Genomic DNA, 288,358 nt, shown 5'->3' with positions numbered 1-288,358 from the left:
CTACACCCTGTCAAAGGGATAAACTTTTCGAGATACAGGAAAACAAGGCAGTCCAGTCACGTTCCAGCTCTCACAGGTTTTATATACATATAAAAACTTTATATAATACATATAGAAAACTTTTATATCATCTTTTATCCTAAGAAAATAATTATGAATGTGCACAAAATTTACATAAAAGAATACAAATCTCAGAGTTATTTATGATAAGAAAAAAATGGAAAGAATCTAAATGTCCAACAATTGTGGTTGACTAAATACATCATGCTTGATAAAGTAGAGGGTCAGTGAGAAAGAAGAAGACCCTCAACGAGACGAATCGATGCAGTGGCTGCAAGGATGAGCTCAAGCATAGTAACGATTGGGAGGATGGTCCAGGACCGGGCAGTGTTTCGTACAGTTGTACATAGGGTCAATATTGTGTCAAAATTGTGTTTCTGCAAAAATGTGTGTCAACTTGGCTAGTCCATGATTTCCAGTATTGTGTGATTGTCCACCATTTTGTCATCTGATGTGATTTTCCTATGTGTTGTAAATCCTATCTTTATGATGTTAATGAGGTGGGATTATCGACAATTATGTTAATAAAGCAGGACTCAATCTACAAGATTAGGTCCTGTATTAAATCGATCTCTTTTGAGATGTAGAAGAGAGAAGTGAGCAGAGAGACAGGGGGACCTCATACAACCAAGAAACAAGAGCCAGGAGAATAGTGCATCCTTTGGACCCAGGGTCCATATGCTGAGAAGCTCCTCAACTGGGGCAGATTGATGACAAGGATCTTCTCCCAGAACGAACAGAGAGAAAAAGACTCCACTAGAGCTGGCACCCTGAATTTGGACTTCCAGCCTCCTAGACTGTGAGAGAATAAATTCTTCTTTGTTAAAGCCTCTGACTTGTAGTATTTCTGTTATAGCAACATTAGATGACTAAGACAGTCGCTATGAGGCTGAACTGACTTGGCGGCACCTAACAACAACAACAAATGCAGTACTGCAAATCCATACAGTGGATACTTGCAGTCAGTAAAATCTCTCTTTCCACTGCTACTCCTGCCTTTCTACCACCATCGCCTGTCTCTCAGCCTTTTAGAACTCTTGGGATGAATCTGATAAGAATCAGCGGTTTGCCTAGAGTTGGGAGAAACCACCAAACCCGACACCGAGAGTAGGCACATGCTTTTCCTCCCAATACCTGCTCCCCAGCCCACCTCTACCTCCATGAGCATGGAGGTGGGCTGACTGAGTCTGGTCAAAGATCTTTCTCTGCTGTCCTTTGGTTGTACCTTCCACAGTGAGCTTGGAGATGGGCTGAGTCTGGTCAGGGCTCTTTCTCTGCCGTCCCTTGGTTGTACCTTCCATGGTGAACATGAAGGTGGGCTGACTGAGTCTGGTCAAAGCTGTCTTTCTGTGCTGTCCCTTGGTTGTACCTTCCACCAGAAATTGGCTTAGGCATCTAGGCCAGGGGTTGGCAAACGATAGTCCATTTCCTGTTTTTGTAAATAATGTTTTATTGGAACACAGCCACGTGCATTTATTTATATGGCTGCTTTCTCCCTCCAATGGCAGAGTTGAGCAGTTGCACCAATGGCCAATTTTTCTGGAAAAGCCAAAAATACTTGCTATCTGGCACTTCACAGAAAAAAAAAATGTGCTCTAGACTAATGCAGTTCTAGGCTTCAGGTTTGCACGTCACAATTTCCAGAGGGTGAAAGAGCTTCTCCTTGGTGGCTCACTCCCATGAGAATGGAAGGGAAGCTTCTTTCCTCCAGATTTCAGCAAACCTCCCGTTGTATCTCCTCAGCTTAATTGGGTCATCAGCCTCTGTGGCCAGGAGAATGCCATGCTCTGGTTGGCTTAGGCCGATGTCTTTTAGTACATTAATATGCAGCTACCCATTACCATTACCACTGAGTCAATTTCGACTCATAGCGACCCTATAGGACAGAGTAGAACTGCCCCATAGGGTTTTCAAGGAGCAGCTGGTAGATTTGAACTGCCAACCTTTTGGTTAGCAGCCTTAGCTCTCAACCACTGTGTGCCACCAGGACTCCAATAGGGTCGCAATGTGTCGGAATCAACTCTACGGCAATGGGTTTAATACCAAGTTAGAAAACTGCATTTCCTAGCCCCACTTGCAGCTGGGTTTGATAAGTCACTGAGCTTAAGCCAATGAAGCAGAAGATGGTCTGGACTTCTTGGAAGGCTGCTGTGATGGATACTTGAATTGGCTTTCTTGACATCCATCCTATCCTCCTTATATATGGAGGGGTTAGAAACTAAAAAACAAAACAGATAAACCCCTTACATTTCTTCAACTCCTTTGCAGTTAGGGTTCTGGCTGTGAATTGAGTCATCTCAGTTAGACACACTTCCATGAGACTTGAAGGCGGAAGTGAAGTGGAGGCTATCTCCCTGCAGCAGCATCATTTGGTAAGTGGGCTCTAAAGAATGACTGTCTGCAGTGAGAAGTCAGCATCTGGTCCCTTGTTTAATGAGTTTGAGGCAATTGTGGGGGTTCCTATTGTCTGGATATTAACTGGGGTGCTGTGAGTTTGAAACTAAGAGCCCTACCATTGAGTTGATAAGTACCTAATTCTTGTGTTAAATCTTTCTCTACTTAAAATCCATAGAGTGATTTCAGTTGCCTGTACTGATAAACTGCTGAAAGGGGACTGACATAACTGGGATGTGTGCCCTCCTTCTGCTATCTTAGAGCTCAGATGTGATGGTAGGAACTCCAGCAGCCATCTTGGACTATGAAATGACTTTGAGGATGGAAACTAGTCCTAAATAGTTCTTGGCTAAATAAATTCTTGATTGATCTACCTTTGAAATTCTTTATACATAAGTGAGAAAAAAGTTATCTTGTTTAAGTCACTGTTATTTTTGGATAATATATACACCATAGCTGCTCACCCTGCTCATCCTTCAAGACTAAATTCAGATATTATGTCCTCAACTCCTCTACCCTGATCTGTGATAGCGTTGAGAATATTTTTTTCTCTGGAGGGACCGAAGAATACAAGGGCAGCACCATTTCTTTTTTTTTTTTTAAATAATATTTTATTGAGTTTTAGGTGAAGGTTTACACAGCAAATTGGGTTCCCATCTAACAATTTTTATACAAATTGTTCCACGACATTGGTTACCTTTTCCACGATGTGTCAGCATTCTCATTATTTCCGCTCTGTCTGTTCTGTTTCCATTCATCTAGTTTTCTTGCCCCTCCTTACCTTCTCATCTTTGCTTTTGGGTAAATGTTGACTGGTTTCATATAGTTGATTTTTTAAGGGAGCGCAGTATTCATGGGAGATAGTGTTTATTTTATAAGCCAATCTATTATTTGGCTGAAAGGTGACCTCTGGGAGTAGCTTCAGTTCCAAGTTCAAAGGGTATCTTAGGGCAGTAGTCTCAGGGGATTCTCTAGTCTCTATTGGTCCAGTAAATGTGGCCTTTTTTTAGGAATTTGAATTTTTTTCTACATTTTTCTCCCGTTCTGTCTGGGACCTTCTGTTGTGTCACTGGTAAGAATGGTCAGTAGTAGTAGCTGGGCACCATCTGGTTCTTCTGGTCTTTGAGGCCGTGGTTCATGTGGGCTAATAGTCCTGTGGACTAGTTTCTTCTCTGAGTCTTTGGTTTCCATCATTCTCTTTTGCTCCAGATGAGTGGAAACCAATAGCTGTATCTTGTGGCTGCTCACAAGCTTTTAAGACTCCAGATGCCACTCACCGAAGAAGGATGTAGGACATTATCTTTATGAACTATGTTATGCCAGTTGACTGAGTTGTCCCACAAGACTGTGGCCCTAAGCCTTTTAACCCAGTAAACTAGTCCTGTGAGGTGTTTAGATATGTCTAGAAAGTCTTCGTAGACGTGCTCCCTTTGTGCTTTATTATATACGTGAATATATATGCAGCACACACAAACACGTATGTACGTGTGCCTACGGATACACCTCTGCATGTACTCACAGATGCCTTCCTATACACACATGTGCACACATATCTACGACATAACCACACAGCAACACCAGTTCTTTATGATTCAAAGTCCCGTGTGGAGAAAGGAAATCATTAATGCTCACCTCCAAACAGGTAGGCCAGGAGAGCTAGTGTGGTCACCATTTGATCTTCAAAGTATGAGACTTTTGGAGCACTAGACTTTGGTGGGCAGAATTTTAACAAGTTTTCTTTGTATTTCATGAATACCCAGAGGTACCCAGAGGGCAGGTCTTGCTGCAACAGGAAATGAGATGTAGGAAAGGGGTTATGATATTGACACAGGAGAAACGAAATGTAACCAAGGGCCAGGGAATTAAAAGTTGAGGACGGGCAATGTTTGAGGAATAAACGCATGGTGGGGAAATGTTTTTTCTATTACTTTCTCTTGGAAGATCGCAAGATATCAGCAAGGCAAAAAAAAAAACATCTGACATATGCCACAGCTAGCCTCTTGATGGGAGGCTTTGTCAACTTGAATGACTAGTATCTCTGAGTTTAAACTTAGAAAGATTCCTCTTTTCTCTCATGCTTTCTGTTTACCCTCCTGCCTCCAAATCTCTGCTGTGGTCTTTGCCTGGCAGCAGAACTTGGGGTCTGAATTGGACCAGGTACTGAATTCTAGAAACAAAACTGTACTTGAGATGACTATTGAAAGGGAATGGAAAGTGGATTAAGTTTCTGAAATTTGTGGGTTTGGGCTGCCGCTGCGATTAGTGTGTTATTCAACCTGTGGAGTCATTGGAAGGTGGGATACCTGAGAGACTCGAGGTGGGATAAATTCAACCTTGGACTGTCTAAGGACTCAACCTCTGCACAGGTTACTGCTGCTGAAGAAGGAGCCCTGACTCCACGTGGACATGACAGATAGACCGTGAGGAGTAAGAAACTGGAGAAGGCGGCACAGGGGCTTTTGTGTCTGTGTCTGTGTCTGTGTCTGTGTCTGTGTCTATGTGTCTGTGTCTGTGTCTATGTGTCTGTGTCTGTGTGTCTGTGTGTCTGTGTGTCTGTGTCTGTGTGTCTGTGTCAGTGTGTCTGTGTCAATGTGTCTGTGTCTGTGTCTATGTGTCTGTGTCTGTGTCTATGTGTCTGTGTCTGTGTCTGTGTGTCTGTGTCTGTGTGTCTGTGTCTGTGTGTCTGTGTCTGTGTGTCTATGTGTCTGTGTGTCTGTGTCTGTGTCTATGTGTCTGTGTCTATGTGTCTGTGTCTGTGTCTATGTGTCTGTGTCTATGTGTCTGTGTCTGTGTCTGTGTGTCTGTGTCTGTGTCTATGTGTCTGTGTCTATGTGTCTGTGTCTATGTGTCTGTGTCTATGTGTCTGTGTCTATGTGTCTGTGTCTATGTGTCTGTGTCTGTGTCTGTGTCTATGTGTCTGTGTCTATGTGCCTGTGTCTATGTGCCTGTGTCTATGTGCCTGTGTCTATGTGCCTGTGTCTGTGTCTGTGTCTATGTGTCTGTGTCTATGTGTCTGTGTCTATGTGTCTGTGTCTATGTGTCTATGTGTCTGTGTCTATGTGTCTGTGTCTATGTGCCTGTGTCTGTGTCTGTGTCTGTGTCTGTGTCTATGTGTCTGTGTCTGTGTCTGTGTGTCTGTGTCTGTGTGTCTGTGTCTGTGTGTCTGTGTCTGTGTGCCTGTGTCTGTGTGCCTGTGTCTGTGTGCCTGTGTCTGTGTGTCTGTGTCTGTGTCTATGTGTCTGTGTCTATGTGTCTATGTGTCTGTGTCTATGTGTCTGTGTCTATGTGCCTGTGCCTGTGTCTGTGTCTGTGTCTGTGTCTATGTGTCTGTGTCTATGTGTCTGTGTCTGTGTGTCTGTGTCTGTGTGTCTGTGTCTGTGTGTCTGTGTCTGTGTGCCTGTGTCTGTGTGCCTGTGTCTGTGTGCCTGTGTCTGTGTGTCTGTGTCTGTGTCTATGTGTCTGTGTCTATGTGTCTGTGTCTATGTGTCTGTGTCTATGTGTCTATGTGTCTGTGTCTATGTGTCTGTGTCTATGTGCCTGTGTCTGTGTCTGTGTCTGTGTCTATGTGTCTGTGTCTGTGTCTATGTGTCTGTGTCTATGTGTCTGTGTCTATGTGTCTGTGTCTATGTGTCTGTGTCTATGTGTCTGTGTCTGTGTCTGTGTCTGTGTCTGTGTCTGTGTGTCTGTGTCTGTGTGTCTGTGTCTGTGTCTGTGTCTGTGTCTGTGTCTGTGTGTCTGTGTCTGTGTCTGTGTGTCTGTGTCTGTGTGTCTGTGTCTGTGTGTCTGTGTCTGTGTGTCTGTGTCTATGTGTCTGTGTCTGTGTCTGTGTCTGTGTCTGTGTCTGTGTCTGTGTCTGTGTGCTTCAGATGAAGGCTTACAGAGCAAATTAGTTTCTCATTGAACAATTAATACACATACTGCTTTGTGACATTGGTTGCCGACCCCATGATGTGTCAACATTCTCCTCCTTGACCTTGGGTTCCCCATTACCAGCTTTCCTGTCCCGCCTGCCTTCTCGTCCTTGCCCCAGGGCTGGTGTGCCCCTTTAGTCTCATTTTGTTTTATGGGCCTGTCTGATCTTTGGCTGAAGGGTGAACCTCGGGAGCGACTTCAGTACTGAGTTAAAAGGGTGTCCAGGGGCCATACTCTCAGGGCTTCTCCAGCTTCTCTCAGACAAATAAGTCTGGTCTTTTTTTTTGAGTTAGAATTTTGTTCTATGTTTTTCTCCAGCCCTTTTTTTTTTTTTTTAATGAATTTCTTTTTTTTTAATTTCATGATTTTTTGTGATGAAAGTATACACAACAAAACATTCGCCAATTCAGCCCTTTCTAGATGTATAATTCAGGACTGGCTAGCATTTCATTCTGTTTTACATGGGGTTGCCATGAGTGGGGGGGGTGTGTCTTAGGCTGGGCTCTCTAGAGAAGCAAAACTAGTAAAGCATATAAGTGTATGTATATAGAGATACATTTATATCAAGGAAATGGCTCACGTGGTTGTAGAGCCTGGAACGTCCCAAGTCCATGGATCAGGATAGAGGCTTCTCCTGATTTACGTAGCCATAGGGTCTGGTGAACCCAAGATCGGCAGGTCCGAGATCAGGGCTCTTGCTCACAGGCTGTGAAGATCGACGAATCCCAAGATCAGCAGGGAAGACTGCAAAGCTTCTGAGTCACATAGCTGTAGGTGTTGGCGAACCCAAGATCAGCAGGTCAGAGAACAGGGCTCTTGCTCATAGGCTATGAAGATGGACAAATCCCAGGATCGTCAGGCAAGACCACAGGTATGTTGCTACCTCAAGTCCCAAGAACTGGAGGTCAGATGAACAGGAGCCAGCTGCAGGATCAGCACAGGCAAAAGCCAGAACCTCCACTTATATTCTGATGCAGGCCACGTGCCCCAGGAAACTCCCTTTCAACTGATCGGCTACTCACAGCAGATCCCATCCTGGCGGTGATCACATATCACATCTCAACGGGTAAGTGATCACAACATTATACGACTGCCAAAACACTGAGAATCATGGACCAGCCAAGTTGACACACAATCTTAACCATCACAGGGTCCAACTTGATGACAGCTAACAACAACAACAATCACAAAGAGAATTGGTAAAATATAACCTCCATGCTAACAGGAAAAAAAAAATAGCATAATTAAAATGTTCAAGCAATCTAAAAGAAAGCAAGAAACATTTCAAAATAATTAGAATTAATAAGCGAGTTTTCAAAGTTTCTGGCTGCAAGGTCAGTCTTAAATAACAGTAATTGTATTTCTATATATCAGTAGCAAACAGAAAACAGTTGAACAAGGAATAACATTTTAGAAGATATGTAAAGACTAAAATATATTTAACAGAAAGTACAAAAGCACTATGCAGAAACATTAAGAAATAAAGGAATCCTAAATAAATGGAAGGATTTATGGAATTCAGGGATTAGAAAACTCCGTATTGTAAAGACCTGTAGATTCAATGTCATTGCTATAAAAAATCCCAGCAGGATTTTTATACAACATTTGCAAAATTACCTTGCTGCAAAAGTAGCCTCAAGTACACCACCAGGCAAGCTATCTCAAAGGCCACAGAACAGAAAGCCTTCCGGAATGAATTAAAACGATTGAGTCACCCAGTTTATTATATCAATTTAAAACAGTGAGAAAAGGGGGAAAGAATGAGACTAATGTAAAAAAAAAAAAAAAAAAAACAGGATAAGGGGCAAGCGGCAGAAGGACCACACTATCTGTTCTGATATCCCATGTCCCTACTGCATCAGACCTCCCCACTGATGGTGTGGTTAGAAGTTCCAGACTTGAGAGTAGAACAGAGTGCCTGGACCAACGACACATGCTTGCACTTGGACAGCACAGGTCCAACCTGTGGGAAACTGTGGAACAAATGACCTGGTTTCTTCAACAAATAAATTGCTAAGGAAAACAAAACTGATAGAGGGGAACTTTTAGATTAAAAGAGATTTGGGACACGTATCAGCCAATTGAAATGTGTGGACCCTTTTAAGACTCAGATTCAAACAAACAACATGTTTGTTGTTTGAAGCCACTATGTTTTGGGTGTAATTTGTGATGCAGTGATGGAAAACGAATATGCATTTGGTCTGACCAAGAGGAACAGAGTGGAATCTGTATCCTTTGTGTTCTACATACTGAAACTTTTAATGGTGGTTGGGTCTGTTTTATCCTTCTGTTGTCTCATTTCATGTTCCCTGTCAACCCAAACTCTTTGTAAACCTAGAGGGCTTCCTATCCTGTATTGGAGCCCTGGTGGTACAGTGGTTAAGAACTCAACTGCTAACAAAAAGGTTGGCAGTTTGAATCCACTAGCTGCTCCTTGAAAACCCTGTGGGGGCACTTCTGCTCTGTCCTATAGAGTCTCTCTGCGTGGGAATCAACTTGACAGCAGCGGATTTGGTTTTTTGGTTTAGTATCCTGTATTACTTCTGAAAGTTAGCCAATGAAAACCTTTTGGATCACAACAGAACATTGTCCAGCTTGCTTGCTTTAGACATGTCATCAGAGGGACCAGTCATTAGAGTGGGACATCGTGTTTGGTGAAGTGGAGGGCCAACGAGGATTTGGAATATCCTTGGTGAGACGGCTTGGCACAACAGCCGCGGTGATGGACTCAAACATGCGACTGTGAGGGTGGAGCAGAACGGGGCAGCGTTCCGTGCTGTTGCACGAAAGGCCGTCATGAGAGTGACTACACGGCAGCTAAAAACTACAGCAACAACATCGTGTACCAGGGAGATGGGTGTGTTGGACCCACCTGCAGGACTTTAGAATTACCCCCCATTAAGATAGGTGTGTTGGACCCACCTGCAGGACTTTAGAATTACCCCCCATTAAGTCGCATGTGACCAGCTTTAATCCATTATTTTTCTATCAGAATAATTTTTGACCCTGAATCAGGATTCAACAGCTCTTAATAGGAAGTTGATGCAACAAAGAATAGAATAGCACGGTCTTGCTCCCTGCAGTGGGTGGTTTGATTATTCTGTTCATCACATTTCCTGGAGCACTGCCAGAGTAGATTAATGGGCTCAAAAGTCAGTTCCATTATTGTTGTCAAGCCTCCCGAAATTCAAAATTCATCATTAATTCTACAGCTAACAGGAACAGCTGTGAGAACAAAGAGAGAGAAGAAAGGCCAGACGAAGCAGCTTTGCCAACTTTCAGCTGAGCTCCCTACAACATGCTGGTTATAGACAGTAGTTAAGAATCGGTGGGTAATGAATACCAGAATGAAAACTCAAGCTTTCCACATAAAAGGAAGCTGAGATGTACCCTAGTATGTAGTATCAACATTTATTAGAGAGAAAAGAAGATTGGACATGATGTTAGTGCTTGAAAGAAATATGATGCTGTCAGGGATAGGGTAATAACCATATGCCTACAAGGAATCCCAGTTAATACAGCTATTACTGAAATTCACACACCGAACACTAATGCCAAAGATGAAAAAAATGAAGATTTTTACCAACTTCTGCAGTCTGAAACTGATCAATCAAGATGCATTGATAATTACTGGTGATCGGAATGCAAAAGTTGGAAACAAGAAGAATCGGTAATTGGAAAATAATAACTTTGGTGATAGAAACGATGCCAGAGATTGCAGGACAGGATTTTGCAAGACCAATGACTTATTCATCAGAAATACCGTTTTCTTAAAACATAAACGGTGACTATACACACGGACCTCGCCCGATGGAATACACAGGAATCAAATCGACCACGTCTGTGGAAAGACACTGTGGAAAGACACAGGGGAGAAGCTCAATATCATCATTCAAAACAAGGCCAGCAGCAGACTGCAGAACAGACCATCAAGTGCTCACATGCAAGTTCAAGCTGAAGCTGAAGAAAATCAAAACAAGCCCACGAGAGCCGGAGTACAATCCTGAGTATATCCCACCTGAATTTAGAGACCATCTCAAGAATAGATTTGATGCATTAAACATTAACGACCAAAGACAGGCGAGTTGTGTGATGACATCAAGGACATCATGCTTGAAAAAAACAAAAGGTCCTTAAAATGGAGAGAAAGAAAATACCAAAATGGATATCAGAAGAGACTCTGAAACTTGTTCTTGAACACAGAGTAGCTAAAGTGAATGGAATACCTCAATATACCTTACTTTAAGAAGATACTATTGCTAAAAAAAAATATGGCTTCTTGCCTCTTTGATCCAACTGCCTCCTTTGCCATGAGATCAGAAGAGCTGGATGGTGCCAAGATACCACTACTGAACGTTTTGATCAAAGATTCGATAGAATAATCCCGATCAAAAGGGGAAAAACACAGAACAGAATTTTAAATTCTCACGGATTCCAGATTTTCTGAAACCGTGGAGGCTGAATGTATACCTCAAACTATTGCCCTGAGATAATCTTTAAACCTTCGACCACAGATGTCCCCTGAAGTCTTCTTAAAACAGAACAAGTTTAGCTTAACTAGCAAAAAAGGTCTGCCTGGAGCATTATGGTCTTTTAAGAACTATCTTATGGGATCAAATTGACAGCAGCAACTGAAAAGATTAGATTTTAGGGGGCAGTGAGCTTATATTAATGGGGGAGGAGCAGCTCAGAACAGGAGGGCGAGAAGGGCTGCACAACTCGAAGAATGTGACCAGTGTCACTGAGTCGTAGAAACGGTTGAATTGGTGTATTTTTGCTGTGTATATTCTCAACAACAACAACAAAATAAAAAAATTTTAAAAAAGGACTTGCAGGAGGAAAAAAATGTTACTGCATAAAAGTATTTTATGGAAAAGTTTATTTATCATGCTGATGGTTTAGAAACCTTCAGGTCTTATTCAAACTGTAATTTTTTTTTTTTTTTTTAAGTATGAACAGTTTTTAATTCATGCAGTGATTACCTGGACGGGTGGCTGAGGAGAGACTTTTTTGTTTTTATTAAATGTCTTTCTATACTTGATTTTTGCAAACAACTGGGCTTATTTTTAAATTATTAAAATGAATACAGATATGTATCTAAGAAGCATGTTAAAAAAACAAAGCCTTCCACTTAACTGTCGTCCACTTCATAATTCATTGAGACTAGCTTCTACTTGTCTTCTTGCTCTTTTTTTGAGCTTTCCTAGTTCTTCCTTGGGGTAGGCAGAATAATGTCCCCCCCCCGCCTGCCGCCACGAAGGTGTCCCTGTCCTAATCCCTGAATCCTGTGACTATGTTACCTTCAACATGATAAGAGCTGATTTTGGGGTGTTAAATCAATCTTGCGTTTCTGGGATAAGCCACGTTGTTAATTCTTTGTATGTTTCTGGATTCAGTTTGCTAACACTTTGTTAAGGACTTTTGTGTCTATATTCATGAGGGATATTGGTCTGTAGTCTTCTAATGTCTTTGTCTGATCTTAGTATCAGGGAAATACTGGCCTCACCTCGTGAGTTGGTAAGTGTTCCCTTCTCTATTTTCTAGAAGAGTTTATGAAAGATTGGTATGATTTCTTCTTTACATGTTTGACAGAACTAACCAATGATGCCGTCTGAGCCCGAGCTTTTCTTTGTAAAGATTTTTAATGGAAACTTCAGTTTCTGTGCTTGTTATAAGTCTATTAGGGTTTTTCTATTGCTTCCTGAGTAAACTGTGCTAATTTTTGTCTTTCTAATAACATTTCCATTTCATCTGAGTTGTTTAATTCATTGTCGTAAAGTTGTAAATAATGTTCCCTTATGATCCTTTTAATTTCTGTAAGGGTAATAGAGATGACCTTTCTTTCATTCCTGATTTTGGTCATTTTTTCTTATAATTTGTTTCTTTTGTAATTTCTTCATTGAATGGCTTTAGATTTTTGTAAAATAATAATAATTTGAGCATATTTGTGTGGACCCATTTATGGGTTATCTATTCTGTTCCATTGAGCTCTGTGTCTACCTCTCTGCCAGTATCATATGGCCTTGGTCCCTGTAGCTGTATGATCAGTTTTGAAATTGGGTAGGATTCATCCCACTTTGTTCTTTTTCTAAATTGTTTTAGCTATATGAGTTCCTTTGTCTTTGCATATATATTTTAGAATAATCTTGACTATATTAAAATAATGCTGGGATTTTGACAGGAATTACGGTACACCTTTATGTCACTTGAGAGAGAATATCTCCATTTATTTTCTTTCATCATTGCGTAGTTTTCAGAATACAAGCCCTGTACATATTTTGTTAGATTTACACCTATGTATTTCATTTTCTTTCTAAACAATTGTGAATGGTATTATGTTTTTAAATTTGGTGTCCATATGCTCATTATCACTACTGTTTATAGAAATACAGTAGATTTTTGCATGTTTTTCTCATATCCTGTGACCTTGCTAAGCTAACCTATTAGTTGAAAAAGTTTTTTTTTTTTTTGGTAGACTCCTTGGAATTTTCTATGAAGGCAATCATGTTGTATGCAAATAGAGATAGTTTTATTTCCTTCTTCCTGATCTGCATAGTTTTCTTCTTTTTTTTACCTTATTGCCCTAACAAGAACCTTCAGCCCCAGATTGAATAAGAGTGGTGAGAATGGACAGCCTAGCCTTGTTCTAGTTCTTAGGGGGAAAGCATTCAGTCTTTCATTAGTACGTTTAATGTTAGCTGTAGTTTTACAGATGCCGAAATTCCCCTCTATTCCTATTTCTCTGAGATTTTTTTTTTTTAATCAAGAATGGGTATTTTGTCACATGCTCTTTCTGCATCAATTGATACGATCATGTGATTTTTATTCTTTAGCCTATTAGTATGGTTAATTCCATTGATGGATTTTCAAACGTTTGCTTCCCTGGAATAAACTCCATTTGGTCCTGGCGTACAATTTGTTTTATATATTGATGAATTCTATTTGCTAACATTTGGTTAAGGATTTTTGCATCGATATTTGTGAGCCGTATTGGCCTCTAGTGTTTTGTTGTTGTTTTGGTACTGTCTTTGCTTGGTTTTTAGTATAAGGGTAATACTAGCTTCCTAAAGGGAATCAGGAAGCGTTCCCTTCTCTTCTGTTTTCTGGAAGAGATTGTATAGAATTGGTGCTGATTCTTTAAATATTTGGTAGACTTCTCCAGAGAAACCATCAGGGTCTGAAGAATTCTCTTGAAGTGAGGGAGAGTTTCAGTTTGAATCCAATTTCCTTAATAGTTACAAGCCTATTCAAAAGCCAAATCAAACCAAACCCACTGCCGTCGAGTCAATTCTGACTCATAGTGACCCTATAGGACAGAGTAGAACTGCCCCACAGAGTTTCCAAGGAGCACCTGGTGGATTTGAACTGCTGACATGTTGGTTAACAGCCATAGCACTTAACCACTACACCACCAGGGTTTCCGTAGCCTATTCAAACTGACCCATTTTTCCTAAGTTGTCAAATTTATATACATAGAGTTGTTGGTAGTGTTAGATTTTTAAACAAGTATATGGAGTTGAAAGGATTGTGAAAGACGGTTCTTTACCTTTCTCCTTGAGTCACCAGCTCAGAGGAGAATCTAGTCTGCCTCTCTCTTCCCTTCTGCCCTCAGTCCCCTGGGACTTTTTCCTTTAGTGCCCTCTTTTGTGATCTTTTGCCTTGTTTTTCTCTTACTCAGTTCCTGACTCGGACTCTCAGCCAAGATTTTTCTTTCTTCTTAGAAGGACTTGAAGTCCTTCAAGATCTTGCATAGGAAGACCAAAACCAAAAACCAAACCCTTCGCCGTTGAGTTGGTTCCAACTCATAGCAACCTGATAGGGCAGAGTAGAACTGCCCCATAGTGTTTCCAAGGAGCAGCTGGTGGATTCAAACTGTAAATCTTTTGGTTAGCAGCCCAATGCCTAACACTGCACCACCAGAGCACCTACATAGGAAAGGAAGAAAAAACAAAATACACTGCCCGTCGGGTGAAAAAAAATTGCCTTCAAGTCAGTTCTGATTCATAGTGACCCTATAAGACAGAGTAGAACTGTCCCATAAGGTTTCCAAGGAGCACCTGGTAGATTCAAACTGCCAACCTTTTGGTTAGCAGTCGTAGCTCTTAACCACTATACCACCAGGGTTTCCCTCCCATTAGGGTGAAGTACCAGCAAAACCAATAAACCTTATTGTCATCTCAGGTGTACTGTTTTGCTAGCAGAGTTTCTGTTTTACAAAAGACCCCATTTTGTTATACTTTCTTGGTAAGACCTGGGCAGATAATCCAATCTTATTGCATAAATAATAAAGTAATATATATCTTTAAATATATGGCTTTTTCCATATTTGGTATCATCTCCTTAAGATAGAATCCCAGAAGTAAAATACTTGGATCAGACTGTATGAATATTTCCAAGGCTCTTGATACACATGACCAACGTAATCTCCGAGAGGAAGATGGTATTCAAATTCTTGCGTGTTCGGTTTTAAAAATGTGTATGCTTCAGGTGTGGGGGAGGAAATTTTGGTAGAAATTGTAGAAGATTGTGATAAGCAAAGGCTCATTTTGTGCTTGTAGGTTCTGTAAGAGGGCCGTAACTAATTCTCCCCTTCCCAGATCCTCGTAGCACACAGTAGCCTACCATGCACCCAGTTGGTGTTCATTGTTGAAAATTAAGTGACACAGTTAATGTGTGTGCTGCAAGTATTTAAGCCTTAAGATGAGGCTGAGCCTTCTTTATTCCTCCCCGAACCCAGTAAGGGCTCATCTGTCTGATGAAAAAAAATATAGCCAAGCCATAAAAGGGATCTCGAAAAAAGATGCCGAAAACTGGCACAGGGAGAGGGAGAATAAGATGACAGAAAATTAGCATGACATAGGCAGTCTGGGACCAGATGGGAGCCCAGAGTAATTTTGCTTCCAGGAGTACAGAGTCAAGGACAAGACCCGTTAGCAGGGGTTTCGCTCTCAGGATTAATGATGAGGCCCCAAAAGCCGTGGGGAGAACGTGCTTTCTCTGATTTTCCTAAGATGCCACCACGGTTAGGTCTGTCTTTAATTTCATCACTTTATTCAAATTACCCCAGATATCAACCCTGGAAACCAGCGTTAATTAAGTTGGCTCATTGAATGTGTGTGGATTTTAAAGTTGGAGTGGTGATATTTAAAGTAATAGCGGCTGTTTTTGAAACCGTAAAGGGAGCAATTCATTTCACCTTGAGAGAGTCAGCTCATTGAAGAGAAGCTATCAGTCCACTAAAAGACAATTTAAAATGCAGTTTACACTAAGCTGTGAGGTTTACTGTGCTGCACCTGCCTGTGCCATCAGATGTAAGGGATCCGCTGTGCTTCTCTTCCCCTTTTTTTAATCTCTCCCCTTAAAAAATAGAAATTTTTTTCTAGAAGGTATTTTATTTATAAAATGCGACAGAATGTGTTTCTGCCAAAATCAGGAGAGTCCCCTTAAAGTGGTAAGATAACCCAGTTTTCAATCTGCATAATAAATAAAGATATGCAAATGAAAGAAAACAGTGAAATGTCGTCTCTGCCTGTCAGACTTGATCAAAAATAAAAGATTAAACAACGTGGACCGGGCAAGTAGGCCATTAGGCCATTGCACGCGCTTCCAAGCATAAACTGCTTCAGAAATAGTTTTCAGAACCAATTTCTTTAAGATTTATTTTTGTGGAACAAAACATTGTCAACAGAATTGAAACAAGGGTTCCAACATAAATTTAAGCCGGTTTCAGTACGGTGAAATTTCAGTTACAATCTTTTTATGTTTATTGGTCATCTAAACGTTTTTTCTGTGACTTGTTTGTAGGCTTTTCCCATTTTCTACTAGATTTTTTTTTTTTTTAAGGATTTATACAAGCTTTGTGTATAATACAAATCCTTCTTTGTGTGACACATTTGCACCTCTCTGTCACTGGTTTTCTAACTTGTTCTTGTGTCTTTAACCTGTTGAAATTTTTTTCTTCAGGTGGTCAGATCTGTCCATCTATTTTTTGATGGTTTCTGGATTTAATCTCTGGTATAAAATTGCTTTCTCTACCATAGGATTTAAAAAATATTCTGCTATATGTTCTTTTAACTCTCTTATGATCTTGTATTTGTAATTAGTCCTTAATCCATGTAACCCATATACGTATTTTCATATATGCTGTGAGGTAAGGTGCTACCTTCCCCCACCCCCCCGTTAAAATATAGATGTAAACATACAGGCACCGTCCCCCAAACATTTATTGAATGGCTTCTGTTCCACGCTGATTTGAAATGCCACCTTTATTGTGCATTAAAACCCTATATGTACTTAGAAAAATTCTCTAGATTTTGTTCTGTTTCTCTGATCATTTGAGTATGCTTATGTCACTTCTTCTATTCTATGACGTTTTTGTTATTCTTTTCTTTTTTGATTCCTATCTGTGTTTTATTTAATCTCATATCCCTTGTGTGTATGTAACACAGTGCCTGGCACATAATAGTTGCAAAATAAATACTTGTCTTACTGAATCATTGTTACAGAGAAAGACAGGAAACAAAGTTAACCCACTTAGGAGGAACTTCTAAAGTTTATTGCCAATTTTTTAAAAATAGTGTTTTACTGTGTTTAAGGTGAAAGTTTACACACCAGGTTAGAGTCCCGTTTAACAATTTCTACACAGATTATTCCGTGGTATGGGTTACTGTTTTCACAGTGTGCCATCATTTTCATTCATTCTGTTCTGTTTGTACTATTTCCAGTACTCTAGTCTCCCTGCCCCCTACCTTCTCATCTTTGCTTTAGAGTAGTTTTTGACCTTTTGGTCTCCTACAGATGATTTTTTAAAGGAGCTCATTATTCACGGGTGATATTCTTTATTTTATGTGCCAGTCTGTCATTTACCTAAAATGTGACCTCAAGGATAATTTTGGTTTAAGGTTTAAAGTGTATCTCAGTGCAATAGCCTCAGGGAGTCCTCTAGTCTAAACCGGTCCAGTTAAGTCTGGGCTTGTAAAGAATTTGAGTTCTGTTCCATAGTTTTCTCCCGTTCTATCAGGATCCATCTATTGTGGCCCTGATTCTTGTCATTCTTGTATTTTTTTCTGTTGAACGTTAGAATTAAGTGATCATTGGAAATTCTGATTCAAATGTCGTTACATCCATATGTTAACTGAAGGAGAATTGCTATCCTCAGTGTTACTGTCTTCCCGTTGGGCTGTGTCTCTATTTGCTCGAGTCTTCTTTCTACCTTTCAGGAATGCTACTTTTTATTCATAGACAAAATACTTCTACTATTTTTACTATACTTATTCTTGGAGGTTGTCTTAATCATCTAGTGCTGCTATCACAGACATACCACAAGTGGGTGGCTTTAACAAAGAGAAATTTTTTCTCTCACAGTCCAGTAGGCTACAAGTCCAAATTCAGGGTGTCAGTTCCGGGGGAAGGCTTTCTCTTCTCTGTCGGCTCTGGAGGAAGGTCCTTGTCATAAGTCTTCCCCTGGACTAGGTGCTTCTCTGCACTGAAACCCCAGGTCCAAAAAGGACGTGCTCTGCTCCAGGTGCTGCTTTCTTGGTGGTATGAGGTCCCCAAGTCTCTGCTTGCTTCCCTTCCCTTTTATCTCTTGTAAGATAACAGTGGTGAAGGCCACACCCCATTGAAACTCCCTTTACTTTGGACCAGGGATGTGACCTGAGCAAGGGTGTTACATCCCACCCTAATTCTCTTTAACCACAGGCAGCGATTATGATTTATAACACATAGGAACATCACAAAATGGAGGACAACCACACAATTCTGGGAATCATGGCCTAACCAAGTTGACACATATTTCTGGGGGACACAGTTCAATCCATGACAGAGGTTTCTCAGATTTTGTTGCTGTTGTGAATGAGTTTTTTTTTTTTTTCTATTTCATTTCCTAACAGTAATGTCAATATTAAATACTTTTCCCTTAAATTTGTCTCATCTGGCTGAATTTTCTTTTTTCCTCAGTTTTTGGTTAAGTCTTTTGACTTTTTTAGTCATAAACAATTGTAAATTCTACAACCAGTGATAGTCTTGCCTTTTTTTTTTTTTTTTTTTTTGACAATACTTATATACCTATTTTACTTTCTTGGCTCCTTTCCTTGATTGAAATATTTAAAACAATATTAAGTAATGAAGAATTTCAGAATTGTTTCTGCCATTAACAGCATTGCCTGTACTATTTCATCACTTAATATTTGCTGTTGGTTTCCAGAAAACACTTTTCAGTATATTTTTTAAATTCCTTCCTATCTCTTTCATCGAGTTTGTCGTTAGGAAACCTGTTGAATGCTATCAGGTACTTTTTGGTCATGTTGTTGTTGTTGTTGGGTGCTGTAGGTTGGTTCCGACTCATAGTGACCCTATGTACGGCAGAACGAAAACACTGCCCAGTCCTGCATCATGCTCACGATCATTATGCTTGAGCCCATTGTTGGAGTCACGGTGTCCATCCATCTCATTGAGGGTCTTCTTCTTTTCTGATAACCATCTACTTTACCAAGCATGATGTCCTTCTCCAGGGACTGGTCCCTTCTGATAACATGTCCAAAGCACGTGGGACAAAGTCTTGCCATCCTTACTTCTAAGGAACATCCTGGCTGTACTTCCTCCAAGACAGATTTGTTTGTTCTTCTGGCAGTCCATGGTATACTCAGTATCCTTCAGCAACACCATAGTTCAAAGCCATCAATTCTTCTTGGCCTTCTTTATTCAATGTCCAGCTTTCGTATGCGTATGAGGCCATTGAAAACACCACGACTTAGGTCAGGCACACCTTAGTCCTTAAAGTGACATCTTCACTTTTTAACACTTTAAAGAGGTCTCTGCTTTCAGCCAAGATCCATCTGACATCAGCAGTGATATCCCTTATTCCATGTCCTCTTCTGAATTCAGCTCGAATTTCTGGAAGTTCCCCATCAATGTACTGCTGCAACTGCTTTTGAATGGACTTCATCAAAATTTTACTTGTGTGTGATATTAATGATATTGTTGCTAATTTCCACATTCTATTGGATTGCCTTGGAAACCCTGGTGGCATAGTGGCTAAGTGCTACGGCTGCTAACCAAAGGGTCGGCAGTTCAAATCTGCCAGGCGCTCCTTGGAAACTCTACGGGGCAGTTCTACTCTGTCCTGTAGGGTCGCTATGAGTCGGAATCGACTCGATGGCATTGGGTTTGGCTTTTTGGTTTTTTATTGGATTGCCTTTCTTTGGCGTGGGCACAAATTTGGATCTCTTCCAGTCAGTTGGCCAGGTAGCTGTCTCCCAAATTTCTTGGCATAGACAAGTGAGCACCTCCAGGGTTGCATTTGTTTGCTGAAACATCTCAGTTGGTATTCTGTCAATACCTGGAGCCTTGTTTTTCACCAATGCCTTCAGTGTCACTTGGACTTCATCTTTCAGTACCATTGGTTCCTGATCATATGCTACCTCCTAAAATGATTGAACGTCAACCAAGTCTTTTCAGTACAGTGAAGATGGAAGAATATACAGAGTCAATCTGTTTCATGGAGGATTTCCTGAAATGCGAGCTGAATTCAGAAGAGGACATGGAATAAGGGATATCATTGCTAATGTCAGATGGATCTTGGCTGAAAGCAGAGACCTCTTTAAGGTGTTAAAAAGTGAAGATGTCACTTCAAGGACTAAGGTGCGCCTGACCTAAGTTATGGTGTTTTCAGTGGCCTCATACGCATACGAAAAAGCTGGACAATGAATAAAGTGGGAGCTTTAAAAAAAAAAAAAGAACCTGGCTCAAGAGCAAAGAGGAGAGGGCAGGAAGGGGTAGCAATTTAGGATGAAGGGAAATGGGAGCAGTGCTGGCCCGTTGTGGGGAATGAAACCAGTGGTGTGGAACGCTTTATGTACAGACTATCAAATGGGAAACTAATTCACTTTACCAACCACGATGTCCTTTTCCGGAGACTGGTCTTCCCTGATGCTGTGTCCAAAGGAAGGGAGCAGAAATCTCACCACCCTCACTTCTAACAAGGATTCTGGTTGTATTTCTTCTAAGACTGTTCGTTCTTTTGGCAGTCCACAGGGTATTCGATATTCTCCAGCACCACAATTCAAATGCATCAATTCTTCTTTTTTTTTTTTCCTTGTTTCTACTAGTGTAACTACCTAAATAAGAACCACCTGTTCTGATTGTTCACCTTGGTTTCTTCAAGCAATTGAGCTTAAATCAGTTGTTCTCAGCCCCAGTGGAACACTAAAGTCACCTATGGGAGCTTTTTAAAAAAAAAAGAACCTTGCTCAAGAGCAAAGAGGAGAAGGCAGGAAGGGGCAGCAATTTAGGATGAAGGGAAATGGGAGGAGTGCTGGCCCATTGTGGGGAATGAAACCAGTGGTGTGGAACGCTTTATGTACAGATTATCAAATGGGAAACTAATTCACTCTGAAAACTTTCACCTAATGGGCATAAGAAATTTTAAGAATAAAATGAAAATAAACCCAAAACCCGGGCTTCACTCCACAGTGGTCGCTTTAATTGTTCTTTGGAGGGTTGAGGATTATGTCTTATGCAATCTATATTCTTTATTTGTGAAAAGAAACTCTGAATCAAAAGGGGTTTAATGAGAACTGACATCATTTTCCAAAAAGCAGAGCAGCTCCTCAAAGCAGCTGTGAGCCTTCTTTCTGCCCTCTGAGCGTGTGCGTGCATTCCCACTGGTAGGACCCTCTGAGTGGCCATGGTGTATCACGGAGTATCCGCCAGTGCACTCTAGAAGCTACCGCCACAAGGTTTACCAGACCGCCGATTTAGTGTCATCCGCAGGGTGTGGGAATCTGTGTTGCCCTGCATCCTTGCTGGTCTTTTTAGTTTTAGTCATTCTGGTGACTTTGAGAATTTATTTATTACTGATTTCCCCGATTACTAACGAGGTTGAGCACCTTCTCATATATTTTTTGGCCATTTGGAAGTCCACATTCGTGAATGCCTACTCAGCTCTCATGCCCATTTTTCTGTTGAGTTTTCTGTCCTTTTTGGATTGATTCTATTACCGATTTACTGTTTTATAGGACCCCTTTATATAATCTGGATATGAGTTCTTTGCCAGTCATGTGTTCGTTATCAGCATTACTATAAGATTGAAATCCTGAAAACAATACACATGTCCATCGATAAGGGAATGGTGAATAATTTGGTTTATTCATACTGGAAGTCCAGACACCAACAAAAATGCGTGAAATACCACCACGTGTCTGAATCACACCAAAAACCAAAGTGAAAAAAAGCCCAATACAAAAAGAATCCATTTATATGAAATTCAACACCAGACAAAACTAAACTCTAGTGTTAGAAGTCAAAGAGAGCTGTTGTCTTCTGGGAGAAGAGAGAGGAAGTTGGGGATTGGGAGGGGGGAGTAAGGGCTGCTTCTAGGGTATCCATTTCTTGACCAGGGTGATGGTTTCATAAGTACGTTCACTTTGTGATCATTCTTTAGGCCATACAATAACCATTTACGCACTTTTCCGTACATGTGTTATAATTCAATGAAAATGCAAAAACAAATCAAAGCTGGTGTGGCTCCTTCGTGATGTCGACAGGCCCCAGGCAGAGCAGCAAAGAGCACAGTGAGTATTAAATAGGCTCTGCTGTTTCCTCAGGGTGGAGACAGAATGCTGCCTCAAGAGAAATATTCTTTGTTCAATAAAGGTATGAACCATGTTTGAGAAACATACCTACTTCCTTGCTTAGAAAAGGAGGGAGCAGGCCCTCAGACTTCTCTAGAGTGGAGGCTGGTGTAGAACTAGAAAACCCGTGTTCACCTTGCTCGTGGCACCAAGCCCCTCCCCTTCGTCCCATGCCCTAGAGGACCTGGGAGCCTGGGCAAAACTGAACATCAGGACCCATCCAACGGAAGCCTGGGGGGCTCCTTGAAATGGCAAGACTAACGGAGGGTCCAAGAAGGCTTCAGTACCTTCTGTGGAAGGGGCAATATTTCTTGAAGAAAGGGATGGCATTGCTGGTCTGAGAGACTTGAAGTAAAAGCCCATGTGGGGCATGAACCTAAGGGCAGAGGGGCTAGCTTAGACATGAAGGGAGTATCCCAGGATCTATAGTGTCATGGATTGAATTATGTCCCCCTGAAAAAGTGTGTGGGTTCCATTGGTTAGGCCATGATTCTCAGTATTCTGTGGTTGTCCCCATTTTGTGATTGTAATTTTATGTTAAAGAGGATTAGGGTGAGATTGTAACACCCTTACCAGGTCACATCCCTGATCCAATGTAAAGCAAGTTTCTCTGGGGTGTGGGCTACACCACCTTTTATCTTACAAGAGATAAAAGGAAAGAGAAGCAAGCAGAGACTTGGGGACCTCATACCACCAAGAAAGCAGCACCAGGAGAAGAGCTCGTCCTTTGGACACGGGATCCCTGCACCCAAGAAGCTCCTTGACCAGGGGAAGATGGAAGACAAGGACCTTCCTCCAGAGCCGACAGAGAGAGAAAGCCTTCCCCTGGAACTGACACCCTGAATTTGGACTTCTAGCCTACTTTACTGTGGGTGAGGAAATAAATTTCTCCTTGTTAAAACCATCCACTTGTGGTATTTCTGTTATAGCAGCACTAGTTGACCAAGACATATACCTTGAGGTGGGTCACCCAGCTGGCAGGTAGAAATAGTTTTTTTGTTTTTTTAATTCTTTCTTCTTAAGCAGCTGAGAATCAATGTATTTCACCCTAGGTGCCCCCACTCAAGCCACAGAGCCTATAAGCCACCTCCCATTCTGTAGATGGGAAGCGTGGGGTCCTAAGCCACCGTGTATCAGGCGCACCCCACTGGCTCCCAGACCCACACCTCAGATGTGAGCAGGACCCCCTCCCAGCTCCAGCAGCACAGAGCTTCTCTCACACGACAGTGGCTGCTCACCCATCCACAAGCTAGGTGAGAGAACCTGTTGCCATACAGCCGATTTCCATTCACAGCGACCTTGTTTGACGACCAGACTAAAGATTGGCCGTCCAAACCCACCCAGAGGAGCCATGAAACAAAGCCCTGGTGATTTGCTTCCGTAAAGATCACAGTCAAGAAAACCCTGTGGAGCAGCCCTACTATGTAACGCACAGGGTGGACATGGGTACGAGAAGAAGTAATAAATTCAAGCTCAGGCCGACAATTTCCTAGAATTCCCCTTTGCCCATGGCTGGAAACACTACTTATCTCCTTGGGATTCTGAAATCCGCTAACCATCCCAAACCCCTTTCTTGAGCTTCAACTTCAAATAGTCACCAGCCTTCTAGAATACTGTACCTGGTGTCTCGTTTTAATCCCCAAACCAGTCATTCTCCTAGTTCCCTATCCTGGTTAACGGGAGCACCAGCCACCCAGCTCCTAAAGCTGAAGAACATAAGTGATGCTCAACTCTCCCTCTTTCTCACCTCCGAGGACCAGTCACCATATCACATTGAGTCTAATTCTGGAACATTTCTGGAATCCTTCCCCCCTGCCCCATATCCCCACTAATCCTGCCTTAATTTAGGCTTTTATTATCTCGTCTTAGACTGTCACTATCTCATTTTAACACTCCTATCTAACTTCCAGAGCCCTGGTGGTGCAGTGGTTAAGAGCTCGGCTGCTAACCAGAAAAGGTCAGCAGTTTGAATTCACCAGCTGCTCCTTGCAAACCCTATGGGGCAGTTCTGCCGTGTCCTATAGTGTCACTATGAGTCAGAGTCGACTGGAAAGCAACCTGGTTATCTAACTTCCGCACAACTGACAGGGTTCTTTCTAAAACACAAGTCTGGCTGTAATAGAAAGTGGATTAAGATCTTTAATGAACTGTGTCCAGATTCCCTGACTATGAAACCTGAGGGAATATGTTTGCCTGGCTCCTTTCCCCTTCTCCGTAGGGTTCTCAATGGCTATGACCTTTCAGAAGTAGATTGCCAGGCCTTTCTTCCAAGGTGCCTGCTGAGTGGATTTGAACATCCAACCTCTCGGTTAGTAGCCTGGTGGTTAACCTTTTGTGCCACCCAGAGAATCCTGTGTTAATGCATAGACTATCCGTAAAAGATGCTTGGCTCATGTTGTTGTTAGGGGCCGCTGAGTCAGTTCTGACTCACAGCGACCCCATGTGCAGCAGAACAAAACACCGCCTGGTCCCATGCCATCCCCACAATCATTGCTACGCTTGAGCCCATTGTTGCAGCCATTGTGTCAATACGTCTCCTTGAGGGTCTTCCTCTTTTTCGCTGACCCTCTACTGTACCAAGCATGATGTCTGTCTGTAGGGTAACGCTATTCAGCTATATGCATCCCCTCCCTAATGGAGTCAGCTGTGCTCTTCCCTGAAGCATGCAGGGATGAATTCGGGGCGGACTCAGGCTAAGGTACAAAGCCGGGAGTGGTCCAACTAGGCCAGTGGCCAAGGCCGAGGAATGCTTTAGCAACAAGAGGGAAAACATCTGGGCCTGGCCTTGAAGTCCCTGGGAACACTGACTGCCTAAGGACGTGGGAGAAAACAATGAGCCTTGGTCCCGGCTGGAATGGTATCTAAGTTTGGGTCTCTTGCTAGGTGGTTGCGGAAAATAATCCAGCCAGCCGCCACTGGAGAGCAGCTGCTTGCCCATGTAAGTAAGTTTCCCTGAATAAACTCATGAATCTGGAAAGGGCTACTTGTCAGTTCTTTGGATATCTGCCAGGACGCATAGTAAGGGTCTTTCCTTGCCGGGGCGGTCCCCCAACAATGTCCTTCTCCAGGGACTGGTCCCTCCTGATAACATGTCCAAAGTATGTGAGACCAAGTCTTGCCATCTTTGCTTCTAAGAAGCATTCTGGTTGTACTTCTTCCAAGACAGATTTGTCCATTCTTCTGGCAGTCCATGGTATATTCAATACTCTGAACTAGCACTATATAAGAGCTTAGCAGATCCCTGCTCTCAAGGATTTTACGCCATAGTCTAAAGGAAGAAACTGATACACACAGATTATCTCAAGATCTAGTACAGTAAGCCTTTCATTGTCTTGGGGTTAATATGCAGAATAATACCTATTTACAATTGATTCCAAAGTTTTGTTTTATACCTTTGCTGAGACATGAATTTAAGTTGAATCCACTGAGAAATGGTAGTATGAACGTGAATCTTGATGAATGTGTCAGTTAAGATGATTTTTCTGTATCTGAGACCCAATAGGTCAGCTTAAGCCATTAGGATTTATTCCCTCACGAAGCCTAGAGGAAGGGTCCAGGAGGGATTCACTCATCAGCACACGGTGCTCGAAGGCTGCACAGTCCCAGGGTCACATAGGCCTGATGACATCCAGCAGACCTAGAGATGTATAACCTCCCGCGCATTTCTTTTTAAAAGACGGAAAAGCTTTTCTAGAAGCCCCCAACAGACTTCTCAGGTCTCACTAGTAGGCAAAGAGGTAGGGAACACAGTCTATGAGCTGAAATAACCCTAACTGCCGAAACAGATACAAGTCCTGAGATTCCAGGGACTCGACACTGTTTCTTTATTTCTTGCCCATGTCACACTCTGGTACTGATGTTTCTGGCCAAGAGGCTGTCCTGGGCATCCCTCCTGGAAGTAACGATTCGATAACTCAGGCTTGCACTGTCTTGTGTCTCTGTCACCTTTGAGACGTGGCCCTCAGTGTCACCTAGGAGGTCACCTGCATCTCAGCCAGTGGGAAGGAAAAGAGATTGTGTGGGAAGATTTTAGTGGGCTGTGTCTGGAAGCATCTTACCTCACTTCTGCAGCCATTTCATGGGCTAGAACCCAGACACATGGCTGGGAAAGGAAGCTCGTTTGGCTGTACCCAAAAAAGAAAAGGGCTAAGGATCTCTGACACGTTTTTCCCCTTATTGTAAAGAGCTGCAAAAATTAAAAGAGTAGAGCTCCAAGGAAGAATGGGCACCGAAATCAAATGCAGCCGGGAAACCCTGTAAGATAAGGACCAGTGGGTCTATTGGATTGTGTAGTATGGGAGTCACTGGTTATCATGGCAAGAGAAATTTTTGTAAAGATGGTGGGGGCTAAAGATTGCAGTAGAGTTAGAAGATAGTGAGAAAATAGGAACTGACTTTCTAGAAGCTTGACCACACAAGAAAATAATTGTGTCCAAAGATGAGTACAAAAGGATGCTCAAACATAGTCCTAATTGTAACAGCAAAATTTGAAAATAGCTTAAATGCTCCTCAGGAAGTAGAGATTAGTAAGTAAATTATATCCATGAGACAGGCCCCTATTCTAAGAATGACATTTCGGATAAGTTTGAAGGATATGCAACCATGTAGGCACAATTTAGGACTTTCATTCCTTAAGCTGAAAATCCGCTCTCCCCCTTCTCTGAGAGACCCAGAGTAACTGGTAATTATTTTGAAATACCTGCTGTCGAGTCAGTTATAATAAATCACCATGAAGAAGAGAAAATACTTCAGCGGGTATTTCAAAATACTTTCCAGTTACTCTGGGTCTCTCTGAGAAGGGGAAGAACAGATTTTCAACAGCCTGTTTAAGGACTCAACAAGGTGACCTGTGTCTCCATGGACCCTTTATGGAGAGAGCTGTGTGTCCGCTCTCCCGGCACAGTCTTTCAGAACATTTCCGAAACTGACCACTGGGGGGTGCACACGAGCTAGAGACGATTCGTTAGTTACACTGTCAGGATGAGGTCGGTGTTAACACAGCCAGAGTGTGGGCGTGTGTGTGTGCGTGTGTGCGTGTGTGTGTGTGTTATATTGCAAAACCGTTGGTCATGGTTGAAAAACTAGGAATGTTTCTCTAATCCCTTCCCTCCTTTTTCACCCCTTTCTTTGAAATGAATTTTTCAAATTTGATCAAAGGAAAAAATACGTAGACACACACACCTGTAAATAAATTTTTAATATTGAAGAATAAAAATACTTTGATTGCTAGACAGTTTTTTTTTTTTAAAAAAACAGACTTTGCTTTTTACAGCAGTTTCAGGTTTACAGAGAAAGTGTGCAGAAAGCACAGAGTTACCCTATACCCCGGCCTCCCCTGCGTGCTCTTCTTCCTGCCACGAACAGCTTGTATTCTTGTGGCGCCCTGGTGGCTCTGTGGTTAAGAGCTTGGCTGCTAACCATAAGGTCGGCAGTTCGAATCCACAGCAGCACCTTGGAAACCCTGTGGGGCAGTTCCACTCTGTCCTGTAGGGCTGCTGTGGGTGGGAATGGACTGGACAGCAACAGGTTGGTTGGGTTTTGTATTCCCGTGGCACCCTTGTAACAACTGATGAGCCGACTGTGATGGAGTATAATAAAGCTAGTGGCCTACATTAGGGTTCACCTGTGTGCTGTGCAGTCCTGTGGGGTTCCACAAACGCATGATGTCAGGTGTCCACCATGGCCGCATCAGGCAGAACAGACTTACTGTACCGAAAATACCCCCGTTCCGCCTGTTCATTCTCCCCACTCCCCAAGCCCCTGGGAACAAGTGATCTTTTTACTGCCTCTCTAGTTTTGCCTTTTCCAGAACACCGTACACTTGGAATCATACAGTATGTAGCTTTTTTAGATGGGCTTTTTTTCACTTAGCAATATGCATGTAAGGTTCCTCCATGGCTTTTCCTTTCTTGACGTCTCATTTCTTTTTATCACTGATTGTACTAATACTCAGTTATATAGATATACCAGTGTGTTTATCCACTTACCTATCGAAAGACATCTTGATTGCTTTCAATTTTTGCCAATTATGAATAAAGCTTTTATAAAGATTTGTGTGAGTTAGTGTATTTTGAATAAAAATAGTCTTATGTTAAAAATTTTCACATTTTCAGCAACTCCTTTTGGACAAAATACCTGAGCTTTGTTTCTTGTTTTTTGTGACATCACCTTTGAAAAATCTGTGATTGCCATATTTGTGTTATAGAAATGTAGAAGAAATTATAAAATATTTTTGATAAACCAAATGCTAAAATGACTTCCATCAGCAATGAAGCTTTGAATAGCCTGGAAACGATATTTACTTGCAAGTTTTAGAAGATTCGTCTGTCATGTAATTTGTACCAGCTCATCATATGACATTTCTACCACTGATATCTCCCGAACACATGCATTGAATGTTTAACAGCAGAGGCAGGTCAGTAAGTGCTAATTTGAAAAAGAAGAAAAAGGAATGTTTACTGTTTCTCACTATTACAATCACAAAATTGTAATTCAAGACTTCAACTTCCAGTAGCAGAGGCATAGCGGATTTGGACCGGATTTCTTTCTGAGGACGTCTAGAAAATCTAGAACAATATTTTTAATGTCTGCTTTAAGATATAGGAAGCTGGAAAGGGTATAGAAAGTTGCTTGAGCACTAAGATGCACCTGACTCAAGCCATGGTATCTTCAGTGGCCTCCTGTGCTTGCGAAAGCTGGACAATGAATAAGACTAAAGAAGAGTTGATGCCTTTGAATTATGGTGTCGGCAAAGGATCCTGAATATACCATGGACTGCCAGAAGAATGAGCAAACCTGTCTTGGAAGAAGTATGGCCAGATTGCTCCTTAGAAGCAAAGATGGGGAGAATTCGTCTTACCTACTTTGGACACGTTATCAGCAGGGACCAGTCTCTGGAGAAAGACATCATGCTTGGTAAAGTAGAGGGTCAGTGAAAAAGAGATAGACCCTAAAAGCCTGTGAGCAGCCATCTAGGATACGCCACTGGTCTCACCCCTTCAGGAGCAAGGAAGAATGAAGAAAACCAAGATACAAGGGAAAGATTAGTCCAAAGGACTAATGGACCACAACAACCACAGCCTCCACCAGACTGAGTCCAGTACAACTAGATGGTGCCCGGCTACCACCACTGACTGCTCTGACAGGGATCACAATAGAGGGTCTTGGACAAAGCTGGAGAAAAATGTAGAACAAAATTCTAACTCAAAACGAAAGACCAGACTTGCTGGCCTGACAGAGACCGGAGAAACGCTGACAGTATGGCCACCTGACACCCTTTCAGCTCAGTAATGAAGTCTTTTCTGAGGTTCACCCTTCATGACAGGCCCATAAAACAAAACGAGACTAAAGGGCCTCACCAGCACAGGGGCAAGGACGAGAAGGCAGGAGGGGGACAGGAAAGCTGGTAATAGGGAATCCAAAGTTGAGAAGGGAGAGGGTTGACATGTCATGGGGTTGTTAACCAATGTCATAGAACAATATGTCTACTAATTGTTTAACAAGAAACCAGTTTGTTCTGTAAACCTTCATTTAAAGTAGAATTAAAAAAAAAAATTTTTTTTTTAAGAAAAAGAGGAAGACCCTCAATGAGATGGATTGACACAGTAGCTGCAACAATGGGCTGAAGCATAACCACAATTGTGAGGATGGTGTAGGACCAGGCAATGTTTTGTTCTCCCATACATAGGATCACTATGAGTGGGAACCGACTCGATGACACCTAACAACAAGGACAAGGATGGATGTAATAAAAAAAGATGAACAATGAGAAGTGTTGAAAATTTATTGTGCACACATGCCCATATATATGAGAAAGAAAGCCAGTGTGGTGAAATATTGGGATTTGGGGTGTGGAGTATACAGGCATTCTTTGTACTATTCTTGCAACTTTAAGTTTGAAATTATATCAAAATTAAAAAGTAAAAGATATTCTTTCCTTTATCCTTCCTCAAACTGTGGACTAGCACAGTGAACTTTAGAATTTTGCTCATTTATCCCGTAAAGAATTTTTTTTTTAAATAGTTACCTCTACATAATTCTAAGTTAAGTTTTTACGTCATTTCAATGAATGTATTTTTAGGAGTGTTATATGTTCTACAGGGTCGCTATGAGTTTAGGAGTGTTATATGTTCTACAGGGTCGCTATGAGTTTAGGAGTGTTATATGTTCTACAGGGTCGCTATGAGTTTAGGAGTGTTATATGTTCTACAGGGTCGCTATGAGTTTAGGAGTGTTATATGTTCTACAGGGTCGCTATGAGTTTAGGAGTGTTATATGTTCTACAGGGTCGCTATGAGTTTAGGAGTGTTATATGTTCTACAGGGTCGCTATGAGTTTAGGAGTGTTATATGTTCTACAGGGTCGCTATGAGTTTAGGAGTGTTATATATTCTATAGGGTCGCTATGAGTTTAGGAGTGTTATATGTTCTACAGGGTCGCTATGAGTTTAGGAGTGTTATATGTTCTACAGGGTCGCTATGAGTTTAGGAGTGTTATATGTTCTACAGGGTCGCTATGAGTTTAGGAGTGTTATATATTCTACAGGGTCGCTATGAGTTGGAATCAACTCGACGGCAGCAGGTTTGGTTTTTTTTTTTTAATATATATATTCTATTCATGCTTTAGATATATTTTTGTCAAAATATTGGAGCTTCACATTTGGCTCACTTATTGCATGAAAAATGTCAGCCGTATAACCGAATTGGCAAGGGCAGCCTTCACTGTCAGTATGCCAAAAATGGAGCACTAGTTAGAAAAAGTCTAATCCTGTTTTGTTTTTTATTCGAATAAGCATATTAATATACATTCGTGTGACAACTTTCCCACTTTTGAATTCTAGTTCTCAGATAGACAGACGGAGCGAGTGAGAGTGAGCACAAGGTTTGTCACGGTTTGTGGGTTGTATTAAATATGGCGTCTGTACCCTCAGTTTTTCTTAAGGGAGCTCAAGATGTTCTTCGTGAAAAGTGGTGGACTCTCTAACTGTCCCTGTTTGATGTCTCAGAGTTTTTCTATATTTAATATTTATACTTTTTCTGGATCGCTGGGGTGTGATTTGCATACATCATGCTCTTTTGTATCTACATTTGGACCATCTTTTACACAAGCTCAGTACGTTATCAAAGTCAGGAGGTCTAACGATTAAAAAAAACATTGTCTAATACACAGTCCATATTCAAATTTCACCAATTGTCCCAATAACATTCTTTATAGCAATTTTAACAAAGACCCAAGCCAGGATTACACATTGCAGTTTGTTGCTGTTTTCTTTAGCTCTGTTAATCTGGAATGCTGGTGATTAAGGTTTTCATCCACACTATGAAACTGACTTGTTCATTTGTTTTCCAAAAGTTTGATCTTCTTGGTACCGTGTTGCTGTTGTGTGCTATTAAGTTGATTCTGACTCATGGCTATGCGTGTGGAAGTTTGAGACATTGTATCTCAGAGTCTTTGCTTTGCAGCTCCGTACATGGTACCACTGGTGGTGCGGTGGTCAAGAGCTCAGCTACCAACCAAAAGGTTGGCAGTTCGAACCCACCGGGTGCTCCTTGGAAGCCCTGTGGGGCAGCTGTACTCTGTCCTGTAGGGTCGCTATGAGTCGGAATCAACTCGATGGCAACAGGTGTGTGGTACCACCATGTTACAGGTAGTATAAGCCAGGTAGCTGCAGAATAAAGGCTCTAAGTCACAGCTTCTCCGACTTTCACACGCACAGCCATTACCTGGGAACCTTGTCAAGATGCAGATTCTGATTCGCTTAAGGAGGACGAGGGGCTGCCATTAGCAAGCTCCCAGGTGATCCAAGAGCCACAGTTTAAATGGCCGGGTAGAACAGGTTCTCAGACCTGGCTGCGTGCTGGAAACATCTGGGAGTTTTGAAACACTTATGTTTTAAACACAGCTCATAAAGATATTGTTCTACATCCGACTTTGGTGAGTAGTGTCTGGGGTCTTAAAAGCTTGTGAGCGGCCACCAAAGACACATCTATTGGTCCCATCACGTTCACAACAAAGGGGAATGAAGAAAACCAAAGACACAAGGAAAATATTAGACCAAAGGACTCATGGATCACATGAACTACAGCCTCCATCAGCCTGAGACCAGAAAAACTAGATGGTGCCTGGCTACCACCACCAACCGACCTGACAGGGATCACAATAGAGTGTCCCAGACAGGGTGGAGGAAAAATGCAGAACAAAATTCAAATTCACAAAAACGGACCAGACTTACTGGTCTGACAGAGACTGGAGGAACCCCAGAGACTGTGGCCCCCGACACCCTGCTAACTCAGAACTGAAGCCACTCCCAAAGCTCACCTTTCAGCTAATGATGAGACAGGCCTTTAAAACAAATAATAACATATGTGAAGAATGTGCTTCTTAGATCAATCAAGTCCAGGAGACCAGATGGGCAATATCTGTCCAAAAGCAAAGAGAAGAAGGCAGAAAGGGGCAAAAAAACTGCACAAACGGACACAGGGATCCCGGGTGGAAAGGGAAAAGGACAGAGTGCTGACACATTGTGGGGACTGCAACCAATGTCACAAAACAGTTTGTGTGTAAATTTTTGAATAAGAAACTAATTTGCTCTGTAAGCTTTTACCTAGAACACAGTAACATAAAAAAATTAAAAACTTAGGCCTGGCTGCCATACCCAGAGATTCTGATTTAATTGGTATGAGGTGCAGTCTGACCATCAGGATTTTTAAAGGCTCCTGTGCAGCCAAGTTAAAAACCCCTGCTCTGCAAACTGGAGTCCCTGGTGGTGCAAAGGGCTAACACGCTCAGCTGCTACCCGAAAGGTTGGAGGTCCGTGTCCACCCAGACGTGCCGTGGGAGAAAGGCGTGGCCGTCGATTTCTGAACGATCAGCCGCTGAAAGCCCCGTGGAGAATAGTTCTACCCTGACACACACGGGGCCACCGTGAGTCAGAGTTGTCTCACGGCAACTGGCGCCTGCAGAAGCCAAAGCTGTCATTTGAGAAGGAGCGGTGGGACTCCAGCTCTACTTGGTCTGGGAATTATTTTATCATGAGTAACTTTCCATCAAACACTGACTCGGTGAAAAGAGAGAAGGTGTCTACAATTTTTGCTCAGTCGCATTGGCTCCTTGAAACTGCCTCTGTCCCCCAGAATGAGGCTGTTGTTGGGGGGCTGAGATGGAGAACCTCAGTGCTAACAAAGGAGCTCGTCTGGGCTCATAGGGACACATTTTGCAGCATATCGCTATTCACCAAAAAAAGAAAGAAAACCTGTTGCCGTCGAGTCCATTCCAACTCATAGCGACCCTACAGGACAGAGTAGTACTGCCCCATAGGGTTTTCAAGGAGCACGTGGAGGATTCGAACTGCCAGCCTTTTGGTTAGCAGCTGAGCTCTTAACCACTTCACCACCAGGGCTACACATTGCTCTCGGGACACATTTACTGCCTCGTTTTTTTTTTCACCGTAGCTAATGCTCCTTTTGTGATGATTAAAAATCTAAGTGTCTGCCTTTTAGCCGAACCGTGAGGAAGTCAAGCAACATGTCCATAAGGGGAAATGGCAGGTACTCAGGGAAAACTTTGACGCTGCTTGTGGAGGCGATTCCAGGCTGAACTGACCTTTCTAAAGGCACTTTCTGCCACGCAGCCTCTGTGCATGGAAAACCTAGCCTAGCTTGAGATCTCACACACACACAGACACGCACGCACACACACACACACACACACATACACCCCACAAAAGCACTCGTTGCCTGCCTGGTGCCACAACCTGTCTGCTCCAGACTGGAGGCTTCAGCGAGCCCACATGACGAGTCTGAAGAGTTGACATAGCACTACCATTATCTTGAATCACTTCATCTTAAAAAAAAAAAAAAAAACCTAACAAGCTTCTGATCCACCAAGGGTGATCTGTAATTTGGAATAAGTAAATTTATGTGTCTTTTTTCTCTGAATGATTATTTCATGTTCTTTCATTGTGAGGCTAACAACACAATCAGGCTGCCAGAGCTCTATCTTAGGTTATAGACGTTTCTGGCAAAATGTTTAAAAGCCACCGGAAGATAGAGCGCAGCCTTGAGGCATACTTACCACGTAGTGCTTGGACCTAAAAAGTGTTGTTGAGGAGCTATTTTGTCTGTCCTTAGATCTGAGATGAAAATTCATGTTTAAATAAATATCCTTACTTTTTTTTAAATATCATCTATGTTCTTTGGTCCTTCATCAAAAACAATGCAAGAACCTCACCCAAAAGTAAAGTGTGTAGTTGTTAAGTTAACAATACCGTTGCGTCAGTTATACTTTCATTTTGACCAAATGACACATTTCATGCTAGAATTATTTTAAGTATATGTAATGTCACTATGTGGAATGTTTGGGGGATGCTTTTGTGGCCTGTGCCAATAGAATGTCCTGTGGGGGGCTATGTGGCCAGACACACTTCTTTCAGAAAGTTACTCCATGTTAAACTCGGCATTCAAAAAGATGGTGAGTGGTTTTTTCTCGTATGGGAATATTCAGAGAAGACCCATTGTAAATGTTCTTTCTTAGACTAGCCCAGAAGATTAACAATAACTAAACAAAAGAGCATATATCTGACTCCACTTTAGTGGAAATACATTCTCTGTAGTTTCTTCCAAATAGTCCCTGGGTGTTGCAAATCGTTAATGCCCTTGGTTGGTAACCAAAGGATTGGCAGTTCAAGTCCACTCAGACGCACCTCAGAAGAAAAGCCTGGCTGTCTCCTTCTGAAAGATCACAGCTCTGTTCTGACACACGTGGGGTCACCATGAGTTGGAAACAACTTGATGGCAACTTTTTTTTTTCTTTTTCATCCCTGCACACCCTCCTGCTCACAAGCTCTGACATCAAACCCGCGTTCCTGCTAAAGTCCAGAGTGGCTGTTGGCCCTGGCACCTCAGCTCTGCTGAGATGGTCATTGTCCCAAGTCCTTCATGGAGGACTGTCATCATCACCAGCCCCGCCTCTGCCATTGCCAATGTGCTGCCTCCAAAGACACTACAAACATGCTCAAGCCAGCTGAGCACCACCGATTCCTGTACCCCTGAGGTCCACAGGGACTCAATAGAAAGAAAAAGCACGTCTTCCTTTCTCCAACCTTTGCTGATTGTCCCCTTGCCCTAGGCCTCCGGCGTGAGTCCACAGAAACACTGCCAAATGATCATCTGAGGAAAGGGCGCCATGTTGAGCACACTCACCCTTTCCTTCCAGCCCTGGCTTCCTGACTTGGAACCACAGCTGGCAGCTCCAGGCTCTCTCTGCTGATCTGCATGCCTTGCCAAGAAGGCCCTCTATCCCTCCTATCAACAGATCTGCCACACGGTTTAGGGGCAAGCTGAACCTCAGTCATACCTTCAAGTAGTCCGGGATGGTGCTTCTCACTACGTAACATCTCTAGTTTGACTTTCAGCAGGACTGGTAGTCAGCTGCTCACAGGGGTTGTGTCTTGTGCCTGAAGAGCAGGAAGCTGGCACAGAGGAGCTACAGCTTCTGCAAGAGTATCTTCAGGCCTGGGACACAGGTGTCACGTGAAATATGGAGGAACCTGACTGAGAAGTGGTTCCCAAACTCCACCCAACATATCAAAGCAACTAGCATAGAGGATCATAAGACCAGGGTTCAAATCCCAACCCCGCCACTGCCCGAAAACCAAACGTGTTGCTGTCTAGTTGATTCTGACTCATAGTAACCCTATAGGACAGAGTAGAACTACCCCATAGGGTTTCCAAGGAGTGGCTGGTGGATTTGAACTGTCGACCTTTTGGTTAGCAGCTGAGCCCTCAACCACTGTGACACCGGGCTCCACGCTGCCACTAGAGAGTATTGAATTGCTCTGAGTCTTGCTGTCTTGACAGGTAAAACGAAGATGACAATTCATATTTCACTTCACATGGTTGTGAAGCCCAAGTGGGATCTGGTTGGGTAGTAGTATGAAGTATTAATTTATGTATTTACCCTTCCCCCATGCCTTTATTCCATGACTTTCCTCTCACACATTTAAGTGCCCCCCGCCCTGAAACCTCCATGGCTGTGGTGGGGGGAAGGTTAACAGCAAATTCAGAGTCAAAAGTAGAAAAATTCTTGCTTTTAAGTTTCAAAAAAGACAAAAAAACCCACATATTTCAGGTATAAAATGGGATGAGCAGAAGAGTATATGTTTAGGCAGAACTAGGGCTTCCTCCCTAGCTCCTTACTCCATAATCACAACCAATAGCTAGGCCGAGAGTCTCTGAGCTGGAGGGAGAAAGAGCAGAAGGGACAGAAGGCACTTTTGAGAGCCTTCGCCTGAGCTCCATCAGGGACAGAAAGACTCTCCAGGTGGCTTTGGGAGCAGGGGTAAAGAGAACTTGCGCCTAACTTTCTGTCTGCAGCCTGGGAGACGGATGGCCAGCCTCATAGTTTGTTATGCCATCTTGGTACCAGAAAGTAAAGATGGCTGTCCGGCCACAGCAAGTCAGTCTTCTCTCCTCCTGTTCTGGGATGGTGAGAGGATTCTCACTGCCCTCAGTGTGGCTGAAGTACCATGTTCTTCACATTTCTTTTGAAGGACTCCTTTTTTTTTTTTTTTAATGCTCTAGGTGCAAGTTTACAAATCAAGCCAGTCTCTCATACAAAAACTTTTACACACTTTGCTATATACTCCCAGCTGCTGTCCTCCTAATGAGACAGCACACCCCTTCTCTCCACCCTGTATTCCCTGTGACCATTCAGCCAACTCCTGTCCCCCTCTGCCTTCTCATCTCGCCACCAGACGGGTGTAGCCCACATGGTCTCGTGTGCCTACTTGAGCCAAGAAGCTCACTCCTCATTAGTATCATTGTCTATCTTATGGTCCAGCCCAATCCCTGTCTGGAGAGTTGGCTTTGGGAGTGGTTCCAGTCTTGGGCTAACAAAGGGTCCCTCCAGGCTCAGTCTGAAGGGCTCTTCTTGCAATCCAATCTCACGCACCGACTCTAGGCCTTTTCAAGTTGCCAGTGTAACCCACATAAAACCCAGGCAACTGATGCTCCATTTCCACTTGGAGTCACAGTCGTAGTAACGAGAGTCCAGCAACCCTAAAGTAATTAGTGTCTTTATGGCAGTCTCTCAAGAGAAGGCAGGATAGAGTTGATTTTCCTGTTGCCCCTGCATTACAAAATATTCCCTCTGATTGGAAATCTCTCTTTTGCTTCCACATAACTCGTCTCTAAACCCAGCATCTTCCCCAGCACCGCCCTCACTTTTCTCCTCCTGAACCTGTTTTATCTTCTTCCCTCGGAGACTCTCTCTCCTGCCCATTTTGATGTGAATCTCACTAGTCTTTCAACTTCTCCAGCCTCAGCCATCCCCTCTGCCTTCCCACCCTCAATATCTTGGTCCAGGATAGCTGGTGAGGAGGCAAGAAAGCAAAGAGTTCTACAACTAAAGCCATATTTCCTGAGTTGGCAGGGAGTAGAGAGGAGGCTGTGATGACTTGGACATTATTTTTTGTCCCTGTCACTTAAGCAACAGAGACGTATTCTGATTCGTTTAACAAAGAAGGTGAAGACATCCTCAGTGAGAGCACAGCTCAGTCTCAGGGAGGCTGAAATCCTATTCCTCCCTCAGCAGCAGTCAAGGCTGACCCCTCTTCTCAGTTCTTTCCATAGGACAACTCAGCTATGCTGTCTCCCTTCCTGCTTCCTCATCTGAAGCTCAAATTGCTCACAAGAGGGTCTGATGGGTCAGCTGATCTCCATCCATTCTCCCCTGGTGAGCAGGGCCCTGACACCAGGTTCTGTCCCCAATTCCTGGCTAGCCTGAAGGAAAGCTTATTTTGGCTTAGGCAACCACTCTGGGCCAATCACTATGGCCAAGAGAGAACAGAGTTATGGGTAGGTAGTTGTGGAATCTGGCTTGGACCTGAGGTCATGGGGAAAATGAGGACAACCCAGAGGGAATTCTACCACCAGGCAGAGGAGAATGAGAGCTGGAGAGCCGGCTTATGCCTGGAGGCAAGCAAGAGTGGAAGAGAGTTAGGATGTATGATGGATTAGGTACTGCTGGGCTAGGGGATGAGTAGGCCTTATAATGAGGACTATAGTAATGGTATAAAAAAAAAAAATAGAGTAGATAAAACCAAACCAAACCAAATCCGTTGCCATTAACTCAGTTCCTACTCATAGCAACTCTATAAGACAGAGCAGAACTGCCCCATAGAGTTTCCAAGGAGTGGCTAGTGCATTCAAACTTTGGTCCTTTTGGTTAGCAGCCAAGCTCTTAACCACTGGGCCACCAGAACTCCATAAAATGGACAGGGGCAGGCAAAAGAGCCCCTGCTAAGAATGAGGAAAGCAGAGATGCTATTCATAATGTATATGTGCCATATACAATAAAGAAACCCTGGTGGCACAGTGGTTAAGTGCTATGACTGCCAACCAAAAGGTCAGCAGTTTGAATCCACCAGGTGCTCCTTGGAAACTCTATGGGGCAGTTCTACTTTGTCCTATAGGGTCACTATGAGTCAGAATTGACTCGACAGCAAAAGGTTTGGTTCACTGTTTTTTTATACATATACAATTCAGGAGTTGCCCGAACTTTAATTCAACTGAACAAATAACTTGTTGTTAGCTGCTGTCAAGTCAGCCCCCAACTCATGGCGACTGCACGCACAATGGAACCAAGCGCTGCCCAGTCCTTTGCCATCCCTATGATTGGCTGCAGGTGGGACTATTTCCATCCACAGGGTTTTCACTGGCTGATTTTCAGAAGTAGATCCCCAGGCCTTTCTTCCTAGTCCATCTTAGTCTGAAAGCTCTCCTGAAACCTCTTCAGCATCATAGCAACACGCAAGCCTCCCCTGACGGATGGGTGGTGGCTGCACTTGAAGCGCATCGGTCAGGAACAGAACCTGGGTCTCCCACATGGAAGCTAAGAAATCTACCACTGAACCACCACTGCCCCACTAACAAATAATACTAGATGCTTTGTGGAGCCCTGGTGGTGTAGTGGTTAAGAGCTACAGCTGCTAACCAAAAGGCTGGCAGTTCAAATCCAGCAGCTGCTCCTCGGAAACCCTAAGGGGCAGTTCTACTCTGTCCTATGAGGTTGCTATGAGTAGGAATCAACTCAGTGGCAGCAAGTTTGGTTTGAGTCAATGCAAGACACTATGCTTTGTACCTGGAGTGAGAGAATGGGGTACAAAGATGAGCAAGATGTTGTGGGTTAGGTTGATCAGGGTTTTAAGGGTTTGTGTTTATCTGTACCCTTTATGATTCCTCAGTCCCTTCCTCCCAACGAGAGATGCTGAATAACTGTCCCCAGACTGACTGATTTTCCCCACAGAGAGATGTACCACAAGCAATTTGTGCCTGTCAGTAGATCGACTGTGGCCTGTGAAAACTTGATTTGCTTAACCTTTCTTTGAAAGAAATAAAACTGTCTAGCGTCGTAGGATTTGACAAATTACTAAGCTGCCATGGTGTACCACTACGTGATCACACGGGAGAAAGAAACATTTTTAAGTGTAGCTCCCTCCATTCTCCTCCAGCCTCAGCCAAAATGAGAGCCTGAGGAGCGGGATGGAAATAAAATGACATAGTGTGGGCTGCAGAGCCCAACAGCAAATCCTGAAGGCTCAGAATTCCATGTTATTGAAGGGAGAGGACAGCGTCATCCCCCATAAAGAGCAGAAATGAGAAGGTGTGAGCGAAGCCACTTCAAGCGGATTGAAGAACAAAATCAAGTGAAATGCTGTAAAAGGAAGCAGCCCACAGCAGCCATGCTGCTTGGAATGGGTGAAGAAGAGCCCCAGCAGGGTCGTTGGGCTTCTGTCTACTCAGCCTCTTCATTTGCTTTCATTTTCCCTCTTGGGTATTTAACTCTTGCCTCATCCCAACCTGGACAGAAACTGCCTTCAGACCCTCTGCCGTTTCAGTACTTAAATTTATTTGTGTGTGATATTATAAAATTTGGAAAACATAAAAATATAAAGAGAAAATGTCTCTCTCTGTTTTGTGTCTCTGTCACCCATTCAGAATATTCCAGAATAATGCACTCATACTGAAACAAGCTAATTTTGGGTTCAGCTTAGGGCTTAACTGTATTCCCCAATAACTGATGACTGTGGGTGTCATGGATTGAATTGTGTGCCCCCAAAATATCTGTCAATTTGGCTAGGTCATGATTCCCACTATTGTATGATTGCCTACCGTTTTGTCACTTGATGAGATTTTGCTGGGTGTTGTAAATCCTATCACTATGATGTAAAGAGATGGATTAGTGGCAGTTATATTGACGAGATCTACAAGATTACATAGTGTCTTAAGGCAATCTCTTTTGAGATATAAAAGAGAGACCAAAGGAAGGCTAATGACAAGGAGCTCCCTCCAGAGCCAACAAAGAGAGAAAGCCTTCCCCTGGAGCTGACACCCCGAGTTCAGTCTTTTAGCCGACTGGACTGTGCGAGAACAAACTTCTCTTTGTCGAAGCCATCCACTTGTGGTTTTTCTGTTGTAGCGGCACTAGATGACTAAGACAGTGGGTGATGACAGCAGTAAAAAAATGACAATGTGGTGGTCCGTTGCTGTCTCAAGACTTCGTCCTCAGATGGAGCTGTGATTTCTACTGGTTTTAATATTCAATAAGGTGTTGAGTGAGACTTGTGCTTGCTCAGTGAATTGGCTTGAAATATAAATGGATTTGTGCAATCAGTAATGAACCATCAAGCTTGATCCCTCTCCCTCTCAATGTGAAAAATTCCCTTAAGGAAATTACCAGAAAGAAATCTAAAGTCCTCTGTGGCATCTTCCTATGGAGCCTTAGTAATGCTGACCAGCAGGTGAGTTTTGCAAGAACCTTTGATGTGGCAGATGAGGTGGGAGCCCGAGGTGTGCACCTGCCTTCATCTTTACCTAAACTTGCCCGAATTGCTTTGGCACTGATCTTCAAATATTTACTCAGCACGTATTATGTGCCAAGCACAGCTCTGAGTGCCGGAGAACTACAAAATGCATGAGATGGATATGATTCCTATCCTTATGGGGTCCATAGTCTAGGAGGACTTTGCAAAAATGTCCCATCAGTGTACAAGGGAATATCTTCCAAACCAGGGGTCCCCAGTCATTTTTGTGGAAATGAGTTTTATTGTTGTTGTTTTATTTTCCCCAAGGCTGGAAATCATTTGAAGGAATGGGGAGAGGAGAAACCCATGAAACCCTTAAGCAGAGGAGTGGTTGTGTTGAAGAGAGGCCAGGAGCAGGAGATAAGACTGTTGGCCCAAGTCTCCTCCCTAGAGTTCTCGCTAGGGGAAAGGGGGGCCGCAGCTTGCTTTATGTAGCCGTTAGATGCTGTCAAGTCAATTCCAACTTACAGCGACCCTATCACAACAGAATGAACTGCCTGGTCCTGCATCATCCTCACAATTGTTATGCTTGAGTCCATTGTTGCAGCCACTGTGCCAATCCAACTCATTGAGGGTCTTCCTCTTTTTCACTGACCCTCTTCTTTACCAGGAGCCCTGGTGGTGCAGCGGTTAAGAGCTACAGCTACAAATCAAAAGGTAGGCTATTCAAACCCACCAGCTCCTCCTTGGAAACTCTATGGAGCAGTTCTACTCTGTCCTGAAGTGTTGCTATGAGTCAGAATTGATTCAACGGCAATGGCAATGGGTTTTTGGTTTTTCTACTTTGCCAAGCATGATGGCCTTCTCCAGGGATTGGTCCCTCCTGATCTGTCCAAAGTATGTGAAATCAAGTCTCACCATTCTTGCTTCTAAGGAGCAGTCTGGTTGTACTTCTTCCAAAACAGATTTGTTCATTCTTCTGGTAGTCCATGGTATAAATTCAATATTCTTCCCTGACACCATAATTCAAAGGAATGAAGTCTTCTTTGGTGTTCCTTATTCATTGTTCAGCTTTCACATGCACACGAGGTGACGGAAAATGCCACGGCTTTGGTCAGGTGCACCTTAGTTCTTACAGTGACCAAATAGCTGCCGTAGCCATTGTTAAACATCCTCCTACTGGCTGGGACAGTTGTAAAGGGAGAGGAACAGAAGTCTGGAGAAGACACCTGGGGCCTGTCTCCCTCAAGTGCTCACTGGCTGAGAAGGTTTCATGTTGGTGAGGAACTCCACACTCTCAAACTTCCCTAGGTCCATCTCTCTGGAAGAGAAGAGCTGATAAACTCACAGCCGTTGCATCATCAGCAACTCACCAAGTAACCCTTCCTGGGGGTGTTTGCATTTCCTAAGAGGACAGGGCAATGTCCAACCCAGAGCAATCTCAGATGGCACCTAGACATATGAGATACCATCAGGTGAGAAGTCTTCCCAGAACCCTTTCATCATTTTGTGTGGGCAGCTGCCAACTCTGTCCTTAAAGCTGGTCCTGTTTCTACTTGTGCACATGGTTCTGTAGATGCTTCTTGGGGTTGCTAATGCACCGGGCAGAAAGTGTGGGAACCAACTGGAAAGATATCACGGAATCGCAACTTTTTCTCTATCCCATCCCCACTCCACATTCCGACATGCCCTAATCATCAGGAAAAATAAACCATTTTTCCTCAGATATCCATTTGTTAATTCACTACACATAATATTATTTGGAAAAGGAGCCCTGGTGGCACAGTGGTTAAAGCCCTCAGCTGCTAACCCACCAGCTGCTCTGTAGGAGAAAGATGTGACAGTCTGCTTCCGTAAAGATTACAGCCTTGGAAACCCTATGGGGCAGTTCTGTTCTGTAGGGCCACTACGAGTTGGTATTGACTTGACCACACACAACAACAACAACAAATATTATTTAGATAAAAGAAAGAGGAAGGAAGGAGGGAGGGAGGAGGAAGGGAAGGAAAGAAGAAAGGAAGGAAGGAAAAGAAAGAAAAGAAAGGGTTTATATAAATAAAATCCTTCTTTTTTTTTTTTTATATTTTGGGGCATAGATTTCATGTGGGGTCCCGGTGGGTTAAGTCGCTAATCAAAAAGGTCAGCAGTTCGAATCCACCAGGCACTCCTTGGAAACCCTGTAGGGCAGTTCTACCCCGTCCTATAGGGTTGTTATGAGTCGGAATTGACTCGACGGCAAAGGGTTGGGTTTGGATTTTGTGTATTTTAATTGGACTTTCCTTGAAGATAGGGCAAAGTTTGAGACATAAGTGAGTGAAAGAAATACTGGCTTTTAGCCTTTTTCAGGTTCATTCTCCGCCCCCCCCATGTGCTCAACTTGCCTCAGGATTTGGGGGTCACCTCCCTTTGAATGGATTAATCAATACACCCCACATTGTCGGATTCACCATCAGCAAATTGAACCCCCATTATCTACTGGAGGATATAATATGACGAGGAAAATCAGTTAATTTATGGAAATGCCTGAAGGCTTTCACAAATAACCAATTATAAAAGGCATTATTCCTCCAGACAAAAGTTGAGCCTGCCTGCCAATATTTGACCCAAAAGACTGAACTTGCCCTTGGCTTGAGTTTGACAAGTAATAGGAATGAGTAATAGGAGACACTTCCAGCTGGCACAAAACTCATTTAGGAAAACCAGTTGCTTGGACAACAGGAGTGTTGGTTCAGTTCTGGGGGGTGGTTGTAATTCTCAGTGTGACTAATACCACACTGAGCACATGCAAAAGAGAACAAGCCAAAGGTAAGGAGCAGGAGCTACTGCACTAGGTGGACCTGGCTGCAGGCAAGGGACTGAGAGATGAGGGTCCCTGAATGTCCTCTCTCGCCGTGCACTATTGCAAGAGTATAGGCTTTGTAGTTGGGTGGGACTCCATCGCTCCCCTGCTGTGAGCATGGGTTACGTGCCTCAGTGTTCCAGGTCTCAGCTTCCTAGTCTGCTGATTATTATCATTATTAAAAGATAATAAAACTTACCAGCCATGTGGATTAAATTTTTGGGCAAACATTAGCCTCCATCCACACTAACCTATTGTCAGAAGTTGTCTGAAACCATCTAAAACACAGGCTGACACAGCAGTGGTGACAAAGGAAGGGTTGGGAATAGGATGTTTAGCACCTCCGTCTCCACTCACCAAAAAAAGCCTGCGGCCATTGAGTTGATTCCGACTCATAACGACCCTATAGGATGGAGTAGAACTACCCCATAGGGTTTCCAAGGCTGTAATCTTTATGGAAGCAGACGGCAACATCCTTCTCCCATGGAACGGCTGGTGGGTTTGAACTGCCAACCTTTTGGTTAGAAGTCGAGTGCTTTAACCACTGTGCCGCCAGAGCTCCTTGACCAACATTACTTATATTATATTCTCAAGTAAATTCATTCCTACGGAAGAAAAATAATTTAATAACCTTACTGGCCCTCTTCCCTTTCTCCATTATCTCCTTACCCTCCAGCAATTTGTTGGCAGCAGAATGTTGAAGAGGTCTTCATTATCACAGAAGGGGCTAGTTAGACCTGGCACAGGACCCATTTGTGGCTGGAGGTCAAGGGGGCTGCAGAAGGACAGTAGGAGGCCGGAGGGAAGGTCCCAAGGAGGTTGGGGGCTGGCGTAATCAGGCATAAAGGGAGCCTGGAAGGGGACAGAGACTCTGGTTTCCCTTCCGGTTTTCCCTGGGGTGGCTCTGGTGAGGAGTGTGGGGGAGGTGTTGGCCCAACCAATGTTCTCCTTCTGGGCGGGCAGCTAATACATCTCCCAGCAACCTCTGCAGTTATGTGGGCCCGTGTGATTGGGTTCTGGTCAGTGGGATCTGGGCACGGGTGAGGAAGCCACTTCCAGGATTGGCCCTACAAACTGGCAAGGCCCTTTTCACTCTCTTCACCCATAAGCCAGCTGGGAAATGGTAGGGTGAAGGGACCTGGGACCTGCCAAAAATCTGACTGGACTGTGATGTAAGCCAGAGCCCTGGTGGCTCAGTGATTAGCAGGTTGGCTGTAACCAAAAGGTCGGCAGTTTGAATCCACCAGCCGCTCCTTGGAAACTCTATGGGGCAGTTCTGCTCTGTCTTCTAGGGTGCTATCAGTCGGAATCGACTTGATGGCAATGGTGTTTTGGTTAGGCTAACCTGAGATTCAAGGGTTTATCTGTTATCATAGCTAATATTTGCTCAAATACAAAGTGCGTGTGTGTCTAAGTTGCTGCTGTCTGAACAGAAGTTGTAGACATATTACCTGGAGAACAGAAGGCACCAGAGTTAGTAGTCAGATTCCACTAAAACCTTAAACTAAGTTTGTTTTGCTGGCCTGTCACCACTGCTGGAGTTGTGGTTAGGAGCGGGTAACGTTTTGTGTTCTGAAGCTCGAACCTATACGAGTGGTATCATGTGAATACGTGTAGTATCTGGAAGGCAATGCTTAGAGAGGCTCTTGGCACTTCACTAACCAACGTGGTAGACTGCATTAATGGCCCCAGTGAATGGTGTCCCATACCCCATTCTTTGTCCTATAATTTTGCAATTCCCTTTCCTGGGATTAGTCATGTGACTTGCTTTGACCAATGAGATAGATATTAGAAGACATGATACAAGCAGAGACTTGGAAAACGCATGCCCAATTCTGCCTGCCCATCTGCACAATGAGGCCTGCTCACTCTTGAACCCCTACCTCTTGACCATAAGAACAAGCCCAGAACACCCGGCTGGGGAACATGGGAACGCGGAGCAGAGCCAAGCCATCCCAGCCACGGCTTTCCAACACAAGCCAGGCTTCAGCTGACCTGCTTGCTGATCACAGACTCATGAGCAAGCCCACTTAAGCCTGGCCAAGATCAGCAAAATTGCTCATCTCACTCTGAACTTATCAAAAATAACAAGTGGTTACTATGTTAAGCACTAAATACAGATGTGTTTTGTTTTATAGCAATAGCCAACTGATACACCAAAAAGAGGCTCTAATGGTGGCTTCCTCCTGGGGCACCCTGATCTCCAGATATTTTGGAATCAAGAGAAGTAATACATTGTTCTGAGGTAAGACTTATTGAAGTAGCAATTTTCTTAATTCTTGTTGGAATTATATCAACTCGGTTTGGTGACACGGGCTGTTGTATGCTGATCATATATTTATCTTGGCATTATTATGTCCTTGATTAATAAAAAATGTAACAGCAGATTTATTATTTAATAAATGTAGGGAGACCTTGACGGCGCAGTAGTTAAGAGTTTGGCTGCTAACCAAAAGGACGGCAGTTCAAACCCACCAGCCTCTCCTTTGAAACCCTACGGGGCAGTTCTACTCTGTCCTATGTGGTCACTATGAGCCGTGAGCAACTCGATAGCAACAGGTATATAACAAATCTGGTTTGTTAAATACAATTTCACAAAACACAGGGCCCTTGGGAACATGGTAGGATACAGGTAGGAAATCTGTCATGAGGTCCCTGGGAAATGATCTTCAGTGCCTGCCAAAGCCTTCTGAACTCTGTTACTGACCTGCTCTGTGACATTCAAGAAGACATTCGTGTTGTTTTGATTTTTCTTCTCTCAGACACACTGGGGAGGGGGTAGCAGAGCCTTCCTGTCCACCTGGTAAAGCCCATTGAATTTTTTTTTTTTTTATAATAACTTTTATTAAGCTTCAAGTGAACGTTTACAAATCCAATCAGTCTGTCACATATAAGTTTACATACATCTCACTCCCTACTCCCACTTACTCTTCCCGTCTTGAGTCAGCCCTTTCAGTCTCTCCTTTCTTGACAATTTTGCCGGCTTCCCTCTCTCTCTATCCTCCCATCCCCCCTCCAGACAAGAGTTGCCAACACAATCTCAAGTGTACACCTGATATAATTAGCTCACTCTTCATCAGCGTCTCTCTCCCACCCGCTGACCAGTCCCTTTCATGTCTGATGAGTTGTCTTCAGGGATGGTTCCTGTCCTGTGTCAACAGAAGGTCTGGAGAGCATGACCGCCGGGATTCCTCCAGTCTCAGTCAGACCATTAAGTTTGGTCTTCTTATGAGAATTTGGGGTCTGCATCCCACTGCTCTCCTGCTCCCTCAGGGGTCCTCTGCTGAGCTCCCTGTCAGGGCAGTCATCGATTGTGGCCGGGCACCAACTAGTTCTTCTGGTCTCAGGATGATGTAGGTCTCTGGTTCATGTGGCCCTTTCTGTCTCTTGGGCTCTTAGTTATCATGTGGGCTTGGTGTTCTTCATTTTCCTTTGCTCCAGGTGGGTTGAGACCAATTGCTGCATCTTAGATGGCTGCTTGTAAGCCCATTGAATTTTAAGGTATCTTTTTGAGAAAATAATGTTGTCTTATATGCCTTCAAATATGGTACTTAAAACACAGTATCAAAGCCCAGTTAATCTGGGGATGATGTTTAGGGGAAGTCACTGATAACCTCAAATCCAAATTAAAATAAAACCATGGCCAATTGTCAATTACTTAAGGACAAGACCAAATGCTGGCAGATGTGGGTGGAGCGAGAGGGACTGTCACCCAGTTCTGGTGAGAGTGGAAACTGATACAACAACTTTGGAAAGGAACTGGGTACTGTCCAGTACAAGTGAATACGTGCATTCTATGGTTCAGGACGTCCACCCTACGCTGTACACCTAGAGAGGTTCTGACTCCTGTGTCTCAAGAACTTTTATAAGAATGTTCGTATCAGTGTTGATTTTATGAGTGAAAATCGGAAGCGACACAAACATCCATCAGCAGTAGAATGGATAAAAATTGCGGTATATTATATAACAGAATACTAAATAGTTGTGAAAAAGAATGAGGCAAAGCTGTAAAATTCAACGTGATGTATCTCAAGCAAAAGACAAGTTGTAGAAGAATATGTAATACATGATTCCATTTATATGAGGTTTCAAAACAAAAAGCCAAACTGTATATTGTTTGGTGACACATTTAACCAGCTGCTATGGAGTTGATTCTGACTCATGGCCACCCCGCGTGTGTCATAGTAGAAAGGTGCCCGTAGGGTTTTCAATGGCTGGTTTTTCAGAAGTAGATTGCCAGGCCTTTCTTCCCAGACACCTTCGGGTGGCCATGAACCTCCAACCTTTTGGTCAGCGCATCAATCATTTGCTCCACCCAGGGACCTGTAGTGATCCATGTTGTTGTTGTTGGCTACTGTCAAGTCGGCTCCGACTCGTGGCAGCCTTATGTATAACAGAAGGAAGCGTGGTCTCACCCTGTGCCGTCTTCATAACCATTGGTATGTTTGAGGCATACGCGAGTGGTAAAGCTACAAACAGAAGTAAAGGGATCCCACAATGTTGGACGATGGTTTCCCCCGGGAAGTGGTGGGGGTGGTGTTACCGGGCAGGGGCTCACCATCAGGGTAGTGGATAAGCGGGCGCTTGTTTCTATTACTGTTCTTTAATTGACTGCATATGTGCATTTAACAAACTACTTTGTATGTGTAGTATTTCACAACATAAAAGACAGGGTTCAGTAAAAAATACTATTTTTTTTTAATGTTGATCCTTGAGGAAAAACGTGATTTCCATGAAGAGGATGAAGAGGTAGATAAAGGTTGATGTAGATATTTTTAAGGAGATTAATTGGTATCATCAAGGGCTTTTGAGTTGGATGTTACCTGTTGCCGGCGAGTCAACTCCGACCCCTAGGGACCCTACAGGACAGAGAAGAACTGACCCATATGGCTTCCAAGGAGTGCCTAGTGCATTTGAACTGCCAATCCTTTGGTTAGCAGCCAAACTCTTAACCACTGTGCCACCAGAGCTCCAAGAGTTTGGTGTTGCTGGTTATTCTTTACGTCTTTCTCCGAACTTATGGCCTTGTTTTGCCTTCATAAACCTTTGTGATGCTTGCAGTCTTTGGGGGCATACAAGCATGTGCAAGTTAGCAGGAATCCTCTAGAGACATTGCTCGGGAGAACCTGCAGGCCACCAGGCAGGGACTCACAGGAAGCCATAAGGGGTGTGTAGCGACAGTTCCTTATGATGGCCATGAAGCATCCCTTCTCAGAACTGGACTACAGCTATTAAAATCGCCAGCCTCATCCCCACCTCCACCCAGCTCAGATTCTGCGTGCTCCGGACAACCCTCTGACTGTCATTTGGCTCTATGCGGTGATTTGTCTGTAAGGAGGAAATCCACAGTCCTGAAACGCAAATCTTGTCTACTTGGTTATAGTTCTTGCTGTAAATTAATATGTTTAAAAAAAAATTTATATGTTTACCTCCCATTTTTGTGAGCTCGTTTAATAATCAGCTCGGTGCCTGGTCAACTGTTTTGTACTTAACTATTGAATTTCTGAACCTGCAGGACTGAGGCCAAATCCTGAAAAGTGATGTCCCCATCAAGGTAATGTCACATGGTGGGGACCGTGTGGTTTGTGCTAGGTGACAACCGGCTTTGCTGTCTGTCTTTCCACCTGGTTATTACTCCCATTTTCCAGATGAGATAACTGAGAGCGGAGAGGAGTTAGGTAAACCGCTTAGGTCATAGAGCTGTAAGTGGCAAGCCAGACTGTTTTCAAAGACTGTTTCAGAGCAAATGGAGACACGAGGGGTCCCTGCTATCTGTATATCTGGGCTGTCCAGAAGTCAAACGCTTGTAAGTTGGAGCGCAAGCCTGCTACCTATTTTTGGTGTAACTTGATTATGGAAACGCTCCAAGCGTAGATGAATTTTCTTGTTTCTGTATCATTTCCTTCTCCCGCCATGAGAACCGAATTTCCAGCGCGGCTTAAATGAATTGAAAGATGTCCAGTCTGCCCAAAGGATCCACAAATACCCGTTCTCTGGAATGTGATTTTGTTGTTTCCCAGAGCGATACCGTTTCTTAAGTAAATCAACACTGACAGAGTTACACTTCCGTGGGCAGGAGGAAAAGGGCACGATGCTCAGAAACAAAGCTCTCTCCTCTCTTTGTACCGACAGGGACACATAAGGTCACCAAGCAATGGCATTTACTAGTCCTTCCCTTTACAAATACTCCTGGAAAACCACTTGTTATAATGTGCCCTAACAGACTTCCCAACGAGAATCGACTGAAGTCCCTTGCAGGAAGTGGGATGTTGAGTCATGTTGTAAAAACACATCTACCTGAGAAAGAATCGCCTTCCTTACCCTCCAGAGGCTTCCCGTCCGAGATTTACCACGGCTCCCGCTGCCCTGGAGCAGGGGTAGATTGCGATAGGCTAAGGAGCCAAACAGTGTCATAATAGCAACCGCCCACGGTGATTACAGAAGAAAAGATCCAGGTGATGAGAGGTTTGAGGCTGGGAAAAGGAAGAGAGAAATTAAGAAAACAGAGGTCAGAATGGTCAGGAAAATAGGATGGGAAAGAAAACTGGAGGTGTGACCAGCCACAGGATCAATTTCATAGACACCTCTCCTCGGACACAAAGTCCACATCAAAATTATGTTCTCTGTGGATTTGCTTCCACAAACGCCACCGCGTCCTCCATCAGGAGGATTCGGAGAAAAGTGGATTAAGGCTTTTGAGCACAGCAACACATTGAGTGTTTGGAAAGTTAACTAGACCTGGGGAAATGAAGACTTGTCTTGTGATGCATGTATCTGTCATTGAACCTAATGAAGAGACACCACTGATACACCAGGCAGGGACGCGTAAACATGATTGCTATGGTTTTATTTCGTGTGCTCCCAATGGCATTTAAGCTTCATGAGGACAGGGAGTTTTCTCTCTTTGTTTGCTGTTCTATTTCCAGTGAAGTCCCTGGTTGGTGCAATAATTAAGTCTCTCAGCTGCTAACCAAAAGGGTAGTGGTCCACCCAGGGGTGCCTTGAAAGAAAGGCCTGGTGATCTACTGCCCAAAACAGCACAGCTCTCCTCTGATGCTCATTGGAGGCACCACGAGTCAGAGATGGCTTGCTTGACTAGTCTGAATGTAGCACATAATACACGTTAAAAATAAAACCTAACCCATTGCCATCAAGTCAATTCTGACTCATAGCGACCCTGTAGGACAGAGTAGAACTGCCCCATAGGGTTTCCAAGAAGCGCCTGGTAGATTCGAACTGCCAACCTTTTGGTTAGTAGCCGTAGCACTTAACCACTACGCCACCAGGGTTTCCAATACATGTTACATAAAATAAAATAAAAATATTTTTGATCAAACGATTGCATTGTGTCTGTTTCGCTTTGGTGGTTATAGCAGTGCACGCGTTCGTTTGAGAACTTGGTCCCTATGGCAGACAGACTGTAGGTGGCCCCCACGATCCCCATTCCTTCTTGTAATCCCCTTCCCCTGACTGTGAGTAGGACCTGTGATTTGCTTCTAACAGATAAAATGTGGCAGAGGTAATGGGGTGTGCCTCCCATGGCTTTGTTACATTGTGTAAGACTCCACGCAAAGCACACTTGCCACAACAATGGAGTCAAACATACCAATGGTCGTGAAGATGGCACCGGGCTGGGCAAAGTTTCATTCTGTTGTACATAAGGTTGCCATGAGCTGGAGCTGACTTGGCAGCAGCTAACAGCAGCTACAAAGAGCACGCTTGCTCCAGAGGCTCTCTTAGCTGGCGTGGGAAGTAAAAGGCCACTTCGGGAAAGCCCCTGTGGCACGGAAGCAGCAGGTGGCCTTCAGGAGCTGCTGGTACCCTCGAGGAGTTGAGGGTGACCTCCAGCCAGCAGCAAGAAGCCAGTGCTCCAACCTATACAAGGCAAGGTCATGGAAGCTCCATAGACACTTCCAAACTCGCTGAGGGACCAAATTGCTGGGCTGAGGGCTGTGGGGACCATGGTCTCAGGTAACATCTAGCTTAATTCGCATAACATTTTATGATGAAAATGTTGTACATTCTACTTTGGTGAGTAGCCGCTGGGGTCTTAAAAGCCTGTGAGCTGCCATCTAACATACTCCACTGGTCTCACCTCTTTGGGAGCAAGGGAGAATGAAGAAAACTAAAGGTAAGAGGAAAAGACTAGTCCAAAGGACTGATGGACCACATCTACCATGGCCTCCACCAGACTGAGTCCAGTACAACTAGATGGTGCCTGGCGACCACCACTGACTGCTCTGACAGGAGTCAAAATAGAGGGCCCTGGACAGAGCTGGAGAAAAACGTAGAACAAAATTCTAACTCACAAAAAAAAAAAACAGACTTACAGGCCTGACAGAGACTGCAGAAACCCCAAGAGTTTGGCCCCCGGACACCCTTTTAGCTCAGTAATGAAGTCACTCCCAAGGTTCACCCTTCAGCTAAAAATTAGATAGGCCCATAAAACAAAACGAGACTAAAGGGTCTCACCAGCCCAGGGGCAAGGACTAGAAGAAGGCAGAAGGGGACAGGAAAGCTGGCAATAGGGAACCCAAGTTCGAGAAGGGAGAGTGTCGACGTGTTGTGGGGCTGTTAACCAATGTTCTAAAACAATACGTGTACTAGCTATTTAATGCAAAGCTAGTTTGTCCTGTAAATCTTCATCTAAAGTACAATAAAAATAAAAGAAAAAAAAATCAAGAAGAGACTCCACAGGTTGTAGTGTAATACAACCCCAGAGAGTCATTTTGTGAAATGAGTTTCTGCACCTCTCTCCCCCCAAATCTCCCTGTGCTTCTCAGCTCCCTTTGTATTGTTGCTTTTTTATCTTTGGGCTGTGCCATAGTCATCTAGCACTGCTATAACTGAAATGCCACAAGCAGATGTCTTCAACAAGAAGAAATTTATTCTCTCACAGTCTAGTAGGCTAGCAGTCTGAATTCAGGGTGCCTGCTCCAGAGGAAGGCTTTCTCTCTCTACTGGCTCTGGGGGAAGGTCCTTGTCATCAATCTTCCCTGGTCCAGGAGCTTCTCAGCACAGGAACCCCAGGTCCAAAGGGTGCACTCTGTTCCAGGTGCTGCTTTCTTGGTGGTATGAGGACCCCCGTCTCTCTGCTCTCTTCTCTCTTTTATACTTCAAAAGAGATTGGCTTAAAAAACAACCTAATCTTGTAGATTGAGTCCTACCCATTAACATAACTGCCTCTAATCCCACCTCATTAATGTCATAGAGGCAGTGTTTACAACACAGAGGAAAATCACATCAGATGACAAAATGGTGGACAATCACACAATACTGGGAATCACTGCCTAGCCAAGTTGACGCACATATTTTTGGGGGACACAATTCAGTCCACGACAGGCTGGTTCCTGGATGCCTCCCAGGTTTCTTCTCTCAGTTTACGTCTGCCCGCTCAAGTTGAGCAGGCTCCCATCCTCCTGAGGGCCACACTTCTGCCTCTCTCCCAAACATCACCTGTGATAGCTACCTCTCCGTCTCTGTCTGCCCTGGCTTCATTTTCCTTCCGATTGTGGAGAGACTTCCCCTTGATCTTCTCCCTTCTTACCTGCTCTGACTCTGCTTCCCTCACACAGGACGGAGCAGCAACAAATGTGCACTGCTGAGAGGAGCGTTGTTCACAGAATGTAACATACGCCAGAGGAAGGACCAAGCACACGTCAGGAAGAAGGTGCTGAGAGAACATGATCATAAAAACAAGAACCCAAGAGTTCCACTGTATGGAAAGGAAGTCACGGTAACTGGTTGACTAGTCGGAGGTCTTTTAATGAGTCATCTGCCTCAGTCTTGATCACAATATAGATGAGAATAGAATAGAGATTAGATTAGCACAGAGCGGAATGCAATGCAGGACAATGGGATAAGGAAGAAGTGGGGGTGGTGGTGGAAACTCCGTGGAAATGAGGAGTGGTGACCTAAAGTGGCCACTGAGTTTAAACCCATGGGCACGTTGTGATCCAGGTACTTGCATGAAGGTGTGTTAACCAAAGTCTTGTGGCCAGCTGTGCTCAGTTTCCATGCTGGGCAACAGGAGGGGTCTAAACTGACTCTTGGCTGAGGCAGAAATGACCGCTCTGCAGCCCTTGCCAGGCAGGAGGCCCCAAAATGAAGGGGCCCTCTTCTTCTCCGTGGTGGTGGTGGTTGTTGTTAGGTGCAGTCGAGTCAGTTCCAACTCATAGCAATCCTATGTACAACAGAACGAAACACTGCCTGGTCTTGCGCCATCCTCGCATTCATTGTTATTATGCTTGAGCTCATTGATGCAGGCACTGTCTCAATCCGTCTTGTTAAGGGTCTTCTTCTTTTTTGCTGGCCCTCTGCTTTACCAGGCATGGTGTCTGTGGTGGATTGAATTATGTGCCCCCAAAAATGTGTGTATCAATTTGGCTGAGCCATGATTCCCAGTATTGTGTGGTTGTCCTCCATTTTGTGATTGTAATTTTACGTTAAAGAGGATTAGGGTGGGATTATAACACCCTTCCTAAGGTCATATCCCTGATCCAATGTAAAGGGAGTTTCCCTGGGGTGTGGCCTGCACCACTTTTTATGTCACAAGAGATAAAAGGAAAGGGAACCAAGCAGATAGAGAGTTGGGGACTTCATACCACCAAGAAAGCAGTGCTGGGAACAGAGCGCGTCCTTTGGACCCAGGGTCCCTGTGTGGAGAAGTTCCTAGTCCAGGGAAGATTGATGAGAAGGCTGCCAGAGAAAGGCTTTCCCTGGAGGTGACGCCCTGAATTTGGACTTTTAGCCTACTTTACTGTGAGGAAATAAATTTTTCTTTGTTAAAGCCATCAACTTGTGGTATTTTTGTTATAGCACCACTATATGACTAATACAATGTCCTTCTCCAGGGACTGGTCCCTCCTAATAACGTGTCCAAAGGACGTGAGACAAAGCCTGGCCACCCTCACTTCTAAGGAGCGCTCTGGCTATATTTCTTCCAAGACAGATTTGTTCATTCTCCTCAGTGGAGATCACTGTATTTGTCAAATAGCAAGGGCAAGGGCAAGGAGCTGGGCTTTTTTATGCTTTGCTTAAGGCCCTAGCATGTACACCGATGTCATGGGCTATACAGTCCATCTCATAGTACTGGGTGACAGTGCATTTTCTGAGCGTCTTTAAGTGTGCTATGACCCCAGTCATCCTTAAGTGGTTAGGAGAGGCAGTGGGCTCGAGTTGAGTGGGCTTTGGCCTCAAACTGACCTGGGTTCAAATCCAGCATCAACTGTTCTTTAGTTGTGTGGCCTTAGACGAATTGCTTGTTGTTGCTAGCTGCCATTGAGTACACCCCCAACTCATGGCGGCCCCACGCACAAAGGAACAAAATGCTACCTGGTCCCGTGCCATTCCCATGATTGGTGCAGATCAAACCTTTGTTTCTGCTTTGTTTTTTAATCTTAGCCATCCTCACCCATTTCCCATTGCCGTCGACGGGAGGGAAATAGTACTCCATTGTGGTTTTGATTTGCGTCTTTCTGATGGCTACCAAGGAGCCCTGGTGGCGCTGTGGTTAAGTACTTGGCTGCTAGCCAAAAGGTCAGCGGTTTGAGCCCATCAGCCTCTCCGTGGGAGAAAGATGTGACAGTGTGCTTCCACAAAGATTTACAGCCTTGGAAGCCCTATGGGGCAGTCCTACTCTGTCCTATGGGGCACTATGAGTTGGAATCAACTGGAGAGTAACGGATGGATAATCGACCGGAAAGCACCTTTTCATGTGTTTGGGGCCATTTGAGTGTCCTTTTTGGTGAAATGTTGCCTATTTTATGACTGGGTTATTTGTCTTTTTGTTGCTGTTGAAGTTTTATATATATATTTTGGTTATTAGATTCTTATAGGATATACAGTTGCCAAAGATATTCTCCCAGTAGGTAGCTTGTCTTTTCACTTTTTTGGTACAGTCTTTTGATAAATAAAAGTTTCTCATTTTTATGAAGCCCCATTTATCTGTTTTGTCTTTTGCTGTTTGTGGTTTTGTTCCATAGGGTTTTCCATGCCTGATTTTTTGGGAGTAAATCGCCAGCCCCGTCTTCTGAGAGAATCGCTGTCTTTATGATGAGATGAATTCCTACTCATGGACATTCTGTACCTTTCATGTGTCTTCTTCTGCATCCTTCAGCACTTCAAAGTTGTTGTAATTATTATCATCATCGCCATCGTCATTATTATTGTCCCATCATATCTTCTGTTTGTACTTGGTATAAATGAAGCTTATTAATTTTTACATATTAATTTGGTACCAGCCACCTCATTAAATTCATTCAGTTGCATGAAATTCTAATTAAAATAAGTTGCCCTTCTGAGGATCTAATGCCTCTTACATAGCAAAAAAAAAAAAAAAACACATTGCCATCCAGTCGATTCCAACTCATAGCAACCCTATAGGACAGAGTAGAACTGCCCCGTAGGGTTTCCAGAGAGCAGATGGTGGATTCAAACTGCTGACCTCCTGGTTAGCAGCCAAACACTTACCCACCGTGCCACTGGGGCTCTACAGCAGGAACAAATAAACAAGGAATGATCACGTCTCGGACATTTACTTTACCAATTGCTGTCAGTTCTGACTTATGGCAACCCCCTGTGTGTCAGAGTAGAGCTGTGCTCCATAGGGTTTTCGACGGCTGGTTTTTTGGAAGTAGATGGCCAGGCCTTTCTTCTGAGGTGCCTCTGTGAGGCCATGAACCTCCAAACTTTCAGTTAGCAGCCAAGTGTGTTAACCATTTACACCACCCAGGGACTCCCAGACATTGCTTTACTATTGATCTCATTTCAAAAATAGTGCACCATGTCATTGCCCAGCCATTCCCCCAGGCATGGTTGTCATCTGAGAGGTCAACACGGGTCTCTAGCCAGTGGAGGGGGCAAGAAAGCGTGGAGGAGTAGGCCCTAGTATCTGAAACCCCATACCCAGAGATGGTATATCTCACTTCTCTTCACATTTTAGTAGTCACATGGGCACACCTGGGTGAAAGGGGTCCTGAGTCCTGGGACCAGCTACGTCTCTATAACTACAGAAGAAGAGAACAGATTTTGCTTGACCATCCTCAGCTCCCCACCGCCATGACTCAAAGTCGGGAGTCTTCATGCTAGCCTTGCTAGTAGTTCCCGTTATCCTTGATATTCTCTCTTAGCCTCTCCAGGACTTATTTTGTGAGAGGGAGCTTGATCTGATTGACCAGAGCACGTTCCTTTCAAGGAGCCCCTCCTGCTCTTTAACTGGTCACTTGCTTTAAGAGTTTCCTGGCTGGCTACGCAGACTCACTGTGTGCGCGAGTACAATCAGGGAATGAGAGCACAGCCCATAGATGGTCCCTGCCTCCAAAGTCCTTCCACTCAGCACTCCACGAGGTGTCAAGCAATCTGTTGTTGCGAACCACTTGCAAAGACCTGCCATGCTTATGGCAAAGGTTAAGATGAAAGAGAAACAAGAACTGTGGGTCATTTTGAAAGAGGCTTACCACGATCATCAAGTCCTTTCCCTGGAAAGGTCTTGAAAAATCAATATAGATTCTAGACCACAGTTTTGGGGTTACTTCCAATGGGGAAATTAGGTACTTTTTCTCCATCATGCCCATGCTTCATTTATTTTTATTTCACTTTTTCTTCTCATTCTGTATCTGAGCCAATCCCAATCCACCAGATATCACTGCCAACCTTGACATAAAAAATTCCCTGCAGTTTGGACAACCACACAACTATTTCCTGGAAGGAGAATCATGATTTCTGCATGAAAGTAAAGTTTTACGAGGTGAAAACTCAAAAGTGTGGCTTGTCATTGGCAGGAATTTCTCTGATCACGGTCGAATGCAGACAAAACTGGAAATTCCCCAAATTAACAATTCTGTTGGATCACCCTGAAATGCTTGAGTTAATGGGGACTTTTAGCAGAAAAACTGCCTATGGAGGTAATGGCTACTCCCTCGTCCTTGACCACAGAAGACTCCTCTTTCCCCTGGCACCACCATCCTCTATGAACGGGTATGCGCTTTCAGAAAGGCTTTAGAGCAGAGGAGGGGGAATAGAACCAGCCAGGTCAGCAGGATCGACCCCTGGCTATCGACAGGACAGTACATGGTTTGCAGATGGAGTTGAAAAGATTTTGGCTGTCAGCGTGAGCACCGGGCTACAGCCACACTCTGTAAGGCATGTGTTCATGGTCAGTGGCCCCAACCCCACTTCTGCCCCCACAGTCCACTCCAGGTCCTCCATGCAGCCACACTTTAGCACCACACGTGGCAGCCTTCCCTGGGGCTGGATCTGGCTTCAAGCTCCCTCAAAGCCACACCCATCGTGTCCCCCTGGATGAGCTAGGATAATGTGTAAAAGTACTTGGGTAGGTATGTCTGTGCACCAGGGTGAAGGTTTTTTATTAGAATCTCAAAGTAGCCTACACCACTGAGGTATTTAGAGCTGTATGTATGTATGTTTGATGAATAAGGAAGACTGAAGAAGAACTGATGCCTTTGAATGGTGGTGTTGGCGAAGAATATTGAATATACCGTTGGCTGCCAGAAGAACAAACAAATCTGTCTTGGAAGAAGTACATCCAAAATGCCCCTTGGAAGCCGGGATGGCGAGACCTTGTTTCACATACTTTGCATGTGTTATCAGGAGGGACCAGTCCCTGGAGAAGGCCATCATGCTTGGTAAGGTAGAGGGTCAGCGAAAGAGAGGAAGATCCTCAACGAGATGGATTGACACAGTGGCGGCAACAATGGGCTCAAACATAGCCGTGATTGTAAGGATGGCGTAGGACCAGGCAGTGCTTCGTGTTCTCTTGTTGTAGTGGGGTTGCTACGAGTCAGAACTAACTCAAAGGCACCTACCACAACATCAGGTATTTGTCTATTTTTGTTTTAAACAAGGACAGCTGCAGAAAGAAAGTTATTTTCAAGGCTAAATACTCTGTTCGATTTGAATAAGGGTTAACTTAAAGGAAGCAAACTTGAAGCCTTCGTTAGCTAAAAAAAGGGGAGAAGAAGAGAAGGAAATAGAAACAAACAGAACAGGATGGAAATGAGTCCACTTGCTTTACACATATGCACTACGTCCTTTGAGTTTCATAATGACCAAATAAAGCAGGTGTTTCACTCCTTTTTACAAATAAAGAAGCCAAAGCCAGAGAGGGTTAGTAACTTGCCCAAGAAAGTGGAAGAACCAGGATTTGAACCATGGTGGCACAATGGTTAAGAGCTTGGCTAATAACCAAAAGGTCAGCAGTTCAAATCCATCAGCCAGTCCCTGGAAATCCTATGGGGCAGTTCCACTCTGTCCTAGAGGGTCACTGTGAGTCCGATTCGACTCGACGGCAACGGGCTTTGGTTTTGTTTTGTTTTTATCCCTGGATAGTGGAAACGGTCAAGTGTTCAACCAAAAGGTTGGTGGTTTAAGCCCACCCAAAAGGCACCTCAGAAGAAAGGCCTGGCAATCTGTTCCTGAAAGGTCACAACCTTGAAAACCCTGTGGAGCGCAGTTCTGACTCTACACACATGGGGTCATCGGAACTGAGTCAATGGCAGCTGGTTTGGTTACGTCTGAATTCAAAACCTCCCAAGATACCATGACGGCTCTTTAATAAGTGGTTTCGTGTATGGGCATAAAGGTAAAGAACAAAGCAATCCAAGGGAATCACCTAAGAATTTGGAAAGGAAACCGTACACAACGGTCTGCATTCATTTTCCCTGGACAGTTTTCACAGGGGAGTCCTGGAATCCGACCACGAACCATGGAAGCAGGATCAGCTCTGAGCAGCCCTTGTGGTTGCGTATCTCTGGATCTTTAACGTGGCTGTACGTTCTAGGCTCAGATGACAGTAAACTCACCCCACAAACATTCTACATGAAGGGCCAGCTGGTCACGTAAAAGTTGAGCAAGCATAGGACAGCTCTTCACCGTGTGAACCTTTACAGGATACTCAGCCTCCCAGCCCCTGGCCACCAGCACTGCCACCCATCATTGGAAAATGTCCCCACAGATTTCCAGAACAGCCCCAGAGAGGCAGAATCACTCTTGGTTAAAATCCCTGAAATGAAATATTAGACACAGAGACCAAAAGGAAACATAAATCCATAACGTGTTTTGGAGGAACGGCTTACGAGTTGTGTGATCTTGGGCAAGTTGCATCATTGGCCCTTCTGAGCCCCAGTTGGTCTGTAAAGTGGGGGCTGAGAACCACCTCTTTTCCTCTGATTTGGGCAGAGTTAATACCAAATGTGACCATGTCCCTGGAAGAGATACTTGAACTTTAAGCTCCTATGTGCCAAACCAATGTCCTGCAGCGCCCCCTGCAGGCCGGCCGTCTCCTCTGTGCCCTTGGCTCTTTTTTCCCCACATGGAAACTTGCATGTCTTCTGTCTCGTTTTCTCTGGCACAGAAATCTCAATCAACTGACCACCTGTAAAACAAGTTATTAGATTAAATAATCCTCAGGCATAAGTGAATCACAATTGTCTCCTGGCTGCACAGTACAAACGGCTACGCTCGGCTGCTAACCAAAAGCTTGGAGGCCGAAGACCACCCAGAGGCACCTTGGAAGAAAGGTCTGGGGACCCACCTCCAAAGACAATCAGCCATTGAAAACCCTGTGGAGCACAGTTCTACTCTGACACACAAGGGGTCGCTGTGAGTCAGAGTTGGCTGGACAGCAACGGGTTACTGTGGTCCCTGGTCTCTTCTAAAGTCTTAAAGCCTTTTAAGAGAGCTCTTCCAAATATAAAATTCACTACAACCAAAAGGAGATTCCCTAATGGTGAGCTGCAGACTAGTTGGAGAAGTAACTGGGTTTCTGCTGCTCCACAGACCAGGAGATACACAGGATGGAGGGGAACAAGCTTGGACTCAGAGGCAGATAGATCTGGGGGAGCCCTGGCTTGGTAGGTTTCACCCCACAGCTTTTACCAAATCATTTAGCCTCACTTTGCCAGCATGTCCTGGTCTTTAAAATGGGGGGTAAATAACACCCAATATAAAGAGTTCTTGTGTTAACAGGGTGAGCCAATCTATGTGAAAGTGCTCTACAGATATGTGCTATAGTTGGAATAACAATGTTATCCTATACGGGAAGATTACCACTTCATTTATAAACAAGTATGGTTTTGCTTCTCTGGGGAAAGTAGACAGTAAGATTGTTTGCAAGCTGCTCACTTGTTGCTGTTTGTTTACAAGATCCACTTACACAAGTTCCAGGTTCAGTTTTTATCTGTTGGACACCCAGTGCATAAAGACAGTAACAAATACTGTATCCCTTTAAGGATGAAAGACGACTTTACTATTTCGTCCTCCGTATTGGGGGAATAAGTCAATTTTAGAACAGACAGCGAGGCCCTGAGGACAATTTCCATTCTGAGTCAGAATCATGCCGTGGAAAGAACCACACTCTGGCTTTCAGTCCTGGCAAAGCTCACTGCTTTGAAAACCTGGGTGTGTGTCTTCTCTCTGTCTCAGGTGTCCTCACCTAAAAACTAGGAGGAATATTACTGACTGACAAATAATAGCTGCCTCAAGTGGTTGGAGCCCTGGTGGTGCAGTGGTTAAGAGCTTAGCTGCTAAACAAAAGGTTGGCGGTTCAGATCCACCAATGGCTTCTTGGAAACCCTAGGGGGCAGCTCTACTCTGTCCTATAGGGTTACTAGGAGTCGGAACTGACTCAACAGCACCTAACAACAACAACGCATGTGGTTAAGAGGTATGACAAGCTACGGCTGTTAACCAAAAGGTCGGTAGTTTGAATCCACTAGCTGCTCCTGGAAACCCTATGGGGCAGTTCTACTCTATTCTGTAGGGTTGCTATGAGTCAGAATTGACTTGATGGCAACGGGTTTGGTTTGGTTTTGGTTTTCTCATGTTTGCAAGGGGCCCTGGTAGCCCAGTGGTTAAAGTGCTCGGCTGCTAACAGAAAGGTTGGTGGTTCGAACTCACCAGCCGTTCTGTGGAAGAAAGATATGACAGTCTGCTTTTGTCAAGATTTACAGCCTCGGAAACCCTCTGGGGCATCGGAATCGACTTGACGGCAGTGGGTTTGGTTTTTTCACATTGTTGTGCGGGTTAAATGAGATAAAGACCAAACCAAACCCTGTTGCTGTTCAGTCAATTCCAACTCATAGCAACCCTATAGGACAGAGTAGAACTGCCCTATAGAGTTTCCAAGGAAAGGCTGGTGGATTCGAACTGTGGCCTTTCGGCTAGCAGCAGTAACTTTTAACTGCTATACCACCGGTGTTTCCTAAGGCAAACAGTCAGACCTTGAGATACTAGTATTTGCTATATCACCTTCAGGGCAGTGGTCTACAAACTTTCAGGATCTCACACCCCTATCAGTGAAGATAGGTGAGCAAACACTCCCCGGGCACAAATATGCATATATGCACACACACTACCACACTCACTTTTTATATATGTTATAAAACATACACACACACACACACAAATTTTTAAGGGAATAAATTAAAAATTAAGCAATACTTTAAAAACAATGTTTTAATTTTATTTATTTATGGTATGACAACACTTTGTGTTCACTAAAGCAGTACTATCATTCATAACAATATCTTTAGTGGAGACTAATGTAACTATTTTTGAGAATCTTGGCTTAACACCGTGATAGGACATTGGAAAGACTGGTTCTAAGATCGGTTCATTTTGGTACGTATTTTAAAGGCTATCAGACTTGTAAAAAGCACTTCTCACAGATGCATAGATCCAAGTAGTAATGAATAATCAACCTATTGAATCATTTTACTCGTTTTCAATCTCGTTGACCAGTCACGCGAATGCTTTTATTGAAACTCTGCTAGTAAATTTCCATCTTCCGTGACGTCAAGGAGTTGTTCTTGCAAATTCATCAGAAGGCCTTACATCTTAGCATTTTTCAAACAAGTGGACTCACAACCCACCATTGGTTGAAAGATTGTTAAATAAGATAGGAAATGGCATCTCTCTTTTTTAAAGTATGCAAACATGACCATTTTTCTAGGTGACACTCATTATTTTTGGCAACAATAAAAATTTTAGCACATCTCTTTTCAAAAGGTTCTCTCAAGTTTCCTTCAAAAAGCTGTTACTTTCTTGCTCTTTTTTTCTAAATTACCTTTTCTTGAGGGTACAAATTAACAGTGTTTATTCTTTTTTTTCTTAACGTTTGCTAAGAAACCTCCTGACAACCGTTTTTTCCCCAATAAAATGCTACTAATTTTAAACTTTTTGGGGGGTGGTAAAAGAAAACTGTATGATTCATCATTAAGTTCAACATTCTTTTAATTACCTTTGCTGCCATGTGACCAGATGGAGCTTTGGTGGCACAGTAGTTAAGTGCTCGGCTGCTAACTAAAAAGTTTGAACCCACCGCTGCTCCGCGAGAGGAAAACGTGGCAGTCTGCTTAAGGATGACAGCCTTGGAACCCTACAGGGCAGTTCTACTCTATCCTATAGGTTGCTGAGTCAGATTAGACTCAGACAATGGGTTCGCTTTTTTTTTTTTTTAATGTAATCTGAATAATTCTCTGTGGTACAAAATATTTTCATGATCATTCCCCACCTCATTGCAAAATATTATATTCTTTTTATACCCTAATATCTTCTTTTTCAAAAATGAAAATAACTGTATTGGTGATATCCCGTAGCAGTTGGAGGGCTTCTGGCTTCAATGGCTTGGCTGATAATACTTGCTTAAAAGGCAGAAGCTAAGAAGTTTCCTGAACACATCCAAACACTTTGAGGGACAGAGTAGTTGGGGCTGGGGCCTGGGACCATAGTTTTGTGGGACACCTAGGTCAACTGGCATAACAAAGTTTATTAATAAAATGTTCTGCATCCCACTTTGGTGAGTGGCATCTGGGGTCTTAAAAGCTTTTGAGCAGCCATTTAAGATGCATCAATTGGTCCCAACCCACTTGGAGCAACAGAGAATGAAGAACACCAAAGATGCAAGAAAATATTAGCTCAAGAGACTACAGGTCCACATAATCCAGAGACTCCACCAGTCTGAGACCAGAAAAACTAGATGGCACCTGGCTACCACCAATGGCCACCCTGACAGTGAACACAACAGAGAGTACCTTACAGACCAGGAGAAAAGCGTAGAGCAGAACTCAAATTCACGTAAAAAGACCAGACTTAATGGTCTCATGGAGACTGGAGGAACACCCAAAACTATGGCCCCTAGACGTTCTGTTAATCCAGAACTGAAACCATTCCCAAAACCCATGCTTCCGACAGAGATTAGACAGGACTATAAAAAAAAGAATAATACATATGAGGACTGTGCTTCTTAGTTCAATCAGATACATGAAACCAAATGGGTGGCTCCTGTCCAGAGGCAGGATGAGAAGGCAGGAAGGGACAGGAACTGGTTAAATGGACACAGGGAACTCGGGCTGGAAAGGGGGAGCGTGCTGTCACATTGTGGGGATAGCAACTAATGTCAAAAAACAATGTGTATAAATTTTCGTACGAGAAATTACCTTGAGCTGTAAATTTTCACCTAAAGCACAATAAAAAAACAACTTGCTTAGGAGGGACACAATGAAGGTTTCACGTGTCTTGTAATGGTACCCTAACCTCAGAATCCTCTTCTTTTTTACTTCCGTCAATAAAGTTGGATGCAGTTTTTCCATAAAAAAAAAAATTTTAATAAATAAACTATTAATTATTAAGAATATATATTCTATGGCACATCTTTCTGCAGAGACACAAGGAAAAAGTAGATTTTTTTAAATTAAACTTTAGAATACTGCAAATACCACGGGTTAAGACACACGGTGCGAACGGTTAAGGCACTTGGACGCTAACCCAAAGGTTGGTGGTTCTATTCCACTCAGAGGTGCCTCAAAAGAAAATTCTGGAGATCTATTTCCGAAAAATCAGCCGTCGAAAACCCTGTGGAGCACAGCTCTACTCTGACACACGTGGGGTTTCCATGCGTCAGAATCAACTTGAATACAACTGGCTTGAGTTTTTCTGGGTAAACCTTGAAGAGAAAGAGGATATTTACATAGTAACAAAGCATCTCCCCACAAATACTTCTTGATTACAAAAGGAAAAATAGTCACTTCACAATGGAGAAATCTTGCAGACATGACCTTAACCAAGTAATCAGTATTGACATCCTCAGTAATGAGACCTGTCAGCGTTGTGCACTCAGTGATAGGATGCAGTGAGGAGGTCACGGCACCGTGTACTCAGTGATAGGATGCAGTGAGGAGGTCACGGCACTGTGTACTCAGTGATAGGATGCAATGAGGAGGTCACAGCACTGTGCAGTCCGTGATAGGATGCAGTGAGGAGATTACAGCATTGTGTGCTCAGTAATACGGTGCAGTGAGGAGGTCACAACATGAGTTCTGTGGTAGTTTTGCCAAAATCGTAAAACCTCAAATCTATTCCTGAGAAAATATCTGAAAAACCCAAAGTGAGAAACATTCTAAAAAATAACCAACGACAGCCATCTAAAATACAACTGTTTGTCCCATCACGTTCAGGACAAAGGAGAATGAAGAAAACCAGAGACACAAGGAAAATATTTGTCCAAAGGACTAATGGACCTCATGAATGACAGCCTCCACCAGCCTGAGCCCAGAAGAAATAAAGCCCAGCTACCACCACCAACTGCTCTGACAGAGATCACATAGGGGGTCCCAGGCAGAGCTGGAGAAAAACAGAGAACAAAATTCAGATTCCCAGAAAAAGACCAGACATACTGGCCTGATAGAAACTGGAGGAACCCTGAGACTATGGCCCCGGACATCCTGCTAACTCAGAACCGAAGCTACTCCCAAAGTCCACCTTCCAGTCAAAGATTAGGCAAGCCCATAAAACAAACAATAACACACGTGAGGAACGTGCTTCTTAGTTCAGTCAAGTATAGGAGACCAAATGGGCAACACCTGACCAAAACCAAAGACAAGAAGGCAGGAAGGGGCAGGAAAACTGGACAGTGGACACAGGGAGCCCAGGGTGGAAAGGGGGAGAGTGCTGACTCATTGCAAGGGTGGCTATCAATGTCAAAAAACAATTTGTGTACAAATTTTTGAATGAGAATCTAATTTGTGCCGTAAACTTGCAGCTAAAACACAATAAAACAAAAACAAAAAACTGGGCAGTAACTTTCCAAAGTGTCAAAGTCATGAAAGACAAAGAGAGCAAGGGACTACCCCAGACTGGCAGACGCTAAGGGGACACAGCAACGAATTGCAATGCGGGATACTGGATTGGATCCGATAGAAAAAGGACGTCAGTGGGAAAACTGGAGATTAGTTGATAATGCTGAATCGAGGTAATTTCCCAGTTTCGTTCACTGTACTGCAGTTTCATAAGGGGTTAACATTAGGGGAAGCTGAGTGAAGGGTATATGGGAACGCTTATTATTTTTGCAATTTTTTCCGTTAAGTCTGAAGTTATTTTAAAATAGTTCAAAAAGGAACATCTATACTTTCGTCCAACTGTGTAGCAAACTTCTCACACTGTGTAATGTGCTCTGACCTGTTTCAGTCTTCAGCATGTTCTCTACATACGTCCCAACAGTACTTGATGACAAAGGAACGTATTCTAGTGTTCCACCATATTATTTTCTTTATATTTCAGCTATTCTAACCACAGCTGGAAGCATTTTCTAAAAGGTAGTTGACTAAAATTGTTAAGTAAGAAAACTCGAGAGGCTTCTGGAAATTTATCAAACATTTAGTGAATTTTTATAATATTCTGTGTCTAAAGATCTGTTGCCATCAAGTTGATTCTGACTCAGAGCAACCCTATACGATAGGGTAGAACTACCCCATAGGGTTTCCAAGGACATAAGTCTTTATGGGAGCAGACTGCTACATCTTTCTTCCATAGAGTGGCTGGTGGGTTCAAACCACTGACCTTTTGGTTAGCAGTCAAAGACTTATCCACTGTGCTACCAGGTGTCCTTATTCTGTTTTTAACAACAACAACAAAAAAAAAACCCAAACCCATTGCCATCAAGTCCAACTCATAGTGACCCTATAGGATGAAGTAGAACTGCCCTGTAGGGTTTCCAAGGAGCAGCTGGGTGGTGGATTCCAACTGCCGACCTTTTGGTTAGCAGCCGAGATCTTAACCACTATCCCACCAGGGCTCCATTCTGTGTGTTTCCTAAACCAAAACCAAACCCTTTACCATCGAGTGGATTCCGACTCAGAGCAACAGCACAGGACAGAGCAGAACTGCCCCACAGAGTTTCCACGGAGCACCTGGTGGGTACGAACCGCCAACCGTTTGGTTAGCAGCCGTAACACTTAACCACTACGCCTCCAGGGTTTCCTCGGTGCGTTTCGGATCCTATAATTTTAAATATCCTTAAAAGCATAAAATTTGTCTTCATTTTCAATTGTGCCTCGCTAATCTAGATGATTTCCTACTGTGGTAAGTGAGTATATCCGGACAACACATACTTCGGGTTTTCATTCATGGTTGGGAAGGTAAACCCACAATTCAGTCTTGGTGTTTTGACTTTTGTGGCCTTCTTGTCATGCTTTTTTAGATTGTCCTTGTTTTACCCTGGATAATGGCCAAGGAAAAGTTTGTACTAGGAATAGAATTGTCACCTTTGCCATCTTCTTGGTGTTTGCTTGGGATCACTTCATTGTAATTATCACCCATCAGGATTCTTTTTAACTCAGTGTTCCACTTTGCAAAGATTGGTTTCCTTAAATCAGATAATGTTTTGTTGTTAGGTGCCATCGAGTTGGTTCCAACTCATAGCGACCTTTTGTACAACAGAACGAAACACTGCCCAGTCCTGCACCATCCTCACAATCGTTGCTATGCTTGAGCCCATCGTTGCAGCCACTGTGTCAACCCATCTCCTTGAGGGTCTTCCTCTCTTTTGCTGACCCTCTATGTTACCAAGCTAATACAATTAGCAAAACCCACAAAACCAACACAGCTAAGCCACTTACAACATCCTGAATGGAAACTATTAAGATACCACTGTCAACCATTCTGCCTGTGAACTTCCCATTTTCCCCCCCAGACACCCGTCCATGCATGGTGACAAGTGACCATCTGACACGTGAACACAGTGAGGGGCCCCGTGGTGCTCTGAACAGTAAATGTTGGTAAAATTAATTTTACTTTTATATTAAGATAACTCTAAATAGAAGATCAAATTATTTTCTCCCCACTCCCCAAAGCTCTGCAGTCTAAAAAAGTAGCCACTGGCCACGTGTGGCTACTTAAATTTAACTGTAAATTAATTAAATGAAATAAAAGTAAAATTCAGTTCTTCGTTTGCACTAGCTACATTTCAAGGGCTCCGTGGCCATGCACGGCTGGCGGCTACCATATTGCACACCGTATACGCAGAACTTCTCCATCATTGTAGAAAATTCTTCTGGACAGTGGTGCTCTAATGGATAGTTCTGTGCACCGTGCTTTGTAGCCTGTTGCTCTAGAGTATTGGTAAAGGTCTACTTGGCATGAGACCCATGCTGTTACAGTCACCACACAGAGAGGTCCAGAAGACCAGGGTTGGGGAAGCCTTCCTTTCTAAAGGTGCCTCCCTTTCATCCACCCCTTCATTTGCCAGATAGACCATATAAGGCTCTTGGAGACTCTGCTGGTGTACGTGGGAAGCAGGCACAGTGCGTGAGGTTCCTCTACCTCTTCTGGGGACCAGCATCCACCTCAGCAACACCTGAAAAGACCAACAGTTACCTTGGGTCCAATTCCCAGTAAATCAAGGAAAAATAATAGCTCATGCTGCCAAAGCAGAGAGAGTATTATTTGTCCTGTGGTTTATTATGGGGCAGCTTATTAAAATGTCAAAGAGGTACAATTCCGGGTGGAAAACCTTTAGAAGATGTAACTGAGTCAACTAAATAGAAGGAAAGAAGTGTGTGCCAGGTACATACTGAAATTTGGGGAGTGAGGATGGAGAAAATGAGGGGGCTATTCTGGAAGATGTGAGAGAGGGCTCCAAGCACAGAGAACCCAGAGGCAAAGGACAAATTAAAGCGCTGTTGGATAAACTCTGCCTAATCTACAATTTAGCCAAAGGCTGGACCCATAGCAAGTTTTTCAGGTGGTTGAAAGTACCAAATTGGCATATTCTTGTCTATTTTTCCATCATAAATTATTGTTTCCCTGGGCAAGGATGCAAATAACACTTTCCAAAGATGGAAAATTAGATCTGCAGGAGCCCAAGAACCAATCAAACAACCAGCCAGAAGCCCAAACCCCTACACCTAAAGAAAAGGCAGAGCCTTTCTCTGAATAAATGACTCACTCTCTGGAGTCCCGCTCTGAACATTCAGGAAAGAGAAGTCTTAGTACACACGGTCATTACATTTCCATCTGTAATGGTGAAGGGAAGGGGAAAAAAAAAACCTTTCCTGCCCAGTTCTCACAAGACAAACAACGGAGAATATGATGAACTTGGAATTCTTTTCATTTGCTTTTGCCTTATAAATGGGATCCTGGAGGGAGAAAGAATAAGTGAGGCTGGCATGTCTTGCTGCTGTTGTATGTCATAAGATCTATAGTTCATTTCTGTAACAGGAAACAACACGTGTTTTTACTCAGGGACCAAATAATACCTTTCACAGTCTGGCTGAGCAAATGGGTTTTCTTTTACTGGCAAACCCGGCATGATGCCTTATACATCTGGAGCCGACCCATTTTTTCTTAAGTTGTCCCTTACGCTGACATATTGGAAAATAGAAACATTTATATTTTTCCATCCACGCGTGGTGCTGTGACTTCCCTAAGCACTAAAAGGGATTTTCTCCGTTCAGCAGAGAATCGGAACATGAGGCCAGGAACCTGATGCTGTATCCAGCCTGTCTCCTGGTGCCCTGACATCTCCCACTCACATCCGTTTCCTCTCCCACCCAGGGGCTCTGCGGGAGAAAGACCTGATGACCTGTTTCCGTAAAGATTACAGCCTAGAAAACCCTGTGGGGCAGTTCTACTCTGTCACATGGGGTCTCTATGAGTTGGAATCAACTCAATGGTACCTAACGACATATGTATATGTTGACATACAACTATATATACATATAGATATGAAAAAAAGACCCATTGCCATCGAGTCAACTCATAGATACCCTGTAAAACAGAGTAGAAGAGTAGAGCTGCCTCATAGGTTTTCCAAGGAGTGGCTGTTGGATTCGAACTCTCAACCTTTTGGTGAGCAGCCAAATGCTTAACTGCTGCACCACCCGGACTCCATATATATATATATATGTACATATATAATATATAAATATATACAGACAGACACCAGATCAAATTCAGAACATCTCCAGCACCCTGAAGTTTCTCTCATGCACCTTTCTAGCCTATTATCCATCCCTCCCCTAGAAGAAGCCGTTCTTCTGATTTGCATAACCATTGATTACTATGGCCCAGGTCCAGTTCCAGGTGTCTTACATATAGCATTTCATTTGACTCTCACAACGAATCTGTGTATTGGATGGATTGTGAGGCTGAGTAACTTACCTAAAGTGTCTCAACAAGATCATGGCAGAGCCAGGACCAGAATAATTCTAGTGGCTGTCACTTAACGAGTGTCTCTAATGTACCAAGTACTATGCTGGCAGCTCACATAATCGTTACAATAACTCTACCAGGTAGATAAAAACCAAACCCGTTGCCATTCAGTCAATTCCAACTCATAGTGACCCTATGGGACAGAGTAGAACTGCCCCCATAGTGTTTCCAAGGAGCAGCTGGTGGATTCAAACTGCCGACCTTTTGGTTAGCAGCTGTACCTCTTAACCACTATGCCACCTGGGTTTCCACCAGGTAGATAGAGCTTCCTTATTTTTTAGAGTAGCACAATAGTATATATATGTTCTGTAATTCATTTAGACAATCCTCTATTGTTAGGCGTTCAGCTTTCACCAAATCTGTTACTATTTAAAATGGTTTTGTATCTACTAATACTAGAACACAACACTGCTCTTACATATTGTTGCCAGAAAAACCAGAACCTACATCTGCTCTCATACTCGGTCAGTGTAAATACCAAATGTGATCATGCTCATGGAAGTGACGTTTGCACTCTAAACTTCCACGAGCATGACCACATTGGGTATATACCTAGGAGTGGAAATACTAGGTCATACAGTAAGGAGCCCTGGCGGAGCAACGGTGAAGCACTTGGCTGCTAACCAAAAGGTCAGTGCTTTGAACCCACACCCAATCTGTGGGAGGAAGAGGTGGCAGTCTGCTTCTGTAAAGATTTCAGCGTTGGAAACCCTATGTGCCAGTACTCTGCCCTATAGGGCCACTGGAGCCCTGGTGGTGCAGCGGTTGCTAACCAAAAGTCAGCGCTTCGAATCCACCAGCCACTCCTTGGAAACGCTATGGGGCAGTTCTACTTTGTCCCGCAGGGTCACTGCGAGTCGGAATCCACTCCACGGCAAGGGGTTTGGTTTCAGTTTTTGGTATAGGGTTCCTGTGAGTTGGAATCTACTCCACAGCACACAACAACATACTAACATCGTGTTTAACTGTTTGAGGAACTGCCAGACTGTTTCCACAGTGGCTGAATACATATTAATCCTTAGTTTGTTTGTTTTCCTCACAACTTTTCATGCCAGGGCTTCTGTATCCTCCTCATTCATTTTGTTAGCTGAGTAATATCGTGTAGTGTGAACGTCCGGTAAATTCTATCACCACGTCCTTGCTAGTAGATATTTAAATTGGTCTGTCTACTATTATAAACGTGCTTCAATGATTTGGACACATATCCTTGGACAATTGTATAGCCGTTTCATTAGGACAGAAATTTAAAGTGACTGAGTTGAAAGATGCATTTACAATTTTGGTAGTTGCTGACAAATTGACTTTAGGCTCTTATTTAAGATTTCAGGAAGCTTGAAAAATCTCTGTCTAAAAGAAGCCCGTGCTTTAATTCTGAGAGTGAATTCAGATTTGGTGGTCCTCGTGATTTGACCACGGTTATTCAGAAACCTTGAATAAATCAGCAAGATCGTTCTGACCTGAAACAGGTTGGAAGAACTTCAGCAGGAGCGACAATGGAAGGCAATTCTAATCGTTTGCTTTTCAGCTGTATGTTGGGTGACAAAAAGTTCCAGTGTTTTGCATCTGGTTTAAAAGCTGGAAAAGCAGTTCACTTGTGACGATCTGTTTTCTGGAACACGGAACTTTATACTAACTTAATATTTATTGACTCAAATAATGTTAAAAATGCCCTTGGGGCATCCTAAAGAATTACAAAGATTAATTCTTTGAAATTGCTTTTTTTTGGAAGAGTTAAAAGTAATTAAGAATGAAGTCTAATAAAGAATGTGATTTACTGTACAGAATAAGGCATTTCATTTGGGAGAAGGGGACCACGGAGAGGAGGAAGAGTATAAGAATAAGGTAAAAAGAGTGGTATTTTGAAGACTGACCTTGAAGAAATTTTCTGAAGAGCTCGAAAATACCTGAGCAAATGGTTGCATCTTTGGAATAAATATTTACTTTTGCAAGCTGATCACCTGGTAAAAAACACATTTACTCTGATGGGTTAGTTCCAGGACATTTGTTCAAATCCATGTTTACTTCCTTGTTCCTTTTTTCCATATTGAACATCAGGGTTAAACCCATAAATAAAGGGAGAATAAAAATGTGTGAGTGACTGAGTACGTAATTTGGACCTGACTTCCTGAGGAGCTCAGCTAAGAAAACTGTTAAGATATAAAACCTATAGTTCATGACGTTGGAGAGGCAACAAGGTATTGTAGAAGGAACAAGCCCATGACTAGGTCTAGGGAGGTGAGCCAAGTAATTCAGAAGTTAGAAAAAGAAGGATAAAACAGAAAGGAGGTAGACAGAAAAAAACAATAATGATAATAACAGAAATTAATGAAATGGTTTACACAAATAAGAGAATCAATAAATTTGATCCTTGGAAAATCTAGCAAAACAAGTAACCCTCTGGCAAAAGAGACCAATAAAAAGGGAGAGGGAGGGAGAGAGAGGGAACAACATCGGGAATGAAAAGGGGACACCATTATAAATCCTGAAGAACTACGAAAGGCAATAAAAGGATAAAATGAGCAACTTCGTAACAGTTATTTGAAATTCAAATAAAATGGAAAAATTCCTATTAAAAAAAAAACACAATTTACTGCTTTAGAATTGGACTTGTGATTTCAACCAAGTATTTAAGGAAGAAAATAAAGCCAATCTTTTACAGAAAAGAAGAACCATATCCCAGCTCATTTTATAAGACCACAGTACCTTTGCCACTTAGTCCTAAACAAAGTATTAGCAAACTGAATCCAGAAGTATATAAAGTGTAACACGTAGTGATCCATTTGTGCATATACCAGGAAGAGAAGGTTGTTTAACATCAGACAATTGATCAACGTAATTATCTATATTAATAGAAAAAATTTATGCACCAACCCTTAGGGCCAGGGATGAAGAAATAGAAGATTTTTATCAGCTGCTGCAGTCTGAAATTGATCAAACATGCAATCGAGATGCATTGATAATTACTGGAGACTGGAATGCGAAAGCTGGAAACAAAGAAGAAGGATCAGTAGTTGGAAAACATGGCCTTGGTGATAGAAACAATGCCAGAGATCGAATGACAGAATTTTGCAAGACCAACAACTTCTTCATTGCAAATACCTTCTTTCACCAACATAAACGGCGACTATACACATGGACCTCACCAGATGGAACACACAGAAATCAAATAGACTACATCTATGGAAAGAGACAATGGAAAAGCGCAATATCATCAGTCAGAACAAGGCCGGGGCCGACTGTGGAACAGACCATCAATTGCTCATATGCAATTTCAAGCTGAAACTGAAGAAAATCAGAGCAAGTCCACAAGAGCCAAAATATGACCTTGAGTATATCCCACCTGAATTTAGAGACCATCTCAAGAATAGATTTTACGCATTGAACACTAGTGACCGCAGACCAGATGAGTTGTAGAATGACATCAAGGACATCATCCACGAAGAAAGCAAGAGGTCACTGAAAAGACAGGAAAGAAAGAAAAGGCCAAGATGGACATCAGAGGAGACTCTGAAACTTGCTCTTGAGCATCGAGCAGCTAAAGCAAAAGGAAGAATTGATGAATTAAAAGAACTGAACAGAAGATTTCAAAGGGCCTCTCAAGAAGACAAAGTAAAGTATTATAATGACATGTGCAAAGAGCTGGAGATGGAAAACCAAAAGGGAAGAACACGCTCGGAGTTTCTCAAGCTGAAAGAACTGAAGAAAAAATTCAAGCCTTGAGTTGCAATAGTGAAGGATTCCATGGGGGAAATATTAAAGGATGCAGGAAGCATCAAAAGAAGATGGAAGGAATACACAGAGTCATTATACCAAAAGGAATTAGTCGATATTCAACCATTTCAAGAGGTGGCATATGATCAGGAACCAATGGTACTGAAGGAAGAAGTCCAAGCTGCTCTGAAGGCATTGGTGAAAAACAAGGCTCCAGGAATTGATGGAATATCAATTGAGATGTTTCAACAAACAGATGCAGCGCTGGAGGTGCTCACTTGTCTATGCCAAGAAATATGGAAGACAGCTTCCTGGCCAACTGACTAGAAGAGATCCACATTTATGCCTATTCCCAAGAAAGGCGATCCAACCGAATGTGGATCTCACACGCAAGCAAAATTTTGCTGAAGATCATTCAAAAACGGCTGCAGCAGTATGTCGGCTGGGAACTGTGAGAAATTCAGGCCGGTTTCAGAAGAGGACGTAGAACCAGTGATATCATAGCTGATGTCAGATGGATCCTGGCTGAAAGCAGAGAATACCAGAAAGATGTTTACCTGTGTTTTATTGACTATTCAAAGGCATTTGACTGTGTGGATCATAACAAATTATGGATAACATTGCTAAGAATGGGAATTCCAGAACACTTAATTGTGCTCATGAGGAACCTTTACATAGATCAAGAGGCAGTTGGTCGGACAGAACAAGGGGATACTGAGTGGTTTAAAGTCAGAAGAGGTGTGCATCAGGGTTGTATCCTTTCACCATACCTATTCAGTCTGTACGCTGAGCAAATAATCCGAGAGGCTGGACTATGTGAAGAAGAACGGACCATCAGGACTGGAGGAAGACTCGTTAACAACCTGCGTTATGCAGATGACATAACCTTGCTTGCTGAAAGTGAGAGGACTTGAAGCACTTACTAATGAAGATCAAAGACCACAGCCTTCAGTATGGATTACACCTCAACATAAAGAAAACAAAAATCCTCACAACTGGACCAATGAACAACATCATGATAAACAGAGAAAAAATTGAAGTTGTCAAAGATTTCATTTTACTTGGATCCACAATCAACAGCCATGGAAGCAGCAGTCAAGAAATCAAAAGACACTTTGCATTGGGTAAATCTGCTGCAAAGGACCTCTTTAAAGTGTAGAGGAGCAAAGATGTCACCCTGAAGACTAAGGTGCGCCTGACCCAAGCCATGATATTTTCAATTGCATCATATGCATGTGAAAACTGGACAATGAATAAGGAAGACTGAAGAACAGTTGACTCATTTGAATTGTGGTGTTGGCAAAGAATATTGAATATACCATGGACTGCCAAAAGAACAAACAAATCTGTCTTGGAAGAAGTACAACCAAAATGCTCCTTAGAAGGATGGCGAGACTGCGCCTTACATACTTTGGACAGGTTGTCAGGAGGGATCAGTCCCTGGAGAAGGACATCATGCTTGGCAGAGTACAAGGTCAGCAGAAAAGAGGAAGACCCTCAACGAGGTGGATTGACACAGTGGCTGCAACAATGAGCTCAAGCATAACAACGATTGTGAGGATGGCCAGGACCAGGCAGTGTTTTGTTCTGTTGTGCATAGGGTCGCTATGAGTCGGAACCAACTCGACGGCACCTAATAAAAACAACAGAATAAAGGAGAAATATCATATGATTATGTTATTAGATACAGAATAAGCTTTTGGTAAAATTCAACATTTATTAATGAGGCAAAAAAAAAAAAAAAAACTCTTAGCAAACTCACAATCGAAAGAAACTTACCGGAAAAAAAAAACCTACAGCAAACATATTTAATTGTGAAATTGGAAACTTTCACTCTGAGATCGGGAGGCGAGAATGCCTGTGTCACCGCTTGGTTCAACGTTGCGCTGAATCTATACATAACGGAAAGGAGAAATAAAATTATTATTTTTCACAATATGATTGTGTGTACACACAATCCAAAATGACCTATAAATAAATTATTAAAATTAATAATCTATTTTTTGGGGACATAAGGCTAACCAGCAACAATCAACTGTATTTCAATATACCAGTAAAGAATAGTCTGAAAGTCAAAGTTTTAGAAGATGCCATTTAAAATAATATCAAAAGAATGTCAAAAAGCTAGAAATAAGTCTAACAATTGATGTGTAATATTTCCAGAAACACTATAAAATATTACTGTGACAAATTAAAGGAACCTAAACAAAATGGAGTGTTCACCAGCTGGAAGGCTGATTTTTGTAAAGGTTATCAATTCTCCCTAAAGGGTTCTATAGATTCACTGAAATCCTACCAAAATTCAAACAGATTTTTTTTTGTGTGGAACTTGACAAGCTGACCCAAAAAGCTATGTGAAAGAAAGATCTTGGTTTTTAAATATCATTCTCATTCACAGACATGAAGATAATCCCAAACTGAAGAAAATCTGAAGGTCTTGAAAGACAAAGACAGACTGAGGAGCTATTTCAGATTAAAGGAGGCTAAAGATATTAAAAAAAAAAAAAATTTTTTTTTTTTTTTTTTAAAGATATATGACAACTAAGTGCAACATGTGACCCTGGACTTGTTCTTGGACCACAGTTTTTTGTTGTTGTTTTTTTTTTTTGCATAAAAGGACATTATTGGGACAACTGACAAGTATAAATAAGGTCTGTAGAATAGATAACATTATTGCATAAGTGTTATTTTTCTGAGTTTGATAATTGTACATTCAGTTATTGAGAGAATATCCTTATTCTTAAGAAATACTCACTGAAATATTTAGAGATAAAGCAGCATTGTGTCTGTGACTTTCAAATTGTCATAAAAAATATTGTGTGTGTTTATACAGAGAGAGAGAAGATAAAGCAAATATTACCAATTGTGGAATCTCGATGAAGTATCTATGGAAATTCTACATAATATTCTTGCAAATTTTCTGTAAGATTTAAATTATTTCAAAGTAAAAAGTTACCAAAATTTTTGGAAAAAAAGGTATATGGAAATGCAAAGACCTAGAATAACCAAGGAAACCCTGGTAGCATAGTGGTTAAGAGCTACGGCTACCAACCAAAAGGTTGGCAGTTTGAATCCGCCAGGTGGTCTTCGGAGACTCTGCGGGGGAGTTCTACCCTGTCCTATGGAGTCAGTGAGTTGGAATCGACTCGACGGCAACAGGTTTGGTTTTGGTTTTTCAGAATAGCCAAAGTACTCCTGAAAAGCACGATGGAAGGACTTGCTGTGCTGAATGCCTGCGCTGTGTTTAAAGTTAAGGGATTAAATGGCGTGGTATTAGCGTAAAAGCAGACAAATAGACCAACGTAACAGAATAGTGTCCAGAAACACACCCACGCACGTATGGCCTCTAAGTCAGGACGAAGGTAGCACTGCAGAACACTGTCACAAGACAGGCTTTGGAATACGTAGTGTTGCAGGTAAAACAACAACCACAACCACGTGAAATTTGACCCTTACTTAACACCGCACACAAATGTGAAAAGCAAAACTGTAACACTTTGATAAGAAAATATAGGCAAATGTCTTCATGACCTGAGAGCAGGGGAAAAGAGACAAGGGCCTTTCCCCAGAGCCGAGAGAGAGCAAGCCTTCCCCTAGAGCTGGCACCCTGAATGCCAGCCTCCTAAACTGTGAGAAGATAAATTTCTGTTTATTAAAGCCATCCACTTGTGGTATTTCTGTTACAGCAGCACTAGATGACTAAGACAATATGCATACCCTATGTTGCGGCAAATTTCCTGCTAGGAAAATTGAGGTACACAGACCTGAGCGTCAGGATGAGCAAGGCACTGCACTTCTGTGGTTTTACTTCCAAAAACCCATAACCTCAGCCTAGTCACAAGAAAAACATCAGACAAACCCAAACTGATGGACAGTCTACAAAATACTGACCAGAACACCTCAAAAACTGTGGAGCCTGTGAAAAGACACGGAACGTCTAAGAAACGGTCACAGACCAGAGGAGGCTAGGGACACATGATGATGAAAGATAATGAGGTATCCTGGGCGGGATCCTAAAAAAGAAAGAAGGACGTAAGTGGAAAAATTTATGAAACCCTAATAAAGTGTGTTACTTAGCTAACAGCCATGACCAATATTGGTTTTTCAGTTGTGACAACTGTATGACAGCAAAGTAAGATATCAACAGTAGGGTAACTTGGTGTGGAGCATTTGAGAACTCTCTGTACCATCTTTGCAGCGGTGGTTAAGCGCTCATCTGCTAACCGAAAGGTTGGCATTTCAAGCCCGCCAGCTGCTCCTCCGGAGCTTCCATAAAGATTTAGAGCCTTGGAAACCCTATAGGGCAGTTCTACCCTGACCTATAGGGTTGCTATGTGTTAGAATCGACTGGACAGCAGTGGGTGTGGTTTTAAAGCTATTTAAAAGTTAAAATTCTGTTTTTTAAAAATGGGTTAGTGAGCATCCGCCTGTACGTATTTGGCTGTTCTCTTTGAGTTTAACTTATTGAGGTATTTTCTTGGTTCTCTCCACCTTTGTCAATGCTGTGAATCATCTCTTAAATGCAATTTCATGGAAATGTATTCATCAGCTCACATTCAGGAACCATTACAAATGTATGAATTCGTAGACTGGATTTTCTACATGTTTACATAACAATGTCGTTTTTCCTTTTTCTCTCCCACTGGCAAACCTTTACTTCTGTAACTTGGAGAAAGAGGCAGAAATGTTTACACTGAGCCCATTTGGGGATTGGAAGAAGAGCTTCCAAAGCTGGAAAGGTTTCAAAAACCTGATCAATAAGAAAAAAATTCAAAGAAAAGACATGGATTAAGACAAACGCATAGCAAACTGAAGGCCTATGTCATTTAAATAATATTAATTCATTCCCAGAGTGAGAATATAAGACAGAGCCCCATCTGTCGGAGTCTCTTCTTATAAAACCCAGCAAAGGATTCCAGGTATTTTTACTTTTCCTCTTACAACACCTGGAGTTGCTCAGATGGTTGCAGCTCCTGATACTTTAACCCTTCAGCGGCCCATTGGGGCTCTCAGTCAGAAGAAATATGAATAAGTCTTTACTATGGAACCCCGTTTTCTCTACAGCATGATAATTTCACGGTGGTATCTCTTTTTAATCAGTCAGGCACAGATACAGGCACGGGTGTGTCAGGGTCACGGTGAAGACGGACACGTTATCTGTGTAAGACAGATCTTGTGCTCAACAGCTGACCTTTCTTGGGTCCCCCTTAGTCTTCCTGTCTTGTCCAGTAATCACTGTTGGGGTTTAGTTGTCAAATCCAATTACTAAACCTGAGCAGCATGTGAAAGAGAGTGCCTTTCCTAGCTCTCTTCAGAATGAGAAGAATGGAACACAGTTTTCAGTACAGGGCTGGACACGTAAAAACAGCTGAGAGGGTCAGAATATGTTATTCATTGTTACTTTGCATTTTTCCCCCCAAGAAGAAAGACCTAGCAAATTAAGTTATATTGTAAGCATTCATACTGTATGTAGATATGAATCAAACCGAACTTTGCTGGACCCCTGTCACCGTTGTTGTTGTTAGGTGCCGTCGAGGCGGTTCTGACTCATAGCAACCCTATGCACAACAGAACAAAACACTGCCCAGTCCTGCACCATGCTCACAATCATTGTTATGCTTGAGCCCATTGTTGCAGCCACTGTGTCAACCCGTCTTGTTGAGGGTCTTCCTCTTTTCCAATGACCGTCTACTTTACCAAGCATGGTGTCCTTCTCCAGGGGCTGATCTCTCCTGATAACACGTCCAAGTTGTACGAGATGAAGCCTCGCCAGCCATCCACTGAGGCACCTGGTATTAAGTGTATTTTACAATTTGACAAATCTGTTAGTCACAGAACAGCTGATGAGAAGCCCTCCTGCGGCGAATTGTTACCTGTGTATTCCCAGGGAGGGTAGCTTCAAATGTGAAACTAAGCTTGCTCCAGAGATCCCCAAACTGTGTGCCGAGGAGCCCTGGCAGCACAGCAGACTTCCAGGGTGCCAAGGGATATTTTATATTTTTGAAGAAACCCAATAATATTTGCAGGAACTAGTAGCTTGAGGTAGTTTACAATTTCAACATTAGATTGTAGCTACAAGCCTTTAGATGATGTCACGTCTTTGCGAAGCTGCTGCGAAAAAAAGCAAGAACAAGGCAAAAATCAATGAGGAGCAGGAACTGAGGGGGACTGTGTCCGGTGAGGAAACCCTGGTGGCATAGTGGTTAAGTGCTACAGCTGCTAACCAAAGGGTCGGCAGTTCAAATCCACCAGGCGCTCCTTGGAAAGTCTATGGGGCAGTTCTACTCTTGTCCTATAGGGTCGCTATGAGTTGGAATTGACTTGACGGCAGTGGGTTTCTCTTTTTTGGGGGAGGTGTCCGGTGATGCCTAGGATGGAGATATTGTGCAATGCCCCGTTGGTGTGCTCATCCCATTAGGCTGTAATTGTAAATATTTAAGAATGAAATTAAAATAATATTTTTTTATTTTGATTTATATGTATTATTACTTTTTCAAACAACTACAAAATTGTAAGGGCATTTACACTTATTAAGTTGTTTCGACCTTACTACTTAATAAACAGAAAACTAAAACACCAACCCAAACTTGTTGCCATGGAGTCAATTCTGACTCATAGCAACCCATAGGACAGAGCAGAACTGCCCTATCGTTTCCAAGGAACAGCTGGTAGATTCGAACTGCCAACCTTGTGGTTAGCAGCTGAGCTCTTGACCACCGTGCCACCAAACCTGCTGGACTTGATTCCAACTCCTAGCGACCCTACAGGAGAGAGAGGGACTGCCCCATAGAGTTTCCAAGGAGCACCTGGTGGGTTTATTTAAACTGCTGACCTTTGGGTTAGCAGCCATAGCAGTTAACCACTGCGCCGTCAGGGTTTAACTACTAGGTTGTTTCTTTTTTTTTTTCCCTTTGTTTGTTTTGGCCTAAGGGCACCATGAAAAAATTATCAAGACTTTAAGGGTGCCCTGAGCTGAGAAAGTCGGGGAAACTCTGGAGCAGGCTAATATTGTCCACCAACTAATATTGTCCACCAACTAATAAGGAATGTGCAAATAAACCCAGGGAGTGAAAAATGACTTGCTTATTCCGTTTTGAAATCCTTCCTATTATTTTACCCAAGTTGAATGGCTCATTAACTTTTAGCTCTTTGTTATTCCAAATCTAAAAATGCATGTTAAAACGTTATTAAGGAAAAACATCTTTTTAAAATAGGGAACATTCTCCAGTGAACAAAGACATAATAACCAAGTCAGATTTGAGATTTCTTTTCTGTGGGCCTCTGTTAACTAACTGGGTGGCCTGAGGCCAGTTACTAAACTAAAAATCCCTTTTGATGCAGACCCAGTATATCCTTTGCTCTTTTAGAATTCGGAGGCAGCAGAAAACTAACGTTTGTGAGCAAGGTTGTCAATGAAAAGCAAACAAAAACAAAACATCTATAACCATTTAATGACATCTTAATTAATGAATACTCTGGGGGAAAAAATCTTGTATGTGACAGTGTTTTCTCTGATTAAACAACAAAACTAGCAAGGGTAAGAGAAAACCCTTCATCAATCATGTATGACAATGTTGTTTTGTATTTCATTATAGTTCAAGGACTCCCTGTGGATGGATCAACAAAATCTCCTTCTCACAAGCTCTCCATACCCTAAAACCAAAAAAACCTGTGCCATCCAGTCGATCCCAACTCACAGTGACCCTATAGGACAGAGTAGAACTGCCCCATACAGTTTCCAAGGAGCTGCTGGTGGATTCAAACTGCCAAACTTTTAGTTAGCAACCACGCTCTGCTAAAATGCATGTTAAAATGTTATTAAGGAAAAACATCTTTTTAAAATAGGGAACACTCTCCAGTGAACAAAGGCATAATAACCAAGTCAGATTTGAGATTTCTTTTCTGTGGGCCTCTGTTAACTAACTGGGTGGCCTGAGGCCAGTTACTAAACTAAAAATCCCTTTTGATGCAGACCCAGTATATCCACCATGCACCACCACGCCCTGCTAAATATAAATGTGGGGGGGTGACATTTGACTCCACTTCCCCAGCCTGTCCTTTTCATACACACCCCAACCCCAACCCATTTGGGAACTTAACTTTTGAGCCTCAGTATCTTCTTGCTTTCTAGACTCCAACTTGTGCTAGGACTCAAGAGGGTCTGCCATCAAGCATTTAGACACACTGACTGATTAATTCTTTCCTTAGGAAACAGCTACTTGCAAGCTGTGTGGTTATGAACAAATTTCTTTGGCAGCTCTGTGCTTCAATTTCCTCACCTATAAATGGGAGTAATAATAACTTCTGTCTCAGAGTGTCGCTATGGAGATTAATAAATACACATAAAGCCTCCACAACAGTGCTTACAGAGCTCAATAAGTATTGGCTACTAATAAGTAAAAAAAAAAAAAAAAAATTAGGATAAATATCTGATATGGAGTCATTGAACTAAATGATAAGAATATTTTTAAGGTTTTGAAATATAGATCCAAATTTTCCTAACCCGTTGCCAGCGAGTCGATTCTGACTCATAGCGACCCTATAGGACAGAGGAGAACTGCCCCGTAGGGTTTCCAAGGAACGCCCGGTGGATTCAAACTACTGACCTCTTGGTTAGCAGCTGAGCTCTTAACCACTACACTACCAAGGCTTCTAAGGCATTTTTAAACTAATTTACTTTTTTTTTTTTTGAAAAGGAGTTGTTTACCTAAGCCTTCGTCAATGTTGTATATTAATATTATATATATATTTTTAATTTTGGAGATATGATCTTTAAACCATTTTCTTCTACTGCCCTACCCTTGATTCCTGATATAATTTTGGTTTCTACCATATTTTGGTGTTATTTTAAGTACTCTTCTAAAGCATTTTCTACTCTAACTCCGACCCTCATTTTTGATGGTCTAGAACATCAGCTGTGTTCCATCTGAATCGTGCTGGGTCTGATGGTTTTGTCTGCTACGTGGCTGTTTTAGGCTCAGTGTGGCGGACACTGGGAAGGCATCAACAGTGTCCTTTTTCTCTGCTCTTGGGCAAAACTCCCATTTCCATTCAGGTGTCCACATCTCACCACACCCACCACCCTAAGCCCTCCACCCCCAGCCACTGTAGCCCATGAGTTTTAGGAGAACTCCACACTCGCGTGACCACTAGGCAATACCCCCCCAACTGTGGACGAGGGGGACAGAAACAAGCACCCTAACTTGGACTCTTCCTAGAGGGGGAGAGAATTTTAGGAAAACACATGCAAAAGATAAAAAAAAATTACTACAAAGGGATGATTTTGAAGAAAAAATGTTAATCCGAAAAATATTGACTAGGCAGTTTAAAACTGAGAAAAAAAGGTGTCTTATTAGGAGAGGGAAGGACATCAAATTCAGTTCAAGAAGAAGAAAGTAAGAGTAAAAGTAAAGAGAAAAAAATACATTATGACATGCATTCGAATAGAAAATGGGGGTCTTCTGATGAGTTAAAAATGAAAGAATGAGATGATAGAAAATGAAAAAAGCTTGCAGTCTAAAAAAAAAAGTAAAGAGGAATAAAATCATCTATAAAATAGTTTAGTATTTCAATTCAAAGAGTACTGTAGAAATAAATAGCCTTGACAATCTGAGGGAAAACAGGTTTCACCAAAGAACAGAACCAAAAACAGGGCGAAAACAATTGGTATCTGAGACATATAAAAAAAATGCCTGTTGCCATTTAGTTGATTCTGACTTCCAGTGACCTTACAGGACAAAGAACAACTGCCCCATAGTGTTTCCAAGGCTGTAATCTTTATGGAAGCAGAGTGCCACATTTTTTCCCATAGAGAGGCTAACGAACGGGTTTGAACCACTGACCTTTCAGTTGGCAGCTGAACATTAACCACTGAGCCAATAGGGCACCTTTTCTAAGAGATGTAATAGGAGTTAAACATTGGGTTCTTCACATAATGTTGGTCAGGGAAGCGCAGTAGGACTTGTACACACTTGGTAGGTACCAAATGAGAGAGCCTGGGACAATGGTTCTCAAGCCTTAACCCCAACTCTAGTGATACTTACCATATCAGAATTTAAAGCTGACAATTAAAAAAATATATATTTACGTATTAATTCATCTTAAAAATAACAGTAATAAACCCATGATATTCTAACACAAATAACGTATTTTTATGGCAATACATTTTCCAAAGCAAAAAATATATATATTAATAATAGTGGCATTGTTTTACATTATTGCCAATCTCTCAAATGTCTAGCTGAATAGAAGACAAATGGATTCTTCTATCTCCTTTTTGATTCAGTGTGTTGCAATATGTTGTCCTACTTGATACATCTGAAGGAAACTCAGCCTCCCACAGTTATAGAGTCAGGAAAGAGAGGCTTTTTAAAATAACCTTTTAAGGTAATTGTAGGTATTTTGATACTGTACCAAAGCCCAGCACCCTTAAAGGTTAGGTGCGGTGTGAAATCTAAAACCGTATCAATTAACTCTGTACAGTCTGATGTTTAAATCCATTAGTCTACTTTGCATTTTGAATGACTTTGCAATACGATGCATTGGTAGTTTCTGAAATATGGGTTCACTGAGTTATGCAGGTTTTGCAAATATTGGCATACTTTATTGTACACTACCAAAAGATCACACTGGTTAGCAGCATCACCAATCTTATCAGAAAAGTCTTTACCTACTGGGAAGCTACTGAGCTCCTGGCAGACACAAGTTTTACAAAATCTCAGTTTTGAAAGATGAAATTTAATCATTAGCAATACCTATTGTCAGTTATTTTCCTTGAAGTGACCGGCTAACTTCTTTCATTTTTGAGAAAACGCCTACCAAACATCCAGGTTTGTCAGTTGGTCCAGTTCAGCTCGAGATTCAGTCAATTGCACACGCGCTTTTCCTCGGGACAGCAGGATTGCACATTTCATCACAGAGCACACTACAAAGGCGTGGGTTCAAGGGCTAAGATTTAATAAAACTAATAATTTTTACTGCTTTATCAGGATATTCTTAAGTGAAGTCAGTGTGATTTTTTTTTAACTGAGATTGTGTGGCAGTGGAGACCACAGTGGCCACTAGTGCAGTTGGGTGCGACTGCCTTGATTGGAGCTGTTTATCCACTCTTGCTTTTGCATATCAGGGTACATATCATACCGTGAAAAATGCAAGTAACGTTGTCTTAGTTATCCGTTGCTGCTATAACAGAAATACCACAAGTGGGTGGCCTTAACAAACAAATTGATTTTCTCATAGTTTAGGAAGCTGGAAGTCTAAATTCAGGGCACCAGCTCTAGGGAAAGGCTTTCTCTCGGGGTCGACTCTGAGGGAAAGTCCCTGACTCTTCTCAGCTTCTGTTTCTTGGTTCCTTGGAGGTCTCATGTGGCGTGGCATCTGTCTTCCCCCATCTCTGCTGTTTTATATCTCAGAGCCAATCTGTGAAAAGGTGAAAGTTTTAATGATTTTCCCCATTTGTAATGTCTATATATTGACGAATTTGTAACCTTCCTTGGACTCCAACAGACACAGCTCTGGCACCATGCTTGTCTACTTCCCACTTTTGCCCCCTGGAACATATGCTGAATAAAACCTTTCTTCTTGCTTCAGAAAAAAGATTGATTTAAGACACACCCTATGCTAATACTGCCTCATTAACGTAACAACGGAAAAACATTCCGAAGTGGAATTATAACCATTGTTACAGTGGTTAGGACATTCAGCACATTTGGGGTGGGGGGGGACACAATTCAATCCATAACAAACATTGTAGTATTGTTATGAAGAATTTTGACCCTGCAAATCCCTGAAATAGTTTCAGAAATTGCCAGGGGTCCACAGGATACACTTTGAGAACTACTGACCTGTTGTTGTTGTTGTTAGGTGCCGTCGAGTTGCTTCCAACTCATAGTGACCCTATGTACAACAGAATGAAACACTGCCCGGTCCTGTGCCATCATTGTTATCATTGTTATGCTTGACCCATCGTTGCAGCCACTGTGTCAGCACATCTCATTGAGGGTCTTCCTCTTTTTTGTTGACTGTCTACTTTACCAAGGATGATGTCCTTCTCCAGGAACTGATCCCTCCTGACAACATGTCCAAAGTATGTAAGGTGCAGTCTCACCATCCTTGCTTCTAAGGACCATTCTGGTTCTACTTCTTCCAAGACAGATTCGTTTATTCTTTTGGCAGTCCAGGGTATATTCAATATTCTTCGCCAGCATCACAATTCAAAGGCATCAATTCTTCGGTCTTCCTTATTCATCATCCAACTTTCACATGCATATGAAGCGATTGAAAACACCATGGCTCGGGTCAGGCGCAACTTAGTCTTCAAGGTGACATCTTTGCTTTTCAACACTTTAAAGAGTTCTTTTGCAGCAGATTTGCCCAGTGCAATGCATCTTTTGATTTCTTGACTGCTGCTTCCATGGCTGTTGATTGTGGATCCAAGTAAAATGAAATCCTTGACAATTTCAATCTTTTCTCCCTTTATCATGATGTTGCTCATTGGCCCAGTTATGAGGATTTTTGGTTTGTTTTTTTTTTATGTTGAGACATAATTCATACTGAAGACTGTGGTCTTTGATCGTCATCTATAAGTGCTTCAAGTCCGCTTCACTTTCAGCAAGCAAGGTTGTGTTATCTGCATAACGCAGGTTGTTAATGAGCCTTCCTCTAACCTTGATGTCCAGTTCTTCTTCATATAGTCCAGTTTCTCGGGTTATTTGCTCAGCATACAGATTGAATAGATATGGTGAAAGGCTATAACTCTGACGCGCACCTTTCCTGACTTTAAACCACGCAGTATCCCCCTGTTCTATCTGAACCACAGCCTCTTGATGTATACGCAGATTCCTTATGAGCACAATTAAGTGTTCTGGAATTCCTATTCTTTGCAATGTTATCCATAATTTGTTATGATCCACACAGCCTTAGCATAGTCAATAAAACACAGGTAAACATCTTTCTGGTATTCTCTGCTTTCAGCCAGGATCCAGCCGACATCAGTAATTATATCCCTTGTTCCACATCCTCTTCGGAATCCGGTTTGAATTTCTGGCAGTTTCCTGTTGATATACTGCTGCAGCCACTTTTGAGTGATCTTCAGCAAAAATTTACCTGCGTGTGATATTAATGATATTGTTCAATAATTTATGCATTTGGTTGAATCACTTTTTGGGGGGAATAGGCACAAACATGGATCTCTTCCGGTTAGCTGGCCAGGTAGCTGTCTTCCAAATTTCTTGGCATAGATGAGTGAGCACTTCCAGCACTGCATCCATTTGTTGAAACATCTCAATTGATATTCTGTCAATTCCTGGAACCTTGTTTTTCACCAATGCCTTCAGAGCAGCTTGGACTTCTTCCTTCAGTACCATAGGTTCTTGATCATACGTTACCTCCTGGAATGGTTGAACGTTGACCAATTCTTTTTGGTATAGTGACTCTGTGTATCCCTTCCATCTTCTTTTGATGCTTCCTGTGTCATTTAATATTTTTCCCGTAGAATCCTTCAGTATTGCAACTTGAGACTTGAATTTTTTCTTCAGTTCTTTCAGCTTGAGAAATGTGGAGTGCATTCTTCCCTTTTGATTTTCTATCTCTAGCTCTTTGCACATGTCACTATAATACTTTACTTTGTCTTTTCATGCTGCCCCTTGAAATCCTCTGTTCAGCTCTTTTACTTCATAATTTCTTCTGCTCGCTTTAGCTACTGGATGTTCAAGAGCAACTTTCAGGGTCTCTTCTGACAAGCATTTGAGTCTTTTTTATCTTTCTTGCCTTTTTAATGACCTCTTGCTTTCTTCATGTTTGATGCCCTTAACGTCATTCCACAACTTGTCTGGTCTTCAGTCATTAGTGTTCAACTCGTCAAATCTATTCTTGAGATGGTCTCTAAATTCAGGTGGGATATACTCCAGGCCATACTTTGGCTCTTATGGACTTGTTCTAATTTTCTTCAGTTTCAACTTGAAAACTTGAATATGAGCAATTCATGGTCTGTTCTGCAGTTGGCCCCTGGCCTTGTTCTGACTGATGATATGGAGATTTTCCAACGTCTCTTTCCACAGATGTAGTCGATTTGACTCCTGTGTATTCCATCTAGTGAAGTCCACGTCTATAGGCACCATTTATGTTGTTAAAAAAAAGGTATTTGCAATGGAGGAGTCACTGGTATTGAAAAATTTGATCATGTAATCTCCGACATTGTTTCTATCACCAAGGCCATATTTTCCAACTACTGATCCTTCTTCTAGGACACTGAAAAAGTTGCCACAAATGTAAACTGAGGCAGATTACGAAGTTTAGTCTAATGTGATTATCTGCTCCTTCTGGGAAGTAATTAGCATTCCTGTTAGAAGGCTTAATAGACTGCTCGTCCCTTTCTGGACTAACAGGAAAGAGGTCAGTGACTTTTCACTAGACTACTGATCTTTAACCAGACATTTTTATTTTCTGTCTAAAATTTGACCATCTAATTACTCTGTTTTCTTATCAACGTATCTACCAAAAGAGAAATGTTTGATTTGACTTGCTGGGAAGTTCTTTTCCTTGTAGCAAACTTTAAATAAAACTTGGATATGGGCTAGTGATAAGATCAAACACGGACATTTCCTCTTTTGCCTAAACCTACTGACAATGCCAGACACAGGCCCTTCCTTTTTCTACCTAGCCAATTTCCCATTCTTTGTCTCGTGAATGATTAGCTAAGATTATAATTGCTTGTCCCCTCTGAAACTAGCTAGACACAGAGGTAAGACTTTCCTGTTCCACTAACTGGCTGAGATTTCCCCTAAATGTGAAATAATCCCAGCTATAATTCACTCCAGGGTCCCTGGGTGGTGCAAACAATTTGCACTCTACTAAAAAAAAAATTTTTTTTTTTTTTTTTTCCAACTTAAAGTTGCTGTGAGTCGGAATTGACTCGAGAGCACTGGGTTTGGGTGTTTACTAACTTAAAGGTTGGTGGTTGGAACCCACCCAGTGCCACCACAGAAGGAAAGTCTGACAATATGCTTCCATAAAAAGTACTGCCAAGAATATCCTATGGAGCTATTCTACTCAGTAACACATGGGGTCACCATGAATCGAAATCAACTTGATGGCAATGGATTTGATAGTTCTTTCTTTCTTTCTTTTTTTAATAATTTGCTTAACCTGTGGCTTGTTTATTCTCTCCATAAAAGTCTAAGGCAGAACCACCCTGATCTTAGGATCTGGGGTGCTTTCCCTATTGCAATAGCCTGAATAAAACCAATCTCCTTACTTGTTCTGTTTTTTGGTCTTTGACAGTTTGATGCCATGACTCGGATTGGACTCACAGTCCACCTCCAGACCCCTGTCTTCTCCACCCAGGCAGTGAGGCCTCTTAAGCCTGTTGTGCTCCATCCCTGATGGTTACTCAAGAATCGCATGGTGAGTTCAGCTCCTGATTCCTGTGCTCCAGACATCTGTCTATGGTAGAATGGTAAAGATTTGATTTGACTTTGATTCTTTGTTGGAGTGGTCTTTTGGGTTTGTTTTGTGGTTGGCTTTTGTTTAACCTTAGTACAATGGGATAAACCTCAGTCCTCTTCTCAGTCTCCTTGAAGAAGACTCCCACTAATTACATGCTTCACCACTACAACAATAACTCAGTTCATTGTCTTCTTCTAAAATGTCAGAATTTTACTAATGGCAACTTAGATGTCTAATGGTCTCTTTAGGGCATTTAGAATTTCCCTAAGCTTTTCTCTTTATGAGGCACACTTGATGATCTCTTCTCACTAATGGTCAGCTTATTTTGCTTGGTACAAAGAGGCCGAAAAACAAGAAAATGTCCCCCATCTATCTCAAAGTGTAAATCTCCTTAAGGAGTGTTCCTCTCATCACAACCCTCTCCTCCCATTCCTCCTTCACCCCTAACAAAGTCTCACAAAACTTTCCTCATCCAGAACCTCCCAGAAGACCACCTCAGCCGTTTTTACCACCTGTTATTCCTCCTTATTCTGTATATTCCCCTTCTCCCCTGGTTATCCTACTAATCCTCTTTACCCTTCCCTGCCTTCATTAAACTTTGCTGCTCTCCAACTTCCTGTCCTAACCTGTATCACTGACCTTTCCCCACCTGTGACGGAAGATCAGTGACCTGAGTGCCCACCTGAGCAAGTACTCTTTAAACCTTGATCTCACTCAGGTTAATATGTTATTCTTTCTGGGCCCTCCTCCCCCCCATAAGAATTCAGCAGTCAATTCAGACTGATATTTTGAACGTATTCCACTGGTGTTCCTGGTTTATATCAACGTATGAAACTGCTGGTGAGCCCCAGTGATGCCACTTTATGGGTTGAAAAAGCCAAATAGGTCATTTTTTAAGAGGACCTTCAAAGAAATAATACTGGAGGCTTACATACTGAAGATAACAACAGGAGAGAGATTTTCAGGGTCCATTCCCCACTGTCTTTCTGTGAAAAGATACAAGATTGCAAATAACAAAGAGGTAAATCCATCTCTAACTACAGACAATGGTTAGAAAATGTTTGGAAAGACTAAGCCAGTCTCCCTCTGGATAACCATATGCTTCTACTTTGTCACTGGCTTAGAACTAGTAAGTAGAGATGTTATCCAAAAACACAATGTAAATTGGCAAAATGCTCCGATCTCTGAAATACATACACCAGCTCAACACTGTGAAAACGCCATTGCAAACAAAGCCAAATAAAAAAACACAGTGAAAACTTATGGCTTTACAACTTTAGCAATTAGAAGGAAACAAGTCAGAGCAATCTGCCTTCTCCAAAAACCCCATAGATAAGAACACTCACAGGTATTGTAAAGGAAAGGGCCATTAGACTTGGGATTGCCAAGCCTTAAAATGTAAAAGGGATCAAGGCTCCACAAATATGTCTCCCAGTGACTTTTCTCCACAACTAACTCAATGCACAGGGAAAATTTTCATTCCCATCAATGAACACCTCATCACCTTCCTAGTGGACTCATGGGCAACACTTTTCCCATAACACCTCTTATTCTTGTATGTTGCTATAGTGCTGAAGGTTTCAGTGGAGCTTCCAGGCTAAGAATAGGATGAAACCCGTAGGACACTGCCAAGAGCCCTAAATGCAAACCTGAGAGATTTAGTCTTCCCTTGCAACTCTGTCATTACCCGGTATGTGGCTCTTCTCTGCTCATCTGACTTTGACAGCTCACTTGTTGATACCTAGTATTTGCTCCAAGCTCTCGATTGCAGGGGACACAGGGTCTCAAAGGTGAAAACGCAATTATGCAGCCTTCAGGTGCATTATCTAGAACATGATATCTCCCCTGAAGACTTTATTCCCCAACCAAATTAGCACCATCATCAGTTTTTCTCTCCCTGAGGTTAAAAGAACACTCCAAGGGTTTCTAGGATTAACTACTGCTAGAACTAGATCCATAACTTTTCCGCTATTTCCTGTCTTCTATATGCCGTGACTAAGGAGACTGCTCTGAACTCCTTAATTGGGACTCTCCTGCCATGTTTGCATTTCAAAACCTCAAATCCTGTCTATCTTCTGCCCCCGCTCTCAGACTCCCCAACTACTCGTTACCCTTTTCCCTTTTTACACATGATGCAGAAGGACTGCTTTAGCAGTCCTCATCCAAAAACACAATGGAAGTCAAAGGTCTATTGGGTACTTTAGACTTGGTGGCTTAGGCATTTCCCCCTTGCTTGCACACAGTTGCTGCTGCCACCAAATAGCTCCAGGCCATGGCTGACTTAGTTCTGAGTCATTCACTTAAACTTAGGGCACTCCACACAATGCAGAGCTTATTACTAACTGAGAATACCCCCAACATTTGTCTGCTTCCAGACTTGTCTCTTATGAAATCCTATGCCTTTCTCCTTTTCACATCACTATCCACCACTGTCAAAACCTAAATGTGGCTACTCTTTCCCCCTTTTATCTGAGGGATGGCCTCTTAGCTATCCCACAATCACACAATCTTTGACCCTTCCTCACCCCAGCCTCTCCAAAACTCCTCTCAAACACCTTGATATCACCTTTTTGTAGAAGGTTCTTACTTCAGGCATACAACGGGGAATTTCAAGCAGGATACATTATCACAGATTTTCAACAATCCATTGTGTTCAGAGCCTTACCTAAACCCCTAAATTGCCCAAGTGGCTGAATTCATAGCCTTCACCACGACTTGCGTACCAGTATAAGGTAAGAGAGTTATCATTTACACAGAAAGTAGATACCCTTTTGAAGTTGTACATGATTTTGGTGTACTCTGGGGGAAAAAAAAATGGCGCATGACAGTTGCAGGACAGCCATAAAAAAATGGAGGTCTTACTGCTACTCAAGGAATTAGCTATTTTCAGAATCAAAGTTCACACTAGTAGCCAGAACCCCAAAGATAAAGGAAACTTTATGGCTAACAATTACACTAAGATAGCCACTTCCTAAGAAAACTTCCTCAACCACTGACTTATTTCTCATTGTTCAACCTCCTTTAGAGACAGAAACTCTACTTAAGGAACTTTGGGCACAACTGTTAGTACCTAAGGCAAAATAATGTGACTGGGACCAGGTGGCTTCACTGGTGAACTCTACAGATCATTTAAAGAAGATGCAGCATCAATCCTTCTTAAACTCTCCCCCCGAAAAAGAAAAGGAACACTTCCTAACTTACTCTATGAGGCCAATACTGTCCTACTACCAAAGCCAGACAAAGACACATAAGAAAACTACAAACCAACATACCTTATGCATATAGATGCAAAGCTCTTCAATAAAATACCATAAATCCAAGAGCACCTTAAAAGGATTATTCACCATGACCAAGTGGAATTTCTACCAAGAACACACACGTGGTTTAACATAAGAAAAACAATCAGTGTAATATGCCACATGAATAAAACAAAAGGGAACACACACACGATCATCTCAATTGATGCAGAAAAGGCACATGACAAAATTTAACATCCTTTTATGTTCAAAACACTCAACAAACTAGGAATAGAAGGGAATTATCTCCTATTTCTAGTAGAAGGGCATATATGAAAAACCCACGGCTAATATCATACTCAATGGTAAAAGGCTGGATGCTTTTCTCCAAGATCAGGAACAAGACAAGGATGCCTGCTCTCATCACCGCTATTCAACATTTCAATTATGCAAGAAGCTACAAAAGGCACCCAAATTGGAGAGGAAGAAGTAAATCTATCTCTATTTACAAATCATATGATCTTATATATAGAAAATCCCAAAGAATTCACACAAAAGAAACTGTAGAGTTAATAAATGAATACAGCAAAGTTGCAAGGTACAAGACCAACATACAAAAATCAGTTGTATTTCCTACATTGGGGAAGTGAGCATGACTTGACCAAGGCGAGGCCATGGAAGCTTCATAGACACATCAAAACTCCCTGAGGAACTGAATTACTGGGTGGAGGGCTGGGGACCATGGTCTTGGGCGACATCTGGCTCAATGGGCATAACGTAGTTTATAAAGAAAATTCTACATGCTACTTTGGTGAGTAGCGTCTGGGGTCTTAAAAGCCTGTGAGTGCCCTTTTAAGATACTCCACTGGTCCCATCCCATCTAGAACAAGAGAAAATGAAGAAAGCCAAAGACATAAGGGAAAGATTAGTCCAAAGGACTAAGGGACCAAAACACTACAGCCTCAATCAGACTGAGTTCAGCACAACTAGGTGGCCCCTGGCTACCACCAACTGCTCTGACAGGGATCACAATAGTGGGTACTGGACAGAGCTAGAGAAAAATGTAGAACAAAATTCTAACTCACAAAAAAAAAAACCGGACTTACAGATCCGACAGAGACTGGAGAAACCCCAAGAATATGGCCCCCAGACACACTTTTAACTCAATATTAAAGTCACTCCTGAGGTTCACCCTTCGGACAAAGGTTAGACAGGCCCATAAAACAAAATGAGGCTAAGTGGGCACACTAGCCCAGGGGCATGGACAAGAAGGCAAGACGGGACAGGAAAGCTGGTAATAGGGAACTCAAGGTCGAGAAGGGGAGAGTGTTGACATGCTGAGGAGTTGGCAACCAATATCACAAAACAATATGTGTATTAATTGTTTAACAAGAAACTAGTTTGCTCTGTAAACTTTCATCTAAAGCACAATAAAAAAAAAAAAATCAGTTGAGTTTCTATGGTCCAGCAATGAATAATCCCAAAAGGAAATTAATAAAACATTTAAATTTACGACAGCATCCAAGGAATAAAATAACTAGGAATAAATTTAACCAAGGAAATTAAAGACTTGTACACTGAAATCTACAAAACATTGCTAAAAGAAATTATAGAAGGCCTAAATAAGTGGAAAGACATCATATTCTTGAATTGGGAGACTTAATATTGTTGAGAACCCAAAGTGGTCTACAGATTCAATGCAATTCCCATCAAAATTCCAACAGCATTTTTTGCAGAAATGGAAAAACGGACCCTCAAATTCATATGGAATTGCAAGGTGCCCTGAATAGGCAGAGCAATCTTGAAAAAGAATAAAGCAGAACTCAGGGATACTGCCAGCACTCTAGCTAAGCTGCTAATAGAAAGAATTTCCTCACTTGGAAAATCTTTTTGTTCCTGTCTAGCAATAGAGGAATTAACTTCACTAATAAGGCTAGTCAGGGTATTCAATGACTACTTCCACTCTCACAAAAAACCCACTGTCTTATCCACCCCCAATCCTCTGAAAAATAAAAATAAATAAAACAAGCCAATAGTGTCCTTAAATTCAAACTATCAAAACTATTTGAAGAACTCAATCTGTCTTGACCCGAAGTCTTGCCTTTAGTCCTGATGATCCTCTCCTTTCAGTCCACATTGATTATCTCCTCAAGAAGTAATTACCACAGGCTGCTGAGGGCCCCTTACTCCTCCTGGGCATCAGGAAACTCTAATACAATCCAATCTAATATCCTTAAATGCCACTATGGTCTTATTAAATATGCTCTTATTTATCACAGATAGATGAAGTTTGCCTTGCCCCCAGGCATATTACCACAGCCCTTAGACACCTAATCTTCTAGAAAAAAATACCCCTGAAGACCAGTATTTAACCCAGATAGAAGGGACTTAACACCGTCCTAGTTTTCTGCTGCTGCTATAAAAATTATCACACTTAGCGGTTTAAAACAATACAAATTAATTTTCTTAGAGTTCTGGAGGCCAGAGTCTAAAACTTTCACTGGGCTAAAGTCAAGATGTTGGTAGGGCTGGTTCCTTCTGGAAGCTCTAGGGAAGATTTTGTTTCCTTGTCTTTTCTAGCTTCTGGAGGCTGCCTGCCTTCCTTGGCTGGTGACTCCTTCTTAGCCTCACTGCAACATCATGCTTCTGTCATCACATATCCTACTTATTGTCACATATCCTATTTACTACTTTCTCCTTTGACCTTCTTGCCTGCATCTTATAACAATCCTTGTGATTACATTTAGGGCTCACTAGAGCCCTGGTGGTGCAGTGTTTAAGAGCTTGCCTGCTAAGCAAATAGTTGTTGTTGTTAGGTGCCATCGAGTCAGTTTTGACTCATGGTGGTGCAGTGTTTAAGAGCTTGCCTGCTAAGCAAATAGTTGTTGTTGTTGTTGTTAGGTGCCATCGAGTCAGTTTCGATTCATAGCTACCCCATGCACAACAGAACGAAACACTGCCCGGTCCTGCACCATCCTTACAATCGTTGTTATGCTTGAGCTCATTGTTGCAGCCACTGTGTCAATCCACCTTGTTGAGGGTCTTCCTCTTTTCCGCTGACCCTGTACTCTGCCAAGCATGATGTCCTTCTCCAGGGACTCATCCTTCCTAACAACATGTCCAAAGTATGTAAGACGCAGTCTCACCATCCTTGCCTCTAAGGAGCCTTCTGGCTGCACTTCTTCCAAGACAGATTTCTTCATTCTTTTGGCAGTCCATGGTATAGTCAATATTCTTCGCCAACACCACAATTCAAAGACATCAACTATTCTTCGCCCTTCCTTATTCATTGTCCAGCTTTCACACGCATATGATGTGATTGAAAATACCGTGGCTTGGGTCAGGCGCACCTTAGTCTTCAAGGTGACATCTTTGCTCTTCAGCACTTTGAAGAGGTCCTTTGCAGCAGATTTGCCTGATGCAATGCGTCTTTTGATTTCTTGACTGCTGCTTCCATAGCTGTTGATTGTGGATCCAAGTAAAATGAAATCTTTGACAATTCCAATCTTTTCTCCGTTTATCATGATGTTGCTCATTGGTCCAGTTGTGAGGATTTTTGTTTCTTTATGTTGAGGTGTAATCCATACTGTAAGGCTGTGGTCTTTGATCTTCATTAGTAAGTGCTTCAGGTCCTCTCACTTTCAGCAAGCAAGGTTGTGTCATCTGCATAACGCAGGTTGTTAACGAGTCTTCCTCCAGTCCTGATGCCCCGTTCTTCTTCATATAGTCCAGCTTCTCGTATTATTTGCTCAGCATACAGACTGAATAGGTATGGTGAAAGGATACAACCCTGATGCACACCTTTCCTGACTTTAAACCAATCAGTATCCCCTTGTTCTGTCCGAACAAATGCCTCTTGATCTATGTAAAGGTACCTCATGAGCACAATTAAGTGTTCTGGAATTCCCATTCTTTGCAGTGTTATCTATAGTTTGTTATGATCCACACAGTCAAATGCCTTTGCATAATCAATAAAACACAGGTAAACATCCTTCTGGTATTCTCTGCTTTCAGCCAGGATCCATCTGACATCAGCAATGATATCCCTGGTTCCACGTCCTGTTCTGAAACCGGCCTGAATTTCTAGCAGTTCCCTGTCAACCTACTGCTGCAGCCGTTTTTGAATGATCTTCAGCAGAACTTTGCTTGCGTGTGATATTAATGATATTGTTCTATACTTTCCACATTCGGTTGGGTCAAATAAAATTCACCAGTGGCTCGTTGGGAACCCTATGGGGCAGTTCTACTCTGTTCTATAGGGTCACTGTAAGTTGAAATCAACTCCATGGGGTTGGTTTAGTTTTGGACTACCCAGAATAATATCCCTATCTCAAGATATTTCAAAGTCTCTTTTAACATAGAAGGTAACATTCCTAGGTAAAAGGGATTAGGATGTGGATATCTTTGGGGGAGCCATATTAAGCCTACCAAACTTCCTAACCACCAATACCACTGCAAAGAAGTACAACTTGGGCTCATGTTTCACAATTTAAAAAATACAAGCCTTACTCCGAATGGAAATTCACCTGCTATGAGACATTAAACTGAAGCTCTCTCAAGAAGCCCCAAAAGCAGATGACAACATGAAGTAGACTGTTTTCCAAGACCCACGGAACAAGAAGATGGTATCATAAAATGGTCAGCTTTCACTCAAGACACAGGAACAAGATCCTTCAGGATTTCCCTATTTAATTCCCACCATCATCTTCCTTCTTTGTCTACTCTTTGTCATGCTTCTTCCTTTCTGTTGACCTCTGACTCAACCTTCTCCTTATTATCTAACATTCTAAAATGGCTTTGCTTCTCCCTGTTGTCACTGTCCTCTCCCTCCTTTGTATCCCCACCATAAAAAGTGTGTATGGGGGGAGCAAATCTTCCTTTCAATTTTCTCAGACTATTACCATCACTCTGAATCTCATTAACTGTTGGACATTTCATCTCTCATCTGGTGCTCAGGACCAACATCTAATTACCATTCCCCTCACTATACCCCAGGGAGACTTCCCCCTTATTGGCCTGTATTAGTATTTAAACGATCTCTATATCATCAAGCCTCATTTTTCAGCATGTACTAACTGAACCTTAAGGAGCCCTGGTGGTGCAGTGGTTGAGCACTTGATTGCTAACCAAAAGGTCAGCGGTTCAAGCCACATTTACCCACACATCTGCCTACAACTGCCTCTGGAAAGTAATAAACTCTCATTCTCTCTGTCTTCCAAATCTTGCTTGAATGCCTTTCATTGGCAGATTGTAACCTAGAACCATCTAGGGAAAGGGATTCTGGGAAATGTAGTTTTCAGTATCTCCTGTGAGGGTGTGGTAATGCCAGAGTAACTACGGATGGTCCAGCACAGCAGCTGTATTAGTTATCTATTTCGGCTTACAAATCATCCCAAAATTTAGTGGTTTAAAATGACAATGAAAATTTATTATCTTCATATTTTCTGTGGGTCAAAAATTCAAGAGCAACTTAATTGAACAGCTCTGGCTTGGGATCTCTCATTAAGTTGCAGTTAACACACAGGCTGGTATTACAGGTATCTGAAGGCTTAACTGGGGCTGGAAAATCCACTTTGAAAATGGTTAATTCACATGATGGCAAGCTAGTACAGGCTGTTGTTAGCAGGAGGCCTCAGTTCCTCACCAAGTGGACTTCTCCATAGTTGCTTGAGTGCCCTCACAACATGGCGGCTGGCTTCCAGAGAAACGATCCAAAAGAGAGTAAGGCAGAAACTTCAGTGTCTTTTATGACCTAGCCTTGGAAGTCACACACCTTCATTTCCACCATGTCCTATTGGTTATACAAGTTCTTTTCATTTCTTAAATAAGCCATGCCCATTCCCTTTTGGGGCCTTTGCCTTAGCAGTTCCCTCCGCCAAAGATGTTCTTATTTCTAGATCTTTGAAAATTGAAGGCGTCTTATCATTTATCTCAGATGTTCCGGACAAGTCTTCTCAGAACACCTAAACTGAAAGAACACCCTACCTCTTCACCTGTTTCCATCATTCCATTGTCTTATTTATAGCAATTGGCACTACACGAAATTATTTTTGCTTATTTGTGTTTTGTTGATGTTGTGGTTGTTTTTTTTAGTTTCTTGCTCATCTCTCCCCTCTAGAATGCACAGGCATGTCTTTCGCTCGCTGCTGAATCAACCCAGCCTAGGTCAGTGCCCAACACAGATGCAGCACTTAATTATTTATTACATTGTTAAATGGATTCTTTCTGCTTCAGGTATTTTGATTGACCCATTCCTTACCCTTCCCCACCCTAGTCTCTGCCTTGTATGCCTTGTTGTCTTGTTTGGACCATGTCAACAGGCCCTGTGCCCTCTGACTTCCAGTTGGGTTTGGCGAACATGGAACCCTGGCAGGAGATTGCACAAAGGACAGTGAAGTCAGAGTGCTCATTTCTTCTTCGCTGTGTGTTGCTCTGGGCTGGCTGTGTCCTTTGACCTCAGGTTACCAATCCTCTCAAGACAGCTGCGTCTGCACTGCTCTGTCCTTCTAGGCCTGGTAAGCACTTCCTTCCTCCATCCTCCATGCCTGATGGCTATAGTCTGCTATTAGTTCTAGGTTTCTGCACTGCCTCTTGTGGTTCTTCTACACCCTCACCTTATAAAGAGCCCCTTTGGAATTAACTTCCCCTTGAATCACCCCATTTTGAGGGTATTGTCTGTTTTCTGTTGGACCCCGATCGATCAACTGTCCATAAAGTCTAGCAGGCCCCTCTTACATGGAGGCTTTATAAGGAACCAAGATTTCTGGGGAAAAAAGGGTCTGTGATCTCCCTCCCCATACTTGCCCTCTTCCGAGGTCTGGGCAATGACAGCAGCAATGAGTAAAGGGTCTGTGATCTCCCTCCCCACATTCGCCCTCCTGTAAGATCTGGGCAATGACAGCAGCAATGAGTCAGTAGGACAGGGGCCCAGGAGTGCCAGGCACTAATCAATCCTGAGGAACTGTGAAGAGAGGCAGCATGGAAAGCCAGTTCAAGAGTGGATGAGAGAGATCCTCTTTTCTCCAAATACACCACAGAGGGACCTGGGGTTTTTTTTTTATTATTGTCATTGTAAAGATATATATAACACAACATTTGTCGTGCCAAGATGTTTCACGTGAACAATTTAGTGACACTAATTCCATTCATCACGTCGTACAACCATCACCCATATCCATTGCCAAATTTCCCATCACTTTTGAGGAAGCTGATTTTTGAGGGTCGGGGTAATGCTGACATTCAGGTTACCAAAAACAAGGACTAACACATAGTAGGGTTTTGTTTTGTTTTGTTTTTTTAATCCAGCCTATGAGAGGCCAAGTAGCCGGTGGTCAAGTAAATCTCACTTCTGCTGCTACCTGGCGTAGGTTACTGCTTGGTTGGAGTGTGAGGATGCTGATACGACCACAGTAAGAGAATAACAGGAATAAGCTCTGGCCTCTAAGCCAGTGCTTTCTCCTTTGCTGTTCTGCCCTACAAGCAGGACTATGTGAGAAGGAGATAAGACCAACTAAGTAATTCCCCATTTCCTGAATAAATTAGGTAATTAATAGATAAGAATAGAACACGACTGGGCTATTATGCTAAGTCCAAGTAGTCATGAAATTTTCCTGCAGAGCTGACCTTTGGAAAGTCTCAGAATATAGCTATATATGCAGTGTCTGGCTCTGGTTTCACGGGGTATATAACCATTCATTTTTCCTCCATCGTGCTGTGTTTTGATGCCATCCAGGGAACCATGCAGAGTGTCTCCTGTGGCCGCTTTTCCATCTGTAAGTTTGACAGCTGCTAACCTAAGACTCTGTGGTCCTGTGGGACAAGGCTTTGCTTCAAAACTTCATGCCTTTGCTTTCCAATCCTGTCAAAGTCAAATTTTTCATTAACATTTCGATTAACCTTTTCCCATAAGAGTAACTCTGCATTGATTCCTAACCCATTTCGAAAGGTTGAAAAGAGTATTCCGTCTAAGGTGTTTCACATATTAGAAGCCCTCCCCTCCTGCCCTTTAGCCCCCATCCTCAAGAACAGTCTGGCTCTGCAGAGAAGTAAGCAAACATATTTTAAGAAATAACAAATAACCATGAATGTGGAGTATGGCAAGAGTTCTGGTCTCCATGAGCCAAAAAAGATTGCTCCTTGCTCTACGACTTGCCAGAAAAATGTTCCCACTTACAGAACGTATCAGATAAGTTTGTTCTTTTCACCTTTCTCTGTCTTGAGTTCCTTGCAGATCCACCTTGCCACGGATGGACTTACGAGAGGTTCATAAAACAAACACATAACATGTATTATTTTTCCCTGATTATAAAAAGTACACACACTTATTCTGTAGGCAACTTAAAAATAGAAAATGACAAGTGAATTTTTCCTTTTTTATAGAAAAGGTATAAATATTGTATTTAAAATGTTTATGGGAAAAGAACCAGCAAATATACTTTTTTTTTAAACATCATAGAAACGCCCACACACAAACGAAAATGAAAAAATAATGACAATTGGACTTGCCAGCAAAATGACACAGTATCTAATGTGGTATTTTCTCAGAGAACAATCTGATACCTGGCACCAAGAAAAATCTGAAGAATGGCTTGAAATAAAATTACTTCTGGCTAAACACATGGCCACCCATCTTCCCATTATTCAGAGACAAAATAGATGAAAGGCAAGACATATTTGTGGCCCAGAAACTGAAGTAGTTCAAACCAGTTAGTAGAGCTAATCACTTTTTTGTTTGTTTGTTTTTATTGTGCTTCAGGTGAAAGTTCACAGCTTAAGTTAATTTCTCATACAAAAATATATACACATATTGTTGTGTGACACTAGTTGCAATCCGTATAAACGTGACAGCACACTCCTCCTTTCCACCTTAGAGTTCTTGTGTCCATCCAACCAGCTCCTGTCCCTTCCTGCCTTCTCGTCCTGCCTCTGGACAGGAGCCACTCATTTAGTCTTGTGTATCTGCTTGAACTAAGAAGCACGCTCTTCGCAAGTATTATTTTATGTTTTATAGTCCAGTCTAATCTTTGTCTGAAGAGTTGGCTTTGGGCATGGTTTTAGTTTCGGGTTAACAGAGAGTGCAGGGGCCATGTCTTCGAGGGTCCCGCTAGTCTCAGTCAGACCATTAAGTCTGTTCTTTTTACGTGCGTTTGAGTCTGCACCACACTTTTCTCCTGTTCCATCAGGGACTCTCTGTTGTGTTCCCTGTCAGGTCGGTCATTGGTGGTAGCCGGGCACCATCTAGTTTTTCTGATCTCAGGCTGATGGAGTCTCTGGTTTATTAGTCTCTTGGCTAATATTTCCCTTATGTCTCTCATGTTCTTCATTTTCCTTTGCTCCAGGTGGGTTGGGACCAATTGTTGCATCTTAGATAGCTGCTTACTAGGTTTTAAAACCCCAGATGCCACTCACCAAAGTGGGATGTAGAACATTTTCTTAATAAGCTTTGTTATACCAATTGACCCCGAAGTCCCCTGAAGCCACGGTCCCCAGGCTCCAGCCCCTGCTACTCTGTCCCTCGAAGTGTTTGGCTGTGTTCAGGAAACTTCCTAGCTTTTGGTTTAGTCCAGTTGTGTGTTGTCCTTCCCTTCACCAAAGATAATTCTTGGGAAGAGCTAACGGTTAAGGCTGTATATTTAAAACAGGATCTGCTCACAGAAATAAACAAATACCAGTTAGATTTATTTTGTTGAGGTTTTCTTTGTGACTCAGGGACATAATCAGTTTTTGTAACTCTTCAATGGACATGAGAAAGGAGCGTATACTTTGGTTCAGGATACAAAGTTTGTTATGTAACAATTAGACCTACGTCATTAAGTATGCCGTATAGAATTACCGCATCTTTATTCACTTATTATCCATTTGAACTCACGTGGATAAAAGGTAAATTTAAGTCTCCTGATATAAATATGGAGCTCTGGTGACATAGTAGTTAAGAGCTTGGCTGCTAACCAAAAGTCGGCTGTTTGAATCCACCAGCCACTCTTTGGAAACCCTTTGGGGCAGTTTTACTCTGTCCTATAAGGTTGCTATGAGTCAGAATCAACTCAAGGGCAATGGGTTTAGTTTTTTTTAACTCTTTTGCTGTTAGTATGTTTCAATTTCTCCTTGTATCTCAAAGTTTTTACACTATAAATGTGGATACTATTTTTTAAGTTTGTCTTTTAAATAATTTCAAACTAATAGAAAATTTGCAAGACTAAAACAAAGAATCCCCCATACACCCTGATTCCCTAATTGTTAATATTTTACTGTTTTTTTCTTTGTCATTCTCTTTCTATTTATCTGTCTGTATTTATTATTTTCAGAACCACTTGAGGGTAAGTTGCGCACACAATGTTCCACTGCCCCTAAATAAATATGTATTTCCTAAAAATAAACTCATTCTCCTGTAATATATGAAAATTAACATTGACACAATAAAACCCAAATAATACTACCATCCAATCCACATACGTCATTCAAAATGCACAGATAACCCTAATAATGTCCCTTATATAGGTCCAGGATCCAGTCTGGGTCACGCACTCCACTTAATCGTCATATCTCTTTAATCTGAAACAGTTCTTCAGTAACAGCTGTTGTATTTTCAGGGAGTACTTACCAGTTACCTTGTAGAACGTCCCTAAATTCGGGTTTGCCTGGTATCTCCCCATGATTATATTCAGAGTATGCATTTTTGGTAGGAATACCAAGAAAGTGACGCTGTCTTCTTTTCAGGGCGTATCAGGAGCCACACAATGCCAGTTTTTCTCATTGCTACTGATGTTAACTTTTATCAGTTGCTCAAGATGGTGTCTTCTAGGTTTTTCCCCTGTAAAGTTATTAGTTTGTGGTTAGATGCTTTGAGACTCTCTATCCTTTCCCTCATTATTGATTGTTCTTGCCTTCATTGTTACCATGATGAATGTCGAATGGCAATTCTTTAAGTTCCATCATCCATTCATTCTATTTTGACTAGTTGGCACTCTACCATATTTACTGATTTATTGACCTATTTATTTCAAATGGATTCATGAATTCTTATTTTATTCAGCGTGTCACAATCTGTTACCAGCCTTATTCATTTTGATGTTCAGATTTAACCATTGGAAGCCCCTTCAAGATGACTCGTATGTCATTTTGAAATGTTCTTATCCTTCTTCTGGTACTTCCCTGATCAACTGGCATAAGAAGATATGCCAGGCTCAACTTGTATTTTCACTTCTCAGCCTGGAATCAGCCATTTTCAAGAAGCCATGACTCCTTTTAGAGTGGGGAATGGTACTTAGAAATCGAGATTGGGGTGCTGAGTATACTCATTGCTACTGGACTGTCAGTAACTCCAACCCCTTTAAGTGGACGGAACTAGGAAATGTATGCACACATACATATCTATTTATGCGTATTAAAACCATTTAGTGATAGCACTAAATCTAATTTAACACAACAGAGTCCATTCAAGCTTTTCCATTCCTCATATTTGTAATTCTCTGAGAGTTTAAAATATGGCTCTGATTATCCTCAGTATGTTTACTTATTTGCTCAGTTCCCCTGTGTGACCAATATGTAGGCCACGTAGGCCATCTCTTTGGGCCCAACTCTGCCAGTCCTGACAACTCAGACCATAACCCTGAGATACTTCCTGGTCATGCAAGCCAAAACCTCAGCCCTCAGTCCCAATGAACACACTGGTCACACCAGCTGACTCCTCAGCCTTGCCCCCAGAAACTGCCAGCCAAGTCATTCAAGTCCTCAACACTGATGAAAGGAAAAGGGTAATGCTATGTTTTTGATTCATAAATATTAATAGCTGTTACATAGTCGGAAACCCTGGTGGCGTAGTGGTTAAGTGCTACAGCTGCTAACCAAAGGGTCGGCAGTTCAAATCCACCAGGCGCTCCTTGGAAACTCCATGGGGCAGTTCTACTCTGTCCTATAGGGTCGCTATGAGTCGGAATCGACTTGACGGCACTGGGTTTGGTTTTGTTCTGTGATGAATTCTTAGTCTTTCCTTGTCTTTCGGGACCTTGCCAGTTTTGAGGCATACTAGTCAGGTATTTTGTAGTATGTCCCTCAATTTCGGTTTCTCTGATGTTTCTTTGGTGTGTACACTAGGGTTATAGGTTTCTTGGAAGAATCACCAGAGAGGTGGAGTGTCCTTCTCATCACCTCACATCAGGGGTGCATGATAACATCACTGATGATGTTAACCATGACCATAGGTCTTGCCACTGTAGAGTTACTATTTTCCCTTTCCAAACTTTATTCTTTGAGAGCAAGCACTAAGTCCAACCAACACTCAAGGGGCGAGCGTGGAAATGGATATTAAGCTCCATCTCCTGGAGCGGGGAGTCTCTACATATATTATTTGGAAATTTTTTGCAAGAGAGAGTTCTCTCCTCTCCACCCTTTATTTATTTACTCAATCATTTCTTTATATCAGTATGGACTTAAGTTCAGATTAATATACATATAGATACATAGACACAGAAACTATTATAGATCTATGTGCATACATGGGCTAATAACCAGATTAAGACAGACTAGGAAGAAGGGCCTGGTGATCTGCTTCCAAAAATTAGCTAGTGAAAACCCTAGGGATCACAACAGAGTATTGTGCAATACAGCACTGGAAGATGAGCCCCCTAGGCTAGAAGGCACTCAGAATACAGTGTGGCCACAACAATGGACTCGAGCACACCAATGACTGTGAGGATGAGGCAGGACTGGGCAACATTTGGTTCTGTTTTACATAGGGTTGCCATGAGTTGGAGCTGGTTTGATGGCAACTAACAACAACAACGACAGTATACATTCATATGTTCCCTAACATTGCCTGCTAAGAGAGGCTGGAAACAGTGCTAACCAATAGCAACCTGCACACCTAGCGCCCAGATCTTAGTTTCTAAGTATCATTCTCCAATAAAAGGAACCAGGGCTCCTGGGAACCATGGTGGATTCTAGGGCTGGGGCAGGGGAAATACATGATGAGCTTGGAGCAACTATATCAGAGGGATACAAGAGCCAACCTAAAGAGCCCCAATGGCCATGGAACAATAAAATAAATGATATAGTATTGGAGCACAACCCAAAGTATAAAATAAATATTTGCTAGTTGATATATAGTCTTCCTGTCTTTGTACGTACACATTTGCACCACACACACAAACATACCACCACCGCCAATTTATTTTTACACATTTGAAACAATGCACAGTATTCCACACTTGTTTTTTCGTTTAGCGATGTATCATAGAGACCTTTCGATATCAGTAAATAAAGGTTTCCAGCATTCTTTTTTGTTATTATGACTGCATATTATTTCAATATATGGACATTTATGTTTTATTCATTCTTTTGCTTTTGCAAATAATGCATTGCGTATCTGTAGGAGGGGGCAGTGGTGGTTCGGTGGTAGAATTCTCGCCTTCCACGCAAAAGACCTCGGTTTGATTCCTGGCCAATGCACCTCACGCACAGACACCGTCCGTCTGTCAGTGGAGGCTTGTGTGTTGATATGAAGCTGAACAGGCTTCAGTGGAGCTTCCAGACTAAGACAGACTATCAAGAAAGGCTTGGAGATCTACCAAAAACCAGCCAGTGAAAACCGTATGGATCACAAGAGTCTAATCCCATTGTGAATGGAGTCATCATGAGTTGGGAGCCTACTCGATGGCCACTAACAGTAACAATGTACCTACAGAGTAAATTCCTGGAAGTAGAATTGCTGGGTCACATTTCATATGAAAATCTGTGACTACTGTTTCTTCATAGCTACCTGCTCTTGTTTTAGCATGAAAAACATTCTCTCCAGTGTCTCAAAGACACTGAGCTTCTGTTAAGCGTGATGGAAAAATTGCGGAATGGTTAAAGGCCATGGTTGAACAACACGAGGAACACAGTAAACACGTGAAGACTGTTGAAATGGCAAATGCTTTGTTACCCATATCTTTACCACCCATACGAAAAAATGTCCCCAAGAACACTGGTCAGAGCGTGTACAAATTCTCTGCTGTGTTATCTTTCACTAGGACCATGAACTTGGCTCGCCCAGCTTCTTTCTCCAATTTCAAACTGACGATTGATTCCACACACCCAGTGGTTTTTCATTGTCAGATCACATTTACATATGAATGCTAAATTTTTATTCTTATATTTCTTTGGTCATTTAAATTGGTCTTCAGGAGAAAAGAGATAGACACACACTGGAAATACCATCTTGAAACTAAAATGTTTATATACTGTTTCTACGGCACTGGGTTTTTGTAGTCCTTTTTTAAATATTCTAAATTATGTATAATTCTCTATTTCTCTAAATGTTCTCCAAACACAAAATTCTCAATGGTCCCACAATATTCCTGTTATCCAGCTAAGAATGAATTATTACATCATTTTCCTAATAATAAATATTTAGTCTGCTTCTGACTTCTAAAAACAATTATGAATAATAATGAAAATTATAAATAAAACTGTAATGTGTGTAGTTAAGTATGAATTTTTCAGAACATCTCTGATTACTCCCTTAAAAAATTTTCTGGAAGTGATATTGTTGGGATAAACAGTAAGCATATCTTAAATATTTGAAATAAAAGATGTCAAATCACCTCTCCCTTAATTGTATTAATTTACAAGGCCCACTATCATGGGAGGAGGTGTCTTCAGGAAATAACTTGAATTTGGGTAACTCTTGATGATCCAGCTGACCCTGAGTTGCTTGATATCCTTGGGCTAAAGAAGCGTATCTAGGGTCAATTGAAGGCCAATGAAAAGTTATACTCTTTTCCCCATACTCAGAGATATTTCTTTCTTGATCTAGAAATCCACTGCACTTAAGTTAGTTTGGGCCAAAATTTTTAAAACATAAGGGTGTTATGGATTGAATTGTGTCCCCCCAAAATGTGTGTCAACTTGGCTAGGCCACGATTCCCAGTATTGTGTGGTTGTCCACCATTTTGGGATCTGATGTGATCACCCTTGTGTTGTAAATCTTACCACTATGATGTTAATGAAGCAGGATTAGAGGAAGTTATATTAATGATGCAGGACTCAATCTACACGATTAGGTTAGATCTTAAAAACCGAAACCAAACTCATTGCTGTCAAGTCAATTCTGACTCATAGCGACGCTATCTTAAGTCCATATCTTTTGAGATATAAAAGAGAGAAGCAGAGAAGAAAGAGGCCTCGATACCATCAAGCAAGAATAGCCAGGAGGGGCCAGGAAAAGATTGATGACAAGGACCTTACTCTAGAAATGACAGAGAGAGAAAGCCTTCCCCTGGAGCTGGCACCCTGAATTCAGACTTCTAGTCTCTTAGACTGTGAGAGGATAAATTTCTGTTGGTAAAACCAACAACTTGTGGTATTTCTATTACAGCAGCACTAGATAACTAAGACAAAGACCTTAAGGAAAAGATTTGAAAATAAGTCTTTCAGGAGTGGAGATGAGAAAGGAGGAAGAGGGATCCTTGAGTGGCTTGGTGCTGCCCTGAAAGGACAAGTTTGACTGGATGCCACCATGGTCACCTACCAACCTGGAATTTCCTCTGCTGGGCACTTGGAATCGACTTGACGGCAGTGGGTTGGGTTTGGTTTTGGGGCACTTGGAAGAGCTAGTAGACAATAAGGAAGTGGGAGCTTCTTTTTTTTTTTTTTTTTTAATTTTTATTAAGCTTCAAGTGAACATTTACCATTCCAATCAGTCTGTCACATGTAGGTTTACATACATCTTACTCCCTTCTCCCACTTGCTCTCCCCCTATTGAGTCAGCCCTTACAGTCTCTCGTTTCATGCCAATTTTGCCATCTTCCCTCTCTCTCTATCTTCCCATCCCCCCTCCAGTCAAGAGTTGCCAACACACTCTCCAGTGTCCACCTGATTTAATTAGCTCACTCTTCATCAGCATCTCTCTCCCCCCCACTGACCAGTCCTTTTCATGCCTGATGAGTTGTCTTCGGGGATGGTTCCTGTCCTGTGCCATCAGAAGTTCTGGGGAGCATTGTCTCTGGGATTCCTCTAGTCGCAATCATACCATTAGGTATGGTCTTTTCATGAGAATTTGGGGTTTGTATCCCATTGGTCTCCTGCTCCCTCAGGAGTTGTCTGTTGTGCTCCGTGACAGGGCAGACATCGATTGTGGCGGGGTGCCAACTAGTTCTTCTGGTCCCAGGATAATGTAGGTCTCTGGTTCATGTGGCCCTTTCTGTCTCTTGGGTTCTTAGTTGTCGTGTGACCTTGGTGTTCTTCCTTTGCCTTTGCTCCAGGTGGGTTGAGACCAATTGATGTATCTTAGATGGCCGCTTGTTGGCATTTAGGACCCCAGGCGCCACAATTCAAAGCGGGATGCAGAGTGTTTTCATAATAGAATTATTTTGCCCATTGACTTAGAAGTTCCCTCAAACCAAGTTCCCCAGACCTCAGCCCCTGCTCCGCTGACCTTTGAAGCTTTCGTTTTATCCCGGAAACCTCTTTGCTTTTAATCCAGTCCAATTAGGCTGACCTTCCTTGTATTGAGTGTTGTCTTTCCCTTCACCCAAAGCAGTTCTTATCTACAGATTGATCAATAAAAAGCCCTCTCCCTCCCTCCGTCCCTCCCTCCCCCCTTTGTAACCACATAAGTATGTGTTCTTCTCCGTTTTTTCTATTTCTCAAGATCTTATAATAGTGGTCTTATACAATATTTGTCCTTGTTGAGTCGTTACGTTTTTCTTGGCTTTTTTCTTGAGTTATGGAATTGATATTCCTTTTTGTGGTTACCTTATTATTTACCCCTATTTTTCTAAGTAAAAACCTAACTTGTATCCTTCTATATCGCCTTGTATCACTCTCCATCTGGCAGTTCAATGCCTCCTATATTTAGTCCCTCTTTTTGATTATTGTGATCGTTTATCTATTGATTTCCATGATTTCCTATTATGTGTATTATTTTGTTTATTTATTTATTTTTTAGAATTAGTTTTAATTTGTTTGTTTTTGTGCTTTCCCTATTTGAGTTGCGTTGATATCAGGACGTTCTGTTTTGTGACCTTGTATTGTGCTGGTACCTGATATTACTGGTCATCAGGCCAAACAATCTCCTTTAGCATTTCTTGCAGTCTTGGTTTAGTTTTTGCAAATTCTCTGAACTTGTGTTTATCTGTAAATATCTTAATTTCTCCTTCATATTTCAGAGAGAGTTTTGCTGGATATATGATCCTTGGTTGGCAGTTTTTCTCATTCAGTGCTCTGTATACGTCGTCCCATTCCCTTCTTGCCTGCATGGTTTCTGCTGAGTAGTCTGAACTTATTCTTATTGATTCTCCCTTGAAGGAAACCTTTCTTTTCTCCCTGGCTGCTTGTAAAATTTTCTGTTTGTCTTCGGTTTTGGCAAGTTTGATGATAATATGTCTTGGTGTTTTTCTTTTTGGATCAATCTTAAATGGGGTTCGATGAGCATCTTGGATAGATATTCTTTCATCTTTCATGATGTCAGGGAAGTTTTGTGTCAGGAGTTCTTCAACTATTTTCTCTGTGTTTTCTGTCCCCCCTCCCTGTTCTGGGACTCCAATCACTCGCAAGTTATCCTTCTTGATAGAGTCCCACATGATTCTTAGGGTTTCTTCATTTTTTTAAATTCTTTTATCTGATTTTTTTTCAGCTATGTTGGTGTTGTTTCCCTGGTCCTCCAGAAGTCCCAGTCTACATTCTAATTGCTCGAGTCTGCTCCTCTGACTTTCTATTGCATTGTCAAATTCTGTAATTTTATTGTTAATCTTTTGGATTTCTACATGCTGTCTCTCAATGGATTCTTGCAACTTATTAAGTTTTCCACTATGTTCTTGAATAATCTTTTTGAGTTCTTCAACAGTTTTATCTGTGTGTTCCTTGGCTTTTTCTGCATTTATCCTAATTTCATTTGTGATATCTTTAAGCATTCTGTAAATTAGTTTTTTATATTCTGTATCTGATAATTCCAGGATTGTATCTTCATTTGGGAAAGATTTTGATTCTTTTGTTTGGGGGGTTGGAGAAGCTGTCATGGTCTGTTTCTTTAAGTGGTTTGATATGGACTGCTGTCTCCGAGCCATCACTGGGAAACTAGATTTTCCAGGTAATCAGCTAAAAAAAATGCAGTCAGATCCCTATCTGAATTCTCCCTCTGGCTCCGGGTATTCAGATGTTAATGGAGCCGCCTGGGGAGGGTGGGGGAGGGATCAGAGAGCTAGGAGTGTAGCACCACAGAATATAGAGCTGAACACCGCGTTCACGCTCCGCCCCCATCCGCCAAAATCCAGGCAGGACGGGTCCCTGGCTGGGACACTGCTTTCCCCGCTCCGAGACCAGTCACTTCCTCCCAGGGACTTCTCCCTCCGGTGCGCAGCACTGCTCGCGCAAACTGGGTGGGCGTTTCCCACACGAACGGGTGGGCCCGCCCCCAGGGTCTATTCAGGCGAATATAATTGGGCCCCGCGGTCACGCCCCACCTGCGCGCGCGCCCAAATCCCAGCGGGACGGCACCCCGGCTGGGACGCTGCTTTCCCCGCTCCGAGACCAGTCACTTCCTCCCGGGGACTTCTCCCTCCGGTGCGCCGTGCCACACGCGCGGACTGGGTGTGCTTCCCCCCTCACGAACGTGTGGGCCCCGCCCCGGGGTCGCTTTAGGGAAATATAGCTGACCCCCCCTCGCGCCCCGCCCACTTCCCGCCAAACTCCCGGCGGGACGGCTCCCCAGCTGGGACGCTGTTCTCCCCACTCCCAGATCAGTCACTGCCTCCCGGGTGCTTCTCCCTCCGGCTGCGCCGCTATGCCGACCACGCCAACCAGCTAGACTTCCTCCTGGGATGGGTTCCGGGGGGAAGGGCTGGGCCCCCCTTCTGTGCCGTCTGCCCCCCTGGGCTCTGCCCCAGATCGGGCTCCGAAGGTCACCTGCCTGGTACGCTGGCTCCTAGTTCTGAAAACGGTCGCTGTCTGCCCATATTTGTTCGTTTTCCGTCTCTAAGTCTGTGCTTGTTGTTCAGAGTTCGTAGATTGTTATGTGTGTGATTGATTCCCTTGTTTTTCCGAGTCTTTGTTGCAAGAGGGATCTGCGGTAGCGTCCACCTAGTCCGCCATCTTGGCCCCCTGATCTGATATGAGGCCGTTCTTTGAGAATGAATTTTGATAAGAAAAGAGAAGGCTCTTGAAACAGTGACAACTCCCTCTCCCCTGCTGCCCACACCACCCTGGTACGCTGGCTCCTGGCTCTGAAAACAATTGCTGTCTCCCCATATTTGTTCGTTCTCTGTCTCTAAATCTGTGTTTCTTGTTCAGAGTTCGTAGATTGTTATGTATGTGATCGATTCACTTGTTTTTCCGAGTCTTTGTTGCAAGAGGGATCTGCGGTAGCGTCCACCTAGTCCGCCATCTTGGCCCCGCCCATCAAGTGGGAGCTTCTTGAGGTTTGCTAGATTCATAACATTGCCTAAGACCAGGCTCTAGTCAAGCAACCAATCATTGTTGTTGTTGCTGGGTGTTGTCAAGTCAATTTCAATCCATAGCAACCCCATGTGACAGAGTAGAACTGCCCCATAGCTCTTCTAGGCTGTAATCTTTATGGGAGCAGATGGCCAGATCTTTCTCCCACGGAGCCACCTTTTGGTTAGCAGCTAAGCTCTTCACTATTGCACCACGAGGGCTCCTTAACCAAGCAGTAGAATTTAACAAAAATTTAATTAGCTGAGGAAAGGAGTCAGACTTAAAGTATAATAACAATTTGAGATGTTAAACTTTAAAACTGAGGCAGGACATATGTTCACCTTTTTGCATTTAGTTTTCACAGTAACACCATTAGATTAAACATAGCAGGTGTTATTATTCCTTCTCCCCATTTTCAGATTAAAAAATCAAATCTTTAAATAAGGAACCCTGCTAGGAAGTGGCAGAAATCCAAGTTAGGTAGTTTTAGGTACCAGTTCTTTGCAGAAGGATGATTGCCTCTAAAAACCATTCTCGTAAATGGTCTGATAGAAGACTTAGAGTCTGACTAATCATCATGATTTCCGAGCCAGATTTTCCTGGTGTCTAGGCCTTTTTTAGGCCCCACTTTTAGAACGGCTTGCTCTTACCCAAGGGTTGGGCCTATATAAAGTTGGGTCATAAATAAACACCTATTGGTTGAATGAAAAACTGCATTAACTTCACTGAAGAAGAACTTAACAAAATGACAGGAAGAGAGTACAGAGATCCACAGACAGTGGAAAGTCAAATAACTGTTTCCCAAAGGCTTGCTGGTCCTCTGGGTAGATGTTTGCTAGAGGTAAGGGGTGGAGACAAAAAGAGGAAGGCACGGTGGGGTGGGAGAGGAGGACGGGAGAAATCTAATAATCATATGTACCTTTAGAGTTTGCCAAATCTACGTGTAGGTATCTTGACTGGCCATGCTTTCTTATTTGTAAAACAAAAAACTTGGCAACTATTCAAGCTATGTTTGAGAGAGTAAAACACTTATTTAAGAATGACTTGTGTTATAAAGGCACCTGGACTAACGTGATGGGTAATTTTATGGGTCAACTTGGCTTTGGTTCCCAGCTAGCCTACCTGCTGTTATGGATTAGTTACATGTGATTAGACCAGTTGACTTGGGTAGAGCAAATTACCTTCCATAATGTAATGTAGTGTGTCTTAGTCATCCAGTGCTGCTATAACAAAAACACCACAAGTGGATGGCTTTAACAAAGAGAATTTTATTTTCTCACAGTCTAGGAAGCTAGAAGTCCAAATTCAGGATGCCAGTTCCAGGGGAAGGCTTTCTCTTCCTGTCAGCTCTGGAGGAAGGTCCTTGTCATCAATCCTCCCCTGGTCAAGGAGCTTCTCAGCACAGGGACCCGAGGTCCGAAGGACGCATTATTCTCCTGGCTCTTGTTTCTTGGTGGTATGAGGTACCCATGTCTCTCTGCTTGCTTCTCTCTTTTATATTTCAAAAGAGATTGATTGAAGACATAACCTAATCTTGTAGATTGAGTTCTGTGTCATTAACATAACTGCCACTAATCCCACCTCTTTAGCATCATAGAGGTAGGATTTATAACACATAGCAAAATCACATCAGATGACAAAATGATGGACAATCACACACTTCTGGGACTCATGGTCTAGCCAAGTTGACAGATATTTTGGGGCAACACAGTTCAATCCATGAACGGGGTAAGGTAATCAGTCAATCAGTTGAGGTCATACCAGTGTAGGCGGATCCTAAACCCAATCACTTCTGAGTTATAAAAACACTAAAATAGAGAAGCACACACACACATACACACACACACACAGGGGAAGATCGTCTGAAAACAAAGAAAAGAAATCCCAAGGATTGTTAGCAGAACTAGGAGTGAGGCCCATGGAAGGAAATGACACAACCATGTCCCTGATTTGGACTTTGAGCCTCCAGAACTGTGAAAAAAAGAAAGTTCTCTTCTTTAAAGCTATCCACTGTGGTATTTGTGTTATGGCGGCACTAAGTAAGAGAACGAAGCAGCTAAATTTTCTTAGTTTTATGCAAATTTCAGACCATAAATTATTAAAGGGTCAGGATTCTAAGATGTCTTTTCTGTGGAACCGCAGGGCCATGTCCTTAAGGAGACTTCTCAGTTTGAAGGACATTTTTAAAAAATATGATGACGACACATTCATTATCCCTTCTCAGAATGTCAGTAGAATGCGTAGGCATTTATTGAGCTTTCAGACGAGCACTTGACTGGGAAGAACCAATTAACAGAGCAGAGAAAGTCTTTGCCCCAAAGGTCTGGGAGGCAGGAAGGACCCTCAGATCCTGAGGCCACATGGGGTCCACGTCAGTAGACACTTCTACAAAGTGGTTTGAGGGAGAAGCTGCCAAGCCATGCTGTTCTCAGAATGTCTCCCCATCCTCTCCCGGGAACCTCCATCTTTACTAAGCAGCTCAGAGATTCTTGCCACTAGGAAAAAAAAGCAAAAAAAAAAAAAAAATTCAGAAAGACAGCAAAACACTTATCACTGAACAAAACAAGACCATGTTTCTGATTCGGATTTTCTACCCCTTTAAATTGTATGTTAGTCAGAGCTGATGGATTTCAGTTCAGATACAAGAAAAGGTAAGCTGAAGAAAGACAATGGATAAGTAAAAACAGAGGAAGCACGCTCAGGAGGGCAAGGGAATATGTCGCTGGAGACACTTGTAAACTAGGCATTTTGGTTGGATTTTCTCTTGGTTTGTATTAAATGTTATCACTTACATTTCATGGCAAGTTAAATTTGCATTAAAAAAATTTTTTAAAAACATTTCAATTTCGCTCTCATGATTAAAATTCTATACAATATGAAGAAAGAAAGGGAAGAGGGGGGAAGAAAACAGAGCTTTAAGGCCAGAAGTCATTTAAGAATGTACACATTATCCAGGAAGAGAGGACAGGAGGCACGTTCGTCTGATTATGTAACTGTCATCTTAGGAGGGCCAATGAACAGTGTCCTAGGAAATGGTTGAGAAAAACTGAGAGCCCTTGGGGCCTAAGAAAATCTGAACATGCATGAGCTTTGAGAAGCCTTGGCAGTAAGAGAAGGGTAACCTGAGACACAGAATGGAGAGACTAGGCCAGACACTATTTCATGCCTCCCTGGTCCCATACCCGGTGTGTGATAAAAACTACCCTTTATTCCAGTCTTAACACAGTTATCAGTGAAATTGTCCTGGCTGCTCCTGAACAGTGATCACGCTCTCATTTGTGTTCTCACTGAGTCCAGTACATACCTCTGTTGCTGCTTATTTTATACCCATTACCGTCGAGTCGATTCTCACTCATAGTGACCCTATAGGACAGAGTAGAACTGCCTCGTAGGACTGCCAAGGTGGATTCGAACTGCCAACCTTTTAGTTACCAGCCGTAGCTCTTAACCACTGCACCACCAGAGCTCCAAGCTTATTTTATAGCACATTACAATTATTGATTAACATTAGTCTCTCTGACAGTGGGTCACTGAGGGCAGGGAATACGCCTTATCTTCGCAACCCCAGCGTTTAACACCATGCACATAATACACACTTAGGAAAAGCCAATTGAAGAGATGAATGCTGAATTAAGAAGAAATGGCTCAATGAGATAATCCTATGATCATAGCAAATGTCAGTACCAAGGTTGAAATGTGAAATATCATTAGAAAGTAACAGAAGTGGCAATATTGTTATTACATTTTTTCCCTAAACCTATACAGTCTAATTTATATAATGGTGCAATTCACTTACAACATAAACTTACCTACTATCCTACTGGATTGAACCCATGTGATTCAAATTAAAGTACAATTCGGCAGTTTTCCAGTTGTTTTGATTAAAACAGATAGCCCAGGTGGATAACCAATTTCCTAAGGAATTCTCTAATCCACATTCTGGTGTCAAGTTGCAGTCTTAGAATTTTCAGAAAGTAAATTTTCCTGACTGTGCTTAGAATTTCCAGCCAATTGCTTGAACTTGACATGATTGTTTTTGGCACTCATTCATTGGTTCATTTAAATAATATTTCCTGTACATACAATAATGTGTGCCAGGTCCTGGGATAAAAAGATGAATCAATCATGGTTCTATGTCTCTAAGAATTCACCATTTAATGGGCAAGAGTGGTTAATAGAAGACTTCTGTTGCCAGCAATATGGCAGGCTAGATACCCTGGACAATCCTAGAGATTAAAATCATTCATATGTTTAAAAAAAAAAAAAATTTTTTTTTAATGCATTGCTGAGATGGTATGAAATTTTTTAAAAACCCAAACAGATGAAAAATGGTGAAAGGAGAAATCCTTGTTAGTGCCAAAAATGGCTTTCAACTTAGGTCAAGGCATGGACTCCTTGGGCTTTTTCCCAGTTGGCTTTGTGTGACCCAAGGTGAAGAGTGGGAGTGGAGGGAATTCAGCCTGAGGCAGAGCTTCCCAGCTTCCTCAATCCTGGCTCACAGATACTGAAGAACATTGCTTGGGGTTCTGGCCTGAAGCCTGCCCCAGCTGGGAAGCTTAACAGTCATTCATTCTCATAAAGCTTGCACTTTACGTCAATGTAAGGATAATTGAGAAATAAATTTGCCATGAGTAAAAGGGTGGCAAGGAAACTTTCTTAACTTGGATACTGTGTGGAATGGAAGAGTTTATGATCTGAATTCATACTAGCTATTGTAAGGAAACCCCAGTGGCGTAGTGGTTAAGTGCTACAGCAGCTAACCAAGAGGTTGGCAGTTCAAATCTGCCAGGCGTTCCTTGGAGACTCTATCGGACAGTTCTACCCTGTCCTATAGGGCTGCTATGAGTCGGAATCGACTCAATGGCAGTGGGTTTGGTTTTTTTTGGGCGGGGGGGAGGGTTTATTGTAAGGATCGGAAACCCTGGTGGCATAGTGGTAAAGTGCTATGGCTGCTAACCAAGAGGTCAGCAGTTCAAATCTGCCAGGCATTCCTTGGAAGCTCTATGGGGCAGTTCTATTCTGTCCTATACGGTTGCTATGAGTCAGAATCGACTCGATTGCAGTGAGTTTGGTTTGGGTTTATTGTAAGGATCATAACAAATTATGGATAACATTACGAAGAATGGGAAATCCAGAATGCTCATGAGGAACCTGTACATAGACCAAGAGGCAGTCATTCAAACAGAACAAGGGAATACTGCTCAGTTTAAAATCAGGAAAGGTGTGCATCAGGGTTGTATCCTCTCTCCATACTTACCCAGACTGTATGCTAAGCAATTAATCCGAGAAGCTAGGCTATATGAATAACAACGGGGCATCAGGATTGGAGGAAGGCTAACAACATGAGATATGCAAATGACACAACCTTGCTTGCTGAAAGTGGACTTGAAGCACTTATTGATGAAGATCAAAGTCCACAGCCTCCAGTATGGATTACACCTGAACATAAAGAAAACAAAAATCCTCACAACTAGACCAATACACAACATTATGATAGATGGAGAAAAGATTGAAGTTGTCAATCTTAGATTGCTTGGATCCACAATCAATGCCCATAGAAGCAGCAGTCAAGAAATCAAAAGATGCATTGCATTGGGCAAATCTGCTGCAAAAGTCCTCTTTTCTTTCCTGTCTTGCTTTCTTCATGTATGATGTCCTTGATGTCTTCCCACAACTCGTATGGTATTCAGACATTGGTGTTCAGCACATCAAATCTGTTCTTGAGATGGTCTCTAAATTCAGGTGGGATATACTCAAGGTGGTACTTTGGCTCTCGTGGACTTGTACTAACTTTCTTCAGCTTCAACTTGAACTTGCTTAGGAACAATTGATGATCTGTTCCATAGTCGGCCCCTGGCCTTGTTCTGACTGATGATATTGAGTTTTTCCATTGTCTCTTTCCACAGATGTAGTCAATTTGATTCCTATGTATTCCATCTAGCGAGGTCCATGTGTGTAGTCGCTGTTTATGTTGTTGAAAAAAGGTATTTGCAATGAAGAAGTTGTTGGCCTTGCAAAACTCTATCATGCGATCTCCTGCGTCATTTCTATCAGTAAGGCCATATTTTCCAACTACTGATCCTTCATTGTTTCCAGCTTTCACAATCCAGTTACTAATAATCATCAATGCATCCTGACTGCATGTTCGATCAATTTCAGACTGCAGATGTTGGTGACAATCTCCTATTTCTTTATCTTTGGCCTTAGTGGTTGGTGCGTAAATCTGAACAGTGGTCGTATTAACTGGTCTTCTTTATAGGTATATGGATATTATCCTATCACTGACAGCGTTGTACTTCAGGATAGATCTTGAAATATTCTTTTTGATGATGCCATTCCTCTTCAATTGGTCATTCCTGGCATAGTAGACCATACAATTGTCCAATTCAAAATGACCAATACCAGTCCATCTCAGGTCACTAACGTCTAGGATATGGATCTTTAAGCACTCCATTTAATTTTTAGTGACTTCTAATTTTCCTAGATTCATACTTCACGCATCCCACCTTTGGATTATTAATGGATATTTGTAGTTGTTTCTTCTTATTTTGAGTTGTGTCACCTCAGCGAATGAAGGTCTCAAACACTTCATCGACATCATTAAGGTCGACTCTACTTTGTGGAAGCAGCTTTTCCCCAGTCATATTTTGAGTGCCTTCCAACCTGATGGGCTCATCTTCTGGCACTATATCAGACAATGTTCCACTGCTATTCATAAGATTTTCACTGGTTAATTATTTTTGGAAGCAGACCATGAGGACTTTCTTCCTAGTCTGTCTTGGTCTGGAAACTTAGTTGAAACCTGTTTGCCATGGGTGACCCTGCTGGTATTTGAATATCGGTGGCTTAGCTTCTAGCATCACAGCAACACGCAACCCCTCCCGCCCCCCCGCCCCAGAATAACAAACTGACAGATGCATGAGGAATGGCCCTTGGATTAATTGCGGTGCCTTGCTCTGGGACTTTCAGGCTATCCCCCAGGTTTGCGCTAATGAGTGGGGGCAGGTCAGACCAGAAAAGACCCACCTGGAGACCGATATCAACTGGCCTCAGGAGGCAATGATTTAGCCTATCATGCAGGACTGGCCAATAAAGCCCAGAACACAAAGGTTCAAAGAGCTTGCTGCTCAGCCAAGGGAGGGTGACGCGTCGTCTTTGAGACACAGAAGCTCTGCACGGGGGATCTTCCCAGACCTCACCTGTGAGTTTCCTCCTTATGACAATCCTCATTTGTATCCTTTCACTTATAATACTTAGGATTATAAAAAAAGATTTTTTTTTTTGGATTATAGATCATAATAAATCTGTAATCCTAAATATAGTATATTCCATGAGTTCTGTGAGTCATTCCAGTGAAATATCGAACCCAAAGAACAAGGGGGAGCCAGCAGGTAGAAGTAAAGGTGTCGTGTGGACTCCCAAACTTGCGTCTGGCATCTATTTGTCAGTCTAACGGACAGGGTCTACCCTATTTCCCGGTGGCTAGGGTCAGAGAGAGACAGTGGTAGAAATGATTAGGAAATGGGAAAGTAGGGACTGGATCAGTGTCCACATTTTGGGGGGTTGGATTCATGCTGATTCCTTTGTGTAAAAATATTTTCAGTTTTTTGTGGAGAGGTTGACTGAATACAGTATTTGGTGATTGGAAAAGACATTCTTTTTAAGTGAAGTTAAAATGATTTTTAGAATTGTACACATGCTAGGTAAATGCTAGTCTTAAAAAACTTTCCAAAGATTAGCATCACACAGACATTCTCTAACCATAACACAAATAAGGTAAAAAATCAATACTAAAAGATAGCAACAACAAATCCCACCGCCCATATATTTAGACATTAAAAATACACTTTGAAACAACTTACACATCAAAGGATAAATGAGAAAATATTGAGAAGTGAACAATACTGAAAATATTAGATATCAAAATATGTGAATGCAGATAAACTGTTACAGAGGAGACCAACAGGGAGCAGAACCACCAAGGAACAGACGTAAGACATGTTGTTGTTGTGTGCCGTCAAGTCGATTCTGACTCATAGCGACCCTATAGGACGGAGTAGAACTGCCCAGAGGGTTTCCAAGTCTGTAATCTTCATGGAAGCAGACTGGCGTATCTTTCTCCTTTGGAGTGGCTGATGGGTTTAAACCAGGCAAGCACTGAACCACCACACCACCAGGGCTCCTTGGAATAAGATTGATGTCCATTATCATAGCTATATTAACTTTGTTTAAAAGTTCCTCATCAGAGCAGTAAGATGACAGTAAGAAATAAAAGCTAGTAGAATTATAAAGGAAGAAACAAAATTGGTATTTGTTTTCTGCTAATATAATCCCTGGGTCTGGTAATTTTGTTTCTTGACTTGAGTGATGGTCATGGGGAATTGCTTTGAAAGAATTCAAGAGCTCTACATTGGTGTTTCATGAAGTTTTCTATATGTATTTTATAATTAAAAAATTTTAGATACCATTTATAGTAGCAACTCAAAACGCAAGATACGTTACATACACAGGTTAGTATATACACAAATATTTCTCTGTCAGCTCAGAGGGCCTAAAAAAAAACTGACATCCAGTAGCAGCAAGCATACCTAGTTCTCATATCTTGATTTCTAATACCATCAATAAAAATAAAACAAGACAAAAAATCTCTAGGAACAAAGCTAGCAAATGATGTGCTAATTCCTTGTAGAGGAAACGAGAAAATTAAAGGAAAATGAAAGCAAAAAAAATTTAAATAAATTAGGTCATGTAAATTAAAAAACATAATGTGCTAAAGAATATTCTCCCAATCTGTCTGTATGTCAAATGCAACGATAGTGACACATCTCGAAAGTGCTTTTCACAGATTCTGATAAGTGATTCTAAAATTCATATGAAACAGCAAAGAGCCAAGAATAATCAAGATAACCTTGAAGAAAAACAAAGGGAGGAGACTGGCCCTTCCAGATCACAGTTAACATAAAGCTATAATTGTTTAGGCATTTGTGGTATTACAGCAAGAGAAGACAAGTAGAATAGAACATGTATAGATCCCAGACCCAGGCACTCACTGAATGTTGAAATAAGCACTGATGGTATCAGGAGAAAAAGACAGGACTGTTCAGTAAAGGGTGTTTGGAGATAATCAGTTATCCATATGGAAAAAAAAATTGAATGCCTACCTAATACTATATACAAAAATGGCTCCAGGTGATTAAAAAATTTAAATGTGCAAACCAATACAAATTTTAGGAGAAGGATAAGGGAGAATACTTTTTCAGCATTGGTAAAAAAGGATTTCTTATGTAAGACGAAATAGCACAAATTGTAAAGAAATGTAATTATATTAAATCTGTAAAGTTGAATTTCCAAGTTCAGTGGAGGACATATTGGTGTTTAATATATTATTCCCCATAAATTTTGGTATTACTAAAGGAATTTGTGGAAAAGTGAACTACCTGTGTGCTGAGACTCCTAGTGTGGGTACAGAATCTTAACAGAGAATGAAATAAATCTTAAGGTAACTTTGAACATCTATAAAGGACAAGGAAGAAGGAAAGACAGCTCTGGCAATGTTAAAAAGACACCTGAGTTTCTTCACTCCCAGAATAAATCCCTTCTTCATTAAAAATAAAAAGTTAAATATTACTTATTATTATTCTGTATTCTTCTTATTATTATTCTGTAAGGCTACAGAATAAGAAGATATAAAAGATAAAGTTGGGGGAATCTTCTGGAATACAGGGCAAAAATAAGAGAAAATATGAAAGAAAAGTTAAAAGACAAATAACTCATTAAGGAATTCCAAACTTTCCCCAATAGGAATTCCAAAGGATTTTTTTTTTTTTAAAACAGGAAGGGCGTAAATAGTTTCAGACATGCAAGGACACAGAACTTGAAGCATCCATCCAACACGCTGCATTTCAGAATTAATAGAAGATTGGTTTCAACCATTTACAATGAAGTCTAAAGTTATTTTTTTATACATATTGCCTATGGAGAAAAACTTACGTTCTACCAAAAACATAAAACAATCATGAACTTTTTAGTACCCGATCATACAGCATAAATACACACAGAAGCAACGTGAAAATTCACAGAAATACAAGGAGAAACTGACAAATTCACAACAATAGTAAATAATGCAAATACGTTTTTCTCAAAAATTGACAGATTAAATAGATAAGTGAGGACATAGAAAGTCTAAGCAGCAGCTAAGTAGATTGCCTGAGTATGAGACCACCAGGAGAATCTAGACAATTTCTGAAAAGTAGAACTCATATAGACCACTTTCTCCGACCACAGCATCATAAAATGGGTGATAAACATTGAAAGGATAGCTGGCGGGAGGGGAGGAGTGTTAATTTATCCATACGAAAAATTTGAAACATGCTTCTAAGTATTCACTCAAATAAGAAATAAAATTGAAAATATAAGCTATCAGAAAAGAATGATGTAAACAGTACATATGGAAATATGTGGGGTGTAAACAAATGATTATTTGGATGGAATTTTACAGCACTGAAGTCATTTATTGGAAAACCAGATAGATTTAAAATATATAAAGTATGCTTTAAACTCAAGAAGCTGTGACTTCATTCAGTGTTTGTAAGTTAGATGGTCATCTATTCACCACCTTTGTGTTTTGAGGAAGTCACAACAGAGGAAATTAGAGCAAAGAGAGCTAAAAGTCAAGAGGTTGACCTCGATGATGAAAAACAAGATGAGAAAAAGGAAGCCTGTGACAATCATGGCAGTCATGTATTTTCCAATCCCATGACCTTCAAATCCATAATAGTTCTCTTCATATTTACTGTCAGGGAAAGATCAAAAGAGACATGTTCATTTTAACACATGGAGAGTATTCACTTCATTCACTTGCTGGGTTTGGAAATTTTTTTTTTAATTCATTTTTCTTTTTTATGTTTTTCAAAGCTGTGAGTACATAAAGACAATGTCAGTTGAGGCAATAGAGGTGAGGCTTGAGCCTATGTGAACAGAAATTAATGTTGTGCTCAAATAAACTTAAGATGAAATAGTTTTTTTTAAAAAGCTGTGAAAAACAACAAAATAAATTCAGAGAGAGAAGAAATTTAAATTGATATGAGAAGAAATCAAAATAAAACTAATAGCAGATTTGATCGATAAAACCAGAGACAGTTTTTCCAAATTTTACTTCTTTTGCTGTTGTTGTTGAGAATATACACAGCAAAAGATACAGCAATTCAAGTTTCTACATGTACAATTTAGTGACATTGACTGCATTCTTCAAGTCGTACGACCACTCTCACACTCCTTTTCTGAGTTGTTCTTCCCTCATTAACATAAGCTCACTGCCCCCTAAGGTTTCTATGTAATCTTTTGCATTGTGGTTGTCAGTTTCATCCCATATAGACAGTTCCTAAAAGGCAGATCTTTTTTACTAGTGAAGCTAAACTATTGTTCAGTTGTAAGAAGATTTCAGGGAACGCTTTTGGTTTAGGGTTTACAGACCATCTCAGGGCAATAGTTTCAGTAGTTCGTCCACCCTCTATGGCTCCAGAAAGTCTAGAGTCCGTGAGAATTTGAAATTCTGTTCTCCATTTCCCCGCTTTTGATCAGGATTCTCCTATGGAATCTTTGATCAAAATGGTCAGTAATGGTAGCTGGGCACCACCCAGTTCTTCTGGTCTCATGACAAAGAAGGCAGATGTTCATGGAGGCAATTAGCCGTACATTCCATATCCTTCTCCTATTCCTGACCTTCCTTCTTCCTCTGTTGCTCCAGGCAAATAAAGATCAACTGTTGTGCCTTGGATGGCTGCTTGCAAGCTTTTAAGACCCCAGGCACGATGCAGTGAACTAGGAGGTAGAACAGAAGCACTAAACATGCTATTAAGCCAATTAACTGGGATGTGCCATGAAACTATGACCCTAAATCTCCAAACCAAGGAACCAAATCTCATGAGGTGTTTGGTTGTACATAAGCAGCCTCAGCAGTTACTCTTTTTTTGTCATTGTTGTAAATATGTCTATTAATCAGCTTTTGCCAATTCAATTTTTTGTAGGTGTACAACTTATTAACAGCAAACGACTGACAGTAATTGGCTGTGCAGCCCTACCCTTAATGAATGTGATTTTTCCATTGTTAACCCCCCTTTTCCTGCCTCTGGTAACCACTAATAAACTCTGGTCTCTATACATTTGCCTTTTCTTTCTTTTTATATAAGTGAGGTTATACAATATTTGTCCTTTTGTGATTTGCTTCTTTAGCTCAACATAATATCTTCAAGTTCTATCCATACTGTGGCACGTATCAAGACTTCATTTTTCCTACTGGCTGAGTAGTATTCCTTTGTATATATGTGCCACATTTTGTTTATCCATTCATCTGTTGTTGGGCATTTAGGTTGTTTCCACCTTTTGGCTATTCTGAATAGTGCGAACATTGTGTACAAGTCTGATTTTGAGTCTCTGCTTTCAAGTCTTTTGGGTACGTAGGAGTGGAATTGATGGGTCATATGATGGGCAGAAGGGAAGGGAGAAAGGGGGGTTAATGGTGATGGAAAAATCGCATTGATTAAGGGTAAGGTTGCACAGCCGATTACTGTAATTTGTGTCAATCAGTTGTATACCTGTAAAAAGTTGAATTGGCAAAAGTTGTGTGATAGAAATATTTTGGAGCCCTGGCAGCGCAGTGGTTAAGAGCTATGGCTGCTAACCAAAAGGTTCAGCAATTCAAATCCACCAGCCACTCCTTGGAAACGCTATGGGGCAGTTTTACTCTTAAGAGTCAGGGTCAACTCCGTAGCAATGAGTTTGGAGTTTTATTTTTAGATTTTGGAGGAACCACCACACTGTTTTCCACAATGGCTGTACTATTTTGCATTCTCACCAACAATGGGTAAGGGTTCCAATTTCCCCACATTCTCACCAACATTTGTTATTTTCTGTTCTGTTTTGTTTTTTAAAATATCTTAGCCATCCCCATGAGAGTGAAGTGGTATCTCATTGTGATTTTGAATTGCATCTCTCTGATGGCTAATGACGCCGAGCATCTTTTCATCGTGTTTGGTGGCCATGTGACTGTCCTCTTTGGTGAAGTGTCTGTTCAAGCTCTTGCCTATTTTATGACTGGGTTGTCTTTTTGTTGTTGTCAAAGTTTTATACATATTTTGGTTACTAGAGTCTTATCAGATATACAGTTTCCAAAGATATTCTCCCAGTTTGTAGCTTGTCTTTTCAATATTTTGGTAAAGTCTTTTGATGAAAAAAGTTTTTAATTTTTTATGAGGTCCCATTTTTTATTTTGTCTTTTGCTGTTTGTTCTTTTGTTTATTAGGTAATCCATTGTTGAAAGCCAGGCCTGACAGTGTTGCCCCTGCTTGTTCATCTAAGAATTTTAAGCTTTTAGTTTGCACATTTCGGTTCTTAGTCCATTTTGAATTAGTTTTTTTGTATGATGTGAGGCACAGATCCTGTTTCATTTTTCTGCATGTGGAAATGCAATTCTCCCAGCACCATTCGGTGAAGAGACTCTTCTTTCCCCATCAAATGGACTTAGCACCCGTGTCAAAAATCACTTGACATGTGTGGGTTTATTTTTGGACACTCAATTCTATTTCATTGGTCTATATATCTATTCTTATACCAGTACCAGGCTGTTTTGATGACTGTAGCTGTATAGTGTATTTTAAAATCAGAAAGTGTGAGTCCTCTGACTTTGTTCTTCTCTTTCAACACTGTTTTAGCTATTTGAGGCCTCTTCCCATTCCATATAAAGTTGAGGATTGCTTTTGCTATTTCTGTAAAGAAGGCTGTTAGAATTTTGATTGGGATTATGTTGAATCTATAGATTGCTTTGAGTAGTATTGACATCTTACCAATGTTACATTTTCCAATCCATGAACATGGAACATCTTTCCATTTATTTAAGTCAATCTCTTTCACCAGTATTTTATAGTTTTCATTGTACAAGTCCTTTACATCCCTGGTTAGATTTATTCTTAGGTCTTTTATTCTCTTAGATGCTGCTGTGTATGGTAATTGTTTCCCTGATTTCCCCTTCAGATTTCTCATTGCTGGTAGGATAGAAACCCAAATGATTTTTGTTTGTTGACCTTATACCCTGCAACTTTGCTAAATTCCTCTATTAGCTCTAGAAATTTTCTTGTGGACTCTTTGGGATTTCCTATATATAGGATCATACCATCCACAAATAGAGATAATTTTATTTCTTCTTTTCCAATCTGGATACCTTTTATTTCTTTTTCTTGTCTTACTGGTCTGGCTAGGACTTCTAGTATCATATTGAACAGAAGTGGTGAGAGCAGACACCCTTTCCTTGTTTCCAGTTTCATGGGGAAAGTGCTCAGTCTTTCTCCATTAAGTATAATGTTGGCTGTTGGCTTTTCATACGTCGTGAATCATATTGAGGAATTTACCTTCTATTCCAATCTTTAGGGTTTTCATCAAGAAAGGGTGCTGGGTTTTATCAAATGCTTTTTCTACATCCATAGAGATAATTATGTGGCTCTTTTCCTTTGTTCTATTGATGTAGTGTATTACATTGATTGATTTACTAATGTTGAACCATCCCTGCATTACTGGAATAAATCCCACATGGTCGTGGCATATGCCTCTTTTAATATGCTGTTGGATTCTGTTTGCTAGTATTTTGTTGTGGATTTATGCATCTATATTCATAAGAAATATTAGCCTGTGGTTTTCTTTTCTTATGGTGTCTCTGTCTGGTTTGGGTAACAGGGTTATGCTTCGTTCATAAGATGAATTAGGGAAAATTCCTTCCTCTTCTTTTTCGGAAGAGTTTAAACAGTATTAGTGTCAATTCTTCTCTAAACGTTGGGTAGAATTCGCCGGTGAAGCCATCTTGTCCAGGACATTTTGTTTGTTTGTTTGTTGGGAGGTTTTTGATCACTGATTCGATCTCTTCACTTGTTATAGGTCTGTTGAGGCTATTTCCTCTTGAGCCAGTTCGGTTAGGTTATGTGCTTCTAAGAATTTGTCCATTTCATCTAGGCTAGCCAGTTTGTTGCCATACAGTTGTTCATAGTATTCTGTCATAATTCTCTTTATTTCAATTGGGTCACTTGTAATGTCCCCTCTTTCATTTTTTAATCTTGGTTATTTGTATTTTTTCCTCTGTGAGTCTAGCTAAAGGTTTGTCAATTTTATTGATTTTTTTTTCAAAGAACCAACTTCTGGTTTTCTTGATTCTCTTTATTGTTTTCAATTTTATTTATTTTTGCTCTGATCTTCATTATTTCCTTTCTTCTAGTAGGTGTAAGCTTAGTTTGCTCTTCTCTTTCTAGTTCTTGGAGTTGCTGAGTTAGGGCTGTTACAGATACTGTTTGCTTTTTTGTTTGTTTTAAAGACCAGTTGAATAGACCAATTAAATATTTGATAAGTCAGTTTAAGAAACAGGAGATAAGATACAATAAATAACGTGAGAAATGTGAAAGATGACCTAACCATAGTCATCAAGGACACAAAAAATAAACAAGTAATATCTTCGACAGTATGCCAATGTATTTGAAAACCTAGATGAAATAGATGATTTTCTAGGGAAATAGAATACAGAAAATATAAAATAGTAAATCGAGTTAAGAAGAAGTAGAGATCCCGAAAAGAAGGAATTGGAAAGGTAGCCCAAGATTTACTGCTAAATTATTGTTTGCCTAGTTACTTCTATCAAATATTTAAGGAACAAATAAATCCTGTGTTACGTAAATACTTCCAGATCATAAAAAAGAATAAACTTTCTAAGTTCATTCTATAAAGTCAATATAATCCTGACAGCAAAAATGAAACTAGCTAAATACGTAAATATTTTTAAAAGCTCAATCTCACAGACATAAGGATACTATTATCACATCAAATACGTTCACTAAAAGAATAACCAATCATGACCAAGAAGGGTCAAAATTAAAACTTTTATTAAATTCATTTAAAGAAGAACCAGATGTAACGTTCCCACTCCCAGCCTATATTAAAAAAAAAAAAGTATGTGACAACATTCAACATTAATTTCTGGATATGCTCTGAAAATACCAGAAATCATAAGAGGAACCTACCTCTATCTGACAAACATTATTTAGTAGAAGTGTCTGGCAACATGAGGAAAATGGTGAAACACTCAAAGCATTTCTATTAGAATCAGAACAAGATTCTGACGCTAGGTGTTGAGTAAGAGAGAAGGAAATAAGGAAAGGAAAGGTTATAAGGCATGAAAAGCAGCAGGAGTGCCTGCTAGCAGCCATGGAATTGTTCTAGGCACTGGCCAGACCACAGAGACGATCCTCTACCTAGAAAAACTAAGAGAATCAACTGACGAACTTCTGGAACTAGTGAGAAATTTCAATAAGGTGAGCAGATCTAAGGTATAAAAATTGACTGCTTTTGTAAATGCGAATAATAACCAATAGAACAAAAGTCACGGAAAAACCCTGGTGGCGTAGTGGTTAAGCGCTACGGCTACTAACCAAAAGGTCAGGAGTTGGAATCCGCCAGGTGCTCCTTGGAAACTCTATTAGGCAGTTCTACTCTGCCCTATAGGGTCGCTACGAGCCGGAATCGACCTGACGGGAGCAGGTTATGGCAGCAACTAAAGTACAAAATACCAATAAGAAATGTGAAGTAAATGGTAAAACTTCATGGCAGGCTGTGAAGAAGAGGCGGAGATGGGAGTGTACCCTGTGCCTGCACAAAAAGACGAATACTGCAAATACATACATTTCTCCAGGTTATCCTATTAATAGTCGATGAAAAAGAAAACAGTTTGTTCTATTAAATATATAGGAAATAACATAAAGCTATTGTAAAAAAAAAAAACAGTGAAGGTCTTTGGCAAGAATAAATGAATATAGAAACTGAGACACCCATCTGTATATGAAAATTTAGTATATAATAGAGTTGATATTTCATATGAGTGAAAAAATAATGGACTATTCAATATTGGGTTGGGACTATTGACTATTTAGTTGGGAAAATATTTAGGGAAGTTAATATATTATTGTAAATTCAAGGCACTTCCACATGCATTATCTCATTTGAACTTCCTGTTGACACACTGAGGGGCAGGTGATGTCACCCATGTTACTAATGGAAAAACAGAGACTTGGAGAGATGAAGAAACTCCACAAAGACCACACAGCTTATAAGAGCCAGAACTTGAAGTACAGAGCCCGTGTTCTTTCCTCTGCACCACGTGGTATCCCTCATATTCTCCCATCATAGTGAAAGAATTTCAGTAACTCCTGACACTAAAATAATTCCAGATGGGTGAAAGAGGCATATAAGACAAAAATGTAAAGTATTACAAAAAATATAGGGGAATATTTTTACAATCTTAAGGTGGAAAACACTTTCTTAAGCAAAATATAATACAAAGACCTGAAAAGGAAAAAAGTTCAGTAGACAATCTCAGAATTTAAAGCTTCCTCACAACAAAAGATGCCACAAACAAACAAAATAGCAGTAACAGACTGGGAGAAAATAGGTGTGATTTAACAAAGCAACAGCAAAATGAACAATTTTTAGAATAAATATAAATGACCAGAATCATGTGAGAAGTTGCACAAAATTACTGGAAACAAGGAATACACAAATTAAACAATGAGATTACACACACAAATACACAGATTTATATAATATATAATATGTATATAAAATATTTTATGTATTTTATATATATTAGGAGCCCTGATGGTGCAGTGGTTAAGCACTCAGCTGCTAACCGAGAGTTCAGCGGTTCAAATCCACCGGGTCCTCCGAGGGAGAAAAGATCTGGTGATCTCCACCCACAAATACTACAGCCTAGGAAACCCTGTGGGGCAGTTCTGCTCTGTCCTATAGTGTCACTAGGAGTCAGAATTGACTATGACACACAACGCCAACGTATTATATATACTTTTATACTTTTTTCTCAAGATCGGATAAAGTTTTATTTGATTAACAGCCAGTGATGGTGAAGGTAAGGGGAAACATTCTCATATACGGCTTGTGGAAGTGTAAAGGAGCAGAGCTGTTGGGCGATTTGGCAGAAAGACAAAGTGCGAAAATCTTTTTCACTAAAATTTCGTTTCTAAGTATCAGAGCAATACACATGTGGACGACGAGAGCAATAAAAGACATTCATTACAGAATGGTTTGCAATAAACAAAAAATTTAAATGATCTAAATGTTGAGCATTTAAATAAATCATGGTATATCCATAGGACATAATTCTTCACAGTAGTTAATAAAAATACGTTAATTAATCTACATGAATCGACATGGAAAGTGTTACACAGGAAAAAAATGAGTTAGTCGAAGATCAATACATAGAGCACGATCCCGTTTATGTAAGAATCAAAGAAAACAAAACTGAATCTTTGCACACACATCTGTTGTTATGTAACAATTCACACCAAAATTTAATAGCTTAAAACAATGCCATTTATTTTGCTTACAAATCTGCAGCTTGGGCAGGGATTGTTGAGGACAGATGACCTCTGCTCCACTTGGTATCAGCTGGATGGCTCCAAGGCTGAGGCTTGAATCACCTGTAGGCTTGCTCACTCACGCATCTGGTGACTGATGCTGGTTATTAGTTGCACAGACGGTTAAGCGATCAACTACTAGCCGAATGGTTGTAGGTTCGAACCATCCAGAGGCGTCTCAGAGAACAGGCCAGGTGAAGTGCTTCTGAAAGGCCACAGCCTTAAAAACCCTATGGAGCAGTTCTACTGTGCACACACGGGGTCACTACGAGTCAGAATCAACTCCGTAGCAACTAACAAGTGAGGACCTCACTTTCCATGTGACTATTTGGTTTCCTCAGAGCACGGCGGCTGAGTTCTGAGGGTGAGCATTCCTACAGAGAAAGAGATCTAGTCCGAAGCTCTATTTCTGACTAGCCTTGGAAGTCTCATGGTGTCATTTCCAGTGCATCTATTTCTTAAGGCGGTCATGAAGACTTACCCACATTCAAAAAGCAAAAACCAAAACCGTTGCCGTTGAGTCGACTCTGACCCTATAAGACAGAGTAACACTGCCCCATAAGGTTTCCAAGGAGCAGCTGGTGGATTCAAACTGCTGACCTTCTGGGTAGCAGTCAAGCTCTTAACCGTTGCGGCCATATTCAACAGGAGGGAATGGGACTCCACCTTTTGATGGGAAGAGTGTCATATTTGTGCATGTTTTAAAATTATGGGGTATGTGAGTATAATTTTCTAGAAAAAGATCTGTAAAGATAGATAACCACCAACTGCTGACGGCTGTTAACTTTGGGAGGGTACATAGGAGGACCGGGAAGTGGAAGCAGTAGCTGCTTTGGTAAATGCGCATACCCAACTTGAACTCACTTAGGAAAAAAGGATTTATTGATTCACATAACTGGTAATTCCAGGGGCTCATGTGATTTCAGAGGCTCAAATGATGTCATCAGGGCTTTATATTTCTCCCAACCTTCTAGGCAGACTTTCTCCACGTGGTGGGCAAGACAGCCACCAGAAGCCCCAGGCACAAATCCTGACAGCTTAGACCTCCAATGGAAAGAGAAAAAATAATTTTGCTCGTCCAGCAAAAAGTTCCAGAAAAGATTTGTAGTGACTTCTTGGCTACTTACCTGTCCTTATAATCATGACTGTGGTCAGCAGGATGGAGCATGGATTGACCAGGGCTGGGTCACATGTCCTCCTCTTCAACTGCTTTCTTGCTTTGATTTCCTTTGTTCTGGCACATGGGGAACTCACTTTTTTGTTTGCTCGCTCTTGGGTATGTACTTAACCCCAAACCCCATTTCATCCAGTATTTTTATGTGTTTGGGGGCTTGCTCAGTCTATCATATTGACCAGAAGTCCTTCATGTCTTCTATAGACCGATTATGTTGTTACTGTTGTTGTGCCATTGTCAATTCCGACTCACAGCGACCCTATAGGACAGAGCAGAACTGCCCCACAGGGTTTCCAAGGCTGTAATCTCTTTGGAAGCAGACTGCCACATCTTTCTCCCACAGAGTGGCTGGTGGGTTCCAACCACTGACCTTTTGGTTAGCAGCTGAGTGCTTAACCACTACGCCAGCAGTGCTCCTTAGACTGGCCTCTTACTATCTGATTTTATTTCCCAGATCCCTATTTCTAGGACTGACACTCTGCTTTCTCTGCACTTAAGAGATGTTAAGCTCCCAACACTCTGCTAACCCAGAACTGAAACCATTCCCGTAGCCCACTTTTCAGACAAAGATTAGATGAGCCTATAAAACAAACAATAACACATGTGAGGAACATGCTTCTTAGCTCAATCAAGTATACGAGACCAAATGGGCAGCTCCTGTCCAAAAGCAAGATGAGAAAGCGGGAAGGGACAGAAACTGGACAAATGGGCACCAGGAACCCGGGGTAGAAAGGAGGACCGTGCTGTCACCTTGTGGGGATTGTAACCAATGTCACGAAACAATATGTATATAAATTCTGAACGAAAAATTAACTTCAGCTGTAAACTTTCACCTAAAGCACAGAAAAAAAAAAAAATCAAAAAAGAAATGTTAACCTGATACCCTCAACTGTAAAAAGAGTCTAAGTCCCCCATCACCGACTAGTAGAAAGTATTTTCCTTGTTGATGGAACAAGCCTTTATTCTTTTATACTCCAGTGTCATGATTTTACTGGTGAAGCCAAAAAACAGCATCCATTAGCTTCTTTTCTGTCTTGGAAGAAGTACAGCCAGAATGTTCCTTAGAAGCAAGGATGGTGAGACTTCGTCTCACATACTTTGGGGATGTTAACAGAAGGGACCAGTCCCTGGAGAATGACATCATGCTTGGTAAGGTGGAGGATCAGTGAAAAAGAGGAAGACCCTCAACGAGACGGATAGACACAGTGGCTGCAACAACGGGCTCAAGCATAACGATTGTGAGGATGGCGCAGGACTGGGCAGTGGTTCGTTCTGTTGTACAGAGGGTCACCGTGAGTCAGAGCCAACTCAATGGCACCTGACAACAAGCTTCTTTTCTATGCCAGATATTATATAATAGTTGGGCATAATAAATAAAACTGTCCTAAGATTCATACTGTAAAGGACCACAGGGAAATATAAAAGGAAATAAAATTAGTAAACCTTTCTATGTATTTCGCTTCCTCAGGACATTAATTATGGTAATTACAATAATCTTGGCACTCAGTTCTTACTGGTATTAACACATTGGCTTTTCTAAGGTCTGTTTCCTTTACCTCTCTTATATTTTTAGGTTTTAGGCTGCAAACTCGGTGGCAGGAATTGTAACCTCAGCTGGCGCTACACCAGTGTGCTGTCAGAGCTTAGTAAACGATAACAATGTGCTCACCTCCACTCAACTTTCTAGGTCATTTTTGAGAGAAATAGGCAATAAACCCCACAGACAGTTTCATAATTGTCCCCAGGTGTTCTACTCGTCTCTTCCTCCTACAGTTCAATCTCATTTTCACTTTAGTAAATAAGGCTCTCAACGGTTTTTTTTTTTTTTTTAATTCTAAACATTTGCTCTGTCCCTTACTAAAGAAATAAACTTTTTTGGTTAAGTCTAGAAATAAAGTTTCAAAATTTGTAAACTGAAATTCTCCTTAGCAACATTTTATATTGAATGATAAGCTATGGAAAATGCAGAGCAATTCATTCTTCTGTATTATTACCTTCAACTAACTGCTATCCTATTGAAGATCTTTGTGCCATAAAAGTCTTTCACTATCAGTCAACTTCTAATGTTTCACGTTGACAGAGCAGATCAATGACACAGAGATTCAAAACTATTTTGAAAATCAGGCATATCGATCATGACATGATTATAATTTCTTCACCTCTCCTGATTTTTTACTTATCTTAAAAAACAAAAATTAGTTTCTATTCTTTGAGTACAGCCCAATTAACGAGGAAAGAACAAAGCCAGATATAATCTAGTTGCCATGGCGGCAAGGTAACTATCCATTTTAAACACAGCATCTTTTTAAAATGCCAGAAGGGCAAGAAGGATTTTTAAAATGGAAAGGTTTACTCTAAATATAGTACCTCAATGCCCAAGACAGACTCCCAGTAGCTCAGTGTCTAGCATGCCATCTGCCCCGTTGGCCATAGTTTGAATGTGCCAGGTGGGTCTATCTCCACCTGGGCCAAATTCTTTCTTCCAGGAATTTGAATTTTGAAGTGGGAGGCAGAGGCTGGGAGTTCGCTGCTGTAATCAAGTCACAACATCAGTTCTGCAGACAGAATGCTTTGCTGCCGTGCTCCTTGTTGTAGGTCTGCTTCTTGGATTCTAGGAGATGTCTCATGTCTTTCCCATCTTTGCTTAAGGCATAGTCAGAGTCAATTCCTGTTACTCGCAACCAAAAGGAAACTTACATTAACAATATAGTCTCCTTAAATAAGCGTTTATCAAGCAATTCCTCATGTGAAATAGATGTTTGGGAGACAGCAAACCATTTCTGAACATCTTCGTAAACAGATAAATTAACAAACCCTGCGAACAATTATTTACTTTTTCTAATCTTTGAGAAAAATTCATTGGGTGATCAATATCTCAAACATTATCTATATAATATCTAGGAATATTAAGTAGACCAAACCAAACCAACCCCATTGCCGTTGAGTCGATTCCAATTCACAGTGACCCAACAGGGCCAATGAAAAGGAGGAAACCCTCAATGAGGTGGCTTGACCCAATAGCCACAACGATGAAGTCAGGTATACCAAGGACCATGAAGATGGCACAGGACCAGGAAACCCTTTGTTCTATTACACACAACATCGCCATGGAGCGGAGACAACTCTGTGGCAACAACAAATGGCCTATACATTTACCCTACAAATCTTTTCTTCACACAAATCAATTTCAAATTCCTTTTGAGGTATGTTTTTAGAGCCAATGTAGAACTTAAAAAGGAAAATGTGTCTTATTTTAAAATGTTGATTCTTATTTACTCAACAAATATTTATTGGAGGCCTTCGGTTTACCATGAAAATAACTGCACTAATGCCTGCCTGAAAGAGTCCCAGTCCCCGAGTGAAGCAGTATGACATGAAGGAAAGTGCACGGCCTGGAGAAACAATACTTGAATCCAGTCTAACAGTTCCACTGCTAACTGGCTGCTGAGTATCCTTGAGTAAATTCATCATTCTGGGCCTCAGTTTCCTCACCTACATGTTGGAGGGATTGAACTAATTTTCCTGCTACTCTCAAGTCCAACTAAAAGGTGAGCCAAGCAGCTTAGTAGGCTTTCATTGCTGCTGGAAAATCAAAACCCTATTTTTCTACTACAACATTGTTTACGGAAAGGCAGCTGCAGACAACGTTCTCCTAGGCAAGGTGAAGTAGGAAGTGAACACTCTAAGGTTGGACTTGTTTCCCACCAAGCTGTAAGGAATCTCGGTTCCGCTCTTTAGAATACATCCATTAAACTAGAATAATCAACAATTGACCAAAAATATTACTCAAATTATATCTGTAGGGTACTTTAGATTATATAAGCAGCCCTGGTGGCAACGTGGTGAAGCACTGGGCTGCCAGCTGACAGGCTGGTGGTTGGACCACAGATGTGGTGGTCTGCTTCCATAGATATTACAGCCTTGGGGACCCTATGGGCCAGTTCTACTCGGTCCTCTAGGGCTGCTATGAGTAGAAATCCACTTCACGAGCAATGGTTTTTTTTAAGATATACGATAAACTAGCCCTTTCATTCAAACCTTCTGACTTAAAATCTCATGCTAATTCTAGTCTAACATGCTGCCTCTGGTAAATTGCTTAAAATCCTGAGGGGCAACTCCAACACTGAAGCGTGTTGTAGGGCAGAATAGGAATCATCCTGTAACAGGGTACGGTACTTTTTTACCTATAGGAAAATTGGATGCATATGATATACTTGGTGCAATAGTCTTTGTGGCTATTGTAGATCCCATGAAGGAGCCTCAGTGGTGCAGTGGTTAAGCACTCAGCTGCTAAATGAAAGGTCAGAGGCTTGAACCCACCATCGGCCCAGCTGAGAAGGATGTGGCAATCTGCTTCCGTACAGATTACAGCCTTGGAAACACTATGGGGCAGTTCTTCTCTGTCCTACAGGGTGCTGTGAGTTGGAAGCGACTCTACCGCAACGGGTTTTTAACAGGAGATCTCTTTGTCCCATTTTATTCAGGCAAAAAAGCCCAGCAGGTGCTGACCGCCCTGGGTTCCTACTCCGGCTGTACTGCTGTGGGACCCTACTAGTTTCTAAAACCTTCTTCAGCTTTCTCAGTCATAAAATGGGACTAAATCCCTACCACATAGGGTCGTTAAAGGGCAGAGCTCGATGGCCCAGCTCTACTATTACCACACAATGCTCATTAGGTGGGTATCCTGGTACAGGACGGTGCTGAGACAATGTGGGTTTTGCAGCCAAGTGTACAGTGTGAGCAAACCAGGTTCCCTCACTTCTCCTGAGTTCCAGCATCCTCATCAGGAATGAAGACATCATGCAGGGTTGTTGTAATAACAAAGTATAAAAAGTACCTAGCACAGCTTCTGGCTCACACTAAACAGTAATGGTGGCTGTTATTTTTTATGCCAGTTGTGCTGAATAACTTAAAAATAATTTTCAATCAATTTTTGATTCAAATCTCCTACCATGAGTTTCATCACCCATCTTCTTAGTAGAAAAATACTGGCTTAATAAAGCACTGGATTGTACAAACCCAAGATTTAACTTGTTACTCCGTTTGTAGCGACTTCTTCCAAGTTTGGATTTTAAGCAGGAGAAATACCACCCTCAACTTCATGAACGAAGTCAAGCAATACCAAGTATTTTGAGGGAAAACCAAACCCATTGCCATCGAGTCGATACCAACTCATAGTGACCCTACAGGACAGAGCAGAACTGCCCCATACAGTTCCCAAAGGGCAGCTGGTGGATTTGAACCGCTGACCTTTTGGTTAGCAGCCGTAACTATCACCACTGCACTACCAGAGCTCCATTCTGAGGCAAGGAGATAGAAATAATGCTTTTCTTCAACCTGCTACAACTATGTATATATTTGCTTTTTTTTTTTTTTGGTGGGGGGAGGTAGGGATTATACAGCACAATAGTGTGTTTTGTGAGAAAATACATCGAATAATATTCTGAAACAAAACCCAGCCACCCAGTGCCGTCGAGTCGCCCCTCCAAAAAAAAAAACCTCAGGAGGCCCTTCTGAATTAGCTACATGTATTTGCTCTCCTACCTCTTTCTTGTTAACTGTTATCTTCCAGTGCTCCATGTAAATTTGTTGTTATGTGCCGTCCGGAAAGCCTGGTGGACTAGTGGTTAAGTGTTATGGCTGCTAACCAAGAGGTTGGCAGTTCAAATCCGCCAGGCGCTCCTTGGAAACTCTACCAGGCAGTTCCACTCTGTCCTATAGGGTCGCCGTGAGTCAGAATCGACTCAATGGCAGTGGGTTTGGTTTTTTGGTTTTATGTGCTGTCCAGTGGGTTCCAACTCATAGCGACCCTACAGGACAGAGTAGAACTGTCACAGGGTTTTCAAGGAGCAGCTGGTGGATTTGAACTGCTGACTTTTTGGTTAGCAGCCAAGCTCTTAACCACTGTGCCACCAGTGCTCCTTGTAAATTTAGAACCTGGAGGATAAAAGCGAACATGGTTGACTCAAGAAAAGTAGTGACTACCAAAATTTTCAGATACAACAAATCCAGAAGTCTATACTTCCTAAACTGCCTAAAACTACCTGAATCTCAAGATTAAAGAGGGATGCATTACAAGCTAAAACACAGAGGGAGGGGGACAGACAGTATTCACAAAGTTTTGTTCTATGGTATGCCAGTAATTCCAAAGGTTTATAAATGATTTTAGGGAGAACAGTGGAGAAAAGCTGGACCTCCTGCAAGAGCACGTCTTTAAAACTGCACAAAGTTTGAAAATAATTTTGCCTAATGGCTTAATGTTTTAATAAATTTTAACTGAAACACTACAAGAACTTGACATACAAAAGGATATTTCAAGTAAAATATCTACTTTTTCTAAAATAAATATTTAAACCCATTGCCGCCGAGTGGATTCCAACTCACAGTGACCCTATGGGACACAGTAGGACTGCCCCATAGGGTTTTCAAGGAGCTCCTCGTGGATTGGAACTGCTAACCTTTTGGTTAGCAGCCAAGCTTTTAACCAGTCCCACCAGGGCTCCGAAATAAATATTTACTAATCACAAAATGGCTTTTATTTTGATGTTTTATTACTTCAGTATATGCAATCACTGATAGATGACTGAAACAGATCTAAAAAACCAAAAACGAAACAAAAAAAACCAAAGCCCACTGCTGTTGAGTCTAATTCTCGCTCATAGTGACCCTACAGGTCAGAGTATAATTGCCCCATAGGGTTTCCAAGGCTGTAACTTTACAGAAGCTAACTGCCACATCTCCCTCCCACGGAGTGGTTGGTGGGTTCGAAGAGACGACCTTTTGGTCAGTAGCTGAGCGCTTAACCACTGCACCACTGGAGCTCCTACATAGATCTAGTCACGCAAAAACATCACCACTGGACAATTTCTAAATCATTGAAATCTAAGTCTCTGTGGGCAGGGCCCTGTCTCCCCTGGTACTTCTCTATTCTTCCCAGTACCTGGAATACACCCCCTCCCTGCCTGCCCCAGCAGCACAATGCTCAATAAATACTTGTTAATGGAATGAGTCAAGTTTTCTTATGTCCAATTTAAAATACAAAGTTGTACATTCTAATGGAAACATTTTAAATCCTTTATCTGAACCTTAATAACTTGGTTATTATTAACAAATACAGACTGAATATCAAGATTGCTTTTCACTCTTTTTTTTTTTATCTTGATGGTTACAAGTACTTTTTTTTTGCTGTCCACTATAATTAACAAAGTTTAATAAATGACCAATTTAAGAAAATTTGCCTGTCATGTTTCACATTTTTAAAGAAAAAATGGTCAGTTATATGTCCTTACTGGAATTTTCACTAAAGTTAGGGGAAAATATCCAACATTTGAGTAACTACATACCAGTCCCTTATTTACTTAATCTCATTTATTCCTTAGAACCACTCTATAGGAAATAAGACATTTGAAAAGTGAAGAACTGTGGGTCAAGAGTTAAGCAATTTATTTGAGATTAAATCCCTCAGGGTCAAAGAATTTAAACACAGCCAAGTCTGGACTCTGTGTCTCTCTCCACTACACAACTGTCTACACCAAAACTGAATAAATACGAAGAAATCCAATATTAGCAACTGAGTTCACTGGCTCCTCGCTCCTGTAACTCAGTTTTCATTATTAGTTCCAATTAAAACAGAAGTAAGAAACCAGTAAAATACCAGAATTCTATATAAGGATTCTTTGTTTTTATTGCTCCTGGATATTTATCAAGTATTATTTTCTCTTATTAACACATAGTGAACTTTTTCCCCCAGTTCTTTGTTTATCTAGGCAAAATCTCATCAAACTTAAACACGCAAGATTCTTAAATGTTCTAGAGCTTTACTGGAAAGTAAACGCCTATTGGTACATACTGAAATGCAAAAAGTTCAAATTTCAATATATGATTTACAACTCTGATTTTGTACCAACAGCCCTCTATCGTGGAAACTCATTGTAAACCAAGTATCAGAGAATTTATATCTGACACAAAGTTCTTGATAGTTGTTTATCAAATAAAGCGAATAATCAGAAGACAATTTATTGTTTTAGTTATAATAAAAACATGCCATATTGGTCCTTAGATTCTACAATAAGGTTACTCGATTTTCCTTCGTGGTAGCTTCATAGATAATGTAAAACAGATTACAGACAGAAATTAATTTTACCATGTTCAGAGTTAATCACATATTTCTTAGAAATGAAAAGCTGAGTGACCCTTTCAACATGGGCTTTTTTTTTTTTTTTTTCCAAGGACATGCTATCATGCTAAATGTGTTAGTCTACATCGGGGTCAACAAACATTTTCTGTAAAAGGCCAGAAAATAATTTAGGCTTTGTGGGTCATACGATCTGTCACAAATATGCAACCCTGCTAGACATACAAAGGCAGCCATAGACAACACATAAGCAAACAACCACGGCTGTGTTCCAATAAAACTTTATGGAGACTGAAATCTGAATTTCATATTACTTTCATGTGTTACAACGTATTCTTCTTCTTGGCCATTTAAAAATGTAAAGACCACTCCTAGCTCTCAGGCCGAACAGAAACAGGTAGCGGGTCAGACTGGGTCATCCATGGGCTGTAATCTTCCAACCCTGGTCTAAGTATATATTCTTTTTTGACACTTACTCGCTGGCAATTAGGTAACTTCTACTTCTTTACTAATATTAAGTGAGGACACTAATACAGAATTTGCTTAAGGCTTTGTCTAAACTGCTGGTGTATAAGACAGAATTTTAAAAGTTACTTATGTCAAAATTAAGTATACTGCTAGAGGAACAAACTGGCCAAGTTTCATTTATTTCTCAACGTCACATCTACACAGCTCTCATACGTACAGAGGAAACACACCTTGGCTTCACAATAGCGTTTGGCTGCACCTCCCGTTATAATAATACAAGTGCAAGTTTACTTGGAAATGTACATTTATACAACTCATATAAATTAAAGACTGCAACACCATGACCTGTGGTCATGGTTTTTTTTTTACACCATGACCTGTGGTAGCAAGAGCGTGATTTCAAGTCCTTTGACTAGACCACTTCCATTTGGCTTAATATAAAATGTACTCAATCATTTAAAAATGGCTGATTGGGGAACAGGCCAGTATATAAAATATTTGTCATGTAAAATTTAATCATTTACCTTTTTAAAAAATAATCTTCTAACTTTAAACGTTTGTTACTGAATTGTTAGGTGGATATACACTACGGTAGCAAGAAACAAATTTGCTATGGACTGTATTTTTAACAGCCTAGCTAATTAAAAAAAAAAACCTGTTCCTAATTTTTTTTATTAAAATAAAATATTAGCTAAATGAAATATTTTCTTTCCACATTTTAATGTGTTAGGCTGTTTCCAAGTTTTTTTTTTTTTTTTTAAAAAAATCAGTCTGAGACTCATTTGAGCGTTTAATTCAAACCTGTATTTGTAGTTTCTAAAACGTTGATCCACAGACCACTTTCTTATTACACGTGTACCAATGAAATGAAAAGAAAAAAAATCACTGCCATCCCTACAAAAGGAACGGTTCCTTTTCTAACATTCTTTAAAAATATACACTTTACAACCCTCACACCTCAACAAAGGTGGCAAGGGAATAAATACACTGGTTTGTTTCTGTCTTCCTCACTATTAAATCAATGTCCACAAACTACCTGTTATAAGCTCTCTCTTTTTTGGATTTCTCCAGTGCCTTGTCCATTGTCTTCTCATTTTCCCCTCTGCATTTGGGACAGTACCACTTGCCCTTTGGTTTATGGTTCAGTCCCACGCACGAGAAATGAAACCACTCGATGGGGCACTCGTCATTGTCACAGCCGATCATTTCTCCATAGGAGACCTGATTGCACAGACAGTACGTCGGTTCGTTCGGGTCGATGGGAAGGTCCGCAGGTGATGCTTCCCTCTCTGCCTTGGCCTTGGAGCGTTTCTTTTTCTTCGACGTTTTTGCTTTCTTCTCCTTTGGTGTTCCCGAAGTGATGTCATCATGGTCATGATTATTGGACGCATTCTCTCGGTTCTCATTGTTGCGCTGCCGTCGGGACCGCTTATTGTTGGGCTTTTCTGCTTGCGTGATTGTCTCGTTCTTTGATTTATCTTGGCTGGCTTTGCCACTGTTGCCGGTAGTGTCGCTGATCTCTTGATGTGCCTCAAAGAGTTCCACGTGACTGTCCACTTGCCTTGTCCGGTTCTCAACCAGCTCTACCATCTGACTGACAATCTGAATCTTTTCATCGCCCAGCTCCTGGCTCCGAATCAGGGCTCTCTGTATGCAGTGTAAAACTCTCCTCTTCTGCGTACCGTCGGTCTCGCGCTTGAATCTCTCATAATAGTCATCCAATTCCTTTAGGATTTCTGCAAAGGAAAAAAAATGTGAAGTATTACATCCATACTATAAACCCCTGAGGAAATCCACGCTGACTAAATAGGCCTTTTATTTAATCCTCTATTCTAGGAAAAGAACTGCAAAGGACAGAAATGGTCGATGCAAGGTTTCCCAGTACAAAAATCCTACAAGCTGTAGGTCTTTTTAGCAGACTTATCTTTTTCCCATTGAAAAAAAAAATCTATGGAACTAAATACAGATGCCAATAGTTTCCACTGAGCAAAGTGCCCCAAGAACGCACGGATGACAAATACTCCTGTGATAGGTAATTAAGAGAAGCTTTTTTTTTTTTTTCAAATTAGGTAAAATGCTTCAGCCCAAACTTTATTTACTTTTTAAATGAAATTCATGATTGTGGCATGTCTGTATTTCCATCATTGTTATTCAAGTACTTTTCTAATAATTTTAAGACCTATTAGAGAACTGGTATAAATTTACATAATGCTTCTACGGTTTAAGGACAGGGTTAGCAGGCTAGGGTCTGGCCTACTTAGTGACGCAGTGCCTCAGTTTACCAGTAACTTCATTTTCATTCCAGAATTTTATTCTTCTGTATTAGTGAAAACAAGACAACAAACCAAAGAACCCAGCCTTGCTTTAAGGCAAAGGCAGCAAATTTACTTTATTTTTCCACTTACTGCTTTAAACAATAACATCTTTACATGGATAATGTCAACAGTTTGAAAGCATTTCCAGATAGCAGATGAGACTCGTGTGTGCTCCTTTCCTCTCTGCTTGGTTGTGGGCTCTCTGAGAAGTTTACAAACTACTCTCACAGAAAGTCTGCTCTACCATTCTATACAGCTGAGAGACGAGCAAAAAGAAAAAGAAAAAAAAGGGCACGCTGAAGAGGGTATGACTGAATAATCTCTCCCAAGCTCAGAAATTCAAATGGACAACCTGTGGTCCATAACCACTCCCTCCAACCTCAAGCCGTATCTCCTTACAGAAACAAACATTTAAACCTTGGACAGGTTAGAAAACACAGTATATGATTTTAAAATGTAAATAGGCAATTTCTCAAGAAATAAATGTTATTAAATGATCTAGCTGAAATAAGTATTACTGCCGAAAGCCTATTTAGATGCACACATAAAGGTTTCCAGAATTCTTTTTTCCAAATAGTAACCATTAAATGAAACAGTACCATATTTTTCTCCAGAAACCCTTTTTCAGAACCTTAAAATAAGGCCACCATATTCTCCAACTAGGAAAGCATGGAGGGGAGGGGTGGGGAGGTGAGGGGGACAAATAATAAAATGTAACCATCACCCTTTGGAAACCTTGTCTTCAAGTAGCTTTAAATACAGAAGAGTAAACTTATAAATTTAGGCGGACATTCAAGTTTAAATAGAACTACTTTCCAGGCTATATTCCCATATTCTCAAACAGAAGATAGCTCTGAAGGTACTTCCAGAGAAAAAAATGTAGGCTGTCAAGACACCAGAAATGAGGAATGCCATGGTCTCTTAGGGTAATTAATTCTGCAAATAAATAGCTGTGCTCAACTTATCCAAGTTTCATTTCACAGATGTTAAAATACAGCTTTGTACTGTTTATTTTTAAATGAATTACAAATCACAAATGGTACAGTTTGGTTTCATCAGTAATCAAACTTCTAAACACAACGTCAGCATTTCATAAAAGAGACTGATTCTATCATATTGCTAATTTAAATTTTAAAATAAAGTTTCTTTACATTGTAAGCAAACTTACATCTGTATGAAGCCTCACTTTTGGGGAGGAAGCAAATATCTCACCCAAAATTACCAAAACAGTGGTTCTGTACCTATACAATGGCATGTATTTCTTAGGTGCTCCAAGCAAATTATTCTATCAACAAACAAAACCACTTAAGTACAGACATCTGTAAACAGAAACACCAACGTGAAGTAGGACAGACATCTCCAGTAAGTCGTCCTTCCAGGACCCTCTGCTTCCTCACGTCCATCAACTCAGCTCAATTTCACACCAATCGCTGTCAACCCCTTTCTAAAAATGACCCACACCAACATCACCAAAGAATGCAATGGTACCATGGAAGGGACCTACAGAGAGCTCTAATGGAACTGCAGCAAAATATAATTCAATCTGTCCAATTAGTACAAATACATTTCAATTTTACATAGGGCTGCACTGAAGTTCTTCGTAAAATCCCGGGGTGGGGGGGCGGATGTGGGTGTGAGTGGCTATTTCCATTATAACACTTGGAAAATAATCCGCACAGCCTCAAACATAATTCATCATCAGCAAACTAACTATAATCCATTCTGACAGATTAATTTGCCAACTTGATACATACTAAGCAAGAATTCCTAGTGGTGCAGTGGTTAAGAGCTCAGCTGCTAGCCAAGAGGCCGGTGATTTGAACTCACCCAGCAGTTCACAAACCAGTGAAGACTACAGTCTAGAACACCCCGTGGGGCAGTTCTACTCGGTCACCTGGGGTCACTGTGAGCCCGTGGGGCAGTTCTACTCGGTCACCTGGGGTCACTGTGAGCCCGTGGGGCAGTTCTACTCGGTCACCTGGGGTCACTGTGAGCCCGTGGGGCAGTTCTACTCGGTCACCTGGGGTCACTGTGAGCCCGTGGGGCAGTTCTACTCGGTCACACGGGGTCACTGTGAGCCCGTGGGGCAGTTCTACTTGGTCACAAGGGGTCACTGTGAGCCGGAATTGACTTGAGGGCACATAACAACAGATACTAAACAAGACTGTTAACTCAGTTTGACTAGCAAAACAGCAATTCTTTAAAATCGAAAGCTTCATTTTTTAGAACTATAGTGCATATAAAAATCCTGGTAGCACAGAGATTAAGGCGCTCTGCTGCATCCCAAAGGTCTAGGGTTTGAACCCACCAATCTGCTCTGAAGGAGAAAGATGTGACTGTGGATTTACAGCCCAGAAAACCCTATGGGGCAGTTCTACCGTCCTGCGGGGTTGCAATGATTCAGAATCCACTCGAGGACAATAGATTTGGGTTTTCCTTTTTTGGTTATAGCGCATATCTCAACATTTACAGTAAGTACCAACTAGATGAGTTATCATCATTCACTCCATGAACACGCATCTCCGCGCTCTGAATGTTTCAGCTTCCCAGCGTACTCTCAATTGCACTGTCTGTTTATCAGAGCGGAAGCCCTGGTGGCCTACTGGTTAAGTGCTACGGCTGCTAACCAAGAGGTCGGCAGTTCGAATCCGCCGGGCGCTCCTTGGAAACTCTATGGTGCAATTCTACTCTGTCTTACAGGGTCGCTATGAGTCAGAACCGACTCGACGGCAGTGGGTTTGGTTTTGGTTTGTATTTATCAGATAAGAGGATGGTGCGGGATTGGGATTTTCTCCACCTAAATCTTAGAAATACATTATCATTTATTTCCTTAATAGAAGATATTTTTGGTTCTGAGCCAGCAACACTCACTTTTTCACAGTAGTGAAAGGAATGATAAAGTGGCTTTCTGGGGTAGAGGAGCCTGATGGTTATGCGCTCGGCTGCTACAAAGGTCGGCGGTTTGCACCCACCACGGCTCTGCGGGGACAGATGACAGCCCTGGGAACCCTATGGGGCAGCTCTTCTCGGTCCTACAGGGTCTCTGTGAGCTGGAATAGACTCCACGGCAGTGGTTATGGGGAATAAGGACCTGGATGTTGGAAAGAAAAATGGAACTCTGTCATTTCACAGATCCCCTGAGTACTAACGAACCGTGCTAGAGTAATCGCAGACGTACATCCGTGAAGACCGTAAGAAAACCCCCACCCCTGGCCCCGCGTGACGAGTCGTAAGGCTACCAGAACCTTCCCCACCCTCGAACCCCGAAGCCGGCGCCGGGGGCCAGTCCGCCTGGCGGGGGCGCCGTCACCCCCGTTCACTAACCAGTCCACGAAGCCGCGTGAGGGGCCTGCCCGGCGTCCTCCCTCCCGTCAGGTGGGCCAGGTGCGGCCCAGCAGGAGGAGCGAAGCCCTGAGGCTGGGACCGGGGGCCGGGTGGGAGACGGAGGCCGGGGTCCGCACACCGCCTCCCGGGCCGCGTGGTCACTCACAGTTCCCCGAGGCCGAGGCGCCGGAGCCCGACGACCCGGCGGCCCAGGAGGATCCCGGCCAGGGCGGGCAGCACCCGACGCTGGGGAGCGGCCGCCGAAGCCCACGGCGCGGTCAGCCATCCCCCGCTGCCCACCCTTCCGGCCGGCCGCCATTGCTCCCCGGCCGGAAGTGGCCCCGGTCCGGGGCTCTCCGAGGAGGAGCCACTGGCCAATGAGGAGCGGGCCAGGCGCCGGGTGCCCCGCCCCGGGGGCGGCCACCTATGGGAGCGGCTAGACGGGAGGGCGGGGCCTTGGTGCCGGCCTAGGTCGAGGAGAGGCTCCAATCACAGCCCAGGGTCCAGCGCACGGCCCTCCCCAGGGGCGTCGAGTGCCAATCCGAGGCTGGAGGCCGGCCGACCACAAAACATTCAAATCAGCGCGACCTGGCTTCTCCCCGCTTCCTCCTCTCGGCTCGCCGCCCCTCTCCCCGAGCGGAAAAATCAAGCAGCGGAAACTGAGACCGGTGCCCGTCACTGCGCACGGCCCGCCCCCTCTGGCGCGGAGGCCAATCGCGCCGCAGTGAAGTGAAAGAACATTCCGTGAGGGGGGCACGTCTGGACCAATCACAACGAGGCCGAGGCGGGGACGGTCCGCAATATGCAAATGAAGGCCTTATAAAAACCGCTGCGAAACCGCCTCTCTGGCAGAGCGCGCAGGGGCGCCTTCGGAGCGCGGGGGTTCTCCGTGTTTCGGGGCGAGCCATCGCTTTCCACCTCTCCCCCGCCCCTCTTTCCGATTCCCTGCTGCGCAGCCCTCGGAACACTAGTAAACTCAGAGCGACGATCCACGTTCAAAACAGAACCCCTTGCGTTTTGCCTGGCCCGGGAGAAAAGTTTCCCCAACAGCTAACAATTCCCAGCGGACATTAACCCTCCACCTCCTCCGTGGCAGAGCACCGCGGGCAGGTCTGCAGAGGAGGACCCACAGGCTCTCCCACCTGCCACAGCCCTCCATTCCAGCCACCTTTCCGCCGCTTCTCCCGGAGCAGCACACACGGGCGACCTGCTCGGCTTCACTCCACCCTGCCCTCCCCCACCGCGCACACACACCGAATAAAGCCCTCGTCCTCGGCCAGCGACACCCAGCCAGCAGCGTCTCCCCTCGCCCGGCGGTCTAGCGAGCGGCCAGCACCGGGGACGGGCCGGAGGGGCTGGGGGCCGGGGGGGCCGAGGCCAGGCCGAGCGGAGAGCCCACCCGGTACTTTATGTAACACTCGGATTCACAGACCGAGGGGGGTCGGCGGCCGCGGAGGACGGAGAGGGGGCTGGGGCAGAGGCGTTCGTGCCTCCGGACCGACGCGGTCCCGACAACCTGGCCGGCACCCCCGTCCCCTCCCGCAGCTCCCACGACCAGCCTGCACGCCGGACCCCCAGTGCCGGGCTCTGCCTGCGACCACCCGCCCTTCCCCGTCGGCCACCCCTTCCCCAAAGCCGCTGCTCAAGCCCCCGCCTTCCCCTCCCCCGCGCCCTCTGCAACACGGCACCAGCTCGTCACTTCACTACAAAGAGCGGCTTCGGCAGCCCGGCTGTACGCGGGGACCCCTCCGTCCTCCTCCTGCTCTCCCGCCCCGGGCCTTACAAAGGGGACCTCCGCGGGCACAAGGCGCCCGAGACCTTTTGTTCGGCCCCACGGCCAGGGCCGCCGCCGCAGCTCCCCGCGCCCCTCTCTCCAGCTCAATAACACACTCGCTCCCGCTGCCTCCGCCGGCTCCCGGGGAAGGGAACCCGCCCCTGCCGACGAGCCAGAGGGGGCCGGAGCGCTGCACACTGAGCCGCACACAGCACGGGCGAGCCGGGGATAAAGGCAGGGGGCCCGGCCGGCCGCCCCATCCCTCCTCCGGGCCCTTACCTTGGTATTTCGCGTCTATCTCCCTCATCAGCGAGACGTTTCTCTGCAGGTCGAAAGGCAAAGACTCGATGGAGTCCAGATAATCCTCCACATAGTTCACCAGGTGGATCTGCTCCCCGTTTGCAGGACTCAACATGGTTCACCCGAAAGGTCCCCGGCGACTCTGCACGCTTTCCGCTTCCTCCACCCCCCGCCCCCTCCAAAAAAAAAAAAAATAGCACCGCAAAATGCAAAGCTCCTTCCCTCGCGCCGCCCGGGCTCCCTCTGCCCGCCGCGCCGGCCTCAAGCCCCGGGAGAGCTACATCTGCCGCCGCGGCGCCGCTCCCTGCCCTCGGCCAAGCGGGGCGCGGAGGAGCCGCTCCCCGGCCGCGCGCTCGGCGGCGCCGAGGGCCGGTCGCTCCGGTAACTCGCGCCGAGCGGCCGTGCGCGGCGGCGGGGCAGGGCGAGCAGCCGGGAGGCGGGGAGGGATGGAGGCGACCGCCGGCGGCGGGAGGCGGGCGCGGGGGGAGCCGAGCGTACGGAGCGCGCACACACCCAGGAGGGAGGAGAAAGCAGCCCGAGTCGCGGCCGCAGCCCCGTTGCCTTGTTTGGGGCCGCGCGCGCGCCTGCCTCCCCGCTGCGGCCCCGGCCCCGGCCCCGGCCCCGGGGCGGCGAGGAGAAAGCGGAAGGAGCCGAGAGGGGCGGCGAGCTCCCCGGCGCGGGGCGCGCGCGACTTATCCAACGTGGAAAACCCAAATACCAGTTTCAAACACTTGGGAAAGACTCAGCCCCGCCGCGCACTGCGCATGCGCCCCGCGCCCGCACCGCCCCCCGCCCGCCGCCGCCCCTCCCCCCGGGCTCCGCCTCGCCCCCCGCACTCCCGCGCCCACCGGCCCCGGGGCGCGGGCGGCGGGGGTCGCCGGGGGCTCGGCCCCAGCGGACGGGCGCGTCGGGGGCCCGGCCGCGCCTGTCATTTTCGCTGGGGGGGCGGGAGGGCCGCAGGGAGGGCCGCCTGGGGCCAGGGGGCGGGAGGGCTGAGGCGCAAACTTTACTAGGAGTTTCGCACTTCACGGCGCAGCCTGCTCCCCGGCGCTGAGCGCCCGCCGGGAGACACCAGAGTGGCGGCCCTTGCACGGCAGGCCCGACTGAACCCCGACGGGGGACAGAGCCGCCGCCGCCGAGACGGCTGGACGCACAAACCGCTACCTCACCCTCCACAGCCCCTCATCCTCCCCTTCCGCCGCCCTGCAGCGGGCTATAAGTACGGCAGGGCACGGAGCTGACAGCTGCAAGGGCCAACCCACGTGCCGCCTTGCCTCGGCTGCCCAATCAGAGCGAGGGGGAGGCGGGACCGGCAGGGAAGACTCCTCCCGGGCTCTCCCTACTAGAAAACCACGTCCTCCCGAGGGCGGGGGCTCGGGGATTGCGAGAACGGGAGGGGGCGGGCCCGGAGGAGAGCGGAAGTGGTGGCGCATGCGCACGTGCACCGCAGGCATTCTGCAGGGGGGGGCCGCGGGCCCGCGCGGGAGTCTACCTACCCTTCCAGGGCTGGACCACCACTCCCGGCAGCCTCGACAGCTCCCGCGCCTGCGCCGTTAGTCACCGCCCTCCCTTTGTGTCTCCTCCTGGAGTGCAGTTTGGACGGCTGCAGACAAAGGGGCCCGAGAGGGAAGCTGCTTCCCAGTGCGCGGAGCCCCCGCGGAGCGCGGGCCAGCCGAGAGAGTCCTTCCCCATTCTCCTGGGGTTATCCACTTCCTTCCCAGCTCGTCTCTAGACACCTAGCTTCCTTCCCCTCCTATGCCATGAAATCCGCTTCACCCAGCTCGAAAGACCCCCAAGACCAGGGCGGGTGAGCACCCAGCCCGCCAGAGTCCTGGGTCCCTTTGGCTCCTGGTTCTCGCCTTGGCTTTTCTCCCCTCCCCCACATCCTCTCTCCCCACCCTAAACTCCCGGATTTAGGGCTTTCTGTTGGGCTCCAGCGCAGAGCGAGCCCGTTGCCTAGACAACAGGCCTGGAGCGCGCCGGCCCCGCCCCTTCCGGTCGCGGCGGCCCCGCCCACGGCCCGGCCCCGCCCCTCCCGCTGCGGCCCGGAGCCGCTGCCTTTGTTTCTCTCTCCGCAGCCGGTGCTGTCTGGGTGGAGCGGGGCCTCGCCCCCCAGCCGCCGTGCGGAGGGCCCCGGGGCTGCAGCTCTGCGCCCCGCGGGCTCCCTGTGCGCGGCCCCCGGGAGCTGCACCGCCTGGCGCGGCCGTCTCTGTCCCGGGCTGGACTCTGGCTGCACCCCTCCGTTTCGATATTTGCGTCCCGTTTTATACGCAGAGGTGGAAGGGAACGGCTTGTCAGCTCCTTAAACCTTCTCACCAGGTTGTGTTTTTAATGTTTGGAGATCCCCGTCAATGGTGCTGTGTGTTACGTTCTAGTAATCAGCTTCGACCGCCGGCCCTCGGGGTGTCTGCGTCGACGCAGTGCCAGGGCGGCTCTCCATTTTTCTTACCGTCTCTCTGATTTCGGACAGTGTCCGTCTCAGCTTGTGTCTCGCTCGCGGTTTATCTTGTTGCAATACCGGATACACCGCTTTAGTCATCAAATGAGTTTAAGATTCGGAATTTTTGACGAAACAATGCTGAGACATCCAAGACCGTTGGATTTTTTTTGTTTTTGTTTTTTAAGTACTGTGTGTAATTCGGAAACCCTGGTGGCGCAGTGGTTAAGAGCCACGGCTGCTAACCAAGAGGTCGGCACTTCCAATCCAGCAGGCGCTCCTTGGGAACTACAGGGCAGTTCTCTGTCGTGTAGGGTCGCTATGAGTCGGAATCGACTCGAGGGCAATGGGTTCATGTGTAACTCAGTGCTGGTGGCACAGTGGTTAACAGCTTGGCTGCTAACCAAAAGGTGAGCAGTTTGAATCCACCAGCCGCTCCTTGCAAACCTTAAATGGGGCAGTTCTACTCTGTCCTGTAGAGTCGCTGTGAGTCGGAATCGACTTGTTGGCAACGGGTTTCTACGTAATCCAGTACAATGCTGGACTAATGCTAAATTTATGAAATAGATTACTTACCGCAGTGGTGCTCATTCCAACGATCTCTAGAGTGTTTGTGATATGGATGTCAGTACAGCAAAGGAGACTAAGCCGAGCAGTGTTTGTGTTTCGAAATGAATTGTTCACGTTGGAATGTTGCCGCAGTGATAAATGATAAGGACTATTTACACTTCCAAACAGTGGGTTTAACCTTTACTCTTAAACCCACTCATCCTATCTCCACATCAAGAGAAAGTTCACTTTGATTGATCCTTGGGAAAATGGTTGTTATTTTCCTTACAGATTCATGCTTCTTCCAGTCTTGGCCCATTGAAAGCAAAAGAGGAAAGTTAGAAATTTCATAAGCAAACATTTACTGACCACTGCTCTGCACAAAAGACTATATAATACCATAATATGTGGAAACAGGAAGAGAGTGTAGAGGGATGTAAAATCTGTTGCCGTGCAGTCAATTCCAACTCATAGCGACCCTATAGGGCAGAGTGGAACTGACCCATAGGGTTTCCAAGGAGCAGCTGGTGGATTCGAACTGGGAACCTTCTGGTTAGCAGCCGAGGTCTTAATCACAGTGCCACCAGGGTTCCAGAGGGTTATAAGGTTGAATTAAAAAATACACCCTTTATTCAAGAGCATTCAAGTAATTAAAAGTACAATGACAAGAAAGAGACATTCTTTTACTCCTCACATTCATTGGCTGTAGATTGATAGTGTTTATTTGAACACAAGAATAGAGGTTAGAAAGAATAATTTATCACTTCCAAATATAATCAAGCTGGAGTTTGACCTAAGGTGTCTTTAAAAAAAAAATCATTATACTATTTGAATAGGTATTTCATTCCTTATATGTTGTTCATGGACTTCACAGACACAAATTAAAAGGCATCTTACTCATATAACAAGAAACATTTACTGAGTGCCTACCCTGTGCCAGCTACTCTTCTATAAGCTTGGGAAACAGTGGTGAATTAGGAGCTTACATTCTAGAAAACATTTAACCCACTCCTTGGGATAAAAAATCAGAACAAATTCTGATGGCTTTACCAAGCTCTAACAATATATGTATACCAGTGACTCCACAGTTTTCTGAATAAGGTTAAAAGACCAATAGATAAAACACAGTTAACTGTGATCATGAGTTTTAAATGTGCCTCTTAGGAAAAGTGCTTAATTTGAAGATACGTTAGAGAATCTTGGTGGTTTTAGTTTTGCTCTTTGGAATGTGTTACAAAACTAGATGTTAAAACTTCTAAATTTATATTGCTGGTTTAACTGGAGATGCTTTCAAACCTATGGAAGTAAAATATAAGAGATGAATATATAATAGAAAAATTAGTACCAACACATTTGTCTCAAACTTTAAATGCCCTTAACAATATGCTAGGAAACCCTGGTGGTGTAGTGGTTAAGTGCTACAGCTGCTAACCAAAAGGGCAGTAGTTTGAATCCACCAGGTGCTCCTTGGAAACTCTACAGGGCAGTTCTACTCTGTCCTATAAAGTCGCTATGAGTCAGAATTGACTCGATGGCCGTGGGTTTTTAACAATATGTTGCTATATCTACTCTACGTTGGACTTAACAAATTTTTGCCTTGAAAATGTAACACTTAGAACTATATTTTTGTTGTAGTTAAGGACTAATAAATGGCATTCTTGATATTTTGGAAACATTAATTTTCATAGAGTTTGGGGGTGACGTAAACAGTTAAGTGCTCAACTACTAACTAAAAAGTTCTTGGTTCAAGCCCACCTAGAGGCACCTCAGGAGACAAGTCTGGAGACGTTGGAAGCCCTATAGAGCAGTTCTACTCTGCACCCATGGGGTCACCATGAGTGGGAATCAACTTCACAGCAACTAACAACAAATTGTCATACACTTCCTTAGTTTATCTTAGATTGGGGAGTGGATCACTTGAGATTGACAAGATTCTCTTTTTTGATCATATATGCTAATGAATCTTTCCAGTAGATTTTACTTTAATATTCCACCTGTAACCATCATTAAACAATGTGTTACATCTATGGTTGTTTTGAATATTCCCAAAAGCTCTTAAGGAGGGGCAGAATTGCTGCCTGTCAAGGGCTGAACACTGATTACACGAGTAGTTTACTGAAGACAAAAGATACCATTGTTAATTTAAAAGTCATGGTTTTCTATGGCCAATTCAAATATGCCAACTCCCCAGTTTTATGTGCAGGATTCGTCCTCAGTGTTGCTAAATCTGTTCTCAAAACGTCTATTCTAGTTATTTCTTTGCACTCCTCGCGTTATCACAGATTGCAGTCAAGCTTTTGTTCACTCTCATTTTATTGGCACATCTAACTTGGATAATCAGAGCTTTCCCTATCAAGATGGTTGACTGACCACATTTCCTCCTACCTGTACAACAGGTGGATTCCGTGAGAGATCAATTCAACAATGTCCAATAAACCTTTTTCTGAACTTTGTGCTGGGTACAATGGGGGAGTTCAAAAGAAGAATTTATAATCTAAGGTACTCTGTCAGGGAGAAAAACAAACATTATACTAGAACCAAAAAAACCTAACCCGTTGCCATCCAGGGTTCAGACTCAGCAACCCTATTGGACGGAGTACAACTGCTGCACAGGGTTTCCAACAAGTGGCTGGTGGATTCTAACTAGAAGCGAGAGACAATTTCAGAATAATATCAAGGCATGTAAATACAGTATTGTCCTGGCAGTGAGGAAGTGACAAGATTGTAAAAGAATTTAGAGAGATCAGAGAGCACGTGCCATTGGCATTACTGTAGGTTCCAAAACAAGTTTCTAACATCTTAGCATTTAATGTTAGGCTATAGTTTAGACTATAGCTTGAAACAATTGCGGGGTTGGGCTCCAGGGGCCTTGGAAAAAGAAAAAAAATTGGGGGGAGGGGAAGTAAGTACTCCAGAAAGGAAGATCCCTGTTGGTTCAATGGTTAAGCCCTCAGTTAGTGAACGGCACTTGGAATCCACCAGGCGATCCACAGGAGAAAGATGCGGCAGTCTCCTTCCATCAAGATTAGAGCTTTGGAAATCCTATGGGGCAGCTCTGCTCTGTTCTATAGGGTCGCTACCAGTTGCAATGATCCCAGGAAAATGGGTTTGGGTTTTGGACTCTAGGAATAACTTGTCTTTAGCATTTGTCTCTCAATGGAATGCCCCAAACAAACTACAAAACTGAGGAATCTGTTGTTTCGAAGACTGCAAAAGCAAGGTTTTTGGTTTTTTTTTTTATTAAGAGACTTTTGCAAGACACCCACGGAGATAAACGTAGGGGCACGTTTGTTGAGGTAACTTTCCAGTAACCAAAAGTGATAATCTGCCTAAGGCCCGTTTAAACCGCAATTTCGCGGTAGTTCTGATGGGATGGCAGGGCTTCTGACCCCGCGGTATATAAGGCGTGCATTTCCCCCTACACGCGTATTACGGCGGAAACTTCCCGTCTGTCATCCCGACCACCGGAAGGGGCGGGGTGTGCGTGCCTCGGGGCCACACGCGCTCCGCTGGGCTGGACGGGCTGCTGCGACGGGGCGGCCATGCCCGGCACTACGGGGTCGCTCCCAGGCCGGGGCCACGCGGGCGACGCCAGCCTCGCAGAGCCGCCTGGCTCCGGGCAGCCACAGGGGAACCGGATTCCCGTTGGCACCCATCCCACAGACGCCCAGCACCGACACGCGCTTATTAGGAGAAGCGCGTCGCTTTGGCGAGGGAAGCGCGCTCCTGCCGCCTCTGCCTTCAGCCCCGGCGTCCCTCCCGGCTCGGCCCGCGCCGCCCTCAGGCGCCCGAGGGCCGGGTAGCGCGGCCCAACGCCTCAAGCGTCGCTTCCGGCGGCCTCTTCCGGAAGTGGGCGGGGCGGGCGGGGCTTCCGGGCGGCGTCCTCGCGCCTGCGCCGGGCGGTGCGCGTGGCCGTGGAGCGCGCCCGGGGCTGCGGGTCATGCTGCGGACGTGCGGGACCGGCCTGCGGCCCCCCCGGTGCTGCCCGCGGCTCGGCCGCCTCTGCTCCCGGCTCCTCCCGGCCGCGCCGGGCCTCTGGCCGGGGAAGCGGGGGCTGCCCGCGGGCCGGCCTGTGTCGGGGGAACGCGGACGAGGATGGCTGCCGCCGACGGGCCACGACACGGGCGTCCAGGTCTACAACAGCCTGACCCGGAGGAAAGACCCCTTCATCGTGGCCAACGCGGAAGCCGCCTCCTGGTACCCCGGGCACCCTCGTGGGTCGGGACGTCGGCGGGCGGCGTGGTGGGGGCGCCGGGCAGGGGAGGGAGCTGCAGGGCGAGGTTTCGGGTGGCGGGGACTTTGTGCCGTGGAAAGCGGGGTCGGGTTCTTCGGGGGCGAGCATTTGTAAAACGCACTGGGGGAGTCCATTGGAGACATTGGGGCGTGTTCACCGTCCGTCTGGGGGTTCATGAAAGCAGTAGAGGCCCAGAGTCGCAGTCCCCAGAAGTGGTCACTTAAAAAAACAAAAAACAGCGAGGTGATTATGTGATCATGGAAACCGGGAATGGAGTGCTGGCTCTTGCAGCTCGTTGACCTGACGGAGTTTAACTTTGTTCCCAGGTACAGTTGTGGGCCCACTGTGTACGATCACGCACACCTTGGCCACGCTTGGTGAGTTTTCCCGGATTTGAATTTTCACTCTTCGGGGTACCGTTTGTTTTTTTAAAGAATTGGCCTCATTTTTCAAGTAACAGTTAGAAATCTTTAAGTTATTACTATGTTCCGTGCATTGTGAAAGCACTCACGATAAGTCTCCTTTGGTTTTTGCACCTATTCTAAGCATTGGCGCTCCTTTTATAGGTGAAGAGATTCAGGGAGGCAATATGGAGCAGCAAGAAATAACCTGTCTTGGAATTAGAGGTTTTTTGGCTGATTTACTGACATAGGGATCCCTTTCAAGGAGCTCTGGAGTCTTTCTGGTTAGGAGTCATTTCTGGCTCCACCGTTTATTAGTTTTCCAACCTTGGACAATCACTTTAACGTTTCTTTGTGGGAAGCAGAGAATTATCGCAGTAAAACGTGTATAAGAAAACACTTTGCATTTAAACTAGTTTTGTGTATACGACTTAGTGACGTTATTTACTGTCACCATGTTGTGAAACCATCACTGCTGTTTCCAGTTTTTTTCTCACCCTCAACAGAAACTCCGTGCCCCTTAAGCCGTAAATCTCCCTTCCCCCCCACACCCACCCCTGGAAACTACTAATAAACTTTGGTTTCTATGCATTTGTCTGTTCTACGTATTTTATATAAGCTGGAACGATCCACTTATGTGAAATATGTGCTTTATTGTTTTGAGACTTGCTTTCTTCATCTTTGAGATGAGAATGATAATAGTGTCCGTCTTTTTGACTCTTCATGGCAATCTTGTGAGATAATGTCAATAAAATGTTGCTTAATTCACTACCTGATGTGTGACTTGTTATAAGGGTTCAATGATTATTCTTTACAGCTACCTTGAGAAGACAGTGGCTTAACCAAGGCCACACATTTAGCAAGTGCTGGAACTTGGGTTTATCTGGCTGCCAAATACTTGTTATCTTGACGTCTTAAACGTAAGCTATACTGCTTCCTACATGTGTCAAGATTACCACCTTTCCCTGTATTTTGTGAGTTCTTTTGGGCATTTTTTTTGTTGTTATTATTCAATTCAGACTAAAAGTAAAGTTGCTTTTCATTCAGTTATTCGATATAATTTCTTAAATATTATTTTTATCACCTAGCAGGAGGTAAACTTTTTGTTCTGTTATAATGACATAAATAATGTAGGAGTCATTTCTTTTTCCTTCACTTGGGTTAACTTATGGAGCCCTGGTGGCGCAGCGGTTGAGTGCTATGGTTGGTAACCAAAAGGCTGGCAGTTTGAATCCAACAGCCGCTCCTTCAAAACCCTATGGGGCAGTTCTGCCCTGTCCTGTAGGGTTGCTATGAGTTTGGAATCAACATGACAGCAACTGATTTGAGTTAATTTACCGTTAATTTCAGAAAGCTTATTTTTACTCTCTTTGTTGAAGTATAAAATATAGAAAAGAGTACAAATCTTATGCCTACAGCCGAATGAATGTTCACAGCATTTAGGTCAAGAAACAGAACATGACCTGCACTGCAGAATTTTCCTTTGGGTCCCCTTTCATCACCGTCTTTGCCTAGCCTCCATTCAAGGATAGCCACTATCAGATAGGCATGTTTACATGGTTGTGATTCAGTCTAGATGTTAAGATAGGGTGCATTCATCAAGAAGAGTTACTCAATCAAAGATGCCCCTAAAACGTAGAAAACATAAGGACTGTAAGATTTCTGAAGAAAGGGAGGTTTTGGGGGCAGAGATGGGCAGGCAGATGCCTTGCAGAGGATCCATGGCTCTGTTACTAGTTTGAAATTAGAATGGTAGCAGTAGTAGCATTGTCAGAACCTGTTGTAACTTCAGGGGGGATAGTGTGAATCAGAATCAGCCCAAGGCTGATGCCTGTGACGTAGAGATCAGATATAGCTCCACTCTCCAGCCTTTTTACTAATTCTGACACCAGCCATCCCTCCCATGGCACTCTACTTCTGGGTTTGATGATCTGTTGCAGCGGCCACAGAGAACTCACAGACCATACTAAGAGTTAGGTGGTTTATTAAGGAAACAGCAGGGTACAACTCAGGGCCAGGAAGCATGCAAAGTGTGGAAGGTGTCCCTGAAGCAGAGAGCACATTTTTCCCTTTGCCAGTGCAGGACAGCTCTCTTAGCTCCTCTTGCCATGCAGGCCTCCTCCCAGCCCTCTGAGGACAGGCCTCCTCTTGACCCTGCTGTCTGTTACCACTGACTTTGCAGCGGGGCCCCTTCTGGGCCTCTCACTGGCTTTAGTGTTAGAGCTCTTGACCTGTGTTACAGCTCTTTTAGGAGGTTCCTTGCCTCCTCTCTACTTCTCCTCCTCTCTACTTCTCCCTTCTTCCCTCTCTCTGAAAAACTTCTATGTGGTTGGGTGCTTATATACCTACCTCCTTGTTAATTTCAAGGCATGGCCTCTCCCAGTGGACGGGGATACAAACTGACCAGTCCCCTCTCAGTAGGCCAATGCGACTAATTTGGATAGCAGGGTATACTCACCTCATTTGCATAGTCTATTGACCAGTCTCTGCAAGGTGCATACCAGTCATAAGGCAGGCTGCATCCCGGCACCAGACAAAAAGTAAGTTGTTTCCAGCTTGTTCAGGAAATGTCAGTGAGCCTGGACAAAAGTAACAGACCTTCTGGGGCAGAAAACTAGGGCAAAGGTAATTCTTCAGGGCTTGGGGGGAAAATCTTTGAAGCTGTTTCTCCAAAGAACCAAGGCAAATGGCCACATAAAGGAACTCGTTTCACCACTGTTAGTAAGGGCAAGTTCAGAATTCTCAGGTCTTAGCAAGACTGTCACTAATTTGCCCTGTCCCCTCCCCCCACTTTTACTCTCTTATTTTATGGCTCCTTCGCAGTCCTTTCTAAGGTCATAGTTCTGCTTGAGGAGAGCTGGGATTAGCACAGAGTCTGGTGCATAAGGGCAGAATCAGAGCCAGAACTTTAAGGGTGAGTATTGTGTGCCATCGCGTTGACCCCAACCCGTAGCGACCCTACAGGACAGAGTAGAACTGCCCCATAGGCTTTTCTAGGCTTTAATCTGTACAGGAGCAGATCGCCAGGTCCTTCATCCCACAGAGTGGCTAGTGGATTCAAACCACAGACCTTTCGGTTTGCAGTTGAGTGCTTGACCTCTGCGTCACCAGGGCTCCTTTGAAGGATGGGTAGGGCTTAGTTAAGTAAAAAGAAACATCCTGAAAATGACTCCCACGGTTTCCAGGAAGGGGTTGGAGAGAAGGGTGCAGATTCTGTTTGGAAGAAAACAAATAGGCCAGCTTGGTTCACACAGGGAACGTTTGGGGAAAAGAGGTTTGAGGGTTGGTTGGGCCAGATTGGGAAGGGTGTTTCATCATCTGGCCTGAAGTGTTGGATTGTTCCTCGATGTAGATAGAGAAGTAGCACTGGAGAGTTTTCAGTAAAACCCCTCAGCGCTGGGAATACTCTTAGCGGTCATCTAGATGAGCATCTTCATTTTATTGATCGAGAAAGCTGAGATCTTCTGCAGTGAGGTGACCCAGCTGACAGTTTACGGCTACATAGTGGGGTATAGCCACTTCATTTGCATAGTCTATTGACCAGTCCCTGCAAGGTATGTACTGATCACAGGGCAGACTGCAGCCCAGCAACAGACAAAAAGGTTGTTAACAGCTTGTTCAGAAAATGTCGATCAACTTGGACAAGAGTAAGGAGGGGATTCAGAAGGAATCTGAGGTCTCTGCGTTCCCAGTGCCGAGAGGTCTTTTGCTACTTGTCTCTGGCCGTCCAGCACCTTTAGGGACGGGTGTGCATGGGTGTGGCCCGGCGGTAGCTCCATCTCAGGGACTCAAGTTGCCCCGACCTTGCAGCGTCCCCGAAAGCCCAGCCAGGACAGCGCTGTCTCTGCTGTTTCCCACGGCAGCCCTGCGACTTCAGTTTGAGCCGCGCTTGGTCCAGGATGTGATTGTACTCTTGTTCTCACTTTGACTTGGGTTGCCATTCCTCTTTTCTTTTTTAAGTCTCATTTCTTGTAAAGTCTTTGCCAACTCAAGACTAGTAAAGGTGCTAGTGGTGATAACAGTAATAATAGCTTCTGTCTGCAGCAGTTAGTGCCTACGGGCACTGTTAGTTGTTAGGCGTCGACTTATGGTGACCCAACATATAATAGGATGAAACATTGCCCGTTCCTGCTACATCTTCATGGTGGTTGGTACGTTTAAGTCCATCAACCTGACGTATAACAGGACGAAATGTCGCCCGTCCCTGCCACACCTTGATGGTGGTTGGTACGTTTAAGTCCATCGACCTGACGTATAACAGGACGAAATGTCGCCCGTCCCTGCCACACCTTGATGGTGGTTGGTACGTTTAAGTCCATCGACCTGACGTATAACAGGAGGAAATGTCGCCCGTCCCTGCCACACCTTGATGGTGGTTGGTACGTTTAAGTCCATCGACCTGACGTATAACAGGACGAAATGTCGCCCGTCCCTGCCACACCTTGATGGTGGTTGGTACATTTAAGTCCATCCACCTGACGTATAACAGGACGAAATGTCACCCGTCCCTGCCACACCTTGATGGTGGTTGGTACGTTTAAGTCCATTGTTGCAGCCATTGTGTCTGCTCATCTTACTGAGATTTCCACCCCCTCCCCTGGCCCTCCACTTTACCAAACGTCGTGTCCTTCTCCAGCGATCGGTCCCTCCTGATGATGTGTCCAAAGTAAGCGAGTCAAAGTCTTGGATAAGATTCTGTGATTCATATGGTTTTCCTTGGCTAATTAAAAAAAAATAGATTGCCAGGCCATTCCTCGTAGTCTCTTTTAGTCCGGAAGCTCCAGTGAAACCTGTCCACCATGGGTGACCCTGCTGGTATTTGAGATGCCAGTGGCGCAGTTTCCAGCATAATAACAACACACAGGCCACAAACTGACAGATGGGTGATGGTGAGTCTGTCGGGGAACTGAACCCCGGGTCTTCTCCGTGTCAGGTAGGTACACTCACGACTGTACAAACCATGGGCCCTAAGATTGTATTCAACCAGTACAACGATCTCGTGGGTTAGCAGAACTTTGCCTGGTTTGCAGTAAGCAGGAGGTTTCAAGAGGTTAACTATCTTGTCCGGGAGTTCTGGAGATGCTTTTGTCAGTAGAATTGGAATTTAGACTCAGCTCTGTTTGTGGGGGTGGGGGGAAGGTTGGATGAAGGCAGCAGGTTAAAGTGATGTCATAACATAGCTGGGAATTTTTATCAGGAAAATGGCTTTATGAACTCAAACTTAGAGAAGCTGCATAGATGATGGAGATGAGCATTAAATTAGCTGGTCTTGAGTTTTAAGGTTGTTTTATGGGAAATTGGGTTCTTGAGATTTTCAGTGGATCTTAAATACTCCTTTTGATTTTAAAAGCTTGAGTTAACCCAACGTAGTATATAAATAAACTGGTATGTTAGTATTCCACAGCAGTGTCCACATTTCTTAGGAGTAATGTTAGATAGCTTTAATGGGACTGTACGTGCCTCGAGTTATTATTATTTGTTTCTGTTTCATCATAGCGAAAAATTAGAGTTACTCTAGGGCGTGAACAAGGATGGTAAAAGCTCTTAGTACTTTTAATTACCTAATGCCATTGTTTGAAGAGCACATTTTTATACAGTCAAATAGATGTAACTCACTTAGGGGGTGGGTGGTTCAGTAGGAAAATTCTCACCTTCCATGGGGGAGACCCAGGTTCGATTCCTGTCCATGCACCTCGTGAGTAGCCAACACCTGTCTGTCAGTGGAGGCTTGCGTGTTGCTATGAGGCTGAACAGGTTTCAGCAGAGCTTCCAGACTGAGGTGAGCTGGGAAGAAAGGCCTGGAAACCTCATTCTGAAAATCAGCTGCTGAAAACCCTATGGGTCACAGCTGTCCTGTCTGAAACTGAGCGTGGGAATGGCGCGGGGCTGGGCAGTGATTTGTTTCACTGTGCGTGGGGTTGCCACGCATCGGGGGCCCACTAGATGCCAGCTGAAAGCAACAAACTCACTTAACATAAGCTACAATAAAACTCCTAAGGTTGGGTCCTGTGATCGAAGCAGCACCTTTGTCACTTTCTGGGGAGGACTTGTCGGGGCTGGAACATGGTGTACCCGGCAGTAAAACGGCTCTGGCGTTTACTAACTCCGCTTGAGCAATCAGTTACATGATACGCAGTTACAGATTTATAACTAAATATATGATGCGTTTCTTTTAAAGATCACAATGCTGTCTTCTGTGTTATAGGCATCTTATCTTTTTTTTTCTTTCAGCTCCTATGTTAGGTTTGATATAATTCGAAGGCTCCTGACCAGGGTTTTTGGATGCAACATAATCATGGTGATGGGAGTCACAGATATTGATGATAAAATAATCAGAAGAGCCAGTGAGGTAAGTGTGGAAGGCTTATGTTTATCGATAACTTGATCATCGTTCTGACCTTTATCTGACAGTTGTTCTTTGTTGTATTTTATAAGTAGTTGTCATATTTTGGAGCCCCGGTGGCGCAGTGGTTAAGAGCTCAGCTGCTGACCAAAAGGTCAGCAGTTCGAATCCACCAGCTGCGTCTTGGAAAGCCTGTGGGGCAGTTCTACTCTGTCCTGTAGGGTTGCTAGGAGTTGGAATTGACTCAGAGGCAACAGGTTTGGTTTTTGGTTTTGTCGTATTTTTTTATTCATGTATGACTCAACGAGTACGACTTATTAAATGACTCAATGCAGGTTACCAGAGCGATCTTTGTTGTCCTCGTAAAGGAAATGAAAGCCTATTTAATTTTGGTCACCAAAACATTTTAACAAATTGCTTCATTCTCTGGTGGTATCCTGTCTTGAGTCTGTAACCCGTCTGCTATCCTCTCAGCCTCCAAGGTGAATAACTAACCCCCTCTTTGGAAAGCGGATCAGGCCCACGGACACCTGACGTTGGATACGTTCACAGTTCTGCTCACGGTACCTTTTATTTCTGTGCTTCCTGATGGCTTAAAAAGATTTTGTGTCTACTGCCATCTGGTCTCAGAACAATCCTGTGTGCTAGGCAGAGGAGACCTTGTTGTGCCTTTTTTTACATATGTTTAATTTATTTTTTTTAACTTAATTTTGAAGTAATTTTAGACCTACAGAAAAATCTCAAGACCAGTGGAGAGAACCGTTGAATCCCCTTTGCCAGGATTTCTCACTTGTGTTTTACGTGTGCGTGGGAGTCAGCTCCATGGCAACTGTTAAAAAAAAAAAAAAAATGACCAGGTTTTCCCCACCTTCACTCTCTGTAGCCTTTTCCTGATGTGATATCCAGTCTTCAGTGCAGTGGATTAAATTGTGCCCATAGAGAGTTAAGTCCTAATCCCTGTGCCTGTAAATATGATCCTGTTCGGAAATAGGAGGGTTTTTGCTATGGTAATGAGGCTGTACCAGAGCAGAGTGAGTCCTAAATCTAATCAGTTCTAGGTAGTGCCTTCTAGAAAGAGGAGAGTAGACACTGAGACACCCAGGGCAGGGGAGATGCTGTGCCAAGACAGAGGTGGCTGAGAGGAAGGTCAGGGGCAGTCGCGGGGAGCCTCCATGGGCTCTCCTCAGATGGTTGGGGCGTGGAGCGAGTGCCGGATCACTGCCCTCCTGGCAGAGCAGGTTTGCGAAGCTCTTTGACTTTGTCTTTTTGGTAACGTGGTCTTTCTTATAAACAAGCTATTCTGATCAAATGTCACTGCTCTTTGCTGGACCTGCTTGGCTGTAATGGCCTTCTCCGTTGCTTGTCTCTGTTAGGGTGCTGTTTCTAAGGGCCATCCTTTCCGGACGTTTTTCTCCGGTCTCATAACTCAGGGTGGTTTGTAGTGCAGTACAGCCCAATCGTCATTTGTTTGTTAGTTAGGATGACTGAGTATTTATTTCCTTTCCCTGAATCTGACGAGGGAATTTAATAAAGCTGACCTTATTTAGATGCAAGCAGTTTTCCTACATCTAGTCTCCAGATATCATTGCCATTTAGCACTGCTTTCTTTAAACACTTTGATACTACGGACATTTTCAAGCATACGTGAAATAGAGTAATACGGTGACCCCCACGTGCCCATCCCCCAGCTCCAGCATTTCACAGGGTTTTGTACGGTGACCCCCACGTGCCCATCAGCGAGCTCCAGCATTTCACAGCGTTTTGTACAGTGACCCCCACGTGCCCGTCAGCCAGCTCCAGCATTTCACAGGGTTTTGTACGGTGACCCCCACGTGCCCGTCAGCCAGCTCCAGCATTTCACAGGGTTTTGTACGGTGACCCCCATGTGCCCGTCCGCCAGCTCCAGCATTTCTCAGCGTTTTGCCATGCCATCATTGCTTTTTCTGGCTGTCATGTGTTGGGCATCCAGATGGTGACTGTAGCTGGCAACTATATTACTTTGAGAGTATGTTTTTCCCTTTTGGCTTCTAATACAGTACTTTTCTGAAGTCTGGTTAATTAGACGGTGTCTGTAGTGCTTTGTTTTCATTTACTGGATTTCTTAAATATTTTTTTTTCAAATGAATGAGTTTTGAATCATTTTACCATGTCTTTCACTGTGGCTTTCTTTCCTCTTTAACATTTTCTCAACTCGCCACCCCCCCACCCATCTTTCTTGGAAACGCTTGAGTATGCTCCGACTCGCCTGACAGTGATCGTTTTGGCAAGGTTTTGGATGATATGACAGAAGTGGGGCAGACTGGTGATGAAAGCATTGAAACGGGAAGTCAGAAGGCCACCTTCTGGCTGGGGACACTGGCTTATATGCGGTTTAATTTTCTCGTTTATTAAATGAGTGTGGTGCTCCTCTTAGATCTCACGTGGGCAGTTAGAGACGCAGGGTGAGGAAGTCCTCAGAGCGAACTCTGTGGGACTAATTATTGTTATGGCCACGGAGCCCTGGTGGCACAGTGGTTAAGAGGTAAGACAAGCTTCGGCTGCTAACCAAAAGGTTGGCAGTTTGAATCTACCAGCCGCTCCTATATTTTAAAAACTACTTTTAAAGGATCACCTCTTTTGCTTTTTCCAGTTAGAAATTTTAATAATTATTTATGTCTGCAAATTGTTAAATTATGAAATTTATAGAAAAACAAATTGAGTACATTATGCTTTTGTGATTTTAAAGCATGTACGTGTGTGTACGTAGTATTTTTAAGTCAGTGTATTTTTATGGTGTTTTATAGTCTGCTTTTCCCATTTGTTACACTTTGAGTGTTTTCTCACGTTCTTAAATATTTCTGAACGTTTTTAAGTAGCCATGTAGTACTTGACCCCATGAATGTCTTTTAATGTGATGTTAGTAAAACTGTTAGAAGAGTCACGATTTGGTTGGGGTGGGATGTGCTGGAGGAGACAGGGCTGGGATGCGGGCAGTCAGAGAAGGAGATGAGGAGCCAGGAGTCAGGAGAGACACCATCCTCGATTTTGAAGTCTTAGGTTTTTTCCAGAGGAGCCCTGGTGGTGCAGTGGTTAAGTGCTTCCTGCTAATGGAAAGGCTAGCGGTTCAAACCCACCCAGCAGCTCTGTGGGAGAAAGGCTGGGCAGTCTGCACGTGTAAAGATTATGGCCTAGAAAACTCTATGGGGTGGCTCTACTTTGTCACGTGGGGGCGCTGTGATTTGAAATTAACTTGGCAACACCTAACAACAAGAGGTTATTTCCATATTCTGCTGTTTTCTTTCAAATTTATTTCATAGAAATGATGTCATATTTTCAATCAGGTTTTCTTTTTAATAGCTGGATAGTATTCCGAAAGGAGCCCTGGTGGCACTGTGGTTCAGAGTGCTCTGCTGCTAACCAAAAGGTCAGCAGTTTGACCTCTCCAGCTGCTCTGCGGTAGAAAAATGTGGCAGTCTGTCTGCTTTCTTAAAGATTTACAGCCTTGGCAACTCTGTGGGGCAGTTCTCCTCTGTCCCGTAGGGTTTCTGTGAGTCTGCGATGGGTTTGTTTGTGTTTTGGTTAGATAGTATTCTATTGTATGTGGCTATTCAGTAGTTTGCTTAGCTGTTCCCCTATTTTTGAGTATTTGTGTTGTTTCTAGCTGTTAAAAATAGCCCTGCTGTGAATTTGTTTTTCTTTTGTTTGTCTTCTTAAACACATCTCCCAAAGTGTAATTCCCAGGCCACAGAGTGAGTTGCTTATTTTATAAGTTTTGTAACTTTTCTTAAAGTCGGATTGTGTTATAGGGAGATTACTGGCAGTGCTGTAAATTGGTTCCAAATTAGAGTATATTTCCTCACGTCTTCACCCTCAGTGGATCTTACCATTTTTATTTGGTTTTGGTAGTTTTCTAAGCGCATCATATCACCTAGAATCAGTTGTCATTTCCAGAATTGTTCATAAGCATGTCCTGAACACCTGTCCTGGGCTGTGTGTGCAGAAATGAGCAAGAAATAACCCTTTCCCTTGAGCTTGTGGTCCACGGAGGAAGGTGGAGCTGCAGACAGTTGCTTAGTGTATAATGTAGCCCAGAGCCAAGATAGAGAAATGCACAGGAGATCGCGTGGCCTCCCGAAGCTCAGAGATGACTTATTAGGGGATATATGGCCAAGCAGAATCCTGAAGATCAGGAGGGGTTAGACACATGAAGAACAGGAGCTGCTAAGGACACCCTGGGCAGAGGGACGGGCTTGGAAAGAGACAGAGCGATAAGCTCTAAATGGCGTGTTCTGTGTGGGACACCAAAAAGTCCAGTATTGATAAAAAGTATGTGGTGGGCATTGGCGGATGAAGCTGGACAGATAGTCGGATCATCCTGGGTGTGATGGTTAAGGTTGTGTGTCAACTTGGCTGGGCCATGATTCTCAGTGGTTTGGCAGTTAGGATGTTATTTGGTGGTCGTATGATGTTGAGATTTGCTATAATGTGATCACCTCTATGATGGAAACAGCTCTGAGTAGCCAGTCAGCCAAAAGGGAGTTTCCTTGGGCGTGTGGCCTACATGGAATATAAGTAGATGTTCTGGCAAGGCTGGTGGGCTTTTGCTCACTCTGGATGCCGCAGCTGGCTCCTGCTCATCTGACCTCCAGTTCTTAGGACTTGAGCTAGCAGCTTACCTTTGGTCTTGCCTGCCAATCTTGGGATTCATTGATCTTTGCAGCCTGTTAGCAGCAGCCCTGCTTTCTGACCTTCCGATCTTGGGTTCACTAGCCCCTGTGGCTACGTAAATCAGGAGAAGCCTTCAGCCTGACCCACAGACTTGGGACATTTCAACCTCTACAATCGTGTGAGCCATTTCCTTGATATAAATCTTTTAAAAGTATATTTATATGCTTCACTGGTTTTGTTTCCCTAGAGAACCCAGTGTAAGACAACAGGCCTGATAGAACTTATTGAAGAGCTTGGACTTTATTCTGTGGGGTTTTGGAGCATTTTAAGCAAAGGAGTAGCTTGGCCAACTGTACAACAGCTCATCTGGCTCTAGTGTGAGACTAGGTATGAGGTGTTTGGAGATGGGGAGGGTCTGACCAGAGACGGAGAGACCACTTGGGAGCAGTGGTGGTGGGATGGCTGGGCGGATAACAGAGAGGGAGCAGGTTTCACATGTGTGAAGAGACTGAGGGAATTTACTCCGGAAAATGTTGAGTTCGAGGTACCTGAAGAAACCGAAATTCACTCACCGAGGCACAGACTGAGAGGTGAGAAGGAAAAGCAAAGAGTCCCAATATCCGTTTGAAACCTGTTGGGATAGTCCAAGTGTGAGTTGAAGATGGAATGAACAGAGGTATTTGCTGGGCAGGGTTAACCCAGGAGACGCTAAGAAGAAGTCCTGATCTGACGTGGACCTAGCTGGCAGAATTTGGAAGGCAAACAGGAGAAAGGAATGACTGACTTCTGACCCTGGCGGTGCCGTGGTTAAGAGCTGTGGCTGTAAGTGTTGACCTTTTGATTTCATACAGGTAGTTTTTTAGTACAACACCATTCTTACGGGTAATACCCTTTATTTTGTGTACAGTACTTCTATTTCACTAAAAGGTGATCTCAGGATGGTTTCAGTTCGAGATTTAAAGAGAGTCAAAGGGCAGCAGTCTCAGGGAGTCCCCTGGTCTCAACTGGTCCAGTTAGTCTGGACTGTTTTAAGATTTTGAATTTTGTTCTGCATTTTTCTTCCATTCTATCTGGGGCCATCTATTGTGATGCTGGTCAGAATGGTCATTGATGGTAGCTGGGCACCATCTAGTTCTTCTGGTCTCATGGTAGATGAGGCTGTGATGGTCAGGTTCTCGAGGGAGCCTAATATAAAAGGAGTTGTAGGAGGAGGGAGTGGGAGAAGGTCAAGAGCTAGGCTGGGGCAGCATGTGCTGCAGGAGATGGGGCAGCAGTGTTGACAGGTAGAGAAGTAGATGAAGAGCCAGGCCTCAGGAGGAGAGAATCTCAGGAAGGAGGAGGTCATCAGCAGTGGAAAGGTAGGAAGAGCGAGGATTTTACGAACAGCATGAGGAGGAATTGTTTGTTACTTTTCAATTTACTGATGCTTAGATAATGAAAACAGAGCCTGACTGGTGCGAGAGGTTTGCAGTTGGCTGCTAACATAAAGGTTGGCATTTCAAACTAACCTAGTGGTGCCATGGCAGAAAGGCCTGGGGATCACAGCCCAGAAAACCCACTGGAGCAGTTCTGCTCTGTAATACACAGGGTCTCCGTGAATTGGGGGCCACTTCAACTACAGCTAACAACAACAAGATTATGAAAAAATTGGTAGAATTGGCTTAAAGACACTAAACAGAGAGAATGTTTAAACGAGTCTGGAATAAGAATTAAAAGGGGCATGGCATATTTGCATATTAAATTTTAGTTATGTGTGTCTCAGAGTGAATCAAGCCACAGTTACTCTTTTTATGCTTCAGAACCCTAGCTTGAGCACCCTGGCTTTTTGGGAAGAAAGCAGAACACTTTTATGAAAGCCTGGACCCTCCATCTGAGTGCTAAGGGTCTGACCCCGTGGGGATCCCCTACTAGGGAGAGGGCTAACTTGAACTTACTTATGACAAGGGAGAGCTGGACTGAAGCAACGCCACCACCTTGTAGAGTTTTATGGTGAGTGAGAGAGAACAGTGCTACCCCAGTATGTGATAGGATGAACCACTTAAACATTAAGTTTAAAAATTCAGCTGTTAGAATGCGTTTCCCCCTCCTCGTCACCGGCAGCAGTAGCACGGTATTCCTATCTGAGCTCAGACTACGTTACAGTTACAGTTCACTTCCATTCATGGACATTTGTGAACATGGACTCCAGGGTTGCACAGCGTAAGCTGCAACAGCCATGTGTGGGAAAAGGAGAATTGTGTATTTGGGGAATGTTATGCTTGGGAAGGAGCCTGGTAGCACAGTGTTTAAGAGCCACGGCTGCTAACCAAAGGGTTGGCAGTTGGAATTCACCAGCCACCCCTTGGAAACCCTATGAGGCAGTTCTGCTCTGTCCTGTAGGGTCACTGTGAGTTGGAATCGACTTGATGGCACCTTTTTTTTTTTTTTAATGCTTGGCAAGCCATTTAAATATGTGTGTTTGTATGTGTGCGTGTATGTTTGTATGTAAATGTGTGTGCTTGTGTATTATTCACCTTTTGGAACTAGACAAGTTGATTCTAAAGTTGATGTGGAAAAACAAAAATAGGAACAGCAAGGAAAAGCCTGTAAAAGAATCTTGAGGAGTGAGTCGCGTTTCCAGATATTAAAACATGTAAAACAGCTGTGTCGTTGTTGTTGTTGTTAGGCGCCGTCGAGTCGGTTCTGACTCATAGTGACCCTACGCACAACAGAATGAAACACTGCCCGGTCCTGCGCCATCATTACAGTCGTTGTTATGCTTGAGCTCATTGTTGCAGCCACTGTGTCAGTCCACCTCATTGAGGTTCTTCCTCTTTTCCACTGATCCTGTCCTCTGCCAATCATGGTGTCCTTCTCCAGGGGCTGATCCCTCCAGATGACATGTCCAAAGTATGTAAGACACAGTTTCGCCATCCTTGCCTCTAAGGAGCATTCTGGCCACGCTTCGTCCAAGACAGATTTGTTCGTTCTTTTGGCAACCCGTGGTATATTTAATATTCTTCACCAACACAATTCAAAGGCGTCAACTCTTCTTCGGTCTTCCTTGTTCATTGTCCAGCTTTCACATGCATGTGATGCAGTTGAAAATACCATGGCTTGGGTCAGGCGCACCTTAGTCTTCAGGGTGACATCTTTGCTCTTCAACACTTTGAAGAGGTCCTTTGCAGCAGATTTACCCAATGCAATGCATCTTTTGATTTCTTGACTACTGCTTCCATGGCTGTTGATTGTGGATCCAAGTAAAATGAAATCCTTGACAACTTCAGTCTTTTCTCTGTTTATCATGATGTTGCACATTGGTCCAGTTGTGAGGATTTTTGTTTTCTTTATGTTGAGGTATAATCCATACTGAAGACTGTGGTCTTTGATCTTCATTAGTAAGTCCCCCACGTGTCTGTCAGTTTGTCGTACCGTGGGGGCTTGTGTGTGGCTGTGATGCTCAAAGCTATGCCACCGGTAAAACAGCTGAAGAGAAATTGAAATCCTTGTGCATCGCTAGTGGGAATATAACTGAAAACAGTTTGGCCATCCTCATCATGTGGAGCCGCTGTGTGGGTTTGAACTGCCAACCTTTCAGCGGTCGAGCGCTTAGCTTTTGCGTCACCAAGGCTCCTAGAATCACTGTATGACCCAGAAGTCTCCCTCTGAGATAATACACTGAGCGACTTGAAAGCAGGAACTTAGATACATGTGAATCAGTGTTCATTGAGGTATTTTTTACGTTGGCTGGACGATGGCACCAACCCACACTGTCCATCAACAGGTGGCTGGATAAACAAAGTGTGGTGTGTACATACGTGGTGTTCTTCAGCTATAAAGGGAAGTGAAGTCCTGATACATGCTATGACATGAGTGAACCTTGAAAACACCATGCTGAGTGAAATAATCAGACACAAAAGGACAGAAACTGTGTGATTCTACGTTGTGAAATATCTAGAGTGGACGAATGCGTGGAGACAGACGTTTACCAGGGGTTACCAGGGACTGCGGGGAAGAAGCAAACGGGAATTACTGGCGAAGGGTGTTGAGTTTCTGTTCAAGGTGATACAAAATACTTGGAAATGGATAGTGGTGATGATGGTGCGATACGGAGGATGTAATGAATGTCCCTGCATTCTGCACTTAAAAATGGTTAAAACGGCAAACAGTGAAATAAAAGAAATATAGAAAGAAAATTTTTTAAATATTGTCTTTCCTTCCCCATTTCCAAGCAACCGCTGATCTGCTTTCTGTCACTGTAAACGCTGTAGGACTTAAATATTGTGGTACAGATAATGGAAGAGACTAGGAAGCCTGGAAATAGACACAATAAGCAATGGGAACTTGCCTTATGATAAAGATGGCATTTCACGTCAGTGGGGGAAAAGATGGATTGTTCAGTAAAAGATGTTGATAGTCGGGCAGCCATCTGGGGAAAAAATAAAGTTGGATGCATGCTTCTGTCCTAGTTATCTAGTGCTGCTGTAACAGAAATACCACAAGTGCATGGCTTTAACAAAGAGAAATTTATTTTCTCAAAGTCTAGTAGGCTGGAAGTCCAAATTCAGGGCGTCAGCTCCAGGGGAAGGCTTTCTGTCTTTACCGGCTCTGAAGGAAGGTCCTTCTCGTCAATCTTCCCCTGGACTAAGAGCTTCTCCGTGTAGGAACCCCGGGTCCAAAGACGCGCTCTACTCCTGGCACTGCTTTCTTGGTAGCATGAGGTCCCCAACTCTCTGCTTGCTTCCTTTTCCTTTTATTTTTTGTAAGATAAAAGGTGGTGCAGGCCACGTCCCCGGAAAACTCATTTTACGTTGGCTCAGGGATGTGACCTGAGCAAGGGGTGTTATATCCCACCCCAATCCTCTTTAAAAATTGCAATCACAAAATGGAGGACAACCACACAATACTGGGAATTGTGGCCTAACCAAGTTCACATATTTTTGGGGGACACAATTCAATCCATGACAACTTCACAACCAAATTCTAGGTGGGTCAAATACTTAGATATGAAACCACAAATTCGTAGAAGAAAGCATGTGGTGCTTTCTATTACCTTATATTGGAGGAGGCTTTTCTGTTTCCGAACCCAGAAGGCATTTATGGGAAAAGATTGATAAATATGAAAGATTTATGTATATGGAAAGGTGAAATTGTCTGTATGCCATAAAATACCTTAAAGTTGAAAAACCATGAGAAATTCATATCAGAGATAAAAGGTTAAGTTCATTAATATAAGAGAAAACCCTTGAAACCAAACCCATTGCCGTTGAGTGATTCCAACTCATAGCGATCCTATAGGACGGAGTAGGACTCCGCCATAGGGGTCCCAGGGAGCAGCTGGTGGATTTGAGCTGCTCATGTTTTGATGAGCAGCCAAGCTCTAAACCACTGTGCCACAGGCCTCCTAATATAAGGTACTTACTACAAATTAATAGAAAAGGCTTTGTACTCAATAGGAAAATGGGTATGTGTAATTACAGTTACTTGAAATAAGTGGTTCTTAAACATGAGATGTTCAAACTCAACTCAAAATAAGAGAAGGAAAAATTAAAATGACAAATAAAAGCATTTTTAAGCTATCGTGTTGACAAAGCCCAGAAGTTTGTTGACACCACTGTAAAATAAATAAATAAATAAATAAGCACTCTCTTCTTGCATTGCTGATCAGGTTTTTATTGGTACAACTTCCGGGAAAGGCAGTTTGTCAGTAGGAGCCCTGATGGTGCAGTGGTTGAGCGGTTGGCTGCTAACCCAGAGATGGGCGGTTTGAACCCGCTCAGTGGCTCCTCGGGAGAAAAACCCGGCAATCAGCTCCTGTAAAGATCAGAGCCTACAAAACCCGACAAGGCAGTTCTGCTGTCGTGTGGAGTCGCTCAACTCAGCAGCACTTAACAACAACAGCAAGGTTATACATGCTAAGTTATTCTTTGACACAGTGATCCAGCTGTTTTTCTTGTAGGTATATAGCTATCTTAGGGTTCGCCAGAATTTCAAGCTGGATTCAGAAGAGGACGTGGAACCAGCGATATCATTGCTGATGTCAGATAGGCCTTGGCTGAATGCAGAAAACACCAGGAAGATGTTTGCCTGTGTTTTATTTACTACCCAAAGGCATTTGACTGAGTGCATCATAACAGATTATGGATAATATTCCAAAGAATGGGAATTCCAGAACACTTAATTGTGCTCATGTGGAACCTGCACATAGATCAAGAGGCAGTCGTTTGAACAGAACAAGGGAATACTACATGGCTTAAAATCAGGGAAGGTGTGCACCAGGATTGTAACTTCTCACTGTACTTACTCAATCTGTATGCTGAGCAAATAATCTGAGAAGCTGGACTATATGAAGAAGAACGGGGCATCAGGCTTGGAGGAAGACTCACTAACAACCTGCGTTATGCAGATGACACAACCTTGCTGAGAGTGAAGAGGACTTGAAACGCTTACTGATGTCCGTCAAAGACCACAGCCTTCAGTATGGATTACATCTCAGTGTAAAGAAAACGAAAATCCTCACAACTGGACCAGTAAGCAACATCATGATAAACAGATAAGACTGAAGTTGTGAAGGATTTCATTTTACTTGGATCCACGGTCGCACTCACAGATGCAGCAGAATCTGCGAAGGACCTCTTTAAAGTGTTAAAAGCAAAGATGTCGCTTTAAGGGCTGAGGTGCGCCTGACCCAAGCCATGGTGTTTTCAGTCACCTCGTATGCATGTGGAAGCTGGACAATGAATAAGAAAGACGAAAAAAGAATTGATGCATTTGAATTGTGGTGTTGGCGAAGAATATTGAATATACCATTGACTGCCAGAAGAATGAACAAACCTGTCTTGGAAGAAGTACAGCCAGAACGCTCCTCAGAAGCGAGGATGGCGAGACTTCATCTCTTGTACTTTGGACATGTTATCAGGAAGGACCAGTTCCTGGAGAAAGACATCATGCTTGGTCAGCGAAAGAGGAAGACCCTCAACGAGATGGATTGACGCAGTGACTGCAAGATGGGCTCAGTAAGAGTTTAATATAAAATATACGCTTAATGAAAAATAAATTTACGTGTGTATGTAAATATGTAAATTAGTATGTACCAGGTATGTGTTAGATCTTACGTATGTTATCTCTTTAATAGTGATAGTAATGTGTTATTTTATATTTACGCACTTGTCTTACCCTTATACTACATTGAATCTTGACAGCAGTCTCAGGAACTCTTAGATAGTATTGTCTCTGTGCTACAAAGGCTGAGACATTTATTGACTTGTCTAAGACCACAAAACTAAAAAAGACACTGTGGTAGCAATACTTACTTCACAAGATTTATTTATTCAGTCATCGTTCCTTGGTCGTGGGTTTTAGGAGGCACGTTGATTGCTGAGTGATGTTGTGACGTTTTAGAACCCTGGGGTGGGAGGACGTGGACATCAGCGGGCTCAGTTGGTGTCCTGGCTGCACACGTGCTGTTTAGATTGAGACAGCGGTTTACTGTATGGAGCTGATGCTTCTTTACTCGTAAATTGGGGATTTCTGCTTCACAGGGTCGTGTGAGGATCAGGCAAGGTAAATGTCATCATAGACGCTTATAAATAAACATTACTGTGTTTGAGTGGCTCACTGTTCACGCATACAAAATCAACAATTACGAATCCCAGTTAAGAAACTTACAGTGTCTCCTGTTTCTTATCATAGAATGTCTTCCCATTGTAAAAGTAATAACAGTACTGAGTAAGCCCTGTTACGTACCACAGGCTCCTTTGAGACCCAGACAGAGGCTGCGGATAAACGTGCCCCCAGAAACGGAGCGTACGTTCAGAATTAAACTTTCTGTTTCGTGCTGTTACCTCTCCCCAGAAGCCCATTCGTAGTGCCCGAGGGACGTAACGCTTCATTAAAAACCCGATTCTGATGTGTCGTAGTTATTTTCAAAATATTTCTGTAGGGTCTTTAAAGCATTCTTGACTTGTTCTATATTGCATCCTGAGGGCTAATGGGTACAGTGGGAACTCAGGTTTCTTGTGATTATGTAGAATAGATGGGTTTTGCCCTTGTCTGAGAAAAGCAGAGGGTTTTTTGTTTTGATTTTGTTTGTTTGCTATTACATCATGGAAATCATGACATTTATTCCTTTTTCCTCTCTAACTGGAAAACAGGGTCAATACACTGTTGTGACTAGCTAAGCTAAAGCTAAATGCATCCCTTGTAAGGGGCGGTGCCAACCTGAGGCTGAGTCACGGCGGGGCCACGTAGCCCAGTCCCTGCTGTCTGCCCTGTCGTGGAAGAAATGAGCTGGCTTTGGGCATCGTGCAGTGGGGGATCACGCTTCTGTATGGCTCTGTTGTAAATACTCCAGACTTCTCAGTATGTTGGTCTCATTCTTTTGCAGATGAATATATCACCCACTTCTCTTGCCAGTTTTTATGAAGAAGATTTTAAACAAGATATGGCAGCCTTGAAGGTATAGTTGGTTGCTGATTTTCATATCTCCAGGGATAAAAAGCTTGAACAATGAAAACCAGTTGTGGCGGCTCTGGGAAACATTCATTTTCTCTTTATTTCAGGTACTCCCACCCACAGTGTACTTGAGGGTAACTGAAAATATTCCTCAGATAATTTCTTTCATTGAGGGAATAATTGCTAACGGACATGCTTATTCAACGTCGAAAGGTAGGGTGTATATCAAAACTGATGATTGGTAATACTGGTAAGGTTTTGAGAAAACAGACATATTTATGAATTGGAACTCAGGGCAAGTGTTTTAAGGTTTTTCTTGGTATGGTTCTTATACTGAAAATGTTAGGGGCTTTTCTCCAGTTACTTTGTCTCTTTGCAAAACTATTGAATCAATTCTTTTAAAAAATATTTTCCCCAGTCCTAGGGAGAGAACTAGCCTAGATAAAGCAAATATGACAAAATGTTAACAGTTGTTGAGTCTAGCTGGTACGTACAAAGCCGTTCGTTGTGTTCTTCTGTCAACTGTATTTGTTTAAAAATTTTGTAACAAAAAGTTGGGGAGGAAATCAGCACCTCCAGAGGCCCACTCCCTTCATTCTTGTGTGCGCTGTGTAATTGTTTGATGTGTGTGATGGGCGGTTGGCAAGCAGGTTGCAGACGTGGGAGCACTGCAGCCCCTCAGTGTTTCACCTTGCGTCTGAGTGATAAGGGCTTTCCTCCGCATGACCACAGTGTCATAATTAGACCAAAGACAATTAACGGTATTCCTGAATAACACCCAATAGCCTACCCATACTTAAATTTACCCAGTTGGCCCTAAGTTTCTTTCACGGCTTTCCCTTCACCTCCCCGAATCAGAATCTGCTCAGGGTCACGCACTGCATTTGGTTGCTGTGTCTCTTTGGTCTCTCTGAATCTAAAACAGTCTCCCCATTTTTTTTCTCCCTTGTTACGGACTTTCTGAAGAGCCTAGTAACCAGCTTAATTGTCTTAGAGAAAGTGTCATGTTCTGGATTTGTGTGGTGATTTCCACTGGTGGAGTTTAATGTATTTAAGGGATGCCTCTTGGAGCCGTGGTGGCGCAGTGGTTAAGAGCTTAGCTGCTAACCAAAAGGTCGACAGTTCCAATCCACCAGCCACTCCTTGGAAACCCTATAGGGCAGTTCTGCTCTGTCCTAGCAGGTCGCTGTGAGTCAGAATGAATTCCACAGGAGTGGGTTTGGTTTTTGGTTTTTCTTTTTTGGCTGGTAGTCTTAAGGATGAGATTAGTATTCTGGCGTTTTGCTACTTAAAAGCGGAAGCGTTGTCTTCAGCCATACCTCCTCCTTTCTAGCCATTCTTCTTAAATCTAAACCCAACCCACCCCTCATACCCCAACCATGAAATGCAGCAGAGAGGGAGCTGTTCTTTGAGTTTAAGCCTGTTCTGTACCATTTGGTGGCCAATTACATGTTGACTCAGTCTGCTCTTTAATCCCATCTAGGCTGTAGATTCTTAGGCCATGAAAGTCTTTTGCTTTTATTGAATAAGCCATTCTAGTATCCAGTCCAAAAAACCAGCCAAACCCGTAGCTGTTGAGTCAATTCCGACTCATAGCGACCCTATAGGACAGAGTAGCGTTTCCAGTGAGTGGTTGGTGGATTTGAACTGCCGACCTTTTGCTTAGTAGCCGAGCTCTTAATCACTTTGCCACCAGGGCTTTGTATCCAGTCCAGGGCTGGATATATGCAGGTGTTGAAATGCTTACTGCAAGTGATAGACACTGTTTATAGGGCTTACTGGACTGTGGGCATCTTTGCTTCATGAGTTATACTTGAGAGCATACAATCAATGCTGGGGACCCTCAGGACTCCCGTAAACATGGACTGAATTTACTCAGTAGTCTGGGCATGTGGGAGCACTTGCCGTGTTCTTATTTTTACCAGATTTGCTGTGTTGAGATTTTATTTACAAGAAAAACTTATTTTAAAGGGCTTACATGACTAAACTGGCGTTTGCTTCAGAGAACAAAGGAATTGTTTTTCTTGTGTGGCGTAACTTGAAATAAGACATAGAACCGTGTGCTTCCATTGTTTAAGATAAGCTAATTAATGTTCATGTTTAGAGACCCTCCTCCTGGCATCCCTTAAGAATAAATGCAATTTGTTTTATTATTATGCTGTATTGTAAATTTATGATGGTAACATAACTATAACTAATTTAATAGAAATTTACATTAACTCAAATTCCATTAATTTGGAGTTTGTGACAGTTCCACAGAGACTTGGTTGTAATTTGATCTTTGAACTATTTGTGAGGAAACCATTTGTTAAATAAACTGAAAAGGGAAATAAAAGTAAAGGAAAACATTTCCTGTTTTAGAGAGCATTTTCTCTATTCTTTTAAAGCATTTTCACAGTCCTGTTCACATATGGTAGTGTAACTTATAATACTAGGAGCCTAGTCTGTTCTGGTACGTAGAGCAGCTCCCTCAGTTCCTCAGTATCTCTTCTACTTTTTATTGCTTTGTCGCCACGTAGTCAGAGCTGAGTAGTAACCTGTGAATGAAAAGGAGGCGCCCTGACCTGACGAGACAGGTAGTGTGGAATCGCGGGTGGTTCGCTGGGGCCGAGGAACCTGTCCTAGCCTTCCTGCATCTTGGCCTGGAAAATGAGAACCAGTGCACACGGCTTTGGGTGCTGCTTCAACCTGTCATTGGTTCTTGCGTTGTTGCTTGTTATTTGCCGATAACAAAGTTTCTTTTATCTTGGAATAACCTACTTTGGAGGCCAGTGCTCCCAATTAGGATACTACAGATAAGAATGTATAACAGTATTAATAAAAGAAACATGAAGATTAAAAACAAAAATGTATAAAGATTAGAAAGTTGCCGCATCTTTGGTCCTGATAGCCGTGTAAAATTAAATGCGGTTCCTGGGTACACGGGTTTGGAGATGCGTATTTGTGATATTTATCGTGGCCACTTTCACAGCCTGGGTCAGTACCGTCTTCTTCTTTAGCAGAAGCGTGACCCTGGAATCTGCAGCAGCCTGTGTAGCTGTGGGGTGCTCCTGGGTTAGCATGGGCTATTGTTAGACTCCTAGCTCTGAACAGAGCCTGGTGGTGCAGTGGTTAAAGCTTAGGCTGCTAACCAAGAGGCCGGCCATTCGAATCCACCAGCCGCTCCTTGGGAATCCTGTGGGGCAGTTCTCTGTCCTACTGGGTCATTATGTGGTGGAATCGACTTGACACCAACGGGTTTTTTTTGGTTTGTTTTTTTAGCTCTGAACATCTCACTTCTCAGCTCTGCTTCTTAAAGTCCTGCAGTCAGAGAGAGCAAAGGGTTAAAACTGGTTCTGTCATGATCTGAGATTATCTTTACCCTCAACCTCAGAAAAAGAGAAAAGGACCATGTGTGTATCAGTAAAAGAAGTGCCGCATAGATAACTTCAGGTGTGTTGTTGTCAGGTGCCGTTGGAGTTGGTTCCGACCCATAGGACCGCACGTCCAGCAGAAGGAAGCACTGCCTGGTCCCACGCCATCCTCACAGGCGTTGCTAAGTTTCGGCCCATTGTCGGCAGCCACTGTGTCAGTCCACCGCAACTGTAGAGATGGTCTTTTTAATCTAAGTAAAAGGCAGCCTTAGGAGGTCTTTGGAGGAAGAAATAGTTTCCTTTATTACTTCGGGTGGAATATAAAGCCCAAGAGCTGAACGAGGGTTAAGGTTAACACCTTTCTTTATTCCTGTTAAGAAGATTGTCTGAATGTTTGACAGAGAATTACACTTGTGTTTTCCTGTTCACTTCCATGTGTTCATGATGTATACAAATGAATGCTTTTATGATACAGGGTTGTTGACTTAATTCTGCTCTCATTGTTTAGTAAAAGGGACCACATTAAGGCCAAATGCAATAGGCTGTCTTTAAAGTCTAGTAATATTGAGCTTAGGTAAGTGCTTATGTTTAAGATGGAGAAATGATGCCTTTCATAATTACTTTTATAAAATAGGCAATGTCTACTTTGACCTGAAATCCAGAGGAGACAAGTACGGTAAACTAGTCGGCGTGGTCCCGGATCCAGTTGGAGAGCCAGGTGGGTTGACCATAGCTGAGCCCTCTGAGCCCACGTAACCTCTGCCTGGCATCGTAGCTGCTTGGGAGGCTGTAGGACGCATAGACTTGGCTTTTTCTGCTTTCCCACGTGCCTAGCCCAGAGCTGCGCACCTGCGCATACTCAGAGCGTGGTAATGTTGATCGTATGGTTGAGCTCAGTAATGTTTTAAATCTAATTTGTTTGTTTTGAATAGGTAAAACATAGAATATAAAATTCAAACTGCAAGTGAAACATCCCTGTCTCACTCCTGCATTGGTTCCCCAGCTCTCCTCCCTGAAGGCAGCACTTTTCACCCGTTTCTCGTTTCCTTCCTGAGAATTCCTTCCCGTATGAAAACATCTACACACACGGTAGCATACTTTAACACTCTTCACATCTTGTTCTTAGCAGATATTTCAGGTTTCCACGTGTATTTGGCTCTTGTCCCGCACTCTGTTCTTTTCTCACGATTTGTTAGATCAGCGTCCTCGTTTTTGGAGGGAGATAAGTGTATAGATGTAAATTAGAAATAATTTTAAAAGAATGCTATTTAGGAAAACCAAACGAGAACAAAAGCAGAAGCCCTGCAGGACAAATTGCTCAAGCTAAATCTCAGTTTTTAGGCATTATCCTACTGCCTCATAAAATATTCCATTTAAGTCTAATTAGTAGCATTATTTGACTTCTCAGAAATGTTATTTCTCACTTTTACCCCATCGCTGGTATACTACTTACCCCCACACAGCGGCCAGAACAGAAGGTTTCTAGATCATTTGTGCACATGAGGCGTGGCCGCCGAGGAGATGGCTGCCATGTGCCTTGTGGCATCATCAATACTTTTCAAAACTAAAATTATTTTCTTGTACAAAAGCAATATATAAATGTCGTTAGTTGCCATCAGGTCAGCTTCGACTCATGGAAACTGTGTGTAACAGAGCAAAATGTGACACTGTCCTGTGCTCCCATCACAGTCTTTGCTGTGTTTAAGTTTATTGTGTCAAGTCATCTCATTGAAGGTTTCTTTCATTCTCGTTGATGCTCAACTTCGCCAACCGGGATGTCCTTTTTGAACATTTGGTCTTCCCCAGTGACATGTCCGAAGTCAGCGAGTCAGAGCCTCAGCACCCTCACTTCTAAGGAACATTCTGGTTCTATGTCTTAGAAGATGGCTTCGCTCACTGCCTGGCGGTCCACAGTACTTTTGATTTTCCTCAGTAGCAGCCGCAGTCGGGATGCATCAGCTCTTCTCTCTCCTTTTTTCATTGTCCAACTTTGCATGCACATGAGACGTTTGAACATACCATGGCTTGGGTCAAGGGCACTTTAGTCATCAAAGTGGCATCTTTACTTTTTAAACTCTCAAGAGGTCTTTTGCAGCAGATTTGCTCGGTGCAATACATCATTTGATTTCTTGACCGTTGCTTCCGTGGCTGTTGATTGTTGATCCGAGTAGAATGAAGTCTTTAACAACTTCAGTAGCTTTTCCACTTCGGTTTTTTCTCCATTTATCGTGATGTTTATCAGTCCAGTTGCGACGGTTTTTGTTTCCTTTATGTTGAGATGTAATGCCTCAGTAAGTGCTTCAAGTCATCTTCGTTTTCAGCAAGCAGAGTTGGGTCATTCGCATGTTGCAGGTTGTTAATGAGTCTTCCTCCAATCCTGATGCCCTGCTCTTCGTTTAGCTCAGCTTCTTGGATTATTTGTTTAGTATACAGGCTGAATGAGTAAAGTGAAAGGATACAACCCTGACTCATGCCTTTCCTGACTTTAAACCATGCAACATGCCTGGTTTTGTTTGAACAACTGTCTCTTAATCCGTGTACAGGTTCTGCGTGAACACAATTAAATTTTCTGAAATTCCTGTTTTTTGCATATAATATAAAAATAACAGAAAATTAGGAAATACAGACGTACAAAATAGAGGTAATAAGACTGTTCACACACAGTGAAAATTTTTTAATTCCTTGACATATATCATTTCAGGAGCAAAACTTTTAACTTTTTTATTCTTGTGGTAATACAAGAGAAAACAAGTGTCTCTTAGGACGCTTCTTCGTCTGTAGTTTCCCCCTTGCAGTTCATTTGATGAAAGAAGCGTCGTTAGTCTTGTGGTTTCCTGAGGTGGGATTTTGCCGCTTGTGTTCTCGTAGTGGTGTGTAACATTTCCCTCTGTCTCATGTATATTTTTTCAAGTTGGTAGCTTCATCTAGAGGCTTAATCGGATTATGAATTTCTGGACAGGTCTACTTTATAGATGGTGGTTCTTCATCAAAAGATGCGTAAGATCTCTCTGCATGTTGTTAGCTGCCAGTATTGCTCCACGCTTACATTCTTAGTTGCAAAAAGGTGATACTCTGATTCTAGCATTTCTTCTTTGTCAGTTTTCTGGAACGCTTTTATCTAGACAGATTGAGAGTTCCTAGGTGGTGCAAACGGTTAAGTGCTCAGCTGTTAGCTGAAAGGTTGGCAGTTCAAACCCACCGAGAGGCGCCTCGGAAGACAGCCCAGGGGGTCTGCACCCAAAAGGTCACAGCCTTGAAAACGCTGTGGTGCAGTTCTGCTCTGCACACATGGGATTGCCGAGTCAGAATCTGCTCAATGGCGCCAGACAGTAACCACAGTATAGAGATAGGCCGCTCTTCCGTTACCCAGTGGTGCACTTTGCATAGGAATGGGAGGATAAATATGCAAGTCTTTTCCTTTATTTTTACCCAGCTTCAAAATGCAGAGTTGGTTTCTCTGAAGGTAACCAATTAGACTTTTGTTTTTTAATCACCAGTGACTCCAGTACTTAAACATATTTGATATACTTAATTCTATTGCTGTTATGCTTATTGATCCTCAAATTGCCTCTTTCGCCAGTGGGAGCTTCTTCAGTTGGCTTACAAGTACTGTAAACACAAGCCTAGCAGTGCTGGATGGCTGTGTTGCTCTCTCTCTGACACGGCTAGATGTTCTGTGCATTCCCTGCCCCAGACCAGGAGTAAGTCATTTCTCCTGAAAGCCCTGTTCTCCTTTAATGGGAAAAGGTATTTTTATACCACAGTATGGGCACCAGTGGGCTCAAACATAGCAAAGATTGTGAAGATGTCATAGGACCGGGCAGTGCTTCGTTCTGTGGTGCGTTGGGTCGCTCTGAGTTGGAAGTGACTCCAGGGCCCCTAGCAACAACGTGGGCACCAAGGATACTTACTGCTGCATCAGTCATTGTTTATAGGCCTTTTCAATTGATAGAGGTAACAAACATATTTATGAATAAAATACCACATAAAAAACCCAAAACCCGTTGCCGACGAGTCGATTATGACTCACAGCAACTCTATAGGACAGAGTAGAACTGCCCCATGGGGTTTCCATGGCTGTGATCTTTACAGAAGCAGACTGCCAGTTCTTTCTCATATGGAGCAATTGATGGGTTCAAACTGCTGACCTTTTGGCTTGCAGCTGAGCGCCTAATCACTGGGCTACCAGGGCTCCTTAAAATACCACAAAAGGTCATATGAATAGTCAGATTCGCCACTGTGGATGTTTACTTAACCTCCTCTGTTTTACTTTTGTATCTCCTTTTTCCCCATATGGAAAATCTTGGGTTTGAAGGATACCAGGGGTGTTAGACTATTCAGTAATCAGAGCTTTATTCATTCGCTTTACAGCCCAGCGGCCTCAGAATAACAGTTTCTACACCGCCACCAATGTGATTGTTGAAAACATGTTAAAAAGCTGGTGTACTGTGTTTAGTGTCCTAGCGTATTGCGGTTATGTACTACCCTGCTCCCTGTGTCCCTTGCTTAGTCGTTGTTCTGCATGTAAATGCATGTTCTGTGCTCACCACCCGTCTCTACGGTCATTTCTTCCTGAAGCCCATTCCCCAGGAAGTTCGGAGGGAAGAGCCCTTCCTTGGGAATGATAGTTCCTGGAGCTTTGCCTGTTAATGACAGTTTGCTGCCTTTTTACTCGAAAGTAAGTTTGGCTAGATAGAAAATCTTTGGCTTACCTCTTCTTAAGTATTTTTTAACTGTATTACTCAATTGTCTTCCAGCACAGTGTGTTATTAAAGTTTGATGTTATCCATAAATTTTCCTTCCATCATGTATGAGTTATTCCTTTATCTTGGGGGCCCAAAGATCTTTTTTTTTTTCCTTCTCTTTTTTCTTCTGTTACTTTGAAGTCCAGTCTTTTTATTAGTAATGAGAACGTGGTACGTCCAGTCTGACTGAGAAAAAGTGTGCGTGTCTGCGCCGACAGAAAAAGTTTTAAATCTTTAAATCCATCCAAGTTTAACTTAGAAAATGCTTGTCAGTACCACAGGGGAAAGGGTGTTATGGGAGGCTTTGTGCTCATAGAGTCTGTCCGTCCTGGTCAAGCAGTGAGAGAGGTTGTGGTGAGTGTTGGTGACCTGGCCCAGGGATAGGGGCTGCACGGTGACAGCGGCTGGTGTTCTAGCTCAGAGCATCTTCCCGTTTGGTCACAAACCATGTCATCTGGCAGGACGATAATCTTCAGTCACTGACTTTTCTTCCCTTTAACATGGATCTGACAAGCAGGTCTTCCTTTTCAAGGGTTATTTACCTCCACTGAGACTATTCAAAGACAGTGGCACAGAGGAGTTCCAAAAACACTTAGAGCATTACTGAAAAAGGTAAGTTGCCTCATATGGACACTGTGTTGCATATGTATGTTCCAACCCAGTACATACAACTGGATTCCCCTACACATGACCGAAACCTAACCTGTTGCAGTTGAGTCGATTCCGACTCATAGCGACCCTGTAGGACAGAGTAGAACTGCCCTGTAGGGTTTCCAAGGAGTGGCTGGTGGATTTGAACTGCCGACCTTTTGGTTAGCAGCCAAGCTCTTGACTGCTGGGCTCTACACATAGGAATTGTTGAAAATGAGATGTGTTTTAGGAAGCGAGACTGATTCAGTGTTAAAATCATACACGTACTGGTGACGCATTTCTCTTTGCACCAGACTCTCACGTTTCTGTTCTGTCCGTGCCATCCCTTCCACCTGGATAGCTTGCTTTCCTCGTTTCTGTTTGCCCGGCGAATTCCTGCCCCTTCTCCTCAGAACCTGGAAGCCTTTCCTCAGGCAGCCCCTCCGTCCCCCTTCTGTATTACTTATGTCCCTTGGCTGTTCATTCCTAGCCATTGTTCGTTTGAGTTTTTGTCTTGCCCTGTAGCCTGTAAGCTCCTGGAGGGCAGCAAGTCTGTCTTACTCATCGCTGGATAGGTAGCACTTCAAACGCGGTGTGTGTTTCCTAGGGGGTAGTGGTCTCCAGCTGATCTGAACTCTCATCGCCATTACTGTGTATACTCGACACAAGGCAGACATCATTGATTAACGACAGTTAAGAGGCCTTGAGTTGGATGTGAACAGCCAGCATTTAAACTAGTACAGTATTTGTCAGGTTTTACTAAAACGGGGCAGGAGATGCCTTGAAAATCAGGTGTGGTAACATTTTCAGAGCTATAGTAGGTCCTAATTTTTTTTTTTTTTGGATTTAGAAGTAAATAGAAGCTGATGTTGACTCATTGTAAAACTTAGAACAACTCATATAACCTTTCTCTTCTGAGCTTTGTTACCCTTTGTCTGTGACTAATGCTCTGGCAGTTTTCTTTCACTGTATATGATTATTCTCTTGTTTGGAAAAAATTATTCTGAAGCTCATGGTTGTAGATAAATATAACGTGCTCACACAAAGGGTAAGGAAAAACGAGACTACTCAGTTCAGTGTCTCCCTTGGAAACAAGGTTTTTGTGTGTATTTGAAATTTTTACTTATTTAATATAGTGACTCTGTCCTCTCTGTTGATAGACCTCATGCTTCTCACATATTTTATATAAAATTATTTAGTAATCATTCCATCTGTCTTGCTGGAAAGAGGAAAATATATGAAGGAGAAAATGTGAAGTTACTTGTAAGAGTGAATAGAATCTTTGAGATGCGTTTCTTGTCATCACACTCTCATGGTGACTTTTGTTTGTGTGCTAATTTTAAATTTTACCCTGCTCATTAGCCATTTGTTATTGGCAGTTGATTCTGACAAACGACACTCCAGTGATTTTGCCCTATGGAAGGCAGCTAAACCCCAGGAGATTTTTTGGACATCACCTTGGGGACTTGGAAGACCTGGCTGGCACATTGAATGTTCTACCATGTCAAGGTAAGGGTTTCCTGGATACTTTATGTGTTCTGTGTTTGTGTTAAAGGTTAAGCAGTGCGTGGTCTGGTCAGCAGAGGGCATAGATGTTATCAAGCTCAGGCTGAGAACCAGTGCTAAGGAGGCAGGCTGTCTGAGAAGAAAAGCTAGTGCTGGTATGACTAGCCGTAAGAAGTAAAACAAACAAAACCACTGCTTATCTGTCTCTCCTTGCATCAGCCCTTCCGTGTGTTAGTGGAAAGGCTGATTTACAGTTCAGGTCTTGACTTCCTTCCATGTCGAAGGCTGTCCCAGGTTTACCTTAATTTTTCTTCTGAGGTGGGTTTAGGAAAAAGTTTGTCGAGGAGTGGGGACATCTAGAGTGACTCCACACCTGCCGACCCAGCAGCTTGAGTGTCTTCAGGAGTGTGCAACCTTCCTTGGGCCACACAGTGCTCGTGTGCTCTTCACGGACAGATGGTTTTTTGGGAGCCTCATTTTTATTAACTAGTGAGCAGACCAGCTATCTGTGCCCCCCGCCACGCACTAACTCCCAAAGCTGGTTCTCCGTGGAATCTCATCCAGCACCCCCATCTGCTTTCACTTTCCTGCCTCCAGAATCTTGCCCCTTTGTGCCAGCTCTTTCATCTCAGGCAGCAAACACGCACAAGACTTCTCTGTATTAGGAAACCTCCAATGATTAAACAAAGATCCGTTTTTGATCCTGGATTCCCTTCTAGCGTCCACCTTATTTGTCTTTTTGTCAGCAAAGCTTCTTTAAGAGGTGCTCTCTCTTCACCACACCTCTTACGAACTGTGTGACACACGGCTGTCTGGTTTACTCCCTGCTCGTCCTGGTCACCGTGGCCTCGGTGTCCACACCCGGTTAGGAGGAAGCTGCTCACTTCTCTGTGGCCCTCTGCTGTAGCTCGTCCAGGTCACCGTGGCCTCGGTGTCCGCGCCTGGTCAAGAGGAAGCCGCTCACTTCTCTGTGGTCCCTCTGCCGTAGCTTGTCCAGGTCACCGTGGTCTTGGTGTCCACGCCTGGTCAGGAGGAAGCAGCTCACTTCTCTGTGGCCCTCTGCCGAGGCTCGTCCAGGTCACCGTGGCCTCGATGTCCGTGCCTGGGCAAGAGGAAGCTGCTCACTTCTCTGTGGTCCCTCTGCCATAGCTTGTCCAGGTCACCGTGGCCTCAGTGTCCATGCCTGGTCAGGAGGAAGCTGCTCACTTCTCTGTGGCCCTCTGCCGTAGCTCGTCCAGGTCACCATGGCCTCGGTGTCCATGCCTGGTCAGGAGGAAGCTGCTCACTTCTCTGTGGCCCTCTGCCGTAGCTCGTCCAGGTCACCGTGGTCTTGGTGTCCACGCCCGGTCAGGAGGAAGCTGCTCACTTCTCTGTGGTCCCTCTGCCGTAGCTCATCCAGGTCACCGTGGCCTCGGTGTCCATGCCTGGTCAGGAGGAAGCCGCTCACTTCTCTGTGGCCGTCTGCCGTAGCTCGTCCAGGTCACCGTGGTCTTGGTGTCCACGCCCGGTCAGGAGGAAGCTGCTCACTTCTCTGTGGTCCCTCTGCCGTAGCTCGTCCAGGTCACCGTGGCCTCGGTGTCCATGCCTGGTCAGGAGGAAGCCGCTCACTTCTCTGTGGCCGTCTGCCGTAGCTCGTCCAGGTCACCGTGGTCTTGGTGTCCACGCCAGGTCAGGAGGAAGCTGCTCACTTCTCTGTGGTCCCTCTGCCATAGCCTGCACTCTGGTTCCTCGCAGTTCTCTCGCTTTCTTTGGCTTTTGTGAAACAGCGTTCTTCTGGTGTTCTGCGTCTCTGAGTGAGTCTGCACTATGTCATTTGTGACCCTCTCTTCAGACTTCCCTTTAAATATCAGGCACTCCCTGTGGCTCTATCCTGGCCCAAATGCCTCTTTTTCTTATGTCTTCCTCCTGTGTTCTCCCTCCTTCTTCCCTAGCTTTACCTGCCATACTCATACCTGGCTGGTCTTCTGATTCTGAGTCCAGCTGTCTGTTTGACAGAGGCACCTGGTGCTGCAAAGGCACCTCAGTCAGCAGCTCTGAAGGTGAATTTACCCATCTTCTCCCAGACTTACTCTTATTCTCACGGTCCCTGTCTTAGCTAACGGCATCACCGTCTTGCCAGTTACTCAAGGTAGAATTTAATAGAGATTGTACAAATGTGCTATTCTACAGAAGTTGCCCTAGCCATACACACATGGCAATTTAAATTAATAAACATTAAATAAAATTAAAAACTCAGATTTTCGGTCACACTAGCCACACGGCACTGCTCAAGAACTGTGCGTGGCCAGTGGCCACCATATTGGACAGCACAGATACACAGCTTGTCCATCAGTGGAGAAAGTTGTTGGACAGCGCGGTCTGGAACCTCTCCTTATGGCATATATCCCGTCTGTCAGTAGGTCTTGTTGATGTATTTTTTTCCTGTCTAATAGTTCTCAGGTGTGTGCTCCCCTCTTGTTCAGTTCTGCTGATCTGAGATCTTTCAGCATTCATCAGGACTATTACAGATAGGTAGCTGCTGTTGAGTTGACTTCAACTCCTGATGACCTTACGTACGACAGAAGGAAACCTTGCTTGGTACAGGGTCATCGTTAAGATCGCCAGCATGTTCCAGTCCATTGTTGTGGCTATGTGCCAGTCTCACAGAGGGTCTCCCTTGCCCTCACCAGTCCTCTGCTTCACCAAACGCGATGTCCTCCTTCCGCATTTGATCCCTCCTGCTGATATGTCCAAAGCAAGTGAGTCAGACAGTGTTCTTTTGTGATCCATGAGGTTTCATTGGCTAATTTTTGGAATTTGATTGCGAGGTCTTTCTTCCTAGTATTAGTCTGAAAGTTGCACTGAAACCTGTCCACTGTGGGTGACCCTACTGGTACTTGAAATACTGGTGGCACAGTTTCCAGCCACCACATGGGACAAAGGGACAGAGATACGGTGGAGGACTATTACGTACCCTCTTAGTGTACCTTTCTCTTGTCCAGCCTTCACACTGCCGTTGGGGTGACTCTGAGATACAGATCCGGCCGCATAACTCCTTTGCTTAAATGATCACAGGGCTCCTTATTGCCTGCACTACGACGTCTGTGCTCCTTAGGTAATCTTCCAGCTCCTGTTCTCACTACTTGTGCTTTGAACCTTATACTCTGGCAGTGCTGAGTTTTTAAGGTTCCCCCACACGCCAGCTGTCTCGGCTTATGCTGTTTTCTCTGTTGAGAAGTCCTCGTCTCCTCTTTGCCGAATGGCTCCTGTCTACCCCCGGGGTCAGCAGAGGTGTCACCTCCTTTAGGAGACCCCGGAGACCCCTGACTGGGCCGGCACCTCTTCTCCTTTGTCCCTTCAGCTTCTTGAATATCTTCTCTCTGATCCCTTCCTTTACTATTTTGGAGTCATTAAAGGTAAACTCCTGGAGGGCAGACTATGTTGGTCTCATCTCCCTTGTCCAGCCCTTCCGGTCCTCTTTCCCCCACCCAGCAAGGCTGTAGCACAGTACTGACACATGGGCACTCAGATCTGGGTTGAACTGAAGTGTGTGCTCTTCAGATTAACAATGCTTTAATTGCACATGCCTCCTGGGTTGCTAGGCGTTGGATGTGACATTGGTTCCCTATCGCAGAGCTTGTAGCTTGGGGGGGATTGGCACTTTTGCAGATGATTATTAGACATCATTTTGTCAATGTTCCAGAAGAGAACAAAGAACTGAAGTCCATAGGGCAGCATCTCAGTCCAGGATCTGTGTAGAGTGAACTAGGAGCATGAGGTCCCCTTCCTTAGAAACGGGATGTGTCTCCTCTTCTCGTCCCTCCCCGGATCATATCAGTTAGCTTATCAGTGTTTGCTGAAAATGAAGTAACTATTACGTTGCCTTTTCTGAGAGGAAAATGATTGACGAGGAAAATGATTGACTTAGGCAGGAAGGGAGACAGTTCAGTATGGATGGTCCCAGTCAGAGGTGAGCACCATTACGTGTCTGGTTGGCTGTGGCCTTGTCATAGATGGCAAGGAAGTTCCCGTCTCCTCTTAGTTCGTTAAGGGGTTTTTATCACGAAAGGGCATTGGGCTTCCTTCCGATACTTTTTCTGCAGCTGTTGAGTTGATCATGTGGTTTTTGCCCGTAAATGGTACTTTACATTAATTTATTTTCACATGTCAAACTGATCTTGTGTTTCCGGTATAAGTAACACTTGGTCAAGGTACATAGTCTTCTTTACGCGTTGCTGGAATTGGTCTGCTAGCATTGTGTTGGGGAATCTTGCATCTGTGACATAAGAATATTGATACTGTTTGGTAGTTTTTTTTGTGATGTCTGTCTGGTTTTGTTATTAGGATAGTACTGGCTTCATAGAGTAAGTTGGAATAAGTTCTAGCTTTAGAAGACTTTCTGAAGAATTGGTATTAATGCTTCTTTGGATATTTGGTAGAATTATGTGGTGAAGCTGCCTGGGCTTTTCTTCGTGGGAAGTTTGAAAATTACTCATTCAGTCTCTTGCCTATTCAGGGTTTCTATTTCTTCTCGAGTCAGTTTCAGTACTTTGTGTCTTTCCAGCAGTTTGCACATTTCATCTGTGTTATTTAATTTGTTGGCATACAGTTGTTGATAATGCTGTCTTATAATGCTTTGTTTCTTTCTATAAGGTCAGTAGTAATGCCTCCTCTCTTATTTTTGACTTTAGCAATTTGAGTCATCTCTTCAAAGAAATAACTTTTATTTTCATTGATTTTCTTTTTTGTCCTATTCTCTATTAATTTCTGCTCTAATTTTTATTATTTTCTTTTTTCAGCTTGTTTGGCCTTTTTCCTTAGTCTTTTCTTATATTCTATAACCATCACATTTTTGAAGCAGGCAGGCCAGTTTTTTTGCACAGTGCTCCTTGGTTTGGGTCTGCCTGATGGTTCTGCTTGATTAGATCCGAGGTAGGCATCTGGGGCAGTAATACAGAAGCAATGCCGTATTTCCAGTGCATTGCACCACAAATACACAGTGTCAGTTTGTCCTTTTTGGTGGTGGTAACTTTTACTTCATTTGGTTAATGTGGTGTCTTCAGGTTTCTACACTATAAATTTAGTGTTTTTCCCTTTATAATTAATAAAAAATCCGTTGCTGTCGAGTCGATTCTGACTCATGGCGACCCTGTAGCACAGGGTACAACTGTACCACAGGGTTTCCAAGGAGTACACGGTAGATTTGAACTGCTGACCTTTTCGTTAGTGTCCAAGTTCTTAACCACTGCGCCAGCAGGGTTTCCTTGTAGTTAATTAATAATTGAGGCTGTATAAATATCTTGTTCTCAGGAAACTTTTATGGAGTCATTTTAGCCTCTGTTGATGATTCTTGCCTGCGTTAATTATTACTATGGTGGTCTTCAAAAAGTGATTTTTGAAGTTCTGTCATTTCTCGTCTATTAGCTGAGATTCGCTGTGAAGAAGGACCTGCCCTTGTTTGTTTGTTTGCTTATTTATTTATATCAGTGTGGGCATGTGGATGTTTACTTCATTCACTCGGTTATATCTGTTAACTGTGGTTATTTATTTTGATGCTCAGATTGTTCCCAGTTTGCCCCTTCAGGCTGCTACCTGTGTCCTTCTGATACATCCCCATTATTCTCAAGCACGTCTTTTGTTTTTTGACACAAGGTACCCTGCGCTCACATTGTACCTTCTTGCCCCACTAATAGAATCAGCCATTTCTTCAAAGAGCCCTAGTTTCTTTTAGTGAAGAATAGTGTTTGGAAACAGAGATCTGGGTCCTAGGTATTTTCCGCATTTTTTAGTTTGAAAAATTTTTAATTATAGAAAATTTGAAATGTAAGTGCAATGAACGTCCTCATACCCTTCACCGTGACTGTTTTGACCGGGTTGTTAGTGGTAGCAGTGCTTCTGGTGTATTTCTGAGGTGCATCATTACAGAAGTTTTAACCTAAACAAGCTCAGCAACGACCACAGCATCAGCAACAGAGGCACACCGTAGCCAAAGTAATTAACGTCGCATTTATATGACCGGAACATTCTGAAATTTGTTGAAATCTTGATTACATTTTAAGCCACTGTGTGTTTCTTAACAATTATATATATTTAATTTCGTTTCTATTTAAATTTTAAAATAAAATATTTGCGTGAATATTCTAATGTTTTAACTCATTTACACCGTTGTTTAAACTTTATGGCTGTGATATTCTATATGTTAATATACTCATTGCCACGGAGTCGATTCAGACTCATGGAGACCCTATAGGACAGAGTAGAACCTCCTCATAGGGTTTCCAAGGCTGTAATCTTTACGGAAGCCGACTGCCACATCTTTCTCCCACAGAGTGGCTTGTGGTTTCAAACTGGCGACCTCTTGGTTAGCAGCTGAAAGGTTAACCACTGTGCCACCAGGGCCCCTTGATAAGCTGCTCTTAAGTAAACAAATCCAGTCAGTTTTAGATCAGCCGTTGTATGGGGTGCCGTCTGTCATCTGGTTAGGTGTAAACATGCGTTAACAGGGCTGATCACCCCCTGTCGGAAGTCTGTGTTCCTCCTCGTGTCTCATCCACTGACCCAAAACTGGTCTAGTTTTCAGCCTACTTAGGGTCCAGCCTGGTCTTTCAGCAGGAATGCCTCAGTCACCGCTACTTGCCTGTCGAGAGTTTCTTCATTCTGTTTAAGACCCAGCAGGAAGTCCAGCCTTTCCCTACAGCCGCTCCGTGCCACCCTCACCGGTGGTTCGTTTGGAAACGGATCCAGTAATTCCTGAGTCATCAAACGCTAATGTTAGTGTGAAGCGTGGGTCTAGTTTTTCATTAAAAAGTAAAAAACAAAGCTACAGCCAGCCCTCAGTCATATATATATTTGTAAATGCTTACTGGTTTAACAGCAGACTGTAGGATAACAATTGAGTTGCCAAAGGATATTTCTTTTTATTTTTTGTTTTAATTGTGCTTTAGGTGAAAGGTTACACCTCAAGTTAATTTCTTATACAAAAATGCATACACATATTGTTATGTGACAGTAGTTGCGATCCTTGTAACGTGACAGCACACTCCCCCTTAGGAGATTCAGTCCTTGTAACAAGACAGCACACTCCCCCTTAGGAGATTCAGTCCTTGTAACGTGACAGCACACTCCCCCTTAGGAGATTCAGTCCTTGTAACGTGACAGCACACTCCCCCTTAGGAGATTCAGTCCTTGTAACGTGACAGCACACTCCCCCTTAGGAGATTCAGTCCTTGTAACGTGACAGCACACTCCCCCTTAGGAGATTCAGTCCTTGTAACGTGACAGCACACTCCCCCTTAGGAGATTCAGTCCTTGTAACGTGACAGCACACTCCCCCTTAGGAGATTCAGTCCTTGTAACGTGACAGCGCACTCCCCCTTAGGAGATTCAGTCCTTGTAACGTGACAGCGCACTCCCCCTTAGGAGATTCAGTCCTTGTAACGTGACAGCACACTCCCCCTTAAGATATTTATTTTTTAGATTCGGATCATTTCTCTGAAGTAGGAAGAAAACATTTAGTAAGTTTCAGATGTAACGTTATTAAATAATTTATTTTTGTTGAAAAACCTAAACAATGAAAGTAGACTTTTATTTCTCCTCAGCTTTTCTCTTCTTTTAAAAGAATTCTACCACACAGCCGAGAGTAGCCTGGTGTAGTGAACACCCACAGTTGATCTTTGTTCAACCTTAACATTATTTGCTTCAGATCTTTTTTAAAAAATGAATTGATCGTCACAAGTAAAACTCAGGTTTCTTGTATACTCCTTCCAAATTCCGTCTCTGTCACCTCACAGAGATAATCGTTCTCTCCTTCATAGCATTTTGAATTTTAAGTGATTTTAGAGGTACTCTAACACCCACCACTAAAGATGTAAAAATAGCGTATGGCCTGGTCTGCTGCTGAGACGTGGCCGGTGCACCTGCACTTCTCCCTGGCCAGGGGAGCAGAGCTGCGGCCTCAGCGGAAAAGGAAGAACCTCAGCTGGCGGTGGCGGCCTTCCTTAAACTATTTTAAGGAAATTAAAGAATGTCCGACTGCATCCCCGCCCTGCCGGGCCTCCACTGGTGGAGGGTGCGTTTCCTCCAGTGCCTAGAGCCCCAGGTCCATCTGTGCTGCCTAAGTTTCCAGGAGCCAGCATCCCCACCGTGTTGGTTTTTGCATCTTTAGCTTTTTCTGAAACAGCCTCTAGTCAGCCTGACCCATTCATGGTGAACAGGTACGAGCCGTGTTTTCACAAGTGCTCTGGTGGCAGCATTCATGGTGAACAGGTACGAGCCGTGTTTTCACGAGTGCTCTGGTGGCAGCGTTCATGGTGAACAGGTACGAGCCGTGTTTTCACGAGTGCTCTGGTGGCAGCGTTCATGGTGAACAGGTATGAGCCGTGTTTTCACGAGTGCTCTGGTGGCAGCATTCATGGTGAACAGGTACGAGCCGTGTTTTCACGAGTGCTCTGGTGGCAGCATTCATGGTGAACAGGTACGAGCCGTGTTTTCACGAGTGCTCTGGTGGCAGCGTTCATGGTGAACAGGTACGAGCCGTGTTTTCACGAGTGCTCTGGTGGCAGCGTTCATGGTGAACAGGTATGAGCCGTGTTTTCACGAGTGCTCTGGTGGCAGCGTTCATGGTGAACAGGTACGAGCCGTGTTTTCATGAGTGCTCTGGTGGCAGCGTTCATGGTGAACAGGTACGAGCCGTGTTTTCACGAGTGCTCTGGTGGCAGCATTCATGGTGAACAGGTATGAGCCGTGTTTTCACGAGTGCTCTGGTGGCAGCATTCATGGTGAACAGGTATGAGCTGGGTTTTCACGAGTGCTCTGGTGGCAGCACGGGTTCCGAGTGGTCTGCCCAGCCCCGGCTCTCCTACCAGCCGTGTCGATCGTGGTGCGCGGTTTGTAGACTACGAGGTTTTCCGGGGGTGGAGAGCGTAACGTTAGAGGAGAAATGCCCACAACTGAAATATATTGCTTTAAAACCTATTGCCTTGTTATTCACATACAACAATTAGATAAATTTTCAAAAGACAATAGAAAATGTCATTATTTCATATTTCCACCTCTTGTTAAACAGAAAGCCTGCTAAACTCTTACTGAGAGTGAGAAGAGGCAGTTTTGTGTTTTTCAACCATGTATTGTGTCTGAAGCAAAGTTTAGTAGGAGGAAAAGCTGTGAATTAGGGACTTTACGAGGAAGTAAAAATAGAATTTCAATTTTAAATTTCCATCAGTTAAATAATCATGCAAATTGATTTAAAATTGAGATTTTTTTTTTCATTGCGTAAAAAAAGCCGGCAGGATTAAATATAAAATACGGTTTGGAAGAATATGTTATTCGAGTGAATTAATTCACTACGGTGCTGTTTCTTGCAGTTTGATATTTGGAAGTCAATTGGATATCCACTCGGGTGGGATCGATTTAGCTTTTCCGCATCACGAAAATGAAATCGCGCAGTGTGAGGCCTTCCATCAGTGCAAGCAATGGGGAAATTATTTTCTGCATTCTGGTAAGTGATGGCTTCGAGTTAGTTTGTTCTATTTGGATTCTGTCTGTATTGGTAAAACAGCTTCATTAGGAAATACATAGGTAAACGTACAGGTTAAGAAATGGATTTCTCTCTTAAATTATTTTATGAATTTCGGTCCATTGAAAATGAGCTTCCCTCGGATTGGAATAACAAACATGCGTTTTTGGAACTGAAATATCAACTGACTAGAATATAGAAAGTGTTTTACACTGCTGTTCTGTTTAAGTTCCTTTCAAATAAAAACTTCAGCAATTTTGAGTGGTGTGATCTAATAGTAATTTTGAATGTGCTATATTAGCAACTACGGCTGCTAACCAAAAGGTCAGCAGTTTGAATCCACCAGGGGCTCCTTGGAAACGCTGTGGGGCAGTCCTACTCTGTCCTATAGGGTCGCTATGAGTTGGAATCATCTGGCCGGCAATGGGTTTGGTTTTTTTTTTTTTTTTTAAGCTCTAGTAAGGTCACCATAACATGTCTGTCACACTATCTTTTGTTTCATTATTCAGAAAGAACATAATCAGTTAACACCAGCCGTCAGTTCTCAAAAGCAGATACGACATTACGAAACAAGTGGTATCTTTAGCATAGCAGTTTTGAAATTTACTTTGGTTCACAGGAAGATTCATGTGTACAGATTGTGATAAAGGGCATGGGGCCAGAATTAAGCAGTCTTATTATCTTTTTTGGAAGGGACGCTTCAGGTGTTTGAGAAGAAGAAAGATAAAGACTGTTAGTGTTAGTGATAAACCAAAATCAGACTCGCCGTCGAGTCAATTCCAACTCATAGCAACCCTATAGGACAGAGTAGAACTGCCCCATAGACTTTCCAAGGAGCATCTGGTGGATTTGAACTCCCGACCTTTTAGTTAGCAGCCGTAGCTCTTAACCAGTGCACCACCAGGGCTCCTGGTTAGTGACAGGGTTTGGAAATGAAAGCAATCAACGTTTAAAGTATAGCAAGTTACAGTTATTATTCTGTATGTTTTTGAATTAAGAAAATTAGGTTCTCACCATTACAAAACCCTTTGCCGGGGTAATATAAAATGCAGAGGTGTCCCATTTTTATCGTATGCATTACATTCTATGAACTCTACACTAAGGGCTCGTTTGAGTTTCTTCATGGAAGTAAAGAAGACAAGGCTGCTTGCCCCAGAGTATACTCACTTCCGTCTTTTCTTTGCACCCCAAGCTTACCCTTGGGAGCCCAGGGGACTGCAAAGCGCGTTCCATCCAACCATTGCTGTGTGTGTCTCTCACGGTGTCTCAAGATCTCAGTTCTTTGTAGTGACCAGCTCATTTCTGTAATGCCTCCAAGTCGCCTAAAAATAAAACAGAAACAAAGCTGGCTGAGTAGCTATGTTTATGGACTTAATAGCTGTTACCTAGTATTCCAATTCATTTCCTTGGATAGAGCTCAAGAGTTGCCAAAATCCACTTTATTTCTGCCGGTGATGTATCTTGCTAGGTGGATTTCCCAAAATAGAAGGCTGAAAGCCTGACAGTCTTACCTTTGATTTCAGCTGGTGCTTATGAGGTAGGGGAGATGGACCCAGCCTGTGTGGGAAAGTGTTGGAAAAATGACTTCTCAGAGAACCCATCGTATATCAACAGCCAGCTGCCCACGCTTCACTTTAGAAATCCTGTGAAACAAAGTCTGTTCTCCTCTGGCGTGAGGACTTCTGAATTTTATCCTTAGCAGAGTAAATGTGAACAGAGCCTGTTGGAGGAAATGATTGTGGGTCTTTGGTCTGAAGAGCTGCATCTCAGTAATGGAGATATTTGTAGCCCTTGTCTCAGATTCGGTAACCCACGTTGCCGTATTCACTATCTGAAACCTTTCAGGGTCAGTCCTCTGCAGATGCTCCAACTGTCCGTTGATTAATTCTCTTGAGTGGGTTATAGTTGGTTAAGAAAATGGAACATAGTAAAGTCCTTGAGCAGATTGTGGATCCAGGGATCAAAAAAGATAACTTAGCAGTACTAATGCTTGGACTTCTTTAACCCTTGTGAGATAGTAAAGAGGTATTTGGTGTATATAAAGCAGCAGGCTTTGTTTACCTTGCAACATGGGAACGGGAAAGGGTTTTTTGTTGGTGTTTTTGTTACGATGACTGTTACTCCTTGTTAAGACAATTGGAATCTTCTTCGTTCCACTTCAGCCCTATCCTGGAAAAAACAACCGTGTCTCCTGACATGTAAGAGAATTAGTACATTTTTTCCTAATGGGCTGGGAGATAGTGTTAAGTAGTCAGGTGTGTTTTGTTTTCCAGATGTTGTCCATTAAAAATAAAATCTAATTGTGGTTGGTGTTTATGGGAGCCCTGCTGGCTCAATGGTTAAGAGCTTGGCTGCTAACCAAAAAAGGTCGGCAGTTCCAATCTACCAGCTGCTCCTTGGGAACTCGGTGGGGCAGTTCTACTCTGTCCTGTAGGGTTGCTATAAGTTGAAATTGCTTGATGGCAGTGGATTTTGGGGTGGTGTGTATGACATGTTGTATAGAATTATTTATTCAGGTTTGTATTTCTTTTTGGAAGCTACATTTTAACCAGTTTTCAGAAAAAGAAAAAAAAACTTAACCTTGAACCACCCTTATTTTTGAAGTAGTGTCAGTAAACAAGGAAGGATTTTCTGTTAGGAAACACCCTTGCTTGGAAATAAATCTTTTAAAAATACGGTCTCACCACTATTATAAGATCTTGAGAAATAGTAAACCTGAGAAGAACACATACTTTTGTGGTTACGAGGGGGGGAGCGAGGGAGGGTGGGAGAGGGTTTTTCTATTGATTAATCAGTAGATAAGAACTGCTTTAGGTGAAGGGAAAGACAACACTCAATACATGGAAGGTCAGCTCAATTGGACTGGACCAAAAGCAAAGAAGTTTCCGGGATAAAATGAATGCTTCAAAGCTCAGCGGAGCAAGCGCGGGGGTCTGGGGAACATGGTTTGCGGGGACTTCTAAGTCAATTGGCAAAATAATTCTATTATGAAATCATTCTGCATCCCACTTTGAAATGTGGCGTCTGGGGTCTTAAATGCTAACAAGCAGCCATCTAAGATGCAGCAATTGGTCTCAACCCACCTGGAGCAAAGGAAAATGAAGAACACCAAGCCCACATGACAACTAAGAGCCCAAGAGACAGAAAGGGCCACATGAACAAGAGACCTACATCATCCTGAGACCAGAAGAACTAGTTGGTGCCCGGCCACAATCGATGACTGCCCTGACAGGGAGCTCAGCAGAGGACCCCTGAGGGAGCAGGAGAGCAGTGGGATGCAGACCCCAAATTCTCATAAGAAGACCAAACTTAATGGTCTGACTGAGACTGGAGGAATCCCGGCGGCCATGCTCTCCAGACCTTCTGTTGACACAGGACAGGAACCATCCCTGAAGACAACTCATCAGACATGAAAGGGACAGGTCAGTGGGTGGGAGAGAGACGCTGATGAAGAGTGAGCTAATTATATCAGGTGTACACTTGAGATTGTGTTGGCAACTCTTGTCTGGAGGGGGGATGGGAGGATAGAGAGAGAGGGAAGCCGGCAAAATTGTCAAGAAAGGAGAGACTGAAAGGGCTGACTCAAGACGGGGAGAGTAAGTGGGAGTAGGGAGTGAGATGTATGTAAACTTATATGTGACAGACTGATTGGATTTGTAAACGTTCACTTGAAGCTTAATAAAAGTTATTATAAAAAAAAAAAAAAATACGGTCTCAGAAGAATTCCACAATTCATAGTTTTATTGACTGTGCAACGCCACCCAACTGTGTGGATCATAACAAATTATGGATAACATTTTGAAGAATGGGAATTCCACAACACTTAATTGCGCTCGTATGGAATCTGTACATAGGCGAAAAGGCAGTTGTTTGAATAGTTGTTCGAACAGTGCGTGGCTTAAAATCGGGAAGGGTGTGCGTCAGGGTTGTATCCTTTCACCATACTTATTCAGTCTGTCTGCTGAGCAAATAATCTGAGAAGCTGGACCATATGAAGAAGAACACGGCATCAGGATTGGAGGAAGACTTATTAACAACCTGCAATATGCAGATGACACAGCTTTGTTTGTTGAAAGCAAAGAGAACTTGAAGTACTTACTGTGGAAGATCAAAGACCACAGCCTTCAGTGTGGATTACACCTCAATACAAAGAAAACAAAAATCCTCACAGCTGAACCCATAAGCAACATCATGATAAATGAAGAAAATATTAAAGTTGTCAAGGATTTCTTTTTACTTGGATCCACAATTAACACCCATGGAGGCAGCAGTCAAGAAGTCAAACAACGCATTGCACTGAGCGAATCTGCTGCAAAAGACCTCTTTAAAGTGTTAAAAGCAAGGATATCACTTTGAGGACTGAGGTGCTCCTGACGCACGCCACGGTATTTTCAGTCGCCTCATGTGCATGCGAAAGCTGGACGGTGAATAAGGAAGACTGAAGAATTGATGCCGTTGAGTTACGGTGTTGGTGAAGAATATTGAATATATACCATGGTCTGTCAGAAGAACAAACAAATCTGTCTTGGAAGATGTACGGCCAGAATGCTCCTTAGAGATGAGGCTAAAGAGACTTCGTCTCGAGTAGTTTGGACATGTTATGAGGAGGGACCAGTCCCTGGAGAAGGACATCATGCTTGGTAAGGTGTAGGGTCAGCGAAAAAGAGGAAGACCCTCAAGGAGAAGGACTGACAGTAGCTGTAACAGTGGGCTCAAGCAGCAATTGTAAGGATGGCACAGGACTGGGCAGTGTTTCTTTCTGTTGTACGTAGGATCACTGTGAGCTGGAACTGAGATGGTGGCACTTAACAACAACAACAAAGAATTCCAGGCTCAGGTTTAGAAGGTCCTTAAATAGTGTGGTTTTTCTCCTCTCTTTTATATATAGGAGTTGAAATAATATCACCGTCTTGATAAACCTGTGAAAACAAACTATAATAAAAAAATCTAATCGATCATACTCAGAGATCTGCAAGCTCAGTTCCACAATTTTGAACAACTGTAAGCAAGCTTTTATTACTGTTGCCTTGTTGGTGAAATGAAAAATTTGTCATTTCTTCAGATGTTTCTAAAATTACAGGAAATGGAAAAAATACGAAGTGTTGCTCTCAGTGTCATAGTTATATATCCTTGTCTGAGTTCTGAGTAAGCCAGTGGTGGCCATGTACCAGGGGTCCTTGTCCCCCCACCCGTCCCCAACATGGTGCTGGGTGTCCCTGAAGCCGTAGAACAAACACAGATGTCTGTTACATCTTCCCGGGGTGCCAAATGTGGATGAAAAATTTTGAGGAGAAACTTGTATATCAGTATATATGTGGGCTTTTAAATATTACAGAATGCAAAGGTTATTAAGTATTTTATGGTGATGCGTGAACGAGATTGGCATGTGGCTTACTGCAGCCAAGTTTGAGGAGCACTTCTCCTCCTCTGTGGATAGAAGAGTTGCCTTCTTCCCACCCACTTCAGAATTAATGATTTTGTTTTTACTTTAGGGCATTTGCACGTTAAAGGCAAAGAAGAAAAAATGTCCAAATCATTAAAAAACTACATTACAATTAAGGTAATGTGCTTTTAAAATGACTTTTTCACTGTGGCACATGTATAGGTTTATAAAATGTTCTTCACACGCACAGATCAGTGACATTTGTGTTCATGTTGGTCAACCATCAGCATGATTCATTTCCAGATTTTTCCATTATCCTTCGAAGACGCTCAGTGTGCTTTTTATATTTTCTGAGTCGCTGATGATTTGCCGGATCTGCTGTAAAGGCTTAACGTGTAGAGTGAGAACCACGAAGTCTCTGATTCTTTGAATATTCCAACCCATTTTCCCTGTAGCCCTAACCTGCCTTTCCTACCTGCCAATTTAAACCAGTGAGTCTTCCTTGTTTTAAAAAGGAGCCCTGGTGGCACAGAGGGTTAAGTGCTAGGCTGCTGTTACTTCTGGAGATATTTTTTCCTCCCCTTCTTTCTGTCTGCTCCTTGTAGGACTCCTGTGATACTACGTGTGTTGGTATGCTTGATGGCGTCCCACAAGTGCCTCAGGCTCTGTTCATTTTTCTTCGTTCTTTTTTTCTTTCTGCTCCCAGACTTGATAATCTGTATTGTCTTATGTTCACTCTCGTTGATCCTCCTCTCACCTGCCTGTTCTAATCTGCTGTTGAACCCCTCTGGTAAATTTTTCACTTGAGTTAATGTTCTCTTGAGCACCAGAATTTCTGTTTGGTTCCTTTGTGTAATTTCTGTATCTTTATTGACTTTCTCATTTTGTCCATGCGTGTTCCTAACTTTCTTTAGTTCTTCATCCATGGTTTTCTTTAGTTCAGTGAGGATGTTTAAGACAGCCAATTTAATGTCTTTGACTAGTAACTCAGATGTCTGGGCTTCCTCAGGAATGGTTTCTGTCAAATGCATTTTGTGATTGGGCCACACTCTCCCACTTCTCTGTATGTTTCATAATTCTTTGAGAACTGGACGTCCTGGGTTGTAGTAGCTCTGGGAATCTAATCTCCCCTCAGGGATTCCTGCTGTTACTCGATGAAGGTTGCACTCATCTGTTAACGGACTTCTCCCATCTTTGTTTGCAAAGTGTATATTCCAGTTGTGTGTGGTCGTTGAAGTTTCTTTCTGTTATTTCTGCAGTCAGCCAGTAGCCTGACAAAGTTCACCAAAAAACAAGAAGAAAAAAAAAAAAACAGTGTGCTGGTCCTTTAAGTTGTTGCCGCTGGGAGTAGCCACTGCTGTGAGAGGGTCAGGACTGCGGCAGTCTGTACCGATCTGGTCCCTGGAGGACACGGTCCCTAATGGCTGCGAGGGCACCAGCCAGCTGTTCTAGGACCATGGCAGCTGCCCCCACTGCTGCAGCCGGGCTGAGGAATGGGGTGGTGGCCGGTTGGCCTGTGTGACTTATCTAGGAGAGATGAGGAGCCTCCCCTGTCATGAGGCTCTTCCCCCGGTTGATAACATTGTCTGATCAGACTGCAGAGTTCTGAAATAGTTGCTCTTTTCAGTTCAACTGCTGTTTGGATGGAGGGACCAACCCCTCGAGCTTCCTACTCTGCCATTTTGAATGTTAGCTTTTTTGGGCTTGTATTTCCTTTTTCTCATGGAACATACCTGGGTGAGGTTATGTGTGTGGTCACAGTGTATGCTTGAGAGTCTCTTAAAGTAACTGTTCTCTCTGTGTGCTGGTTTTCTCTTTATTGCGCAGGCTCGTTTGTTCAGTTTTTTTCCAATTTGATGGTATCCACTCCCCCCTTTTTGGTTTACTTTTATTTTTAAAATATGCCAAGTGTTTACAGGATTTACTAGTGAACACTGTAAAGAAGTCTCGCTTAGCTCCCTTCTGTGTACCTCTTGCACCTCATCCTTGTGTCTAGGTTATCCTCCCAGGGTTTATTTTACAAAAATAAGAAAATATATACATAAATTCTTACATGAGGTAGAATATACAACATACACTGTTCTCCACCTTGCCATTTTAACAGTTTAATGTTTTAATCTGATGATAGAATTAATGTATTTTCTTGCAGAAAGTTTGTATAATACAGACAAGACATAGTGTAAAAATACGAAGATACAAAATGTGAAGAGCAGATCTTCCCAGCCGTGTCCCCTGTTGTCTGGTTTTTCTCCCCCGAAGCAGTATTACCAGTTTCTTACGAGTCAAAGTGTGTGTGTGTGTTTATGTAACTCTATATATATATTCCTCGTTTTTTCTTTTCGAACAGATGGTAGCACTATTTTGCACTTGCTGTTTTCACTTAATCAGTCCTTGGATTGGTCAGTTTTCTGCTCTTGGAGTCTCTCATTCTTTTAAATAGCTATATAGTAGTCCATTACATGGGTGTATTTTAATTAATTTAAACAACCCTTTTAATGGTCACTTAAGTCACATCAAATTTTCTGTGAGGGTGTGTGCATTTTAACGTTTTCATAGAAGTTGCCAAGTCAGCATTCCCTTTTTTTTTAAATAGGACAATGTATTTATTCATTTTAAACTTCATGGATTCCCCCCTCCCCCACCCAGTTTTTGGCTGTTTACAAGTAAATGCTTCCATTAACATTTTTGTATATTTCTTTTCTTTTTTTAATTTATCACCAGTATTACTTTTAATGACGTTAAATGGCTCATCATAGTGGTATAAATAATTTAATTACTGCTGTATTGTTGAACTGTTACGAGACTCGTATTCTGTATCCTACAACACTGTGATGAATATCCTCTGGCTGAACGCTCATGCACATCTAAGGGTTAGCTTTGTTCAGTTCCTGGCCAGTTCCCCGGATGTGCAGCCACCACCCGTCTGTCACTGGGATCTTACGTGTTGCTGTGATGCCGACCAGTTTTCAGCAGAGCTCCCACACTCAGACTAGGAAGAAAAGATTGGTGATCTGTTATAAAAATCAGCCAGAGAAAACCATGTGGATTACAATGGCCTGATCTGTAGCAGATCATGGGGACGGCACAGGACCAGGCGGACTCGGCACCAGCTAACAATGGCAACACCAGCGATTAGTTCCTTGGGGTAAATATCTTGAGGTAGAATTGCGTGCCTGACGATATGCACATTCAAACTGCCTTGGACACCATCGAGTCGATTCTGACTCAGCGACCCTACAGGAGAGTAGACCTGTCCCATAGGATTTCCAAGGCTGTAATCTTTCTGGAAGCAGATGGTCACTTCTTTCTTCTGCAGAGCGGCTGGTGGGTTCCAACCCCTGACCTTTCAGTTAGCAGCCGAGCACTTAACTACAGTGCCACCTGGGCTTCTTGCTTTGGGTACAGATTCTGATAATTTAGCAATAAATACCGGTTTATATTCCCCGCTAACAGTGTATAAAATGTCCGTTTCCCAGTTCCCTTACAACAGCAGGTTAGAAGAATCCTAATCAGTTAAATATTTTTCTTGTTATTTGGTGAAAGATGGCATCTTGATTTTAAATTTCCGTTTCTTTATTAGTTACGTCTAATTTACACACATATATATTTATTAATTATTTTTATTGTACTTTGGATGTAGGTTTACAGAAGTGGGTGTTATTACTGCATTTTAGAGAAGGAGAAAACTAAGGCTTAGAGCAGTCTGGTAACTAGTCCTAAATCATAACCCCAAAATTAGTAAAGCAAGGTTTTGAACCCATATCAGGACTCTAAAGTTCAGGCTCTTTTCAGCCTCCTTTAAGCAGAAAGAATTAAGAGTTTTCATGCAGACAACTATAAAAATCCAGTGAATGGTTCTCAAAATAACGAGGATTCGCAGAAAAAGCACTCGTCTGATAGAAACCAGTAAATGGGAATAAAAAGACAAAATTGAAAAAAATCCTAACATTTGGGGCAATAGCTTAATATCGTCAAGTAAAAATGAGCAAAGGACAAGTGCAGGCTAGCCTAAAGAAAATACAAAATAAAAATAGCTACAGATGGAAAAAAACCCAGAAAATAACAAATGCTTCAGAGGCTGTGGGGAGGCTGGAACTCTTACACACTGTTGGTCGGAGTGCAAGATGGTACAACCATTTTGGAAAATGATATCGCACTTCCTTAGAAAGCTAGAAATAGAAATACCATATGATCCAGCAATCCCACTCCTAGGAATATGTTCTAGAGAAATAAAAGCCATCACACAAATAGATATATGCACAACCATGCTCACTGCGGCACTCTCCACAATAGCAAAAAGATGGAAGCAACCTGGATGCCCATCAACAGATAATGGATAAACAAACTGTGGCCCACACACAGGATGGCACACACACAGGATGGCACACACACAGGATGGCACACACACAGGATGGCACACACACAGGATGGAGTACTGCTGAACAATGAAGAGCAACAGTGAATCTGTAAAGCATCTCACAGCATGGACGAATCTGGAGGGTATTATGTTGCTTGAAATAAGTCAATCACAAAAGGACAAATACTGTATGAGACCTTACTGCAAAAACTCATAAAAAGCTTTACACATAAAAAGAAACAATCTTTGATGGTTACAAGGGAAGGGAAGAGTGGGGATGGAAAAACACTAAATAGACAATAGATAAATGGTAACTTTGGTGAAAGGTAAGACAGTATACAGTACTGGGGAAGCCAGCACAACTTGTTCGAGGCAAGGTCACGGAAGCTTCGTAGACACGTCACGTCCAAACTCCCTGAGGGACCGAACTGCTGGGCTGAAGGTTGTGGGGACAATAGTCTCAGGGAACATCTAGCTCAACTGGCGTAACAGTTTATAAAGACACTACTTTGGTGAGTAGCATCTGGGATCTTAAAAGCTTGGGAGCAGCCATCTAAGATACTCCACTGGTCTCACCCCATCTGGAGCATGGGAAAACGAAAGACGCAAGGAGATTAGTCTGAAGGGCTAAGGGACCACAACCAGCACAGCCTCCACCAGACTGAGTCCAGCATAACTAGATGGTGCCTGGCTACCATCACTGACTGCTCTGACAGGGATCACAGTTCAGGGTCCCAGACAGAGCTGGAGAAGAAATGTGGAAAAAAATTCTAACTCACCAAAAAAAAGACTTAATGGTCTGACAGAGACTGGAGAAACCCTGAAAGTGTGGCCCCCAGACACCCTTTTAGCCCCGTAATGAAGTCATCCCTGAGGTTCAACCTTTAGTCAAAGATTAGAGAGACTTATAAAACAAAACAAGACTAAAGGGGCACACCAGCCCAGGGATAAGGATGAGCAGGTAGGAGAGAACAGGAAAGCTGGTAATAGGGAACCCAAGGTGGAGAAGGGAATGTTGACATGTTGTGGGGTTGGCAACCAACGTCACAAAACAATACGTTACATTATGTGGTGGGCTGTAAGCAAGGGCCTGTGCCATAACGGAGGCTCGGGGGGTTCACTCCCCTCTCCCTGCTGGTGGTTCCAGTGATAGACTGGACGCGGCGCGGGGTCGTAGGGCTCAGACGGACAGATGGCTTCCTGCCGGGCATTCATTGCCCGGTCGCTTGTGAGTTCTCAGTGCTCAGACGCGCTTGATGCTGTCACCAGTGGCTGGCCATGCAGGGACAGGCGTGTCCCATTGGCCTGGGCTCTCCAGATCACCTCCCTCACTCTGAGGTCCCTGCAGCACGAACTTACACGGCTGTTCTCACATGTCACCCTCTGCAGTGGCTCACGGCCACACTGTCGGTGGAACCAGAGTAGTGTAGAAACTTAAGTGATTTAAGAACAGAGCAGGAACGTGTTATAAAAAATTAATATCCATGGAAGCCAGTAATAACTCGAGACCTCATCACACTAGCATCAGAATGTGATCACTCGGGCGTTCGTAGAAGTAATAAAGTATTTATAACAATACGTCTTCCTTCCTTCCTTTATGTTATCGTTAGGGAACAGTCCATTGAGACGGAATGCTCTAGAAAGACAGGATTTCATGTTTGTGTTTGTGCGACTGTAGCTCCCCAGGAGCGCTGTAGAGTGGGGAAAATCAACACCCTTTAATGCTGTAGGGATTTTGGAGAAAAGTTAACATAGATTTGTGAACGTATGTTGCAATTAATTCTGAATGGGAGAAAAATTGCTTGAAATAAAGCCATCTGACATCCATTTGGAAACCCTGGTGGTGTAGTGGTTAAGTGCCACGGCTGCTAATCAAAAGGTCAGCAGTTTGAATCCACCAGGTGCTCCCTGGAAACCCTATGGGGCAGTTCTACTCTGTCCTGTAGGGTCGCTATGAGTCAGAATTGACTCAGTGGCAATGGGTTTGGTATTGGTTTAACATCCTTTTTGGAGTGGAGTGTGTGGCTACCCAGAAAATACAAAATACTGTTTTTATTCCAGTTCTGAAGGGGAGAGAATTCTTTTAGGAAAACCAGAGAACTTCATCAGGGATACCATATCCATACATCTTAATAGTTTTTAAATCCGTAACAAAATACAAAAAATAGTGAGTGGGAAAAGGTATCTAGTTTATTTTAAACTGCAGATATCTAGAGAACTTATACAGCTGTATTAGACTTCATTTGATAGATCGTCAGGTGAGTGCAAGGATTTGCAAGAGAAATCTAGATAGCAAGTCATATTGAGGAAGAATACACAGCTTTTGTTTTTTTGGAAACAACGTTATACCTGTTCAGACCTACCATCTGGCAAGAATTTATAAAAAGCAAAACAATAGGAGTGATAATTGGAAAAAAAAAAATGCATCCAATATTGACATGGCGTTTGAGAAATAGGTGTACTGGTATTGTTTTCCAGGGGAGAAAAAAAAACAACAGTAAAGCAATTTATGACAGGCTGTAAAGCAGTTTATAGACTGTGCTTTGGGAAATGAATTTCTAGGAAAATAATACATAAAGAAGAGAAAAAATTAAAAACAGGATGGCCGTAAATCCGAGTGTGTGCTAGTGGGTTAGTTAGGAGTCATTCGTGTGCTGTGGGTGCTAGTTAGGAGTCACCTGTGTGCTGTGGGCGCTAGTTAGGTTAGTTAGGAGTCATCTGTGTGCTAGTTAGGTTAGTAAGGAGTCATCTGTGTGCTGTGTGTGCTAGTTAGGTTAGTAAGGAGTCATCTGTGTGCTGTGTGTGCTAGTTAGGAGTCGTCTGTACGCACCTCTCCATTCTCCAGACACAGTACTCTCATATTGAATTCTCTGGAATCCATCTCACCAAGCCTTAGCTAGAAGAAATATAAAGGAGTCATTATTGTAAGACACAGGCTCATACGTAGGGACTCTTTGGAGTCACCTGTGTGCTGTGTGTACTAGTTAGTTAGGAGTCATCTATGTGCCGTGTGTGCTAGTTTGGTTAGTTAGGGGTCACCTGTGTGCTGTGGGTGCTAGTTAGTCATGCATGTGCCGTGTGTGCTAGTTAGGTTAGTTAGGAGTCATCTGTGTGCTAGTTAGGTTAGTTAGGAGTCATCTGTGTGCTAGGTTAGGAGTCACCTGTGTGCTGCGGGTGCTAGTTAGGTAAGTTAGGAGTCATCTGTGTGCTAATTAGGTTAGTTAGGAGTCATCTGTGTGCTGTGGGTGCTAGTTAGGAGTCACCTGTGTGCTGTGGGCGCTAGTTAGGTTAGTTAGGAGTCATCTGTGTGCTAGTTAGGTTAGTAAGGAGTCATCTGTGTGCTGTGTGTGCTAGTTAGGTTAGTAAGGAGTCATCTGTGTGCTGTGTGTGCTAGTTAGGTTAGTAAGGAGTCATCTGTGTGCTGTGTGTGCTAGTTAGGTTAGTAAGGAGTCATCTGTGTGCTGTGTGTGCTAGTTAGGAGTCGTCTGTACGCACCTCTCCATTCTCCAGACACAGTACTCTCATATTGAATTCTCTGGAATCCATCTCACCAAGCCTTAGCTAGAAGAAATATAAAGGAGTCATTATTGTAAGACACAGGCTCATACGTAGGGACTCTTTGGCCACTTTTTGGTGTATGCAAACAACTGTTCAGAGGAGCAGTGTCCAGAAGAGCAAACACTGAACTTACTCAGAAGGCCACCCTGTGGAGATGGCTGAGCGAATTAGGACGTAAAAACGATTTAGTAATGGAAACAGTACAGGGCTGGAGTTTGAGTATGGCCTCTGACACTGTGCGATTTGGTTTTTAAGCTGTTGTGTCACCATAATAAAAACCTGTTGCTGTCCAGTCAATTCCGACTGATAGTCACCCTCTAGGACAGAGTAGAACTGCCCCGTGTGGTTTCCAGGGAGCGGCTGGTGGATTCAAACTGCCGACCTTTTGATTAGCAGCCAAGCTCTTCACCAGGGCTTCAGGTAAGGGTTGGGAATATAACTGGGCCTCTTGCATTGCTCTTGGGTCCCACTCCTGAGGGGCCCCACTAGCTTCTCTAAGAAGTGAGGCCTGAGGGGACAGTTGGAGAAGCATTTGGGAAAATAACCAGCTAAATAAATAATCTCCTGAGTTGTTGGCAAGACAAAAAAATCAAGGAGAATGTGGTCCTGTCAGTGGAAGCTCCAAAGGACCTAATGGAGGGAGTGTCCTGTGGACACAGGGTAGCAGGGTGGGCTGCAAGGCTGTGGGAGGCCTGAGCTCAAAGGCACCTTGGTGTGAGTACTCTGTTTGTAACCACCTCCCCCCACGAATATTTTACAGAATTATCTGAGACCCCCAGAGGGGTTGAGGAAGCTCCTAGCTCCCGGCCGGCAATTCCCCTGTATCCTAGGTAGCCAGCCTATGCTTTCACAGTTAGAGAGGCATGGGTTTTTTTTTCCAAGTCAGCTTTTTGCTTTTCCTGCCTTTCAGATGGTTTTTTTGGCTTTCTGTTTTTTACTCATCCTGACCATCCTGCAGTATCCTCCCTAATCCCTGGAGCCTGAAGGCCTGTGGGGGAGGGAGTCCGAGGCTAAGGGGCAAGTTGCCTGTGCTGACTTGAGTGAGCCCTCTTGTGGACAGAGAAGACTGGCTGCTGTCAAGGCTGACCCTGTGCTGGTGGGCCCCTGTCAGAGCTACAGGCATGTAGCCGGTAACCAGTTGCCACTGAGTCGATTTTCGGTCATGGCGACACCATGCGTATCCACGTAGAACTATGTTCCATAGAGTTTTCGGTGGCTGATTTTTTGGCAGTAGATCTTCAGGCTTTTTTTTTTTTTTTTTGAGGTGCTTCTGGTTGGACTTGAACCTCCAACGGGTCGGTTAGCAGCTGAGCACATTAGATGTTTGTACTACCCAGTGACCCCCACGTGCGTATAAAACCCAAAAAAGCCCAAACCCATTGCCTTTGAGTCAATACAGACCCATAGAGACCCTACAGGACAGAGTAGAACTGCCTCATAGGGTTTCCAAGGAACAGCTGGTAGATCCGAACTGCCGACCTTTTGGTTAGCAGCTGGGCTTTTCACCACTGCACTACCAGGGCTCCGTGTAGAAGTTGGGAAAATAAATTGCTTGTTGTGGTTGTTGTAAGTCTGAAATGTATTGAAATCTGCCATGGTTAACGGACCCATTTAGTATTAGGCCCTGAGGAATCCCTTCAGTTCCTAGCTGTGATATTTCATTTTACGTATGTCAAACTAGGATCCAGGTCTGCAGTGTTATCAGGCCTCGGGATAGCCTTGGCGTTATACTGTGAATTGGCGAGGGGGAGAAACATCTTCTGTAATAACCAGCTTATACTCTGGAGAAAATTGGACTGCCTGAGAGCAGAGGATTGGAGCTCGTCCATGCTGGCACCTCCGAGTCCAGGCGTTTGTCTTTGAAATAGCTCTTCTCCTGTTAGGTGTCCCGGCCAGCAAGGCCGGCCGCCTGGTGGTGCTGGATGGGGAGGTGTTCGTTATTGAGGCACTTGTGACCAGTCAGGTAGACCGTTCTTGATGGTGACTTGGTAAGTCCAGCTGTCCCTGTTGTTTGTTGTTGGGTGCCGCCAGGTCAGTTTCGACTCAGTGACCCAAGGTGACAGAGTAGAACTGCCCCATGGAGTTTTTTTAACTGTAATCCTACAAGAGCAAATCACCAGGTCTTTTTTCTGTGGGGCAGCTGGGTGGGTTCAAACCGTCAACTTGTTTGGTTAGCAGCAAAGCACTTTAAATCGTTGTATCACCAGGGCTCCTTGCTTATTGTAAATCCTTTTCACTGAAAACCAGTAAGCTGCCGCCCCGAGCAACTGCGTCAAGGTCGTCTTTGTTTCTAAACAGCAACATCACAGGATCATTTAATGGGTGTTTTCTGATCAGCTCTTGTATGTTGTGTTGTTCTTGGTGCCTGGAGGACAGGAATAACCCCTGGAGAGCAAGAGGGAGAGAAGAGTCAGCAGAAGGGTTGAAAACGTCTCCCTTTATTAACTGAGACCCATGGGAGGAGGCTTCAGAATGTCTCGGTGCAGACACGTTGTATCCATGTGGCCGTACCTGAGCCACGTTGAGCCCGTAGACAGAAGGCTTCCATCTCTGGCTCGGCAAGTCGGCGTCTGAGGCAACCGTGTGGGCGTTGTGTGCTGTGGACGTCGCGCGCTGTGGGCGTCGCATGCTGCGGGCGTCGCGCGCTCTGGGCGTTGTGTGCTGTGTGTGTCCTGCGTGCTGCAGCGAAACGCTGTTCGGGGGCCCCCTTTTGTCTCCCCCGCCCGTGGCAGGCCGAGAGCATTCCTGGCAGCGGCTGAATTGTGAGCTTGCGCTTTCTCTTCTGGGACAACACTTGAAGCCCCTAGTTACACCGAGCCCCTTTTCCTCACCCCACTCCATCCTACATCTGATCTCTTTCAAGTAGTTGTCAGGACTCTGAACACTGAGGAAACCCTGGTGGCACAGTGGTTAAGAGCTGTGGCCTCTAACCCAAACAGTCGGCACCTTGACTCCACCAGGCGCTCCTTGGAAACCCTGTGGGCAGCTCTGTTCTGCTCTGCAGGGTCACCCGACGGTAATGGGTTTGGTTTTTTTTTTTTTTTAACACTGACCAGCATATACAGAGGATTTGTTGAATGTTTGTGTTGTTCTCACAGTCACCTCTGGCTATTTCTGCTAAGTTTTTCCATGTTACCTTACTTAATATAGAATTTTCTCTTCGTATCCAGAAATTATATAATCTCTGGACTGATGCCAGTTGGGTTAGGGGAGAAATACTTCTTTAAAAAAGGTTGTTTCTTATTTTTATTAGCACCAAGTGTCAGAGGCAGGAAGGTTTATTTTTTGAGAAACATGTTTAGTGCATACCTTCACCTCCATGTGCCACAGACCTGTGTCAGATAGAACGAGATCGGCCTTTTTCTCCTCAGTCTGACCATAAACATGCATGTCGGCTTACTCTGACCGTTAGCCACTGTCAGGAGCTTCCTGGAAGCTTTCCTCCCTGCTCCGGGACCCTCCTTCATTCTCGCTCAGTCTGGAAATGAAGTGCTTTGAGCTGCCCACCTGGCTTTTTGTCCCTCCCAGCACACAGCAGCATTCTGCTCAGTCCTCCGACGGTGTGGCAGAGGTCTGCTTGAGTTCTTGTCTTCTAGGATGAGAGTCATAAAATCCTGTCGTGGATAAAAGAGCTCCTAAAGTTAACAACAGAACAGACCTCTCCTTGAACCTGATGAGAGGAGATTTTTCAGGGCAAGAGGGCTTTCCCACCAAGTATTGAGATTCTTCAAACACTAAAAATTCATTAGGGGATGATGCCTGGCTACCGTTACTGAATGTTTAGATCCAGGGATTCCATGGCAGAATCCTGATCAAAAGGGGGAAAACAAGGAAGAGAGTTTCAATATCTCATGGAATCCAGACTTTCTGGAGCCATTTTAGGCTGGGTGACCCACCCCCAAACTATTACCCTGAGGAAATCTTTAAACCTCGAACTGAAACTGTCCCCTGAAATCATCTTTGAACCAAATAACGGTTAAACCCAATTAGAAAAGAGTGTCTGCATTAAGCATTACGTTCTTACAAAGAATTATCTGTGTGTGATCAGACAGGCAACAGCAACCTGAAAGGATAGACAAGATGCTTAGGGGGCAGTCAGGGTGTGATGGTAGTGAAATGGTTTGGAAAAGGTGGAGAAGGGCAGCACAACTTGAAGATCACGTAACCGGTGTCTGAATTGTACGTGGAGAAATTGTTGAAGTGGTGTATGTTTCGTTGTGTATAATTTCGCATACATAAAATTGGGGGAAATTGCCAGAAAAAGTGGTGATAGTGAGAGTTCGGAAACAAAGCTTTTCATAAATTCTGATTTGTTGGCATGTGACTATCAGCTCATGTAATTGCAGTAAACTGGATAAGGATAATCTCTGCTTCATGCAAAATGTAAAAGAAAAACATTGTAAATGTACTTTATTTCTTGCTTTATTAGGACTTTCTAAAGAAGTTTTCACCTGATGTCTTCCGGCTTTTTTGTATGCGGAGCAATTACAGGTCAGGTAAGGAAACAGCTGAAAATATAGTCTTCCAGGATCTCACTGCCACGTTATTTGCTCACGTGTAAAACTGAAAAAGGAACCAAACCCGCTGTCGCGTTGATTCCGGCTCATAGCAACCCTGTGCCCCGTAGGGTTTCCAGAGCTGCCATCTTGCCAGGAGCAGCCTGCCACATCTTCTTCCTGTGGAGCAGCTGGTGGGTTCTAACTGCTGACCTTTGTTTAGCAGCTGAACACTTTAACCACTGTGCCACCAGGGCTCCTTTACTCACGTATGGCTCAGAAAATAATTTTTTGATGGTATTTGAGGATCTCAAGAAATGGGCTAAAATAAGGATGGTATTATGAGTGCAATTGCTGTTTATGCCTTACCGTTTGGGCTCTGCAAGTGAACATAGAGGGTGAACTTTGACGAGGTCCCAGCGTTGTGGACCAGGAATCAGCCAGAAGATCCCTGAAGTGACGTTCCCGAGTGGGAGTCATCTTGCAGAGGCGCATGTGTTTCTAAGTCAGGCTCAGGTTCACCTCTGCTTCCAAGACAGACCTGTTGGTTCTCCTGGCAGTCCGTGGCATATTCAGTATTCTTGCCAACACCATAATTCAGATGTATCAACTCTTCTTTGGTCTTCCTTATTCACTGTCCAGCTTTCACATGCATATGAGGCGATTAAAAATACCATGGCTTGGTTCAGGTGTACCTCAGTCCTCAAAGTGACATCTTTGCTTTTTAACACTTACTTTAAAGAGGTCGTTTGCAGCAGATTTGCCCAATGCAATACGTCATTTGATTTCTTGATTACTGCTTCCATGAGCATTGATTGTGAATCCAAGTAAAACAAAATCCTTGACAACTTCAGTCTTTTCTCCATTTATCATGATTTTGCTTCTTGGTCCAGTTGTGAGGATTTGTGTTTTCTTTATGTTGAGGTGTAACCCATACTGAAGGCTGTAGTCTTTGATCTTTATCAGTAAGTGCTTCAAGTCCTCTTCACTCTGAGCAGATAAGGTTGTGTTATTTGGATATTGGAGGTTGTTAATGAGTCTTCCTCCAATCCTGATGCCTCTTTCTTCTTCTTATAGTCCAGCTTCTTGGATTATTTGCTCAGCATACAGATTGAATAAGCACAGTGAAAGGATACAACTCTGATGCACACCTTTTCTTACTTTAAATCACGCAGTATCCCCTTACTCTGTTTGAATGACTGCCTTTTGGTCTGTGTACAGGTTCCTCATGAGCACAATTAAGTGTTCTGGAGTTCCTGAAACAGGAACACTAGAAAAATGGCGCCATCACCATCACCGCTGTCCCACTGGGGTAAACGTGTCAGCAGCCACAGTTTATGACAAGACGGAATCTCTTCAGAGTAATACCTGATTCCCGCCATGCTGAACTGTATGCTGCTGTAGGAGTGGACTCTCTGGTCAAGAAGTGGTCTCATGCGGTGTCCTTAGGGACTGGAGGAAGGGGAGGCTCAGCTTTGGGGACAGCAGGCACTGCCCAGTCTGGTTTGACCAATCTAATTGGCAAAAATGGCCTCCATGAGGCCTCCAGATTCAGTGACTAGAGCTGTATGAAGAGTAGTGGCCTTGAGTGCCATGGGGAGAGTGAGGGCTCGTCCGTGGTGGACAGAAGAGGTGAGTAATGTAGGGGCTGGGGGTGTGTCCAGACTGAAATGCCTCCCCACCACCTGTACCTGCTCTGTGAAGGCAGCCGGGTGAGGGCTGGGGGAGTCAGGGCTTCCCAGAGGGAAGGAGGCCTGCGGCGTGGTCTGTGCAGGATCATCGTGTGGTGCAGAGAGGAACGGTTTTTATTTAAATGGTTATATTAATAGGAGTTTAGGAATTATACTGGCTTTCCATTTATACTAGTGATATATAATTTCCTTTGGAAATTACTTTTATGAAGTGTAAAAATTGGGGTGATGTATACAAAGAAACAAGCTAAACATTCAACAGTCATGCTTGGATTTGGCACAGTCCTTGGTGGTGGTGTGCTGACAGCTGAGCTGGGAAGCCCTGGCCTAGAAGGCTGGCAGGGCCGGCCACCCTGACCATCGCACTTCTCCAGTCCACGCAGCCCCTTGAGCAGCTTCATGAGGTGCCACCACGTCCCTGACCTACCCCCCCACCCCCCCGTGACCTTTCATTCCTGATTTCTGCGTGTTCACCCAGCACTTCTTCCTGGCGTGTTGACATTCCCCCCGACTCCGCTGTACAGCTGACCATGCGTTTACCTCCTACGGCTCTGCCATCTCCGTGTGCAGAACCAGCTCTGTTGAGCCTTCCTGGTCTTGTCTAATGCCTTCCCTTTCCAGGCCATCGACCCGTCAAGGTGGGGTACTGACTCCGGGCCTCTGCCTCTGGGCTCTGTTCTGTGCTGTTTCCGTTGACACTGAGATCTTCTGAACTGGCACCTTTTCAGCTCCTCTCCATCTCTCTCCTTGTCCTTCTTTTTGCCCTTCCTACTTTCTTGCTCTAATTTGATGATTTCTCATTTTTTTATGAAGACATTGGGGGGTGGTACAGCCGAAACATGCTGGGTTCCCAGTTCGTCAGTCAGGTGAATGTGGCCCTGCAGTATCACTTGTCTCACACACAACGCACTTCTCTGGACAATTTGGTCGAACACCCTTGGCGCTGCCATCAGGTTGTCTTTTCCCCTGTGGTTCCCCTTGCCTGTACTGCCCCTCCCCTTTTCTGTACCTACTGGAATCTCATCTGCCCTCCTCCAGCTACATGGACACACAGACACTTGCTCAGGTGATCTAGCATGCAGACAACTGCACACGTTGATCACACACCTGAACACACGTGCACACACACACACACAAACACTCTCAAAATATACCAGAAACAGACACGCCTGCAACTTACCTCCTACATTTCTTTAGCACTTAGTCACTTGGCATTTTCTGCTTTATATTGTTAGGACATTTTTAGGATAAGTAGGTAATTATTTTTCTAGCTAGGTGGCAGACTTTCAGAAGGGTGAGTCAGCCTCTACATCTTTCATAATTTAGTTAACACTAAGTGTAGTACCTTGCACATTACAGCTCTCTTTAAATATTTACTCATTAATTAACGTTTATCAATCAGGTACTTATTAAATATGTTCAAAGTACACTGTCGTATGCCTAGATTCTGTGAAGAGATACAGATACCCCTGACTTGAAAAGTTTATACATCCCGTTCAGTATTGAATGACAATGGGAAGGACCCCAGAGTGGTGCAAATAGGTAAGTGCTCAGCTGCTGACTGAAGGCCTGGGAGTTTCCAGGGCCACCTCAGAAAAAAGGCCTGTATGTCTACTTCCAAAAATATCAGGCTGTGGGGCACAGTTCTACCCTGGCACACATTGGGTCGCCATGAGTCAGAGTCGACTCATCGGTATCCGGTTTGGTTTTTTTTAATAAGGTGGGATCAGGAAATTGAAGGTCCCTGATTGTAGCCAGTCCCTCAGCATCCAGCAAATGCTGGTTCAGAATCGACTCTGCCACACAGAATGTGTGTGGAGCAGAGATTACAGCGAGCTGGATGCAGCCACCTTCAGCACAGTGTACAGAAGAAAAACCGAGTGCATACTTCCAGACACTGCAGAATAGCCTACAGTGTGCCTGGAAAGAATGCAGCGGTGCTCCAAGGCGAGGCTTGTCCTTTGGAACAGAGACGGATGAGAGTCTGCCGAGACTCGGCCAGGAACAGCGATGGGCTTTGCAGATAGTGCCCTGTGTTTAAATCCAAGCCTTCTGTCCGAGGGATGTGGGTTTGTTTGCTGCTACTTTTGCCCAAGTCTTTATCCTGGCTTTGATGCACACACAGCAGAGCTGTTGGCTTTATACTGCTAAGCCCAGATTGTCTGCGTTAGGGATTATTTTAGCCTGTCCCTGTGGGATCGAACTGCAGAGGATCAGGCTGGGGGGCGTAAGCTCCCTGAAGCAATAAGAGGCGCCATTCTCAAGAAGTAGAACGTGACTCTTGGCTTGACTGCTTGGTTTCAGTTATTTTCAGTTGTCAATCTTGATGCAAATAGTAGGCAGAAGTCACTGTGTCTGATGGTACATCTGTATATAGGATTTTTTTTTTTAAATACGTGTTTGAACATGTAGCCCAGCCGTATATGGAGAGAAAAACTCCAAGAGGTAAATTGACTTGAAAAATTCATTGTTTCCGTCTTGCTCTGTCTGGGTATAAAGGGGGAGAGATTTGTCATTCAGAGAGAAACAGTGCAGTGGCTCTCGTACACCCAAATGCTGATTGTACATGCGCAATCCAAAATTTGTTCCTGATGATGTGTGCTTATCCCTTCCTGTTGTGTACCTGTTGGCAGAACGGGCAGAAGCAGCTTGCTGATCTGAGTGACATGTTCCGGTAGAGAACGGTAGTTTCACGTTCTGTGCTCAGGTGAAGGAAGGACGGGTGGGTTTATGTGACTCCCCAGGTACTGTAATTTTCAGCAGGGCTCCAGGGGTGCATCCTGGTTAGCAGCGTTGGGCCTTTAAAAAACCTTCCATTCTCAGCCCTTCCCGGAGGCCGTTCACCATTGGCGGCCTGCGCTCCTGCCTCCTCTTCATAGACTGGAAGGGAGGTGGTCGCGGGGCCTCGTCTTAGTATTTAATCTCTGTCCTTTTGAACTTTGAATGCAAAGTTTGGTCTGAAAAGAGGCTTACTCAAGCAGTGGCAGCTGCTTTCTAAAACCCATTGCTGTCCAGTTGATTCTGACTCATAGCGACCCTGTAGGACAGAGTAGAACTGCCCATAGGGTTTCCAAGGAGAGGCTGGTGGATTGGAACCTTTTGGTCAGCAGCCGAGCTCCTAACCACTGTACCACCAGGGCTTCCGGTGGGATATAGGGGGCACTTACCTGCCACTGAGAGACTTCTGGAAACACGGATAGATCTCTGAATAGCCAGCATATGTGGACTCCTGTGGCCCCAGCTTTGAATAATAGTGGGACTGACCCCTTAGAAATATGACGCCCCTCAAAGATGAGAGCAGTGAGGTGACTTGCTCCCTCAGTTTCCCTGTGAGCACAAGGCTGTCAGTTTCTAATGGTGTTAAAGTTCACTTCCTTCTCTTACTAGGCTGCTTTTTCACCTTCAGAGAGGCGTTTGCCAGGACGTTGTGGAGTAGATGAAACTCAACAGTCGCCAGCAAGAGACTGCAGTCCTTATTCAGCAAGTGTTGCTTAGAGACAGAAGAAGCCACTTTTGTCTCCTTGCCTAATTTCCCCCATCTGTAAGATAGGACCCTTACATGGAAGATGCTTTTCTCCCTAACCTGAGGGCCGAGAGTTACTCGCGGGCAGGCGGGCTGTCTCTGCCCCTCCCTGTCCGGGATGACGGTTCTTGCTGTATCACTAGCGGTGGTTTTACTTTCAAAGGTCTCCCAGTTACAGACTTCACGTGACCCTGTCCCTTCTCACTTTATCTTTGTTTTTTATTTTATCAGATGTGTTGTGGTTTTCTGGTTTTTTCCCCTTTAGAATCAAGCTTTCTAAAAGCAAAACTGAAAGCGGATTTTTGAAAAGGGTAAACGATTCTAAGAAAGGCATCAAGGAACTGAAAGTAGGTTTTTGTTGTGTTGCTCCCAGCTTGAGTCCATGCCTAACTTGGGGATTCTCTTTTTGAAACCGATACTTCTACACATAACAGGATATCATTTTGGGCATGTGTGTCCCGATGAACCAAGAAAACCAAACCCGTTGCCGTCGAGTTAATTCCAATTCGTAGCGACCCTGTAGGACAGAGTAGAACTGCCTCGTAGGGTGTCCAAGGCTGTAATCTTTATGAAAGCAGAGTACCACGTCTTTCTCCCGTGGAGCAGCTGGTAGGTTTAAACTGCTGACCTTTTGATTAGTAGCTGGGCGCTTTAACCACTGCACCACCAGGGTACCCTGTGTCCAGATAAGCTCCCTTTATGTCTGTGGTTTTCAAAAGGATGTTTCAAGCAGCAATACTGAAGCAGGGTGTGTGGACCCAAGCCAGCCTGCGAGCTGTTTGTTACCGGTCCCAAACAGAGGGAAGTACAGAAGTTAGGAGTAAGGGTTTAGAAATACATGATGGTTGGACATTGCTGACATCCAGGTATGTGTGCTCATATTTTAAAATAACTATTCTGATTATATTTTATATGCATATCAAACTCCTTCCCTCCCTTCGCCCCTTGCACGGATCTGGGCACCAGGCCGTGGTGTGTTCTGACAGGCGGTGGGTGACTGCACCCTCTCCCTCTGAGGTCGTGTGAATATACTGCTTACCAACGACTGTTGTCTGTGGCCTTGGTACAGCTACATTAAGCGGGTTTTCAGGTGTCCAGCAACAAAGAGAAAGAAGCGACAACTGATACAGAAAGGAGACTACTTCAGGGGCCACCTCATTTCATCTGCACGTTCTTTTGGTGTAAAACAATTAAACATAATTTGAAATACATACTTTTGTTGTATTCTTTTTTAAAATTTATTTTTTATTGTTGAGAATACACACAGCAGAACACAGACCAATTCAGGAATTTCTACATGTACAATTCAGTGCCATTGGTTACGTTCTTTGAGTTGTATGACCATGCTCACCTTTGTTTTTCAACTTGTTCCTCCCCCGTTAATATAAACTCACTGCTCCTAAGTTTCCTGTGTAATCTTCCAAGTTGCTGTTGTCAGTTTGGTCCCATATAGATAGTCCTTAAAAGAGCACAGTGCTCAAGGGAGACATTCTTTACTGTGCTTTACTACTGTTTGGTTTTAAGAAGACGTCTGGGGATATTTTTGGTTAAAGTTTTAAAGATTTATCTCAGGGCAGTAATTCCAGCGGTTCCTCCAGGCTTCACGGCTCCAGGATGCCTGCATTCCATTAAAATTTGAAATTCTGTTCTCCATTTTCCTCCTCTTGATCAAGAGTCTTCTATAACATCTTTGATCAAAGTGTTCAGTGATGGTAGCCGGGCACCACCCAGTTCCTCTGGTCTCATGGCAGAGGAGGCAGTTGTTCATGGAGGCAGTTAGCCCCACGTTCCGTGTCCCCCTCCTACTCCTGACACTCCTTCTTCCTTGGCTGCTCCAGGTGGATAGAGACCAGTTGTTCTCGCAGCATGGCTGGTGGGTTCCACGATGCTGACCTTTTGGTTAGCAGCCTGACCTCTTAACCACTGCACCACCGGCTCCCTTTAGCTCCTAGTGGGAGTGAAATGGTACCTCACTGTGTTTGATTTGCATGTCTCTGATAGCTATCGATGGTGAGCATGTGTTTGGTGGCCATTTGAGTGTCCTCTTGGTAAAATGTCTATTCAAGTCCTTAGTCCATGTTTTGATTGGGTTGTCTTTTTGTTGTCCACCTACTTATATTCTTAAAAACACGTGTCAGTGGTCTGCAAAGATCAGATACTGCTTAAAAGATCTTTTTTTTTTTTTTTTTTAATGGATGGAAATGGATGATCTAGGCCATCCCATGTCTTTGTTCTTTTTTGTCTCCACATTTTCAGATCTTAGGAGGAGAAGCACTACTCCCAGAATCCTTGCTGATGATTTGGGTTCGTATGGTATTTCTGAAATAACCTCCGTTGCACAAAGCCTGAATTTAGCTCCTTAACCCTCAACTCTGTTTTGTTATGACTTATCCGGACACTGAAATTTAGTTTACGGTTGCACATCAGTTTCTTGAAGATGACATGAAATCCACTCTGCCAGTCAGTGCTCAGAAAATGACCACTTAATTTTGGTTTTTATCCTTCGTGTCCTCTTGATGTGGGAGTGCGTGTCCCTGGTCATCTTCGAACAGTTGATAGCAATGCCACCTTCTGGTAGAGCATGTCTTGCTCTAAAACACGAGGGAAATGTCAGCATTAACTGAGTATTTATGTGAATAAGAGGGAAACTACATACTGTGCTCATGAGGAACCTGTACACAGACCCAGAGGCAGCCATTCAAACAGAACGGGATAGTGCATGGTTTAAAGTCAGGAGAGGTGTGCATCAGGGCTGTGTCCCTTCACTGTACTTAGTCTGTATGCTGAGCAGATAATTCTCTCCATAGTCTCTTAAGAATCCCAGAGCTGCTGGTCGTCATCGGTGTTTCTCACACCTCAGTATTTTCTCTCACTGCTCTGATGAAATAGGGGATCCATAAAAATCAGTTCTTTCATGTGAAGACAACCACACGATCGATTGAAGCAGAGAGATTTCGCTGTTTTAGAAGATGACATGGATGATTTTGAAAGGCTGCCAGAGGAGAGAACTACAGTTTCAGCGTTGGTATCTAGGAGTGACCCTAGCTGGCTCATCCCCCTGCAGGGAGAGAGGACCTCAGCTGTCCTCCCTCTCATGTTCTCAACAGGCTCCTGGAGCTCTGTGATCTGGTCAGAGAGAAGCATTGACTCATTTCCTTGCTTGGGGTCCCCACATCCATCTTTAGCACCCTCACTGCTGGAGGTGTGCCCTGCGTCTTCTTCCAGTCATACGCGCAGCCCTCTCCCTCCCAGGAGGCACTGTGGTTCAGGGGTACAATTCTCGCCTTCCGTGCAGGAGGCCTGGGTTCAGTTCCCAGCTAGTGCACCTCACAAAAAGCCACCGCCTGTCTGTCAGCAGAGGCTTGTATGTTGCTGTGATGCTGAACAGGTTTCAGTGGAGCTTCTAGACTGAGACAGACTAGGAGGAAAGGCCTGGCCATCTACCTCCAAAAATCAGCCAGTGAGAACCCCATGGATCACAACGGCCCCACCTACAGCTGATCGTGGGGTAGGGCAGGACTGGGTAGCATTTCGTTCCGTTGTGCACGGGGTCCCCGTGAGTCGGGGGCTGAATGACAGCAGCTGACCGCTCCCTGTTTGTGGTGGGGAGGGGCTAGACTCAGAGTGGTGGCTGGTGATCCAGGAGGCCAAGCTGCTTTGTAGAAATAAGTATTCTGAAGCCTATTTTTCACATACTGTAAAGCTCTGGGTTTGAGGACCACTTCTCTCATCCCTTTCCAGAAATATGAAGCTAAAATCCTCACTGCATCCAGTTAGCACATTTCATTATGGGAGCTTCTGATCTTCGAACAGGCATCCAGGGTGAAGTCCCCGCCACCTTTCATTGTTGGCCCTTGTTGTGTGTCAGTGAGAATCAGCCCCCTTGGCTGACAGGAATCTAAAGGTTTTTCCATGGACCACGTCGTTTCTTCCAAGGTGGCCTGGCACATTAGTCAGGACACTCTGGTCTGTCAGATGTGACTCAAGCAACGGGGTGACAGGAACAGCAGCTTCTTGTTTCTGTTGCTTCTGGTGCGGGGGAGCAGGCCACTCTGGACTGTAACAGAGTCTGCTTGCTGTTAAACCAAGCCAAACCTATTGCTGTCGAGTCTATTCCGAATCATAGGGACCCTATAGGACGGAGTAGAACTGCCCTATAGGGTTTCCAAGGAGCACCTGGTGTATTCGAACTGCCGACCTTTGGTTAGCAGATGTAGCTCTTAACCACTCTATCGCCTGCTTGCTGTAGGACATGTTAAATGTTGACCTCACCACAGGTAACCATCTCTTCTTTCTCAGGAATCGACTACAGTGACAGCGCCATGCAGGATGCTCAGCGTCTCCTCCTTGGGATGGCCTCCTTCGTCGAGGATGCACGAGCCTACATGAGAGGCCAGGTGGCCTGTGCCTCCATCAGGGAAGACCAGTTGTGGGAAAGGTGAGCCACACAGCCCCGTGTTCCGCTCCTGGTGTCCACATGCAGGACTGTATCTGATGCTAGATGTGGTGGCTAACAGGCTTCCTAGAAATTGAGGACCTTTTACTGGAAAGTGGGGTGGCGTGGAAGGTACGTTGGCCTTGGAGCCACGCAGACCCGGGTTGAAATTCTGGCTCCTTGCTTCTTGGCTGTGTGGCTTCGGGGGTTAGAAATGAGGACATCCTGCCTTTGCGGGCTGGTTGTGAAGGTTATAATTAGGGTACATTGCTGAACTGTGCTTTCCCCATGTTGGGCTAAGTGGCTTGCTATTTATTTGTGTTGAATAAATGGTGGTTTTTATCACCATTCCTTCATAATTAAAGGAAGATTTTCCGGTAATTAGCGTTTCGATCTGTTGTACGTGTGATCACTGTGAGTCGAACCGACTTGATGGCACCTAACAACAACAAAAGAAGGGTTAGACCTTTGAAGAAAGTGTGGAATGTCACAAGTGGGTAGAGGTCAGAGGTCCCAGTGAGAAAAGTTGACCGCACCAGGGATTAGGAAACTTGTCTGCTGGAGGTAAAACACGTCACATTGTCTCCCCTCTCAGTTAACAACGTGCTGTCGCCAAAGGAGCGGACACACTGACGTTTGTGTACAGAGCTGCTTGGGGTGTACCGTGTAGAATCAGAACCGAGAAAAAAAATGTTGAAAAAGAAGAGAGACTCCTCTACAGTGAATTAAAAGTAGAGTGGCAAGGAGGAGAAAAAAGTGGACTCCTAGCGTTAAATATGGAAATACTAAAGTTTGGTTCTGCTGCTTTATACAAATGGTTAAGCATGTTAGACGTTGTGTTTTAAGTTTGAAAGATTTAGATTGACATTAAACAGCTTTCTGATAAATGGTGAGGAACCAGAATGGTTTATAGAAGCTAGAGAAACTTCTCTGTGGAAATTGGGAAGGAAAAGAAGTGTAATGAGTTTATTGGATGTTCACTGGACGCTTGCTGTATGCCAGGAACTACACTTGGAGCAGGGAGCCCACAGATTAACACAGCATGTCCCCCTCCTTTGAGGAATTCCTCCGAGGAATAAGGAACCCTGGACTCGCCCCGGGGTCAGTTGGGGAAGGCAGGGTGGCACGTCACTTCTCACAATTCAGTGACCAGTAGTGGTCACAGGGGGAGCTCTGGTGGTGCAGTGTTTAGAGCGCTTGGCTGCTAACCAAGAGGTTGGCAGTTGGAACCCACCAGCCACTCTGTGAGGGAAAGATGTGGCAGTCTGCTTCCGTAAAGATTGCAGTCTGGAAAACCCTCTGGGGCAGTTCTGTGCCCTACAGGGTCACTGTGAGTCGGAATCCACTCCATGGCTACGTGTTACTGGTCACAGGGCACCGCCCGACTGAGGTAGTTCAGAAGCACAATCCTGCCACATTCCCAGAGAGGGGAGGTGGCCAGAAACAATAGGGCGACCAGCACTAACAGCTAGCCATAGATACAGATAGCAGATAGATGGTTGGCGGGCGGTTAGATCCACGTACACTCTGAGGAGAAGTTTGGGCCGGGGATACTTAGGAGGGTCAGTGATTGAAGCCATAGGTGTGCAGGAGAAAACGTATGGAGAGTGGGAAAAGAAGGCCTAGACGGCCCTGGATCATTCCGGAGGCCACCAGGAACTAGGGGGTGGGAAGGGAGGAGGAGGAGGAGTGTTGTCCAGTTAGGGTCCATGCCCTGGAGCAGTTACCAGTGTCAGAAAGAGAAAGTTTATTTAGGAAAGTTAGAATTGTCTCTGTAGCCCACAGATGGCATAGCCGGATGAGTTATTCATTACAAGATAATGACGAGAGACTGTTTATCAGACTAAAGAGATACATGCTGGACATCTCCTTATCAGGCTAAAGATACACAAGCCAGACGTCTGGGCTCTACTGTCCATGCGGGGGGTCGGGTCCTAAGTCACAGGTGGCCGGACAGAGCAAAACAAAGTCGTTAACAAAAGCACGCGGAAAGGAGAAGGCAGGCAGAGAAAAAACTTACAGGTTCATCATGGCGTTAGTTATGTCAGGATCTCAGTCACCTGTTTTGAAAAGGAGAAAACAAGCTGGGGGGTATTGGGGTCACAGGAGGAGACGGGGAAAACAGTGGCCGGAGGGCAAGAAACAGTTTTTTCGGAGAGCTGGGGTGAGTTTTGTCAGTGACTACAGAGAGGTTAGTCAGAGGAAGACTGAAAAATAGGAGGTCGCTGGTGACCTCAAGCAGGAGCAGCTTTGTTGCCGTGGGCTAGGGAGTAAAAAGAAGGTAAGGAAGTTGGGCCCTCACTGGAAACTGTTTTCTGAGGAAGCTTGAAAGCAAAGAAAACAGAGAGCGCTATAGCTAAACAAACCCAAACCCATTGCCACTGAGTTGATTCCAACTCATAGGGACCCTATAGGACAGAGTAGAACTGGCCCCACAGGGTTTCCAAGAAGCGACTGGTGGATTTGAACTGCTGACCTTTTGGTTAGCAGCTGTAGCTCTTAACCACTGTGCCACCAGGGCAGGTGACAAAAATGAGAAGCGTGTGCTTGTTTGTATGCTGAGAGGAAAGAGATGGCTGAGGGGCAAGAGAAGGGGTGTCTGGGGAGCTGTGGCTTCTGCAGAACAGGCAGTCGGGCTCTGCTTGGGAAGGGGGCTGCGGGTATGAATAGGTCAGTGGGGAGCCAGCAGGGAGTTGAGGGGGTTCCCACCTGCTGATCTTCATATTTCTTGGTGATTCTTGGAAAAGAAGTTTACCAAGCCTTGGATCCAGACAGGAAGTGGGGGTTCTAGTCCTAACAAGCCTACCTGGAGTCATAGGAGCCTTGGGGTGACTGAGCCCTGCTGCTTAGATTCCAGGTGATTGAACATTCACATCCCGTGTGAAGGAGTCTCGTGTCTTAGAAGAGTCATGAATAACCACCGCTCAGGGTGATCAACGTTAAATGACAAGAGCACACATAAAAGCGTTTGACCCACAGTCTGGCACACAGCGATTTTGCTCAGTACACGTCCTTCCCAGGCTCTGGTCCCCAGGTGTCTTGAGCCCACGGGTCAACCAAGTGTGCCCTTCACTCTCCCCCACCTGCAGAGTCCTGTGCTGCTGCTGCTGCTTTTTTTAATTTTATTTTGTTGTCGAGAAAATACACAGGAAAACGTACACCAGTTCAAGCATCCTGCGTGTACAATTCTGTGATGTCGATTACATTCTTCGGGTTGTGCAGCCGTTCTCACCCTTCTCTGAGTTGTTCCTCCCCCATTACTGTAAACTCACAGCCCCCTGAGGCTGCTGTCTAATCTTTCAAGTTGTCACTTTGATCCCACATAGATAGTTCTTAAAAGAGCAGAGTGCTCAAGGCAGACACTCTACTAGTTAAGCTAAACTGTTTTAAGAAGACTTCAGAGGGTATTTTTGGTTTAAGCTTTGAAGGTTATCTCAGGGCAATGGTTTCCAGGCACATCCAGCCCCCAGGGCTCCAGTCCTGTGTTCCTTTAAAACAGTGTTGTTGTGTGCCCTCAAGTCGATTCCGACTCATAGCCACCCTATGGGGCAGTTCTGCTCCGTCCTTTAGGGTCACTACGGGTCAGAATCGACTGGACGGCAATGAGTTTGTACTTTTCTAGATTCTTTCAGGTTCATCATCTCAGTAACTCCTTACCACTGCCTTTCCAGACAGGGAGGGTGGCTGAGCCTGTGCCCCAGGTCACAAAGCTAGTGATGAGCACGGGCTAAGATCCAGGTGTCCTCCCTTTGTGCCAGGACTCTCTCTACCCCACCGGGGAGAGTGTGGTGCCCACCACCCTGCTTGCTATTTGCTGAGTGATGTGAACGTGAGGCCATCATTCCCTCCCGCCTCAGCCTTCACTGGATACCACATTCGTGGTATGTGTGAATTAAGATTATGACGTTATTTTACACCAAACCCAATATTTTACACCGGTTCCACTTAATTTCACTATTGGTTTTTAAAACCCTTATGGCCGTGTCTGCTTGTGTATCGTGTGTTCAGACCCAAGTTTTACAGGTTACCCCACTCCAGCGTTTTTAATTTGGATAATAAGACGATTTTGAGTTGATCTTATAATTAAGATCCTGCAGGGAATTAGTTTCATCTTCCCGAGTACAGCTTTAAGAGGAGGAAGGGGAAGACTTTCACAGAAAGAATCCCCACAGGTAAAGCCACTAAACCTGCCCCTTGGAAAAGGGTGCGTCTGCTCCTGAAAACGTTGACAAGACACTTTGAGACTGTGAGCTGGTAATGGCCAGGTCGGGTGCCCTTGATTGAGGGACTGCGTGCTGGCTTTGCTTCTTGTTAAGGTTTCCTGTTAGGATAATTGCCCCGTTTGTTTCTCTCCTTCCTTTTCCTCGAAGACTGGCCAACACCAAGGTGGCTGTGAAGGCTGCGTTCGCAGACGACTTTGACACGCCCAGAGCTATTGATGCCCTTATGGACCTCATTCACCACGGAAACAGACAGCTCAAGGCAGTTACTGAGGTAACTCGTCAGGATTCCGCAGCTCCCCTAGTCCCCCTGCTCAGGCTGGCAGATTAGCCGTTTTGTTTTTTTCCAATAAGAACAGAAGCAGAGTATGCCAGCTCTCTGGGGTAACTTCGTTTCCCACGGCTGGTGGCTTCCAGGAACCTACTAAATACCGCTCTTCTCCTCTAAGAGCTCCTGGCGCTTGTGTGTTTATGGTCTGCTTCTGCTGGCACCTGCAGTGGGGACCACACACCCCGCTGGAATTTTAATGGCTCCCTCCAACCTTGAAGGGCGGTGGGAATTAAATACAGATACATGCAGAGCAGGTCGCTGGGTGGTGCACATGGCTGAGCGCTCAACTACCAGCTGAAAGGTTGGCGGCTCCAGCCCATGCAGAGGCGCCTCGAAAGACAGGCCTGGCGATCTGCTACCAAAAGGTCACAGCCCTGAAAACCCTGTGGAGCAGTTCTGCTCTGCACACATGGGGTCACCATGAGTCAGGATCAACTTGACGGCGACTAACAACATATGTAGACCACCTGGAACAGTACCTGGCACACTGACCAGTAGACATTTCACGTTTGCTAGCACATTTGCTATGCAACCCTCCTGTTTGCTCAGAGAAACTGTAGCATCTGAGCTTGCCGGGTCCTGGGGCTGGTATGTGAGATGTCAAGGCCTCGTTCTTGCCCCTGGAGCAGTCCATTCTAGGGTCCCATTTACTCACTGAGTTATGTGAAAAGTTGAGGTAGTGGTGAAGGCCCTATTTGAGGTCATCCTTTTGCCCTTCACTCCCCGTTGGTGCTGTGTGTAAGTCTGGGTTCTAATTCTTCCAGTCCAAACCCTTCATCCCAGTGAAGGGCTCTGTCCCTGGCCATAATTCCCAGACGTAACCCTGCATCAGAATCACCTACAGATGGGACCAAAGGTTGCCTTTTAAGCAGGCTTCTTGGGTAATTCTGAGGTAGCTAAGCCAGCAGTGGACACAGGCCTGTACCGGGCTTCGGAACAGGAGTCCCCAGTACAAGCATGCTGCCACTGTAGGAGCATAATATCGGGTGTTGGCCAGACTGAGCAGTTAGTCACTTAGAGGGAGAAATAAAATTTAAATCTAAACTTGGCACAAGAATACTTTGCCAAAAATGGGAAGTGGCCAGACAGATGACATAGGCCCAGTGCGCTGTTTGTGGCCCTGAGGGAGAAGTTGCTGTCACTCATTTGGGCAGTTCCAATGGCCTAGACTGTTCCTAGCGTGTGAGCCAGCTAGTCATGTTTCACCAGTGGGTCTCCATTTGTTTCCCACCTCCACCCCACCCGTGTACCCAACCTGCTGCCCTCGGTCACAGCTCTCCTGGGGAGGGGATGGCAGGGCCGTTAACAGGGACTGGCTTTTGCAGTTTTAAATAGCACAGGTGAGTCTGTCCTGATAAAACTGGGGCCGAAGTCACACAAGAGTCTCTTTCCTTGCAGTTTGGTGACTTGTAGTCAAGCCTGTGAGGAAGTGGATTCAGGACCTCCTCGTTATTTATTCTGACTCAGACACTCAGCCCGTTCCCCACTCACTCTCCGCTTGCTATACGCCTCATACTGTATTGCATTCTCAGGTTTAATCCCCAAGAGGGGCACGAGCTTGTAGGTTCTGTTACTATCCCCACATTACACATGGGGAAACTGAGGCTCAAAGAGGTTCGGTGGCTTGCCATCAAACGGCAGATCCGGTATTTAAGCCACATGGCCTGACGCCAGAGCTTGTGACTTCTCTGCACACAGAGAAAAGCAGCAGGTGGATGTGACCTCCCGGAGTCTTTGTTCTTTTACGTCCAGGTTGAGAACTACAGATTTTCCCTGGCACACTGACGTCAAGACTGGGTAATCTGTTACAGGATGCTGCTGGTCCGCGGAGTCCCGCTGTGCTTGGCGCCGTGGTCTCCTACGTGGAGCAGTTTTTAGAGACTGTTGGCATTTCTCTGGCGCATCGAAAGGTACGTCCTTCTCTTGTAAAAGCGTTGTCGTGGGATTCTCTACAGGGACAACAGGGATCTTTTTTTCCTTGTAAAATGTTCATTTTTAACAGATAATTATTACACCAAAATAATTCATTTATATGCTTAAAAATATGACTTTTAAAAAAACAAACACAGATCCAGTTTTCAACTCAAATTGAAACAGTTGGCCGACTTTCATTAGCAGGACCAGAAATCAGTCGATTTTAGCTACACAGAGTAGGCTCTGATCAGTTCTTGCACACTGATTTTTGTATGTTTTTCATCTCAAGAGAATCTCTGAGTTTATAGAAAAGTTACAAGCACAGTAAAAGGGCATTTCTCCCCCTGAACCACTTAAGAGTGAGTTGCCAGCTCGAAGCCCCGTCGCCCCTGAAATCTCAGCGCATGCTTCCTGTAAACAAGGACATTTCCCTCGTAGTTGAAGGACAGCCATCAAAATCAGGACATTAACTTTGACACGTTGGTGCCACCCAGTCCCCAGGCCACTCAGGCCTCGCCAGTTGTCTGAATAATGACCTTTATAGCTTTAGGGTCACTGTGAGTCGGAATGGATGCCAGGGCCACAGGTTTGGTTTTTTGTTTTGTTTATAGCAGAAGACCTGGTTCAGAGGTTCAGAGCCACAGGTGGCGTTTAGGTGTCTGTCTAGTCTCCTTCCACCTGCAGCAGTCCCTTCAGTCTCTCCTTGACTTCCTGACCTTGACACTTGAAGAGGGCAGGCCAGTCACTTGTAGCATGTCCCTCAGTTTGGGTCCGTCCGCCGTCACCTCGTGACTTGATTCCAGAGTGCGTCTTTGGCGGGAGCATCACTCTGTTTTTCTCAGTGTATCCACTCAGGCGCTGCCTGCTTGTGCTTTGTCCCGCCACTGGTGACGTTTGCTCAGATCCCAGAACTAAGGCGGGAGGCTACCAGGCTTCTCCACCGTTAAGTTACCCTTCCCCCGGTAATTAAAAAGTATACTGTGGAGAGAGATTTTGAAACTACACTGATATTCTGTTCCTCAGATTTTCATTTTGTTCATTTTTATCAGTATAGATTAGCGGTTTCCTGTTTTATTCAGTGAATAAAAATCCACTGCTATCATTATTGGAGCCCTGGTGGCACAGTGGTTAAGAACTCGGCTGCTAACCAGAAAAAGGTCGGCAGTTTGAATCCACCAGCTGCTCCTTGGAAACCCTATGGGGCAGTTGTACTCTGTCCTGTAGGGTCACTGTGAGTTGGAATTGACGGCGACAGGCTAGCTATCAGTTTATTACGATGCTCGGAATGTCCCAGCTGCAGCCAGTGGGAGCCCTCCAGGTTGGCGTCTGTATCCTTCTGATGTGTCCCCGTCGTTCTTGTGGAACTTCTTGCCTTCGGCACCAGGTGTTGCAGGTCCCCCTATGCTGTCTCCCCACCAACCACAGAGCCATCTTGTCTCCAAGGAGCCCTGGTTTCTTTTGGTAGAAAATGAATGGTATCTAGAAGTGAAGGTCTGAGCGCTAGGTATGCCCATTGGCTGTGAGTTGTCGCTGCTTCTAGGCCCTCTCAGTGAGCAGAGCAAGGAAATGTGTATATGCGCACACACACATATTTATGTCTAGTTATTTCTGTATCAGTCTGCTTTTACTGAAAGCTAGGAGTTACCCCCAATATCTCAATTACAGCCCAACTACAAAGGGTTCATTCTAGTTTTCTTCATATGTAACTCCCCTCCCTGATGGCGAGAAACCCGGCTCCCTGTATGCTGAGTAAGTTTACTTGTCTTACTCTTCTTCCTGGATGTCCTACCACCCCCTCCCATGGGGACACCCTCCTCACTCTGCTGGAGCATTGCCTTTCAGGACCGGGCCCCCCTCACCCCACCAGGCCACACCCACAACCCAGCATTGACAGTCTCCTTACCCCTTCCTTCCCAGGCTGCCCTCGGCGTGGACGCCCTCACTGGGCTCTCATGGCCCCTACTGGGCCCCCTCCTCACCCCTTCCTCACTGGGCGACCCTCTGCATGGATGCCCTCACGGGGCTCTTGCACCCCCCCACTGGGCCCTCCTCACCCCCACCAGGCCACCCCCCCAACCCAGCATTGACAGTCTCCTCACCCCTTCCTCCCTAGGCCGCCCTCTGCGTGGACGCCCTCACTGGGTTCTCGTGGCCCCTACCGGGCCCCCTCCTCACCCCTACCAGGCTGCCCCCGCCCATGCTTTACTGCATATGCCCCGCTTTGCTCTGCTGACGGCTTTAAGGACTGAATTGCTCTGGAAGGGAAAAGAAAGGGCTAAAACACCCATTTAAAAAAACATTTACAGGCAACCATTTTTTTTCTTAACATGGAAAACCGTTTGGAGCGTAGTTTGTGCAGTAGCAGCTGTCACAGGTAAGGCGGAGGCACCTTCTTCCCCAGCCACTCTCCGAGCCCCTGCCCGCCTGGGCTGGTTCCTTCGTGGCCACCACCACGCACTTCTGAGATTCGTGGGTGCTTTGAGCACGTTGTAGGGGTGCTCTGCTTTGAAAGGCCTACTGCCATTTGAGCTCAGCTGCTTGCGGCCAGGACCCCCGCTCTGGACTCAGGCTGAAGTGGGAGTCACGGGCCTCAGCGTCTGGTCTCGGGCCAGCTCTGCGGCTCCTCCACGGCACAGGGAGGGGACGCCTTGTCTCCAAGGACCTTTGTTGCTGTTAGCTACCATCGAGTCAGTGCTGACTCATAGCAGCCCTGTGTATAATAGACAGAAGGATCTTTACTTACTACTGTGAACGTCTCTGATTCTTAACACAAAAAGAATTACATCTTTGTGGTAATTCTGAAGCTTGATTTGTTTGTATACATAGCTATTACCTGGCAGATTTAATTTCCTTTTCTGGGAAGCCCTGGGTCTGCTCAGCCATTCATAGGAACATCTTTAACTGCTGGTCTGAGACAACCACATTCTTGCAGTGTCTGTGTTCATTTTTAGATGAGACTTTCCAGATACAGCTATTGAGTAAGAAAAGGGTCTTCATTTGGCCACGTTGTGTCTGGCCCTTGTCAAAAGTGGTTACTTCACCTTCCCCCAAACTCAGATGTGGGCAGCTGGCCCCACTTCGGCCACATTTTTGTAACAATAACAATTATCTTTGCTTTTGGGAAGCAGTAAGTGAGGATCATACAAGTTTTAGGAAGTTGACACGTGGGTTTTGTTTCTTATTGTCCATGTGTTAGCATTAGCAAATAGCAGCTTCACTTTCTGAACCATCGCTAGGATCCGTTCTCTGTTGTGAAAGGAAAAAATGGAGGGAAGGAGAGAGGACTGCTGGCTGTGAGCAACCCCCATTTTATCTGGCACACACCACTTTGGTTTATCATCGTTGATCAATGAATTTGTCTAGCTGGTCATTGAGATCGTTGGTCTCAGGGTATTCAGTTAAAGCATTAACGTGTATGTGTTTATACGTGCGTGTCACGAACCTATGGACATCTACATGATTTTTGGAGCCCTGGCGGCACGGTGGTTAAGAGTTCCGCTGCTAACCAAAAGGTCAGCAGTTCAGATCTACCAGCTGCTCCTTGGAAACCCTATGTGGTTACAGTGAATATATTTGATAAAAATGACTTCCTTAGTCCCTGTGGTTTAGACTTCTAGACTCTAAGGAGATGAGAAACATCTTTTAATCCTCTAGAGCAGTGATGCTCAAAATATTCGCATAAGACTCCCACGATAGGATGTTAAGGCTGGTTCGCTGGCTTCACCCTCAGATGATCTTGTGAGGTCTGCAGTGGGAGCCCTGGAATCTGCATTTCCAACAAGCCGGTGTCAGGGCCACCCATGAGGAAGGAGAGGGTGACTGTGTACATTCCACTAGCCCTTTCCACGTAGCTCCTGCATGATTTGCAAGTAGTGTCGCAACATCCAGAAAAGATGAGGGGAATTGGGAAGTAAGGGCTGCTGCCTAGCGCCACTGAAGACTCTTAAACAACCCGGCACCGTATTGCTTCCCCCTGCGTTCCTGATGGAAACAGCCGGCCGTTGAGCTGTTTATAAAGAACGTTATAAAGAGCTTTAGGGACTCAAAGAAAAGACTTGTGCCCTTTGGTCTTTGCATGGAATTCACTGTACACATGTCAGCAGGGTGTGGTCTTCTGGGCCCTGTCTTGACGCAGACGTAACCTTGCTGAGCAGGGCCCTGTGGCCTGTATTTAGTTTGTTTCAGGAGACAGCAGCTCAGCCACCTTGTGCAGTGTGGTGGACGAGCTGGTCCACTTCCGTCAGAAGGTGCGGCAGTACGCCCTGGCCACACAGGAGGCCTCCCAGGAGGCCCGGCGGCAGCAGCTTCAGGAGAGGCAGCCCCTGCTCGAGGCGTGTGATACTCTGCGCAGGGACCTCACCATCCATGGCATCAGCATTAAGGTGAGCCACCACCACCAAGGCTGCAACCCTCCACCTGACGCTGGGGGGCAGTCAGCCTGAGACACTTGAGATGGTGTATGTGTACAAGGGGCTTGTAAATTAACAGGCATCACACAGCGTAGGACACGGGAGAGCATTTGGAATCTCAAACACTGTCATTGTGCCAGTGCTGTTTTTCCTTCTAAATTTTCTTTGTTGTTGTTGGGAATATACACAGCAAAACATGCACCAGTTCAACAGTTCTTACAGGTCAGTGACACTGATTACAGTCTTGGAGTTGTGTGGCGATTCTCAGCCTCCTTTTTAAGTTGTTACTCCCTCATTAACAGACTTACTGCCCCCTGAGGTTCCTGTCCAATCTTTCCGGTTGCTGTCGTCAGTTTGATTCCATCTAGATAGTTCTTAAAAGAGCACAATGCTCAAGGCAGACATTTTCTTTACTAGTTAAGCTAAACTATTATTCGGTTTTAAGATGTTTTTGGTTTAAGGTTTAAAGATGATCTCAGGGCAGTAGTTTCAGGGGTTGTGCTGCTGTTCCATAGTGAGCAAAGAAACCCACCCCTCTGGCAGATTTGGAGAGGGTGGTGGGGGAGGGCAGACTTTGAAATTACTGCCTTATTTCATAATGAGCCTTATTTCCAATATCCTGGGGTGTCAGCTGGAAGAGCCACTGAGGCTGGTAAGTGTGTGAGCTTAAAGAATCAGGTCAAAGAACCAGGGTTCCTGCTTAGTCCCACCCTCTTTCTACCACATGGCCTAATCTTAACACAACCTCTGCTTAGACCAGGTGGGTGGTAGAACAGGTGGGCCGTAGACCAGCTGGGCTGCACTGGGCCTTCTGGTAAAAGGTAGCAACATCGCTTCTTAATTTCTTTTTTTTTAAAGCATGCAGCTGTTTCCTCTAGGGAGGACAAGTTTTAAGACATTAGGGTGAGCGGTGTGTTCCGGCTCGCTTGCTAAGCTCTGATGGTGCCCATTAACCCCTTCAGCCAATGTGATACCCATTCAGAGAGTCTAGACAGATCTTAGTTTTCTTTTTACAGGACAGAAGCAGTACAGTGTCAACATGGGAACTGCTGGATCAAAGAACAAAAGACCAGACTGCAGGGAACTGAGAATTAAACGAAGCCACGTGGAACCACGCTTTCATGATACAGCTTCTATGCTTTATTATAAAACGATAAAAACTTTACATTAAAGTTTTCTATTGTGGCTATTAAGTCAACATTAAAATAAACTGGTATCATCCCACTGGTGTCTCTTAGTAACGATGGCTGAAAAGCTAATTTTTTATTGTACCAGTAGCCACACATACAGTTGGATTTAGTAAAATCATGTCATCTGTTTGTTAGCCGTCGTCAAGCTGACTGTGACTCCTGGTGACCTTATATACAGCAGAGTGGAGCTTTGCCTGGTCCTGCATCAGCCTCGCGATTACCGGCATGTTGGAGACCATCATGGTGGCCGCTGTGTCAGTTCCTCTCACCATGGGTCTCCCTCAGCCTCGCTGGCCCTCTGCTTCACCAAACACCGTGTCCTCCTCCAGCCGTTGATCCCTCCTGATGACGTGTCCAGGCGAGCAGGCTGGGCTGTGTTCTGTTGCGATCCAGGTTTTCATTAGCTAACTTTGGGAAGTAGGTCACCAGGCCTTTCCTGAAACGTGTCCACCGTGGGTGACCCTGCTGGTGTATGAAATATTGGTGGCACAGCTTCCAGCGTCCCAGCAACATGGGAGCCAGCACAGCAGAACAGGTGGTGGGTCAGATAGTGGATATCAGTTCAGCAAAATTTGTGCATCATAAAGCCAGCTGGTCCCTGCACCCAAGGACCTGACGGTGTAGGAGGACAATAAGGCCATGAACCCGAAGCAGAGTGACGTGAGGCAGCCCTAAAAGGGAGATGGTGCCTGGGTGCAGAGGAGGGTCAGGACCACAGAATGGCGTGGGGCTGCTTTGCAAAGGGGTAACAGGATTCCTGAAGGGAGGATACCAGCAGCAGCTTCAATGATATCCCTTCCGCCTTAGGACTCGTGGGATGCGGCTGCTGCCCTGCCTGGTCTAAAAAAAACTAAAGCAGAGGAAAACGGGCAAAGGGAAGCAACTTGGCATCTCAGAAACTACGCTGTCCCAAATACTGCAGGCTTTTCCCCCAGAGGTGATAATAAATTTTTACATTTATTTTTCTGATTACAAAACGAATGCGTCCCGCCATAGGGGGAAAAAAAAACAGCAAGTCACCTGCAGTCCCATCACCGCAGTCAGTATTTTGATAGCTGTCCTAGTTCATTCTGTGCCTAGCCTTTTAAGAAAAATAAATTGGTTTTATGGTGTATGGTACTTTGCTGCCCATAAACCTTAAGCCTGACAGCTTCTGAGCAGAGCAGTGAGGCAGTCGGGGGTGTGTTGTAGGGCCCGTCCTGTAGCAGCTGGATCACAAGTGTGAGGGCAAAACCAGGGAGGTGGTGCGAGCGTCCAAGGCTAGAACCTGACACAGACAGCTCAGCAGTGATTACAAGGTGTCGGAGGAATGTGTGGAGACTTGGAGATGGTGACAGCCACCTACACAGAGTGGCTTTGTGAGTGCTGAGCTGATGACGTCAGGCGGTGGCAGAAAGCACAGAGGAGAAAATGGGTAACTGCAAAGGCCATCCTTACTCAGGTTCTCACAACCTCCCCGTAACAGGTGGACTGCTCCTTGTTGTTAGGGGCATCAAGTCGATTTCAACCCAGAGTGACCCCATGTGACAGCAGAACTGCCCCATAGGGTTTTCTATATATGTGCCCCTTCCAAAGAAAGGTGATCCAACAGAATGAGGAAGTTATAGAACAATGTCACTACTATCACACGCAAGTAAAATTTTGCTGAAGATCATTCAGAAAGGGTTACAGCAGTACATTCTGACAGGGAACTGCCGGAAATTCAAGCTGGATTCAGAAAAGGAAGACATGGAACGAGAGAGATCATTGCTGATGTCAGAGGGATCCCGGCTGAAAGCAGAGAATACCAGAAAGATGTTTACATGTGTTTTATTGACTGTGCAAAGGCATTTGACTGTGTGGATCATAACAAATTATGGATCACACTGGGAAGAATGGGAATTCCAGAACACTTAATTGTGCTCATGAGGAACCTTTACACAGACCAAGAGGCAATCATTGAAACAGAACAAAGGGATACTGCGTGGTCCAAAATCAGGAAAGGGTTGTATCCTTTCACCATGCTTACTCGATCCAAGAAGGTGGAATATGTGGAGAATAACCCCACGTCAGGGTTGGAGGGAGACTTACTAACAACCTGTGTTACGCAGATAACCTTGCTCACTGAAAGAAGAGGACTTGAAGCACTTACTGAAGAAGTTCAAAGACTACAGCCTTCAGTATGGGTTGCACCTCAACATAAAGATCCTCACAACTGGACCGGTAAGCAACATCGTGATAAACAGGGAAGTTGTCAAGGACTTCATCTCAACTGGATTCACGACCAGTGCCACAGAAGCAGCAGTCAGGAAGTCAAAGGACGTATTGCGCTGGGCAGATCTGCTGCAGAAGACCTCTTTAGGTGTTAAAGAGCAGAGATGTCACTTTCGGGACTAAGGTGCACCTGACCCGAGCCTGATATTTTCAGTGGCCTCATATGCACGTGAAAGCTGGACAGTGAATAAGGAAAACTAAAGAAGAATTGATGCCTTTGAATTGTGTTGAAGAATACTGAATTTACCATGAATTGCCGGAAGAACGAACGAATCTGTCTCAGAAGTACAGCCTTAGAAGCAAGGATGGTGAGACTTTGTCTCACATACTTTGGACATGTTATATCAGGAAGGACCAGTTCCTGGAGAAGGACGTCATGCTTGCAAATGTAGAGGGTCGGTGAAAAACAAGGAAACCCTCAACGATGGATTGACACAGTGGCTGCAACACTGGGCTCAGACATAGCAATGATTGTGAGGATGGTGCAGGACTGGGCAGTGTTTCATTCTGTTGTACACAGGGTTGCTGTGAGTTAGAACCGACTTGACACCTAACAGCAACAACAAAGCTTTATGGGAGCAAATCACCAGGCCTTCCTCCCAAGGAGCTGCTGGGTGGGTCTGAACCTCCAACTGTTTGGTTAGCATCCAAGCACTTAACCATTGTGCCACCAGGGCTCCTTCTGGGGTAGAGTGCAAGAATTGTTAAGTGACTGAACAGACAACTAGGTGACACTCCTCAGCCCAATTCTCCAGCTCTTAGATCCTGGACCAGGCATATCATCATCTTTTACTCCCTTGATAGGGTCACTGTAGTGATAACATTTATTAAACTTGTGGATGGAGCTGTAGACAACAGCCAGGCAAGCGGCTAGGAGAGCAGCGCACATTTATTGACAGTTTGAGTTCAGCAGCTTTGCGCACATTATCACTGGATCTTGGTGACCCTTAGCGGTCACTGGTTTTCCTGCTCTGCAGATAAGGAAGCGGGTGCAGAAGCTGACCCTAGAAGTTACCCAACTAGTAAACGGTAGAGCTAGGATTCCCAGATGGCAGGCGAGCTCCTTAAAACATCCAGACAGGGTCAGTGCAGAGTTCCAAGGGAGCAGACTGTCTCACCTGATGGCATAGAAGCTTCACTTTGACCAAACGAAGACTCACTGATGTTGTGATCCTCGTCTAAGGAAACTCAGAGAAAGAGAGGAAGGGCTTCAGCTGCTCTCACTGGAGCAGGTGAGTGAACACTGGTTTGTTGTAAAAGAACAGTGTAGCAGCTAATAACTTCCTTCAAAAAAAAAAAAAAAAAATCAGCCTTGGGTGTACTCCTTATCTCCCATTTAAGAAAAACATTAACAACAACAAAAAATAACATTTCCTGTGGCTTTGATGTATTTTATTTTCTATGGAAAGAAATGCTTGTGTTTCAGGCTTCTCCTTTAAATTCCTTAACTGGAACAGTGTTAGTATACATTGGTGGAAAACATACATTTTATACACACAGGCTTCTCTATGTTTATCTCCCGAGTATCAGACAACGCTGTCACTTAGAAGAGTTGAAAGATAGTTTTTGGATTTTTAATTTAGGAAAAAAAAAAAAAACTCCACATTTAAATAAATAGGCTCTTTTTCTTTTAGTAGTTACCAGTGTGCAGATGTAATGACTCAGAGGAAAAAGATGTTCATTGCCAGTTTGGGCAGAGAAGCTCAGGTGTAGATAGTAAAGCCTCTAAAGTAAGATGTGAAATAATAACAGTAGCAAACATTTTTTAACAATGGTTAACAGCTGATTTAATAGTTTTAAGGAAAGCAAAATCAGTTTGGGGCGAGGTGGTTTGAATCACAGAGTATCGACCCCAAGATCAATCATCGGGCCATAAAGGAAGCACACGGATTCTGCATTTGTTGTAGAAAAAGCATTACGGAAAGTTGGCTCAACTGCATGTGATATGCACCAAATCCCACCGAGAAACAGCACCAGAAAGTAAGCCATTGTCAGCCACTTTAAAAGCCAACGTCACTCTAAGGAAACCGTGCGAATGAGACACGTGTCTGGCAGGTTTACAGAACAAAAGCACGTGTGAGGAACGCGCTTAGTTCAGTCACGTAAAGGAGACCAAACAGGCAAGAGCTGCCTGAAAGCCAAGACGAGGAAGCAGGAAGGGACAGAGAAATGGATGGAAATGGGGAACCCGGGGTGGGGAAGGGGAGGGTTTTGACACATTGCGGGGATTGCAACCAGTGTCACCAAATAATCTGTGTATGAGTTGTTGAACGAGAAACTAACATGTTCTGTAAACTTTTACTTAAAGCACAATTTTAAAAAAAAGGGTAAAGAAAATTCCAACATCTTGATAACGTTGTATTAGATAGAAGTGTCTCATATATATGTTCATTATATTATATATAAAAAGCCAAGTGTCTGAGCCAACTGGAGGTTACTAACAGTGAAACATCTCGTTTACTAAAATCTAAGAGATAATTAGCTTCTTTAATGGATTGGAAATATTCCCGAGGACATGCACGTTTTCAAACCAGATGGACACAGCTGTCCTGTTCGTCAGCAGACAGAATGATGTCAGTTAGCACTGCCTCCCGGGCGCCCTTAGCACTAGCATCACGCCAGACCGAGCAAGCTCCATGTTTGACCATCCATCTCAAGCGTCAGTGCTGTCATGTTAAGTTCCTGTCTCATCTTCCCATGTTGCATCTTAAGTGATTTCTAAAGTCAGTTATCACTTTATTCTGAAAGACTTAAAATGAGTCAACCCAAAAAGCCAATGCTTAGTATTTCAGCACAGAGATTTTTCAACCCAATCACCTTTTTTTGAAACAAAAATGAGCTGAAGAATGAAAGCCAAATCCCTTGGTGGATGACAGTTAAAAAAAAAAAAACCGGCCATTACTCACGTAGATACTTGAAAGCAGCTGATTGGGTCCTTTCTACAGGAATATTAAATAAAAGGAACTACTTTCATAAATAAAAGAAAAATTAAATTTGTAGAACAAAAATGAGAAAGTACAGAAAGACCAAAAACAGAAATCTGCTTATCTTGGAGAAATCAAGCCAAGAAACCCAGCTAAGCTGGTGAAAGAATTTTTCATCCTTATGTGATTTCTCTTTAATTTTTTTCTCAGTTCTTGGTGAGAAACTAAGAAAAGTTCAGGAATACTTTGTCTAGTTTTCATTATAACATCTCCAGCTACATACTGTTTTAGCCCAAAATTGTTAGATGCAGTAGAAAGTTTCCGCATTAGCCAATTTGCCCTAGACTTGCAATATCTACCAAGAGATCTGTGCTGTTACAGCGTTCAAAGGATCCATCACATACATGAAAATCCGTTTTTCCCCAATGTAAACGCAGTTTTCCTCTACCAGTGGCACCCGTTGTTCTTCCTGCTTGCAGTTGCTCAGGTTTCAAAGAGTTTCCTGAATGCAGTGCCGACCTCTGCAACCATGTCCGTGGTGGTCATGGAGCGTCCGTACTTCTGGAAGGCCTGGCTGTTGGTCTGCCTTGTGAGCGCGCAGGCACCAAATGCAGCCACGAGGAGAGGGTTTAAACTGGAGAAGGAGGAGAAAGCCGTTAGCAAGAAACCACGAGACTGGGAAATAAAAAGCCTCCAGGGCGTCAACTTGGGGATGTTTAAGGCCAGTGAGCCTGCAGCTACTACAGCATACGGTTTCTATTCTAGTTTCCCCCTTGGCCCTCAAACTGACCACCTGAGTCTGGTATGCCTCCGAGGAGAAGGATTCCCAGAGCCTCCGAGCAGGGCCTTCTGGTTTTTGCTTTGTTAGTTAAAAATACCTAAAGAGAAATCTAGTCCTGATCCATGCTGCAACACGGACGAACCTCGGAAACCTTGTGCTCACTCAGATCAGACAATCTCAAGAGGACAAATGTTACATGATTGCATCTACATGAGATAACAAGAATAGGCAAGGGTCTAGAGACCCCAGTTTATGAGCGGTTACAAGGGGCCGAGGAGGAGTTTTTGTTAGTGTGTGTTTATGTGACAGAAACTCGGCAATGACGATAGGCTGGTAGTTGTACAACGTAATGTAATTGTTATCACTAAATTGTACATATGAAAAAAGGTATATCGGCAGATGTTACATACAGACACATAACCCACTGCCGTCGAGTCGATTCCAACTCATAGCGACCCTATAGGACAGAGTAGAACTGCCCCATAGAGTTTCCAAGGAGCGCCTGGTGGATTCAAACTGCCAACCTCTTGGTTAGCAGCCATAGCACTTAACCGCTACACCACCAGGGTTTCCTATAGACACATATGTATATGTACATATACCTTTACAACAGTTAAAAAAAAAATCATTAATCCTCTGATTTGGGTATTCCGTGACAAAAAGACATGGAAAACATCTATCCACTTTGAGAATGCGACAGGACTGAGCAGTGGAAAGCATTTTTTTCCCCATGTTGAAAAACTAGACAAGTACTTACTGGTTGTAAGTGTTTTAACACTGCTCTTCCGTTTTCCCGCAATATGGACTACTCAAGATCTGATCATGCAGTTTTTGTTACCGTCACTAAAAGACTAGCATATCCCAGGGCATGGAGGGGGGACTAGACTCTCTGCTTCCCTGTCTTAGCAGGAGTTAACAGGGAGACCCTCTCCTGGCCCCACGTGAGGGCAAGAGTACTATGTGGATGCGCCCGTTTTGGTGAGCGGTGCCTGGTCTGTAGGCCTCAGCTCCCAGCCCCCACCCCGTGCTCACATTAAGGCGTGACATGACATCGCTGGCACCACTGTGGCTTCGCCAGGTGTCAGGCGAGGTGTGCTGGACAACAGGTTCACTTTCCAGGAGCTGGGGGTTCCACATGGAGCACGTGAGGCCATAGTGGTCACCAGGATCTTTTTACAAATGAGGAAACTGAGGCCCGCGGAGCTATTGTGGCCTGTTCAGGTTCACAGAGCTCTCTGACAGCAGAGCCTGGATCTTAGAATTCTGCTGCCTCTTAAAAGAAATCACCTCTTTTAAGGCCAAGTATCTAAGATAAGCTGTAACTTCACTCTGTTTTCTATTTTTATATTTTGTTTTACAGAGTGTACATCACTGAATTTCCTAGAACAGTGGTCCTCAAAACCTATCCACTCATTTGAATTAACTGGAAAGCTTTTTAAATGAATTAACTTACACACAGAGCCTGACTGGGATATGGACCACCAGGCAGCCAGCGGTGCCCACGAAAGGCTTCCCAGATGGCAGGATTAACCTCTGCCCTGGAGTGTCTTCAACGCAACAGTAATATCTTACTTGCAGTGTTTGAAGGGACTCCTTTGAAATGTTTGAGCTATGAAATATCTTACAAAACTTAGAAATCTCAAAAGTATTATAAATTAAGGCGTGAGCATACCCGTCTGTTTTCTCAGATCCAGCAAGCAGCGCCCAGTGCACCAGGACGCCCAGGGAGCCTGACAGCAGGTCTCCTTGCCCACCACACCTGCGGCTGCTGCCCTCTAGACCGCACACGAGCACTAGACGAAACAGACAAAAGCAGACCTTAGCTTTGGGGGTTTTCCTCTGCATCCAGGACACTCTCAGAGGGAGCAACAGGCTGCAAGACCTTGCTTGACCTCTTGCCCAAGGCTGGAAGCCCAGTTTAGATCAGCTACTGTGTCTTCCCTGTTTCTCGGAAAGGTGCGAGGCCGCCTCTTTTTCACAGAAGAGGGCACTAAAGCCCACAGGTTAGCCCCCAAACACAGGGCTAACGGAGGAGGAAGACAGAACCACCTGTGAGGCACGGGTAGGTCAGGGAAGGCCCCTCCAGTTCACGGAACGGCAGTGGCAAGGGCACACTGAGGAGGAGAAACGTGGATTTATCTGCCGAGACAACGTCCACGAAGGATGTATTTATATAAACAGTTGTGACTCCTGAGGTGCTGAAAACCCAAACTCACCACAGAGGACGACCAGCTCGCGTTTGTAGCCCACACTTCAAATACATCCACCTGCAGCGGCGGGAACGGCCACTCCGCGCCACCCCGACTGCCCCTTCTAGCGTATCTTCACTAGGTAACTACTTTAACTTCAGCAGTTAATGGTGAAGTCAGCTCAGGGTAGCGATGGCTTATGTATCAGACTTTTCTATTTCTTTGGTAAATGTTTTAAAAACAAGTTGTTCTATCCCTGGAGTGTGCTGGAATCAAGACAGACTTCCAATAATAAGAATCCAATCTTACCGGATTCTGAAAGCTTCGGAGTCCCCTACTGAATTCTGTGTTTCCTGTCCATAGATCTGTGTGTGTGTGTGTGTGTGTGTGTGTGTGTGTACGCGCACGCGCACGTGTGCATGTATCATGTGCCTAAGTATGCCTCGTTGGGCACCATCCAGTCGCATCCGACCACAGCGACCCCACGGGGCTGCCTGGGCTGTAACCTTGGCTGGAGCAGACCCCCGGGACTTTCCCCCCCGGAACTGCTGGGTGGGTTTGAACCACAAGCCCTTCGGTCAGGCGCCGAGCGATTAACCATTGCACAGCCAGGGCTCCTTAAGGACGCCTCAGCATTCTCGTTTTACCCCGACTTCAGCCACTTTATACCTAGTTAGCAACTCTTCGTATTAAACGATGTGTCTCTGTTAAAATAAGTGGTACGGTTCCTCTCCTGATGGGATTTCAGTGGAGGTTTCTGTTTTCAGAGAACTAAAAACGATACATAATCCCTGGTTCCGCACCGCGCATTTCAGGCACCAGCGCCGATGCCGTATCCTCAGCATTTAACATCTGTGCTTTTGGTTTTGCTCTTTCTGCTGAACATTCATCAGGCTCACGTGTGAGAGACAGCGACACGTGATTGGTCACGTGTGACAGCGAACCATGATTGGTCACGTGTGAGAGAGCGACACGTGATTGGTCACATTCACACCTGACGATGATCGCCATGGCTAGTGTGCTGCGTCTGTGTCGTCTTCACCTTCCAGTCACTTTTTATAAAACGGGAACAGAATGCAATGAAATATTCAAATAACTGCACACATGCCACGGGTGAGACGAAGATGGCGCAGTGGAGACACTGGGCCACGGGCACCACTGCACAGTCACCTGAGACGTGACCACCTGGTGCGCCAGTCATAAAGAGGACTGGGCGTTTCAGTCAGCAGGCCAGGGCCACAGGAAGGGTGAGGACCACCTGCATTTGATCACTCAAACCCCCTATAAAGGGGGATGACTAGGTTACAGTTAAGTTGTTGTTGTTAGGTGCCGTCAAGTCGGCTCAGACTCATAGCGACCCCAAGTACAATAGAATGAAACACTGCCTGGCCTTGCACCATCCTCACAATTGTCGTTGTGTTTGAGTCCATTGTTGCAGCCACTGTGTCAATCCATCTCGTAGAGGCTCTTCCTCTTTTCCGCTGACTCTCTACCTCACCAAGCATGATGTCCTCCAGGAGCTGATCCCCCCTGACAACATGTCCAAAGTAGGTGAGACAGAGTCTCACCATCCTTTCTTCTAAGGAGCATTCTGGCCGTACTTCTTCCGAGACAGATTTGTTCGTTCTCTTGGCAGTCCACGGTCTATTCAATATTCTTCACCAACACCGTAATTCAAAGGCGTCAATTCTTCTTCGGTCTTCCTTATTCACTGTCCAGCCCTTGCGTGCACATGAGGTGATTGAAAACGCCATGGCTTGGGTCAGGTGCACCTCAGTCCTCAGAGTGACAATCCCACATCTGAAGTATTTTATAAGGCTATTCTGATTTTCACTTGAGGTCAGGGAAAAGGAAATTACTTTCTTCTTGGTCAAAATGTTACACAAAAGCTAAATCTAGTCTTTCGGGAGAGTCATTTCTGGGGAACATTAAAGAAGAAGAACGATACCTCAACCTTTAAAATACTCGCGTGCACTTTTGAGATCATTTTTGATCTGGATAATTTAACTTCTAAAATGGCCACGTTCATTACGAGTAATTAACTGTAAAAGCAAAAGGCCCGTCAGCTGCCTCCTGTAAGACGGCCCACATCTGGGCCCGGCCAGCGGGTCGTTCTCGTTTGCCTTAGGAAGAAGAGCTCGAGCAGAGATGGCAGGTGTGTGCCCCCCTGCTTCGCCCCTCTCTCCTTGCTCTCGGCACTCTTTCCTGGGGGCCAGGCGTCTCTCAGAGTTCAGCGCTGTGCCCTATGTGATGTTCTGGTAAACCGTAGGAAACCTGTGTTTTCCACACCTGCTTAAAAATTTCACACAAAGCTCTCAGAGTCCCAAGAAACAGCCTCTTTAAGATGTCATTGAAAACGGGGGGGAAATGTGGTTTGTGGCTTCTCCTACAAGGAACTACGGGATCAAATAAGCATAGAAACAAATGACAGTTCGGTTAGAGTCATCCTATCACCGGGGCTGTTTCTTGTAAATCATTATAGAAACTTAGCTAATGTACATAGAACTAGGATGCCATCTTAAATATTTCATTCATGACTATTGCTCCCTATTGCAATAGAGGGAAAAGTAAAACACAACGTGGACTTTGAAGAAGTCATGGCTGATACGCTCATGAGGAAGGGCCTCTTTTTGCTGAGCGTACGTGATCGTGTGCGAACAGGCACCGGGCTGCACTGGCATACACCAGCGTGGCACGGCCAGTGCACCTGGGGCTGGTCCTTCACGGCTCACCACCCGACGTGGACAGGTTAGCTGACACGGGGCTGGTAACGCAGCAGAGAAGAAAACACCACTCACCCCGGTCACCGTCTGAAATCACATCTCTCTCTCCTTTCTGAACGATGGTCAGATTCCCAAGGGCCTGGCTGAGCCTCAGGACAGCTCCGTCGTGACTGCTGCTGTCCAAGGGGTCCCTAAGCTGCGATATTGGGACACCAGAGAGAAAAATCACCATCTTTACAGGGTTAAAAAGGAGCCTGTAGACGCACGAGATAGGACTGACGGAGAGCTGCTGTCTTGTATGTCAGGGATTCTCAAACCCTCGTGTCTAAAAGAAATCACTTGGGCACTTGTTCAAATGCAGATTTCTGGCCCCACACTTCCGGAGACACACATTGTTAGTGCAGTGGGAGGCCCCGACTGGGTGTTTTTAACAAGTACTCCAGGCTGGTGCCGTCCGACCCAGGTGCCTGTGGCAGAGATACTGCTCCAGGTATCTCGTCTCTGCCTCGTCAGATCACAGTTAATACTGCCCATGGTTAATATTCTAGTAATAACGAGAGTGAACATTTATCGGGCATTTAATATGTAAGGACTGACCACTGTACATGTATTATTTCATTTCTTCCTCAAAAAAACCCCACTATTGACGTTTTACAGATGAGGCAATGCGGGAGCAGAGGTGAACAGTGGAAGGGGGCTGTCCTCTGCCCCAGCCCCCCACATTTCACCCAGTCAGAGACGCCGTCACTGACTGTAAAATGCACCACTGTCGTATGTGCACCCAGAAAGGAGAGATGCCGCCAGTTCAGCTGACGCACCATCGCTTGTAAAAAGCATCCCGACAGTAAAGATGGTCGCTTGTGAAAAAGCGTGTATCCCGGCAAAGATGGGCCCCGGGGGCGCAGCGGGGTCATTAAACACTGGGGGCAGAACTGCAGCACTCCCCTCGCCCTCCTGGTGCAAGGTGAGAAGGGCAGCGTCTCGTCCTTTGGGTGGTTAACACACTCACCACAGCTTCGTAGAGCCTGGTGAACTCCATGTAGTTGGGAGTAAGAACCGCCTTCCGGTAACCTTGAATGAGGGACGGCTGTTGAGCGATCAGCCACAATCCATCCTGCGTAAAACAAGGGCAGCAGCACTTACACCACGGGCTGTCGGGGGCGCCCCTGCCACGTAGCGCCACTTACTCCACGGGCTGTCGGGGGGGGGCCCTGCCACATGCAGGAGAGGATGGGGTGGCACTTACTGCGTCGATGACAACAGGGATACCTCTGGCCTTTGATTTTTCTAAAATGCCCTACGAGAAGAGAAAAACATGTTGAGCAACAATTCGTTACCTCTCAAGAGAATTAAAAGAAAAGTGAGCCGCTCCTTTCAAAATGAAGGAGCTGTGTAATAAATTTCAACATCAGGTCATCAACTAATCAATAGAAAACAAATTTAAGAAACAGAAAATAATGAAAAGAGCCAAATGAACAGACAGGATCTCTGTGTAAGACAGGTCATTTGGAACTCTGAAAACACCTGCCCGCTGAGAGCGTTATACAAAGTGACCACGTTCCTAGGCTAGCCCCCAAAGACCCGCCCCTAACTAGTGTTTCCAAATTTCCAACAAATATTAATGTTCAGGGTTCACAGACGAGAACTCTGAATTCTCGGGGACCGCCAACATCTCAAGTTAGTTGCCACTGAGTTGACTCTAACTCACGGCGAACCCACGTGTGCAGAGCAGAACCGCTCCACGGGGCTCTCACGTTGGACTCTCTGAAGCAGATGGTCAGGCCTTTCTTTGAGGCGCCTCTAGGTGGGTTTGAACAGCCAACCTTTGAGCTAGTAGTCAAGTACTTAACAGTTTATGCCACCGAGGGCTCTGTTACAAAAAATGTCTATAAAATTCACTTATTATATATATATAATCAATATATGGTTGCTTATTATTATTATGAACCAATATATTATAAGCCTATGTATTTCAATAACCTGTAATAATGATCTCTACCTGATAGTTGATAACAGAAAACACTGAGAGCATTAACACAAAATATTTTTTTTTTAAACACAAAATATATGCCAAGTAAAAAGCATTTGAAATACTGAAAGATAAATCCACGTATACTTATTTTAAAAGTTATACTGAGAAAGGAAATTTGAAAACCCACAAAGCATCAACTGCCCTCCCGGATACTCTTGATCTTTGTTTTCGAATGTTCCAGGTGTAGAGGCATGTCTTCTATTTTGCCCTGATACTGGTGGAATTGTTAAGGCTGTATCCAAAAGCACCCTCAACTTGGGGGTCAGGGTGTACGTGGCTTCGTGTAAACTGATTTCCTTTTATTAAGATGAAGGCAGTTTGTCTGTTTGTCCCAACTTTGGTTTTAGCGTTGAAATTGATAGTTTCTGCTAATTCAGCATTTAGATCAGTTTCTGATCTCATGTTGCAGTATTTGACAACAACATTGATTCCGCATTTTTTCTGTTGAAGTATTTGCAGGTGACAGCAGCCTACAGCGAATATTCGAACACTAGCAAATGCCAGCCAACAACAGCAAGATTAACATAGAATCGCATCAAAATCACCAATTTAATGCCTTATTTTCCTCCCAAAATTTGTTTCCTGAAACATCATCCGAAGGATAAAGCCCTAGTGGTGCAACAGTTAAACGCTCAGCTGCTAACCAAAAGGTCAACGGTTCAAACCCACCCAGCGGCTCCATGGGAGAGTGGACCTGGTGATCTGCTCCCATAAAGATTACCGCATTGGAAACCCTATGGGACAGTTCTGCCCTGTCATACAGGGTCATTATGAATTGGAATTGACTCAATGGTACCTAACAACAACATACTATGCATTTAAACTTATTACTCTTTATTTGATTTTCAAGAATGACTCATATTAACAGCAGACAGGGCCAAGAGCACACACGTAAAACCAGGGCTTTGAAAGGTTCTTCCTGGTTCAGTCACGGCTGAGGGAATGAAACTGGAACAGACCCAAATTTTAAAAATCTGGGGGAACCAGGATGATAACTGGAATGGGAAAAATTACAGGTCGAAGCCCTGCTAGAAACCTCATCTCCCTTGTAGAAAACAAGGGCAGTGTAAGCATTGCATAGCAACCAAATCTTTTGCCCACTGGATTTTGAGCAGAGTTAGAAACAGTAGTGCCCTGCTCAAAGATGGCAGCCGACTACATCCTGTTGAATGTATGTTGTTTTCCACAGTCCTGCCAATAATCCAGTCTCACACATCAGGCTCTTGAAAGGGCTCACTAAGCCTCTTCTGAGTCTCCCATTCCAGGGCTGTGACCTCTAATTTTTCCCAGTCTGGTTACTGTGCCAGATCACACAAATTGTAAAAATTTGGGTTTGTTCCAGTTTCGCTTCATTGGCCATGACTGAACTTGTTCAAACTGGTTCAAGGCCCTGCTTCAAACAGGCCAAGAGTTACAAGTTAGGCTGACTGATTAAATCATGACCACTTCTGTCCTGCCAACGCCTCTCCTGGGTCCGGAAATGCCAGCCTGGACTTTCAACTCCTCATGCCAGCACTTCCTGCTCTTGCTTTTGACGTGACATACAAGTGGATTTCTTCAAATCCGTTACATCTGTGTTGATTGTTAAGCTCTAGTTCTCACAGAATTCCAGTATTTTTCCTGTTTCCAATTTCTCAACTTCAGAAAAACATACAAATTTCCCAAGAAATCCCCGGAAGGAATTTCCTGCCTAGAAACACTACCACACACCAAACCACATTTACAATGTAGAAACAAGGTTAATTCTGCCATAAAAAGAATTAAAAACAAAACTGATAAGAAAAAAGGATGTAAGTACTCTTAAGAAAAATACTTTTATTTAGAGAAGGAATTGGAGATTAGAGATTTTGAAAGGATGTCTAGGCCCTTTCAACTCCAAATGAGTAACCAAATAAATAGTTTTTTAACATAAAGACAAAGGCAGAGGTTACTGAATCAGCCATAAAAAGTAGAACCACGATCTAATTCTTGAGAATATCGAATCAAATAGACCAATCTCTGGCAAATCTGAGGAAGAAAAAAAGAAATACAAATATACTATATTAGCAAAAAGATAAGAATTTAACCACTTTACAGACTGAATTGCACCCCCCAAAAATATATGTTGATGTACTAACCCCTTTATCTGTAAATGTGACCCTGTTTGGAAACAGGGGTTTTCTTTTTTATGTAATGAGAACATACTGGAGTTGACTAGGGTAGATCCTAATCCTAATCCCTTCTGAGTGGTGTCTTATAAAGAGTAGAACAGACACACGGTGGGGAGAGACCATGTGAAGCTCCCCCTACAAGCCAAGGACCACCCAGAGCTACCAACAAGGAAGAACCCTCTACTAGAGCCAGTACCCTGATTTGGACTTCTAAGCTTCAAAACTACGAGAAAATAAATTTCTCCTCTTCAAAGTAACCCTTTTGTGGCATTTTTATTACAGCAGCATTAACTAAGACAACCACAGGGAGATTAAATGAATGAAAACGTTTATACCAGACCAAAAACCAAACCTGTTGCTATAGTTGATTCTGACTCATAGCAACCCTGTAGGACGGAGCAGAACTGCCCCATAGGGTTTCCAAGGAGCAGCGGGTAGATTCGAACTGCCAACCTTTTCGTTAGCAGACATAGCTCTTAACCACTACACCACCAGGGTTCTCAAAAACATGTATCGTTTCATACAATTAAAAAAAAAAATCCTGAACCACTGGCACTTTACAAGAAGATATAATTGATGCTGAGATATAATACTTGAATACAACAATAACGAAACAAACAAAAACACAGAAATGGTTGTGAAAGATTGCCTCCACCCTAAAAGGCATGAGACCCAAATGTCTCTAAAGCCTAAGAGTGAGGAACAACAGGGTGGAAGGAACCTGGATTCATGGACGATCCTGACAATACAGCTGCCCACCTCTGAGAGGAAAGTAAACATCTGTCTTATCTGAGCTGTTGTGTTTTGGAGTCCCGTATTCCAGCTGCTTCACCTATACCCCAGTTAATCATCTAACCTAATAGAGAAACGGGCAAAGGACATAAGCAAGCCACACGCAGATTATAAAAGGCTGGATGACAGGTAAGAAGCTGCTCGACCTTTCCTGTAATAAGACAATAAGACAAAGAGACGTTTTCCACTTAACCCCATCCAGTTGGGGTTGAATCGGTTCCAACTTACGGTGACCCCGTATGTGTCCGAGTAGAACTGTGCTCCATGGGGTTTTCAATGGCTGAGTTTGGAAGTAGATCACTAGGCCTTCCAAGGTGCCTCTGGGTGGACTAGAACTTCCAACCTTTTGGTTAGCAGCTGAGCATGAACTGCTGTACCACCCAGGTGTTCCTTCCCTGCAACAGGCTGGTGAAATGACAAGGAATGACCACATCCAATAGGCGGTCCTGACAAAGGCCCCGTCAGTGAGACAGCAACCTGCTACAACCTTCTGAAGAGAAGTGTGGAAGCACCTCTCAAAAATTTAAATGTACATACCCCGATCAAGCAATAGAACTTCTACCAATTTATCCTAAAGAAAATACCCTTGCAAAGTGGACAAAATATATATTCAGAAATGTTCAATGCATCACTGAAAGGAAAAAAAAAAAAACCCTGAAAACAGTCTTAATGAACACCAGCAGAGGACTAATTAATACCTGCTAGAATATCCATAAAAATGCAATGCAGCTTGCTTTTAAGAATAAGAATGTCTGCATATCCCGAAAGGGAAAAAATCTCCAGGGCATAAAGTTAAACAAAAAGAACGGGCTGCAAAAGAGCACAAACAACGTGAGGCCACCGTGTGTTTGTAAGTAAAGAGCTTTCGTTCTAGATTCAGAAAAACTACTGTTGAAAACCCCGCTCGGGGACTGGGGGACTTGCTACTGATAAGAACAAAATGCTCTGCAAATTATCACTGGATCCAATGTCACCTCTATCAAACTTGCATTAACTGACAAGCTGATCCTAAAATTGATAATGGAAATATGTAGTTGTTGTGAGGTGCTGTCAAGTTGGTTCTGACTCATAGCCACCCTGTGTACCACAGAACGAAACACTACCCAGTTGCACATCATACTTACAATCGTTGTTACGCTTGAGCCCACTCCCGTAGCAATCTTTTTTTTTATTGTGCTTACATGAAAGTTTACAGCTCAGGTTAATTTCTCATTCAAAAATTCATATACATATTGTGACATTAGTTGGAATTCCTGCAATGTGACAGTACACTCCCGCTTTCCACCCCGAGATCCCTGTGCCCATTCGTCCAGTTCCTGTCCCATCTTGCCCTCTCATCCTGCCTCTGGACAGGAGCTGCCCATTTGGTCTCGTGTATCTGACGGGACTAAGAAGCACATTCCTCACATGTATTTTTTTGTTTAATGGTCCTATCTAATCTTTGGCTGAAGAGTGGGCTTTGGGAAATGGTTTCTGTTCTGGGTTAACAGAGCGTCTGGGGGCCATAGGTTCAGGCGTTCCTCCAGTCTCTGTCAGACCATTAAGTCTGGCCTTTTTATGCGAATTTTTCTCCTGCTCTGTCCAGGACTCTCTGACCAAAACGATCTTGAAAATAAGGTTGGAGGACTCACATGTCCAATTTCAAAGCTTACTACTGAAGCACGTTCATCAACACAGTGTGGTATAGGCAAAAAGACAGGCACATAGATCAACCGAACACAACTGGGATTCCAGAAATAAATCCTTAGGTTTATGGTCAATTGACTTTCAGCAAAGGTGCCAAGACGATTTAGTGGTGGAAAGAATAGTCATTTTCAACAAATGATGCCACAACAATTAGATACTGTCATGGATTGAATTGTATATCCCCCGGAAATGTGTGTCAACTTGGCTGGGCCATGATTCCCAGTATTGTGTGGCTGTCCACCATTTTGTCACCTGATGCGATTTTCCTATGTGTTGTAAATCCTACCTCTAGGATGTTAGTGAGGCAGGATTAGAGGTAGTTATGTTAATGAGGCAGGATTCAATCTACAAGATTAGGTTACATTTTAAGCCAATCTCTTCTGAGATATAAAAGAGAGAAGTGAGCAGAGAGACAAGTGGATCTCATTCCACTAAGAAACAAAAGCCAGGAGAATAGCCCATCCTTTGGACCCGGGGTCCCTGCATTGAGGAGCTCCTAGTCCAGGGGAAGATTGATAACAAGGACCTTCCTCCAGAGCCAACGGAGAAAGAAAGCCTTCTCCTGGAGCTGGCACCCTGAATGTGAACTTCTAGCCTACTAAACAGTGAGAGAATAAATTTCTCTTTGTTAAAGCCATCCACTTGTGGTATTTCCAGTATAGCGGCACTAAATAACTAAGACAGAGTTTAACAAATCCAACCAAACCCACTGCCGCTGAGTGGATTCTGACTTACAGCAACCCTACAGGACAGAGTAGAACTGTTCCACAGAGCTTCCAAGGAGCAGCTGATGGATTCGAACTACCAACCTTTTGGTTAGTAGCCTTAGCTGGCCATAGCTCTCAACCGTTGTGCCATCAAGGCTCCTAAAGACACACATGATGGATGTTGTGTTCAGAAGCAAACTGTGGCCCAGCTGTGATGCCTACGTACCACGGTTACACTGGCAGATGGTGTGGTCAACCCTGAATCGCCTGCTCTGGAGAGGCTTCTGCTGCAGAAGTAACTAGCCTGAATCTTACAGTCGCTATTAGCGAGCTCAAACCTATCTCCACCAACGGCATGTATAAATCTCCAAAATATTTAAGCAAAAAATGCTTGTCAAGGTTCCAGAATCAAGGGCAATCAGGGCATTAAAGGATGCAGGTGCAAAACGGGTCAGAGGACTGCCTTGTGCTGCAGAGGCTAACGGGCACGTCCTGAAAACTCAAGAGCCCTCTCGTCACGAGGCTCCTCGGGGGGATCCAACAGTCTGGGCTCTATTCTGGCAGAAAATCCTTGTTTGCCTCTATTTCCAAAGACAAGCCGCCTAGTCAAGTGGCATAGTCATCACTGCTGTGTCTCTGTGACCTGCACAAGCAAAGACCCTGCCGAGCAGAGAACAATGAATGCACCCAGCACCCCCAGGACGCCAAGCGCTGGACGACCAGAGCAGACAGAACAATGAATGCATCCAGCACCCCCAGGACACCCAGTGCTGGACGACCAGAGCAGACAGAACAATGAATGCACCCAGCACCCCCAGGATGTCAAGTGCTGGACGACCAAAGCAGAGAGAACAATGAATGCATCCAGCACCCCTAGGACGCCAAGCGCTGGACAACCAGAGCAGAGAGAACAATGAATGCACCCAGCACCCCCAGAACGCCCAGTGCTGGACGACCAGAGGAGACGTGCTGCTTACAAATGGGAGCGCCCCAGAGAGAAGTGTTCTCCCCTTCGGGTGAACGCCAGGGCCTATCGCTCCTAAACTGTTATTAACTCCTATTTTACAGCAAGCAGCTAATGTTTCCAAAGATCTGAGTGGCAGCACCTGACAAACGACTGGCACTGGCCCTGCTACTTCTGCGGTCTTCGGAAGCAGGAGAATCCTAAAAGCTTCCCGTCTGCACCATGTGTCATGGAGAGCTACTTCTAAATTGTATCTGATTGCCTCCCCGATTATTTTTCCTAAGTGCACGACTGCTGGCTCCTTAATCACTCACTATTCTCTCAGCTCTTTTCAGAAGGAATGAGCAGCTACCTCCCCTACGACTAGTGCTTCTATTATCGCAGCTTCTCAGTCCAGAGCTCAGCGGTCACCTGCCCGGAGACAGGCATTCTGCCACTAAGGGCGTCATCTTCCCGCGTCCCGCCACCTTCAGGCGGCCCGGCTTCCTTGTCGGTGCCTTCCAGTTCTAGACAGCGGGCCTCTTTTTTTTGTTTCGAGAAGTTTCATTAGACAAAAAGATAAATTTTTAAACCCAAAGCAGTAAGAGACATAGAGAAGAAAGGTATTTGCAGGCGTTATCTGTTTCCGGTACCAACAGTAAGTTGTCAACAAGCAAACAGTTCACTGAATGAGTACCCAAGCGTCAGGCTCAACGCAGACAACCTTGCTGAAAAACCAAAAAAGCAAACCTGTTGCCGTCAAGTCGATTCCAACTCCTAGCGACCCTACAGGACAGAGGAGAACTGCCCCATAGGGTTTCCAAGGAGCGCCTGGTGGATTCAAACTCTCGACCTTTTGGTTAGCAGCCAAGCTCTTAACCGCTGCGCCACCAGGGCTCTACCTTGTGAAAGCAGCAGTAATAAATGGATTCACCATCAATTTTAAAGTAAAAAAACATACTGCTCAATATTAATTCATCCCAATCCCTGGTCACTTATGGCTACTGTTTCTTGTCAGTGATAATTCTCAACTGGGGGTCTGAGCAAAGTGAATTTCAAAACCCAACTGTCCCCACAAAAGGCTGGAATTGGAAGATGTGGTATAGAAAATACCCTTAAATTTTATTTTCTCACTAAATTCTAGTAAAGCAAACACATTTCTATCTCCCCCCACCCCAACGTTCTTTACCCACAAGATGGCTAAGAAAACACAACTAACAAAAACATCTCCTGACACCTTTAACTTGAGCTTTTGTTCAATTTAATTCAAAGGGCAAGAGCTGACCTGAGGGAACCGCCTGCTGCTCTGCCTCCTAACTGGGCTCCACCCTGCCCTGCAGTCTTCTCGTCTCCCTCATAACTGGGTTCCACTCTGCCCTGCAGTCTTCTCTTCCTCCTCCTAACTGTGGTCCACCCTGCCCTGCAGTCTTCTCTTCCTCCTCCTAACTGTGGTCCACCCTGCCCTGCAGTCTTCTCTTCCTCCTCCTAACTGTGGTCCACCCTGCCCTGCAGTCTTCTCTTCCTCCTCCTAACTGTGGTCCACCCTGCCCTGCAGTCTTCTCTTCCTCCTCCTAACTGTGGTCCACCCTGCCCTGGAGTCTTCCCTTCCTTCTCATAACTGGGGTCTACCCTGCCCTGCAGTTTTCTCTTTTCCTTCCTAACTGGGGTCCGCCCTGCCGTGCAGTCCTCTCTTTCATCCTGGCCTCCCTTCCCTCCAGTTTATGCTCAGCCCTGGGGATGTGGGGTTGAGAGACACCCCACCTTCAAAACCTCAGGCTTCGGAGAGCAACCTAACTCAACTAACAACTGCAACACAGTGCCATGATGGTAATAATGAGGATGGGGGAAATATTTGCATAGCACTATCACTAACCTTTTAGTGAACTTCTACGGAGTTTGTGTGTATTCACTCATTAAAGCTCACTACCCCCATCAGGCTTGTTACTGTTGTCGTCAGCTGTGGTCATGTCTGCCCCCAACTCTAGCGATCCCATGCGCCTCGGAATGAAACAATCGACCATTGTAACCCATTACACTTTCACTGGCTGATTTGCAGCAGACTGCCAGGCCTTTCCTCCTCGTCTGTCTTAGTCTGGAAGCTCCGCTGAAACCTGTTCAGCATCATAGCAACATGCAGGCCCCCAATGACAAACAGGCAGTGGCTCTGCTGCCTGAGGTGCACTGGCCAGGAATCAAACCCGGATTCCCGCACGGAAGGCGAGAACTCTACGCCTGACCCACCGAGGCCCACCTTCCAGGAGGTTACCTACGAGCACACTGTGACCCAGGGCGCGAGCTCGCTGACCTGAACCTGAAACCAGGCCACACTGAACGCACTGCACTGTCTTCCCCCGAGACTGCCGCAGGGACAGGCATTACGGGAACTCTGATGAGGGCCTGGGAACTCAGGAGACTGGGAAGGGAAAGTCCCTGAGACATACCCACCCGGGAGAACAGACACCCCAGGTAGCGTCAGAAACCCGAGCAGATCGGGTGGAAGGGGGAGCTCGTGGAGCTACGCAGCATGAGGCTGGCACTCTATCCTGACTCTCCTATCTTCCCTGATCCCGGGTGGTATTTATTTGAATCTCAAATGTTTAAGAATTAAAATTTTCATTCTTTTAGATTAAGGCAGACATAAAGTAAATACTGAGTAATAAGGAATTATATAAATGACAAACGAACAGATGTGTACGTGTGGGCGTGAAATGGGGTCTCATACCCACTCGTAAGTCATTTTACAGGCACATCTGCCACGAGCGCAACTGGCTGTGCTGTGTTTTATCTGAGAAGGACGGCAGAGAATAGAGTCAAAGACGGTGCCAGCCACAAATCAAAGTTACTAGGACCCAAAGCCTGGGGTTTTCTAGACACGATGGGGACCTCCTGGCTAAGAAATGAGGCTAACAGAGCTTTCAAGGAAGCCAGCTGACAACACGGAGCTAGCACTAAGAGAATACCTTTGGGGCTGTTATCTGAACATGCAACTTAGAACAAAATTACGTTTTTACAGTAATTTAGTCTCGGAAATGTCACACTCTAATGGGTTGTTTGTGACGACGACTTCCAACTTCATCTGCTTACAGATGAAGGTGGAAGATTTGGTACAGAAAATATCCTTATAGAAAATACCCTTAATGGTTCAGTGGTAGCATTCTTGCCTTCCACGCGGGAGACCTGGTTTCGATTCCTGGCCAGTGCACCTTGCGGAAGCTTGCGTGCTGCTATGATGCTGAACAGGTTTCAGCGAGGCTTCCAGAAGAAGATGGACGGGGAATAAAGTCCTGGCAATGTACTTCTGAAAATCAGTCAGTGAAAACCTCATGGATCACCACGGTCTGATCCGCAGCTGATCACGGGGATGGTGCAGGACTAGGCAGCGTTTCATGCCGCTGTGAGTGGGGCTGCCACGAGTCGGGGGCCGACTCAACCTCAGCTAAGAACATGCCGTAAACTGTGCCTACCTGGGCACTGTGAAAGGCATTTTATACCATTTTACTCACATCATCCGTCAGGCAGGTGTAACTACCCCCTTTATAACAGAGGAAACGATGGCCTGGAAGGGCTGCGTAACTTGCCAGGGTCCCAAAGCAAGTATGGGGGTCACATGGGAGGTGAACTTGAGCCTTGACTCTGACCTGTGTCCACTGCTCAGTATTGCTCAACTGTGACCTTGAATCTCTGACCACATTAGATGTGAAACATACAAACCAGTGACACCCACCAAATGTCTGAGCAATTCCATATTTACTTTCTATGGCTATTCTGTAAGAATACAGCTCGTGCTCCAAGGCTGAAAAAGAGGTTCATTCAGCCTGATTTTCGTTTTTCGCTTTGACGCAGAATTCACTACCTTTATGCCTACTTCCTCCTCTATCCCCCACACCGATTTTTATCCATCTTAATAAATAAAGAGGACTAAACAACAGAATGTAATTTGTGCCTGGAAAATCCAAGAAAAGTGTTTCTGTTTCGACTTCAAGAGGTCTAAGGTTTAAGTCTATCACGAGCGGAGTCTTTAACAATGACATACATCACCTTGACATTCTCTAGAAGGACGTCGTCTCTCCCTAAGCCAGGTCCCACGACGAGCGTGTGCAGCCGGGTTAACCATGTTTCCACGTCACGGACAGCGTGCGGGCTGTCACTAAATAGGAAAAGAAGGGAAGATTTGGTTTACTTAAATTCTTCACTTACTTGGTTATTTTTCAGAACTGCGAATTTTGAAAAACATTTTTACCTTACAGGAAAGTTGCAAAAATAGTACATAAAGTTCCTATATCCCCTTCACCCGGCTTCCCCTAATATTAGCATCTTACGAACCACATTAAAGTTGTTGAAACTAAGACGTTAACATCAGAACAATACCACAAACTAGACTTTACTCTGATTTCACAGTTTTCCCAATAATGCCCCTTTCCTGATCCAGGGTCCAACCCAGAATCCCACACTACATTTAGCTGTCTTACCTCCTTAATCTTCTCCATAGACTGGAGTAGTTTTTTGTTTTTTGTGGTTCTCTCTAGGTGAAGGTTTACAGAGCAAATTAGTTTCTCATTAAACAATTAATACACGTGTTGTTTTGTGACATTGGTTGCCAACCCCGACACGTGTCAACACTCTCCCCTTCTCAGCCTTGATTTCCTGATTTCTGTTCGTCCGGCTTTTCTGTCCCTTCCTGCCTTCTTGTCCTTGCCCCCAGGCTGCTGCACCCATTTAGTCTCAAATACACAGTTGAGCCATGTGTATTTGTTTTGTGGGCCTGTCTAATCTTTGGCTGAAGGGTGAACCTCAGGAGTGACTTCAGTACTGAGTTAAAAGGGTGTCTGGGGGCCATATTCTTGGGGTTTTTCTCCAGTCTCTGTCAGACCAGCAAGTCTGTGACTTAGAATTTTGTTCTACATTTTTCTCCAGTTCTGTCCGGGACCCTCTATTGTGATCCCTGTCAGAACAATTGGTGGTGGTAGCCGGGAACCATCTAACTGTGCTGGACTCAGTCTGGTGGAGGCTGTGGTACCTGTAAGTCCATTTGGAGTATTTTTTAATGCCCAAACGTCAAAGTCTGGTTTTCAACATTAAAACAAGTTAGGATAAGACATTATAGCTACTTTCAAAATCATCTTTGTCCTCTAAAATTAACCAGTTTGCTTCCGTCGCATGTATGTGCAGGCATAAAATATACTTTATATACCTATAAACTATACCCTACCTTAAATGTACAGAAGAAATTATCTGAAACTCACATGATGGATCATTTTATAATCCTTGTATGTGTAAGCACAAAACCACTCTACAGTTGTGTACTATTTTGTTGTTTCTTCACAACAGCTTCATATTTGTCATCTTATTTCATGAGACTCAAGACTCTTGAAACGAAAAGATCCTAGTGGTGACCCTAACCTCCCAGCTAAAGCAGGAACTCCTTCTAATGCCTCTAGCCTCTTGCTCTGATTAAAGGCTGAGTTGGACAGTCATCCTGTGGTTGAGCAGTTTTCTTTTTTTTGCACACTTCTGAGGTCCATGGAAATCTGCCTTCCTGTAACATTTCTCCATTCATTCAGCAAATAACTCCTGAGTGCCTACCGTGGGCATGTGGGGTCCAGGGTTAAAGGAGGCCGACTCTCCTTCTCTCACAGGCTCCTAGCCTGACGGAGAAGCACGGAGAGGAACAAACAGCACACCTTACTCCACTCACGCTGTACACAGAGGACCAGGAGAGAGATGCAAGCCCGCAAGGCCCCAAGGAAATCACCAGCTCTGCCTGAGAACGTCAGAGGAAGTGATTCCGGAATCAGGCCTTCCTATAAAGCTACCAAGTGACTGCTGATAGAAAAGCATTCTAGGCCGAGGTAGCCACTATCTTGGCTCTCAGCTTGGGATACAGGACATCTTCCCTCTCTCTTCCCTAAGACGCTAGCCACATATCTGAAGACAGCTACTATCAGCAGGGTTCCTGACCCACGAACCCCAAACCCATTGCCGTCGAACTGATTCTGACTCATATCAACTCCGTGTGACAGAGCAGAGCTGCCCCATAGGATTTCCAAGGTTGTAATTTTGCGGAAGCAGTTCACCAGGTCCTTCTCCTGTGAGTGGCTGGTAGGTTTGAAGCGCTGACCTTTCTGTTAGCAGCCAAGCGCTTAACCACTGCGTCACCAAGGCTCCTGGGCTGCTGACCCACCAAAAAAACCCAAACCCACTGCCGCTGAGTCGATTCCGACTCATACAACCCCACAGGGTTTCCAAGGCTGTAAATCTCTATGGAAGCAGACTGCCACATCTTTCTCCCACGGAGCTGCTGGTGTTTTGAACTGCCGACCTTTCAGTTAGCACTTGACTGCTTTACCCACTGCGCCACCTGGGCTCCATGCACCCTAAGTCTCAAGTTCTCTCCTCTCCAGGTTAAGCACACCCCCTCCCCAACCCCTCCCATGACCTCGCTGGCTGACACCTCACCACCCTGTCCCCCGACCTCTGGACTCGCCCCAGCGTCTCCATGTTCCCATTAAAGCTCTCTGCCCTAAGTACATCTCCTGGGTAGCTGGGACAGGCATTCCCCATTCCCATGTGTTGGAAACCACTGAACAGAAAGGTTAATCATTTCAGCAGAATCAGCGTCTGTGGCAAGGCTGGCTCTGAACTCAAGGATCCCCAGTCCTGGTGGTGGTGGTGGTGGGGTGGGGGTGGGGGGTCTTTCCATTACCAAACAGTTCCATTTCTCTGCTGCAACAGACTTTTTATACATGTAGACTTTGCTTTGGTGGTGCAATGGTTAAGCACTCAGTTGCTAACTAAAAGATTGTTAGTTCAAACCCACTGACCGCTTGCTCTCCGGGAGAAAGATGTGGCAGTCTGCTTCCGTAAAGGTTGTTGTGTGCCATCAAGTCGATTCTAACTTACAGCAACTGAATAGGACAGAGTAGAACTGCCCCATAGGGTTTCCAGGGAGCAGCTGGTGGATTTAAATGGCCAACCTTTTGGCTAGCAGCCATAGCACTTAACCACTACGCCACCAGGACTCCGTAAGCACTACACCAGAGTTCAAAACCTTAAACGCATCGGGCCAGGTATGAGGACACCCATCTAGGTGCGTGGATTGAAGCTCATGAGGAATTAATGCTACTCAGCTGAAGACGATACTACCGTGACGGAACGTGGGCTCAGCCTGCCGATCTTCCATCTGGATTTCTAAGTGTGATGCTCCCTAATTTCATAAATTTGTTCAGATTAAAAAAATCCATATGACATAGAAAAGACACCACGCACACCTGGAAGCTACATCTGACGTAAAGGCTGACAGCGTATAACCTCCACCCTACAGGGTAACAAAGGCGAGCCAGTGAGCCAGCGGGTGGTGGTGGTGTGTGCCATCCAGTCGGTTCCGACTCACAGCGACCCTACAGGACAGAGTAGAACTGCCCCATAGGGTTTCCAAGGCTGTGATCTCTGCGGAAGCAGACTGTCAGGTCTTTCTCCTGAGGAACGGCCAGTGGTTCATAGCTGAGCACTTAACCACTGCGCCACCAGGGCTCCTTGAGTGAGTAGTACGTTTCAGTAAATCCGTTAACAAGTACAACCTTGGAAAAAGGTAAAGAGAAGATGAACTGCAGTGTAAAGCTATGCATGGGTAACACTCTAAGGGAGAAAAAGCCCAGAGCCTGCAGAAACCTTCCCAAGGAGCAGAAATGGGAAACCGCCCAGGGTCCCCTCTGGTGTGTCTGTCCCTGTATTCTGTAAAGCTAACGGGAGAGCTGATGGTGCGTTTCCTTCTGAGCCGAAGACACGGAGACGGCTGAACAAAGCATGAGGTGGACAACACCAAGCCAAGGAGGAGACGCCAAGTATCCTGGTTTTAAGAAGGTCAAGGACAGACGACTGTTGAAATGCGTAGCAATGCAGCAGAGTTTATGAATAAGCAGGGCTGACTCTACCATTTAAAGAGCGAGAGAAAGAGCCGCTGCCGGCACCCTGGCGACAGCACAGCACCCTGGCAACAGCAGGAAGGTCACACCTCGGCTCTCCTCATCACTTTTCAGTGCCCTTTAAACTCGTCAGTTCCCAGATGACAGTGTGCTTTTGGAATGCCAATCTCTTCCTAATATCTAACGTGTCCATGTGTATGTTAATATTCATTGTATCTGCTCATTAACAACCCCGTGCAAAACTGCAGAACCTCCCAGGTCACAGAGCACTGCTGGCTGGGTGCCAACGATCTAGAGCAGAGGTCGGTGAACTCTGTAAAGGGCCAGAAAGTAAATTATTTAGGCTTTGCAAGCCATGCAGTCTCTGTCGCGACCTCCCAACAACTGCTGGAGTGTGAACGCCGCCACAGACAGGTGGGGCCGGATCTGGCCTCTGGGCCCCAGCTCGCTGACCCTGGTCTAGAACGGTGCTGTCCAATAGAAATATGTGTGTTGTACATGTCATTAAAAATTTCTAGTAGCCACATTTTAAAACAGGAAAAAGAAACTGGGGACATTAATGTTAATAATGTATTTGTATTTAACCTAATACACCCAAACTATTATCATTTCAATATGAAACTAATTAAAAAAAAAAAATGAACGAGCTATTTTATATACTTTTCTTCGTATTTAGTCTTCAAAAGTATGTGGGTTTTACCGTCTAGCTCATCTCAATCTGGACTAGCCACCACTCAAGTGCCCAACAACCACAAGTGGTACTAGACACACAGGCCTAGAGTTTATAGCAATGGCCTAATCCTTAATGGAGCCCTGGTGGCAGGTGGTTTAGCGTTCGTCTCTAACCTCAAGGTCAATTCACCAGTCGCTCCCCGGAAACCCTATGGGGCAGTTCTACTCTGCCGTACGGGGTCACTATGAGTTGGAATCGACTCGACGGCAACAAGTTTTGGGGTTTTTTTTTTTGGTTTAATACTTAACAGGTAACCTCATGAAGGCCCTGAAGGGCCACCTAAGTTTTTCAGTTTGACTTTATTCTATTTTATGGGGAAGAAAACTAAGCCAAATGGTGAATTCTGGTTTGGGAGAGACACGAAAGTCTCTACAACAGTCTTTCTGAATGTATATTCCTTGTTGTTGCAATCACTCTAGTTAAAGGATGGCAGTCACAGATGGGTTTTGGAAAAGCAGGACATCTGGCAAGGTCATCAACCAACGAACAGAGCCAGAGGCCTGCAGGGTCAGCATTCAAAGAGCTCTGAGCAGCCAAAACAGGAGTTCACAGTCCACATCTCACCTGAGCCTCAGCTACGCACTCATGGCCTGTGTACCCTTGCTTGGGTGTAGAATAAGCCAGGTTCTCTAAAAACAGGGGCTTTTTTTTTTTTTAATTGTGCTTTAGGTGAAGGTTTACAGAGCAAATTAGTTTCTCATTAAGCAATTAATACACACAGTAACATTGGTTGCCAACTCCATGACATGTCAACACCCTCCCTTTCTTGACCTTGGGTTTCCCATTTCCATTTGTCCAGCTTTCCTGTCTCCTCCTGCCAGAATGCTCACTAGAAGCAAGAATGGCGAGACTGCATCTTACATACTTTAGACATGTTGTCAGGACGGACCAGTCCCTGGAGAAGGACACCATGCTTGATAAGGTAGAGGGTCGGCGAAAGAGAAGAAGATCCTCAACGAGATGGACTGACACAGTGGCTGCAACAATGGGCTCAAGCATAACAATGATTGTGAGGATGGCACAGGACCAGGCAGTGTTTCCTTCTGTGGTACATAGGATCGCTATGAGTCAGAACCAACTGGATGGCCCCTAACTACAACCTGCCTTCTCGTCCCTGCCCCGGGCTGGTGTGCCCATTTAGTCTCCTATACATGGTTGAGCTATGTGTGTTATTGTTTGTTTTATGGGCCTGGGTTCTCTGGAATTTAACAGCTAAGAAAACCTCTTCAAAGTTCCACTGATTATCCGCAGGGAACATCTATGTGCCAGACAATGAACAAGACACAAGTTCCTGCTCTGGAGAAGTTCACGGAGCAACGAAGAGAGTGACTGAATCGATGGTGGAGATGCTGTGCAGACAGGGCTGTGATGGGGGCCTACTCACCTGCCAACGCGAGACTCCACCTCAGACAGGCTCCATGTTGGTCAGACTCCACCTCGGCCGGACCCCACCTCAGTCGGACCCCACTTCGGTCGGACCCCACCTCGGACGGACCCCACCTCGGACGGACCCCACCTCGGTCGGACCCCACCTCGGTCGGACCCCACCTCGGTCGGACCCCACCTCGGTCGGACCCCACCTCGGTCGGACCCCACCTCGGTTGGACCCCACCTCGGTCAGACCGTTGTTAGGTGCCACTGAGTCGATTCCAACTCATAGCGACCCTATGCACAACACAAGGAAACAGTGCCCAGTCCTGCACCATCCTTACAATCGTTGCTATGCTTGAGCCCACTGTTGCAGCCATTGTGGTGATCCATCTCATTAAGGGTCTTCCTCTTTTTCACTGACCTTGTACTTTGCCAAACATGATGTCCTTCTCCAAGGACTGGCCACTCCTGACAACATGTCCAAAGTCTGTGAGACGTATTCTCGCCATCCTTGCTTCTAAGGAGCATTCTGGTTGTACTTCTTCCAAGACAGACTTGTTTGCTCTTCTGGCGGTCCACGGTATAGTCAGTATTCTTCGCCAACACCACAATTCCAAGGCGTCAATTCTTCTTCGGTCTTCCTCATTCACTGTCCAGCTTTCACATGCATCCACATGAGGTGACTGAAAACACCATGGCTTCAGTCAGACTCACCTTCGTCCTCAAGGTGACATCCTTGCTTTTCAACACTTTAAAGAGCTCTTTTGCAGCTGATTTGCCTGATGCAATGTGTCTTTTGATTTCTCGACTGCTCCTTCCATGGGTGTTGATTGTGGATCCAAGTAAAATGAAATCAGGCAGACTGGGGAGTCCGAAAGACCTCGCGAGGGAGGTGGCACCTTAGCAGGACTGAAGGTTGAGCAGAGAACTGGCCAGGCAAAAGGAGTAGGGGCAATCACCCTGCCGGACCAGACATCTGCGGATGACAAGAGCCTGTACAGCCCTTGAGGGGAGAAGGGAGTTGCCCAGTGCAGGCGGAATCTCGGGCTTGGAGAGCCAGGAGACCAGGCTGGGAGAAGGCAGAGCTGGGGCGCGTCCTGCATGGCCCCTAAAGGTGACGGGGCACCAGGGGAGAACTTAAAGCATAAAGATCCACATGACCAGATTTATCTCAAAGGCAGACCATTTCAGAAAATTACCAAGGGTTACATGTGCAAAGTCAAAAGAGCGCCCTACCTGAAAATGTAAAATATGATTTTTAACTGATTAAGATCAGGAAAACAAATGGCTTACTTTTACCTATCAGGAAATAATGTATTTTCGACTTGCTTTCATTTAGCGTTCTACTTTTCTTTCCTAGTTTTTTTTAGTAAGGGAGGAAAAAAAAAAGTAGCCCTGGTAGCACAGTGGTTAAGCTCTTGGCTGCTAACCAAAAGGTTGGCAGTTTGAATCCACCAGCTGCTCCTTGGAAACCCTATAGGGCAATATAGGGCAATTCTACTTTGTCCTATAGGGTCGCTATGAGTCAGAATAGACCTAAAGACAAGGGGTTTGTTTTTGTTTTTTCAATTCAAGAAAAAAAGACATGCCAAAGGTTTGGGCCTAAAAACCAAAAACCCGTGACTGTCCAGTCGATTCCAACTCATAGCACCCTACAGGACAGAGTGGAACTGCCCCACAGGGTTTCTAAGAAGCGGCTGGTGGGTTTGAACTGCTGACCTTCGGGTTAGCAGCTGATGGCTTAACCACTGAACCACCAGGACCTAAAGACGATGAAAAATCAGCATCACAATGTCAGCAATCGCCTGAGTACGGGGCCACCAAGATCCCCGCATCTGAATACAATAGAACACAGATTCATATACAAGGAGACGCCAATTGGTTCAGCTTAATTCTAAACCAACTGACATATTTTGAAATAAGCATTGCACTTGAGCATAGTTTTGGCTTCAGGAATTAAAAAAAAAAAAACTCGTCAGTTTTTTTTCTCCCTCAAAGTACAACTTAGCCAAAGAGAATGCATTTCCGCTCACTCAACTGAGAAAAGCAGATAAAAGACATAGAGAGACTAGACTAGAAGGATATAAAATATACATACGTATACCTGGAAGCCCGGCCAACGTACCACTGCAGCAGGAGCCATCACACCACCAAAGGCACGCACACAGGACCGTCTGCTCTTTACCAGCTGCTGTTGGGCCAACTCAAACTCAGGGTGACCCCCCGTGTGTCGCAGCAGAACTGCGTTCCGTTGGGTTCTCAATGGATGGTTTTTCAGAAGTAGATTGCCAGGCCATTCTTCTAAGGCACCTCTGGATGGACTCGAACCTCCAACCTTGAGCACGTTAACCATCTGCATCATCCAGGGACCCCCTGCCTTCTTTAACGAGAGCCAGTTGTTCAGGCAGCTTAAGCTGCTGCTTGAGCCCGGAAACCTCCTCCAACTGCTTATCCTTCAAGACCTGCTTGGGGTGGGGGACGCTCTAGGAGGCTTTCTGCAATGCTCAGGTCTCCACTGGGTGGCCCTGGTGTCCTCACATCCTATAAACATTCCCATCACAGCTTCTCCAGTCCTCACCACACTCGGTTACAAGCACGTGCCTTGCTGTCTTTGAGCACAGGGCTTGGCACACAGGTGGGCACTGACGTATTTGTTACACACTAGAGCTTATAAGATTTCTGCCTCGACCAGAGCTTGAGAAACCGTGGCTGTCCGCCTGTTAGTCTTTCAAAGAAGCAGCATTTACGTACACAAGCAATTAGCTTTTCAAGCTTAAACTACATGGTTATTCACGAAGCTAATTAATCCTTCCCTGCTGGGATGACACCCACAGTCACCTCAAAGGTGAGCTTTTACAATTCAGAATGCCTGTGCTGATTAACACCTTTAATTATCCACGGAAATTTTTAATCTAAAGCTGGCACCTTCATCTTGTCACCCGCACGGAGAATGCAAATCAATTTTAATACAGGACGAAGCAAGTTTTGATTCAAGTTGGCTCGAAAAACATTTGAGGGTCTATGATTTTCAAGGTAGTGGTCTAGGTACGGGGGAGCCCTGGTGGCACAGTGGTTAAGCGCTCGGCTGCCAACCCAAAGGTCTGTGATTCCAGCCCAAGAGCTGCTCCGCTGGAGATATGGCAGCCTGCTTCCATGAAGATGTACACCCTTAGAAACCCTATGGGGCACCTCTACTCTGTCCTACAGGCTCGGTATGAGTTGGAATCGACTCGATGGCCACAGGAAGGCCTAAAGGCTTCTGCAGTGAGTTCAACAGTGTACCCCAACAACTCACGTCTAGCCAGAACCTCAGAACATGACTTTATTTGGAAACAGGGTCTTTGCAGATGTAATTAGTCAAAGATCTCAAGATGACATCATACTGGATGTAGAGTGGGCCCTAAATCCAATGAATGAACGAAGAGCAGAGGACGCACAGACACAACGATCGTTGTTCCTTTGCACAACTCCTTGACAAAGTGCAGAATCAGTAACAAAATCCAGCTTCATGTGCTATTCAACGGAACTGGCCAAGTATGAGATTTATTCCCGGCAGACTTGCACCACGTAATTCTCCTGCAAGATTACTGACGACCTGTAGGGCCACGCTGATGTAAAGACGATCTTGTATGGCTGGCGTGCTTTCCCAACAAGATTGGCCTCTGGTATGCTGCTGGTTGCAGGGTTTACTGAACCTAAATGTTTTTTCTACAGATGGACCCATCAGCATGTAAAACGTACTCTGAATTATTATAGCATCAGAAATTCGGGGTTATAAAGAGACTCAGAAAACGTCTGGTCTCATTTCTTTGTTTTAAGATGAAGGCACAGAGGCCCAGGGAAGACAAGGGTGGTCTCCAGATCACACAGCTAGTAAGTCTGTCTGTCACCCCGTCTTAGTGTCCCAGGCCCGCCATGAAGAAAACACCACAGGTCGGGGGGCTTGGAAATAGAGACACTGGTTCTGGTTCTGGAGGCCAGAAGTCTGAACTCGGGGCGTCAGCAGGGCCATGCTCTGTCTGCTCTAGAGGAGGACCCTTCTATTCTCTTTCAGCTTCCGGCAGCCCCAGGCATTTCCTGGAGTTGCTCAGTGTGCAAACAGATCCTCGCGTGCCCCTCCTGTGTGTTTCTGTGTCTTTCTCTTTCGTAAGGCACCACTCAGACGGAATTGGGGTGGCTACCCACCCTGCTCCAACACGACTTCATTATTAACATCTGCAGAGAAAAATCCCATTTCCCGAAATAAGGTCACAGCCGCTGTTTCAGGGACTTTAGGACTTCAGTGTACCTTTCTAGGAGACCCAATTCAACCCATAACACCCCAATCTGGAACTCTGGGATTCTCTGCCCTTTTGACCTCTTCTGAGTCAATCAAATCAGATTGGGACAGTGGTTAAGAGCTTGGCTGCTAACCAAAAGGCAGGCAGTTCGAATCCACCAGCTGCTCCTTGGAAAACTATGGGGCAGTTCTACTCTGTCCTCTAGGGTCACTAGGAGTCAGAATTGACTCAATGGCAATGGGTTTGGTTTTGGGGGTTTTACTATGCACAGGCCTGTGACCTAAACCTTGAACTCTTCTGGCCTTGGTGATTCTCAGGCTACTAAGCTCTATTAGTACCATCGATAAGCTCCAAGTTTTCATAAAGAGTTGAACTCAGTTTTCGATTTTATCCCGTCAGTGAAGGGGTGTTAAGGCACAACACACACCTTACCTACCGTGATCTTTACAACAGTCCTGTAAGACAGGTATCGACTTCCATTTAGGAGGAAGTGAACAAGTCAGGAGAAACTTGCTCCTAGTCACATGGCTAGTAAGAGTACAGGATGTGAGCCGTAGTCTAATACACTGAGCTACCTAACAAGACTCTGCAACAGTTCATAAAAGACTAAATGAACCACCTCCACTCTGTAGGTATTGACTTGTCCTGGGTACCCCACGTGGGCCAGAGATACACGCTCTGTGGGGCTGACCACGCAGACATGCTCTTGACCCAGAGGTATGCCTAGAAACTCTGCATTGGTTTCAGCCTCCAGGCTAAAAACTTCTAAAAGGTAAACCTTGAAATAACCAATCTAATACCTAACACAGTTTGTATTTTGACTACTGGTCCCCTCATATTTTTGCATCAAACCTTTCCCTATTTCATGGTAAATATGTATTTTCTATTTTATTTTTTGTTGTTGAGAATAAACATAGCAGAACATACACCAATTCAACAGTTTCTACATGTACGATTCAGTGACACCGATTACATTCTTCAAGTTGTACAGCCGTTCTCGCCCTCCTTTTCTGAGTTATTCCTCCCCGTTAATATAAGCTCACCCCCTCCTTGAGTTTCCTGTCTAACCTTTTGATCTGCTGTTGTCAATCTGATCCCATATTTAAAAAAGCGAAACCCACTGGCAGCAAGTCTATTCTGACTCATAGAGACTCTACAGACCATGGTAGATATTCTGATGGAGTTTACTAACCAGGGTCCCCACTCTCATCCATGCACAACAACAAGTCTGTCCAGATCATGGTAAATATTCTGATGGAGTTTACTAACCATGGTCCCCACTCTCATCCATACAGAACAAGTCTGTCCAGATCATGGTAAATATTCTGATGGAGTTTACTAACCATGGTCCCCACTCTCATCCATACAGAACAAGTCTGTCCAGATCATGGTAAATATTCTGATGGAGTTTACTAACCATGGTCCCCACTCTCATCCATACAGAACAACAAGTCTGTCTTGGAAGAAGGACAACTAGAATGCTCCTTAGAAGCCAGGATGATGAGACTACGTCTCACATACTTTGGACATGTCATCAGGAGGGACCATTCCCTGGAGAAGGACATCATGGTTGCTAAAGTAGAGGGTCAGCGGAAAAGAAAAAGACCCTCAATGAGATGGATTGACACAGTGGCTCCAACAACAGGCTCAAACGTAGCAAGGACTGTGAGGATGGCACAGGACCAGGCAGTGTTTAGTTCTGTTGTACACAGGAGTTGGCACCCACTCGATGGCACCTAACGACAACAACGCAGAGATAAACTAAACAGACACTCAGTTTATTAGTGCAGGTTCTATGTGGCTGAATAGAGTAGCTGCAGTCAAAGAACACACCGGTGTGCAAACAGCCACCAGCCTTCTCTCCCTCATCTTCCTCATGGCTTCCCCTGAATGTCACTCTCCATGAAGCCTTCCCCAACCACCCTATTTACAAGTACAAGACACATACACACATATACCCACCATTCCCACCCCTTTTCCTCGTTGGTTTTTATCCATGATTCTTATCCCATTTGACATATTACATCTTGTTTGTCTCTGGAGTAATGCTGCCCAATGAAGCGGCCATTACCCACATGTGGCCTTTTAGATTTAATGAAACAAAACTGAAAGTTCAGTTCCTGGGTCACACTAACCACGTGTGTCTGCTGCTGCTCTGGACAATGCAGACAGAGAACGTGTCCTTTGTCCCAGAACGTTCCGTGGAAGTGCTGCTCCATAGGGTAACTCCACAGATACAGATATTTTGTCTGTTTGGTTCAAGGGTGTCTCCGTGGGACCCAGAACACTGTCTGCACAGTAGACAGTTGCTGAATGAATGAGGGATCTTTTTAGCTGCCTGACAGGCCCCTCATTTTCTGCCATAAGCAACACTGTCCACATACATGTTGTTGCTGTGAGTTGCTGAGTCGATTCTAACTCATAGCAACCCCGCATGGCAGAGCAGAACTGCTCTGTAGGCTGTAATCTTTACGGGAGCAGATCGCCAGGTCTTTTCTCCCATGGAGCCACTGGTGGGTTCCAACAGCCAACCTTTTGGTTAGCAGCTGAGCTCTTAACCAGTGTGCCACCAGGGCTCCTTGTCCACATACATAGGCCCACAGAACTCTCCCTGGTCCTAGGAATCCAGCCACGTCCCACAGGCCACAAGAGTGCACGTGGAAATAGCCTCTGGCATTTGGGCCACGGAGGAATGGTTCTTGACACATCACCTTGGTATTTCAAATCTACTCCCACGTGGTTTCACACAAGTATTTGTCTGGTTCTGATCACAGAACAATGGGTTAATGACAGCTTTCTTGCTTTGGACAGCACCCACTACAAAACTCTGCATGAGTGTAAATTCCAGGTAACAAACACGCCCGCGACCCGCGCACACACTCACAGAACAGGGTGCACAATCAGCTCCGGGCTGTATGACTTGATCACAGGTGCCGCATCCTTGGTACAGAACACATGGGACAAATCTGCACCCTGAGAAAGGAGGCACCAGAGACAAACGTAAAACAGGGGAGCTGATGCACAAAAACCCCAAAACTGGTTGTCAGACACCAAACTACTCAGTGTACAGGTAAAAGAAAAAAAAAATGAAATGATGGCCATTAAACTGCGGCTCTGAGCCTTAGGAGAGAGACAAGAAGCATGAAGGAAATGCCTACAAATAAAGTCGGATTTTTGCTACCACCTACGAGGCAGGGTCACAGCCATACAATGTGAACCCCATCCAGCTCAGACTCAAAGTTACATTTCCCCCTGAAACTCCAGCATCTGCGAAGGTTCACAGGATTCCAGCTTGTTTCCCACTAACTCGTCTCCCCGGGCAGTGAGGACTCGGTCAAAACCCAAGGAAATGGCCTAGTTTAATAGGTTTCAACTGCCTAAGTTAGGACCTGAAAAGCATCCAGGGTGGTTTTTGTCAAGTATGATACTGATAAAATTTTTGTTTAAAAAAAAAAAGGGTTTAATTCAAGTTATTTTGTCACTGGACAAGAAGTCAGGATTTAAAGGTTTTCCTATTACCTATGATTACCCTAAGATGCTATTTAGATTTCTATCAGAAAACATTTGCTTTAATCATGTCTAAATGATCCAATGCTTCACTAGAAAAATCCCAATAAAGAAGTTTTAAGTAGACATACCACTTTGAGAGCTGAGATTGCTGCAAAATACGGGGCTCCGGTGTACCTGAAAACAAGATGTTGAGAGTCACAAAGCTATTGAGAATGAGGCTTGGACCCCAGGCTTATCAATAAACGATACAGACATGAAGCATACAGCACAGTGATCAGCACTTAGTGAGTGTTCAATAAACACGAAACAGAACCAGAAAAGCGAAATGTTTTATCTAGAACCTTTGCACAATTTCAGTAGAGTCAAAGCCTGGCTTTGTGCAACCGTGTACGTTCTAAATGAAGGGCTGAAAGATAGCGAAAGTTTACCAAGTCTGGAGGTGACCTGAGGTTCTGAGAAGCCAGAGGGAGAGACAGTGTCCCACACGAGACAGGACACAGTTCTCAGAAAGTAACTGAGCAGACAAGCGTCATCTTGTATTTGGGACCAGACGTGGGCCTTCCAGGACAGATAAAGAGACATTGCATACGCCTTCCGCACCTGCTTCCAAAGCTACTGTGGCTTAATTTTTAATGTCATTTCAAGTACAGAAAAGAAAATCTTTGAATCTCATTGAATGACTAATTTTTATGTGAATTCCAAGCAGTAATATTAACCAAGTTAAAACAAACAGGAGAGAACAACACTGAGCACGAAGAAGAGGAAGGCTGGTGTACTTTACGTGCGCGAAGCTCTCTGGCTGAGCCGTAAGAAAGAGTGCCGCGCTAGCAAAAGAAAGGACAGAACACGCAATCACACACAAACACACACCACCCACGGAGATAAGCCCCACTAACAAAAGAAATGCATTAAGATAAAAAAAAACTATTTGTCTGCTGGACTCAGAGATTGAGAATACCCACAATTTGCAAGGGTCTAGAAGTTTTTTTTTTAGAAGTACAGGCACACCTGAGCATTGCTGGTGACAGTATATACCAGTGTATTGTGGGGGAAACCAATTGGCAATGTTTATCAATATTTAAAATACATACTTTTTTTTTTTTGTGCTTTAGATGAAGGTTTACAGAGCAAACTTGTTTCTCATTAAACAGTACACATATGGTTTTGTGACACTGGTTGCCAAACCCACGACATGTCAACACTCTCCCTTCTCGACGTTGGGTTCCCTATTACCAGCTTTCCTGTTCCCTCCTACCTTCTAGTCCTTGCCCCTGGGCTGGTGTGCCCATTTAGTCTCGTTTTGTTTTATGAGTCTGTCTTAATCTTTGGCTGAAGGGTGAACCTCAGGAGTGACTTCATTACTGAGCTAAAAGGGTGTCTGGAGCCCATGCTCTCAGGGTTTCTCCAGTCTCTGTTAGACTTGTAAGTCTGGTCCTTTTTGTGTGTGTGTGAGTTAGAATTTTGTTCTACAAAAAATGTTTATGTATTTTGATCCGATGAAAATTGTAGGAGTTAATTTTTCAGGAATAGCTGAATAGGTACATACCACTATGTATGTACAGTAATGTCTATAATCGTTCTATTAATAGGAAAAAAAGAACAGAAGTAGCCTATTGCGTATTAACAAGAATTAGTTGAAATAAATCCCACACGTTCCCTTATAAAGAACAATCTATATGAATCCACATGACTGATATCCAGGATACAGCATGAAGTAAAAAAGTTACAAGCATAGAAAAGTCTGGAAGGCTAACAATGTGTAAATAATTTATTATTATTAGGTGGAATATTGTAGGGCTTTCACTTTATACATTTCTATAGTGCTAGAATTTTTTTTACAGTAAGTATTTTTTTTTATATAATCAGAATAAGGATATTTCCATTTTTAAAGGTTAGTCCCTAAAGCTAACAGACATATCTTAAATTAGATAATTATACTCTAGAATGCTGTATTACTAAACTTATCTCAAAAGGCGAGCCCTGGTGGTGCAGTGGCTAAGAGCTTGGCTACTAACCAAAAGGTCGGCAGTTCGAACCTACCAGCCACTCTTGGAAACCATATGGGGCAGTTCTACTCTGACCTATAGGGTCGCTATGGGTCAGAATCAACTCAATGGCAACGGGCATCCCAAAAGGAAAACTGATGGCCAATTCTGCCATAAAGTCTTCCCCAAATATAAGGCCGGAGGAGAGGATTTGAGAAATAATATCCCTGACCCTCTCTCTCAGCTCTCTCACAGGAGGAAGGCACAGCCCCAGCAGGTACATCTGAGCACGGTCCAGGATTTCTGGACTAAAGAGATCAGGATGGGTCTTTACTTCCCCTCAGCACCAGGTGGGAACCAGGTGGGAATCGAAGGACCAATGACAGTGAGATCGGGGCCAGGAGCTGGGCTCCAAGGGTCTGCAACAGGTCTGTGATCCTCCCGGGCAGACAGTCTCCCGGCGCACAAGTGCTACAGTCTGCTAGGTGAAGTTGTTCACAGCTGATCCACAACAGTGAACACTTACATCTTCCACTACCCAAGAGTTCACCCAGACTGGAGGGACCTTATCAGCTGGACCTGACAAAGCCAGGAGCAGGCAGAGAAGTATAGCGACGCACTTAAGAAGAACGGGGTGCCCCATCCTTGGACCCAAGGATCGTCTTCAGCTTTAAACTCTTGTCTGGTGATGGCTGGGGAAAATACACCCACGTGAACTACCTCCCTCTCAGAGAAAAGAGAATTATTGGGAAGCAAGAGTCCGATTCCAAAAGAGACACCGTAGCCCAGAATTTCGAGGGCACATCTCTGTCAGAACTGCAGTCCCTGAATAGGCAGAAGCGGTATGGATTTTAGGAAGTGCCTACTGACCGGGCAAGGCAGAGCTCTGAAGACCCTATGCAGCGAGCAAGCACCCAGCCCACCACAAGTACCTGGGACTACAAACCCCCATCACCAATAAAATAGATAGGTTTTACTGTTTTTAAAAAACCTTAATTAAAGGTATTGAGGAATAAGGGGAGTTTTAATAAAAATGGAACTAAAAAGCATGACTTTCTAGTTTCAAAGATCAAGTGGGAGAGTATTAGAACAAAAACAAAAAAAAAAAGAGAAATCGCGAAAGGAAATGTCAGAGACTTGGAGGATGGATGGAAACCCTGGTGGCGTAGTGGTTAAGTGCTACGGCTGCTCACCAAAGGGTCGGCAGTTCAAATCCGCCAGGCGCTCCTTGGAAACTCTATGGGGCAGTTTTACTCTATCTGGTAGGGTCGCTATGAGTTGGAATCGACTCGACGGCACTGGGTTTGGTTTTTTTTGTTTTGGAGGATGGATATGAGTCTAACACAAAGTGGGAGAAAATAAGAACAGGTGAGAAGCAGCTGCCGCCAAGTTGACTGTGAAGCATAGCAACCGTACAGGACAGGGTGGAGCTGCCCCACAGAGCTGCCCAAAGAATACGCTACAGAAAAACTTCAAGTATTCCTGCTCAAACTACAAATAAAGGAAGACTGGAAAACAAAAGTCAATAATATTGCGATATACAAAGTTAAATGTAACAGCTAAGAGTTCAGCTAGGAATTCCTGGCATGACTGTAACCTAAAGACGCATGACTACAAAGAGGGTGAAGTAGGGACTAAACGTCACCTGAAGGCTTCATGGGGGAGCGTGGGGCAGGACAACAATAACTAACTCTGTCTCTCCCCCAAGGTGCGTTATGCATTTTGACTTAGTTACGATAGCTAGAAAGGGAAGCCACTAGCTAAATTTGAAAGTATAATAGAATTTCCAAATTAATAAAAACCCTAGTAAAAAAATAAGGAAAGGAAAAATGGAAACACAAAGTAAAATAAAGAGTAAATATACTAAATCTTAGAAAGTACATCAAAAACCCGTTACCACCTAGTCCGACTCACAGCGACCCTATAGGACACAGTAGAACTCTGCCCCATAGGGTTTCCAAGGAGCGGCTGGTGGATTTGAACTGCTGACTTTTGGTTAGCAGCTGAGCTCTTACTACTACACCACCAGGGCTCCGAAAGTACATCAGATAGACTCTAAACATGAATAGACTTATTTCCCCCATTAAAAAGAGCAGACACTGTCAGATTGGGTTAATAAACAAAATCTAGCTGTATATTATTTATAATAAATATACCTAACCATGTGATTGTTGTTCTCGTCGTTAGTTATCATCGGGTCCATTCCGACTCATGGCGGACCTGTTTGTGCAGAGTGGAGCTGCTTGATAGAGTTTTCAAGGCTGTGACCTTTTGGAAGCAGATCGCCAGGCCTGTCTCTGGGCAGGTTGGAACTGCCAACCTCTCCACTGGCACTAGTCCAGTACTTAACAATCTGTGATACCCAGGGACTCCTGAACTGCCTAAAACCAAAACCAAACCCGTTGCTGTCAAGTCGAATAGGGTTTCCAAGGAGCAGCTGGTGGATTTGAACTGCCGACCTTTTGGTTAGCAGCCAGGCTCTTAACCATCGCGCCACCAGAGCTCCAACTACATGATAAACAACTGAAAATGAAAGGATGGGCAAAGAGATAGCACATAAATGTAAATGGAAAGTAAGCAAAAACAGAAATGGTAATTACAGTGGAATTTAAGTCAACAGCAGTAGACACCATTGGCAAAAAAGGACAAACTATCAATCTTTACGTGCAAACAACATACCAGTAAAATACACAAAACAAAAAGGTAAAACAGACGCTGAAGAAAGCGAATCTCTGTCAAATTTAATAAATAGCTTCCAGGAATACCTTTAAATTGATCTAGTAAACAGACACTGGGTATTTTCATCCTGATTACAAAAGTAACACATGCTCGTAGTGTGAAGTCTGGTAACTTCAGAAAAGTATAAAATAGGAAAAAATAGTTTCATCACCCACCATAGGCAAAACCTGTCAGTGAACAATTCAACCCACACATCTTACAGTTTTTCTCCTATTTAATCAGAAAGTTTATCACTGAAAAACCTTGAGTGTCATAATATCAGACTGTGTTTAGAAACAATTACTGGGGTCAAACTAGACACACAGGTAGACAGATAGATACATACGTACATACGTGCATAAACCAAAAAAACCAAACCCACTGCCGTCAAGTCGATTCCGACTCACAGCGACGCTACAGGACAGAGTGGAATTGCCCTATAGGGTTTCCAAGGAGTGCCTGGTGGATTCGAACTGCTGACCTTTTGGTTAACAGTCGTAGCTCTTAACCACTACACCACCAGGGTTTCCATAGAGACATACATACATACAAAGATAGATACATGCATACTTACATACATACAAAGACAGATACGTGCATGCATACATACATATAAAGATACGTAGATAAAACACTAACACGTCACATTTGCCACTTACTCTTGACAGCCTCCCACTACGCCTATTCTTCCATCTTGTCCTTTGTATTTTTTGGCACTTAGAGGAGGTATAATATTTCTCACCAACTGGAAAGTATTTTCCATATCCTTTATCGAATGTGCTTTATGTACTGAAAATGCTCTTTCTAAAACTGAAAAAAAGGAAAATGGAATTCACTCAGAAACGCAAATATCTCCTTATACATAAAGCACAGAGACTTAAACAACAGTCCATTCATTGAAATACTTCCCCAAGCTGACTTAACACGAACGCTGTAGATTTTTACCCAGTGGTTTCCCTGTTTTATTTCTGTAAGCAAATGGTGTTCAGAAATCAGAACACAACATTAATATACGCGGTATACACCAAGTTTAAGGAGCCTTGGTGGTGCTGCAGTTAAGCGCTCGGTTGCTAACCAAAAGGTCGGTGGTTTGAACCCACCAGCTGCTCCTTGGAAGATGTGGCAATCCATGTCCATAAAGACGACAGCCTTGGAAACGCTGCGGGGCAGCTCTGCCCTGTCCTACAGGGTTGCTATGAGTCGGAATCGCAGGAGAGCACACAACGACGACAGGATATCAAGTTTATTTTTGAAATGCATCAGACACTTTGGAAGGCACCTTCATCTTTCAGGAAGTTTTATAAATTAAAAAAGCAATGTTACTTGATAAACTATACATACTTATATTTCAATCTTCCTTTAAGTTTCTTAGGAGCCCTGGCGGTGCAGTTGTTAAGTGTTCGGCTGCTAACCAAAAGGTCGGCAGTTCGAATCCACCAGCTGCTCCTTGGAAACTCCATGGGGCACTTCTCCTCTGTCCCGTAGGGTTGCTGTGAGTCGGAATGGACGCTATGGCAGTGGGTTTGGTTTTGGTTTGGTTAAGTTTATTAGGTCACTTCTATCCCCTGGAATTGGAAAAGCAAGTTCCCATTTGTTACGTTCCACTGTCACATTCTAAGGCCTGACAGATTTATCATGTTGTTCCCATCTAATTTTTCAACTTGTATTTCCAACACTCATTTGGATATTAATTAGATAACCCAGATATAAGTTAGATGACTGGTCAGATAACCTGGGATATAAGGTATCTTAAACTGAGTTCAAAGTGGCATTTTAAAATAATTTGAAACTTATATGTGACAGACTGACTTGAATTGTAAACATTCACTTGAAGCTCAATAAAAGTTAATAAAAAATAATAATAATAATAATTTGACCATTTAAAATTACCCCTAAATAGGTCCATTTCCATTGTTCTTTCCTGAAAGGCTTCCTGGCTTGCTGTGAGACAAAGGCTGATTGCTGTGTAGAGCCTGATATATGAACAGATAAAACACATATTCCCTCTAGGATCAGAGGATCTTTGAAAATATAAATCATATTTTTATCCTTTCAATTTTCTCAGCAGCTAAGAAAAATCAGAGATGTGTCAAAACTTCAACGAAAGACCAACAGCAGACTCAGCTCCTACATGGTAAAAACTTTAATAAGACTCTTTAAAATTTGCTTTTTATTTAAAAAATTATTTTTTACTCAATAAATTTATTCAACCGATTTTCTTTAATAAGTAGACGTAAATGCCTTAGCTGACACATAACATGCTTAGACCATAAAATGAAAAATTAACCTTAATTACCGTCAAGGCAAACCCCTTGTCACCTTCTTCCAAACCCGGACAGGATCAAAACTCAAAACGAATAGCCCTGTAAACCTTTGGCCAAGAAAAGCACAATTAGGCTTGCTCGACCATCAGTACAGCTGGCTAGTCCCTCCGGCCCTCGGTCTTTGATTATAACCGACATCCTTCTCCCGGAGAAGTAAGTAAACCACTTTGGTCTGCAGAACTGCTTCCCGTCTGGTCTGGAGCCACAGTGCCAAGGCAGTGAGCCGCGGAGCTACCAAAGCAACCCTGCTCTCAATCTTTCTTCCCCTCCCAATTCATTCAACGTCCTGCATTCTGCCCCACACCCTGGATCCCAAGATCACACGCACTGTCCTCCCACTGTGCACGTTGGGTCACTGCTACTTTTTGACCTGCATAGTTGTGGACGCTCTTTCCCTGGTGCTCCCTTGGACGAGCTCCGTGAAGGAATTAGCGTTGCTAGAATTAGATTTAACTCCAGTGTCTCTGAATGCTGATGAAGAATCTATGCTGTTACCAAAATGCTTGACTTGTGTTTGTTGCAAACCTTAACACAGCTAGGGTAACAACAATATAACTGATCAATAGGGGCAAAAAAATTAGAAAATACTCACTCCTTCAAATGCCTCAGAAGAAATACAGCTGCTTTTCAAAGTTTAAACCAAAACCCAAACTCACTGCCATCAAGTCAATTTCAACTCATAGCGACCCTATAGGGTAGAGTAGAACTGCCCCATAGGGTTTCCAAGGAGTGGCTAAGAGATTTGAACTGCCAACCTTTTGGTTAGCAGCTGAGCTCTTAACCACTGCGCCACTAGGGCTCCAATTAGGAACTGTAAATACAGAATCCAAACTTACCAGCCACTCAAGGGTCGTTCTGGTTCCCTTACAATGTTTTGGGTTTATGCGTCCTCCCATTTTACTAAATACTAAATTCTCAGCTACAAATAAAATATCCTTAAGACCAAGTTGATTTCTTTGTGTCATAGAGACACATGCTAGGGATGCCTGCTTTCAAAGAGTTCTGTTTCCAAACTGGCATCTCAACAGTGCGCCAGGAAGTGGTCACATTATATTACTTAAGAGTTAATTACAGTCAATATCACAGCTGAATGGGTGTCACGCCAGTCTTTCATAATATTTACAAACTTAAACATTTAGCAAAGAGAGGCAGCGTGGGGAAATGAAGATCATTTTTACTGTTTGTCACTCAATAAAAAGATATATAAAATTCTTTAAAGGACGTATGTCCTAAGAGGTATGTACTCTGTAAGTTTAAGCTCCCTAAACTTTGTCTAAAAATGGGAATTTAAAAACATAGAAAAACACAGATAAATGTGTCAAATTACTATTATAATTTTCCCCCGTTACGCAGTAATTTGGAAACCCTGGTGGCCTAACGGTTAAATGCTACAGCTGCTAACCAAAGGGTCGGCAGTTCAAATCCACCAGGCGCTCCTTGGAAAGTCTATGGAGCAGTTCTACTCTGCCCTATATGGTCACTATGAGTCGGAATCGACTCAACAGCACTGGGTTTGGTTTTCTGGGTTATGCGGTAATTGAAGCTCTTGCCCTTAAACTAGAATTCAGGATCGAACTGTGGAGCTTGCATTAGTTACAGGGGTAAGTACCTTATTAAAGCTTCTACAACCAAAAAAAAAAATCAGGTTATTAGTAAAACTCAGCCAAGTAAAACTGTTCTTTAAATATACACAAAAAGATGTGTAAAAATCTGTTTTCCAGAGTTTTTACATACATACTTTTTCTTTAAGCCAGGATAATATCTGCAGGTCACAATAAAAATTAACCTAATATTTCCCCACTGTGGCACTGAGCTTTTTTGGGGGGACTTTCTATACAAGTTATAAAATATGACTGGTGACTTCACGAAGCCCTTACTATACACACAGTGGTACAACTGGTTTACGTGCTTGGCTGCCCACTGAAAGGTGGGCGGTTGGAGTCCATCCAGCGGTGCCTCGGAACAAAGGCCTGGCAATCTACTTCTGCAGGATCAGTCCTTGAAAACCCCGTGGGGCACAGTTCTACTCTGACACACTTGGGGCTGCCACGAGTCTGAGCCGACCCAACGCACATGGTTTGGTTGCTTTGTCTTACTGTTCATGTCTGATCACTACAGAATAAAAATGAGAGGAAGACACACGAGTACATGAAGTGTCCATTATGAACCCCATCATAAAAGTCCCCTCCAGCAGGTTACATTACGGTTTTAAAATAATCCACTTGTCTTTACGAAAACATGTGTAAGTACAGATCAGAGTTTCTTCTTTGCTGAAAGCTGGGGGCTATCCTGTGCACTGTAGGGTGTTTAGCTATGACCCTGGTTCTGTCTACAAGTGGCCAGTAGCACACATACCTCCCACCAAGCTGTACCAACTGAAAATGTCCCTAGAAAATATCCCTAGACGTTGCCAGACGTCCCGAGGGGCAAAACCAACTCCAGCTGAGAATCGCTGCTTTATACGCATGAATGTACTCTTGGCATCTTTAAATACACCAATGCTTCCAATTAAATAAAGTCATATAAAATGTAAATGGTGGCTTACAAAATCACACGGGAATAAAACAATTTAGCTAGACCTCAACTTATGGCTACTAAAAACTAACATTTTAAACCAATCTGACACACCCGACGAAAGCTACTCTTAAACTAATGGAAGTGCTTGATAAACTTTTCTCCCTACCCTAAAAAAAGGCACTGAAGCAGTACATTTTTTAGAAAGCCGCCTTCCTCAGTTACTTGAGGTTCACATCTTACAAACACCTACATTTTAAATTTCAGATGTTAAGCCTTAAAAAAAAAAAAAACACGATAGACAAGTATGAAATACTTAGTCTTTGTATTAAAAAGGGCAAGGATCATGAACCAAAAGGAGCCCTGGTAGCGCAGCGGTTAAGCGGTCGGCCGCTAACCAAAAGGCCCGCAGCTGGATCCCACCAGGCCGCTAACCAGAAGGCCCGCAGCTGGATCCCACCAGGCCGCTAACCAGAAGGCCCGCAGCTGGATCCCACCAGGCCGCTAACCAGAAGGCCCGCAGCTGGATCCCACCAGGCCGCTAACCAGAAGGCCCGCAGCTGGATCCCACCGGCCGCTCTGCGGGAGAAGGTGTAGCAGTCTGCTTCTGTTAAGGTTTCAGCCTTGGAAACCCTATGGGGCAGTTCTACTTTGTCCTATAGGGTCTCCGTGAGTCGAAATGGGTTTTTTCTGTTTTTTTTTTTTTATATCACGAACCAATATTTAATTACCCATTTGTACTTTGCCTCAGAGCAAGCAAAAAAACACCACGTATTACAAAAACAATTTGACACAAAACTAAGCTACTGCGTGTCAAAATACAGAACTTAGCGGAGGAGAAAGAGCTGCTGTCATAGCACAAAACTAGTATCTCCGTACGCCCGGCAGGATGCCCGCTGCGGTGGGCCGGCGGCCTGCACGGGGCCCTCCTGCCACGGGCTTCCTTCCCAGCCCTCGTCCTGCCTTGTCACCCCGATCTTCACTGCCTACCGATGCGGCGCCTTTTGGATCTTTGGATCCGGTGACAAACAGGAGGTGTGCTGTTCTCAGCACCCCAACGATTGTTAAAGCAAATAATGATTTTTGTTGTCACTCAAATAACGACGAGCGCGCGTACCCTCATTTTGCCTTCACTTGGATACGAGCTTTATGAAAACGGTAAGATAACAAGGATTTAGGTAACAAATACAACATGCAAGCATCTGACCCACTGCGGCCGCTAAGTCTCTACAGCAGTTCATCATTTAAGAACATTTTTTTAAACCCCACTTACCGTAAACCAAAAATACATACTTTGATCGTGTAAAAACTCACATCACAAGATTCACAGAGCAATCTTTATAATACGCAGAAGGAAAACACACAGGGCAGGAATCCTATTTTCAACTATTATTTTATCTCAAATAGAACTTGGTATTTTGGAGCCAAAACCCACACCGTGCAAAATTCATCTCTTCCCCTCTTTTCTGCCCTAATGCTTTGTTTAGATTTATCGGTGGCCCCAGCTTATGGGCTGCGATGTTACCACAAGGAACGAGTCTAGGAATCCTTGGGGACAACAAGCCTCCTCCGTGTCGACCGAACGTTTGAAGATTTACCGTATGAAAAACTGCTTTTCAAATATAGGTCAAGCTTTACAATACTTTAAAAGCCTGAGTTGCTGGTAGCTTTTTGTTGTGTACTTAAATAACCACTAAAGATAAAGCAGCTGTTATACACGACGTTCTGAGACTTTCAAACGCCCAGAAAAAGTGATGGTAAAAAATGGAGTTTTCATATCTGAACTGGTAGTATGGCACACTTTGCCTAGACAGAATGGGGTGCCCCTCCCAGACTACGGTTTAAAGGAAGGGTTCATGTCTTATTTATGTTTGGCCTCCGTCCCCGTACCACAGGGTCGCTATGAGTTAGAACTGACTCGACAGCACCTAACAACAAACCCTCGATGAACCTGGTTGCACAGCGGTTAGGAGTTTAGCTGCTAACCAATAGTTTGGCTGTTCAAATCCACCAGCCGCTCCTTGGAAACCCTATGGGGCATTCTACTCTGTGTTATAGGGTTGCTATGAGCCGGAATCAACTTGATGGCAATGGATTTGGTTTGGTTTGGTTTTGACCCTCAACCGTTTTTAATAGTGTCTTACACAGAATAAAACACTCAATAAATGTTTGATGAATTAAAGGTTTTTTTTTTTGTTTTTTAGCTCACTCTTCTCATTAACAGCCAGTTTATACTTCTTTCATACATAAAGAAACTAAGGCCCAGAGAGAGAGACCTGTGAAGACACCAGTCAGTAATGGACAAGCCAAACCAGAAGACACCATTTGGCCAAAAGGCTAACATTTTAACATTTTAAGGCAAAAGAAATAATTTCTCAACCAAATCAATCTTCACCCCACCAACCAAATGAAAAGTCAAATCCTTCACAAATGCCCTCTGGAGCCACTTGGGAGGGAAATAAAAAAACCCTGTCAACTGCTAACATGTTAACTGGAATTGCATGAATGCAAAGTATAAATCTGAACTGTTCACAAAGGTCTATCCCATTCACCTGAAAGAAACGCCTTCTATTAGGGAAAGGGTCAGATGAAGGTCAATTAGGTTTCTCTACACTTAGTAAAAGGAGCCCTGGTGATGCAAGGGTTAAGAGCTCAGCTGCTAACAGCAAGAACCCAGCTGCAGGAAACAGACCTGGCTTTCAGCTGCTGAAAAGATTTACAGCCTAGAAAACCTCATGGGGCAGTTCTACTCTGTCGCGTGGGGTTGCGATGAGTCGAAATCCACTGACAGCACCTAACCACAGGGCTTAGTAAATCAGAAGTTGCAGGTGGTTTACTGATAGACACCATTTGGACTTAGCCACTGAATTGTTTAAATATAAACAGCAGTGTTCTAAAGGGTAAAAAGGCCTTGACAAGAGGCAACTTAAAATTCACCCTATTAAGTAGCTTCATCTTTACAACAATTCTGAGTCTGGAAAAACAGGTCAGGTGTGTCTGGTTTTTGTTTGTTTTAAAGACATCTAGTCGAGGAACCTAGAGAATTACAGGGATTTCTTAGTCTGAGCTGTTTTTTAGACTTGTCAGTTACAGCTCTGTGTATTGTCATCACGGTGCCAAAGGTGCTTTAAATTAATGTGAATTTATAACCAATTTAGCATGTCAGAGAAATCCTAAAGCTAACCGAGATACACTCTGGCACCCCCTAAAACTTGGGGTGGGAAGTCAGTGATCTAGAATGCTACTTTCTGGCAAACGCTTAGCAACACAGTCTTATAATGACACCTCAAACAAGTTCAAAGAAAAATCTTGCTGACCCATCATTAAGTGTGTGAATTTAAGACAAACCAAATCAAAACTCGCTGTCGTGGAGTCGATTCCGACTCATAGGGACCCTGAGGGACAGAGCAGAACTGCCCCATAGGATTTCCAAAGCTGTAAATCTTTACCAAAGCAGACTGCCACATCTTTCTCCACTGGAGCTGCTGGGTTCAAACCGCCCACCTTTCAGTTAGCAGCTGAGCGCTTTAACCACTGCACCACAGGGCTCCACTTGTCTTCTATACAAAGGTGGATAACGGCAATCTCTCCACGTCGTGAGAGATGAGATACTACCACACGTAAGCTATCCAGCTGCATAAAAGATATTTGATAAATTAATATTTACAGAGTAGAAGGAAACTGGAAGTCACGTGGAGAGGTATGGGGCCCCCAAACAATTAGAATCTGCGTGTTCAGTTTATACCTAAATTCTTATATAGTTCATCCCATTTGAAAAGCATCTCAGAGTCCAGGGACTGACCCTGGGGAATTCTACAGCCCAACAGCCAAGGTCAGGCATGAGAGTCTTTGGGGTGCCTGGATAACCCTCTGGGTCACAGTGATCTCTTGGGGTAACCATCCCCGAGGGTGCGCGCGCCCACACACACGCCCTGGCCCAGGGCTGCACTCACCATCACCAGGTGGCACCGGGATGGCAAAGGGCGCACGCTCTACCTTGACCGGACGCTGGGCGAACGAGGAGCCCTGGCCGGTCAAGCCCTTCTCAGCCGCCTGGTCCCGGCAGGCCGCGTCTCCAGGCGTGGGGCCTCCCCGGGGGTGCGCGGGGCCCCCGGGGGCAGCCCGGGCGCCCAGGATACGGTCCATGTCGTCGAAGAACTTGCAGGCCTTGCGCGCAGGCCCGCCCTTGGGGAGCCCGTCCTTCGCCTGGTAATACTGGCGCTTCAAGCCCTTGATGCGGACGCGGCACTGCTCCGGGGTCCGCTCGAAGCCCACCTGGGCAAGCCTGCGCGCCACGTCCCGGTACACATGGCTGTTCCGAAAGTTGCCGTCCAGCGCCGACTGCACGCCCGCTTCGCCCCAGATGCCCAGCAGGGCTCGCGTCTCCAGGTCTGACCACAGGAAGCCCCGGGTGTTGGCGATCATCATCCCAGCCCGGGTGGGCGCGCACAAAGGGGGCGCGAGCCGGGCAAAGGCCGGGGAAGGAAAAGCCAGGCGAAACGGCGACCCGGTCGCCAGGCAGAGCGGGACACTCCAAATGCACGCGCCCCCGCTGCGCTTCACATTTCTCCTGAGACTGGGGGACCCAGGCCAGAGGCGGCCGCCCCCACTGCGCTCCTCCCGACGCGGAAACAAAGTTTAAAAGGGGGTGTAGAGCAGCGCTCCGCGCCCCATTCACATGCAAATACACCGTGAGGCGAGAGCGCTCAGCGACGACCCCGCAGCAGATAGTCACTCGTGCCGTCTCCGGTGCTCGAACCACCAGCCTGCGGCGGTCCGACCAGCGCCCGCCCTGGCCCGGCTCTCTGCGCGCGCCGCGCCGATGAAAGCTCCCTTCCCAGGAGAGCGCACACCCTCCTCTCGCCGGCGCCCCGAGCCCTCGGATGCACCTCCCGGCGCGTGCCCGGCTCCGCACCCGCGGCCGCCGCGACCCTCCCCACCGCGCCCGCTCCCCTTCCCGCCGCCTCCCTCCGGTGCCACTCACGCACCGACGTCCCGCCTCCCCCACCCTCGCTGGGGTGCACCCATGCAGGCACCCCCAACCGGCCGGCCTTCCGCAGGATCGCGCCCAGGCCAGCGGGATCACAGCCCGGGGCGCCTGGCTCTGCCCCAGCCGCGCTCCCAACGCGCCACCCCGAGTGCGCTCCCGATGGCGCCTCCGGGAACCTCGGCGGCGCTCCTCCCCGATCCTCCTCGGCCTCGCGCGCAGGCGGCTCCCCTGCAAGCGTCGCCGGCACGGCAAAGGCACGGGCCTCCCGCCGGGGAGAAAGGGCCCCGAGGCCGAGCGTACCTGCGCGCAGCGGCAGCCAGTAGAGCGCCAGCGCCGACAGGAGCAGCGCTGCAAAGGCCGCGCGCGTGGCCAGGGCCCCGGCTCCTCCCCAGGCGATCATACCTCTGCAGCCAGGGTCCGGCTCCCTCTCCCCGGTGAGGCCTAGATCGACCTTACCTCGCCTGCGCGCCCGGGACCCGAGGGCAGCGCGCGCAGCTAAGCCACCCAGGCGTGGCAGCACAACCATCGGACGCTCCTTCCGGGTTCGCGGCCCAGCCTGCGCCGCAGCCGCCGCAGAGCCGGTTCCCGACGCGCAGATGGTCGGGACTACCGGGCTCGCCCCACCCCCGACCGCCCTCCACCAATCACCACGCGGGCTCCGGTGATTGACAGGCGCGAGCAGGTTGGCCCACGGTGTTTTGGTGTGAGAGCAGACTCGTGTTAGCAGTTCGAGGCCTGGTTTGCTTTTATCGTTCTTTTTGGGGGGCATGGGAAGTTATAGATAATGAGTGAGGCAAAGCTGCCCAGTTGGCAAACAGGTTGCAGTGGAACAATTGCCGGAGTTGGCACTGGGCATCGTAAAGGGAGTGCTCCAGGACTGTTTTTGTCTTGCTGAAAATATTATTGTTGACAGACTGGCTGGCCTGACCCAGACTGGAAAAACCCCCGATAGCGTGGCCCCCGAACATCCTTTTAGCTCAGTACTGAAGTCACTACTGAGGTTCACCCTTCAGCCAAAGATTAAAATTAGACAGGCCCATAAAACAAAATGAGACTGAAGGGGCACACCAGCCCAGGGACAAGTACTAGAAGGCAGGAGGGGACAGGAAAGCTGGGAATGGGGAGCCAAAGGTCAAGAAGGGAGAGTGTTGACATGTCGTGGGGTTGGCAACCGATGTCACAAAACAATATCTGTACTAACTGTTTAATGAGAAGCTAGTTTGTTCTGTAAACCTTCATCTAAAGTTACTGGGGGCCCCTTCCTCAGTTGCACTGAACCAGTTTCATGCCGCTGGATAAGACTATGGAGGCCGCTTAGAGTCACACAAGCAAATTTATTGTGCCAGCAGCTAGCAAAAGGAGACAGTAAGGGCTAGAACCTTCAGAGAGGCTGTCTCACCGATTTGCCTACAAGCCAAGTATTTAAGGGTTTCAACAAGCGGGGAAGGAAGGGTTTTGATGCTTATTCATGAGGTTCTGGGGGGAGGACAGAGATTTCTGAGAGGGGGTTGGGTTATGCAAATGCAGGCGCACATACAGGATGTCTTCAAGATGGAAGTCCTTCGGTCTCCCTTGACATGACTCATGGTGGGCTGTGACGCAGGCACACTGGGTCCCTTTGTCACATGGCCCCCTTCAGCTGGCAGGCACAGGAAGGATAAACGGTAGTCACTTTTACTTCTCTTGCACACTCTGCTCCTGTAGAGTCCTGCCACAGCTACACTAACCGTTCATTTGCAGCGTTTCAGTTCCTTCCACCGCTCAACCGGTACCCCGTGCTCACAGGGCCTGTATGTTCTGTTCTGATCTCCAGTGGGTGGGCCAGGTTGTTCATTCCACTCTCTGTCCTGCTTGTCTTTTTCAAGGCCTATGTGCGAAGTGAGGGAGGCCCAACCAGCCCTGCTCCAGGCTAGTCCCATCTCACTGTCTCAGTACAGTAAAAAAACATATTATTGTCAGGTCCGAGATTTACATCTCCAGTCCACATATCTCCCCTAATCTCCAGACTGGTATTAAAAAAAACCCAAACCTAATGTTGTGGAGCCAATTCGACTACTAACCTTCGCTTGAAAGTCTAATAGACAGAAAAAATCAAACCCGTTGCCATTCTAACTCATGGCGACTGCAGGTATTACAGAATAGAACTGCTCCGTAGGGATTTTGTGGCCGTAATCTGTTAAGGAAGCAGATTGCCAGGCATTTCTTCCTTACAGGGCTAAGTGGGTTCAAACCACCATTATTTAGGTTAACAGTGGAGCACTGAAAAGTTAGCTGTTCCAACCTGCCAGTGCTCTGTGGCAGAAAGATATGGCAGTCAGCATCCATAAAGATTACATTTGGGAAACCCTATGGGGCAGTTCTGCTCTGTACTATAGGGTCAGTATGAGTTAGAATTGACTCCACGGCAATGGGTTTTGTTTAATGGAGGAAAACTGTTTGCACCACGAACCAAACCCATTGCCTTGAGTCGATTCAGGCTCACAGCGACCCTGTAAGACAGAGCAGAACTGCCCCACAGGGTTTCCAAGGAGAGCCTGGTGGATTTGAACTGCTGGCTTTTGCTTAGCAGCCCAGCTCTTAACCACTGTGCCACCAGGGCTCCTTGCACCACCCGGGACCTCAAATTTAACATGTTCAGAGACAACTCTGACTCCAATTCCC

The 288,358-nt window shown here is 44.2% G+C and overlaps 4 protein-coding genes across 10 annotated transcripts; 1 reads left to right on the top strand and 3 right to left on the bottom strand.

Annotated features, from left to right (window-relative positions):
* Positions 1 to 138,802: 138,802 nt before the first annotated feature.
* ING1 (inhibitor of growth family member 1) lies at positions 138,803 to 148,637 on the bottom strand. Its single transcript, XM_049867481.1, has 2 exons — positions 147,872 to 148,637; positions 138,803 to 141,915 (listed from the first exon to the last, which is right to left on the bottom strand). Exons 1-2 carry the CDS (start codon positions 148,005 to 148,007, stop codon positions 141,212 to 141,214), a joined length of 840 nt encoding a protein of 279 aa, XP_049723438.1. The 5' UTR covers positions 148,008 to 148,637; the 3' UTR covers positions 138,803 to 141,211.
* Positions 148,638 to 154,779: 6,142 nt separating this feature from the next.
* Positions 154,780 to 234,210, top strand: CARS2 (cysteinyl-tRNA synthetase 2, mitochondrial). Of its 5 annotated transcripts, XM_049867877.1 has the most exons (15): positions 154,780 to 155,075; positions 155,439 to 155,489; positions 161,745 to 161,862; positions 174,869 to 174,940; positions 175,044 to 175,149; positions 178,924 to 179,007; positions 185,044 to 185,173; positions 194,512 to 194,645; positions 200,156 to 200,223; positions 212,391 to 212,457; positions 221,971 to 222,109; positions 226,477 to 226,600; positions 228,469 to 228,567; positions 232,747 to 232,953; positions 233,997 to 234,210. In XM_049867877.1, exons 1-15 carry the CDS (start codon positions 154,819 to 154,821, stop codon positions 234,066 to 234,068), a joined length of 1,728 nt encoding a protein of 575 aa, XP_049723834.1. In that variant the 5' UTR covers positions 154,780 to 154,818; the 3' UTR covers positions 234,069 to 234,210. The 5 variants fall into 5 exon arrangements, with proteins under 5 accessions (XP_049723834.1, XP_049723835.1, XP_049723836.1 ...); XM_049867878.1 differs by lacking the exon at positions 155,439 to 155,489; XM_049867879.1 differs by lacking the exons at positions 200,156 to 200,223; positions 212,391 to 212,457 and having other exon boundaries at positions 233,997 to 234,209.
* Positions 234,211 to 237,785: 3,575 nt separating this feature from the next.
* Positions 237,786 to 286,298, bottom strand: NAXD (NAD(P)HX dehydratase). 3 transcript variants are annotated; one of them, XM_049867882.1, is made up of 10 exons: positions 285,998 to 286,298; positions 276,529 to 276,679; positions 271,295 to 271,340; positions 270,541 to 270,629; positions 257,389 to 257,497; positions 246,287 to 246,337; positions 246,050 to 246,154; positions 245,116 to 245,236; positions 241,801 to 241,921; positions 237,786 to 239,981 (listed from the first exon to the last, which is right to left on the bottom strand). In XM_049867882.1, exons 1-10 carry the CDS (start codon positions 286,221 to 286,223, stop codon positions 239,831 to 239,833), a joined length of 1,170 nt encoding a protein of 389 aa, XP_049723839.1. In that variant the 5' UTR covers positions 286,224 to 286,298; the 3' UTR covers positions 237,786 to 239,830. The 3 variants fall into 3 exon arrangements, with proteins under 3 accessions (XP_049723839.1, XP_049723840.1, XP_049723841.1); XM_049867883.1 differs by having other exon boundaries at positions 237,789 to 239,981; positions 286,100 to 286,298; XM_049867884.1 differs by having other exon boundaries at positions 237,792 to 239,981; positions 286,154 to 286,298.
* Positions 277,857 to 285,632, bottom strand: LOC126066612 (zinc finger and SCAN domain-containing protein 29-like). The gene has a single exon (XM_049867885.1). It carries the CDS (start codon positions 285,133 to 285,135, stop codon positions 284,521 to 284,523), a length of 615 nt encoding a protein of 204 aa, XP_049723842.1. The 5' UTR covers positions 285,136 to 285,632; the 3' UTR covers positions 277,857 to 284,520.
* Positions 286,299 to 288,358: the final 2,060 nt, after the last annotated feature.

The sequence above is a fragment of the Elephas maximus genome, chromosome 23, assembly GCF_024166365.1.
Source record: "Elephas maximus indicus isolate mEleMax1 chromosome 23, mEleMax1 primary haplotype, whole genome shotgun sequence".
In the NCBI taxonomy this organism is placed as follows: Eukaryota; Metazoa; Chordata; class Mammalia; order Proboscidea; family Elephantidae; genus Elephas; species Elephas maximus.
This window is presented reverse-complemented; position numbering and strand designations above follow the sequence as displayed.

Coding starts and splice junctions, on each gene's coding strand:
- CARS2 (XM_049867877.1), top strand. CDS start 154,819: ATGCTGCGGACGTGCGGGACCGGCCTGCGGCCCCCCCGGTGCTGCCCG. Junction 161,863..174,868: donor TAATCAGAAGAGCCAGTGAG/GTAAGTGTGGAA, acceptor ATTCTTTTGCAG/ATGAATATATCACCCACTTC. Junction 222,110..226,476: donor GAAGACCAGTTGTGGGAAAG/GTGAGCCACACA, acceptor TTTTCCTCGAAG/ACTGGCCAACACCAAGGTGG.
- LOC126066612 (XM_049867885.1), bottom strand. CDS start 285,135: ATGATGATCGCCAACACCCGGGGCTTCCTGTGGTCAGACCTGGAGACG.
- NAXD (XM_049867882.1), bottom strand. CDS start 286,223: ATGGTTGTGCTGCCACGCCTGGGTGGCTTAGCTGCGCGCGCTGCCCTC. Junction 271,341..276,528: donor GTAGTGGGAGGCTGTCAAGA/GTAAGTGGCAAA, acceptor TCTTGTTTTCAG/GTACACCGGAGCCCCGTATT. Junction 246,155..246,286: donor TCCCTGTTGTCATCGACGCA/GTAAGTGCCACC, acceptor TGTTTTACGCAG/GATGGATTGTGGCTGATCGC.
- ING1 (XM_049867481.1), bottom strand. CDS start 148,007: ATGTTGAGTCCTGCAAACGGGGAGCAGATCCACCTGGTGAACTATGTG. Junction 141,916..147,871: donor GATAGACGCGAAATACCAAG/GTAAGGGCCCGG, acceptor TTTCCTTTGCAG/AAATCCTAAAGGAATTGGAT.